This window comes from Myotis myotis, unplaced genomic scaffold (genome assembly GCF_014108235.1).
Source record: "Myotis myotis isolate mMyoMyo1 unplaced genomic scaffold, mMyoMyo1.p scaffold_m19_p_1, whole genome shotgun sequence".
NCBI classification, from domain to species: Eukaryota; Metazoa; Chordata; class Mammalia; order Chiroptera; family Vespertilionidae; genus Myotis; species Myotis myotis.
Genome location: NW_023416313.1, coordinates 182,918,078 through 183,206,435, shown reverse-complemented (window position 1 = coordinate 183,206,435; position 288,358 = coordinate 182,918,078). Strand labels below are relative to the sequence as shown.

Here is a 288,358-nt window from a genome sequence, read left to right as displayed (position 1 = left end):
ATTAGAGTCGTTTGGGCGTTAAGTTACTCAGACGCGGCACCTGTGCAGGACTCGCTCGGGGCAGTGGGTCTCCATGCCCGTGCTCATGAGAACTTCGAAAAAGACAGGTGCCTGGGCCGCGCCCAGAGATTCTGACTTCAAGAGCTGGGTAGGGCTTAGGCATCACTTTTGTTTTAACTCCCCAGGTGACTCTAATGTGCAGCTAGGGTTTTGAACCACCAACTTAAGGCCTCAAAGGGTCTCCATCTGAACCTGAACTCCCCTCCCAAGCCCACACCCTCTGCTTGCCCAAAACAGCATGGTCAGGACCCTACAGGGGCTTTTTAAAGTCACTTTTTAAAGACAAGCAGTGGCCTGGGCATCTCAACCCTGCTTTTCTGTGGTTCGAGGTCTCAAAACCTTCTGGGTTGCTGGAGATAAGGAGGGGGGTGGGAGTTGGCCCTGGTTTCTGGGGCTGCCCCTCTGGGGGACCACCAGGGGCTGCCCCATCCCAGTGTCCCTCTTGTGACCTCCAACCCCCCTGTGCTCGGGTTTCAGTTCAGAAGCTTTCCAGAAGGGAGGAAGGAAAGGGGCCAAGAAGGTGATGATTGTCATCACGGATGGGGAGTCCCACGACAGCCCGGACCTGGAGAAGGTGATCCAGCAAAGCGAGAGGGACAACGTGACCAGATACGCTGTGGCCGTGAGTCCTGTCCCGCCTGTCTTGCCCCTGCCCCTGCCCACAGGCTGCCAGCGGGCTCACAGAGGCTTCACCATCAAACCCCGGGGACCCCAAGGGAGCACTTTCTGGGCAGTGAGCAAGCTGTCCGGGCCCTCAGATGGGCCCTCCTTACTTCACCTTCTAAAGAGCAAGTTGCACATCTCCCTTTGCTCTGCCTAGGCCTGTCCACGTAGCCATGGAGAACCTCATGAGGTGCTGCAGCCTCAGAAAACTGGAAACTCTCCAGCCTCCCGACCCCGAGAACCCGATCTTAGAACAGGGCTGTCTCTGGCCCTTCTAGACAGACAATAGGGTGGTGAAGGCCTGGGTGGAGGGGGGCCATGAAAGGGGAGAGGAGGCATGTCTGTAATACTCTCAACAATAAAGATTACAAAAGTACATAAGAAACATTTAAATGCAAATGGGGTTTGGGGGACCACTTGGGCCCTCCCTGGGGCCTCCCTGGGGCCCTCCCTGGGGCCCAAGGCCAGGGCCGCCCGTGGGTGTGCGGGAAGTCTGTGCTATGTCCTGGCTTGTTGTCCTGCCTTGTTCCCTGGCAGGTCCTGGGCTACTACAACCGCAGGGGGATCAACCCAGAGACTTTCCTAAATGAAATCAAATACATCGCCAGTGACCCCGATGACAAGCACTTCTTCAACGTGACGGATGAGGCGGCCCTGAAGGACATCGTTGATGCCCTGGGGGACAGGATCTTCAGCTTGGAAGGTGAGCCATTCAGACAGAGAGGGGCACAGGTTCCAGGGTCACAGCAGGTGAAGACCCCAGAGTGAAGCCCACCTCCACAGAGTGAAATGGTCCTCCCTTCACAGTCAGTGCCATCAGTGGACTGTTACTGTGCTGGACACAGGCCGTGCACTTTCCCAACAGCCCAGGGAGGTGGTTTTGCTGGTCGCCTCCTCCTCGACCACTGAGGAAACTGGAGCGCAGAGGAGCTGAGTGACTTGCCAAAGCACCACAGCTTGAGAAGGGGCTGCGGCTTGACTGAGAGTCGCCAGATTCAGCAAATATAAAATACAATATTTGTGGCAGGTTTATACTAAAAAAATGATTCGTTGGTTGTCTGAAATTCAATAGCTGAGTGTCCTGTATTTTCTCTGGCAACCTTAGTTTGAACCCAGCTGGACTGACTCCGGAGCCTAAAACACTAACCACGCCACCCAGACCACCACAGCATTTTCTTTTCTTGCTTTTAATATGTTTTTATTGATTTCAGAGAGGAAAAGAGAGAGAGATAAAAACGTCAATGAGGAGAGAGAATCATGGATCCACTGCCTCCTGCACGCCCCACACTGGGGATGGAGCCCAAAACCCAGGCATGTGCCCTGACCGGGAATCGAACCGTGACCTCCTGGTTCATAGGTCGATGCTCAACCACTGAGCCACACCAGCCAGGCTGCCACTGCACTTTCCGCAGGGCTCCTTCAGGTGCCTCCCTACGACTTACACTCCAGTGGGACTGGCCTTCTATTTGCACCATATATTGGGGCAGAGGGCCCTTTCCACACTGGGTTTGCCATGTAGCAGGAAGGTCAAAGCTAGAAAGCAGCGTCCCAGGCCTGAGCAGTCTGCAGAGCACGGGAAACGACCAGCTACAGGCACACGAAAGGAGACAAAAGACAGTCCTCCTGAACGAGGATAAATAGAAAGTATGAGCCTGTGTGTTGACATTCACACTAGAACTTAAACATCCAAGTCACTGTATTTCTCCTCAAAATGGCCCCCTCGGACAAGAAGAGCATTAGCTCCGATGGCAGGTTTGGAAGGGTCCCCCGGGGGAGGGCCTTTCAGCACGCACGAGGTTTCTTGTGCAAATCTGCGGCGGTGGCATCTCCTCCGAGGGCCTAGCTGATGTCTGGGAGTCACCCAGGGGCAGCTGGAAGCGACCATGGTGAACGAGCGGAATGAGCAAAGTAGGAAATTCCATTCCTTGCCCAAAACGATTTCTTTCCATGCACTTCTCTTGGTCTTTCCCCGATGTTGACAGCCTTATGGTAGACGTGCCCTGTAATATGTTGTCCCAGGCGCTTTCCAGCAGGGAGTGGGCCACTAATAATAACCCCGCACGACCCCTGGAAGTGCTCGTGCCTCCCTGGCAGGTGCCTGCCACTGGGCAGACAAGGCGGGGCTTAGCCTCAGGGCCCCTCACCTCCCGGGTGCTCCCTGGGAAGCCGTGCTGTGGATGACGCTGCAGCTGTGTGGGCACTAAGGCATCGGGCGTGGAACTGACCTCCCTCTGTCCCTGTCTTAGGCACCAACAAGAACGAAACGTCCTTCGGGCTGGAGATGTCACAGACGGGCTTCTCCTCTCACGTGGTGGAGGTACGGACCGTTCACAGCCAGCCTGCCACACACGCAGGGCTCCGGGCCGTCACCCCGCCTTCCTGGGCTGTCTCTGTCCCCTTTTCTCTTGTTCTTGGAGTCCCTCTGCCTCCTGTGTTCTGTGGTTGGAAGAGGGAAGTCAAGGTCTACAACTTACAGGGAGCTGTTGCACCCTCCCCATGCAGAGTGCCGACGGGGACATTTCCTTCAGGACCCGCGGTCCCATGTAGTCCACAGAGCCTTGTGCACACACTAGGCCAGTGATGGCGAACCTTTTGAGCTCAGCGTGTCAGCATTTTGAAAAATCCTAACTTAACTCTGGTGCCGTGTCACATATAGAAATTTTTTGATATTTGCAACCATAGTAAAACAAAGACTTAATATTTTTGATATTTAGTTTATATATTTAAATACCATTCAACAAAGAAAAATCAACCAAAAAAATGAGTTCACGTGTCAGAGGTTCGCCATCACGCACTAGGCCAACACGGCAAACCACTTGCACATGCTCTCATAGGGCCCACATGTGGCCGAGGAGGCCTGTGCGTGCAGGGGAGGAGGCCTGTGCGTGCAGGGGAGGAGGCCTGTGCGTGCAGGGAGGGGGCCTGTGCTGCAGGGGAGGGGGCCTGTGCGTGCAGGGAGGGGGCCTGTGCGTGCAGGGGAGGGGGCCTGTGCTGCAGGGGAGGAGGCCTGTGCGTGCAGGGAGGGGGCCTGTGCTGCAGGGGAGGAGGCCTGTGCGTGCAGGGAGGGGGCCTGTGCTGCAGGGGAGGGGGCCTGTGCGTGCAGGGGAGGGGGCCTGTGCGTGCAGGGGAGGGGGCCTGTGCAGGGGAGGGGCCTGTGCGTGCAGGGAGGGGGCCTGTGCTGCAGGGGAGGGGGCCTGTGCGTGCAGGTGCGCAGCCTGGTGGCGATGTTGGAGGGTGTCCAGAGGTGTCGAACGTGCTCTGGCGGGCGCCCACATGGGTCCCCTTTCAGTGCAAACTCAGCATCAGATGACAGAGGCCCCAGGTGGGCCCCTGGTGTCACACACAGCGTGTCATGTCTGGAGCTCTGCATCGCGGGCCAAGTCTCAGGCTGCCCCTCACCCTCTGCACTCACCTGGTTCTGATTCACAAGCCGGGGCTGCAACCTCACAGGATTGCCAGAGGGCCCGAGGGACCGATACCAGAGAAAACACTTAGAAGCTGCTTGTGTATGAGCCCAGCCTGGGAGTACCGAGTGCAGGGAGGGCCCCGTGGGGAAAGCCTGGATGTGTGGTATCAGCACCAACCCTCGTGGGCGTTCTCTGCACAGGCAGGTGTCTCAGGTGTCTGGGGGGTCGGGGGGGGGGGGGGGGGGGGTTAGGGCAGGGTTCCTTGTTCCCAGTTTCCAGCTACAGAAACCCCATCACAGAATGGTCGCGTGGCCTGCTGAAGTGCTCCCCGTGAGAGAAATACTCATCTTGTGCTCTCTCCCCCACCGAGCCGCTGCTGCGAGAGAGAGTGTGGAATGTGAGGGGCTCATTGGAGGGGAGGGGGCCTGTGCACCACGCAGCAGGCAGATGGGCGGACCGCACCTCGCGCTCAGCTTTTCCTGAGCGGCATCTGGACAGCAAACGCCACGCCCACCTGGATACAGCAAGCTGTCCGTGTCCCACAATCCTAACAGCCAAGTTATGTGCAGAGCACTTCACGTTTTTCCAGGGATTGGAAATTCCTGCGCCCCATTCATGCTCGGAGACAGTCCTGCCAAGTCGGCTGGTGGTAATGGTTGCCCCTTGTTAGGTGGTGACCTCAGCACATTTTTCCAGAGCCGCCCCTGTGCTGGGTCCCGCGCTGGATCCCAGGAGGTGCAGAGCGAGAGCCCTGCCCTCAAGGAGCCCGCAGTCTGAGGGGAGGAGCTCTCAGTCCGAGGGGAGGAGCCCGCAGTCCGAGGGGAGGAGCCCGCAGTCCGAGGGGAGGAGCTCGCAGTCCGAGGGGAGCAGCCAGCACCAGGAGAGATGAGAGCCTCCCTCAAGCAGGTCAGGCCGCCCGTCATGTGCTGGTCAGGACTAGCCCGGTCTCCTGACCCTGGTCTCAGGGCTGATTAGAAATGGAACAGAAAATCCAATTTAATTAAATCCAACAAACATTTGTCAAATGTGACTAAGGTACCAGAAGGGACTAGGATTTCCTCTTGGCACCAGAAGTCCGTCAACGTTCAAGCAATCCAGGGTAGCATCCTCGGCTTTGAGAGCAGGATAAAAGCAACAATAGATTTCCGGTAAAAAATGTACAACTTCAGGAGGCCCCCATCCATGGAGCCCTGTGAACACCCCCTGCTCGTTGGGGGAACCACATGTACACCTCTAATGCTAACCAAGCAGCGTGTGATCGGGGTCTTATAGAAGGAGAGGCCGTCAGGGAGGGATCTGGGGAGGGGCTGGCACTTGGGCAGACCCCTGAGGACGAGGATCCCTGCAGCCGTGGGCAGTGAGCAGAACAGAGGGGAAATCTGTGCACACACCAGGCGCCAGCCCTGATGTTGGGGACAGTGAGAGAGAGGGACTGTCCCTTGTGTCCTTCGTTCATTCCATAATCATTTCTTGAGCACCTCGCTGGATGCCAGGCTCTGTCCCAGGAACTGGGGGCATATAAATAGATGAAGATTAAGGTAACATTTCAGCTGACAGCAGCTCGAGGTCTAATTGGGGAGAAAGATTCAGTTCAGTCTCCTGCTTCTCATACTGTGATTTCTGTACATCCAGAAATTGGGAACCTAAAGAAAAGGGAAATTAAGATAAACTTCCGGTATTGGAGAATGCTTGCGCTGAGCCCTGAAAATGGCCCACGCAGCTCAGTGTCTGGAGCAAGGTGAGTCCTTGTGGACCTACAGGTTCCCCAGCTGCCGGGAGGAGACCAGGAGCTCAGAGCTCCAGCTTGTAATTGAGGTCAAGGCCATGCACTGCCCTGTGCAGCTGCTTCTACACGCCCAGCTGGAGAGACCAGACTGCCTCTCCCCATCCTGCAGATGCAGACCCCAGTTCTTCCGTCACCCCCAGTCTCATTTTCAAGTGACAGGTAGCTGGAATTTTTATGTGACAGACTTTAAAAGAAAGATGATTACATTTGAATCTGAGACTCCTTAATACTTAAAAAAAAAAAAACAAATACCAACTTCCAAATCCAAAGGAATGCTGCAATGATGGTAGACTGTTTGGTGCTGCGACCTGCCACTGGGTTACTATTAGACACAGAGATTTTTCAACGCCAGCCATTGATGCCGTCGTAATTGGCCGCAGCCAACCTGTCCTTGGAGGCCAGCTCGCAGCTCTCAGGGTCAGTCAGATCTCTCTGGGGACCAGGGACAGGTGGGTCCAGCCTTTCAGCTTTGCCCAGAGCAAGTCCTGAGCCCAAGGGAGTCCATCTCCTAGGCAAGCCCCAGGCTTCCTCTCCCCCAGAAGTGCTCCACCTGGACAGCCTCAGACAGCTACTTCCTGCAAAGGGGCGGAAGGAGCTTCAGCTGCCTGAGCCTGTTCATTACGTCAGAGGAGAGGTCTCTGGTCCTGGGGGAGGGGCAGTAGAATGCTCTCAAGGGCAGAGGAAAGGCCCAGCAGCTCGTTGGTCTGCTGCCATCTGTCAACAAGGAAACCAACCTTTGAGTTAGGAAGGAGGGACCAGAGCCCAGCACGGGAGAGGAGACCCCAGAACATCCCCTGGCCACCTACAGAGCTCCGGGCTCCAGACCACAGCAACTGCATCCCACGCTGATGGACAAAGGTCAGAGCCCCTGAGGGACACGGAGAGCTGGAGCCGACCCAAGAGCTCTAGTCTTGATTTGCAAAAAGGAGAAAGAGGGTATCCTGGACATTACAGCTCCCTGCTCAAATTCTAGAACAGATTTTGAAGCCAGTGCTTTCATTAGCACTTGGAAATACATGTGAAGGTCACTAATGGCTGGGATGGCTTCTGTGACTGCTGGCTGGCTACTGAGGTAGTGAACTCCCTGTCAAGCTGGGTAATCAAGAAGGCTTTCAGAAAGCTTGCAGAAGGGAGCCTACCCCGCAAGGCGGCATTGACTCTCAGAGTCTATAATCCCCATGGGCCACAAGGGAAAAGTGTGGAGGAAGGAAGAGAACCATAAATAAATAATTGATGCCCTTTGGTGATGGATGGAGCTGCTGGGGAGGACGCAGCAGAGGAATTTCACAGTAAGCATCCCACACCGAGTCCATAAATCCCCCTCCACACCAATGTTTACAGAAGGAAGCAGTTTTATTAGGGTGGGTCTGTCTACAAAAACCCAAGATAAGAAGAGATCATTTTTCCTGTGACCTACACATGACGATCTGACACCCCCCTGCCTCCTCAGCCTGTGCCCTCCCCTCTGGGTTGTTGACCGGATAGCGAAGGTCATTGCCTGTAACAGGTTCTCAGCTGTTGACGCCTTAAAGCTGTTATCATTTGAAGGGGTTTCCCACTTGAACTAAGTTTGCGTATCTGGTTCAATCCAAAGTGAAAGAAACCAGCCCGTCATGGTGAAATGACCTCGAAGCTGTGAGCCCCTCCCGAGCCCCCACATGCCTTAAAGATGGGGTAGACTCTCCCACCCGCCAGCTAGGGCAGGCAGGGCTGTCCGTCAGGGCTGTCCGTCAGGGCTGTCTGTCCACACCCCTTCTTCGCCGCCCCCCCCCCCGCCCAACTTCCCCTGCTCCTCCCGTGAGGCCAGGACATGGTAGCCAAGGTCTGCCGCATGCTTACTCCAGACTGCTTACAAGGTGGCTCCTGGTGGCAGGAATCATTTCCGGTTTGCTAAGGTCCTCCTAAGCCCCACCGTTTGTCCTTGGGCTGTGCCCTGGTCCCAGCACCCGACTCCTGAGCCTCGTTCCCAGAAACCCTGAGCAGAGGCGCCAACCCACTGATCTTGAATGAGTAAGGGCAGTGTGCCCCTTGCCCTCCGCAGCCCCTCCTCCCTGCCCTGGCCACGGCTTCTCTCCACAGGAAGGTTGAGGGCCTGTTTCTGGGTCTTTCCTGCCCAACCCCCTCTAAACGCCTGGCACTCATCCTTCCTCAGGTTTCACTTTGAGCTTATTGAAAACAAGTTTCATGCCAGAATCCAAGCAACTAGTCAAAGCACAATCCACCCTCTGAATGATATAGCCCCTTAGAAGGGGCTCCTGCGAATAGAGCCCGGCCCCCTCTAGAGTCACTTTGATGGTGGACACACGGGCACTAGGGAACCGTGGGAGCACCTTGGGGGGGCAGGGGGGACAGCACCCAGAGGCGGTCTCCCTGCACACCAGCGCCCAGGACCACCACTAACCACCGCCACCTGCCTCCACAGTCCTGCCTCTCCAGTGCCAGGAAGAATCACTGGCACCTGGCATTCCATCACTGCCTGGCCGTGCAGCCTCAGACAAATCATTGAACCTGTCTGAACCTTCGTCTTTGAATAGATTCCAGACCCAGTTTTCAGTCTGAAAAATATTTGTAGAATTGAATCTTGAGGCTTGGAAAGGACGTTGCAATTTTGAGACTTACGTAATCATTGATCAAGTAAGTTTTTCTTAAAATCCTTTCCTAACTCCAATGTACATCCACCCCCTCCCTCGGCTGGGCCCCAACACAGGCTGTCCTTGCCTCCGTGAGAGCACTGCTCACGAGCTGATGTGAAGGCTCATCCAGTGCACCAGCTTGACTGTGAGATCTGATGCCTTGACTCCTGCCCCCGGAAGTGCTTTGTGGGTGAATTAATGAATGAGAACAGCTGCTTATGTACCCCGTCCTTATTAGCTGCCAAGCACCTGCTAAGAATTTAAAACGCTAGTTCTTACAACAAAACAGCCGAGGAACCTGAGGCTCAGAAAGAGAGAGAAAATTGAGAGGTTACACAGCAAGAAGCTTTGGAGGTGGAAGGTCTGTCCCCAGAGCTCATGCTCTAACCACAAGGCCAGGAATTCTCAGCCTCAGCCCTATGGACGATCCGGGCCCGATGCTTCTTTTTTTAAATATATATATTTTTTTATTGCTTTCAGAGAGGAAGGGAGAGGGTTGTCATGGATGTGGCCTTGGCTCATCTGTCCAGCCTCATCTTGGACCACACTGCCCCTCTCCCTCAGCATTCCAGACCCAGTTTTCAGTTCCTTGAAACCAAAGGTTCTAAACCCTCTCCAGCCGCAGGGCCTTTGCACAAGTTGTCCCCACCCCCTCCAAGTGTCTGGATAAGCATCACATTCAAAAACGCTTTTGCTGACCCCGTCTCAATCTAAATTAAACCTCACTGTGGCGTTTACTACATCCCTCTTCACATTTATCACGGTTTGCAACTATTACATTTATTTGTATATTCATTTACGGTCTTTGAGCTCCATGAGGTGTCTGGCACAAAGTAAACACAGTGAATTTTTACTTAAAAAATGAAGCAGGATTTACGCACAGGGAAGCAACTCAGACACTACAGAGGAATGTGGACGGAGGCCAAGTGCAGGGACAGCTTGAAGGAGTGTCAGAGAGAAGGAATAGTGACAAGAGACTTCCTGGAAGGGTTCTGAAGCCCAAAGAGTAATGGAGGTTTGGTCCTGGGTTTGGAGTTTCTTTCTAGAACATTCCTTCTCTCCTAAGCTCCCATCCTTAAGATTAGTTTGACCCATTTTGCTCTAAGGATGGATTGGGGCGAGAAGGTCCTGAATGACCTTTTGAAGGTCATTCAAAAGCCAAGGATCCTGGCTACAAAGTTGGGCTGTTAAACAGTGAACCCAGGAGAAGGCGCCCAGGGTGGCTGGCAGATGCTTCATGGTGCAGGACCTGGTGTGGCTTCCCAGAGAGGGCCGCCTGGGGACCAGAGCTGATGTGTGTCCCTCCCACTGTCAGGACGGGATTCTGCTGGGAGCCGTTGGCGCCTATGACTGGAACGGAGCTGTGCTCAAGGAGACCAGTGGCGGGAAGGTCATCCCCCTCCGAGAGTCCTACCTGAAGGAGTTCCCCGAGGAGCTCAAGAACCACGGCGCGTATCTGGGTGAGAGCCGCTGGGGCCGCTGCTGGGCAGTGGGCAAGGAGGGGCCCGGGAGCCACACCGCCCACCCGTGACCCGAGGGGCCCCTCTGTGAGCATTCTGCTGATTCAAGCAGGGGTCAGGGCCATCACCTCTTCAGTCTGACGCCTACCACGCCAGCACCCTGCCCGACAACTAAGTAGGTAGAATAAATGACAAGCCATGCACCTGCCCCTGAAATGTGCTCCAGCGGATGTTTCTAATGCTCCTCCTCCTCCCAGGAGATCCTGGGGGCAGAGCCAGGCTGACGGACCCTCGTGAAACCCCGGGTCTTAACCACAGTCACCATTTGGGTGGGATCCTGAGGGAGTGCCTCTTCTCCTGCTCCTCCTCCCTCTGGGGCTCAGCCAGTGAGGGCAGGGTCTGGGTCTCTGGAAGATTCCTCCCTACGTGCCCCAAGGGAGTGGGGAGACGGGGGTGGAAAGGAGACTGGAAGGCCGGGCTCCCCGCCTCCACGGGGAAGCTCTATGGCTGCCAGCCAAGCCCTCTGGGCAGGCCTTTGGGAGGCTGGTTCGGCTTTCAGGGTGGCCCTGCCTGCTGGCCAAGGAGCCACATGGGAACCGAAGCCCCAGCCAGCAGACTGATGGGAGCAGGAAATTCTCAGTGCTGCTTGGAGCTTTGCGGGTCAGCCCACGCCTGCCCTCAGGACATGCAGCCCCCAGGCCCCTCCCACCTCCACCATCTCCCACTTGGAAGGCCTAAGGCCCAGGGCCAGTTGAAAACATTTCCAGCCATGCCACTGAGGGTTCAGCTCAGAAGGAATCTCTGTTCCGCACCACAAGGCTAGCCCCACCCCACCCTCATACAGGCATCTCTGGTTGTGCTAAGTGCACAGCCACGGTAGCTACCCCACGCGGCGTCCAGGCCCTACTGACCTTTCAAGCCCCATTTCCCAGGATACACCCCCAGGGGTCAGAAAAGTTGAGTCTGAAGCCAGAGTAAACGGCCTGCTGCTCCCACACTCCTCACCACTGAGTCAGCTCCTCTGTGCATCCTGTAGCCACTCTGGAACCATCTGCTAGGAACCAGATGACAGTGTCACACACATGCACACACACAAACGCACACATGCACACACGCACGCACACATGCACACACACACACACACACACACATGCACACACACACACGCACACACATGCACACATGGCAGAAGGAGACATCCATTCCCAGAAAGAGCCCAGGAACTGCCAACAGGCCTGACGCCCACCTAAAACCGGGATCCAGGGTCCAGAATCGTCTGGCAGAGAGTGGAACTCGGCTTTGCACGCTTTCCGGAGAGCTGCCTGAAGTTGCTGCACAGTCACCTTCTGGATGCTGAGTGGGCACCTCGAGAGTCACAGTGATCAGGCAACGCCATCCTGAGAACACAGATCGGTGTCTTTCCAAAGAGCCCTGGGCTTCCACTTCTTCCATATTGCGTGGCGCATGTGTGGCCTGAGAGCCTGGGAGCTCCCTCCTTTGAGTCTGCAAAGCTTCGGGGCTGCAAGAATCCCTGAGGTCTTTACATCTACGCAGAGAACATTGGTTTTCATGAGCCACTTGGCAAGGATTTATGGGAATGGAGAGGGCACTGTTTGGTCCCCGATAAACAGTTAGTGGGGATCAAAAACCAAGCCTGCCTAATATAAAATGAAACGTGGCCTGGGCTCACCCGTCTCCCTCCTGCTGCCGGTGAAGGAGGGGATGTGCTCATTCCAGGTCAGCTACACCTGTGGTGGCCCCGCCTGGCTTCCTGTATTCCCTCCGGCAGGGGTGGGTGCAGGCCTGGGAATGACTGCCCTGGGTTATGGCATCTGCCCGGCTGGCCCTGAATGCACTTCCTGCACCGGCCTGTCCTCCGTACAGCTGAGCCATTCGTGGGGCCCCGGCAAGACCTGCCGAGCATGTGGGCCAGAGACCAGCCTGTTTCCTCCTGTGGCAGGGTACACAGTCACATCGGTCGTGTCCTCCAGGCAGGGGCGGGTGTACGTGGCTGGAGCCCCCCGGTTCAACCACACCGGCAAAGCCATCCTGTTCACCATGCACAACAACCGGAGTCTCACCATCCACCAGGCCCTGCGGGGCGAGCAGGTAACGAAGGGGGAGTTTTCTGGGGAGGGAGGAACAGAGGGCGCTAGACCAATGGGGAAAGCTGGGCTGGAGGGGTCTCTGGACCTCATCTCTTCCCTCTCAGTAGGACGGTCCCCAGACCCACACACATCTTTCCTGGTGGGGGGACATCTATCTCCTACCCACCAGCCTTGGAGCGAACGGTTCCATCCCCAGGAAGCCAGGCGCTGGTCCCCGCTGCAGCGAGGAGAAGCTGGGCACTTGCTTGCCTGCATTTCATGAACCCCTGCCCCGACTGCCAGCTTCTTCCTGGTCATGTTTAGAGTTCATGGCTAGAAGCAGCATCTGACTGTGCTTCCCAGCCTGGGCTGCCAGGGTCCCTAGGTGTCCTGAGGGGCAGTCATGTTCCTCAAGCCATCTTCACGCTGCCAGGAGTGGGAGGAATTGTGCACCCACTCACTCGAGGCCCCATGGGTTCGCCGAGACGCCAGCTTCTTTCCTTTTCCTGGAATGTTAGCAATGCAGAACGGTACGGCGGCCAATCCACTGCCCGGCCTGGGATGTGGTGGGCAACCAGACCATGCTGCGGAGAGTCTCGTGTTGGATGGTCATGAGTGCAGACGGAAAGCTATGACAACAGTCATTGGTGGTGAAAAGACCAGAACACAGGGTTCTGATCCAGGTCATTTCAACAGCTGAGGAAGCCTGTGGTCCTGGGAAGCAACACAGCTTTCCATAGCTATAGAGTGGATTCATGACTGGGTCAAGTTCAGAAGCCAGGACTCTTGGTGGGGCTCTTGCATTGTGCCACCTCCTAACCCCCAACCTCAAAACCAGGCCTCGGCCCCTCCTGACTAGCCGGATCCAGCATCCATGGCATCCTGGGCCTTAGGCTGGGCCCTGTCCAGGTCTTACTGGCCCAGCTCTACAGAGCCTGGGAACAGCCCTGTCTCCTGCATCGTCTACGACTGCCTTTGGCCTGTCACCTTGAAGACAAGCTCCTCACTGGGTCTAACCTAAACCCCTCCAGCTGTAGCAAGCCCTCATCCCACCACTCCCCTTGTCATCTCAAGGGCTCTGGTGGACCCAGGACACTGCTCTGTCCCCCAGCCTCTGCCCTCTCCACCCACACTTGGCCCAGGGCCAGCTCTTTTGGGAATCCAAGGCTAGACCTGGAGAGCTAGAGGGAATTTGCTGATGAATTTATGACATTTTTACTGCCCAGTCCCGCCTCCAACATCCGAAAGAGAAACCACAGTGCTGAAGGCAGCTAAATTAAGTGGATTCTAAGTCACCATGACCCACATAGCTGAGGCCACATATTTAGACAAATGTCTCCCTCCCTCCCCCCTATTTTTCCTCTGTCTGCCTTTTAATTACTTTAGACAAGCACATCTTTTGCCCCGGGTTTATGACTTTTGTTTCTCTCTTCTGTATTTTTATCTTTCTCCTTAGTTAAAAGCTGTTCATGCTTTAGGATAGTTTTTTCTGAAAGCACCCTAAGCCAGGAGGCGACTGGGGAGGGAGAGTCACGGGCTCGGGTGTTAGACAGACCCAAGTTCCAGCCCAATTTGGCCATGACCAGCCTTCGGACCTTGGGCAAGTGACTCAAATTCCCCGAGCTTCAGTTCCTTCCCTGTAAGACAGTAATGGCAAACCTATGACACGCGTGTCAGAGGTGACACACGAACTCATTTTTTGGTTGGTTTCTCTTTGTTAAATGGTATTTAAACATATAAAATAAATATCAAAAATATAAATCTTTGTTTTACTATGGTTGCAAATATCAAAAAAATTCTATATGTGACACGGCACCAGAGTTAAGTTAGGGTTTTTCAAAATGCTGACACGCCGAGCTCAAAAGGTTCGCCATCACTGCTGTAAGATGAGGAACTTGGTCTCTCCTTAATGAAACATGAGGCTCATACATGCTGCCCTGAGGCTGTAAAGTGTGTCATACAGGGCCTGTCCCTGGGAAGACTCCTTCCCTTTCCTGGGTGACCCACTTGTTCAATAAACATTGACTGAGTGCCTCCCTGTGCCAGGCAGGGCACCAAGGCCTGGAGGGAACTCAGCAGGCACAGTGCCCACTTCACCTGTGGTGGGAGGAGTATGAGGCCAGGGGAGCAGCTAGAAGGGGCACCCACTGTGGGGAGTGGAGTGGGAAGGACAGAGATGCTTCTAAGAGAAAGGGACCTGAGGGATGGTAGATACTCACGGGGCAGGGGAGAGGCGAGGAGGGCGTGGGGTTTCTGGAGAAGAGAAATCACAGGTGTGACAGGAGGGGTTGTAGGAGCTGGAGGGAGGGAAGAGAGGGAAGCAGGTGCAGCAGCATCACACTGGAGAGTTTGGACTTTTTCCCAAAAGCAAGGAAGCAGCATGGTCAGCGGCTAGCGCCACTCTGGCTGCACGTGGGGTGGGCTGGAGGGGTTGGCCTGGACGCAGGGAGGCCCTTGGATGGTGCCCGACCTGGGGAGGGAGCCGCAGAGGGGGAAGTAGATGGACTGGGGCCATGTTTGGCAAACACCAGGTGGGACGCACTGGGAGACTGCAGGTGGGAGAGGGTAAAGGGAGGAGCCGGGGAGGACCCCCTGGTTGAGTGGGTGATGGCGCCCTCACTGAGGTGAGGAGTGTGGCACCCAGCATGGGAGAGGAACATAGTGACTGCTCAAAGGCTGGAAAGAAATCATAATTCACCACACAGGGTGCTAATCCCAGTTATTTGTGACATCAAACATGGAACGAGTTAAATTCAACAATAGAGGACTGATTAAACACACTGGCACATGCATAATTTTGAATATTATAGAATCAGCAATGTTGTGTAGCAAAAAACAATAAATGCTCATGATCCATCAGTATGCAAGCCATATGTATAGTATGATCCTAGATTGGAAAAATAAACCATATACACACACACAAACAGGGCACACACTGTAGAGAAAACAGACCGGAAGAAAACACACTGAAAGGCTCATAGCAGCTGGATGTTTGCACAAGGGGTGACTTTTATTCTCTTCTTTAGACCTTTCGTTATTTTGCTCTTTTTTGCCATTATACTGTATCGATTACAAACAGAAGAAATGGCAATCAATAAGATTGAACACTGGAAAGAAGAGTGGGGCAGAGATGTACTAATATAACAAGGAGAAAAGAGAAGGAAGGACAGACTGACAGGAGGAGTCCACTCCATGGGGGGGGGGGGGGGGGCGCGGAGAGGCATGAGAAGGGGAGGGCCTTCTCGTTTTGTTCTCCAAAGACTGTGTCCCTCCGTCCCCCTGCACTGGTGAGGCGAGGCCTCCAGCAGCCCAGCCCCACGCCGCTCCCGCCCTGTGCCTGTGCCGCAGATAGGCTCTTACTACGGGAGTGAGATCACCGCGGTGGACGTCGATGGCGACGGTGTGACGGACGTCCTGCTGGTGGGCGCCCCCATGTACTTCAGCGAGGGCCGAGAGCGAGGCAGGGTGTACGTCTACAACCTGAGACAGGTACTGCTTTGGGGGGCCTGGCAGCCTCCCAGGGGCACCGGGTCCTTGCCTTCGCCCTGGTGCCCACGAGGGAAGCTGGGTCACGGGAGAGGCCCACGCCCGCTGCTGAGCCAGGCCAGGGAGGCCAGGAAGCTCCTCTATCGCTGGGCTTCTGTAGCCAGAGGAGGGATGCTGGGGGGAGGGGGGAGAGAGGCTGCTGCGGGCCAGAGGGGATCGTGACCCCCAGGGCCCTGCCAAGTCCCCCTGAGCCTTTTCCTGCCCCTGCTTTTCCAGAACCGGTTTGTTTACAATGGGACACTGAAGGATTCCCACAGCTACCAGAATGCCCGATTCGGGGCCTCCATCGCCTGGGTGCGCGACCTCAATCAAGACTCCTACAACGACGTGGTGGTGGGAGCCCCTTTGGAGGACAACCACGAAGGAGCCATCTACATCTTCCACGGCTTCCGAGGCAGCCTCCTAAAGACGCCGAAGCAGGTAGCGCCGATGCGGGGAGCTGGGCCCTCGAGTCCTAGTGGCTCCTGCTCAGCCATTGGCTTGGGGTTGTCTCCTGTGTCCTCATCCAGGAAAGGATCCCATCTCCTACCTCTACTTGCCTTGTGTCCCAACTGTGAAATGGGTACATTTTTCTTCGGGGACTTCCACATCACCCCCATGGGCACCCCTCCCCGCTTAACTCTATCTCAACACAGTCCCAGGGACCCGAACCTCACCCCTTCCACACGCATCCATGCACCTGACCACAGCAGAGAACTCCCATCCAGCTTCCCTCTTCTCCAGAAATGCTCCAGGCTGGTCACCCTGCTCAGAAGTGACCCATTGCAGGTCCCGTCCCTGCAGGGTCATGTTCTTCACTTAATGTTATTAGTAAGACAGGCTAATATGCCACGTTGGAGATGCTAATGGCTTACCTGCCGGGTAGCATGGACTTACACTGCATGGGGAGCTCGTTTCAGACACAATACTTTAGTCCAACGGCACACCCTGAAGGCAGGCCTTCCAGGGGCCAGCGCAGACCAGGCGGGGAGAGAGCTGTGGGGTGGAGAAGCGCGCGATGGTTTCAAACAGGCTCCTTCCGGGGTTCCCATTGGTATTTGCCCTGTAGGGGGCCCCGCCCACCCTGGTCCAACAGGGTCCGGTCCCAGCTTTCGCTTCCCACTCCCTAGAGAATCGCTGCCTCGGAGCTGGCTCCCGGCCTCCAGTATTTCGGCTGCAGCCTCCACGGGCAACTGGACCTCAACGAGGATGGGCTCGTGGACCTGGCGGTGGGCGCCCTGGGCAGCGCTGTGATTTTGTGGTGGGTTCCTTCGCTTTTCTTGACTCTTGGCTGTCCCGAGAGTCATGACGGATAAGGGTTTAAAGATGTGCTTTGGGATCTGAGTCCCTTTCCTTAATCATCGTCAGCCAGACTCACCCTGTTCCTACCCCATCCTGGTTACAAATCTTTGTATGGAACGACTAAGTTATTTTGAAGTCCCAACCCCTCTTATCAATGGACTTCTAAGATTGTTGAGCACTTAGTGTCAAAAAGCCCGTCTTAGAATATATTCCAAAAGTTCTGGCTACTTAGGCATTTCTGTGACTCCAGCCTTTCAAGCTACTTAAAGGACCAGATCTCCCTTCTCCACTGGTGTGAAGAGTGTATGTAATACAGAGATTGCTTTCCCCCAAAGCCCTTCGGACTACTTGTCTCCTTTCCCAGGGCCTAATTCCTGCACCAACCCACTAGACCAGTGGTTCTCAGCCTTCTGGCCCTTTAAATACAGTTCCTCATGTTATGACCCAACCATAAAATTATTTTCGTTTCTACTTCATAACTGTAATGTGGCTACTGTTATGAATCGTCATGTAAATATCTGATATGCAGGATGGTCTTAGGCGACCCCTGTGAAAGGGTCGTTCGACCGCCAAAGGGGTCGCGACCCACAGGTTGAGAACCGCTGCACTAGACATTTGCCATCTGTCTGCACACAGGGTCTCTCCTTAGCAGTAGTCTACAGGGGGTTTTTTTGGGTTTTTTTAAATATATTTTATTGATTTTTTTACAGAGAGGAAGGGAGAGGGATAGAGAGTTAGAAACATCGATGAGAGAGCTGCTCCTGCACACCCCACACTGGGGATGTGCCCGCAACCAACGTACATGCCTTTGACTGGAATCGAACCTGGGACCTTTCAGTCTGGAGGCCGACGCTCTATCCACTGAGCCAAACCAGTCAGGGCTAGTCTACAGTTTTAAAAAAATTTTTTTAAAAATCTTTCTGAGAGCCTGTATATTTTGCCATGTGATGGCTACTTTTTGAGCTGAAAAAAAAAAATTTAATTTGAACCTTTTTTATATATGAGGTATTTTTCATCATAAATATGACAACTCAGGGAAATTTTGTAAAGTAAAGAAATCGCTCAGTTTCATCACCTTAACATTGCCACTGTTAGCATTTTGGCCTGTCTCTTTTGAACTTTTTTCAGCCAGCATATAATGGTCTATAAATGCAACCACATTTTTCATACAACTTACAAAAGGCATTAAACAGGCCGTGGTGTGACTTCACACGGCAATAAAGGAGAGGCGGACATGCCCTTGGGCCACAAGAATATTACATCCCATGGGGCAACGTGTGAGCCCAGCTTTTCTAGAAAACAGCTGAAGCTGATGCGTTAATGCTTTGGGTGGGGAGGGCTTCCGTCCCCGATGTGAGGGTGAGAGGAAGCTGCAGCAGGAGAACCCTGAACCAGCCACGCTAGCGGCCTGTGACCGGCCTGTGACCACAGTGGAGAACTCCCATCCAGGCCGGCATGGCGCCTTGCTCACTGTCTCTCCAGAGGTGGGACACCACCTCCGCTCCCTGCAAAGCCGTCAAGGGGAGGGAGGAGCACAGGGCACCTGCAGGCTCCTCATGGCCCCGCTGACCACGGCCAAGCTTCCGCTACCCACACCCCAGGTGGTGTCCCCGGCCCGCTAGGCAGCGCAGGAGGCAGGGTCTCTGTGGGGGCAGCCCGTGCACTGGCACGCGGCCGGCGCCCTGTGACGGTCTGCTCCAACGTGGGGGCGCTGCCATCGAGGTGGCAGCTCGGACCGTAAAGGTATTCACTGTGTTGGTTCCAGTGAGAAGCAAGACAGGTGACCAAGACCCAGGGTCAGGTGTATCAGTAGATGTGGCCTTGCAGGTCCTTAGGGTGACACATAACTAGAGAAGTCCTTTACAGGAAACATAGAGGGTGCATACACACACCCACAGAAAGAACTGGACCAAGCTCTAGCTTCTGAGGTCCACGCGAAGGGACTCATGGGCAGAGCCCGCTGGGGAGACTTTAGTCCCACGTATCTCACATGGGACTGCCTGCCTGTTAGCATCACCTGGGGAGCTTTTAAAACTCTCACTACCAGACTTTGCCCAGCCACAGTCGTTTTTAAAGACTCCCCAGTGTTTGTTTCCAATGGAAAGCTGAGTTTGAGAACCACTGAGAGAAGCTATTATGTCCACACACCACACTGTCTCACTTACCTGCCTTGATACTTACAATTCCGGTGGGAGTGGCCAGTGACCTGTCCAAGGTCCCAGGAGGAACCAACAGAGCCAAGACTCAAATCCACCCTGTTCACCCCACAGCAGAGTACACAGCACCCCCTTACGCTAAAAAGAGCAGAGTGTTAGCACAGACATCACGCGGAAACTGAAGCATCTAGATCACCCCGCACTTCCGTCCTCCCATCCCCATGTACGGTTTGGAAAGGCGTTTCCTTCCCTGAATAGGCTTGGCGTAGGCCAACAGAAGAGTAAGTTTCATTTCCTTGGCTGCCTGGACGGGCAGTGTGGGGTGGATGGGTGTGGAACCTCTGGTACAGGGAGCGGGTCCCTCCTGTGCCTGCGCACGGGCCTCACCTGGGAGCTTTCACACCAAGCCCTTCAGAGTCTGGTCCGGGACCAACAGCAGCAGCAATCCCTAGAACTTGCTAGAAGTGCGGCGTCTGTGCCCACCTGTAAGATCAGCTCTGCATTTCCCCAGGTCCCCGAGAGATGTGCCAGTGTGTTGAAATATAGAAGCACTGCTTTAAGACACGGTGATGCCGATTCAGAGTGCAACGTGGGCACCAGGAGTTTTCAAGCTCTCCCGATTATTCTAATGTTTATCCGGGGTTAGAAACCACTGCTCTCAAAGTGAGGAGGAGGCCGAGGGAAGTCAGTATGGTCCGCAGTAAGGAAAACCACGAAGGGCTGCCTCAAGGAGCAAGGAGGTCGCTGAGCCGCCCCTTGTCACCTGTGCCAGTTTTGCCCAATTCTTCAACAACTAGGGTCCTCTCTGCCCACCGTCCCACACACTGCCTCACCCTCCACTCCCATCTGGCTCTCCGCCTGTCCCCCAGGTCACAGCAGCTGCCCGCCCTTCTCCTGCAGGTCCCGCCCTGTGGTTCAGATCAACGCCAGCCTCCACTTCGAACCGCCCAAGATCAACATCTTCCACAGGGACTGCAAGCGCAGCGGCAGGGACGCCACCTGCCTGGCCGCCTTCCTCTGCTTCACGCCCTTCTTCCTGGCACCGCACTTCCAAACAGAGACAGTCGGTAAACCGGGCCCTCTCTCTCCCCCATGGACTTCGGGATTGCTCTGTTTCAAAACCTGGGCTTTCACTGGGTTTTAAGTACCAGGCCACACCTAGAGCCCTTTGATGACTGCTAGATGCCCATTTGACACTCTGATTCTAAAGGACAGAGAGGGGATATCAGGCCAGTGAGCAGTGATGACCGAAGGAAAGGCCAGGAGAAGAAGGAAGTAGTTGGGGTGCCGTTTGGATCAGAACAGAGGACTGGAAGCAGTGGAGTAAATTGGTGTAAATGCCATGAAGTCAGCCTGGATGCAGGGACACTCAGACCCAGGAGGGGAGCTGGGAACAGGGATCAGGGGCTGAAGACCCTGTAGCCGTGGACACTGCCCCAGGAGGTGTGATTCTGCAGCAGGGTGTGCTTCTGAGGGCCCATCACTTCACTTCCGGCCAAGGCTGGGGTCAGACACTGCCTTGGGCCCAGGCAGCCCTAGGAAGTGCCAGCTGCAGGCCCTGGGACCAGGCTGGGTCGTGCAGGAAGTGGGGACTACAGAGAGCTTCTCAGCCAAGAGCAGGGCCAACCGGATGAAGAAGAAGCAGGTGTCCGGGGCGGGGGGAGATGAGAACAGTCAGGCCTGGGTGGTGTGCCTTTCTCTCAACTGCTACCTATGAACGGAGGAAGATGCCAGGACCTGGCGCACCCAGAGGGCCGGCGGCCGGGTTACAGGAGGGACTGGGCCTTCCTGGAATCAGCGGAAGATCAGCCTCGTTGAAGGGGAGGGAGCTGTAGGACTTCAACCCCACATCAGAGTCTTAAGTTTGAGGACGTGGTGGGAAGCTGGTGGGAGCTGGCCAGCCTCCCCCCACTAGTGTGATGGGACCTGCCACCTGCAGAGGCTCTGAGCCAGACATGCTGGGATCCCAGAGCCGAGGGTGAATGCTGGGGGGAGGGGTGCAAAGGTGTGTTGGCTCCAGGAGGGGCTCAAACGGGCATCACCTGACTCTTGTTCTGACTCCTCTCCTCCTACTGCATTCATTTTCCCTCCATTTCTTCCTCTTTCTCTTTCCCTTCACTGTCAGCCTCATTTTCCTTCCTCCTCCTCTGCCTTCCTCTTCTCTTCGGTTCCTTTCTTTGCTCCTCTCTCCTTCATCGCTTGCTCTCTGCATGGGCATTTCCTGCCCACACTGGGCCTCCTGGGGGGAGAGGAGCAGCTCTTTGCTGGCCAGCCTGGAGGGCTTCCTGGAGGAGGCTGACTTTCCAGAGGCTGTTTTAAATGAGAGGCAAACAGTCTTGGGTGGAAATGTGGCTTCACTTCATGGCCTTGCCCTCTCCTTCCTGCAGGCATCAGGTACAATGCCACCATGGATGAGAGGCGGTACACGCCACGAGCCCACCTGGATGAGGGCGGGGACCGATACACAAACAGGGCTGTCCTGCTCTCCTCCGGCCAGGAGCACTGTGACCGGATCAGCTTCCATGTCCTGGTGAGCCTGACGCCCTGCAGCCCCAGTAGCAGAACCCAGGTTCCTACAGGAAGGGGACACGGAGCTGGGATGGGGGTGCTGCCGCAGGAGAGTCAGATTGCTCAGTCGGTGCCAGCAGCCCTCAGGGGGCCAGCCAGTGGGCAGTGCCCTAGACCGTGGCCACCCCACACTCAGGCCCCAGAGAGAAGGCCATGGGGACACTCTGCCTACACTGACAGCACCCTCCCCCGAAATTCCTTCTTCCCCAGCTCTCAAGCGCCCACTGTTTCTTTAGCAGGGGATGAAATGTGGAGGGGGTGCACTCAGTGAGGTCTAGCGGAAAGAGCAGGGCCAGCCCGCAGGGACCGTGGCTTGAAAAAAAGAGTAAGCAGGCATCGACTGAAAATGAAGACCAGGCGAGGCCAGTGAGGTGGACAAGCTGGGAGGAGGGACAGAGGGAGGCCAGCCTGGCAGAGAGGGAGAACCCATGAGGGGCTGGCGCCTCATTAAATGGGTAAAGAAACTTCAAGTACCCAGGCCACAGCTGCAGCCTCAGGGACACAAGCACGGGCACTCAGAGCCCCCTGGCCCCAGGAAGCAATGGGCACAGTCAGCCAAGCTAGTGGGTGAGAAGCACTCGCATCTGTTAACAGGGGGCCTCTTCTGAGGTGCTGGTAACGGGGCCTCAAAGTGTGGCCCCGGGACCAGCTGCATCCCCATCACCCAGGACCTTGTTAGAAAGGCACATTTTCAACCCCCATCCCAGACCTCCTGAACCAGAAACTCTGGGGGGGGTGGGACTCAGTGTCTTAGCAGCCCTTCCCATCCCGGGGGTCCTGCAGCTCCTCCCGTGTGGGAGCTACGGCCTTAATACAAAGAAGCCACGTGTGTCAGGATCGGGGTTCCCTCGGGGGAGGTTTTTAGGCACCTCCAAGCATCCCTCTTACCATCTGTACACAGACCAGCCGGAATCACCCCTATTTTGGCCACAGGCTGTGCCTTCGTGGGTTTAACACACTGAGTAAGCCCTGTCACTGTACCCAGCCTGTGCTAAGAGGCTTCGGAGGGAGGAGGACCGACACACAACCAGGAGCTTGAGAGCCAGCCATGTGGCGGTGGCGGTGACGGGTCTGGACAGGATGTGGGGATGGGTGCTGCCGGCTTCCTGGAGGTGGAGGTGTTGGGAGGTGGGTGCCTGGCCATGAGGAATGAGCAGGAGCTTGGGGAGACACAAAGCAGCCAGGTTGCCACAGGCCGAGCCCAGGGGCCTGTCCAGGAGACACACTCCGCGCTGCGGCCCCGACTGGCAACCTCCAGCCCCCACGGCAGCTCCCCTACCCTGTCCTCGTGCTGAGGGCCCACAGGGCACTGCCCTCCCGGTTTAGGGGTGGCCTCCCTCTCAGTGGTCCTGGCCCAGGAACGGATGTCCCCTCTGCCCTCACCATCCTCACCTCCTCCCGCACAGGACACCGCTGACTACGTGAAGCCAGTGACCTTCTCGGTGGAGTATTCCCTGGAGGACGCTGACCACGGCCCCATGCTGGACGACGGCTGGCCCACTACCCTCAGAGTCTCGGTACGTCCTGGCACACAGGGCGCACAACCCTGGTGCATGCCCCAGCCGCGCCCCTACCTCCTCCCGGAGGCCCAGACCCGAGGGGGCAGCCCCGAAGGAATTCTCCCCCTGCACCAGCCCGCAAACCCGCAGCACGCTCCCGCCCGCCTCCCTGTGGCCTGTGCTGAACCATATTTTGAGGAGGAGGGACCAGGCCTTCTCCTATTGGAGGCGCCCCGTACCCCAGCACAGGGTGAGCGTTGAGTGGGTCACAGGATGAGGGGCCTCAGAGCTCATCGCCGCCTCGCTTACAGATGAGGCCCTGGAGGCCGAGAGGGCCTGGTCTGCAGTTTGTTGAATGACTGGCTGAGAGCAGACACCCTTCCCACCTGCTCCTAAGTTTTCCAAAAACAGGTGCTTTCGCCTCATCCTGGGCTCTGGCCCCGCCCTCACCCACGTTTTCTAATCCCTGGCTCGAGGGGCATCGGAATGTTCTGAAACCTGACACGAGCTCCGACACCTGCCACTCCTTATGCTTCCCACTCAGAGGAGATGTCAGCCGGGTGCCATTCTGTGCGAGCTGCGCTGGGAAACCAGGCAAATGTGTAAACTGCAGGATCTCAGACCTGAGCCCTCAGGATTTAGGAAACAGCTCTAAACAGACCACAGAGCTCTCAAGACGGTGACCTGCGAGGTCTGGTCTCTGAGAATGACTGCACCAGAATCCAGCCGGCAAACAGAGTTTCAGATACTCAACTCACATTCTCACATGTGTTTCTCCAACATAACAGGGTTCCAATAATATCACCTCTGAAAATCCCCTCTTTGCTCCCATTCACCTCGATCAAGTCCCCCACCTCCCCCGGCATCGCCCCTTCCCAGACCTCCCACACTCTGCCGCCCGACCCTCAACCTTCACACCGCCCTCTCCCTCCTGCTTCTGAGTCACAAATGCGTAAGAGAGGCAGCCTTAAAATGCAGTAGAGCGGGAGAGACCTGGACTGGCAACGCCAGGAGACGGGACGAGCTGGGTGCACAAGTCATCAATGTTTTCCCCATCACAGTAATTACGAAGCCATGACAGCCCATGACTGAGTATGTGTCACTCATTGTACACACGGAAGCACGTGATGCAGGTTCATGTGCAGGGTACTCAGTGCTTGACACCGGTGACCTGGATGCAAGTTGGTGATAAGCGTCCCTGGCCAGGCCAGGTGGAAGAGCTCTGAGGACGTGTAATGGAGCAATCAGACGATAGGGTAGAGGGACTTCCTGGAGGAGGTGGCTTTTGACTAGATCTTAACAGATGATATGCAGAGATGAGGAGGATGGGCTTCGCTCCAGGAGCACTGGCAGGGAAGTGGAAAGCAGCAAGGTGAAGAGATGTGTAAAGAGAGGGTGAGAAATCGAGCCATAGAAGACCGTCTGGGGCACGCTACTGAGGGCTTTGCGAAGCAGCGAAGCTTCTAGAAATGCTGTTCATCTGGACTCCTAGCCCCCAACAAATTAGAAACATTCTCCTCATCACTCTCCTACAGTCTTATTTAGCTTCTGTTAAATGCCCAGCACTGACCTCTTGGGGGAATGAGCCATTCCATATAATTGAGTATAACTGCTGCTTATGACATGAAAGTATTCCTTTTAATGAACTGGAGAGGAATTTTCCCGAAGGTTGTTATGTAGTTCCCACACTTCATACAGCACGCTGGACAGAGGCGGGACGGGTTCTGTTGGAGCCCTGAAATCACCTAAGCGCACGGTCGCTACAATACAGTGAAGCCCTGAGGCCACCAAAGTGTCCTGAACTGTGTCCCTTCGCAGAATGACCTCTCTTTGCCCAACTTCACGTGGCTCTGCCGTCTTCTTTCCTGGCGCTATTGCAGTGTGCCTGCTTCTAGCTGCAAATCCTCCTCCTTCCCTCCCCCCCTCCCCCCACCACTCCACCCTGTGATGGGGAAGCCGAGGGGATGGCTTCATAGGAATGTGTCTAAAGCCAGTGGTCGGCAAACTCATTAGTCAACAGAGCCAAATATCAACAGTACAACGATTGAAATTTCTTTTGAGAGCCACATTTTTAAAACTTAAACTATATAGGTAGGTACATTGTTATTAACTTAATTAGGGTACTCCTAAGGCTTAGGAAGAGCCACACTCAAGGGGCCAAAGAGCCGCATGTGGCTCGCGAGCCACAGTTTGCCGACCACTGGTCTAAATTATGAGCATGTGGACCTAAGTGAAGGCCAGGAGCTCACCTTTGAGAAAAGTTGATGAAGTGAAGATACACCTGGCCTCTGTGGCACCTGCTTCCCCTCCCCTGGGCTTGGGCTGGGTTCTTGGGAGTGACAGTCGCTGCTCCTCAGGGGCTTGACTTGAGTACCCAGCTGCCTGCATGGGCCAGGGCACATCAAGCTCAACATGCCCTCAACCGAATGTGCCCCTCAGCCAGCGTGCCCTCCACTTAACCCTCCACTTAGGAGCGAATGGTGCGGCCATCCTTCCAGACCTAATAGAGAGACTCAGCCCTTTCCGAGGCCCTTTCTCCCTTCGCCCTAGGAGCCAGGGCCTACTGGTCCCTCTCTGAGGTCCATGAGCTGTTTCCTCCTCTCCACACCCACTGCCACACTGACGGCATCACCACCTCCTTCGGGAACATTTCAGCGGCCTCCTCGAGGTCTCCCTGCCTCTGCTCTTGACTCTTCAAGTTCATCCACCCATGGAAGCCAGGGGGACTGCAGTCTACAGGTCTGGCAGCTCCCTCCCTGCCAAAGGTAGTTCGTGGGTCCTCTCTGTTGTAAGGCAGGGCCCCAAGGCCCTTGGGAACTGGCCCTGCCCATCTCTCCATCTCCCCCAGCCCTAACTATAGCAACACCAAACTACCCGCTGTCTCCCAAACTCACCATGCTGCTTCTGCCTCAGGACCTTTGCACAGGCTCCTCCTTTTGCCGAGACTTTCCTCTCCCTCTGGTCCATCAGCTAATGGCTCATCCTTCAGAACTTCCCTGAACTTCCCTGACACCTTCTCTGACCGTCTATAGGACAAAATAACTGTTTCCTCCCTCTGCCTCTTCTCTTCATCATACAGATTTCTTTTTTGCACATTTCACACTAGAATTAGTTGTTCACACAGCAGTCTTCCCCATGAGCTGAGAGCAGAATCTGTGTCTTCCTCATCCAAGAGCCCTAGGATGGCCACTCACACAGAAGATGACCAGTGCGTGTTCGTTGGAACGGACCTGCTGGGGAAGTGGCACTTTGTGCTACCAGCTCCGTTAAGGTCTGAGAGGAACCCAGGAGGAGTTGAGTTTTGAGCCGTCTTTTAAAGAAGGGAAAATCTACGCAGAAGCATGAGAAACGGCCGTGCGGTGTCTGAAAGGGGCAGAAAAGACGAAGCCCATGTCTAGTGCAGTAGAGAGAGGAGCTGGTGTGCTGTGGGGGTGAGGGACATGGACTCCAGGCTGTGGGTTTCCCACCCAGCCACCCCCCGCCCCCTGGCTCTCCCCGGTCCAGGTTCCCTTCTGGAATGGCTGCAATGAGGACGAGCACTGTGTCCCTGACCTCCTGCTGGATGCCCGCAGTGACCTGCCCACAGCCATGTGAGTCTGGCTCCCCCTGCCCCTCCCCTGACTCCTCTCCCTTCCCTGCTGGTGCAGCTGGGAACCCCAGGGCCCTGGATTAATCCCTGCACTCCTCTTAAGCAGCATGGATCAAATACTGAACTTGGAGCCTGGGTCTAGTCCCGGCTCTGCCTCTAACTCCTGGGTGACCTCAGGCAGGTCTCCTCCTTCGCTGGGCCTCAGGTGCCTCCTATATAAAATGAAACCTGCGAGTCTAATCAAACCTCTTCAAACTTCATTTAGAAAAGGGAATCCTTCTTTGGGGCTCATACTGCAAAACAGACAAAAGGTGGAGACCAGGGCCCTGGAGATCCAGGTCCTCGTCCTCCAATCCCAGACGAGGTGACCTTTACGGTTCATTGACTGGCTGCGTGAGCTCCATGCTAAGGAGACTAGCAGAGGGTGCCTGCCATCCCCTGGAAGACCCAAACTAGCCTACAAGGAAAGGGAAGGAACAACATCCTATTTTGCATTTATGTTTTCAAATTTTTGTGCTCAATTTTTAAACAACTATGAGGTGATTTAGATAGAAGACATAAATACTACGATATATACAAAAAATAGAAATAGCCACTCAAACCGTATAGAAGGATGAAGAAGCAAATATTCCAAGCACCTAGGCTAGTGATGGCGACCCTATGACACACGTGTCAGAGGTGACACGCGAACTCATTTTTTTGGTTGATTTTTCTTTGTTAAATGGCATTTAAATATATAAAATAAATATCAGAAAAATGTCTTTGTTTTACTATGGTTGCAAAGATCAAAAAATTTCTACATGTGACACGGCACCAGAGTTAGGTTAGGGTTTTTCAAAATGCTGACACGCCAAGCTCAAAAGGTTCGCCATCGCTGGGCTAATAATCAGAATGACCTCTGCATTTAGCTCTGAGCTTCCTGGCAGCCAAAGCCAAAGGAAAAGTTGCTGAGCAGAGAGGTGATGCATGAGTAGGAAGGTCTGTCCCCGCCTCCCCCTCCACCGGCCTGGTCCCTGGGGGTCCCTTTCCTGCAGGGAGTACTGCCAGAGGGTGCTGAGGAGGCCCACCCAGGACTGCTCCGCCTACACGCTGTCCTTCGACACCACGGTCTTCATCATCGAGAGCACTCGCCGGCGGGTGGCGGTGGAGGCCGTGCTGGAGAACAGGGGCGAGAACGCCTACGGCGCCGTCCTAAATATTTCACAGTCAGCAAACCTGCAGTTTGCCAGCCTGATCCAGAGGGTAAGACCACAGTGACCTGCCCGGCCTGCCTGAGGCGAAGCGCAGAGGCAGGAGAGGAGGGCTCAGGCCTGGCTGCACACTAGACTCCACCAGGGAGCTTACAAATTCCTGTGCCCAGACTTCTCCCCAACTTCTAATTGATCTAGTCTGGGCGGGGCCTGGATCAGCTGCCCAGGTGGAGGCAGTGTACCACCAGGATTGAGAACCAGCAGTAGAGGGGAGTCTGAGCCCTTCAGGAACATAGGGAGGAAGGCCCTTCAGCCCGTGTCCTTGGCCCTCACGCACACAGACATGCATAAACACGCATACACCAAGCCTGTGTGCACCAGACATATACCCCAAGCTTTCTCAGAAGGGGCCTTCCAACAAGAATTAGAACAGGTTACTCTTACTTTAAAACCTCCCATCATTCCTGCTTACTTTTCCAACAAATTCCAAACTCCTTATGATGGCATCCGAGGCCCTGCCCTGCTTCCCCACCCACCACCTGCCGCTTCTGCCCTCTCCTCCACCCTATAGCCCCACTGGCCACCGCTGTTCCCACACACCTGCTCTTTCACACCAAGGCCCTCCCACCACAGTCCCCTGCCTGGGGATCCTCCCTCCTCTGCCCAGCAAGCTCCTGCTCCTTCTTAGTAACCACTTACAATGCCTGGCACTGTGCTCAACTTTTGGCATGATGGTGTTGGAGGTGGTGGTGGAGGTGGCGGTGGAGGTGGTGATGGAGGTGGAGGTGGTGATGGAGGTGGAGGTGGTGGTGGAGGTGGAGGTGGTGATGGAGGTAGTAGTGGTGGTGGAGGTGGTGGTGGCAGAGGTGGTGGTGGTGACGGTGGTGGTGGTGGAGGTGGTGATGGAGGTGGTGGTGGAGGTGGTGGTGGTGGCGGTGGTGATGGTGGTGGTGGTGGTGGCGGTGGCAGTGGTGGAGGTGGTGGTGGAGGTGGTGGAGCTGGTGGTGGAGGTGGTGGCGGTGGCAGTGGTGGTGGTGGAGGTGGTGTTAGAGGTAGTGGTGGTGGTGGTGGCAGTGGCAGTGGTGGAGGTGGTGGTGGAGGCGGTGGCGGTGGCAGTGGTGGTGGTGGAGGTGGTGTTAGAGGTAGTGGTGGTGGTGGTGGCGGTGGCAGTGGTGGAGGTGGTGGTGGAGGCGGTGGCGGTGGCAGTGGTGGTGGTGGAGGTGGTGTTAGAGGTAGTGGTGGTGGTGGTGGCAGTGGCAGTGGCAGTGGTGTAGGTGTAGGTGGAGGTGGTGGTGGTGATAATGGTGATGATGGTGATGGTGATGGCAGTGGTGGTAGTAGTATCCCCATTTTACAGAAGAGGCAACTGAGGCATAGAGAAGGGTTGAATGGTCTGAACAGGACCACCCAGCTAGTAAGTGGCTGAGTGGGATTTCCGCCCAGCAGCTGGCTCCTGAGCTGCTCTTCAGGACCAGGCATAGTCTTCGTGTCACGCTCTCTGGGCTTCCTTCCCACGGGCACATAGGCCCCACAGAGCTCCGTGGCACAGCCTGTATGTGCTCCAAGAAAATCACAGTGTCTGAGTGCTGCCTGTGCTAGCCCTGGACTTCCGGGTGCAAATGCCCTGACTTAGCCACATGTGTCTCCAGGGCTGGGCCAGGGCTGGACACAGAAGATCCTCCAGACAAGTCTGTTGAGTAAAACTAAGACATCGTTGTCATGGTGGGTGCTGGGGTGTCCCAGGTCCCCGCAGACACAGTCTCTGTTCTCGTTAATCTCCGAGTGTCCACCTGGAGCCCGGAGTGGGAGGACCAGGTATCAGTGCCTTTCTGTCCTCACCTCCCCTGCAGAGCCACTGCCCAGCACCGCCCAGCCTCAGGCCCTCTCAGGCCCAGGCCTACCGCCAGCCTCCTCCTCAGCCCTGAGATGAGGGGCCCGTCTGACAGTCTTTCCCAGCCTCTCCGGCCCAGAGGCTTTGTATCTGTCACTTTAGGGGAAACTGAGCCCCAAACCTGCAGCCACCGTTTTCTGCTTCCCTGGCCCAGACTCTGTCAGCCTGTGTCTTCTCACAGCCCTGGGAGGAAGGCATTGTGGAGTTTTGTTTCTGTGGCCTGGAGGGGCTTGGCAGTGCATGAAGGAAAAGAGACATGGGGAGTGTGTTCTGTAAAGGCCGTGTCCACACGTGGTGGTGTGTGGGGCTGGCCTGCAGCCTGGCTCCTGCACAGATGCCGCCGTCTGCCCACCCAGAACATGCTCACAGCTTGGAGACCAGCCTCTCCTCTGTCTTCCCACCCCCCAACCCCACCATCTGGCCAAGGAGAGCACCCCCTCTGCCAAATGCAGATGTGTTTGTTTATCACACACACATGCAAAAACATACAAACCTACATAAACATCAAAGCAAACACAAATACTATCTGGGCATGCAACGGGGCACATGCACATACATGTATGCTGGGGTCCAACCCCAGCGGGTCCAGGGGTCCCCAAAGGTGTGGACGGAGTTAGTGAAGAAGGAATGACACGGAGACAGCGTTCAGTTGATCAGCAGCCTAGCCAGGATCTCTAGCCAGGATCTCCAGCCAAGTTCTGGTCTGGATCTCCAGCGAAGTTCTGGTTAGGATCTCCAGCCAGGTTCTGTGTCCATGTTCTCTTGCTAGGTTCTCCAGGTTCTCCAGCCAGGTTCTGTAGCCATGTTCCCTCACTAGGTTCTCCAGCCAGGTTCAGTCACCAGGTTCTAGTCAGGTTCTCTTGCCATGTTCTATAGTCAGGTTCAGTTCAGGATCTTTTGCCATGTTCTCTCGCTAGGTTCTGTCTCTAGGTTCTGTTGCCAGTTTCTGTCCAGGATCCTCTGCCACGCTCTCTCCAGCGAAGCTCCTCTGTCTCTAGGTTCTATGTAGGTTCTGTCTTCTTGGTTCTGTCTTCTTACATCTGTATTTATACCAGTTGATTCCAATCCTATCAATCTCTATTCCAAAGGTTAGGGCGTTTCTTATCTCCATTCCAGGGAGTAAAGATTATGTAGCTTAAGCATGATTGTTCATAGTTAAAGTGATTAATTACCCACCTGGCACTTAGTTAAGAGGTTTTATTCCCTCCCTAACTTCAGGGGAAAATCCCTACCTGGGGAAACAACCTTTCTCAGAGACCTTGGTTAAAACACATAGTGCCAAGAAGGTGAGCAAACATATTAAGAACAGTATGCTATATATGCCAAGTCCCTTGTAACAGCAAGCATGGACCGGCTCCCGGCACATGTACTCACGTGCAGACCAGCACACACAGTCTACATAGATGTATCTCCACATACACACGTGCATGTGCCCAGGCTGTGCCCAGTGGTGCAGTACCCACAATGGGGATAAATACCCCTCATGAGAGCTGCCATACATGGAATGATCACACAAGTCTGGGCGTTGAATGAGGCCCTGCATTTGCATGCGTTGTGTCATTTAATCCTCATAACAACTAAATGTGGTTGGTACTATCATCCCCATTTAACAGATGAGCAAAATGAGACCCGAGCAAATGAGTGCACAACCAGCAGCGTGTAGCTACATACTGAGTGTGAGTCCCTTCCCCCTGGACCTGTGCTGAGGGCACAGCTAGCCCAACCGGGCCCCAGGCAGGCTGGGGAGCCTGGTGGCACCCCCCCCCCCCGAAACTCTGCCAGTCCAGCAGCCAATGAGTGACGTGATGCTGAGTGTCGGGAAGCAGACAGTGGTGGGAGGGTTTGGAGAAGGTTGGCCGCAGGGAAAGGAAAGAGAAAGAAGCATTGCCTGCAAGTCTGGCAGCGGGGGCTCAAGGGGGGGGCTCATGACAAGGGAGCAACCAGCCCTGAAGGAGGCGGAATAGACTCAGAGAAATCCCCACAGTTCCCCACCGGAGTCAGCCCATATCCCACCCACTGTTATTCTGGATCACAAAGTCATGCGAGACCCCAAAAGCCTCATTTCTTGGCTCACAGAGATCCTTTGCAATCCTCTGATAGAAAGGCATGCGGCCAATTGAAGGGCTGCAAAGCCAGAGGGAGGCGGGACAGCCAGACTGGAGAGCCTTCGAATCCAAACACCAGCCAGTTACTTCCCATCTCAGGGCCTCAGTGTCCCCCTCTGTAAGCAGCATGAGTCCTGAGTCGTGGGTTGATACAGAGGGAATGACAAGGCGTGCACAGGAGCTCTGAACCCCTCTATCCACAACCCAGCACCACTGAGAGTGTCCCCATCACTGCCACACCTGAGCCTCCAGCGTACCTGTGGTCCCAGCGTCAGAGGGCCTGTGCTGCTGCTTCAGAGTGGGCAGTGGGGGGTAAGGGTGCCCCAGACCTGGGTGACCTGGGTCTCAGGCCCCATCTAACTGCTGCCCCCGTGTCCCCCACCACCCACCCACAGGAGGACTCTGACGGCAGCATCGAGTGTGTGAACGAGGAGAGGAGACTCCACAAGAAAGTCTGCAATGTCAGCTACCCCTTCTTCCGGGCCAAGGCCAAGGTGAGGCTGGGGCCCGTTTGGGGAGGCAACAGGGCGGGTACTGGGAGGCTCAGGGAGGCAAGAGAAATGGAAGTGAGCAGAAAGGAGGGCTGGGGAGGGATGGAGAGCACCAGCCCCTTCACCGCCACCCCACCTCCCTCAGCCACTGTCTCACTGCCCTTTAAAGCCTCTAAACCAGCGGTTCTCAACCTGTGGGTCGCGACCCCTTTGGGGTCGAACGACCCTTTCACAGGGGTCGCCTAAGACCATCGGAAAACACATATATAATTACATATTGTTTTTGTGGTTAATCACTATGCTTTAATTATGTTCAATTTGTAACAATGAAATTGGGGGTCACCACAACATGAGGAACTGTATTAAAGGGTCTCGGCTTAGGAAGGTTGAGAACCACTGCCCTAAACTAACAAGTCGTCTAAATACCCAGCCACTGTCTCGGGGCTGTGCATGGAGAGAAAATTTACATTTCTCAGGCACCTACCAGTGCTTCAAAGTGCATGTGACACGAGTATAGGCGTGTGGCGTGGAGAGAGAAGCAAATTCAAGGGGAAGGGGAGGAGAACTACAGATTGTGGGGGCGTTTGCCTATCACCCCTGGGCAGTGGGCAGCCACTGAGGGTTCTGGAGCAAGAGAAGGGCTGAGCGAAGCTGCTTGTAAAGCTGGACCCGATGGAGGCGCTCGAGGCAGGAGCCAGCCAGAGAACAGAGTGGTTCCCAGGCGCAGGGTCTGCAAGGTGGGAACCAGGGCTCCTTAGAAAAGAACCTCCTCAGTGGAACTGCAAGTCAAGATGGTAGTTTCAGGGTGCAACTCTGACAAACCAGGAGCTCTAGATTGAGGGGGGGCAGCACACAGCACAAGCTCCTCACCCTGCCGCTCCCTGGGAGAAGGGGACCCCAGGTCTCCTGGGGAAACTCCAGGAGGGTCAGACTTGGGAAGAGCACAGTGGTCTGTGCAAAGCCCCAGCACCCGCCCCTCCCCATAGTGAGGAGAGGAAGGCAGCAAAGAGAGTCAGATATCAGAGGGCCATAGTCAGGGACCCAGGCCCACTCCTGGGCAAAGGCCAAGGGAAGCAGCAAGACGGGGCCATCAGAGTGGCCACAGGGCAGCTGGACAAGGAGGCAGGTGCTTATTAACCTCTGGGTGGCCCTGGCAGCCATCATGCTTCTTCAGGCCACAGCCCACCACACGCAAGAACGAGGGGTGGGAGGCCTGTCCTACCGCCGTGCCTGGCCCCCACAGGCTGTGCTGCGTGGTGACAGCCAGCTCCCCTTCTCACCAGCAAGCCCTCCCATGAAAATCCTGCAGAGAGTCTGAAGTTTGGGCTTGCTGCCTTCCAGTTGCCTGTAGCTAAAAGCAAAAGTGGAGGAGGCGGGCAGGGGGCTGCCCCACCGTCAGGCAGTCCCGCCAGAGGAGCCATTGACTGGCTGTGTCCCCGTCACCGGCCTCAGGCCTTTACTCAGCACCTGGCCACTCCCAGCCAGCAGGGCTCACCCAAAGGTGCAGGGGCTGGGAGGGCGGGTCAGGGCTTGTCCAGGCAATGCCCAGACTCGCAGTTCCCAGCCACCCCAGCTCCAGTGACTTCTTCCTTGCAGGTGGCTTTCCGTCTAGATTTCGAATTCAGCAAATCCATCTTCCTGCACCACCTGGAGGTCCAGCTCACGGCCGGCAGGTCAGGGCCTGGCTGCTCGCTCTCCCTCCTGCACACCTGCTCTGCCCCTCCCCGCACTGTCTCCCGCCAAACCCTGTCCCCAGCTGCCCCAACAGGGGTGGGGTCCTGGTCAGTCCCCAAATAAGGGCCACCCGCTGCCTGCAGTGGCCACCATTCATTCTTGGGCTGCTTGGATATAAATAATACCTTTATCTTCATGTAGTATTTCTATATAGCAGCTGTCTAAAAACCAGTTTTAAAGCACTGTGCATACAATAGCTCAGTCAGTCCTCACTGCAGCCCCTAAGATAGGGAAAGCAGGGGTTATTCCCCACCCCGCCTCAAGTTACAGGTAAGAAAAGGGAGGCTCAGAGAGGTTGAGTGAATTTCCCAATGACACACAGCACAACTGGGAGCTGAACACTAGTGTCCTACTCTGTGTCCAGGGCTCTTTCTGTCCTGTTCACCTCTCTCCTCTTTGAAATGTTTCCATTTTTAAAAGAGCTTCCCTTACTCTGTGTAGGTCTGTCTGTCTGTCTGTTTCCCTCCCAGGGAATTTGCTATGGGTTCACAGGGTGAATCCCCCTGTGTGGGTAGTAAACACTCTTTTTTTTTTTAATATATTTTATTGATTTTTTACAGAGAGGAAGGGAGAGAGATAGAGAGTTAGAAACATCGATGAGAGAGAATCATCAATCAGCCGCCTCCTGCGCACCTCCTACTGGGGATGTGCCCGCAACCCAGGTACATGCCCTTGACCGGAATCGAACCTGGGACCTCTCAGTCCGCAGGCCGACGCTCTATCCACTGAGCCAAACCGGTTTCGGCCACTCTTTTCTTTTTCACAGACTACATTCTCTGTGTGGGAAGGGAGGCAACTCTGCAGCCTTGAAACTGGCCCAAACCCTCCTGAGAATTTTCCCTTGCTGAGAAACAAACACTGAAGGCAACCCAAACACTGACCTTCCAACACATGCACACACACACACTCACAAACAGACATATCCTCAGCCACACCCAAGTCAGAGGTCACGGGAGAGCACTGGAGGTCAACCACCAGCATGTCTGTGGTCAAACTGTGCATGTGGGTGGAATTCTCACGTGACCCGAGACAGTTTGTAAAATGTATGGATACCCTCAGGCCCCCTCAGGCCCTTCCTGCTCTGAGAAAGCTCCGCCCTGTTCTCACGGGAGACGAGCGCGCCTGCGCAGTGCGTCCTCGCACCTGTTCTCACGGGAGACGAGCGCGCCTGCGCAGTGTGTCCTCGCACCTGTTCTCACGGGAGACGAGCGCGCCTGCGCAGTGTGTCCTCGCACAGCGGCGGGTGCACCTGTGCAGTGTGTCTGCACAGCGGCGGGTGCTGGTGAGCCAGGCCTGTGCGGGAGGGGACCGTGCAGTGTCCGAGCACCCACCACCATCCCCTTTTGAGTAAAACCCCTGTCAGGGGTAAGGCTCCCGCAGGGAATAGAGCTCAGGGTGTCTAACAAGAGGAAATCGCACCTTTTTATTTCTGAAATTACTTTCCTGTTCATGGTGCAGGAAAGGGCAGCACATTTGACAAAAAATCCTTCCAAACATCTCCTACATTCACTCTCCGGCCTTTTCAAGGCAGCGAAGCCAACCTGTGGGAGTGCCTACCCGTCCGCCCGGAGGGGGAGCCCAAGGATAAACAGCCTACTCTACTGGGAACCCCACTGTCTTCCCTCCTTGGACAGAGCAGGCAGCCTTTGTCCCCCGGGCGATGCCCTCGGGGCCCACAGCACAGGCTTTGCCCTCTGACCCTTGAGGGGCTCTGGGAACAGGGCTCGCAATGAGTGGCCACACCCACATAGTCCTCCCAGCTTCCATCCAAAGTCTTTTCCGGCCCCACACCAGCCCGGATGTGCTGCACTTAAAAGGGGGCAGGAGGTAGAAGAGGGTAAAGGGGAGATGAGGGGTGGTGGAGGAGACTGGGCTTGGGGTGGTGAGCCCACAATACAATATACTGATGATGTGCTATAGAATTGTACACCTGGAACCTGTATGAATGTATTAACCATACAAAAAGGAGAAGCTGAGGTCATCAGCTCCCGCAGCCCCAGCCCTTCCCCTCCCAGGGCGCTTTTCCCAGTGTGACTTAGACCCTCCCGCGCAGTGAGCCCGTTCGCACGCGCGCACGGCGAGGGGGGGGGGGGGGGCGGCGGTCGGGTAGAGGGAGGGCAGGCCCGTCTGACCCCGTGGCCTGGCTCTCCCTGCAGTGACAGTGACGAGGAGGAGAGCACCAAGGAAGACAACGCGGCCCTCCTGCGCTTCCACCTCAAGTATGAGGCCGACATCCTCTTCACCAGGTGGGCCAGGGCCCAGGGAGGGGATGCATGGGGGAGTGAGGCCTGAGACAGGCTACTCTGGGGGGTTGGGGGGGGGGGCCCTGATAGGGTCAGAGACCCCAGAAGCCGGGCCCCAGTGCTAAGGGACTATGAGATGGAGCCAAGTGGGCCCTGAGGGGTCAGAGAGCACAGCTCCCTCATCCGTGCTGGGGAGATGGTATCAAAACAGAGGACAGAGGCCCGGGCTGTGTAACTCAGTGATTGAGCGTCAACCTATGAACCAGGAGGTCATGGTTTGATTCCTGGTCAGGGCACATGCCCGGGTTGTAGGCTTAATCCCCAATAGGGGGCATGCAGGAGGCAGCTGATCGATGATTCTCTCTCATCATCATCGTCTCTCTCTCTCTCTTTCCCTCTCTCTCTCCCTTCCTCTCTGAAATCAATAAAAATATATTTAAAAAAAAATAAAACAGAGGAAGGAGGAGGCACAGGCCTGGCCCCAGGGAGCTCTCAGCAGGTCAAATGGAGAGAGCAGGGCAGCAGGCGGTATCCACCCAGGTGTAGGCAAGAAGGAGGGCATGATCTGTGGAGAATTTTAAAATAGTAATAAAACCTGCTAAGTGCTTCTGCTTCTCATTACACCTTACCCCAACAATTCTAAACACCGTCAGTGAGAAAACGCTCCTCCCTACGTGGCTGCTCACACTGCCCACACGCCTGGTGTGCCACCGGCCCAGTCTGTCGTCTGAGAGCGCCCAGGCAGATGGAGATGTCTGGACAGAACAGCAAACACACAGAAAGTTCAGGCTCTCTCACATCACCACTAGAGGCTGGAATGGTACACAGTGGGCAAGTTCACGCTCAAGAGACCATGCCCTAGGCTGAGAGTCTAGGGCAGGGATGGCAAATAACTGGCACTTCTGGCTCGCGCCCATCCCACACACCAGGCAGACGTTGCTGATGGAGGTCAGCTTTTATTCCTGCTGAGCCTCAGAAACCTTCCCAGCACAGTGTTCCCAATGGGCAAAAGGGGAAACCTATTTTTTGTGGCCTAGGGGGAGGCAGGCCCATGCCTACATCCTTTCCATTCATTTACCCACCTAGCCAATACTGACTGAGTCACGCAGCCCTGTCCTCTGTCCCTGCAGGAGCAGCAGTCTGAGCCACTACGAAGTCAAGCCCAACAGCTCCCTGGAGAGTTATAATGGCATTGGGCCTCCCTTCCACTGCATTTTCAAGGTAAGGCTCAGGGGGAGCCAGGAAGAGAGTGAAGGGCAGGAGCTGAGGGTCCCCACTTGGGAGGGGAGGAATCAGAAATCATTGCTAATGCCCGGCCCGGGGCGCTCAGTGGTTGAGCGTCAACCTATGAACCAGGTCAGGGTTTGATTTCTGTCAAGGGCATATACTCAGGTTGTGGGCTTGATCCCCAGTGTGGGGCGTGCAGGAGGCAGCTGATCAATGATTCTCTCTCATCATTGATGTGTCTCTCTCTCTCCCTCTCCCTTCCTCTCTGAAATTAATTTTTTTTAATTTTTAAAAAAAGAAAGAAATCATTGCTAGAGCTCAGGGTCACCTTAACCCTGCTACCCACTCACTGGATGATTTTAGGCAAGTCACTTCCTCTCTCTGGGCCTCTGTCCTCCTCTGGAAAATAGCAGGGCTGGTCTGAGAGAACGATTCAGTATCCATGAAAATTAGACGTGGCTGCACATAATTTTTTAAAATGTTTTTAAAGTGCTCTAAACACACCAGGGTTTATTCTCTCCCGTAAAAGAGTCCAAATTGGCAGCTTCACAGAGTCATCCAGGGTTGCATCTTCTCTCTTCATGTTCCATCATCCTCAACATGCAATTATCAGCCTCGAGTTCACCTCACAGTCCAAGAAGGCTGCAGCTCCAGCCATCACGTCCTCATTCCAGGAAACAGGAAAGGGACAAAGAGCAGGAATAAGCTCCTTGGCAGTTCCTCACACTTCCAGTCACCTCTCTTTGTCCAGAACGTTGTGATTTAGCTGTCAGAAGCTTTTTGTCGTGGTTTCTGTCACGAAGGACGGTGAGAGGAGAATTAGGAGGCAACTTAGCAGTGTCTGCCACGGGGGGCCAGCAATCTCCCCCACCTCTGAATGCTGTGTGAGTCAGAGGCAGGCTGACAGCTGGACACTGCTCACTGAGACCTGGATGGCTCACCCAAGAGAGGGTTAGTAACCTGCCCAAGACCCACAGCTCATACATGACAGCAGCCCTGGGTTCTATTCCCAGCCTTTCTGATTCCAAAGCCTTCCTGTTACCATTGCAGCTCTAACACCAAATGTGTCAACTACAATGTGAACTATCACACACTCACTATTTATTTTCTTCACTAATTAATGATATCTCTCATAAAAAATTAATTGCTGTCACCATCTCCACCCCCAGGGGGCCACCAGTGCCAGGCAACAAAATCCCCCAGAGCCAAGAGGAGTTGAAAATAGACGTGACCCTTGCTCTCCAGTCTCATTGCCGCCCCCACTGCAGGAGCCCACCCCTTTCAGGTCCCTGCAGCCCCGGGGTGACTTAGCAGAGCCCCAAAGCTTCCACAGTGAAAATGCCAGGGGGCTTGAAGAGGCCTGTTTCCCAGGCCCGGCTGGGGACCTTGTTCTCCACCTCCCCTCCCCCAGCTGCTGCTGGAGCACCGACACCTCTCCCTCTCGGGCCACAGATCCAAAACTTGGGCTTGTTCCCCATCCACGGGGTGATGATGAAGATCACCGTGCCCGTCGCCACCAGGAGTGGCAACCGGCTGCTGATGCTGAGGGACTTCCTCACCGACCAGGTACCACTGCCCTCAGGAGCTGGCTGAGGGGACGGGCGGAAGGAGACAGACATACCCTTAGGAGTGTCCCAAGCCCGCAGACCCCAGCTCCTTCTCCCAGAACCACGCCCCGCTGGGCCTTCTCTGGCAGAGGAGGAGGAGGAACACCCGGGTGCTGAGTCTGGCGTGCTGATTGTGAAGTGGCTGTTATCCCTCCTGCAGGTGAACACGTCCTGTAACGTCTGGGGAAACAGCACCGAGTACCGGCATTCCCCGGTGGAGGAAGACCTGAGTCGCACCCCACAGCTGGTGAGTGTCGCCCAAACCGAGCCATGGGGATGGGGAAGAAGAGTGCAGCCTGAGCCCGGGGCTATTTCTCTCCTTGTCCCACAGTTTGTCAGAAAGAGTTCGTTGAGCATGTGCCCAGCCTCACACCAAGAGGAAGCAATAAGGAAAAGGGACTTCTTGCCCTTAGTGAGCTCACCATCTCTAGGAGACACTGAATGAGCACCTCGAAGCCAGGGAACAGGCCTGTGATGCGTGGCAAAAGAATGACAACAGGAGCAAACTGTAGTAAGAGAACAGCGAGAGAAAATGGAAACACTAACCTGAAAAGATATCTGCATCCCCACGTTCACTGCAGACAACAGCCAAGATATGGAAATAACGTAGGTGTCCATCGATGGATAAAGCATTGTGAGATATAGAGACAGAGATAGAGATAGAGATAGAGATAGAGATAGATAGAGATAGAGATAGAGATAGAGATAGAGATAGAGATAGAGATAGAGATAGAGATAGAGATAGAGATAGAGAGATAGACAGAGATAGAGAAAGAGAAAGAGAAATAGAGATAGAGATGATAGATATATGCAATAGAATGTTACTCAGCATAAGAAAGAAAAAAATCTTGCCATTTGGGACAATGTATTTGGACCTTGAGGACATTATGCTAAGTGAAATAAGTTAGACAAAGACAAATACTGTATGATCTTACTTATACGTGGAATCTTTTTTTAAAAAATCAAGCTTATAGATACAGAGTAAAGATTGGTGGTAGTCAGAAGCAGGGGGTGAGAGTGGGAAAATGGATGAAGGGGATCAAAAGATAATAATCATTTTAAAAAGAACAGAGCTGCCCTGACTGGTTTGGCTCAGTGGATAGAGCGTTGGCCTGCAGACTGAAGAGTCCCAGGTTCGATTCCGGTCAAGGGCGCGTACCTTGGTTTAGGGCACATCCACAGTGGGGAGTGTGCAGGAGGCAGCTGATCGATGTTTCTCTCTCATCGATGTTTCTAACTGTCTGTCCCTCTCCCTTCCTCTCTGAAAAAAATCAATAAACTATATTTAAAAAAAGAAAGAACAGAGCTAGTGGACTTGTACTTGAGCCTAAAAGAGCCTTTGGATACAGATAAGCAGAGGGAAGGGGAGGAAGCCAGATGGAGCATTGCTACGGGGGCAGAACATACATGACTTATATTGGAGACACCGACTTCAACTGGGGCCTCCCTGCCCCAGAAATGAAAGGCAGCTCAGCTTCAACTCCCAAAGCCCTCCCTAAGACACCTGCTGGTTTCCAGGTTTATATCCTCGCAGCTGCCTCTGTCCCCAGATACCTATTTCTGTGCATGCTTCCATTATTCCTGACCCAGACAAAAACCTTAGCTGTTTTCATCTGATTTCCCTGAACAAGTGCTTCACACAAAGCATTTTTTGAATGTAGTGCATTTTACTGAAGACTTGGGGTTGGGTAGGGTTGACGTGGATGCAAAAGAGTGATACAAATAACTGTAGCCTAATACTTTCTAACTATTTGATTATTTGTTTGGGTTTTCTATTAGGATGATACCATCTGCTGATGATAACAGCTTTAGCTTTAGCATTCAAGCCTTGTAAATTGTTTTTCTTGTGTTATTGCTCTGGCTAGGACCTCCAGGGTAATGAAAAACAGAAATGATGACAGTCTTGTCTTGATCCTAATTTTAAAGGAATTGTTTTTAATTTTTCATTAATAAATACGATACTTGCTGGGTTTTATAAATACCCTTTATTCAGATTCAGGAAGTTCCCCAGGAGCTTTTATCAAAAACTAAAGTTGAATTTCCTAAAATGTTTGTTGTTGTTTTTTTGCATCTGTTACAGTAATCATCTACTTTTTCCCTTTAATCTGTTCATATGGTGATGACATTTATAGGTTCCCTAACACTGAACCAAAATTTTGTTCCTGGAATATACCCAATATGCACAACTTCAAATGCAGCATCAGATATGCCATCCTTACCTTGTCCTCCAACCACCCCCTGGCAGCCCCAGACCACGCGTCCCCTACTGCCGCCTCGTCCCGTCCTCTGCCCCTCTCCCCAAAGAACAAAGCCCCACTTGGTCCAGCAGTGCAGCTGAGCCATCTCTCTGGCGGCCCAGCCTCTGCTCACATTCCCAGGTCACAGCTAGGTTTCTGCCACCCCTCCCCCAGAGCCTGGTTGCTCACTCCCCGAGACCCACCTCTCTTTCAGAATCACAGCAACTCTGACGTAGTCTCCATCGACTGCCATGTGCGGCTGGCCCCCAACCAGGAAATCAATTTCCACCTGCTGGGGAACCTGTGGTTGCGGTCCCTAAAGGCAGTAAGTAGAGCACGTGGGCTAGGCTAGCGGGGAGAAGGGAAGAAAAGAAGGTGGGTGCTGGGAGTCTCGCACGGGGAGGGGCCAGCTTCTGACAAGGCCTCCGATTATACAGCTCAAGTACAAGCTGATGAAAATCACGGTCCACGCAGCCGTGCAGAGGCAGTTCCACAGTCCTTTCATCTTCCGAGAGGAGGATCCCAGCCGCCAGGTGAGCCCCTGGGAACCCTGCAGACCTGGGCTTGAGCCGGGCCAGCTTGGTAAGGGTTAACCCCTTCCCCTAGTTTTCCTACACCTCTACCGTGTGTTCCTGCAAGCGAGAGATGGACAGACATGCCAGCCATTAGTGCAGCATCAGAGGAGAGAGAAAAGGAAGACAAACAGGTCTTTGGGGGCAAAAGAGGACAGGGGGCCAGAAGCATTTGCCCAGGCCACGGGCGCCCCAGGCTCTGCACAACAGCCCATGGGGCGGAGGAGGGAGGGAACCTGTGTATTTGACGTGACAGGAACCTGAAACTGGAGTCCATGGCAGCCTGGCTGGCGGGCTCGTGACCCAGCAGAGGGAGGCTGCCTCGGGCAGGCTGGCAGCCTAGAATGACCATCCCACACCTGTGTCACCCCCGATCCATTCGCACCTCTTATCTAATGAAACCATGTGACGTGTGCTTTAGAAGTCTGGCATGAACTGAACTGGTGAAGGCCAATGGAGATGTCTTGGCATTGACACTTGTATTGGGTAAAAGCAGATCAAATTGGCTTGAATCAAAGTTCGGGAAAGGGATGGGGCTCTGTGCAGTGCTCAGCTGGGAAAATGAGAAGTTGTGTCTTGAAAAGTTCAGTCCTCTGGATAGAGGCATCTCAGGCATGGGGCACTGCTGCCCTCCACTGGCCGTGTCCCCAAACTGCCAGCCTGGGCTCCAGGTGAACATTCAATACCAGATGCTGAGTAAACCCCACCCCCCCCACCCCCCCCCCAGGCCCTTCCCCAGCAGACGCTGGAGAGCAAAGCGGACATGGGCTAGAAGCCAGCCCTTAAGAAAACACACAGATACCCATCACAAACAGGGTGGGTGTGCCAGGCGAAGGGCTAGCAGGTGCAACAGCCCAGAGGCAGCACTCAGGGGCCCCACCCCAGGAGCGGTTTCATTTGTTCATTCATTCATTCAGCGTTGGTTGGGTGTCCCCTCTATGACTCAGACCTACTAGGGGATGCAAAGGAACAAGGAAGCAAAGTGTGGACTCGATCTGGGGGTGAGCACAGGTGCTGGAGTGGGAGGTGGCCAGACCAGGGAAAGCTTTCTGGAGACAGCACACTGGAACTGAATCTTGCGATGTGTTAGAATTTTCCAGGTGACCAAGAGAGAAGAGGCATACACACACACACACACACACACACACACACACACACACACAAACTGCCCCTCTCTCCACACTAGTTCATGTCTCTCAAATGAATTCTCCTTCTCCTTCCATTCCCAGCCCCCACCCCAAATCCTTCTTATGCTTTCTGGATGCCTCACTTCTCTTTCTGAAATCCAGCGATAATGAAGCCCCTGTTGGCTTACATTCTCAGGTCACAGCTAGGTGACCGGGGGTGGGAAGGCAGAGCAAGGTCCAGCCTGCAGGGATGGAAAGAACATATAAGGGACCTATGGTTTGTTGAGCCCTAACTATGAGCCAGGTATTGTAATAATTTCTTCACGTTATCTTTGATGTTTGTCCCCACACCCTCATTTTCAGGTGTGGAAACTGAGGCTGTGTGAGATAAGGCAGCAGGGAAGCAGTGACTTGCCTCAGGTTAAATAGTGACTCAGTGGCCAAGCCAGGACCCCACCATGCTGTGCAGGGGTGCCGTCGGTCAGTCACTCAACATGTTCACTGAGCCCCTGGCTCTGTCCCAGGCCCAGGCCCTGCTCGGAGGATAGAGCAGTGAACAAATCAGGGAAAGCCTGCTCTCCTGGAGCTGACCTTCCGTGGGAAGAAAGGCAATTAACATAAATACAGGGGGGGCAAAAGTAGATTTACAGTTGTCAGTATGCAAAAGTTTCTTCTTATTCATTATTATATATTTTTCCATATGAACAACTATAAACCTGCTTTGCCCACCCCTGTATATATAGCATCAAGTGATGATGAAGTCTGAAAAAAACAACAACACGCAAGCATATAAGCATGGAGATTCAGGGGACACTATTTTATATGGGGAGATTAGGGAAAGCCTCTCCAGTAAAGTGACATCTGACAGGGACTAGGAGCCATGCCAGCAGAAGGAACAGCAATGCAAAGGCCCAACAGCATGTGTGCTTGCATATTGGAGACCAGGTGGCTGGAGTGGGAGAAGAGATCCGGGAGGTAGCAGGGCCAGAGAGGGTAGGCCCTTGCAGGCCAGGGCAAGGACCCTACTTTTCTACTCTGAGTGAGACGGGAAGGAGACTTGGAGGCTCTGAGCAGAGCAGAGCAGAGCAGAGAACTGTCTTTCTCTGGATGCTATGCCAAGAACGGACTGTAGGCCCTAGCGGGTTTGGCTGAGTGGATAGAGCATCAGCCTGCGGACTGAAGGGTCCTGTGTTCGGTTCCAGTCAAGGGCACGTACCTAGGTTGTTGTCTCTCTCACATGGATGTTTCTCTCTCTGTGTGTTTTTCCCCTTCCCTTCCACTCTCTAAAAATCAATGGAAAAATATCCTCGGTGAGGATTAACAAAAAACAAAAAGAACAGACTGTAGGAGGCGAGGCAGAAGCTGGGAGATGAGGGTGCTCAGACCAAGGAGGTGGCCCTGGAAGTGAGAGGGTGTTTCAAAGGTAAAACAGTCAGACTGCTGATGGAATTCATGTGATCTGGGACAAATACAAGGTTTCTGGCCTGAGCAACAGCAAGGAAGGACGACGCTGCTGTCATTTGCTTTGATAGGAAATACATTGAGAGAACAGGATTGAGGGTGAGGAGTGAGATCAAGAGTTTGCTTTGGGACCTGTTAAAAGTGCCAGGCAGGCCATGTAGACAGTCAGATATGAATCTAGAGAGTCCGGGTAGACGGAAACGTGAGAGTGGTCAGAGTATAGATGGTCGAAGCCCTGAATGACTTCGCCCAGGGCTGCATTAGGACTTCCCTGGCCCTGGACACTTGCTTTTGGGGCTTCTTCCTCCATTAAAAAAAAAATTAATTACTATTTTATGACTGTATACATATAAAGACAAATATAATCCAGGCTAGATTATATTCATTGATATCCTCTAATTTTAAAAGTTAGGTCTGGCCAGTGTGGCTCAGTTGTTGAGCATCAACCCATGAACCAAGAGGTCACTGGTTGAATTCCTGGTCAGGGCTATGCCCAGGTTGCAGGCTGGATCCCCAGTAGTGGATGTGCAGGAGGCAGCCAATCAATGTTTCTCTCTCATCAATCTTTCTATGTTTCTATCCCTCTCTCTAAAATCAATAAAAACATTTTTTTAAAAAAATAAGATCATGTTTGTGGGCCTCTGGGCACCATGCCCACTGTACCCACTATGTAAGTCAGCCCTGAGCTCACCAGGGAGTGACTGTAGATAAAGAAGATATCCAAGGGCAGAACCAGGGGACATGCCAACATTTAGAAGTTTGGGAGATGATTGAGGAAGCAGCAAAGACAAGAGGCAGAAAATGTCTCAAAGAGGAGGTAGGATCACCTGGGCCACTTAATTCAGGTGTCCACTGTGCAGGGGCTGGGGGCTCTGAGGCCTCTGCAGGCTGTATGCCACCCGTCATCCCCCCAGCAGCCTTCCCTAAGGACACGGATACAGCTTTCCCGCCAGGGGCCTGCGGTCTCCTGGGTCCAGCCCAGGCCCCAGGACACTAATCTATTCCCCTGGTGTCCCTCCCTCCCCTTGCAGATCACATTTGAGATCTCCAAGCAAGAAGACTGGCAGATCCCCATCTGGATCATTGTGGGCAGCACACTGGGGGGCCTCCTGCTGCTGGCCCTGCTGGTCCTGGCACTGTGGAAGGTGAGGGCCCTCCACGGTGGGGGGGGAGGGGGGAGCAGCATCCTGGCTGGTTGGCCCATGCCTGGGATTCCAACCTCTGGGCTCTGTGGCCAGTCCCCATGTTCTACTCCCCATGGGAGCTGGCACCTGCCTAGCCTCCTTCACAGAACTTGCCTGCTGCCACAGCACCCAGCCAGTCACCGCAGGCTGATTGGTCACCAGAGGGCACTCTACCTATGGCTTCCACCCTTTTGTAGGCCCCTTTGAGAACCTGGTGAGAGCTAGGGTTCCTCTCATCAGAAAAAAAGCATGTGCACACAACCACAAAATGTCTCCAACAAAGGCAGGCTGTTAAACAAGTCAAAGCCCTTCGCTGTCACTGAGCCTCAGGTTAAGAAGCCCTGATCTCAACCTGCTTCTCTTACAAATAAGGTGAAGGAGGCCCAGAGAAGTGTTACCTGGGGCAGGGTCACTCAGCAAGGCGTCTTGCCTCCAGACCCAGGCTGTATTCACTCTGCTCCAGTGCCCCCTCACCAATTAAGCGGCCCAAAGAGAGCTGGGGAGGGACAGAGGGTACTCATGGTCCTGAGCTGGGTATTCTGGGAGCCTTCGAGGGAAGACGCCTGAAGAGGGTTAGTGGAGGGACAGCAAGGGAGGGGAGTTAGGCCTTGTCCACTCTGCCCACTCCTGAGACTTCTGCCTTTGCCTCCCCACAGCTCGGCTTCTTTAAAAGTGCCAAGCGCAGAAGGGAGCCCGGCCTGGACCCCACGCCCAAAGCGCTGGAGTGAGGCTCCCGAGGAGGCTGCGAGTTGATGGGGCCGGGCCAGGGCCAGGTGGTGTGCAGGCTCAGGCCGGTGGCCCCGCGGAGCTGGGGCAGAGAGGATGCCAGCTCGCTTTGCACTTGACCTCATCTGAGAAACCAAGTTTGCTCCCTCTGAAGGGAACTCAAGCCAGTTTTAAGAGGGACTGCCCGGCTGGGAGACCGAGACACCTCCAACAGAGATCCCTGGGAATAGAAAGGGACCTCTCCCAAGGCACACCCCAAAGCCTCCCCAGGCTCTGGGAGGCTGGCTACCCCCACCATTCAGGTGCTAGGAATTCCTAATCCTCCTCCTCAGAAGAAACCCGGAGAGGAAGACTGCAAATGCAGACCCACTCTGTGCACTCCAGGTCTTTAGTTCCAATAGACCCAGTGGGACAGCAGACCTGAATTCTGTACTGTCGTCCACCCCCACGCTGCCAACAGCTCCTGAGTCACGCCTACCCCTTCCCCAGGCAGGAGGTGGTTCCCCGAGCTTCCCCTGAACAGCAAGGGCTTGATGAGGACAGAGGAGGGCCAGGGATGAAGACTCTGGGACATGGAGACTGTGACGGACAGGCAGCTGGGATCCAGAAACCAGGCGCCCACACAGAGATGGGGAGGCACCCCCATATGTTCACACTGACTGCCACACACACTCCCCCACCGTGCTCTCGACCCCCATCCCATCCCCCCCCCCCCGCCCTTCCCCACAGCTTTTGTTCCCAGAAGGTATATCCAGAAGCGTGTGGGTGACACAATCCCCTCTAGCTCCGCATTCCCACAGCGTCTCCTGGGGCAAGCTGGGCGCAGGGTAAGGGTGGGGAGCCTCCCCTCCCTGTATCACCCGTCCCTACGCACACAGCCTTTCAACCCTCCCCTCCATCCACTGTGCACAGGAAAAGGGCTCTCCTCCCGGAATGCACTGAATAAGGCCGGTACAGGGACCCCCTCGGTGGCAAATATCTGACCCGCCCGCCCGTAGGACTAGTGGTACCACCAATGACGGCGCCGCGAGGACAAGAGGCACAGCTGGTGCCCAAGCCGAGTAATTTATGCCTTAGCCTTGTTTTGAGGTAGAAATGAAAGGGGGATACATCAAAGGCATTTGTCCCCATCACATAGTACGACCTTTGCTGTCGTAAATATTTTTAAAAAATAAAAAAGTAGTGTTTAAAAACAACCAAGGCGCTGACTTCCCTTTCTGTGGGCAAAACATCCTAGCTAACGCACTCTGTTCTTTGAAGGAGAGTATGGGGATGAAAAGAGGCTTCCTACTTCCTTCCCATTATGTGGCGGGAGGGCCTTGTCCACCATTTGCTCCCTCAAGTGGCTGCCTGGTGTGCGACGGACATCTCCTGTGACAGAGCACTCTCTCCCTCCCAAGACCAGCCATTCCATCTCTGGCCAATTTGGATGGTTGAGACGCACATGTCACTGTAGCTTCTACCCCTCAGTTCCCGCTCTCCCCTCCCAGGCCTCCCACACTTCCCCAAGCTGGATGTCAGTGCTGACCTTCTCACACCCGGACGTCAGGTGTCTCCGCCTTTACACACACGCTGCTCTTAGACCAACTTGTCTCCATTCTATTTCTGTGCTACTGTCATCCCAAGGAGCCAGAAGTAGAACCTTACAAATTATTTGATCTTGTTCCCCCATAGATGTGGACCCTCAGAACCAGTGAAATTGAGGTAGTCCTAGGTTCCACAACAAAATCAAGACTAATCCCAGATTCTAACCCTGCCTGAGAAGGGCATAGTGAAGGAGCAAAAGAAATGTATGGGGATATCTTTTTCTCAAATGGTAAAACCAAAGTCAGAAGGAAACATTTTAAAATCATATTTCATTTGAGCCATTATCCCCATGAATGGAGTAACCTTGCTGAAGGAGAATCGATGAACCCACATTTTAAGCACCAAGTCTTGTCAAAATCAACTGAATGCTTTTTTGGACCCTTACTTTTAGAGATTGAAATTCTATTTTTATTTTTATTTTAATTTCCATGTGTAACCACACTGCAGGCAAAACAAAATGTATTGCAGGTCAGATGCAGCCAGAAGTCACTGAATTGCAACCTCTGGACTCCCAGAGGCAGCCTATCCCCAGAGCTCCAGGCCCTCCAGGCCTCCCCGAGCCTACACCAAGAACAACTGATAAAAAGATGAAAAGAGTGGGAGGCTTGCATCTTTAAGCCCTTTGTATTGTGTCCTTCTCCTTTTCTTATCAATTTCCCTTTCCCAATTTATTAGCTCTGGGTATAAACATCTAAGACTGGCTGCATATTACAATCACCTAGGACAGTGGTCGGCAAACTGCGGCTCGCAAGCCACATGCGGCTCTTTGGCCCCTTGAGTGTGGCTCTTCCTAAGCCTTAGGAGTACCCTAATTAAGTTAATAACAATGTACCTACCTATATAGTTTAAGTTTAAAAAATTTGGCTCTCAAAAGAAATTTCAATCGTTGTACTGTTGATATTTGGCTCTTTTGACTGAGTTTGCCGACCACTGACCTAGGAGCTTTAAAAGATACCTATGCAAAGGCCCAGCCCAGGGATTCAGATTTAATTGGTTGGAAGAGGGCCCAAGGCATCATTTTTTGCTTCAAAGTTCCCCTGGTGCTGACCGATGAGGACAGCAGGCAAGTGAACATATAAGTTAGAAAACATACAAGGGGTTAACATGCACAGGTGACCTTCCATGATGAGTAATGGGAATTGTGTTCTCATCATGATGTTGTTCAAATTAACCCAGCTCCAGCCTGGAGTTTGGAAGCCTTTCTCATTCCTGCAAGTCTCCAGAGTGGGATTTGCTGTATACTTTTGCTGGGGGGAGATGAAGAGCAACTTTGGTATGCCGTGGCAAGCAACCCAAAGTGCAACCTCAAGTCAGCATTAAAATTCATATTGTGGTTCGCAGATGGATGTTATTAGCAATGTTCTATCTGGTAGAATAATAATTGTAGAGCTAAGGGCTGAACTCAAGTGTTAACATGAAATGTAACTTACTTAAAAATGGTTCAGTATTGTTTAGTATTTTAAAAGCATTAGACCCATCCTAGACAGTACTCTGAACCAGCTGCTTTGACCGCCAGGTGGCCACATGATACTTAAGCAAGTCTGCAACAAACACGTGGAGGGAGAAAAAACGTGCCCGGGCAAGGTCTGACTCTTGTAAACCAAATTACCAACAGAAGATGGTTTTGGAATTTGGTCCATGGATTGTGGGGTTTCTTAAGTTCTAGGTTCACTGTCTGCTAGAGGAGAAAGGCCTCCAACAAGAAGTTATGAAATGAGATGGGCAAGATGTCCTGGGTGGTTTCACTGTTGACTCTGACATGGTGAGAGCCCATATGGAAGGGCAGCCCCTCAGAGAAGACACAGGAACTGAGGGGCACATCGGGGGTAGACTCAAGGGTCCTCAGGCCCTTGTGCCATCAGTGTTCTTCGAGGACATGAACATCGACTGTGGTGTCAGTTCCAGCCAGCTGAGAGCTGGAAAGGAGAAATCCAGGGGTAAGTGCGGCTTCTCTCTGGCATTAGATGGTGTAGGTATGCGAGCTCAGAGGGCAATTTGTGCCTCTTAAAGTGGATTATGTATCCAGAGCTGAGCTTCTCAAAGTGGGGTCCCAGAGCCACTTCAATCGGAACCACAGACTAATTTCCACCCAGACCTCCCAAATCCAATTTCTATGATGTAATTTCAAGCCCATTAAAACTTAGAGAACCAGCAACCCAGAGCCACAAAACTCTGTTGTTCTCTAATCGTCAATGTCAGTTTCTTAAACAGGGCAGCCTTTCTCAGCTGCCCTGGGGCCTATGTTGGCAGCTACGGGCAAAACTCCCAGCAAAACATCTCCCTCCTCCCACTCCCCACCCCACCCCCAGGATGGTCTTAGGCGACCCCTGTGAAAGGGTCGTTCGACCGCCAAAGGGGTCGCGACCCACAGGTTGAGAACCGCTGGTCTATTCCATTAGCTTTGAGATCACACTAAAGCAGGACTGCATGTTCCAAAACAGAAAGTGAAACAGAACAGAGCTTTGAAGGTTTAGGGTAAAGAGTGTTCGAAGCCTGGTGCCTGAGCTCTGAAACTTTTCAATGTGATATAGGCTAAAATGTACTTAGCAAACTCATGAGGCTTACAGTAGGGTAGGAGCAGAAAAATATTTGTTTTAAAAAGGATGGAATACCATTCCTTAATGGACTCACCCTCTCTTATCAGTTTTTCATGTTCTTTGTTCTTATCTCCCTGGTACTACATAAAAAAACAAGCAGCAACTCAGATGATGTTTTCTGAAATGTTTTAGAAGATGGCCCAAGCCAGAGTAAAAAAGTAACAACATAAAATTTTAGTTTGGAAATTAAATTAAAATTTGAAGAAAAATAGAAAATCAGATTTCAAATAGGGGCATTCAGCTGGACAAGCTTACCAAGGGCAGTTACCATCTTTCTTATTTGTGTATGCACATCCCTGGTACAGTGCCTGCTACAGAGCAGGTGCTTTAGTAAGTGCTAATTTTCAAGTTTATTCCCACTTGTTGAGGCAGGAGCAAACCCCATTCCTGATCTTGGGATGGACTAAGCACACCAAATTTACAGAGCACAGGCAGATTAGAAAACACAACTTATCTAAGCTTGCCAACCAGCTTTATGAACCACCTGAAGAGGAAGAGGAGGGAAAAAGGAAGAGGAAGGAGAGAAGTAGGAGGGAAACGCCAGTAAAGAACTAGAAGAAAACATGGTGAAAAAAAGATTTATGATCTTGGAATGGAACCACATTACAACAAGCAAATTACAAAAGACAAATTTGGCTACATAAAAACGTAAACTTCTATAAAAACTACTATATTTGCCCTAACCGGTTTGGCTCAGTGGATAGAGCATCGGCCTGCGGACTCAAGGGTCCCAGGTTCGATTCCAGTCAAGGGCATGTACCTTGGTTGCAGGCACATCCCCAGTAGGGAGTGTGCAGAAGGCAGCTGATCGATGTTTCTCTCTCATCGATGTTTCTAACTCTCTATTCCTCTCCCTTCCTCTCTGTAAAAAATCAATAAAATATTTTTTTTTAAAAACTACTATATTTAAAGTAAAACAAACTATAAACTGTGACATCTGACAGAAAATTTCCTTAAACTTTCAAAAAAAAGTTTAACAAGAAAAAGACAACCCAAAAGCAACATACAGGTCAGTAAATACATGAAAAGGTCAGCCTTACTCATAACAAAGGGACACAAATCAAAACCATGAAATACTATTTTTCATCAATCATCTTGACAAAAACTAAATGATTAGGTAATATCTGGTGTCAATAAAGGTGTAGGCAGACAGAAGGAAATTTGGTAACTTCTAACAAGATTTTATATACTCAGTAACTAAACCAAAAACTCCAGTGCTAGTAATGAATTTTTCTATGAATAGAATACATTAGGATGTTCACTGAAGCATTATTTGGAATATAAATAATCTGAAAACCTCAAAGTTCAACAATAAAGTCGGGTTAAATAAATTGTAGGTCCACCCATAGAATTAAATTGCTATGAAGTTTTGTTTTTTATATCTAAACTTACCAAAATAAAAAATAAAAATGTCTATGATATAGCTGAAAAAGACAAGATACAGCCCAAGCCAGTTTTGCTCAGTGGCTAGAGTGTCGGCCTGCAGACTGACGGGTCCCAGGTTCAATTCTGGTCAAGGGCATATGCCTGGGTTGCAGGCCCGAATCCCAGTGGGGGGCGTGCAGGAGGCAGCCAATCAATGATTCTCTCATCACTGATGTTTCTCTCTCTCTCCCTTCCACTCTGAAGTCAATTAAAAAAAAAAAAAAAAAAAAGACAAGATGCAGAATAGGAAAGATAAAACCCATGTGTATTTTTTAAAATGAAAAGAAAAATAAATACACATATGCACAGGAAAGCTCTGAGAAGCTACTCAAAAAACCAGCTATGGTGATTACCTGTGAAGAGTCCAAATGGGAGGCAAAGACATGGGAAGGGAATTTCCTTGCTTTAACTATTTAAATTTTCTTTACTATCTGAAGTTTCCCCCCATACATATGTATAACTGACAACCTTTTTCAAATGAATTCAACTAAAGAGGAGCTCAACTAAGGCACATTGATAATAAAGACACAAACTTCGAGGTAGTTTTGGGTTTTTTTTCATTTACTGAACACAAACACCATTGTTTTCTTTTTACACAGCAATTTTGTTAGTTTCAAATTAGCCGAGCTATTAGGACTATAAATTGCCACAAAATTAAAAATGATTTGACATGTCAAATTCAAATAAAAAATGTCATGCAATATATAAATCACTACTAGACCTCTTGTACAGTCAGCAAGTTTACTAAGTTTATTAAAGTCACGTAAATGGTTTGACAAAAGTGCACAATAGAATAACATCACTGGTTTTTTATAAATCACAGTGAATTACTAGAATACAACCATTTAGTTCCTCTACATGGAGGATTGCAGGATGGGATGAATATTATAAAAATGGAAACTTTCAACACTTAAAGCCAGTCAGATTTTACTCCCCAACTATGTACCTCTGAAAAAATTGGTTAGCAAAGCTGAGGTTTTTTCCCCCTCATGTTTTTTCCTCTACCAATTATTATGCAACAATAAAAAAGCCATGCACAAATTTTACAACACCTGATTAAAAACATACAAAACCTTGTTCACTTCATCACTTGGCAAAGCTTGAATCTTCGTTCCTTCATTGTTCTGATTGGGCCGTTCATCACGTGACTCACCCCTAAATGAAAAGCTGTTAATAGTTTAGCAATACTCACCCCTGCACACATATCAAGATACACTCCCCATAACCACCAAGTCAATGTGTCCCTTCCCTACACATTAATACAAATGAACACACCACAAATCTAGGACTAGAGACCACAATTACTTTACAGTTTTAAAAAGTAATATGTCTATCACCACTATTGTGTAATATTTATTTCAAATCCCATATTTGGGGGTGGGGATGCTACACAACCCAGCCCGTCTGGAGATGTGGGCAAATCTGCCAGACATGTATGAGAAAGCCCTGCAATGTGCCATACAGAGTTAGGAGCTTTCTACTTCTTAGAGAGGATGTCCAGAGCAGAGCTGTGCATTTTCACTGTAGGATACACAGCTTAAAATCTTATGAACTAGTAACTTGTCAGAGAGCAAAAGACAGAGTTTGGATTTCTTTAACCCATTTTAATGTTACAGTATAGTTAGTGAGGAAAAACAGAAGAGTCATCTGTACATTGGTACATCTGACTAGCCTGAAAGGGAACATTTACGACTTTTACAGAAAATCTACCATAAAAACAAGTCGTTACACTTTTATCCATCTACTCACTAGTTTAATCACCGGCTGCTTCTAAAACCAGCAAACTGTAATCCAAGGTCAAGCAACTCATTCCTCACCCAAATGCTCTACCTGAATAATCCAAAATGGTCTTATTCATAAGGAGCTGCCTCAAATGCAATGACAGAGTGTTGTTCCCTTGGGATTTCAATTTTCAAAAACACTTGCCAAATGCAGTTATTTAGGGATCCACTGCCCCCAAATCATATTTTACTTCACACAGTGCTATCACACCTAAGTTTCTCATGATTACCACTTATTAATCAACAATTAGTATCACGAAATAAAACCCTTCCCAGAAATAAGCAAGACCAAAGCTTGCTTTTGAATTTGTTTGAAGTTTTCACAGCAAAGAACCTTACGGTAGTGGGACTGTGCGACCAAAGTAAACTAAAAAAAAAACGATGTTGTGTCATAATTCTATGTCAAAAATGTCCCCGTCTTTATCAGTTGAGGGGATGAATTTGCTGCCCGTCTCTTGAGTTAATTACCTAACCTCAAAAACCCATTTTACCAACTCTACTAAAAGCACAAAACCAAGCAAGTTTCACATGGTTTGCCCAGGCATTCATCCACCTGGGCCTCTAGGTCAACCAAATTTATATGACAGTTATGAGCAAGACAAAGTAGTTTTGATTGAATTTGTAATGCTACCAAGAAAGACTTACAATCCAAAGCTTAATCCTACCAATAAGAAACATAAAATGACAAAAGTAGCTGGAAAATGAAGACAGTCTAGAGTTCTCAGAGAGCTGAGATACAGAACTATCACCTTTCTTTACCTATTTTCCTTAAAAAAAAAAAATCAAAAACAAATAAACTTAAGTTTGGGAAGGGTTTGGCTAAACATATTTTAAATTCTACCACAAACAAATAAAAAACAGGCATGTAGATCGCGTTTCAAGAATGGTTTTATACAGGTGTTTCACAAAACATATCTGATTTTACAAGACAGAATCAGGTCCTTAGCAATATAGTACACATGTGCTTCTATACTATAGTAAAATAAAATCTCAGTTACCATCAGCAGAGTTCATAGTTTATTCCACTGTCTTCAAATTTTCTCCAACTTTGTCAGCATTTCAATCAGCAGTTTTACTTTCTCCAGCATTCAGTCCTCCCTCCTCAAAAACAGCATCATTAAATTTTGATGTGTAAATATGTACACATATCATTATCTTCATTTTACAAATAAGCAATATCTAAGAGTGCTGGTCCTGGGTAGCCAAAGGGATGACATGATTTTTAAAACATGCAACATTATCTGATATTTGAAGTTTTGGTGTTTAAAATCATATACATTAATAATGAAACCAGCCGAAACCGGTTTGGCTCAGTGGATAGAGCGTCGGCCTGCGGACTGAAGGGTCCCGGGTTCGATTCCGGTCAAGGGCATGTACTTGGGTTGCGGGCACATCCCCAGTAGATGTGCAAGAGGCAGCTGATCGATGTTTCTCTCTCATCGATGTTTCTGACTCTCTATCTCTCTCCCTTCCTCTCTGTAAAAAAATCAATAAAATATTAAAAAAAATAATAATAATGAAACCAAATGAATACCATCTATCACAGCCATTCCTCAGACTGTCAATAAGCAGGCCTTGAAGTCTGAAAAACGCAGGGTCTGATCTGAGCTGTAGAAAGGTGTGATTCACTCACCTTGAGGATGGGCATTTTCTCTTTCAGTCCATTACAGTTGCCAAGAGCAAGGTTCAGTATTTCCTTGACTCACACCAGGGGGATCAAGGCCAGTAATTTTCAAATTAGGATTCATTCAAATACCTCCCTTTAAACTAATCTTCCTTGTAAAAACTCAGGTTAGAAAAACAGAAATATATTACCATGACAGAATTAACCATCAAAACATTCCTAACTGAAGCAAGAAGACACACGAAGTATAACTACAGTAGCTGTAAAAGTACCTTGCATTCTTGGGGGAAAAGCTCTTTAAGTTCCCCCTTTCCATTCCGTCCCACCCTTCAAAGTATTTCATTTTGTGGGGTATCGCTATTTTAAGGCCCTAGGTGCTGATTTTGGTTTGGTCATTATGTTTTATACTGATCCAACTGCAACCTTTCTCTTATACTTCACAAAGCAATTTCCATACATAAAATGTTAATTGAAACCTTACAAGTTTTAAGTTTATATCTGATGTTGCTACATCATTATAATGCTTTTCATGAAAGAAACAAAAAAGCTGTAGGTCTTCACTTACAGTACCATGCACTATGAATAGCTAAGGCATTCATTTGGCACTAGAGAGAAAAATACAGATATAGCTAATTTTACTTTCTCATTTTTAACATCAATAAAAATAGGTGTGTATGCTTTGCTTGAATTTCTGTGATGCTTAAAAGATAATCACAGATCACTCTTTTAGTCTTACACTTAAAATGTTGCCACTAAAGCAAAACAAAACAAAAAACATAAAAACCTCTGTACAACCTGTCAGAATAAGTGACATTTTGTGGTTGAAAAATGTGCAGCTCTCAAACAGAACTATCTTTCAAAGTGGCATTGCAAATTCTTTTCATCATCAAAAATATTTAATTCCCTATACCACACTAGTGATTTTTTTCTACTTCTTATCACAGACTAAATAAAGTGAAAAAAAAATTTAAAAAGATCCTGGTTCCTTTCATCTATCATACACACCTTAATAGGGAGGAACAAATAATGCCTGCTAGAAAAGTAGTTTCCAAATTTAAAATTACCACACAGGAGGAAAGAAAGGAAAAAAAATAGAATGTGTAACTATATGTGACAATTTGTTTCATAAGAAAACACAGCATTCATAATTTTTACATATTTGTGAGCTGAGTCAAATGCAGACTGCTGCAATTTAGATAAGCTACATTAAAACAGAGACTTCAAAGAATTTTAGAATTCAAAGCCTAAAGGCAAACAGTCCATCAATATTTTCTGAAAAGTCACTTTAAGATTATTACTACTTGGTATATACCACCCAGCATAATGCAATAATTTCAATGGATTTAACTTTATAAATGTATAACTATTATTAAGTTAGCATATTTTTCAGATTAATCTGCAGCTATATTTTTTTAAATCCTCCTGATGTTATAATGTGCTGTATCACTCAACATAATTAATGAAAGAGTGAAAACTACCTACAGCAGTTTGGCATGTGCAGAACACCTGGGTATCCCATTACTTTTAATGTTCACTTTTAGTTGTTTTTCTTCATGAAATCCTCAAAACTGCTACAAGAATAACATGCTAACAAAGGCTTAACAGAAATACTTTTGTAGGCAATTTTTTTCAAACATTATCAACTTCAAATTAGAAATGTTCTCTGTTACATAAACAAAACATTTTATATTCATTCCTTAAAAAAAAAAAAAGAAAGAAAAGTAGTTAAAGTGACCAATATTCAAACACCTTAGATTAGTTACACCTAAACAATGTGGCTTTGTTTAAAGTGTATTTGAAATCAATTACCATATGAGACTAGAAGACTAAATACAGAACTAAGGAAGGATGGGTAGAGAGAAAGGGTAATGGAAAGAAAAGTAGAATTTATGAACACATAATTCTATTGTCTGTGATTAAAGTTCTTTACTTTTTAGCACCACATTAAACAATTTTACATATCCAGTCACTTAATGATATCCAACAAATTCTTCAAGAGTTCTGGGGATCTGGTCTTGGTAGTTAATGTCATTAGCCCGAACTGCTCGGGCAGCCAGGCACTTGAGACTCATCTTCATTTGAGTTTTAAGTAGTATTTCAGATACCCCAGTTGTACTTTTGTCTAGCGGAGTCTTATTCTGTTTATTTGTCATGTCAGTGTGAGCGCCAGCTTCAACTAGGCTAATGATGATAGAGTGCAAGGTCAAAAAATCACTGATGGGCCTGTTGTATTGAACAATAATATGAAGGGCACTGTTCCCTTCATTGTCCACGGCATTTACCTCAGCACCACAATCTAGCAGGAGCTTGGTGACAAGTGCATTTGGAAAGCTGCAAACGTCATTGGTGTGGAAATCATCAACTGGGGTATTCGAATTGACAGCTAGATGCAGCAAGGTGAAGCCTTCCCGAGTTCTGGGATCAAGGTGAATCAGGTTGTAGATCTGCTTGTTAATTTTGCACTGATCTTCTTCACTGCACTGTGTTTTGGTGGAGATGCACACTAAATACAGAAAGGTGTAGAGATTACATTCATAATTGTCCATAGCACTGTGGACATCAGCATCTGAAATATTTCTTACTCTGTTCATACTTTGTTCTATTTCCAAAACACTGCATCTCAAAACACATTCTATATCTGGCGCTTTCACGGTTTCATTCAAATGTATCATCTGTGAGAAAACTTGAGCAAATCGAAGAAGATCCTTGTGGGTATTCCTGTTACCTTTCTGTCGGAGGTGCAGGGCATGAAGCCACAACTTGATACACTGTTCGAATTCCATATTATCTGCATAGACAGCTCCCCTGTAAATGATGGGATGGGAAACATCAATATTGTCAGCACCTAAAATCCGTTCCCGAACTATAAGGCCTTCCATATGAAGAGCATCTCTGTCTTGCCGAATGGATTCCAGTTCCTGAGGATTTCTACATTCAGTCCTATTCCCATAAGCATGGATTGGTGGGAGAACCTCTTTCTCAAGAATGTTATCACCATCCTGAAATCTTTCCAACATGGCTAAATATAAATAGTGGTATGTCTTCATGATGTCATAGTTCTCACGGTCATTTGCAAAGGAGGCACCCAAGAGTTCCAAAGCTTCAATCCGACTTCTTCGGTCACAATCAGCGTGAGAGAGCAACAGTTCGACAACATCAGCTTTACAGCTTTCGGCAGCCACTTTTAATGGTGTCATCCCATGGCCATTCACTACTATAGCAGCACGCCATTTTATCAGCTCTTTCACAATATCTATGTGCCCAGCTTCAGCTGCAAAGTGCAATGCTGTGGCTCCACAATGTGCTTTAGCATTGGGATCAGCGCGTTGTTCTAAAAGGTATCTGACCACATCAGTGTGTCCCTTATATGCTGCAATCATTAGGCAGGTGTTGTCATACTTGTTGGCAATACTGATGTTGGCATTATTTTCAACCAAGTATTTCACAATGTCCAGTCTGCCATCAAAGCAAGCTGCCCGCAGAGGGGTCGAGTTAGTTACTGTAGTATGGTTCACGTTGGCTCCATGGCTGACTAGAAGTTTAACAACTTCAAAATGTCCTGCTCCTGCTGCACACCATAGAGCAGTGGCACCATCAATGACATACCTATTATTCATGAAAAGAACAACAGTCAGAAAATGGAGGCCACATAAATTTAAAGATAAATTTAAAGAATGGATTCATTTGTACTGACCAAAACTTCAATCTACAGACTATTAATAAAACATTCTTTTTGGTGAAAATAAAACCAGGTAATTTAAGTAAGCACTATGCATAGACCCTGTAACTAGTATGAGCTCAATAAACGTGAGCTATTAGTATTACTACTAAAGCATATACACTTTTCAAAACACCACCAACTTTCTACTAGCAAAAGTAAATAAATTTCAGATAGAGGAAATGGAGATATGTAACTTCTTTATTACCACACTGATACACTAGCTCTTTAATATATATACTTAATTAGGGCAAAAGGTTAAGTCATCTCTGTGGTTAAGCCGAGCTCCTTTTCCCCCTCTGGAGCTCTAGGCTGCTTAAATCCCTCTTGAATCGCGCCTTCCAAACCCGGCGGCCTCAGCTACATGCTGGGGTAAATCCTGATACACTGGCTCTTAAGAGCACGGCCATGTACATGTTCCTCCTTCCCAGTATCCCCCAGGTACCAGCTTCTCTCAGTAAGTCAGTAAGAAAGCCACCCAATCTCTAAGGTTACACTGGGTTAGAAACTGCTTTAGAGAGAAAAGTATTTAAGCAGATAACTTTGCCCTAAGATTATCTAAGCTAACCAAATATTATACGTACTCTAATACAGCGAAGAGAATGAAACAATTACTGCTTCCACAACAAAATGGATGGATCACATAAACATGATGCTGAGCATAAGCAGTCAATAGAACATAGTACATGCTGTATTATTACATTTACATATTTATCTGTAGTGTCAGAAGTCAGAATACTGGTTACCTTTAGGAAGAGGTAATGAATGACAGGAAGCGCAAAGGGGACTTTGTAAATATGTACTTTTATGTATTTTTCTCTCTATGTTATACTCCAGTTTTTTTTTAATATATTTTATTGATTTTTTACAGAGAGGAAGGGAGAGGGATAGACAGTTAGAAACATCGATGAGAGAGAAACATCGATCAGCTGCCTCCTGCACACTCCCCACTGGGGATGTGCCCACAGCCAAGGTACATGTCCTTGACCGGAATCGAACCCGGGACCCTTGAGTCCGCAGGCCAACACTCTATCCACTGAGCCAAACCAGCCAGGGTGTTACACTACAATTTAAAAGTTTAAAAAATATATATGTATAGCCCTGGCCAATGTGGCTTAGTTGGTTGGGTGTCCTCCTTGCATCGAAAGGGTGACAGTTTGATTCCCAGTCAGGGCCCCTGCCTGAGTTGCCAGCTCAATCCCCAGTAGGGGCCAAATAAAATCTCCCAGTAGGGAGATTTTATACTCTCCCTTCCTCTCTCTCTAAAAATCAATAACTATTAAAAAATTGTGTGTGTGTGTGTGTGCATATTGTGCCTCTATGTGTGTTCCTCAACTACGCCACTGGAGAAGAAAATACTAACAGCAGGAAACAACTAGTACTTTTTGAAAAACAAGTAGGCATCTTTCCTGACCTTCAGTTTATGACTGGATGTTGTGGCTTCAGTCACCACTTAATTACTGAGTGCCTAATATGTGCCAGATTCATAACTTATATAAAATTAGCTTGCTAGGGCCCAGCCAGCATGGCTCAGTGGTTGAGTGTTGACCTATGACCCAGGAGGTCACGGTTTGATTCCCAGTCATACCATAAGCCCGGGTTGCAGGCTCAATCCCCAGAGTGGGGCACACAAGAAGCAGCCAATCAATGATTCTCTCTCATCACTGATGTTTCTATCTCTTCTCCCTCTCCCTTCCTCTCTGAAATCAATAAAAATATACTTAATTAATAAATAAAATTAGCTTGCTAGGAAGCCAATCTTTCCCACTTTTTCATTTCATTTTTTTCCCCAACTTCAGTTTCCCAACTTTTGACCGTATTACTATCAACCCTAAAAGTAGATATTTGCTGGAGATAGTTAAATCTACTGTGCTACAACCACTAAATATACCTGTCTGAAAGTTAAAGAAAAAGGTCAATCAAAAGCAATATTCACTAAAGCAATTAATTACCAAACACCTAACTGGTGAGTTTCTCACCATACAACCTTATAACACAGCTCAAACTATACCTCCCATGAAGTGAAAGAGTACAGTCCTCCTGGTATAATATAAATGTCATAGATAACCCCAATTACCAACACCCAAAAAACAATACTATTATTTCTGCTTAATATAAAAAACCCACTGATAATAATTCTAAAGCAATCACTTCAGTTTCAAATAATAACACAAAATGTTTATAAGCAAAGCTTTCTCATGGGGTTACTCAATAGGGTTACCTATGAGGAAGGATGTAGGATTGACTAGGAAGAGGCTTAAAGCTACTAAAAATATCCTATATCATGATCTAGATAGTAGCTACATGGGTAGATAGGAAAAAAACTCACCTAACTGCACACTTAAGATCTGTGCATTTTAAATCTTGAGATAAATTTTGAGATAAATCTCAAAAACATTTAGAAGCCTTCTCAAACTTTTTATTTTTTAAGTGTCACTTAATTTTTTAAACTAAAGAATGAATAATAAGACATTACATACATGTTTTAGTGGTTTCCAACTGTACTTCTGCAAACAATTTTATTAAAATTCATTTATTACATTTTTATTGTCATGGTTAACACAAACTTCAAAATTTTTCTTTCACTGTCAAAAAAAAAATATCAGACACCAAAAAATATCTAGTAATAAATCTAATGAAAAAATGTGTAAGACCTCTACACTGAAAACTACAAAACATTCAGGATAAATTAAAGACCTAAATAAATGGAGAAAGAGTCCATGTTCATGGTTTAGAAGACTCAAAAGTGCTAAGATACCAATTCTCCCTCAAATGATCTATAGATTTGATGCAATCAAAATCTTAGCAGATGCATCCACCGGTGTACAGAAATTGAGAAGCCAATTCTACAAATATAGATATGCAAAGGACCTAGAACAACCAAGATAATCTTAAAAGAAAAATAAAGTTGAAGGACAAACTACAGTAATTAAGATAATGTGTCACTAGTACAAGGACAGACCAAACAAACAAAAACTCCAAATGCTCAAGTTATGACAAATGCTCAAGTGAAATTCAGGTACAAAGTATGGTCTTTTTAACAAACGGTGCTGGAAGCAACTAGATGCCTGTATAGGGGGGGAATTTAACCTTGACTCTTATCTCATACCATACACAAAAATTAGAAGTAACATTGACCTAGAATATGAAAAGCAAAACAATAAAAGTTTCTTTAAAAAATACTATCGTCATGACCTCAGGGTTGATGACAAATTCTTAAACAGAATGAAAAAACAGCAAATAACCAGTCCTGGCCAGGTAGGTCAGTTGATTAGAGCATATCCCGATATGGCAAGGTTGTGGGTTCAAACCCTGGTCAGGGCAAATACAAGAACTAACCAGAATGTATAAAAAAATAGAACAACAAATCAATGTTTCTCACTAGCACTCCTTCCCTCTCTCTCTGAAATCAATTAAATGAAATAAAACTTATAAAAATAGCAATAACCATAAAAAATTTTATTAATTAGACTACCTTAAAATCAAAAACTTCTCCTTATCAAAAGGCATTGTAAGCAAAGAAAACAGGCAATCCACTCACTGGGAGAAGACATTTGTATTAGATGTATTCGACAACTCAATAAGAAAAAGCAAGCAACCCAATTAAAAAAATGGGTGAAAATGCCCTGGCCGATTTGGCTCAGAGCATCGGCCCTCAGACCAAAGGGTTGGGGTTTGATTCCCGGTCAAGGGCACATACCTCAGTTGCAGGTTCGATCCCCCGCCCTGGTTGGGATGCGTGCAGAAGGCAACTACTTGATATGTCTCTCTCACATCAATGTTTCTCTCACATCAATGTTTCTTTCTCTCTCCCTCTCCCCTCCTACTCCCTCCCTTCCATTCTTTCTCTAAAGATCAATGGAAAAAATATCGTCGGGTAAGGATTTAAAAAAAAAAAAAATGGGTGAAAAGATTAAACAAGTATACTTCACAAAAGATACTCAAATGACTACAAACATATGAAAAGATGTTCAAGATAATTCACCAGGGGAATGCAAATTAAAACCAGGAGTTACCAACATATAAACCCACTAGAATAGCTAAAATTAGTAAGAACTGACATGACATACTAAGTGTTGGCCAGGGTGTGGAGCAATACAAACTCTCATTGCTGGCAGAAATGCAATTTGCTTGAACCACTTTGGGAAAACTGGCAATAACTATTAAAGTTAAACATATATCCATCCTATGACCCAACAATTCCATAGCAGGTATATACTGAAAAGAAAAGAATGCAAATGTCCACCAGAAAACCTATACAAAAATTTTCAAAGCAGCTTTATTCGTAACAGTCAAACATTGGAAATAACCAAAATATCCATCAACAGGATAAATAAGCTGCCATATATTTATACAATGGAATATTATAAAGCATTAAATAAACAAACTACTGATACATGCAACTACATGGATGAATCTTATAGACCGTGTTAACCAAAAAAAGAAAAAAAGCTATACAGAAAAGAGTATACTGTTATTATTTTATTTACAGGAAATTCAAATATAAGCAAAATTAATCTATGGTGATAGAAGGCAGAATAATCATTACTTGAGGGATGGGAAAGGAGAGGAATTGACTGAGAAAAGACACAAGGGAAACTTTTAGAATGATAAGAACGTTCTACATATTGATCTAGAAGATGATTACACGTATGTAAACATATTAAAATCTTATCACATTGTACACTTAAGAGTTATGCACCATACTAGATGTTATACCTTAACTAAAAATAAGCATAATTATAAACAAAAAAGAGGCACAAATCATTTTAAAGAATAACAGTTTAAATGAGCACCAATAGCTAATACTTTCAATGTGCCAAGCTGTATTAAGTGCTTAATATATCTCATTTATTTCTCATAATAACCTCATCTCTATTACCCTATGAGGTAGATACTACTAATATGCCCATTTTACAGACATGTAACTAAAAAGTTTATGAGGTTAAAAATAAAAGAGTACTTTGGAAACTATAAAATGAATCAATTCTAAGAAATCATAACCCATGACATTTGTTTCAATTTAAAAAGCATTTTTCAACCTAATCTACCCTAAAATTAACACACAATTAATAATATACAGTTACATCTACATAGTTCCAATATTTTCTTGCACTCTTTACAAGTATGAAATTATTGAAGACAAATGTAAAACTTTGGACAACAAAAAAAATAAAATAAAATAAATAAAAGTATAAAATTTTTGTCCTGGTCAGTGTGGCTCAACTGTTTGGAACATCGTCCCATACACCAAAAGGTCACAGGTTCGATTCCCAGTCAAGTGTGTGTGCAGGAGGCAGCCAATGCATGTTTCTCTCTCACATCAGTGTTTCTTTCTCTCTCTCTCTCTCTCTCCCCCTTCCTCCCTCTCTAAAATCAATAAAAACATATCCTCAGGTGAGAATATTTTTTAAAATTTTTAAGTGTAAAATTATTATGCCAGGAACATGAACCTTAAACTACCAAAAACTTAAGAAATGTTACATTAAAATGGGCATTCACATGCATTTATCTGTAACTCTGGAAATAACAGTACAAGATAAATATGACCCCATTTTAAAGCTTAAAAAGAGAAAAAAATGATTAAAATATTTTTCTTCCCTCAAATTTCCAAGAATGGTGTAAGAGAAAAAATTAAATTATTTCCTGGTATAGCTTAATAATTTCCATTTATCTGTATTTTTTGTGACAAGCTACCTCAAAAAAATTTCCACTACCTATTTTCACTGAGACAATTACAATTCCTTAAATAGTTTATCACCAAAACAAATTCACTGCAATCTATAATAATAAAAGCATAATATGCAAATCGACCAAATGGCCGTCAGGACCACCGTCCAGATGAAGCCACGGCTGTCAGGGATCAAGGGAGGGATGGAGTCAGCCGCTGCGGCTGCGAAGGCCTACTAATGCACGAATTTCATGCATCAGACCTCTGGTATATTATAAAATGACTAGTCCTCCAGAAACATTAGCTGTAGTAAAATTTTAATTTCTACATATAAACAAAAATATTAAAGATATTAAAAGAATTATAATCCTAACATCTATGACTCCTTTTTCCATAAAATTCAGCTAAAATTATAAGCATACACTGCCTCAAACAAAATACTAAACACATTAATAACAGAAAATAAAAATATAATAAAATTAATGCAATATTTACTTAGTGCCTATAGGAGAAGCACTCTATAAAACCATGATCTTCCTAGACTCAGTCCAAAACTGCAAAGATAACATTTCTGTTCATAAAACTAAGCTTAACTATTTTCTGGTTCAATTTGAAATAAAAAATGTCTGGTTCAAGCATTTGAAATGGAAATAAAAACTCACTAAATGTAAATAATCAGCACTTTATCCTAACCAAAGCCCTTAAAATCATTTATTAGATCAAACACAGCTCCTGGAAATATATATGGCAATGACTTCTTAATGAAGTCAAATGATGTGGCTCTCATGCCTTTCCTCTACCTGGACATTCATTAAAAATGTGAGTAGTAGCACAGTCTTTTTTTTTTTTTTTTTTTTTTGTCATTCATCTCATTTAGTTTCTTCTCATAGGATATCTTATTCCTCACTCCTTTGCTATTTTTTTTTTTTAATCCTCACCTAAGGATATTTTTCCATTGATTTTTAGAGAGTGAAAGGGAGAGGGAAAGACGGAGAGAAACATCGATGTGAGAGAAACACATCAATTGGTTGCCTCCCGCATGCCCCCTCCGACCAGGGCCAGGAGCCTGCAACCGAGGTGCGTGCCCTTGACTGGAATAGAACTCGAGACCCTTTCGTCCACAGGCTGATAGATGCTCTATCTATTAGCCAAACCAGCTAGGGCAGTAGCACTGTCTTTAAAAGTAAAAGCACTCAACAAAAAGCCTCAGAATTCCCAGAGGTCCTGTTCTCCTTCCCATCTATGTCAGCAAACCTCTCCTATTATAGGGGTTCCTACAAACTCTGGCACAGAGCAGTCAGGCCAACACAATATTGCGTGGTCACATGACACCTAGCCTTTGTTCTGTTTCCATTTCTGTAACATTCTTTTTTAAAAAAATATTTTTATTGATTTCAGAGAGGAAGGAAGAGGGGGAGAGAGATAGAAACATCAATGATGAGAGAGAATCATTGATTGGCTGCCTCCTGCACACCACTCACTGGGGATTGAGCCAGCAACCCCGGCATGTGCCCTAGACCGGAATCGAACCTGGGACCCTTCAGTCCACAGGCTGAAGCTCTATCCACCAAGCCAAACCAGCTAGTGCAATTTCTGTAACATTCTTAACATCTTCCCATTCTCCAACTAAAGGTTCTTTCATTCCCACTCATGTAACTTTTCTTCTTATCCACTCATATGTGTCCATTCTAGCCTTCACACAGTAAGCCATAAGTAAAACAATTTCAACTGTTACTCCTAAATATATGAACAAGGACTCAGGTATCATCATGGAACTTAATCTGGATGGGTAATCCTTCCCTGTTGAAGCTCTATGATGAATCTACTTTTGTTTCCTACAGTATTATAGAAGCTGTTAGGCAGAACATAGGCCTTTTCTTTACATTTTTAATGTTATTTAATTCTCTCTCTCTCACACACACACACACACACACACAAAGCATACAATGTCAAGCCCATAATTATACTGATACTATTGCTTAGGATAAAGCTAAGAAGTGAGACTGTGTTTGTTTTGTTTTTAATATTAGGCAAATAACAGAAGAGGTGGTAAACAATTTGGCAAAAAAATTATGATGATACACAAGTAACTAAAAGTTGGGAAACACTATTTGTTCCCCCTGGCCATGGGTCTCAAATGTCAATGGACTGTAAAGATGGGGGTTTGGCTTAATCCCTTCACCTTTTTCACCCAAACCCCAAAACACCCCCCCCCCCACACACACACACACACACACAGCTGTAAGTCTGTTATTTGTCTCTGAGTCTTTTTCTATTTTGTTTGTTAGTTTATTTTGTTCATTAGATTCCACACATAAGTGAAATCATATGGTACTTGTCTTTTTCTGACTGGCTTATTTCACTTAGCATAATACTCTCCAGGTCCCTCCATGTTGTTACAAAGGGTAACATTTCCTTTTTCATGGCCGGATAGTATATTCTATTGAATAAATGTACCACAGGTGAAAAAGGTGAAGGGATTAAGAAAAGAAAAAACACTTCATAGACACAGGCAACAGTATAGTAATTACCACAGGGAAAGGGGATAGGAGGAGACAGAAGAGGGTAAAGAAGCGATAAATGGAGATGGAAGGAGACTTGATTTGAGGTGGTGACCACTCAACAATATACAGATGATGTATTATAGAATTATACACCTGAAACCTATACAATTTTATTAACCAATGTAATACCAAAAAATTTAATTTTAAAAAAATAGGCAAAAATAAATAAAAACGGGAGTTTGACTAAGTACCTCAAAAGCCAGCTCCTAAGGGATGAGTGAGCTTCATACTGTGAACACCTCAGGCTAACATTTTCACAATGTCTGGAATGAGTGCAAAGTAAAATCATCACATTTACTGTAACACTATCTTTATCTAGTTATGAAATGCTACAATGACTGGGATAAACTGCACAATAATCTTCGAATCCTGTGAGTGGGCAGAAAAGTGGCCATAAACTTCAATTCTCCTTTGTTAATTAGTCAAAAGTAGGAACTTTACATTTTTTCTGAATCTTCCACAGAATGTGGCACAGGGCTGGGCCCATCATGGGCATTTAATAAATAAAATAAATACTAAACTATTTTATCATAGCCATTAACAAATTCATAACTGTAATAATCCATAAACAAAAAAGCTTCAAAAGAAGGCTCAGAGGAAATCACGAATGATAGAAATGTTTGGGGCTTGAGTCTCATCAGTCTGACTCTTGATACTTACTTTACACTAGGATCATCAAAATTGGCCTCCACCCCTCTTGTCTCCCACAATCTCAGTCTTAATTTCCGTGGTTTGAATCCCTTCCTGCAACTGCACTGGAACACTCGTCACTGCAAATACATTATGCTGCTGACCCTCTTCTTCACTTCCTACAATCCTTTTAAGACTCAGCTCGAGCATCACCTGGCTATGAAGCCTTCCCTGATTCCCCCAGACAAAGTTGAGCGCTTTCTCTTCCTGTGCTCCTCAGCATCCAAAAGATTTCTAAATGGCACAGCATCTGCAATTACTCATTGATGTATCTACTTCTCTCCGCCTCCTGCTAGACTGTCTTCCTCCACAGTGGGAACAGTATGTTATTCATCTCTGCCTACCCAATTAATACCACAGAGCCTGGCACACAGTAGGTGTTCAGTAAATGTTTGCTCACTGAAGCCCTTAATTTCACAGGCCAGTGCAGATTACTGGGCAAGGTAAGCCACAAAATAGGCTCAATTTCTAATCACTGCAGGGTCTTTTTTGCCATCTCAAAATAACTTTCTCTTTGATGGTTAAGAAAGACAGTGGTAAAGCAAAGCCTTTCCAAATGCTTTAGGAAACTGTTTTCTCCCCACTATTCTTCCCCCATCCAAATAGGCCTTAACCAGCTCACTAGCAGCACTGTTCCCAAGGACTGTTTTTGCAGAGAGTCTTCTCTCAGTGGATGCCTGTGCCTGTACAACTGGAATGGTGCAGGAAGTTCAGGGTCTATCTGCTTCACTCCTCTGGATACAGGAAGGGCTTTGGGAATGCAGGGAGTTACAGAAGCCAGTAGGGAAAGCAAACATGAATCAGGTTGCCATCTCTGGTTAACATGAAAAAAATCATTTCCTTAATATCTAGAGAGGTAGTAGCAGAGATTAACCACCACCCATGGGCTATCATTGCATTAAAATGTAATACTCTCAAATATCTTCCTCTCATCTAAAACAGAAGGCCTTTATTTATGTAAACCTAAAAAAGAATCAAAATTCAACAATGCCCTAGTTATCTTCAAGAAGTGATTTTTTAATCATGTTTTAACCAAGCAGTTTTCAATCACCAAAACGAGAAATACCTTATCTTTGTGCTTGGACTACACCAACCTCAAAAGAAAATATTAAAGCAGCTTAAGTTCTGGCACAAGTCAACAAAAACAAATGTAATCAATGAAGCAAAATCCTTATGCACTTGTAATCTGTAAAACATTTTATAATCATCCAGCATAGAAAAGGGAATAATGTCAAACCTGACAATTGTGTGTTCAACATTAGCATACCCCCAAAAAGGTACAATGAAACCCAAAGGGCAAGTTTTAACTTTGACAATATGAATTTTTGAACTCCCCACCACGAAAAAACAGTAAATTATAAAGCTTCCCCGCAATATCACCGGATAACACGTAATCTCACCATGGCATCATCTCCTACACCCAGCTCAGTGCCATTTTTACAGCCAATGTATCTACCCCCTGCAATGGGGAAGTCAGTCATGTCTGGATATGTGTGCTGGCTCCAGGGGCTTGTTTGACACGAAGGCCCCCGCAAAGCCACTGAGGGCTTCACAGGCCCACTAATTTGAAGCGGTAAAAACTGGCCGAATAACTCATCAGAGGTCTTCCATGTTAACTGCTGACCTCGATCATTTCGAGGTTACAACCTCGGTACTGATCACAGCAAAGCCTGAAAAGGCAGCCACCTCCTTCATACTGCCTGCTCGCAGACTATCCAGAGGAGAATAAACTATTAGACATCAAAACAGAGGGCGTGGCTCTTTACCTGCAGAGGAAATAAGATGCTGGGGCCGATGAGGATGAGCAGCAAAACATGGGATGGAGTATTAGCCCTGGAAGGTGAAGTGGGCATGAATGGGGCGGAAGGAGGTACAAAAAGGGACCAGTGATACCTCCATGAAAAGCGTGGGGGAGGGGAGGGACCAAGAATCGGCCGGGCCGGGCCGCGCGCCTAGGAGAGGAGGCCGGAGGTGGGCAGTACCTACCCGTCGAAGCGGACGGTGCCAGTCTGCTGGGTCTGCACCCGGTAATGTTCCAGCAGCAAGCGCACCACCTTGGCGTGGCCATTGCGGGCTGCGATGATCAGGGGCGTGGAGCGCTGCCCTCCCTGCTGGCTGACAAAGCCCAGGAGATAGCGGATGTCGCTTTCAGACCGGTTGAGGAGCAAGGCGGCTAGGGTCAGCACCTTGCCCTCGCTGGCCGCCTTGTATACATAGCCAGCCAGGCCCTCCATGGCCGCCGCCAACTCCAACACCCGTTTGGTCGCCACCGCTGCTGTTGCCTTGCGCCCCTGGAGGCCGCGTTCGCCAGCGCTACAAACCTGGGCCCTCACAGCCCATTCAACAGGGCGCCGCCGCCGCCGCCGCGCCCAGGCAGCAGCGCGGCCCGGGGAGGCCGGAGAGGCAGAGGCGGCGGGCGGCCGCGGGGGGCACGTCCGCGACCCGGCCTCGGCAGGGAGGAGGGCGGTCAGGGCCGCCCCCAAGGCTCCTGGCGCGGGCCCTGGGCCGAGGTGATCTCCATAGCGGCCGTCGCCCCAGGCCTCAGACTGGACCCCTCCTTCCTGCGGCCTGCGGCAAGCGCGTGTCCGAACTACGGGTCGCCGGTGAGGTCCTAAGAGGCCCGCGCGCGCCCGGTTCGGCGAAGGATGGGCGCGTCTCACTGGACCCGGCCCGCGGGGCCTAAGGCCTGAAACTGCCTCCGCCTCCGCTCTCCGACCTCCCCAGCTGGAGGAAACGCGCGGGCCCTCGCCCACCGCAGCTCAGAAGTGCCAGAAGCTGTCGATGGCTTCGGAGCTCCACGCCTGGGGCTCCCGGAGCGATGCGGAACGCGCCCGCGGCAGCGGCCCCGACCTGCGGGCGGAGAGGAAGGCGAGCCTCTGCAGACTGGGCCGGGAGGGGGAGGTGCGAGCGCGAGGGACGGTTAAGTGCGGTGTCTCTTCCAAAGCGGACCGGCCGGAAACCAGGCCTCGGTGAAGAAAGGTTCTGCTGCGCGGAACTCGCCCATCCCCATTCGGGCCTGCATGTCCTCATTGCCCTTGACGCCTGGCGCCTGCCTCTCGCCCCCACATTGGCCTGGGGGGGGTCCCGAGCCAGAGACGAGGAACAGACTGAGGGCACTGAACCGTTATTACCGGTGGACCAGGGGGCCCGCCCCATTTTACCATAGACACCCCCAGGGGTCCCCCACACTCTGCCCCTGATTGCGGGCTCGCGGAGGGGGTTCGGGCACCAGGCAGGGTCCATGTTTGGAAAAGGGCGGCTTCTGTGAGCCCCCAAAATGTGGGATGACTTTGAGGGCCGCCGCACCGGGCTCTGAGAGGGGCTGGAAGCCCGGCCGTCCTCCCTGGAGAGGGGCACGGGGTGTGTAGAAAGGTCGGGAGCTGCTCCCGGTGGCCTGGCGCGTCCTGGGAAGGAAGGTGACCGCGTGTTCAGACGGAGCAGAGCTCTGTCCTGAGCCTGAGCTCCCTTTTGCGCATACGTCACAAGATGTAGGATTTGAAAAGATCATTTATGCAACAACTGCTGGAGATCTACTATGTGCCAGGCTCTGCTTAGCCTAGAGATTCCGCGATGGAGTAGATAGATGCAGCGCCTTCCCTTCAGGGCTGTGCGGGTGAAACAGACAGTAAGCAAGTACACAAATGACAGACAAGACTGGCTGCGTATCATGACCATCTGCTATGAAGCCCATGGAATGCAGCGACGGGGCGGGGCTAATTTCGCGTAGGTGGTGAGTCAGGACCTCCGGGACAGGTACCTAGAACAGAGGGAATTCCAGGCAGAGGGAATCGCAGGTGCAAAGCCCTGAGGCCCAACAACGGTCTTGATGAGCTTAGAAGCAAGGGTCAGTGAGAGATAAAGTCAGCAGAGGCCATCATGTTGGGGCCTAATAACCTATGGTGAAGTATTTAAATTCTACTCTTCAAAGTGTGTTGGGGACCCGGCCGGTGTGGCTCAGTGGTTAAGCGTGGACCTATGAACCAGGAGCTCACAGTTTGATACCCAGTCAGGGCACATGCAGAGTTGTGGGCTCGAACCCCAGTGTGGGGTGTGCAGGAGGCAGCCGACCAATGATTCTCTCTCATCATTGATGTTTCTCTCTCTCCCTCTCCCTTCCTCTTTGAAGTCAATAAAAATGTATTTTTTAAAGTGTGATGGGGACATTTGAAGAGTTTTAAACAGGAGAGTGGCAAGATGCAATTTATGTTTTTATAAAGATCACTCTGGCTGCTGTGTGGAGAGTCAACTCTGGGAGGCAAGGGTAGAAGCAGGAAGTCTCTTGAGGAGAAAAGGTCTTGGACTAGGATGGTAGGAGTGGTCGTGGTGATGCCCCTGGGGCTATATTGAACGTGTATTGAAAGTACACGTTCAATATAGAAATTACTTCCGCTTCCCCCCACACCCTCACCTCCTTCATCCCCGACCCAAGGACAATATCTACCACAGAGAAAGAAAAAATATATTTATTTGGTCCCAAGGGACAGGGCTAGGCTCAACAAGTTTATATGCATTATTTTATTTGAACCCAACCAGTCCAGTCCTAGCTGGGAAAAGCCTCACCTCAGTTGCAGAGCTATTGGTGGGAGTTTGGACCACTTCTCAGTCTTTCCTCCATTCTGCAACATGACGTTACCTATTTGCCATTCCCTTCCTCTCATTCCCAACATTGTCCCCTCTCCCCCTTACCATATTAAACAAAAATAATGTTGGGAATGAGGGCAGAATATGAGATGGTAGTCTCTGAAATAGCTGGTGGAAAAGAGGTGGAAGGTGGATGGTTTCATTCTGGGGCTTCAGGATTAGAAGAAGACAGGCTGACCCAGGCTTTTTGGCTGCTGGGGACTTGGCAGTGACACCTCAGATGAGTGATCCGAGAGCTGTCTCCCAACTGATGTCCTTCCTTGGCTCTGTAGAGCAACCAGGCCTCCTCTTCCCTCACTTATCTCTCCCTCTCCCGCATCTTCATTTCCCTCTTCCTCTACCTCCCTCACTCCGTCTCTCTATCTCCACCCCCCGACCTGCTCCTACACACACACACACACACACACACACACACACACACACACACAGAACCTTTTGCCCTGCATCAGTCTTTTTTCACCTCTTTGAAGAAGGGGATCCAAACAAGGGCACCTTTTTCCCTTCAGTTTTGTTTTCTGAAGGATACCCGATTCATCCAGCTATTCAATGCTGAATAAGAGACTTCCTTCTTCCTCCTCTCACCCTTGTAAGGTAAATTAGGGTTCATCCTAGTGCTGACACCTCAATTCAGGGTGTAACTGGGTAGGTGCTAGGAGGGGTAACTGGACCCAGAGTCATGCCAGAGAAGGGCTCAGAGCTTGCACTGCGTGGCCTCTTCCACCAGGTAGGAATACACTTCTGCTCCAGCAGTCCAAGGTCAGGAGCCTTGAGTTGCTCTTTTCTTCTATAGTTATCACAGCTGCGTAGTACAGTATAGAGTTCTGAGGTCCTTTGGTTGTCCAATAGCATTGGCTGGTTGGAGAGTACTTGGCTGCCTGTATTTACCTGGGCTTGGCAGGCAACATATCTGTGGTCAGATTGTGCAAATCTGAAGAGAATATGTAAACAGGATAAGGCTGCTTTCCAAAGGCCAAAGCCCAGAAATAGTTCCTTGTGCTTCTGACCTAGTTCCCTCCCCCTTGACCGAAAGCTACTAAGCAAATGAGCAATAGTGAACTATAACTGCTGGAGGTTGATTTGCTGATGACAAAAACTGCAGCCTTCCACCTGGACCAAAGACAGAACCAACCTCCAGTGCTTTGCTTCCTGGGAATTGGGAGGTCCAGCAGAATTAGTTGGAACTTCCATGGAATATTCCTTTTCCCAAGCCAGATAGGCCCAGCCTTACAGCTCTGAGTCAACAGAATTTCTCAGATGTTATGCAAAATGCATGCAACATGTCGTTTTTGAGCACCAGAAAGATACTTGTTTTAGTCCTATAACCCTCCCACATACTTTAGTGGAAGAGAATGACCCCTGCTGTTGAACATTTGGGGGTTGAACTCCCTTTTCTATGGGCTATCTGTGACCTTGGGCAAGTTTCTCCCTCTGTACAATGGAATTAATAACTATGTTCCTTGCAGGGCTGATATAATGGCAACATGCAAGCTCCTCCACCCAGCTTGCTCCTGGGAAGAAGGCATCCTTCTGTTGCAACATTAACCTGCAGGGATGTGTCTGCCTCTGAGAATGGAGATTAAATCTACAGTATGCAATGGGCTCAGGAGGCTAACCAACAAGAACTCAGAAATTACAACAGACATACAGAAGGAAGATGTCAGAAAGCAATGAGTGTTGTGGAGAGTGGCCACAGCGTTTGGACAGATTCAAGCCTCGGACTTATGAGACAGCACAGTCCTCTCATGGCAAAGCCATGTGCAAGTCCTAGCTTAGAGGGCAAAGCCCTCCCAGCACAATTATAGCCAAAGGCTATAGTTATAACCTATGTTCTGAACCTGTGGTCCCACGTGGCTGAGTGATATGGGCTTGATAGAGTTCAGGTGCATGTAATTGAATAGATTCGAAACACACGAGAATGTTGGAAACATCTTGACCACGCCCTTACTTTGCCTCCTGGAATCTGGTGGCCCATTGGCCTTATCTCCTTCCTCTTCCTCCCAATCCTCACCTCTCCCTGAAAAGCAGATCTAATGATTGTCAAAAACAAAACCTAAGGTGTAGGAGGGGAGCAGAAAGTCAGTGTTGTCTAATTTCTTCTCAACCCACTCCTCCCTGAATCTTGGTACAGTCAAGTACCCTGGGATGATAACAGAATAACAATAGCTGGCTCTTACTGAGTGCTTACTGTATGCGAGGCATTATAGTAAACACTATACACAGATTAGCGTGTAAATTCGCACAAACCTCTGAACGACATACCAGCATTAGCAATCCCCATTCCTCAGATGAGGAAAATGAGTATAGATGTTGTATGGTTTGCTCATGGCCTGGGAACTAGAACAGTGATGGCGAACCTTTTGAGCTCGGCGTGTCAGCATTTTGAAAAACCCTAACTTAACTCTGGTGCCGTGTCACATATAGAAATTTTTTGATCTTTGCAACCATAGTAAAAGATTTATATTTTTGATATTTATTTTATATATTTAAATGCCATTTAACAAAGAAAAATCAACCAAAAAAATGAGTTCGTGTGTCACCTCTGACACGTGTGTCATAGGTTCACCATCACTGAACTAGAGTGTGATAGAGCACCAGGATTTGGATCAGGCTGTCTGACCCCCACCCGGTCTCTCTTTATCCCCTTTTAAACAAAAAAACTTAACTTCCACAGCTAAAAACCTCTTTATTTTATTTTTATTTTGAGATTTTTCATTTGAAGTCTAAATCTTAATGTCATTAAAGTCACAAAAATATGCTAATTTAAATATCCAATTCTATTTATCTAAAATAGTGATTAGCACTGATCTTCTTAACTCACAAGGAAACACCTTCAAAACTGCATTTTGTTAAAGTTTACTAAAATGTAGAAAAAGTGAACTACGCAAGTATTGAAAAGTTAAAAATTCCTCAATTTTTTATTCCTGGTATCACTACCACAATTTACAGGGCAGTGTACCTGATGTAATGAAAGGAAAAAGAAAAGCTACCACAGAAAAAAGACCTCAGGGATGTACATCTAATTGACATGACATTGCATTAATCAACAGCTGCACGTTTTGCAAACCGTGGCTCTGACAGTCCTGAACAAGAAGGGTTCCTGTTTAAGCTGCAGTCACTTTTCTGACTATGGATCATTGTTCCTCCCCTGGCAGATTCCTACAGTTCCTCTAGTGCATTTGGGACGACTGTCTCAAAGCAACCTGCAGCTTTCCTGACGACTCCTCACTCCCTCTCTTGCTAAGAACTGTAGCCCTTTTCCGCTGAGATTTTAGAACCTTCTGCTACCATATCTACCACTTCCACCACCAGATCCATAACCACCACCACAGGGGCTGCCAGAGCTTCTTCCACCAAAACTGTTCCCCTTCATGTTGTCCACTGTAATTTCCAAAATCATTATAGCTCCCACCACCACCACCGTCGTTACCACCAAGATCTCCCCCTTCACTGTACCCATCCTATCCTCCACCACTGCCACCCTATCCACCACCTTGGTTTCCATATCCTGATCTACCACCACCACCACCACCGCCTCCTCTACTGCTACAACCAGGACCACCGCCATAGTTGCCACCATCACCTCCAAATCCGTTATATCCACCATCACGTCCTCCTTAACTACCTCTGCCGCCACCTCCACCACCATAGCCTCTTCCACCAAAGTTTCCTCCATGACCTATGAAGTGGCCAGATCCACCTCCACAGCCTCTTTGCCATCCATCCAGCAACTCCATTTCTTGTTTAGAAAGGGCCTTCATCTCTTCACAATTATGTCCATTAGTACTGTGGTATTTCTGAACAATTGTATCAACTATATCATGATAACAAAAGTAACAAAACAAAAGCAAATCCACTTGTTTTGCCCATTCTGCCTGTCTTCCATAACTTCTGTGTCTTCCATCTTGCCATACTTTTCAAAGTAGTCTCTCAAATTATATTCTTCTGTATGTAATGTTAACGTAAAAACCATTCAAACCTGTAAAGAATTTTGTGAGTTTATTTGAGCCAACCCGTCAACAATTGCCGGGAAGCAGAATCTCAACGGATTGGGATAATGCTCCAGAGAATGGCCAGTTCATACCTTGTTTTTATAAATTACCATCAAAAGGAAAATACGCAAGTGGGTTACATGAAATTCATTGGTAGTAGGTTAGGGAGGTGGGAGAAAGCAAAGCAGGGAAACCTCTGGGATTGGATAAAAAGTGAAATGATGCACAATCTTCTTTTGAATACAGGATAGTTAACAGTTGCGATTAGCATGATAACAATAACCATGAAGGAATGCTGTGGTGCCATTTGTTGTGTCCTGAGGAGTCCTGAAAAAGGGAAGTTACAAGTTACCCAGACGTTTCACAGGTATGTTATCTTAGCTGCAAAAGGACAATAGGCTCAGTAAAGATGAAGTTGATTTTTTGTCAGGGAAAATACTGGCCTGGGATATGACTACCCACTATAACCTGCTTGTAGTTAAATATTTCATTTTCAAACCATCCTTTGTGATTATTTTAGGTCTTTGAGTTTGCACACTGCCAAGCAGGCCTTCCCTGAACTAGTCAGGTTAGCACGTGGCCCCTCTCGTCCACACTACTTTAGTATCAACAACAAAAACTTTCTTCACTGTTAGGTGGGCACCAGGCTTTACAGAATCCCCTCTAGAAACAGCTCTCTCGGTTCCACTACTCGCCCAGCCACCTTGTGTGGCTGGGCACACATTGCTTCACCCACCTCTTCAACACAAGAGTAAGTCACAAAACCAAAGCCCCGGAATGTTTTGTTTGGGGGTCTCTCGACACCACACAACCTGTGAGTGTGCCCCATTTCTCAAAACGTTCTCTCAAACTGTCGTCTGTAGTTTCAAAGCTCAGAGCACCAATAAACAGCTTTCTCAACTGCTCTGGTTCCTAAGGATCACGGCCCTCCCTCCCTTACCCCCTCCCCACCGCCCCTCTCCCAGTGGCCTCTGCCACAGCTGGAATCAGGCTGGGGCCTAAAAGCCTTTTTAAAAGAAAGGGTTTAGCCCCAACCGGTTTGGCTCAGTGGATTGAGCATCAGCCTGCGGACTCAAGGGTCCCAGGTTCGATTCCGGTGAAGGGCATGTACCTTGGTTGCGGGCACATCCCCAGTGGGAGGTGTGCCGGAGGCAGCTGATCAATGTTTCTCTCTCATTGATGTTTCTAACTCTCTATTCCTCTCCCTTCCTCTCTGTAAAAAATCAATAAAGTATATTTATAAAAAAAGAAAGAAAGGGTTTATTGGGCCATAAAAAGGACCAGGTCCTGGGGCATGAAGCCTGAACCACCCACAGCAGCACTAGGTGGAAAAGGCAACATGTCCGCTGTCCTGAAGCTGGCCACGGCTTGTTGGGGGGGAAGAATGATGTTTGGAAGAGTTTACATTGGCTACAGATGAGGGGAGCCAGTTCCAGGAGAGATGAAGCGTCCTAAGGAAGAAGGGTTTGCTTCTTAGTATTGGTCATGGGCAATAGTCTAGAAAATTCAGGTGTAAGTACGTGGAGGCTCCTGGGGTTCAGTGGCCCCAGGCCATTGTCTTTCAGGTAATCTTGGACATAGCCACCTGGAAGTTAATTCAAAGTTCCGACAAATACTCAGACGTGTGGGCAGTCTTTTGTCAGCCGGTTCCCAACAATTAACGGGCTGACTGCTCTCTGTCTCTCACTCTCCCGCCTCCTGGAATGTAATTTAGAACATCTCAGCATTTTTCTCTTGTCACCCAACCTGCTTTCTGTAGCTAGGTTCTTGTCTGGAGGCCCCCTGCTTTCTATGGTCCTGGTCACTGCACCTAGGCCAGGGTGCCAATTAGCTCATCTGAACCAGCCATCCTGTGCTAATGGGGAAGGGCTAGGAAACCCTTCCCCACTCCTCCCCTCCCCCTCGCACACTCCAGGCATTCCTCATTCCTACCCAGGAATGCAGGTCCCACTCCAAAGCAAATGACACCTCATCCTAGAGGTCTTCCTTGATTTTGCCCTGAGCTCTACACCACTTTACACCTCTCATGGGGCCCTTACCTCCTCTGGTAATAACTCGCGTCTGTACGGCACTTTAAAGTCTACAAAGCACTTCCTGACCCCTATTCCAGCCTCCTCCTCCTCTTTCTCCTCCTCCTCGGCTTCTTAACCACCTTCTACACCTGGGAAGACACAGAGCACCTGGGCTCTGGGATCCCGCTGCCAGCATCTGCTCCACCACTTGCTTGCCAGCTGCATAACTCAGGACAGTTGTTTATTTAAGTTCTCCGCCTCTATCTCCTCATCTGTGAAATGGAGATGATAACAGCGCCTCTCCTACCTGGTTGTTGTGAGGGTTGAATGAGATACACACACACACACACACACACACACACACACACACACGGAGCAAGCAACTCAGTGAGTGTTGGTTATTGCTGTTACTATCTCACTAGGTCATACACCAAACCCTACGGGAATAAACAAAGCAAGTCAGTTCTGTCATCCGATGTAAAAATGAGTTTAAACCAGATAATCTCCAAGCTCTCTTCCAGCACCATTAAGTGCAGATTCTACCATGAGTCACAGTTATCCGTGGACACAACTTAGCTCTTCTAGGCTGTAGCAACCTCCTAAAGGCCCAACCCTCAACAGGGAGCAGTGGACTGTCCTACCAGGTCCATGTTAACATGTAATCATAGCCCATGCCTCATCCAGGCACTGGGATGAACAAACGAGAAATTCCTGTATAGCATTTAGCACAGCACCCGGCACAAAAGTCAGCCCCTAATAAAACAGTTAATGTTGTTGTCCCATCTTACAGGCTCTCTAACATGATTGTATAAACCAGGGGCCCTCAAACTACGGCCCGCGGGCCACATGCAAATACAAATATTGTATTTGTTCCCATTTTGTTTTTTTACTTCAAAATAAGATATGTGCAGTGTGCATAGGAATTTGTTCATATTTTTTTTTTAACTATAGTCCGGCCCTCCAGCGATCTGAGGGACAGTGAACTGGCCGCCTGTTTAAAAAGTTTGAGGACCCCTGGTATAAACAGAGACTCTGGAGCCATACTGCCTGGGTTCATCCTAGTGCTGACCCTGTGAGACCTTGAGCAAGTGTATTAACTGTTAGGTCGGAGAGAGCCCAGGATCGGATACATGCAGACATGTGACGAGATAATGGACTCCCCCTGGAATTTCTCACAGATCAACGTGCCAGACACAGATACTGGCTTCTTCTCCCTTAATCCACATACCCCCACACAGATACTGACTTCTTTCTGAACACCCCCGCCCATCCCCTGCGGCAGAGAATTCCTCAGCTCATGTCCCCGCCCCTCACCCAACTGCAGTATAAAAAAAGCGCCCCCCTCCCTGTTGGCGTGAATCCACGTGCCCTGTCCTTGGGTACGTGGGTCTCCCGGGGATGCAGAAATAAACCTTTTCCTTTCCTTTCTTTTCTGATTCACTGGACTCTCTATTTCTTGCGCCGCCTCCTGAGCCGCCTAACCTAACACTAACCACTCTGGGCCTCAGTTTCCTCGTCTGTAAGATGGGCGTGATGCTAACAGCACATGCTTAATGAGGATGTTGTGTAATTCAAATGACTTAATCTGAGAAAGACACTTAGAACTGTGCTTGCCGAATGCTTAGCATATAAGTGCTTTTGGTCATCATTTACAGGTGAGGAGACCCAAGCAGTAGTGGAGTTGGGATGCGAATCTAACTAGGTCCCTGGACTATCCCAGAGCCTCAGTCCTGATATTAGGCTCCGTTACTGCCCCTGGTGATCCGCGCACATCTGAACAGGAGCCCTCTCTAATGGTGGAGATCCCAGGAGTGGAGGGGAGTGAGTGAGCACCAGAGGTCACTGGGGTGAGCAAGGCCACGGGATGCCCTCCAATCATACCAAAGAGGTGACTTTTTCCTCACCTGTGTCTGGCCCCATGGCTTTAGCATTTCATTAGGGCCACACCCCAGAAGCCCATAAACTTGGCACCACCCACACCTGCCCTGTAGCTGGGACTCTGCAGGGAAACCCTCATTATGGACATCAAAGCTGGGCCTCAGCCTTCCAACACAGGCTCCGGCCTTGAGGCATTTTCCATTTCTGAGGCGTGATTCAGCCCAGGAGACAAGAACCAACAGGCACAGCATGTGTGGTGTGTGGTGGTGGGTGGAGAGGAAGAAAAACAGACAGAGGTTGGTGCTGGATGGGTCTCACAGCAGCTGAGCTGTGGGGGGAGGGGAGCAGGAGCAAGCAGAGGGAGCATGGCCGCTGCAGGAGCTGCACAGAACACAGCTGTGCACAGCTGCCCACTGACCAACTGATCTTCCTTGCAGTCAGACTTCTTGATTTACACATGAATCCAGCTATGCGTCTAAAGCCCCAGGAAAAGAACACTAGTAACATTTCACATTTGTGTAGCACAATATGATTTTCAAAGCGCTTTCACACAAATAGCCTTAATCTTGAGTTGCTTTTTAAAATAATTTGATTCTCTTATTACAAAGTAGCCCGTGGTTATTGGGGAATACTGGGAAACTTTTTAAATGTAAATTTAAAATTTTCAAATATACCACTAGCCATAACATTTTCAGTAAATGTCCAACTGGTCTTTTTCCTAAGTCCACATACGTATATAGTTCATTAAACAAAAGTGGAGGCTTACGACATAAAGAGTTTTATCTTTTTTTGGTCACTTAACATAAAATCATGAGCATTTTCTAATGTTATCAGTCATTCTACTGTAATAATTCAAAAAGTCTGCTTTTTGCCCGACCGGCGTGGCTTGGTGGTTGAGCATCGACCTGTGAACCAGGAGGTCTGGATTTGATTCCCGGTCAGGGCACATGCCCCCTCTATGGGCCTGATCACCAGTAAAGGGCGTGCAGGAGGCAGCCAATCAATGATTCTCTCTCATCATGATCTCTTTCTCCCTATCCCTTCCTCTCTGAAATCAGTAAAAATCTTTTTGTTGCAGTCTGCCTTTATTAGCATAGGTTGCCACAATTTCTGTAGCCATGCCCTAATTGTTGGACATTCAAGGTGTTGCAAAAATGTTACTATTACAAATAACACTGCCATGAACATCTTCTCACTTATATTTTTGTCTCTATATCTAATTATGGTCTAATGATAAATATCTGGTAATTGAATTACTAGCATGAAGGATTTGAATTTTTTTGAGTACATATAGCTGAATTACTCTCCAGAAAATATATTCATTTACACTGCCCCTTCTCCCCCCAAATGTACTTCTTACTCTCTGTTTTGAGCCTGTGAGCCAGTGAGTTAGGTAACAGGTGTCTCACGTTACAGAGGAGGAAACTGGGCACGAAGAGTTTAAGTAACTAGCTGGGGCTCACACAACTGAGACGCAGACTCCAGCCTCCCGGATTCCCTGCCAGGGCCCTTCCCACTCTGCTTCCCAGACAAGGAGCGCTCTGAACAGGTTTTCCTGAGAAATGGAGTTGTATAAAATTCTCTTTCTATATCCACACTTGTTGGTGAAGCCCTAGCTGGTTTGGCTCAGTGGATAGAGCCAGCCCGGGTTCGATTCCAGGCAAGGGCACATGCCCAGGTTGCAGGCTCGATCCCCAGTAGAGGGTGTGCAGGACACAGCAGATCAATGATTCTCTCTCATTGATGTTCCTATCTCTCTCTCCCTCTCCCTTCCTCTCTGAAATCAATTAAAAAATATTTTTAAAAAAATACTTGTTGGGCCTAACCAGTTTGGCTCAGTGGATAGAGCGTCGGCCTGCAGACTGAAGGGTCCCGGGTTCGATTCCGGTCAAGGGCATGTACCTTGGTTGTGGGCACATCCCCAGTGGGGGATGTGCAGGAGGCAGCTGATCGATGTTTCTCTTTCATCGATGTTTCTAACTCTCTATTCCTCTCCCTTCCTCTCTGTAAAAAATTAAATAAAATATATTTTTTTAAAAATACTTGTTGGTGAAAATATTTTTTAAATCTTCAGCTTGTTGACCTTATTTGTGCTATGGTCCTCTTTGGCAGTCTGAGTAAGCAGCCTGCTAACCCTTTCTCAGAATAAGGTATTTATATGTATGTAATAAAATACATAGGATCATAAACCAGTCATATTAAAATACAAAAACAAAATGATGATCTGGTAATGCATCTGCTCCTTTATCAATGCATCAATAACAAGATCTAGCACTACATGGTGACGGGGCAGGGTCCTGGACATTCTTGCTTAGTGTGCCAGACTGCAAGGCTTATCCATCACGTGATACTGAGCAGTTTCGGTATCTCGTCACTTAGGCAACCAGACCAGCCTATCTGCTGCTTGCTTCTTTTACTGCTTAAAAAGCACTGGGCCCTTGGCCCTAAATTCCTCTCTTGTAACATAATCCACTGCATGTGCTCGTATCACCTGGCCCTTTGTGTTGGCCTGTGGGAATTAGAGATCAGGGCAACCGCACAAACACACTGACACTGGCTACCACTTTTGCTGTAATCAAGTCTTTCATCTAAGATCCAGGAGTTTCATGCTTTCGCTCAGTAGCCACGAACCTGTGGCAAGCTGGCTTGTTAGCTTACAAGTAGGGCAGGACCTCAGAGCCTTCACAGTTCTGACCCTACAGTCCTTTCAAAGCGGTGGTGGGCAGAAATGCCATTTTGAGAATATGCAACAGCTCTAATGCAGACTGAAAATACCTGTATTTTTACAGGTGAAAAAGCCACTGTGGTTTGTTCCTAATTGAAGGAAAGGCTAAATTGTAGTTAAAGGATTATGAAAATGTCAGTTGCTTTTTCATTCAAGTCCACAGATTTTGTGAGAACTCTTGTCTACTGCCAACTCCCCAAAAAGAACACCAGAAAAACCTGTTGAACAAGCAAAGTCAGTCCAGGTCTGTTACATGTTTACTGCAGTGCGGGAGAACACCAAGGGGACCAGGACTTGCTAGTAACTCAGAAGAGAGATTTCAAGAAAGGCTGTTTATAGGACTTTGGGATCTGAGCTCAAGTGGTTTAAGATGGTTTTTCAAAGCAAAAAAAAAAAAAAAAAATGATGGGGATTGGACACAGTTTGTGACATTTAAGACAGTTTATGATTTGTAGACACACAGAAGTGAGGGTCTTGAAGAAAATCTTGATAAATGAACTTTGTCACGTAAATGAGCTCATTGCCTATGTGAGCAGCCTGTGGTTCTGATAGGGGAGCAGTCGTCTGTCCTGTCCCCGATGACCAAACTCGGAAAAATTAATTTCTTGAAGCACACAATTAATCTATTTCTCTTCCTGGGCAAGAATTTCCAGGAAGAGTGTGTCATGTTGATACGGGTGGTCTCGGTTCTTACTCAACAAGACCAACTTCGCCTGAATCTCCTTTTTCACAAAAGTGGAGGCCTGCCTATTTTGGCCTCTTTTTGCTGCCTGTCCTTTCCATACTGTGAGTTTACCGTGGGCAGGGCCTAAACCTTATACTCCTAAATGTGGGGTTTGTTTTCTATATATTTGTAGTCAAAATGTGTAATATGCACTACTTATAATGTTTGGTTTTATTTCCTGCTTTTGAAAAAATTAACATTGTGTCATAAACATTTTCCCATCATATTATACAATCTTTATAACAGCCGTTTCAACCCTAGCTGGTGTGGCTCAGTGGATAGAACGTAAGGAAGGGAGAGGGAGAGGGAGAGGAAGAGAAACATCGATGTGAGAGCAGAACATGGATTGGCTGCTTCCTGCACACCCCCTAACGGAAATGAAACCTGAAACCCGGGCATGTGCCCCGACCAGCAACCTTTCCGTGCACTAGACAATGCCCAACCAACTGAGCCACACCACCCAGAGCTGTACCTTTTTAATTGTGTGAATGTCCTACCTATCCAAAAATACAGTTTAAAATAATCTTTCTTTGGCCCTGGCTGATGTGGCTCAGCAGTTAGAGTGCTGGCCCTCACACTGAAGGATTTCAGGTTTGATTCTCGGTCAAGGGCATGTACCTGGGTTGCAGGTTCATCCCCAGCCCTGGTTGGGGCGTATGCAGAAGGCAACCAATGAATGTGTCTCTTTCACATCGATGTTTTTTTTTTCTCTCTCTCTCTCTCCCTCTCTCTCTCTCTCTCTCTTTCTCTCCATTTCTTTCTCCTTTCCACTCTCTCTAAAAATCAATAGGAAAAATATCCTCAGGTGAGGATTAACAACAAAAAATCTTTCTTTGAATATTAAAAAGTAAATTAAGTGGTAGTATACAAATTTATGAATTTTACAATCTAATCCAGGGTTTAACATTACTATGCTATTATATTGCATAGCATTTCTCTCTGACTTAATAGAGTTTAATATATAAAATTAATTTTATAGTTTTTTGTTAAATTAGTATATAGTCAATATGTGTCTCTATTTCCTCATCTATTAAATGGGCTTTAGACTACCTACCTTGTGATGTCATTATGGGGAACAAATATTATAGCACATGTAAAACATTGCACTCAATAAGCGTTGGTGCTTATCTTAAAAGTAGTCTTTTTAGTTACGTATGGTGATCAGATTATCATAATTCTGGAGAATTTAATGACTTGACAAAGTTGCCTCTCTTCTTCCTATTTTCCTAATAACCAGATTGCTGGGAAAAGAGTAGTCAGATTTGCAGAAACTAAGATGCTGCCTGAAAAGTGAAAATTTAAGATCCATCTACTTTCTTTCCGTTTAAAGTTTGTGGCAAACTGGAAAAAAATGGCCATAATTTTTTCCCATTCCTGTACAAGAGACCCTTTGCAAAGTAACTGCAACTTCTTCCATCAAGAGGGGGAGCCTACTTCTCCACCCTTTGAGGCAGGGGTTGGCCATGTGACTTGCTCTGGCCAATGGCACCGTAGCAAATATGACCAAAGTAGAAGCACAAAAAGTGCTTGCACAGTGTGTCTTATTCTCTGGCTGCTCTTTGGAACTTGGAGGCTGCCAGGACAAGAATCCAAGGCTGCCTAGAGAAGAATGAGAGGTCACATAGGGCAGAGAGATGGGTGTTACTGGAATTTAGTTTTATCAGATGAGAATGATGAAAGGAAACCAGGGAGTTCAGGGTGCATTCCCAGGAGTGACTTGGACAGTGGACAAGGACATTAAAACTGGGTAAAGAAGGAAGGCAGAAGGTAGGGAGCAAAGGACAGAGAAAAGGTGGTAAGATCAATCAATTGTAGGTCCCACTGGATCCAGTTATTGGACTTGTGGTGCTGGGGGGATGAGCTGGACAACTAGAAGGAGTGATTAGAGCCTAAGATGCTTGAAATTGAGATTATGGAAGCGGATGGACTACATAATTTGTGGGCTCAGTTCAAAATGAAAATGCAGGGCCCCTTGTTCAAAAAGCTTTTTCCTTTCTTCCAGCGATTTCTCTTGACTTGCTGTGGTCTTTCTGTTTGCTACTCTATGTCTAAATAAAGTAAACTGAACCCTTTGCGGTCCAGTTTTATTTTTGGAATTCAAAACAGTCTGGTCCAAATTAATTGACGGGATTGAATGTTGAACCGGTTTGCAGTGTCGACCTCAGCCTCGACTGCCGGGAGCCGGTCCATGCTTGCTGTTTCAAGGGACCTGGCATATATGGCATACTGTTCTTAATATGTTTGCTCACCTTCTTGGCACTATGTGTTTTAACCAAGGTCTCTGAGAAAGGTTGTTTCCCCAGGTAGAGATTTTCCCCTGAAGTTAGGGAGGGAATAAAACCTCTTAACTAAGTGCCAGGTGGGTAATTAATCACTTTAACTACGAACAATCATGCTTAAGCTACATAATCTTTACTCCCTGGAATGGAGATAAGAAACGCCCTAACCTTTGGAATAGAGATTGATAGGATTGGAATCAACTGGTATAAATACAGATGTAACAACACAGAACTTAGAAGACAGAACCAAGGAAGACAGAACCTACAAAGAACCTAGAGACAGAAGAACTTCGCTGGAGAGAACATGGCAAAAGATCCTGGACTGAACCTGATTATAGAACATGGCAAGAGAACCTGACTAGAACCTGGTGACTGAACCTGGCTGGAGAACCTGGACAGAACCTGGCTGGAGATCCTAAGCAGAACCTCGCTGGAGATCCAGACCAGAACTTGGCTGGAGATCCTGGCTAGAGATCCTGGCTAGGCTGCTGATCAACTGAACGCTGTCTCTGCGTCATTCCTTCTTCGCCGACTCCGTCCACACCTTTGGGGACCCCTGGACCCGCTGGGGTTGGACCCCAGCAGTTGAACCGGTTTGCAGTGTCGACCTCAGCCTCGACATTGGACCTGCTCCTAGCACCTGGTCTGTTGAGTCAGCCTCCACGTTGGACCGAAAAGGGTTAAAAATTTTAAATTATTAGCACGAATTTTTGAAATTTTATTCATTTCTTGATTTGAGAGACAGAGGAAGAGCAAGAGCCAGAGCAAGAGAGAGAAAGAAACAGCAATTTGTTGTTCCAGTTATTTATGCATTCATGGGCTGGTTCTTGTATGTGTACTGACCAGGATCCAACCCACAACCTTGGTACATCTGGGCAACAATCCAACCACCTGAGCTCCTGGCCCAGGGCTAGCATGAATTTTATCACTCATCTTTATATTGTGCAGTCCCAGTTTTAAATGCAAATATCATGGTATTTAACTCGCATGTGGAATTACCACTAGTAAATAATATTTATTGTGTATTATGGCGTGTCCCCAGAGGGTGCCTTGAGCTGTCCAGAAAAGACAAACACAAGAAAGACTGAGGAAGTTTAGAAGGAGAAATAGACGTTCCCCCGCACCCCTGCCCCAAGCCTGCAGCCAGACTATGCTCCCCTGGGCTCGTGGACACTCTCAGGGTGACTGGTGCCCCCACCCCCACCTCCAGGGCGGGATCCCTCCACACGGGGTGCGATCTAGAGAAGTCAAGCCAGGTGTCCCTCCTGCCCAAAGGTCCGCTGCCCAAACCAGGGCGGACAGGCAACCCCCGACGGTATTGCCAGCTTGTCGCACTCCGCACCTGGATCTGGGTAGGCGAGAGTTCCTGCCCCAGGAAAGGATGGTCACCACCGCAGCCCTCTCCTTGACCGCGCCCAGCCCCCTGCCGGCGACCGGAGGTAGTAGCAGTGGAGGCGGGGAGGGCAGGGCCTTAGGAGCCATCCCTGGAAGGCGGGACAGCGCATGAGCCAGCCCAGGCTTCTCGCCCCTGGCGCATGCTCCAGTGTCCTATGAGACTTCACCTCTAAAACTCAAATTCAAGGATAAAAATTTTAAATGTCAAGGCAATGACAGCAGAGCATGGGGCCCCGTGAGACTGCACTGGCCACACACCCCTGAAGCCAGCCCATAAGTAGGTATCTATCCCAATTATTGGTGAGAGCATCTAGAGAGCAATGCTGTCCAATAGAAATAAAATATGGGCCACGCATGTGAGCCACGCGTATCCTTTTAAATTTTCTAGTTAAAAAAAAAAAAAAAAAGTGAAAAGAAGCAGGCGAGGTTGATTTCACCTTACACTAAAGCATTATCATTTTCACATGTCATCAATATTAACAATCATTGAGACAGTTTACCTTTTTTTTTTTTATTCATACTAAGACTTCAAAATCCCGTGTGTATTTTACACTTACAGCACATCCGTTCCAATTCCATCGCCACGTGTGGCCAGTGGCTAATGTCGTGGACAGGGCAGGTCTAGAGAGCGAGAAGGGAAGTGTGTGGCTGGAGTCCTGTGTGTGCCGTTGCCACTCAGTGATTAACACTGGCTGCCAACACAGAAATATGACCAACGTCTGCCAATCACATTACGTTAACAAGCAACTTGGCCTCAGAATTTCTCGAGTGATTTTGATGACTAGCGTGTTGCTATTTTAACATAAATGTTATTAGGTTTAAAATATTCCTTTATGTATTATAACAGTGTCATCCAGACATCCATTAAACAGTGGTTCTCATGCTAATGCTGAAGAACATAGCCCAAAGCCATGAACACAGACGTGTTGTTCGATGTGTCGCAGAGTTAGATGTGTCGCTGGCCATGAGGGAGGCCAAGTCACGAACCTCATGCTCCATGTTGTTAATTTAAGGAATGAACACCTTGGTAGATACTGGAAAATTCTGAGAAATAAAAATCAATGTTCAAGCTGATACACACTTTTGTTTAATCTATGTTTTATTGTTCACAGTATTACAGATGTCCCCCCATCCCTCCCCCCCCCGTGCCCCTCTCCACCCAGCCCCTAACCCCCCCACCCGAGGCCTTCACCACACTATTGTCTGTGTCCATGAGCTATGCATATAAATATAAAACACGTAGAAGTTTATAAAATTGTTACAGAGCCAGGCAGAAAGGACAAAACCAAAACCCAGCCACAAGGATTCAGGATCCAGACCAGAGTAATGTGCACCTGAGCTGGCCTGGTCATGCAGGTAAACGCTCTAAGAACACAAAGCCCTGTTTTATATGTGTTCCTATGGGAGAAAGTGAATGCAACTAGAATGCGGACACAGGGTACATTCCCTTTTTCATCAGCCTTTTCCTTCCAGGAGTCACTTTACTGACGGACTAGCCTGCCATGTAGTGGTGAAAGAAGGAAACTACAGGCTACTTTAAAACTATTTCATGCCTAGTGTTTGATACATCAAAAGAATAAATGTGACATAAAATAAATTCCTGTAAACCTACCATCCAACTTAAGAACGAGAACGTTACCTATTGATGCATCCACCTGTATACCTCTTGTCCTATCTTATTCTACCTTCTCACCAGAGGTAATACTAGTTTGAATTTTATGTTGAACCATTTCTTGGTTTTTGAAAATACGTAGTTTTACCACATGTTTATGCTCCCCTAAACAAAATATTTAGCTTACTTACTTGATTGGGCTTTATAAAATTGATATCATAATTTTCTGTAGTTTCCCACAGCTTTCCTTTTTTATATGTTACTAGAGGCTCAGTGCATGAAATTTGTGCACGGGTAGGGTCCCTAGGCCTGGCCAGTGATCAGGGCCGATCGGGGCTTTCTGGCTGCTGGCTGGGGCCTTCCTTCCTCCCAGCTGCCAGCTGCTAGCCAAGGCCTTCCTTTATTCCACACCGCCCCCTGGTGGTCAGCGCACTTCATAGCGAGCAATCAAACTCCCCATCTCCCAGTTGAACTCCCGAGGGGACACTTTGCATATTAGCCTTTTATATGTATAGATATTTGACCAGATTATGTGTTTCACTGTAGTGCATTCACTGCCTGAACAGCTATTTATTTATCCATTCTCCTATCAATGGACATTTAGGAGGTTCCAATTTTTTGCTGTTGCAATGGTACTGCAATGAATATTCTTATGCATGTGCAAGAAGTTCTCTGTAGCATATCGAGTTTAATTTTACAAAATATTGCCAAAGTGTCTTTCATAGTTGTACCAATTTACAGTCCACGGGTGGTATATAAAAGGTCCCACTGATCCTCAGCCCCACCAGCACTTGGTGTTACTAATTTTTTTAATTTTTTCCAATGGAGTTGGTGGAAAATAGTATCTTATTGTGCCATTGACATATATTTACCCGATTGTCAATGAGGTTGAGTGTGTTTTTACTTTTTGTTGGCAAATTGTTTCCTATTTTTGTAAAGTGCCTATTAATGTCTTTTGCCCATTATTCTACTAGTTTGTCTTTTTCTTAAGATTAACATCTTGATCTTAATTTTTTGTCAGTAATAAATATCACAAATACTTTCACCCCAGTTTTCATATTTAGCAACCTTGCTGGACTCTCTTATGAATTCTAATAATTTGTCGATTTTGGGGGGTTTTCAGTGTATACAATTATATTAGCTGCAAATAATGACAGTGTTGTTTCCTTCTTTCTTCTTCTGTCTGTCTTATCTTTGCCTCACTGAACAGAAGAGGTGCTCACAAACACCTTTGTCTTGTTTTGCTCTTAAAGGAACAATGTTTTCAATGATTTCCATTAAGAATGATTGCTACTATAGGCTTTTTTAAAAATTCCTTTTAACATTAGGAAGTTTTGTTTTATCCTGCTTTTATCATTAATGGATGTTGGCTTTTACTGAAGGACTTTACCACATCTATTGAGATAATCATATAACTTCTCCTTTAACCCATTAATGGGATGAATTAAAGCTACAGGTACTTGCCCTAGCTGGTGTGGCTTAGTGGATAGAGTGTCAGCCTGGGGACTGACGGGTCCTGGATTCAATTTGGTCAAGGACACATGCCCGGGTTGCGGGCTCAGTCCCCAGTGGGGGCATGTGAGATGCAGTCAATCAATGATTCTCTCTCATTATTGATGTTTCTCTCTCTCTCCCTCTCCCTTCCTCTCTCTGAAATCAATAAAAATATATATTTTTTATTTATTGCTTAAAGTATTACAAAGGGTATTACATATGTGTCCATTTTATCCCCCTGCCCTAGACAGTCCCCTAGCCTCCCCTATCCCCCAGTGTCTTATGTCCATTGGTTATGCTTATATGCATGCATACAAGTCCTTTAGTTGATCTCTTACCCCCCTACCTCCTGCCCCCCAACCCTCCCCGGCCTTCCCACTGCAGTTTGACAATCTGTTTGAGGCAGCTCTGCCTCTGTATCTATTATTGTTCAAAAGTTTATAATGGTCTCTATTATCCATGAATGAGTGAGATCATGTGGTATTTTTCCTTCATTGACTGGCTTATTTCACTTAGCATAATGCTCTCCAGTTCCATCCATGCCATTGCAAATGGTAAGAGTTCCTTCCTTTTTAGAGCAGCATAGTATTCCATCGTGTAGATGTACCACAGTTTTCTAATCCATTCATCTACTGATGGGCACTTAGGCTGTTTCCAGATCTTAGCTATGGTGAATTGTGCTGCTATGAACATAGGGGTGCATATATCCTTTCTGATTGGTGTTTCTGGTTTCCTGGGATATATTCCTAGAAGTGGGATCACAGGGTCAAATGGGAGTTCCATTTTCAGTTTTTTAAGGAAACTCCATACTGTCTTCCATAGTGGCTGCACCAGTCTGCATTCCCACCAGCAGTGTACAAGTGTTCCTTTTTCTCCACATCCTCTCCAGCACTTGTCGTTTGTTGATTTGTTGATGATAGCCAGTCTGACAGGTGTGAGATGGTACCTCATTGTTGTTTTGATTTGCATCTCTCGGATGATTAGTGACTTTGAGCATGTTTTCATATGTCTCTTGGCTTTCTGAATGTCCTCTTTTGAAAGGTGTCTATTTAGGTCCTTTGCCCATTTTTTGATTGGATTGTTTATCTTCCTTTTGTTAAGTTGTATGAGTTCCCTATAAATTTTGGAGATTAGGCCCTTATCAGATATGACATTGGCAAATATGTTTTCCCACACAGTGGGTTTTCTCGTTGTTTTGTTGATGGTTTCTTTTGCTGTGCAGAAGCTTTTTATTTTGATGTAGTCCCATTTGTTCATTTTTTCTTTAGTTTCAAGTGCCCTAGGAGCTGTATCAGTGAAGAAATTACTTCGGCATATGTCTGAGATTTTGTTGCCTTTGGATTCTTCTAGAATTTTTATGGTTTCCTGTCGTACATTTAAGTCCTTTATCCATTTTGAGTTTATTTTTGTGTATGGTGTAAGTTGGTGGTCTAGTTTCATTTTCTTGCATATATCTGTCCAATTTTCCCAACACCATTTATTGAAGAGACTATCTTGGCTCCATTGTATGTTCTTGCCTCCTTTGTCAAATATTAATTGAGCATATTGGTTCGGGCTGACAATAAAAATATTTTTTTTTCAATAAAAATATTTTTTTTAAAAAATAATAAAATAAAGTAAATAAAGCGACAGGTCCTTAATGTTAAATCATTCTAATATTATTGGGATAAATCCAGCTTAGTCTTGATGAATTGTCTTTATTATACACTGTTGGATTTGACTTGCTAGTATGTTGTTTATAATATCTCTATCTATGTTCATGATGTATTCCGTTCTTTTCTTTCTCATACAGTCCTTGATTGATTATATTTCAATGTTATACTAACCTCATATAATGAGTTGGGGAGTATTAATCTTGCTGATAGTCTTTGTAAGAATTTGTATAAAATCAGAATAATTTGTTCTATGAAAATCTGCTAGGAATTGCCTAAAAACCAGCTATACTTGATTTTAAAAAACAAAACACTGATTCCATTTCTTTACCACTATTGTAAAAATCAGGCTTTCTTGATACAGCTTGATAAGTTATAGTTTTCTATAAGTGTTTCTCTTCCAATAAGTTTTTAATTAATTGGTGTAATGTTATTCTCGATATTCTCATGTTATCTTTTTAATCTCTTCTGTATTTGCAGCTTGCTTCTGTTATTCTGTTATTATTTGGGCATGCTGCTACCCACCCTACCCCACCTCCCTTTAAAATGAATCTTGCCACCTGGCCTGGTAACTCAGTTGGATGGAGCGTCATCCCAATATGCCAAGGTTGCAGGCTTGGTCCCTGGTTAGGGCACATACAATAAGCAACCAATGAGGGCATAAATAAGTGATCAGTGGAACAACAAATCTCAATTTCTCTCTCTCTTCTCTCAAATCAATCAATCAATCAATTAAAATCTTTTAAAAAGTGAATCTTGCCCTGGTGGGTGACTCAGTTGGTTGGAGCGTTGTTCTGTACACCAAACGGTTGCTAGTTCAATTCCAAGTCAGGGCACATACCTAGGTCTCAGGTTCAATCCCTGGTCTGGGATGCAACCAAGCGATGTATCTCTCACATCAGTGTTTCTCTCTCCCTCTCCCTCCCCCTCTCCCTTCCACTCTCTAAAAGATATTTTTAAAAATCATGTCCTTGGATAAGGATTTTTAAAAAAGGAATCTTGCCAAAGGTTTGTCTATTTTATCTGGCTTTGGTTTGTTGGTCACCTCTGTTGTGTTTGTTTTTCATTTAATTAATTTCGGCTCTTATCTTTTTTCGTGTACATATTTTATTTGGGTTTATTCCATTATTTTCTTTTCCTCTTATAGTGAAATATAGCTTATTCATTTTCAGCCTTTTTTCTTTCTAATGTAAGCATTTAAAGCTAAAAATTGCCTTATAATTACCATTTTTTCTGCATCCACCAGTCTTGATATGTAGAAATTTTTAAAGAAATATTTTTATTAATTTTTAAAGAGAGAAAGAAACATCTTTGAGCCCTCAGTCCAGGAATGTGCCCTGGCTGGGAAACTGGTGACCTCTGGGTGTCCAGGAGGACACTCACCACCTGAGCCACCTCAGCCAAGGCTAGAATTTTTATCACATATCTTAGAGTTGTGTCTATGAAACTTTCCATTTCTCTTATGATTTCTTACTTGACTCATAAATTATTTAGAAGCATACTTTCTAATTCCAAAATCTCAGGGTGTGTGTCATTTATCTTTCTGTTACAGACTTCTAACTGAATTGCATAAGTTAGATCTATGATCATAGATCATAAAATGTGGCATATGTAAATCAGATTCTTTGAAATTAGTTAAAACTGGTTTTATAGCCTTTTATATGATCAATTTTGGGGAATGTTCCACATGCACTTGAAAAGAATGTATATTACTTGATTGTTCAATGTACAGTAATTTATAAATGTCACTAAATCAAGCTGGTTAATTGTGTTAATCAAATCTCTATTGGTCAGGGCACATGCCTGGGTTGCGTGTTCAATCGCCAGTGTGGGGTGTGCAGGAGGCAGCCAATCAATGATTCTCTCTCTTCATTGATGTTTCTATTTCTCTCTCTCTCCCTCTCCCTTCCGCTCTGAAATCAATAAAAAAAATTTAAAAAGAGCCTGGTCCAAGAGAAATAAGGTCACATATAAAATCTCAGTCCAGCATTCATAAAGAGGCCAAAACCATCAGAATTTTTCTCCCAATGCTTTTTAAACATAAATAAAAAGCATTTCTAATTAAATGTTCACCATTTACCACTTGTAGCATTTTAGTTTTGTATTATATTTAAAATTTAAAAACATAGTCGTTTTTTGGTTGAGTTGCATTAAAAAATTTGCAGTGGAATAGGCCCCTTGTGTAATTAATATCTATAATACCTTCATGCCTGTTTCATAAAGACCAAGCAAAATTTTACTAATTAAGTTATTATAAAGGTTTATATTAGTAATAACTTTCCTTATATAAGATTTTCATGACTTCATTTATGTCAAGACCTTCATCAGGAACAAAGTCGGAACTCAAACAATGTTCTTATGGGGAAAAGAGTTTTATATGCAATGGTCGGTTTTTTTCAACTGTTTTCAGGAATGCCCTGAGTGAAAAACTGGATTGTCTTATGCATGGTAATCTAGGCCCCTCCGCTACCCTGCATGTTCCCCAGGGAAGGACTGGTGTGGGAAACGGCCCATTGTCTTCACTAGCAGAGAAAGGCAAGCAGGTATCCCGGAACGCTGGTGAACCTTGAACCCATGGCAAGGGCCTGAGTTATACACCGATTGTCTAGTCCTGACAATGGGGGCTCAAGTTATTTCCTGACCAAATAGTGTCAGAGTAAATCCTTCTAATATTTACTGACCTTTAAGATAGTCTGTCTGCTATCGCAATTGCCTGTCTGACTAAGGGCTTTATGTGTAACCAAAGTTGAATAAAAGGTTGGCGAGGCCTGGGCACCAGTGGAAGTCCTTCCCCTTGAGTTGGACTTGCCCGCCTGGCCCCCCAGTATTTCCAAATTATCTCTTGTCTCGTCTCTTTCATTTGTGTGCGGCTCCTCTTCCAGATCCTGAACCCTTAGCCCCACGCGGGACGTGGGGGAACACATACACAGACTGGCATAGCAGAAAGAACTCCGAGTCCATCCTGGCCTCTGCCGGGTAGCCTTGGGCAGGTTAGTTTACATCTCCAAGTTTCCGTTTAATCATCTATCAAGGAGCAATGACAACATCAACGTAACGGTGGAGCAAGGACAGTAAGACTGCAAGAAATATTGGTTTCGTGGTGCAGCTCAACAAATGCTGACTGACTGATTGGGTAACTGAGAACTGGCCCTGGTTTATTGTCTAGCTAGGAAAAGGGATCCAGCTTTGTCTGCTGGGTCCATTTATAATTATGACTTGCCCATTGTTTGATGGAGGATCCTATAGCCAAACAAATAAATAGTTAAAGTCAAGCAACGAGGGCTCTTTACTTTGGGTGGAAATTTAATTCCCAGACAATCATACATTATGTATAGGCTGCCTTGTCCTGCGCCCAGTACAGGAAGATCACGGAAGCACAGGGGAAGATGGGAGATGGGGTGGAGGTGAATGCCCTGGTTTAGAGCTCCCCTCTCACATTGCACGGATAAGGAACCTCCAGGGCCATCGGAGTTAACTCAGCATCAGGGTGATATTGGTGTGGTTATATCTGCTATAGTCCAGACGTTTTTAAGATGAAAGAGCAGTTGAAATGGCCCAGCTACTTTGGAAGACTGTCTGCAGTTCTTATAAAGTTATATGTATGCTTACCAGGACCTAGCAATCCCATTTACCTAAGAGGCACTAGTATTTACTGAACAGAAATGAAACATCTGTCCACACAAAGATTTGTACCAGAACATTCCTAGCAGCTTTATCACAATCACTCAAACTGGAAACAACTCAAATGGCCTTCCACTGGTGCAGGATGTGGTGCATCCAGACAACAGAATTCTACGCAGCAATAAAGAGCTGGACTCTTGATACATGCAACCACATAGATGAATTTCAAAAGCAGGTCTTACGTGAAGAAACCCAGAAAGGAAAAGCTAGGTGATTCCACTTATATGAAATGTAAGAAAAGACAAACTACAACGACATAAAGAAGACCAGTGGTTGACAGGGATGGGGGGGGGGGGGGTAGAAGTGACTACAAAGCGACCCGGGGAAATTTTTTTAAAATACATTTTTATTGATTTCAGAGAGGAAGGGAGAGGGAGAGAGACAGAAACATTAATGATGAGAGAGAGTCATTGATCGGCTGCCTCCTGCACACGCCCCCCCCCCCCCCCCCATCGGAGATCGAGCTGCAACTGGGGAATGTGCCCTTGACCGCAATCGAACCTGGGACCCTTCAGTCTGCAGGCCGACGCTGTATCCACTGAGTCAAGCTAGCTAGGGCAGAGGGTGTTTTTAAAGAGTTCTCAAGGGCTGGGAAAGAGAGGGACTCACACCCCACCAGCTGGGGGTAGTTTTCATGGTGTTTTTTGAGGAAAGCCTGGCCCCCCTGCCAGCCTGGACTCCCCTCTACACAAGCACCAGCTGTCGGCCCCAGGCAGGACACAGATTTGTTGGTATTTAAGGGCTTGGAGGATTAAGTGGGCCAGAGAGGCCCCTCCACACAGCCTCATCCTCTAATGCTGCAAGCCACCCCTGGGTGTTATTAAATCTGTGGTTACGTCACAGGCGCCTCAAGTCCCTTCCTTTGGAGCCCAGCAGGCTTTCAAAGCCAACAGAAAGTGAGGAGATTGGGGTCAGCGCAGGAAGCCTCAGTCCTTCTCTGGTGCATACATAGACCAGTCTGCAGATGGAAGATCAGATTCACCAAAATTAAACCTGGGATCCAGTATGAGCATTGCTATTGGCTGACCTTGGGTACAGGACTTCAGTTCAGGACATTGATTTTCTCTGCTTCAAAACAGGGACATCGCCCAGCCGGTGTTGCTCAGTGGTTGAGAGTCGACCTATGAACCAGGAGGTCACTGGTTCAATTCCTGGTCAGGACACAGGCCTGGGTTTCAGGCTGGGTCCCTGGTGGGGGGCGTGCTGCAGGCAGCCAATCAGTGATTCTCTCTCATCATTGATGTTTCTATCTCTCCCTCTCCCTTCCTCTCTGAAGCCAATAAAAATACAAATTTTTAAAATCCAATACAAGACCCCAAGAGAAGGCAGGGAAGAAAATAAAATGCAAATAGGCATAGCTCAAACCTCTCACATCATGGAGGGAGCATCAGGTCGGGGAGACTATTATAAATAACAAATCACCAGGGCCAAACTCTGAGCTAAGGGCTTCATGTGTCTTACCCCATTGAATCCCCACAACCTAATGCAGTGGACGCCACAGGCTTCTCCTTGCCGATGAGCAACTGAGGCTGAGAGGGACTGAGCAATTTGCCTGGGTGTCACAGCTAGTTAGCAACACCAGGACTGAAACAGGCAATCTGCCTCAGTGTTGTCAAGCTTTGCCATTTGTCTCTCTTCCCACAGGGATGCTGTCTCCCCGGGCAGCCTCTTGGGTTCTGACTGAGGCACAAGTCATTCCTTCCAGCTCCCAGGTCTGGCCCAAGCTTTGGGGCCACAGGTGCAACAGCCTTCTTGACCCGAATCTGCCTCAAGATTCGTGTGGGCAAAGATGAATTTTCATTTATCCCTCACCTGCTTTCCACTTGCCCAACCCTGACATTCAAGTCACAGCTACGGCACTTCCCACACAACTCATGTCAACTCTCACCTCCCCACTGTCCCTAGGACAACTGCACCCTCAAGCTCCACCTCCCAGTCTCCCGTCCTGCCTCCTCCTGTCCATCCCCACGCTGTGGCGGGCGGGGTCTAACATGCCATCAGATTGTGCCACGCCCCTGCCCCTGAACTACGTGCCATTGTTCTCAGGTAAAGGCGGGGTCCCCCCCTCGGTCTACTCTGTCCCCTTCCACCAGCACTCCGCTGCTCTCACCGAACTTGTTTCTGTTCCTCCAGACACCAGCGTCAGTCTTCCTGCGGGTCCCTACCCAACTCCAGACCAAGATGCGGGCCTCCGCCAGCCCAGGCGAAGCTCCCGCCCCCGGGGCAGGCGACCCCAGCCCCGCCGCCACGGGGCCGCCCGCGCCCTCCCCAGGCCTCCGCCCCGCCCCTGCGGGAGACGCCGGGGTGGAGGTCGCCCCGCCTTCCTAGCTCCCTGGGTCCCTCCCGGTCCCTCCCGGTCCCTCCCTCCCTCCTCTAACCTCCGCTGCCAGCCCCGCCCCTGGGTCCCCGGCTCCCGCGCGCCTCGGGCCCGCGCGCTCTCCCGCCGGCCCGCCCCGGCCCGCCCCCGCGCGGCCTTCGCTGCCGCCCGCTGAGCCCTTCTCTCCCGCTCCGACTCGGGAAGCAGAGCCCAGGGGCCGGCGGCGGCCGGCAGCCATGGAGGCGACGGCGCGGAGGCGGCAGCACCCGGGAGCGGCGGGCGCGCAGCCGGGCGCCTCCTTCCTGCAGGCCAGGTGGGCGCGCGGCGGCGGAGCAGCGGACCGGCGGCGCCGCCACGGGCCGGGCGCGGGCGGCCGGGGAGGAGCGGAGCCCGGGGCGGGTCGGAGGCGGCCTGCGGGCCGGGCTCCCTGCACTGCAGCCGCTCCCGCCCCGCCCCGCGCCACCGGGCGGCTGGAGACCGGAGCTCAGCTGGGAAGAGCCCTCCAGGAGCCTGAGCGACCCCGGGTGGGGGCGGCGGGCCCAGAGGACACCCCGCTCACTCGGGCCCCCAACGCACCTGCCAGCCCGGTGCCACCCCCAAGTTCTCGGGGTCCTTCCAACCCCGACTAGGACTTGGATTCTGGTGTGATCAGGAGGCTCACGCCCCGCCCCGGGAACCCAAGAGTGTGCGAATGTAAATGAGACAGCAGAGAAGTGTGGACGATCCTCCCCAGAGAAAGAATGAGGAAGGGCTGTCCTCACGTGGTCGCTGACCCTCTGCCACCCGGGGAAGACGTTATTGGTTGATGCAGCCGGGACCAGGCAGGGCAGAGGAAGAGGCGCGGAAGCCGCCTTCTAATCGTTCCTTCCATTCTGCTAGAAACATGGTGTTCAGCAGGCATTCGTTCAGCATCTCTAGTGCGCCCAGCGCTGAGCCAGGGGGGTGGGCAAGGTGAAGCCGGGAGGGGCTCACAGTACGGAAGGATCTGGGAGGCCTTCGTGGAGGAAGTGGCAGTTGAGCTGAGTCTCAAAGGACGAAGTAGGTGACAGGGAAGAAAGGCTGGTTCCGAGAGGGCGTGAGTTTGGGGAAAGGCCAAGAGTGTGATGGTCCTGGCGCTTTCCAGATGTACCGTGTCAGGAGGATACAGACTGGTTGTGAGGGACCTTTAATGGCAGCAGGGCTGGGACGAGAGTGAAACGTTTAAGGAGACACTCTCCGGACAGGGCACAACCCTGAGAGTGAGTGCCTACTTGAGAGCTGGGCCCTGGCCCAGCCAGCGTGGTTGAGTGTCAGCCTCTGAACCAGGTCAGGGTTCCATTCCCGGTCAGGGCACATGCCCAGGTTGCAAGCTCCATCGCCAGAGTGGGATGTGCAGGAGGCAGCCAGCGATCAATGCTTCTTTCTCATCATCGTTTCTATCTCTCTCTCCCTCTCCCTTCCTCTCTGAAGTCAATAAAAATATATATTATTAAAACGAAAAAGAGTCGGGCCCTGTGTGCCTCGCCTGAGTTCCTGCTCTGGCTGGCAGGCTAAGGATGCAGCCTTTATTCTGCAGGTACAGGCGAGCCGTGGAAGGTGCAGCATCTTAGTCTTTTTGTATTTTGCATATGGGGAAACTGAGGCCCAGAGAGTTTACATCATTGGCTGGTAAGAACCAGAGCCTAGGCCTAGCCAGTTTGGCTCAGTGGATAGAGTGACGGCCTGCGGACCAAAGGGTCCTGGGTTTGATTCCAGTCAAGGGCATGTACCTTGGTTACAGGCTCCTCCCCGGCCGGGGCCCTGGTTGGGGCTTGTGCTGGAGGCAACCAGTTGATGTGTTTCTCTCACATCAATGTTTCTCTCTGTCTTTCCCTCTCTCTTCTACTCTCCCTGAAAATCAATGGAAAAATATCCTCCGGTGAGGATTAACAACAACAAAAAAGAATCAGGGCCTAAACCCAGGGCTTCTGACTTCTGGTTTCTGCTCTTATTTCTCAACTTTGGTTGCTAACAAGTGATGTCCCTCCGTACTCCTGCGTGAGCTTCCCATCAGCTAGGATGCTCCCTAGGACTGGGGTGAGGGGGTTGCTCTCTCAGGGTGTCTCTGTCACCCTCACTGGGTGCCTCTGGGTCCATTCTGACTATCATTGCTGCTCTTGGTAGTAGGTAGAACCATCCTGTCTAATTCCTAGGATGCTTGGATTTCCTCAGCTGCATCCTTACATGCTTCTAATGACAAGATGCTCATTACCTTGCAAGGCATTCCTGCTCTGTTGACAGTGTTTTTTTATTATAATCAAAGCAATATATGCTCATGATTAAATAAAATAGCACAGAGGGCTTAGTGTGAAAAGCAATGGTCTCCTGTTCTACCTCTTTCTGGCACCAGAAACAACCATGTTAGCTTCTTTTAGCTGTTTCTACCTGTTAAATTAAAATTTCTAAACTAGGGGCCTGATGCACAAAATCTGTGCAAGGGGCTCGGCCCTCGAGGCTGCCTCAGCCATCGCAGCCCCTGCTTTGTCCGGAAGGTCGTTCGTCCGGTCTAATTAGCAAATTACACTTTTATTATAGACAATAATAAGGAACAGTGTAGCAGTTTCTGTGGACAAGACCCTGCTCTAAGTTTTTGCACATATTAATCCAATCTTAACTCTTGACGTAGGATCTACTATTATCCCCTATTTTACAGATGAGAACATTGAGGTCCAGGAGGTAAGTAACTTGCTCAAGACCTGGTTAGTGGCAGGTCTGGGATGTGAACTTAGGTGGTCTCCAAAGTCCACACTCTTTTTGGTTTTTGTTTGTCTGTTAATCCTCTCTCAAATGCTACAACCTTTTGCAGCGAGGGTTAAAGGATCTGGAGAAGGGGCTGTGACATTAACGGATACAGTAGACAAGAAATATAAATTTAGAAGGCATGGGGGAAAGCCAGACGGAGGCTTCACTCTAGTGGTGAAGCTCTCTGAATCTCCCGACCCACTGCTTTATATTTACTAGAATATACATTTGCCTTTTAGCAAAGCAAACCGACATCAATGGTAAGGTTTGGTAAAAAGTACAAGATTATCAGGTTAGGAGATTGCCTTCAGCCACCATTGTCTCTGACGGAACAATCGATGCATAGCTTTTAGCCCTTGCTAAAGCCCGAGGTCCTTCAGCCTTCTGAAGGACCTCTGGCATTTATTATGCTAACCACTTTTTGGTCTTTGCCTCCAGCACTCAAATATATTTTTCCATTGATTTTAGAGTAGGGGGGGGGGGGCGGCGGGGAAACATTGATGTGACAGAGACATCGATTGGTTGCCTCCTGTGCACCCCAACTGTGACGGGGAGGGAATCGAACCTGCAACCCTTCAGTGTGTGGACCAACACTCTAACCACTGAGCAACACCAGACAGGGCCAAAGTCCACACTCTTAAAAGCTATGTTCAGCTGCTTTGTCTCAGTTTATCAATTTTATCCTCTAAGCTAATGTTTACCAACTGACTTTTCCCTATTATGATTTGGCTCACTTATACCTCCTTCATCTTCAGCAGGTGGTGTTTTTATCACTATTTTTAGTTTTTCTCTTTGTTACCTTTGTAGCCTTAGGGAATTGCATATGCCTTTATTTCTTTTTTGGTCAACTGTAGGCCGTATCCCTTGATTACTTTTTAAAAGGAGAATATTAGTCCCCTGCTTACTCTAGCCTTTAGCCGTCTTTACCCTTTCCTCCAGCTCCTGTCATATATAGTTTTACTCTAAGTTGTCAAGGTTGACAACATTTACCTGCTGTTTTTTAACCATATTGTCCTTAGTGTTTTATCTGTGGGTTGATTCTAAACTTTGAAAATCAGTATATAATATTTATGTTAGGTAAGCCACGTGAATAGTGTTCTCCACAAAACCAAGTGATAGTTAGCAGTTACATGTTCTTTCTTATATTGCTTTTGTTTTTCCTGGAGTTTCTAATTGCCTTTGTTTTTCCCCTCTTATTTCCCTTTATTTCCTCATTTTTTGTTCAAACTTTGCATCATGTCAGATATTTCACCATTCTTTATATAGAACCAAAATCAGTCGGTCGATAGTCCTATTCATGGTCCCTGCTTGACTCCACCATGGCCAACCCCCTCCTTTTCTGCTAGGCGTCTTGCAGATGCTGCTGACTGCTTTGAATACGCCAGCTGTAAGGTATGCACTCCCAATGCTATGGTGTCAGTTTCCCCATATGGTGGACTTGTAAAGCTGTGGAGGAGAGAAAAGGCCAGCCTTGTTTCAGGTTACCTGCCATTGTGCTTTCAGCATTGCTCTCAGCAGTAGTTTCTGATGATTGAGAACTAGAGCTGATGTAGGCTGGGGTGGGGGAGCAGTGTGTGAAGTCTGTGGAGTCAGCAACTTGGGAAAAGCTTAAGGTTGTTCATCCCCAGGACAGGGAATGGGGGAGAGGATGACTTCACCCTCCATGATCTGCCTCCCATGGTCAGTGAGCCAACAACAACAAAAAACAGTTAGATGCCGATCAATGATTCCCAAGTTGGGTGTCTGTCCTGCTAAGCCAGGTTGGGCTAATGGCAGGGATCTGCACTGACTGAGGCACTTCCTGAGGCGGAGGAGGAAATAATTACTGAGCCTCTAATATGGTTACACCTGCGTGCTTTCCCAGGCTCTCAAAAAGCCTTTCTTCCCTGCACCAGACATCCTTCTCTTTGCCCAGTTTGGAAGTTTCTGGAACAGAACACTGAGGACTCTTATCCTCCTTCTCCATACAAGTTCTTCGGGCCTGGTGGTTATCACCGTCTGCCTTTTGAGGCCTTGCGCTGATGGTCACGAAGGGGCAGGGGCAGGGCGGGGCCCCAGTCACTGGGCTCAGATCCCTGAGCAGTCCTTGCACTTAGTTTCTGAGTATCTACCCAATCTGAAGGCCAGTCCCTCCCTTCTCTTCTCCACCATAAGCCAGGCATCTCAACTCCATGCAGTGCCTTTCTTACTTCCACCTCCAGGCCTGGGATCCTGCTCTCCTGCTGCTTTTCTGCCTGGTTAAATCCACCCTTCCATGCTTTGAGGCTCCCCTCTGTGCTCTGTGTACTGCTCCAGGCTGCACTGAGCCCTCTCTAAGTTGATCTCCTAATATGCTGCATGGCTTATTCGAATGAACATAAACAGAATAGCAAGCGATTAAGAGCACAGGTCTTCAATTCCTGCAGACCCAGTTTTGAATTCTGTGCTATTCAGGACTCTTGGATTGCGAGTGACAGAAAGCCAGTGTGAACGGTAGCGTCATAGCAAAGTGAATGTTTTGGCTCATATGGTCAAATCCCCGGCCTTCTGAATGCCTGGAACTGGGACTGTGAACACTCTCAGGACTTTTTCTCCCCTTTTTCCTTGTAAAAAGGGGAGACCTTGGTTAAGCAGGAGTGACGTTGGCTAAGCACGTCGTGCCTGTAAGCTGCCGTCTCCTTATCTGTAAAACAGGAGAGGAAACGCCCTGCTTCCTGGTATTGCTGTGAGGATGAGATGAGACGGTGCAGGTGAAGCTCTTAGCACAGCACACAGTCAGACCTGATCAGCGGTGGGGGCGCTGCGTAGAGGGCACAGAAAGACTGAGCTCACCTGCGGTAAAGGCCACTCCACCTGTCTTGCCTGCGACCAGAGGATAAGATCCCCCAGCAGCTTGCTTGCCCAGTCTCACAGTTGCTCTACCAGTGGGGCCCTTCTTGGAATTGACTGAAAAGGATCCTGGAAAGGCATGGAAGCAATAGCAACCTGGACAGGAAAGCCTTTCTGGTGCCTTTAAGCTAATGCCTACCACTAAAAAGAATGAGTAACTGGTAATTGAGATTGTTTCAAATCAGCCAGTAACCCCTGAGCCTAAACCAGGCACTGAGCTGAGAACTCTGGAGAATACAAATCCATGTCACATCGTTTTTGTTCTTGGCACAAATGGGACAATAAAACTCACACCTCAAGCATCTTAGGAAGTAGTGAGCTGCCTGTCCCTGGAGGTGTGCAAGTAGTAGCAGGGGTGCTGTGAAGAGGATTTGGACTCTGATGGGGAGGTGGGTGAATTGAGAGAAACTTAAAGGTCACTCCTCTTCTTGAGGGTCTAGATAAGAGAGGAAAACCCCAGCGCTGTGATGTCATGGCCAGGCTGCAAGCTCGAGATGAAGCAGTCCCTGTAGTGGAGCTTAGGGAGAAGCTTCATCAGGGAACCTTTCTGGAGGAGGTGGCCCTTGGACTTCAGCTCATCTGTGAAGAGCCGAGGCTAACTGCCTCTCAGGAGGGACAGGCATCCAACGATGTATTAGCAGATGGTGCTCCACTTCTTGCCATGGCTCTACATCAGCCTGTCCGCTGGCATCCGTCTTAGGTCTCACTGTGGACTGGTGAGAAGAGGCATACCACAGTCCCATTCATACTTTCTCGTGGTTAGGAACCAAGGGGAGGGAGACCCTGTTCATCCTAGTCTACAATCTATGAGGCAGATTTCACTAGAGGGCTCTAATTGGTCCAACTCAAGTCACATGCCCACCCCACAGGCCAATCACTGTAGACACAGTAATGGGCTGGAGGTTAAAAAATAGAAGCTCTAAAGGCTCATCATTTAGGTTCACATATTTAGCAGTGTTAACTGGGCAAGTTACGTCATACCTTGGGTCTCTGTTTTTTCACTTATAAAATAGGGGTAATAGACCAATCTCAAAAGATTTCTGTGAAGATTAAAACAGGTAAATGAGGCTGGAACCGGTTTGGCTCAGTGGATAGAGCGTCGGCCTGCGGACTGAAAGGTCCCAGGTTCGATTCCGGCCAAGGGCATGTACCTGGGTTGCAGACACATCCCCAGTGGGGGACGTGCAGGAAGCAGCTGATCGATGTTTCTCTCTCATCGATGTTTCTAACTATCTCTCTCCCTCCTCTCTGTAAAAAATCAATAAAATATATATATAAAAAAAAAAACAGGTAAATGAGGTAATACATGTAAACAGCTATAATGTAAATACTGCCCAGAACATATAATAAGTGTTCAGTAAAGGTTAGCAACTGTCATCCATCATTATTTTCATGTTTTTCAGCTGCGTTTGCATTCTTTCCCCTGTTTGATTTCCTCATCATTTTATAGGTGAGAAAACCCGACAGTTATGACGCCTGTTTGGCAGCTTTCTTCCTGAATCACAGAGAAGCTGGAGTCAGGGCAGCTGGAGTTCATTTTCAGGACACCTTCCCCTTGGCCACAGGCCCAGGCCCAGACCCCAGCATTTCCTGCAAAATTCTTTTCCTAGAATTTAATTATGTGTGTTTCCTCCTGCCCCCAAATTCCCAGTCCGTGGCTCACTGCGGGGGAGGGGGGCGTTTTGAGGAGGTCCCCGTGGGAGGGAGAAGCACTGAGCCCTCCGTCTGGTTCCTTCCCAGGCACAGCTCCATCAAGGCTGAGGAGGCCACCGGCACGGCTCCCTTTCACCTTGACCTCTGGTTCTACTTCACCCTGCAGAACTGGGTTCTGGACTTTGGCCGCCCCATTGCCATGGTGAGTGTGAAGCTGTGGACAGAGCCCCAGCCAGCAGTGAGGAAACAGTGCAACTTGAATTAGCTCAGTGACCTTGAGTGACCTTCGACAAGACATTCCCCCTACTGGTAAACTGCGAGAACAGGCCTGGATGACTTCATGTCCTTTGACCCTGTGACTGCGGCCAGTAAGGCAACTACCAGCAAGTAGGGGAGGGGGTCTGGGGCCTGAACAGTCACACTGTGCCCGACTCCCATATTGGAAATGGTGGCTCTGCAACCAGACTGTGCCACCCACCGTGTCTCACCTCCAGATCAAGCTAGAGGAGGGTGGGAAAGAAAGCAGAGACTCCCGCTGGCTGCCCCATAGCCTTGGGATAGTATTGTTTTTCTGGAGGTGAAGAGTATAGGCTGATTTCGCATGTTCTATATGACTGACCTTCAGGTAATTTGGGCCATCTGTGAAACTGTCCCCTTCCCTCCAAGGCCACTTCAGGCCTCAGTGTGTGGTGGCGGCCTCCACAGAGGAGGTTAACACTGGGAGAGCACCAAAGCCCCTCCCTGGTGGTGATAGATGATAGATAGATAGATGATAGATAGATAGATAGACAGACAGATAGATAACAATGTGAAAAAAATTGAAGAAGGTACCACCATGTACCAGGTTGTTAATTTTCATGTGGGGGTGATAAAAACAACAATATCCACTGCTGAAACTTTGTATTTGCTGGTGATAGTGCGAATTAGCAAAGCCCTTTTGGAAAGCCGTTTGTCAAGGTGATAATAGTACCGAGAATAGTGCCTGGCGTGACAAGTGCTCAATGTACTTATTGAATGAATATTGATAAGAGTAAGGTAGACATAGCAGCTAACATACACTAAATGCTTACCCTGTTCTAAGCTCTTTCTGTGGTTAAACTTACTTAGTTCTTATATCAACACTATTATTAATCTCAACTTGACACAGGAGACTTGAGGATAGAGAGGGTAACTGGCTCAAGCTCACCCAACTAGCAAGTGGAGGAGCCAGCATGTGCGCCCCTTCCCATCATATATATCTCCAGAATCGGCTGTGTTCATCCCTCCTTTTTTTAAAAAAAATATTTTTTTATTATTTTTTAAAAATTGATTTCAGAGCAGAAGGGAGAGAGAGAGAGATAGAAACATCAATGATGAGAGAGAATCGCTGATCAGCTGCCTCCTGCAGGCCCCCTACTGAGGATCGACCTTGCAACCTGGGCATGTGCCCTGACTGGGAATTGAACCTGTGACCTCCTGGTTCAATGCTCAACCACTGAGCCAAGGCAGCCAGGCTGTTCATCCCGTCTGACCCAGTAAAACCCCTTCCAAGAATCTGCCTGAAGGCATAATCAGCCAGAGACAACAGGCGTTAGACCCAAAGATGTTGGTTGCAGCTTTGCTTACAATAGCCAAAACTTGCAGGTGTTTTCAGTATAGAATTACCTGGCCATGTAAGCGAGAACTATGGATACCATAGAGCAACCTGGAATGTTTAAGGAGAAAAGAGGTGCCTGAGTGGCACGCATACTGACTGGTTCCAAGTCAGTAACAGCCCTAACAGTCTTGTAGACATGACTCAAAGACGAAACGGGCGAAGAGCAGCGTTCCTGGTAGTGTGTCAGGGAAGAGCTATGGTGGATGCTGCTTCTCCTTTCTGAAAATGGGTTGTTATTGTTTTTTATGTAGGAGAAAGAAAAGGGACTGAGCCAGGAGTCAGGATGCCTGGTCAGGTTTTGGGTGACACGGGCAAGTCACTGTCATTTGGGCTTCAGTCCCCTCATCTGTAAGAAGACTTGCGAACTAGCTGCGCTGAGCCCCCTTCCAACGTGAAGGTCCCACATATTAGAGGACATAGGAGCTGCCCATCAGACTGGTGCTCTGCGGAGGGGAGAGATGAGGAGAGCCTGCTCCTGGCTCTCCTCACTCAGCAGGACTCAGTCTCATCCTGCCCAGAGTTGCTGTGGCCACTCTGACCCCACGTGGGCTTCTGGGGAGAATATGCATTTGAAAAGTTCGTGTATACACTGGATCTTTTCAAATACATGCATGACAATAACTACCAAGTGAAACCTTTGACCAGCTATAGAAGTAGTATGTAGTAGCTGTAACAGGTCCGTTCGTACCCAGGTGTATAGAGCAGTGAGACTCTCCCTTTCTAGTCCCATCCCTGGCAGTTGGGGGCACATCCTTCCACTCCTTTCTCTACTGGTGCAGACATACATACACATCTTTTGTCTTTTCCTAACCACAGTGAGATTTTACTTTGTATCTTATTCTACAACGTGCTTGTTTTACTTTATCATGGAGAACTTTCAATGTCGGTACAAATACGATGTCATTTCTGTTAATGGCTACTGAACCTTCTATTGTAAATATGTACTATAGTGTATTCGGCTAGTCATACAGTGGGGCCTTGACTTACGAGTGTCCCGACTAACGAATTTTTTTGAGATATGAGCTGTCTCTCGGCCGATTTTTTGCTTTGAGTTGCAAGCTCAAAAAAATTCGAGTTACGAGCCAGCTTCAGATACCCCACCGCTAGTTGGCGCAGCAGACGTCACAGTGATTTGACATACGAGTAATTTGAGTTATGAGCTCCGTCATGGAACGAATTAAACTCGTAAGTCAAGGCCCCACTGTATTTGGTTGAAGAGTTGGCCTATTTCTGGCATTTTGCTATCACAAAGAATATGTCAGCCACCATGTATATCTTGCTATAGATATAGAGGTATACACACATGAGTAAGAAAGAGAAAGAGATTGAGATTTCTGTATCCCAGGAGTTTCTACAGATTAGTTTTATCCAATGTGGCATTTTTGAGTTAAAAGAGATAAAAATTTTAATGGAAAATTTTGGTCATTATACCTGTTCTCAATCAACAGATACTGGAAGTTTAGTTTGGTGGTGGTGGTGGTGTGGTGGTGTGTGAGTGTAATGTTTTCACACTGACCCCCACAAGGCCAGGACTCCCTGGGTAGACCAGTAGGAAGAACTGCCCCGGCCTGCCTCCTCTCTCAGGGAAGGTAGGAAAGGAAGAACTGAGGCTATTTTGAAGAACTCATTTTCTCCTTTTTCCCAAATGTACACCCTTAACCTGATTCAGAAGCAGCCCACCTGCTCAGTAGATAGGGCATTTCCACCCCCGGGCCCACTGACCAGAAGAGCTTGTCATCATCACAGGAACTAGAGAGCCGGGTCCCTACGAGTCCATGTGGACCCCGGGGCCACATTTCTTGTGTTACAGATGGGGAAACCCTAGAGAGGGGAAGGACTTGCCCAGGGTCACTAGGAAAGTTGGTGGCACCACTGAGTCCCAAAGGAACTTCCATCTACCAGGCCAGTGCCCAGGCACATTTATGTGGTCCCCACAGGGAGAGGGACACAGGACAGGGTCAGGCCTGGATTTGCGCCTACCGTGTGCCTGGGGACAAGTCTACCTGCTCTGGGACTGTTTCTCTGTCTGGAAACACCTTTGCCTTGGGGCTGCCCAGAGGATCCCAAGAAATCCCAGAGAGAATTAAGAGCATGAGGAGGAGGTGGGGGGAGGAGGTGGGGGGAGGAGGTGGGGGCCGACTCCCTGAGCCTCCTGGGGCTGTGCCTGGTGAACACCACTCCTCCCCTTGCTCCCCAGCTGGTGTTCCCTCTCGAATGGTTCCCGCTCAACAAGCCCAGCGTGGGGGACTACTTCCACATGGCCTACAACATCATCACGCCCTTTCTCCTGCTCAAGGTACAGTCCCAGCCTCCTTGCCCTCCCTTCCCACCCTCATTGAGCGTGTCCCAGGCTTCCCCTGCCTGATCCAGAGCCCGGGCCCAGGGGAGGCGGGGCTGCCTCTGGCTGGGAGGGATGGAGAAGGCCTCCTCAAGGAGAGGCGTTTGATCTGGACCTCAGCCTGCTGTGCGGGGTGACGTGGGAGAGGCATTCAAGCAGAAGGACCTGCAGACAAGGCCAGGCTTGGGAAACCATCGCACATTTTGGGAGGCTGAGGCAGGCGTGACTGGGTTGCCTCGGAAGAGGTGGGAGACCATTTGGGAAGGCAAGTCAGGGCCAGGTGACAGTACTCGCAGCAGCAGAGGGAGAACTGGATCCTCTGGCCTGGAGATCCCTGACTTTGAGATGCCACTGGGAGCAGAGCTAGCCAGGGCTGCCGGCTTCGCATTTTGCCACACAAGGGGTCTTAAACTATGTCACCATCTATATCCCCATCATTTTGTTAGAAAGGTATTTCAAATCTCCAAAAGTTGTAAATGTATAATCGCAACATTCAGAGGGGTCCTCGGTTAAATAATTTAATTTCTGAAGCACCTGCTCCATCCCTGCCATTTTTTTGTGTTTGCCATGGATCGGTAGCTCAGGAATCGGAGGGTCTCAACAGACCCGCCCAGCCTGGGGCACAGCGGGGGCGGTCGGAGGCCTGAACCTGGGGCCCCAGCACCTGTGTTGAAGGCCTGGCGGTCACAGCCGTAGGTGGCTGGTGTGTAACCTTGGGCAGTGAGCTGGCCCCCCTGTTTCCTCTCTGGGGAAAGGGGGTGCTGTGCCCTTGGCCCTGCGGGGCTCACAGGGATGGTGTGGGAGCCTGGAGGCTGCGCTGGCCCAAGGGACCCCCCCAGTTGGTAAGGACGTTCCAGCCGTTCCAGCCGGCGGCGTCCATCCCACCCCAGGTGCGAGGGAGGGGTGCACACAGGGTGTCTCCTGTTGTGATGGAGGCCGGCCCTACTGCTGGGCCTCTCTCTGCCCTCAGCTCATCGAGCGCTCGCCGCGCACCTTGCCTCGATCCATCATCTACATCAGCATCATCACCTTCATCATGGGCGCCAGCATCCACCTGGTGGGCGACTCCGTGAACCACCGCCTGCTCTTCAGTGGCTACCAGCACCACCTGTCGGTCCGCGAGAACCCCATCATCAAGAATCTGAAGCCGGAGACGCTGGTGAGGCCGCGCCCCCCCACCCCCCACCGCATGTGAGCCCTGCGGGGTACAGCCTGCCCCGGAGGCCAAAGACATGCCATGCCGCGCCCATCACTGTGCAAGGCCTTGGCTGAAGGCACTCTGCCAGGGAGGGCACTCTGTCATTAGGGGGTGCACGCTGACCTCCAGGGGCGTGGGGGGGAGCCTTCTGCAGGAGGGCAGGGAGTGAGGACAGCTGGGGGAGGCCTGGGCGTGGGGGAGGAGGGGGGGACCAGGGGGCTTGTGGCCAGCGCCCTCCCCGAAGCACCTCCCTCTAACCCTGTCCCCCTGCGCCCTCAGATCGACTCCTTCGAGCTGCTTTACTACTATGATGAGTACCTGGGCCACTGCATGTGGTGAGTGATGGGGCCAGTCTGTCTCCGCAGGGCCTTGCCTGCGCCCCCCCCCCCCCCCCCCCCCCCCCCGCTCTGCCGCCAGCCCCGGGGACATTGGGCAAGACTCGGGCCTGGGGCCTCCAGGTGTCGAGCGCAGCGGCTGGGATGGGTTCTCTCCCCGCCCCCTGCTGTGAGCTCCGCTCTGGAGAGACCCCGGGCCCTGGCTGCCCTCCACCTCCTCCCGGCCGGGCGGTGCCCACGGCGGCCACTAGAGGGCAGCGATTGGCCGTCTCGCCCTCGCCCGGCCGGAGAGCCTGAAACCCATGGAGAAAGAGGTTGTCCTGATGATAAACATGCCCCCCGCCCCGCGCCCCCGCCGTGTCAGGCCTCAGTCTCTGGGGATGGAGGAGGAGAGAGGCCCAGAGGCCTGAAAGAGGAGAGGACATAGGATGTAGGGGCACCTGTTGGGGGCATGAGGAGGGTGGGGAAGGAGACACGATGGGACGTGAGAAGAGAAGGGGTGCGTGGGCAGAGCAGCCTGTGTGCGGGGAGGAGGTGGGGTCCTTTCGGGGGAGATGTGTGCGTGGAAGAGGGTGAGGCTGTGGGCTGTGAGCGAAGGGGCTCACAGAGCTCCTTGGAGGCCCCCAGCAGGTGCTGTTCTTTCTGTTCACCTGGACCTCGGGCCTCTCCCTGCGACACACCTGCTTCCAGGCCAGTGAGAGGCTGGGCTCCTGTGGGGCTCTGCCTGAGGCAGAGGCACCCTCACACAGTGAAGGAGGCGGCCAGAGCAGTGTGGAAGGCGCAGCCCATCCCCGCCAGCCTGTGGCCTCTGGTTTGCATGTGGGCCTCTTCGCCACTTCCTTCCCACCCCAGCTGGAGCCCAGCACCGGAAAGGCTGGCAGGGACTGAGTGTGCTCCCCAAAGCAGCGTTTTGTAAATCAGCCGGGACACTGCTTGGGATGTTGCAAGAAACCAGCACAGGGATCGGTGGGGAGGGGGCGGCTGGGAGGGGTGGCTGGGCAGGCCTCCGAGGCATTGCTTCCCTGTTGCAGGTACATCCCCTTCTTCCTCATCCTCTTCATGTACTTCAGCGGCTGTTTCACTCCCACCAAAGCCGAGAGCTCAGTGCCAGGGGCGGCCCTGCTCCTGGTGGTGCCCAGTGGCCTGTACTACTGGTGAGTGGACGTGGGACCTGGGTTGGAGGGTGCAGGGCGCACTCAGTGAGCCAGGCAGTGAGAATGTGCTCTTGACCACAGAGCTGCTATGTGACTGCAGGTGCGACCTCCCTGTTGGAGCCCTGCTTCCTCTTCTAGGGGGGACTGTGGCATGTGGGGGCCTGTCTGTTACCAGGAAGCCAGGCCTGAGTTTGCTCTTTCCATCCACATGTCCCTCTACCCTGTGCCCGCCTCCCAGAACCCCAGTGCAACTTTGGGGCAAGAAACTCCATCTCTAACACCAAGCCCTGTGGAGCCCCCGGGTCTCGGTTTCCTTCCCTGTGAAATGGGGGAAATGCCTGCTTGTCTCCCCCCCAGGAGATGGTGAGAATGCAGGGGAGAGGGGAGGCCTTTATTGACTGTAAAGCATGTGGTGGTGACAGCTAATTCCATGGCCTCAGGAGCTCCCCACCTGTCTTCCCTCCAGCTCTGTCTTCCCATTACAGAGGAGCAAGCTCTACTCCTCCTGTCACTTCCGCCTGAAGTCAGGCTCTGGTGGTGGTGATGAGGGGGTCGGGGGGAGTGCTTGTGGGTGTCACAGGAAGGACTGGCCCTTCTCTAATGGGAAGCCTTCATCAAATGGAAAGGACCTCCTTCCCGGGCCAGCTGCAGCCCCCCTCCAGGGTCTGTCCCCTGACTGGCTGAGAGGGTCCGCCAGGGTGACCCTGTTTGCCCCCTGAAGATGGGATTAAAAGAAATGGGTGTCAGCTACAGCAAGAGGGCAAGAGGTCCGACATGGGAAAGAGCTTCCTGCCCAACTTGCAGCCATAGCGTGTTAGTGCCGTGATCGCCACCGCAGTACCAGCCACCAAGCGCAGGACACAGCTCTTGTCAGCAACCTTGAGAGATAGGGCCACGTATGCCCCCTTTATGAGTAAGAAACCAGGCTTTAAGATGTCATGTAAATTCCCCAAGGTCACACAGCTGCAGAGCTATCGTTCCTGAATGGGTCAGCATTGGGGTTCTCTCTAGAGTAGTGGTTCTCAACCTTCTGGCCCTTTAAATACAGTTCCTCATGTTGTGACCCAACCATAAATTTATTTTCGTTGCTACTTCATAACTGTAATGTTGCTACGGTTATGAATCGTAATGTAAATATCTGATATGCAGGATGGTCTTAGGTGACCCCTGTGAAAGGGTCGTTCGACCGCCAAAGGGGTCACGACCCACAGGTTGAGAACCGCTGCTCTAGAGGCAGGGAATGGGCCCGATAGCCTCTCTGGAGCCCTCCAACAAGTGTCCCTGAGTTCCTGGCCATGTGCTAGGTGCTGCCTTTGGAGCTGCAAGGAACCCTGAGAGATCTGAGACTGTGTCCCAGCCTGCAAGGAGATAGTAACGACAACCCCCATAAATTGCAGTTGCATTTCCAAATTCAAATGCCTACAGGAACCAAGTTAGTACATCAAGCGAGGCAACAGGGAATGGTGGGGACTGTGGCAACCTGTAGAATAATGCTCTAACGGGGGCCACTGCTTTCCCCTCTAATCAGTTATTGTCATGTGAGAATGCAAGTCTAATGTGACCAGACAAACCAGAAATTCACATTTTCAGGCACTCTGTTATTTAAATATTGGCAACAAACTCAACATTTTAAAAAATAGTAACTCTTCAAGCCAGATGGGCTGTGGCTCAGAGTGTTATGGTTTCCTGAGCGCCCTTATTAGATGAGCTATTCTGACTGGGGGCAGCTTGGCGGGAAGGGTGCCAAGCAGGGCTGTCATAGCACCCGCCTCACCTCACTGGCCTCTTCAGGTACCTGGTCACCGAGGGCCAGATCTTCATCCTCTTCATCTTCACCTTCTTCGCCATGCTGGCCCTCGTCCTGCACCAGAAGCGCAAGCGCCTCTTCCTGGACAGCAACGGCCTCTTCCTCTTCTACTCCTTCGCCCTCACTCTCCTGCTGGTGGCGCTCTGGGTCGCCTGGCTGTGGAGTGACCCGGTACTCAGGAAGAAGTACCCGGGCGTCATCTACGTCCCTGAGCCCTGGGCCTTCTACACCCTCCACGTCAGCAGCCGACACTGAGTCCCTGGCATCAGCCACTGGTGCTCCGTCGGGCAGGAGATGGGCCATAGAGGGTGTCTGAGCACAGGGTGTGTGTGTACATGTGCGTGTTTGTGTGTATATGTGCATGCACATGAGTGTGTGCGTGTGTGACCACCCACGTGTGTAACCACAACTGAGAACATGAGTGAGTACACATTGTGCGCACGGAGGGTGTGTGTGTGTGCGTGGGCGCGTGCGTGGTGTACATCACCAGGAGACTCCGTTGTTCTGGGCAAGTTTCTGTTTGGTTTGGATCTTTTCAAGATGGGATTTTGTTTCAGGCCAAGATGTGGGCACTGCCTTCCCTCTCACTCTCACGGCTCAGGGCTGACGCCTTCTTCCTGGGAAGTTCTCTGAGACCGTACAGGAGAGGCCTGGGGAGGGCCGTGGGGAGGGCATTTGGCGTGTCACCCACCATCTGGCCCACTCCTCGGGCCCACCCTGACCCGGAAGCCAGATCACATAGGTCCCGAGGCCGTTCTGTGTATCGCTGAGCAGGCACCTCCCTCTCGGCTTCACTTGCACTAGATGGGCCAAGGGCTCCAAAGTGGGTCGGTGGCTGGTTGCAGTCTCCTCTTGGGCAGCCGAGGGATAGAGTAGTTCCATCCTGACACTGTCCTCGAACCCTGGAAGGGATATGTATACCCTAGGCCCTCACCCCACCTCAGGTTGCATGGGGTGCTGAGCCACCCAACCCCGAGGGCCCACAGGCCAGCCCACTCCCCTAACCGCCAGCAGATTGCGTGGTCTGGCAGTGGTCGCACTCCAGCAGCTCTGCCTCCAGGAGAATTGTGGCCCCACTGCAGTAGCCTGACTGCAGGCTCTGAGCTGCATCAGATGCCCAGCTCACACTGGCGCTGTTCTCCGAACTCCTGCAGCGGGTGGGGGCAGGGTTGAGCCTTTCTCCAGGCAGCCTTGTCTTGGTCTGAATCTCAGCCTTCTGCCTGGGCCCTTCTCCCAGAAAAGGGAGCCTCATTCCCAGCAGGGTGCCCCCCCCCCCCTTCTCCCAGGCACTGCAAACTTCACACAGCAGCAGGCCTCACAGCCATCTCCAGCCAGCACTGGCCCCCATGTACCTGTGGGCCTCAAAGGGGCCTCTCTTGCTTTGCCCAGACCTGCCTCCTCTCCTGTGTTCTCAGGGAGCCCCGTGCCTCAGGTTCTCCTTTCATGTTGGGGTCCCTCTGAAGCCCCCTCAGAGGTCCCCCAGCCCCTGGTCCGTCCCTGTCTGCCAGCAGCATCAGGTGGGGAGAGGTGTGAATAAAGGCAGTGTGGAAGCCAAGCCTGGCTGGGGCTGCTTCTTTGTGAATTGGGGAAGCAGGAGGGAGGGAGGTCCTAGAGCAAAGGAGAGAGTGGCTGGTCTGGGGCCCAGGCACGAGCACTGGGCAGACCCCAAGGGCCCACTCAGCCCCATCTGGCCAGGAGCAGGTGCTGCCACTGGCCCTCAGTGCCACTTTGTAGGATCCCTGGGTTGGGGAGAGGTGACGGTGAGAAGGGCCTAGGTCAGTCCCAGCCCTCTTCACAGGAGAATGGGGGTTCGGGGGCCAGGATAGGGCATCTCGACACCTGCCGTCAGAGATGGTATGAGGAGCCTCCCAGCTGTGCTGCCAGCCTGGTCCAGAGGCTGGAGCAGAGAAGGTGCTCTTCCGGGCAAAGGAGGGAGCTGGTCTGTTTGGTCTGTTGGAGGTCAGTGCTCAGCCTTGGGCCAATCACTGATCTCTCCGGCCTCAGCTCTTGATCATCAAAGGTCTCGGCCTCTTCCCCCAGGCGGTCGTCCGGAACTTCTGGGCTGTTATCATTCAACAGGAGGGGCGCTGGGCAGGAGACTGCACCTTTAAGCCCTGGTGCCCCCACCTGCCCGCAGCCTCATTTAATTCCTTCCCTATCTGGAGGACACTGCCCCTCCAAACCCTGGGGACTTAATAGACATCTGATCAGGCACAGGCCTGGTTGCGTGGGGCCTGAAGCGTGTACAATTTGAAGGGCCCTTAATAAGAAAACAGTAAAAAGGAACAAAAAACTAGGGATGGAAGTGAATACAGTTGACCCTTGAGCAGCATGGGGGTTAGGGATACTGACCTCCTGCAGAGTCAAAATTCTGCATATAACTTCTGACTCCCCCAAAACTTAGCTACAGCTGGTCCTTTATATTCTTGGATTTCATATCCATGGATCCAGTGTTTTTCTTTTTTTGTTTTTAATATGTTGGCAAACTTTTTTTTTTTAGAGCGAGAGGAAGGGAGGGAAAGAGAAACATTGATCAGTTGCCTCCTGGGATCAAACCCTCAGTCTGGTTATGTGCCCTGACCAGGAATCCAACCCACCGCCTTTTTGGTGTATGGGACGATGCTTCAACCAACTGAGCTGCCCAGCCAGGGCCAAACTGTTTCAATCTGTGACTAAAAATCCACAGGTGTGGAAGGCTGACTATTCTAATAGCTTACTGTTGACCAGAAGCCCAACTGACAACATAGTTGCTTAGTACATATTTTTTATTAATAAAGCAAAGCTAGAGAAAAGAAAATGTTATTAAGAAAAGCAAAAGGCCCGGCCAGCGTGGCTCAGTGGTTGAGCATCGACCTATGAACCAGGAGGTCACAGTTCAATTCCCGGTCAGGGCACATGCCTGGGTTGTGGGCTTGATCCCCAGTGTGGGGCATGCAGGAGGCAGCCAATCAATGATTCTCATCTTTTTTAAAATAAATTTTTACTGATTTCAGAGAGGAAGGGAGGAGAGAGAGAGGAATCGAGCCTAGGACCTTTCAGTCCGCAGACACTCTAACCACTGAGCCAAACCATCTGGGGCCATCATTGATGTTTCTGTCTTTCTCTCCCTCTCTCTTCCTCTCTCAGAAATCAATAAAAAAAAATATTAAAAAAAAATTTTTTTTAAGTAGTATCTCAGTTTGCACACCTGGCAATAGCAGCAACTTCAGAAAACAGCTGTGCGAAAGAAAAGCCTCACATGGGCAGAGGGTGGGGAGGTGGGGGAGGGTGGGGGAAGTAGAGGGGGAGTGTCTGTGATCTACGTGCAACTCCCAGCTCTGCTACCGCAAGCCACTCAATCACCTGTGTCTTTGTCAGTATGAGGGCACATGCCAGGTTGTGGGCTCGATCCCCAATGGGGGGTGTGCAGGAAGCAGCCAATCAATGATTCTCATCATTGATACTTCTGTCTCTCCCTCTCCTTCCTCTCTGAAATCAATAAAAATATATTTTAAAAAAAGAAAAGAAAAATAAGGGGAAATACGTTTACAGTATTTACTGAAAAAAATCCACATAGGCAGTAGACCTATGCAGTTCAAGCCCATGTTGTTCAAGAGTCAACATATTTAGAATGAAAAAGAAATCCCAGCAAATTATTAGAGGCTTAGAGATTTAATGTCCCTTTTAAATATATATATATTTATTGATTTCAGAGAGAGAGAGCGAGAGAAACATCAATGATGAGAGAGAACCATTGATTGGTTCCCCTACTGGGGACTCGGCCCACAACCCAAGCATGGGCCCTTGACCAGAATCGAACCCAGGACCCTTCAGTCCACAGGCTGACACTGTCCACTGAGCCAAACCAGCTAGGGCTATGTTCCTTTTGATAGAGCTCTCTGGGCACGTCACTGGAAATGTTTCCCTAGAAACACTTTAGCCGAAACCGGTTTGGCTCAGTGGATAGAGCGTCGGCCTGCGGACTGAGAGGTCCCGGGTTCGATTCCGGTCAAGGGCATGTACCTGGGTTGCGGGCATATCCCCAGTGGGAGATGTGCAGGAGGCAGCTGATCGATGTTTCTCTCTCATCGATGTTTCTAACTCTCTATCTCTCTCTCTTCCTCTAAAAAAATAATAAATAAAAAATATAAAAAAAAAAAAAAAAAATAAAAAAAAAAACTTTAAAAAAATGTTTTTTTCCTGATTTCAGAGAGGAAAGGGAGACAGAGATAGAAACATCAATGATAAAAGAGAATCATTGATTGGCTGCCTCCTGCACACTCCTACTGGGGATCGAGCCCGCAACTGGGGCTTGTGCCCTGACTGGGAATTGAACTGTGACCTCCTGGCTCATAGGTCAACGCTCAACCACTGAGCCACTCCCGCTGGGCTAGACATACTTCCTAGTTGCCACCTGGCCTCACTCCACTGGAAAACTAGGCCAGTGATTCTCAAAGTGTGGTCCCAACTGGCAGCATCAAGATAACTGCAAATTCTCGCCCCACTCCACCTGCTGAATCAGAAACCTGGTGGGGGGGCCCTTCAGGTGAACATCTCAGCCCCCCGCCCTCGGTGGTACGGAGGGGGTTCTGTTTTTCCCTGTTGAGTTGAAGTGTGGCATACACACAACGGGACAGCAGGCAGCCGGATGGACTTTTGCATAGTGAACCCTCATGCAGCCACCACCCTGGTGCAGGGGTTTCCATCACATGAGAGACACGCCTTGGAGACGCATAAAAACCCAAGGGAGGAGTTGGCAAGGGCACGCCAGTGGGGACCCTTCGCACACGGCCCTGAGCCCAGCACACACTGACTTGCACACAGGAAATGCCTGTCTCCTCCCACCAGCCCCTTCCCAAACGCAGGGCGACTCAGCATGCGCTTGGCCTGGCCCCTCCAGCTTCCCCACAAGGCTCAGCCCTACCCCCTGCCCTTCCCGGGCCCCACCTGGCTGTCCTTCCCCTCTCCCCCCACATAGCTGTTAGTGAGAAGTTCCCCCTCTCTGCCTCCTGCACCCTGACCACCTCCTCTTCTCAGCCCTAACAGGAAGGAGTCAGAATCCCCCAGCTGAACCTAGGACTAGAAACAGGTGCGAAGAGGTGACTCCACCCACAGTTTTGGGTGAAAGAGAACCTTCCGCATGGAGGTGGTCAGAAAGGAGGGCCCCGCGCATCCATGTGCTTGGGCTGATTAGCCAGATTCCCTTTCCTCTGGGCACGCGCAGCGTCGCTGGGACCCACTCACCCCGGCCAGGACCCCTGTACCGCACAGCCCCTGCGGCGGTACCTGCAGGGCCTGGCAAAGTGCGCGGACCCTGGAGTTGGAGCCCACAGACAGGGCAGCCACCAGCTGCGGACAAGGAGCCGGGAGGTGAGAACCCAGCTGTGCCCAGCTCAGCAGCTGCAGGGGCCGCCCCACACTGCCCTCACTTCCTCAGTGTGTGCGTGCGTGCATGCATATGTGTGCGTGTGTGTGTGTGTGTGTGTGTGTGTGTGTGTGTGTGTAGGGGGAGCACAAACCACTGAGGAAATGGGGAGTCAGCAGCTTCTGCCGGAAGGAGTGGGGGCTGCGGAGGGGAGAGAAGGGAAAGGAAGAAAAGGAGGAGCTTCCTGGCCGGGGAAGTCACCTAAGAGGCCTCCCGCTGAGCCCCGGGAAGCCCGCCGTGGGGCCCGGACGCCCCAGCTGGGAAACCGGCACGAGGAGAAGGGCCTCTGCCGCGCCATTGGGTTGTACACAGTCCTATGTGAGGCCCGTCCAGGAAACAGGCACAGAGCAGTGCAGTGACAGGCCAAGCCCACGCAGCAAAGGGCACGCGGGGAACCGAATCCAACCTGAGGCCCCGAAGCCTGTGTCCCTGCTCCAAGCTGGGACAGTGGCAGCGGCCATCGCTGGGCCGTGCCATCGAGGTGGGTCTCCTCCCCGCCTGCAAGCTGGCTTGTGATGACTCTTAGATAAGACAGTGCGCTCAGCACCCGCACCTGCCAGCTCCCTGCTTAGTCCCAGGAGAGAAAGAACAGACACCCCCACCCAGACCGGCCCAGGGCAGGGCCCAGGACACCCCATCCCGGCCCCACTCTTTGTGTGTCACTGACCCCTTCTCCGTGTCCAGGGAGGGCTCCCAGGAAGGAACGTTTGTCCAGAGCTTCAGCTTCCCGGGGCAGGACCGAGCCCTGGGAGCCCTTCTGCAGCCCTGTTTTCTCAAAACCCAACCTGCTGCTCTGCCCAGGCCTTGCTGGGCATCAGCTGTGCGGGGAAGCGGGAATCCGACCCCTGGCGCTGGGCCTGGTCTCCATGGCAGCCGCGGATTTATTACAGGGGCCTCCACCCAGCTTGGCGGACTTAGGACTCGAAGCCGGGAGGAAGGAAACCAAGAAAGCAGTCCTGGGAGCAGGGAGCTCAGGGGTGCAGCGGAGGCCCCGAGATGGTAAGCTAGGCTCTGTGTCACCTGCCGGGCTTGGGGGGAGGGGGGAGGGGGAGGTGGGGGGGAGTTCACGGAGCCCTCCTGACTGTTTCCTCTGTCTGCTGCAGGCCAAGTTTCTTTCCCAGGACCAAATTAATGGTAGGTTGGGTTTGCTCTTTAATTAGCAACTCACAGCGAAATATGGGTCTCATTAAGCAATTTGCTCTGCTCAGTTTGTGTTGGTGGGAAAAAGGTGTGTGTGTGTGGGGGGGGGGGATGTGGGCCCACCCACAGGCAAGAAGCGCTGCTGCCAGGAGGCCCTGCTGGGTGGAGGCGGGGTAGGCTCACAGGTGGAAAGGTTGGTGCTATGTCTGTCCGTGTGCTGGGTGGAGGTGGGGTAGGCTCACAGGTGGAAAGGTTGGTGCAATGTCTGTCCGTGTGCGTTACAAGGGGGGAGGGAGGGAGAGGGGCCGGAGAGAGAAACACAACTAACGGGCAGGGCGGAGAGCCCAACAAGAGGAGGGCTTTGTACTTGGCCGAGGCAGAGCAAAGAGCCCAGGTCTGCACTCCCACCCAGCACCCTTCTCTCTGGGCCTCAGTCTCCCCACCCATAAGGTGGGAGGTCGGCCTAGGTGGTCTCTGAGGTCCCTCTACCTGACATCAAGCCTGGTTTTGGGGTGTGGAGCACTGCATCCCCTGAGTCCGCAAGCAGGCTTCCGTTTCCACAAGGCCAAGGGACGAGCTGGGTTACACAGAGCTCAGGGCCCAGACCTAGCTCAGGGAGGCCCCGCATAGCTCAGGTTGGGTCTGCGGGCCCTGGGTGGGCTCGGGGTTAGCTGGGTAGGGATTCCAGAGTTCTGAGTGCCCAGAGCTTGGTCTAGAGCAGTGATGGCGAACCTTTTGAGCTCGGCATGTCAGCATTTTGAAAAACCCTAACTTAACTCTGGTGCCGTGTCACATATAGAAATTTTTTGATCTTTGCAACCATAGTAAAACAAAGACTTACATTTTTGATATTTATTTTATATACTTAAATGCCATTTAACAAAGAAAAATCAACCAAAAAAATGAGTTCGCGTGTCACCTCTGACACGCGTGTCATAGGTTCGCCATCACTGGTCTAGAAGGACGAGTGGGTGGGTAAATGGGTTGTAGGCTCCAGGTGGGCACCTCCCCATAGACCTCCTCACAGTCTCACCCCAAGAAGAGGGCCAGATCAAGGAGTTCTAAAACACAAGGTCCAGGGCAGGGCCTCTCATGCCCAGGTCTCAAGGCAAGACTGAGTGGAGTCTCGCTCAGCCTACGTCCCCCACCCACCTCTGGTTCTGAGGCTCGCTGACCCTCCCTCGGGGGCCTCTGAAGTTCCAGAAGGAAAGGCAAACTTCCCTTTGTATCCCAGTGTCTGACACCAAGAAAGTGGCCACTAATGTTTAATGAATGAATGACAGACGGGACAGAGGTAGCCTGCTGCAGTGGGAAGAACAGGAACCTTGGAGGCCTGGGCTCCTACCACCTCTGAGCCTCAGTTTTCTCATCTGTGAAGTGGGGATAATGACGCCACACCAGGCTGCTGTGAGCGACAGAGAGGATAATGTCAGTCATGCACCTGACACGGGGCCTGGTGCAGCCTGGGTGGCACCCAGACCTGTGCTGGGGCCAGCTTGCTCTAGTCAGCATGCGCTTTAGAAATTTTGTGAACTTTCTTTTTCTGTTGTTAAAATCAGCCATCTATCTATAATAATAAAAGCATAATATGCTAATTAGACCAGAGGTCCTTCCGGATGAAGCCAGGGCTGCGAGGGAAGCCTGGGTCCCGGGTGCCAGAGGGAAGCCGGTACTGGCAGCAGGGGGAAGGAAGGCCTACTCTTGCACAAATTTCGTGCATCGGGCCTCTAGTATATATATAAAAGCCTAAGCAACCATTAAGACTGAATGACCAAATAATGGGAACAACCAGTTGACCAGTCACTATGACGTGCACTGACCACCAGGGGGCAGACGCTCAAGGCAGGAGCTGCCCCCTGGTGGTCAGTGCGTTCCCACAGCCAACCTCCCATGGCCCCTCCCCCAGGCCCCGATCAGGGGCGGGGGGGGGGGGCCAGAAGGCCAACCTCCCAGGGTCCCTCCCCCTGGCCAGCCGGCCCCTAGATAGGCATCGATCGCCAGCCAGGCCCAGGGACCCTACCAGTGCACAGATTCATGCACTGGGCCTCTAGTTATTAAATCATGTAAGATCAAATAATGTTCCAACCCCTGCATTTGTGGAGGAAAAAAAAAAACACCTTAAAAGATGACCCTATTGCAATCAGTAGTGCTGAAGATTTGAAAGAGGTTTGAGTTTAATGAGTGTAATTTGTACAGGGTAAGAACCAGTTTAATAGTAGATCTCTCATCAGATTGAATAATAGCACATTCATTGGGAAGAGTTGCATCACTGGCATGCACCTCACTTGTCAAGTCAGAGTCCCCACCCCCACCCCCACCCCCCAGGCAGAGGCCCCACCGATGGCAGTCCCACCAGCAGTTCTGGAGTCAGAATCTCTGTGGGAGGGTCCAGGGCTGTTCCTCCAGAGCTGGGAGCTGGGGACAGAGAGGCAGGTGGGGCCCTGCTCCGCTGGGCTGTGAGACTGGGCAACAGACGCCTTAGCTCCTGAGGCCATTTCGTCTCCATAAGGGAGGAAGGGTTGGAAGAGAGCTGCCAGCGGGTTTAGTCAGAGCTGAGAAAACATCCTGGGCCCCTCCCCCCAAGTCTCTCGGAGCAGGGCCAGGGCTGGGGTCAGAGGGCAGCTTGAGAGTTGAGCCTGGAGGTGGGATCTGGAGTAGTGGACTCAGAAGTGCCCATAATTGTAATAATTGTCGCCCCATGTGAGAGCCACTGTGGCCAGGACTTCCCAGGGGGGCTTTCTGGTCGGCTCAGTAACCCAGGGGCATTGTTGGTCCACTTTCCCACATGAGTTGTCTTTGCAAAGGTCCCCAGGGTGTCTGGATGCCCTGCTGTGGGCTCCTTGTCTCCCTGGACTGGCCCTACAGGGCAGGACAGCTTCCCAGTGGTTTGAGTCAGGTGTGGGAGGGAGAAAAGGGGGAGCAGAGGAAGGGGAAGGGAGGGAAGAGAAAGGGGGTCGGAAAGGAGGGGAAGGGAGCAGGAGGAAGGAGAGAGGGAGGGGACAGAATTGCCAGATAAAATACAGGACACTCAGTTAAATTTAAGGCCAGAGAAACAACAAATACTTTTTTATTTATTTATTTTTAAGACACTCATATAGATATGTTTTTATTTATTTTAAAGAAAGAGGAAAGGAGAAGGATAGAGAGGTAGAAACATAGATGAGAAAGAACATCAATCAGCTGCCTCCTGCAGGCCCCCTACTGAGGATCGAGCCCACAACCCAGGCATGTGCCCTGACCAGGAATGGAACCAGTGACCTCTTGGTTTAAGGGTTGATGCTCAACCACTGAACCACACCAGCCAGGCAACATATACTTTTTTAGTATAAGTGTATCCCGTGCAAAAATTTGGTACGTACTTATACTAAAAATGTGTTCATTATTCATTGGAAGTTCAATTGAACTTGGCAGTCCTGTATTTTTACTTGTGATGGGAAGGGGGACAGAGGGAGTGGACACAGGGAGGGGGAGGGAAAAGAAAGGGGAGGAGGGAAGAGAGGGTGTGTGTGTGGAGAGGGGGGGGGGCGGTGAAGGAGTGCTCCTGACTCCCCCTCCTGGCTGTGCACAGAGTACAAGGAATGCTTCTCCCTGTATGACAAGCAGCAGCGGGGGAAGATAAAAGCCACGGACCTCATGGTGGTGATGAGGTGCCTGGGGGCCAGCCCGACACCAGGGGAGGTGCAGCGGCACCTGCAGACTCATAAGATAGGTGAGTGGGCTGGGCCGGGGCTGGGGAAGAAGTGGGCCAGGCTGGTGGGTGGGCCTGGAGCCCTGCAGCTGTGGTCCTCGGGAAGAGCCCACCGTGGGTACAGATGGTGGATGTGAGAACAGGTCAGAGGTCAGACATGCCGGCGGTAGCAGCGGTCTCCAGCCGGGAGCTGTGGAGGCATTTGGCCAGGTGTGCCGTGCATCACTCGGGTTCCTTGAACCCTCAGCTCACGGAGCGGCCTGGGACGAAAGCTTTCCGCCAAGGTTCCAAACTCCGCAGGAAGCGTAACAGTGACCCCCAAGTCACTTCCCCGGAACAGTTTTATTTCTGTGTCCATGTCATGTGCTCAGCACAACCCACCCATGGAGAAGGCGCTGTTTCACAGGCAAATACCAGGGTTCGGAGCCCTGGGGGCCTTGCCCACGTGCTCGGGCCAATGGTAGAAACAGAGTTGGAGCCAATTCTTCTGATTGCAGACCCACCTTCTATGCAGCACCGGGAGGAAGAAGGTGGACGGAAACCCGGCCAGAACATTGCCAAGGGGTTCTCTAGGCGCTGGGATTACGGATGATTTTCATTCCCTTTATTGTTGTGTCCTGTATTTTTTTACAAGGGGAGCATATAGGACTTTTATAACCAGATGCAAACAAGTTGGGTTTGTTATTTTTTAAGAAACAAGAGGGTGTCAGAGGCTGGGGTGGCTGTTTGCCTTGGTAGCTGGACACTCAGGAAGGAAAGACTGGCCCAGAGAAAGGGCGTGGCCTGGAAAGATCACTTGATCCGGAGCCACCTGAACCTGTTTCCTCATCTCTCAGGTGGGTCCCCACCACCTGCTGGGGTTGCCCCAAGGTCCCATCAGAGCGTGACTGCAGCAGCGCTGGGTGGCCAGGCTGGGCCAGGACGGCCTCTGGGGGCCGAGAGCCCAGTGACGGGCGCTCAGTGACTGCGGTCCGTTTCCACCGCCCGGGGGTGGCGTTTTCCTTTGGTTACTGTCTCCAAACAGGAAGCTGTGGTCAGGGGAAGTTCCAATTTCCTGCAGTTTTACCCCGGCCAGGCCAGGGCCCAGGCCCCCACACATGCTCAGAGGAGGGGCCTGGGCTGGGGAGCTGGGGTGGTTGCAGTGAGGGGAAAGGCAAGCAGCCAGCCCGGGGGGGACTGGGCTTGAGGCCCCGGTGGGGTCACCTGTCCATCTCTGTGGGTGTGCAGTGGTGGCTGCTGAAGGGGGTGGACATAGATGAATGCCCTCCAGTTCAGGGCACCAGAGCAGCACCCGGAAGGGAGCAGAGGAGGTGGGCTCCGTCCTGGTCCTGCCACTGCTCTGGGAGGCACTGCCCCCTCAGAACTCCCGTCTCCTTGGTGGGCACAATGGGCAGATGATACCCACAGGCCCCGAGGAATGTTGGGAGGAGTCACGGGGGCATATCCGAGGTGGGACCTCAGGAGAGGGCCTGTATCCTCCTCACCGCCACCACCGCCACCACCGCCACCACAGGGCTCTTCCTGGGTCCAGTGGCCCTGGAGCCGGCCAGGAGGGCTGGGGCCGGAGGCAGGTGGCGAGCCTTTTCCTCCCTGCTCCTAGACAGAAATGGAGAGCTGGATTTCTCCACTTTCCTGACCATTATGCACATGCAAATAAAACAAGAGGACCCAAAGAAGGAGATTCTCTTGGCCATGTTGATGGCGGACAAGGAGAAGAAAGGCTACATCATGGCATCGGAGCTGCGGTCAAAGCTCATGAAACTGGGGGAGAAGCTCACCCACAAGGAAGGTAACGGCCTGGTTCCCTCTTTCCCTGCAGCAGGAGAGGATTGGGAGTTGGGGGGAGGACACCAAAGCCCGATCCGTGGCACCAGGATGGTGCGGACACTGCATGTCATGCATGCCCCAGGCGGCTGCGACGAGATGGCAAGAAGGGTGAGCGCTGGCCTGGAGCCCAAGGAAGAGCTAGGGGACCTGGGGTAACGGGAGAAATCTAACAGGGCCAAGAGCTGGCCTGGGGAAACCGAGGTGAGAGCTACTTGGGCCTCACCCTGAATGGAAGCTTTCACTGTGGGTCTTTATTTAGAGCTATGACACCCCTGGGAACACTAGTGACCCTCGTACTGACAAAGACACAGGTGACTGAGTGGCTTGTGGTAGCAGAGCTGGGAGTTGCACGTAGGGCACAGACACTCCCCCCCCCCCCCCCCCCCCCCCCCTCCCCCCCCTCCCCCCCTCCCCCCCTCCCCCCCTCCCCCCCCTCTGCTCATCTCAGGCTTTTCTTTCGCACAGCTGTTTTCTGAAGTTGCTGCTCTTGCCAGGTGTCCAAACTCAGATGCTACTTTAAAACTTTTTTTTTAATATTTTTTTTATTGATTTTAGAGAGAGGAAGGGAGAGAGAGAGATAGAAACATCAATGATGGCCCCAGATGGTTTGGCTCAGTGGATTAGAGTGTCTGCGGACTGAAAGATCCTAGGTTCGATTCCTCTCTCTCTCTCCTTCTCCCTTCCTCTCTGAAATCAATAAAAATATATTTGAAAAAAGAGAGAGAGAGAGAGAGAGAGAGAGAGAGAGAGAGAGAGAGAGAAGGAAGGAAGGAAGGAAGGAAGGAAGGAAGAAAGAAGAAAGAAGAAGAAAGAAAGAAAGAAAGAAAGAAAGAAAGAAAGAAAGAAGAGAGAGAATCATTGATTGGCTGCCTCTTGCACACCCCACACTGGGGATCAAGCCCGCAACCCAGGCCTGTGCCCTGACTGGGAATTGAACTGTAACCTCCTGGTTCATAGGTTGATGCTCAACCACTGAGCCACGCTGGCCGGGCCTGAGATGCTGCTTTGTTCCCTCTCCTCAGGACGCCACCAGCTCTAACAGCTCTTCCTGAGGGGTGTCCGCGGGGGCCTTTGCTGGGACTGCTGGTCACAGGACCCCACGAGAGGCCTTTGGCTCGGACCTTCCAGCAGCCCAGCGTGCCTTCCTGCCTCAGAGCAGGACAAGGGGCCCGGGTCTTCTGGGAAAGCCCTTCGCATGTGGTTAAGGGCGACCCCAATGCTGGGCCATTTGCCAGTGCTCTTCCTGCCTGCCCGCTAGCCCCTGGGTCTGGCCACAGCTGCCATTTAGAGTCACCACCCAGAGTCCACACCAGCGGCTGGGGTTTCTGCTCATGCTGCTGGGACACAGTGGGCGGAGGAAATAGGCCTCAATAATGTGGGCCTTTGGTTAAATCACAACAAACTAGGAGGGTTGCAAGGTTGTGGTTGGAATTAGATTTGAATCCTGGCTCCTCCTCATCCTGGAGGACCTCAACAGGTTTCTTTCTTTTTTTAAAAAAAAAAAATGTTTTTATTGATTTTGGAGAGGAAGGGAGAGGGAGAGGGAGAGGGAGAGAGAGAGAGGGAAACATCAATGATGAGAGAGAATAATTGATCGCTGCCTCTGGCATGCCCCCCACTGGGGATCGAGCCTGCAATCCAGGCATGTGCCCTGACCAGGACTCGAACCATGATCTCTGGTTCATAGGTCAAACCTCAACCTCTGAACCACACTGGCCAGGCTCCCAACAGGTTTCTTAACCTCGCTCACCCTCCTCAGTTTCCTTGTTGGGAAATGAGGTTACAATAGACAATCCCTCAGGTCCTCCCAAGAGCTAACATTCTATAAAGCGGGCTGCTTAGATTTTATCTGCAGGCACAAAGGCTCAGCACACAGCATTTAAACATAGCGCTACAGAAGGCAGACTCCTTCAGGCTGGCGCTGTCCCAACCCGTCTTTCATTGTGGCTGTTCGAACGCGAGTGGGGGAAACATGGGCTCGCCCTCCCTCTCAGGCTCGGACTCGGCTCGGCCTTTTATGTCCAGGTGGAGTGTAGCAGAGTGGGCCAGCCGGGCCTTCACTCTTAGGGTTCACGATCTCTGTCTAAAGTAATACGCTGGGCCTCAAACGCGTACACGTTTCTCATTCGATTAACCAGTCAAGAAACATTTCAAAGAAAATGGCAATGTGCTCCCCACAAGCTGAGACCAATTTCCCTACCTTTGGCTGAGGGAGACAGGAAAAATGATACCAGTAGTAGGAATCTTTAACTCTGGGAGATTGAAAGAAAATCAATTATACCAAGAAGCATCCTGGAGCAGCTGAGGCTGTCAGGGAGGTCTCCTTTTTAAGGCCTGGGACAGGCTGGCGCCAGCATCCTGGTCCTTTCTGGGTTCACAGCGAATGGCATGCCACCCAGCAGGCAGCCCAGCACCTGGCTATCAGCTGTGGCCCCTTCTCTGGACAGGAGGATGCTCAGTGGCTGGCTCTGAGCTGGTGTTGGACCTGTCCGCTGGGATGGTTTGAACCATGAAGATAACTTAATGTGCTTCACATTCTAAAAACACTCGGCACCACGGGCGGCTCCGGCCGGAGCACAGTAATTACACCTTAGAGGGGGCTGCTAAGCAGAGAATCACAGGGTGTTTCCTAACTGTCCAGAATGACATGGCGGGATGTCTAGGGCTGAGGAAGCTGACACAGGGCAGTGAGACAGTTGGGTTAGTATTTTTACAAAGAGCCAATGGTAGATTGGCTCTGAGAGGCCTCTGTGGAGACATATAAGCTGAAATGGCCTTTTAAAAAAAATATGGAACGCTTCACGAATTTGCATGTCATCCTTGCACAGGGGCCGTGCTAATCTTCTCTGTATTGTTCCAATTTTAGTATATGTGCTGCCAAAGCGAGCACTGAAATGGTCCTTCTTGCCGAGATCTGGGACAAGCTAGTATGTTGAGCAAGGAATCCAGAACCAGAAGAAACAAGTAAATGAAGTGATATTTTTGGAGCAGCGTCATAGAGAGCAATGGCGGTTTTGTGCCCTTTCAGCTTTAGACACAGTTGAATTTATCTTCTCTCATGCTGTCCCTTTCCCCAAAACACACACTTTTAAAAAAAGAGGTGATGGTGGCAGACACCACTTGTCACCAAGTCCTCTCTTGGGGTGGGGCATGCCATCTTGGAAGGGAAGGCAGGCTGGCCAGGACAGGCCAAAGCCTGGGCCACGGTGGCCCAGGATGGAGCTGCCAAGGGGGCCTGATCAGCTGGGAAAACCTATGCCAAAGATTTCTGGAAATATAGGTACAAGAAATATAGGGCGTTTTCTTTCAAAACAAACAAAGAACATAAGGTGGCTCGGCTTCAGTGAAATCCGATGAACTGAGTTGTATCAGTGGTCTTCAAGTGGGAGGAGGCGGACGGAGTTTGTCCTGGTCTGTTCGCTGTCTGATTTCTGGGTCTATGTGAATAGTCAACTGGACACTCAGGGAAAACCTCCGGGGAGCCCCAACCCCCAAGAACTTTGTCCTGTAACATAGCAGTAAAGCTGAACTGAAAATTTAATGTGATTTATTGCAGTGGATGATCTCTTCAGAGAAGCAAATATTGAACCAAATGGCAAAGTGAAGTATGATGAATTTATCCAGAAGATCGCCATTCCTGTGCCGGACTACTGAATGGAGAGAATGCAAGAGAGCACCCCCTGGGCCTGAAAACCAGACAGATGAATTTTTACAAAGAAAAGCATTCCTTTCACTCCAGGGAGACAGCACAGCGGCATGACGCTCCCTGACTGTAGCAGAGGATAACGTATCAATGAAAATAAATGATTTTGGCCATGGTATTAGCACGTCCTTAATAAAAGATTTTTATTAATTTTAATAACTGCCATTAGTCTTGCCCTTTACAGCTTGGAAAGAGCCTCTGGTTTGGAGATGGGCCTGGGTTCCAGTCCTGACTCTGCCATTTCCCAGCTGTCTGACTTTGGGCCAATCATTTCACGGCTCAGAGCCTCAGGATCGTCTCTAACGTTAGATTCCTTTTTTTCCTTTTTAATATATTTTTATTGATTTCAGAGAGGAAAGAAGAGGGAGGGAGGGAGAGATAGAAACATCAATGATGAGCGAGAATCATTGATCGGCTGCCTCCTGCACATCCCCTACTGGGGATCAAGCCCACAACCCCGGGCATGTGCCCTGACCAGGAATTGAATCGTGACCTCCTGATTCATAGGTCGATGCTCAACCACTGAGTCACGCCAGCCAAGCAGATTCCTAGTTCTTACCTCGTGGAGCCTGCTGAGGATGGTCTGAGTTAATGACTTGAAAATGTCTTTGCAAACTGTAGAGCTCTGTGCCCTCCTGAGTTTCCATGGTAGTGCTTCTGCAAAGAAGGGCAATCACCCAAGAGGCTGCATTCTATATTTGGGTGCTGGAACCCTCTTCCACATTTCTAAGACAAAGCCAGTGCTAGCTGAGAAATAGCAACAAGCAGATCTAAAACAAACAAAAACTATGGCAACATTTCTTGCAGCACCACAGGGCCACTTACAAATTCTCATTCCCATCTCAACACAGTGACACCACTCACATTCATTCATAAACACAGCATACAGGATGGGAACAGGGTAAAACAAGGCAGCCTCAGGTAAACAGTGGGCAGAGGGATCTGACTTCACAGCCCGCACCAGAGGAAACCAATGTGACCCAGGCCTCGAAGAACTGGGAAAGCCCTTTCTTTTTTCTTTTAAATATATGTGCTGAAGATGTTTCTTTTTTAAAAATATATTTTTATTGATTTCAGAGAGGAAGGGAGAGGGAGATAGAAACATCAATGATGAGAATCATTGATTGGCTATCTCCCGCATGCCCCCTACTGGGGATCCAGTTCACAACCTGGGTATGTGCCCTTGACCGGAATCGAACCCAGGACCCTTCAGTTCATGGGCTGACGCTTTCCACCGAGCCAAACCAGCTATGGTGGAAAGCCCTTTCTGATGCTCCTGTCAGATGCCCAGCTCCCCCAGCCTGTGATCAGAGAGCTTCACGAGAATGGGGTGGATCTGCTCAAGTGGGTCAAACTGCTCATGGCTTCTAGCCATTTCCCATGACTAATGGAGAGTAATAGGGGATGAGCAGGCCGCGGCCATGACACAGCAAGAGCCCTGGGAAACAGTAGTAGGGGTACTGGTCCTGCCGGGTAAGTAGCTGTTTTGTAGCCAGGAGGTGCCGGCTGGTGCTGTGTGTGTGCTCACCAAATCTGTGGATCCATTGGTAGTGTCAGCCCTGCCCTAAAAAGGGTTGGAGTCACACACTGGCATGTTGGGGGGTGGAGGGGCAGAGTTCTAAGTACAGAGATTTTCGTCCTTGTATCAAAATTGGGCTCTCTGGGCTGTGTCTGTGTCTAATGGTGCTTAGTGGCTAAAGCAAAAGGAAACCAAACCGAGGGAGATACGTCTTTTAGGAGGCTATTCAAGACACAAACACAAGGGCCAGCCGCCAGGGAAACGGCAGGGGCCCAGTCAGTTTTAGTGCAATGACCTCACAACAGTGACTGCCAATGAGTAGACATTCCTAGAAGCTGTAGCGAAGGGCTCTGTGGAGGGCAGGCAATCAATGGCCCAGACACCCAAGTAGGTGAAGTGATTATCTAGCTGGGAGCGTAGGTTCACACTGTAGGAGCAGAGCCAGGTTTTGGGGGTTTCAGGTTGTATGATCTGGCAGCCTCCTTTAAGAATATAAAAAGAGACTCGGTAGCACTGCTCCCAGAGCCGGATGAGGCCCAGGTGCAGGAACTTCATTACCATCGTGGTAAGTCCCCGAGGGCTGGGTAGGTGCTGGCATGCCATAGAGAACTGCTTTATTTCGCTTTCAGCCAAGGATCAGGGGTCTCAGCCCACATCTCCCTTGAACTCATCACAGATGTTAAGAAGCAAATCCTGCACAGCCAATCCGGGATACCAAGGATCGGGCGTTAGACACCTTTGATTTAGATGGGACAGGGCAAGAAGGTTCTGGGCTATAAATGAGGGTACTTCACCTTAAAGCCTTTTTGTCTGATAAACGAAATGGCCCCAGTATGTGTTTTTTAATTTAAAGAGAAACATCAATCAGTTGCCTCCCCTACACACCCTTGACCAGGGATCCAAACCTCAACGTAGGCACCCTGGTATGTGCCCTGACCAGAATTTGGACCCACAACCTTTTGATGTACAGGATGACACTTCCATCAACTGAGCCACCCAGCCAGGGCCCAAGTATGGCTTTAAAGTAACTTTTAATCTGATTTGCCTAACAGGAACCTCTGAAGTATAGCTTCCCTGAAACACACTAAGTGGTGTGGAATGCTCCTTAGAACCTGGGCTCATCTCCACTGACCCAGTGCCCCTAATTAAGGGCATTCAGTGGCTGGGTCCTAAAGTCCTGTGAGGCCTCTACCTAAACCTCTATCCCAGAAACAGTTTTTACACCACCCCATGTCCAGGCTTTATGCTCATCCCTGGAATTTCAGTTGGTTTATCTAGCACCTAGTATTCTCTACAAAAAAGGCAACAGTGCTCTTAGCTCTCAAATCGCAGATTATTAAACAGGTTTAAAACTAAACAGATGCTGCGGTTCATTACAAAGCCAACCATATTTCAATAAGGGGAATGATGACTGTACATTCATTACTTACCTCAAAGCATGTTGCAAAGGAATTACTCGTCATGCTTTGAAATCTCTGGATGAAAGGTGCTTTGGAAGCACAAAGCATATGGCCTTTCTCTTAGAGATGTCCCTTTGCACACCCAGCAGTGTATTTTACAGAAGACAAATTAACTGAAGGCTTTTCTTTTATTACATCTAAAGAGCTCTACATAAACAGGTAACATTCAATAGGTAAACAATTTTTTTCCAATGCATGTAATAAATATCTTCACTTGGTACTTTTATACAAACTGACATTGGTTTACTATACATTTTTAAAAGCCATTTTACTGGTTTGGCATGCGGTATGGAAATTCTAAGAGAGAAAGTCTTAAGGCAATGAATCACAGATTTAAGTTTATGGAATTTATGATAACTTTTATATGTTTATATACATTTCCCCTTTGTTAATTAAACAATTAACAGCAGCACACTCTGGGACCACCAGCTATTCTCCCTCCCTCTTGCTGAAATCTAAGCTTTGTGGTTTTGTGTTGGTTTATTTTTAATTATAAAACAAAATTTAACATGTACTGATAAAACAAAACTCTTACTAAAATAACTTCAAATGTGCTCTAAAGTCCTGAAGATCTTGAAGTGTTTTATGTACTAACAACTGGAATTGTTTAAAAATGATGTTTAATAATTAGAAATTAAAATTGGGATATATTTTCATTCAGCTTCTAACATTTGACTCAAAGGAAAATCTGCCAAGGTATCCCATTTTTCAGAAGCTTGAGTGAATCTTTCCTAAGTTGCTAATGATACAGAATTGTGATAATGTCTAAATTAATATAGAAAAACTTAATGTTCAAAATAAATTAGTCAACCAAGTGTGGCATGGTTAAACTTCAGATTGCTTTAAAAAGTGTCCAATAATGCCCACAAAATAACTAAAAAGCCACTTCAACCCTGCTAGTCAAACAGCTATTTTACCAAATATGTGTGATACACACACATACAATACTACTATACAGAAACACAAACATATGCACACCTATTATGAAAGACCAAGGCAAGGGAGATGGTGACAACGTGCCTAAGGATTCTGAGAATCACTAATTCTCCATGTGTGGAGGAGTGAGTGGGCTAAGGAATAAAGAGGTGAAATGACTATATGCTTTAAAAAAACAAACTTAGAAGATGCAGTGCATGACTCTACTAATAATTACTACCGATCATGAAAATCTAATCTTGGCCATGAGACCAACAGAGTAAAAGCTACTACTAATACCAACATTTTGAAAAGTCAGCAACTGAAGGGAACAAACTCTTTAGAGTAGAATGAACTAAAATAGAGAGACAATGAATGGTTTCTCCTGTGGAGACATGACCAAAGCCACTAACTAGACAGACATTTACTTCTCCCTATCACCCACTCTTCCCGTGGGTTGGTTAAATGCAGGACACTAAGGGGAAGCCAACCCTCTCTAAAACTGGCTGAAGAAAGCCAAGGGATGGTTTCCAACTGGATCATTCAAAGAGTTTGTAATTCAGCATCATACACAAAGTTATTGATCAGAATTTTGAGACCACTAACACCAATGACAGAAAAAGAAAACAAAAACGTAGAAAACTATTTTCTTATGTAGTTGAATTAATAAGAAATGTCCCCTATTGCAATGTGAAATAAAAAGCAACTCCCCATAATTTAAGTAATTTGTACCCCAATCTGAATTTAGACCAATTATGATACTCGTAGATATTAGCCTAAGTTAATATGATAATGAGAGTTCTTAAAGTATTTACTCACCATAACACCAGATTCATTTTAAAACTTAACTACTTCCTGCTTTAGCCAACAATAAAATTTTTTTTATTGCAAATTGTTTAGTGACTAACTCAGCCATGTATGTGTGGAATACACATGCCTTGGGGAAGACTATATTTGTCACTCACACACACTTGTCTATAAATACATATATACACACACACATATACATATCAACATCAACTTGTTTTTCAAAATTCAAGTCAACAATTTAGTGGCAGAGAGATGCTGTAAGGAACATATTATTTTTAGATGCCACAGTCATGTGAGCCATAATTTTATCATACAACCAAAGATAACAGCCATCTTGAAGTCTACCTGGGTTACAGGAGGTCATTTTGATACCACTGCAAGGTTTAAAACAACAGTGTTATACACAAAGGTGGTCAGTCCATCAACTCTGAGAACAGTAACAGTTGTGATACAAAACCCAGTTTGGAAAACTGGTCATTGTGATGCCCCTTCTTGATCTTTTCTGTTTAACCTGCTAAACCTCTCAATCAGCTAAAAAACCTTTCCCAATAATAGCAGTTATTACCTGGAAAACGTTATAACCTTCTCTGACGAGGATGTCGGAACACAAGTAGAACTTTTCCTTTCCCCCAACTCTCACTCATCTGAAAACAGTTTTCAATATTTACATGTTGCATTAAGAATAGATCAGACTGATCCATGAATTCTAAAAACAAAAACACATACCTGACTTTCCTATGTCATGTTTGTCTTTTAAAAGTGGAAAATAAAACAAACAAGATAGCTAAGAAAATAAGTATACTCAGAACCAGAGAATAAAATGACTAAGAATCAAGTCCATTTTGAATTTCAGCTGTTGATCAGATAGCAGGTTTCTACAGATTGACACGTATGGCGCATTGTATTGTCTGAAGAGAATATACTTTTAGGATAATTGACTTTCTTCTTTTTCTGGGGGGAGGTGATGCAACCTTATCTCTGTCAGCTGCACAAGACACCCAACAGGGCTTTCTAAGTTATTTTTACTTCCTACTTTGGTATGAAGATCTTACAAGAAGTCTTGTTACCCTGTGGCTAAAAAGGTAGGTATTCACAGACTTTGTTTAAGTGCCTAATACTGGTGATCCAAATTTAGAATAAAGAGCTAGACTACGGCGTATTATTCACAGGTCTGCTAAGCCTACTCCTTACCCAGGCAGCTTTTCTCCAATCTCTAAAAACATATTCTCAGGGGTATCTAGCAGATAAGGGAGAATCTGTGATGGAGAACATGCAATTGGAATAGTCAATAAAGATGCTCCTACGTGAGTTCAAAAACTTCAAAGCACTTTGAAAGAAGCAGGCAACTGATTATCAACTGAATGCAAACTCGGGAAGAGAAGGGACAGTAATGACAGAAAAATGCAGACACACACACTGGACACACACCCCCATGAGCTAGTCCTGAAAATACACAGGGAATGCAGTGGGACAGATGAGATTTATAATTTAAGGCTGGATAAAATGTGCACACACAAACAAAACTCAAGTCTGTCATTTTTAGAAAATGGAAATTAAAACTATGCCCCCAGCTCCCTCCCCACAACAAAGAAAAGCCCACAATTTAAAACTTCATACATGCAATTCCTTTCGTTATTGCAAATAAAATAATGCCATTGAAGTAAAATAACACCAAAACCATAGGACAAATGGTGAAGAAAAAAAAAAAAATCTTCAGAATCCAGAAAATTGAACTGAAGGTGTTTTGTGGGTACTTGTTATTTTTTTCTTTTTTTCCTTTTCTTTCCTTTTTTTGGTTTATTTTTACAAGTGTTATATCAGACAGGCAGTCTTAGATTTATATACAAAAGTAAAACTGAAAATATAGTTTTGTTCTCTGTACATTTCTTTTAATTTTTTTCCCTAAAAAAAGGAAAAAAAACACACGCTTGTGTACTTTTCTAAACAGAATTAGGTAAAACATAGCACAAAGTTCTCTTCTTTCTGCCAAGTTCACTTAATCTGGGGTGGGGATGAGAGCAGCAGGGGCAAGGAAATCAGTCCAATGAAATAATGTCTGGTATGATGCCAAAGATGGACGCTGTGTCCGTGCTGCTCCTGTTTGTGACTGTGTGGCTATGGCTCTCCCTCAGGCTGTTGGAGGACACGAGGCTGCTGTTACTGCCACTACTGCTTCCATTGGTGGTTGGCAGAGAAGTACTGCCTCCTGCACTCAAATGATCAAGAAACATCTGGGAGGAGGTATACGGAAAAAACCGAGAAGAGTGTAAGAGGTCTTGATCATCCGAAACTGCTGCTGCTGCAGCGGCCAGGAGAGACGTGTTATAATGCTAGGGAGGGGAAAAAAAGACAAAACAAATGTTAATTATACTTATAAATTCATAAGCTTCCTTCAGCAGAACAAAGTCTTAACTTTAATATATTCTGAAGATCTGTTTTTTTGAAGTATTTATGAAAACATTTTGCAAAATCACACTGGGGCGGGGGGGGGGGGGGCTTGCCCGGGGTGGAAATGGTGAGGAAGGGGAGGGGTCAATTGGGGAAAAAGGAGACATATGTAAAACTTTAGACAAAAAAAACAAAAACAAAAACAAAAACAAAACCCCACAAAACATTTTGTAAAATCAAATGGCCTTATGAAATGATCAGATCATTGATCCTGAGACATTTTTGTATCTGAAACAGAAAAAAAATTGTTTTTGTTTTAATTTGTATTGAAAGCAATTTTCAAAATTATATTTCCAAACTGGCACATGCCCAGAAGTAGCAGAAGAGAGTCTACTCTATTTCTCTTATGGAGATATTTGGCCAAGAACTTATCAGTAAAGCCCAGGCTGGGTGGCTCAAATGGCTGGAGCGTCGTCCTGTACACCAAAAGGTTACCGGTTCAATTCTCGGTCAGGGCTCATACCTTGGTTGTGGGTCTGGTGCCCGCTCTAGGCATGTACAGGAGTCAAACAATCAATGTTTCTCTGTCACATTGCTGTTTCCCTCTCTCTCCCCACCTTCTTCTCTCTCTCAAATCAATACACATGTCCTCGGGTGAGGATTAAAAAAAATGTATCAATCAATACGATTCACTCCCGTTTCTTTCTAAAATAGAACTGGAAACCAACAAATAGAGGCTGTCCTTTCTATGTATTCAGGCTCAGGCACAGCTGACAATGGGTTCTGATTTAAATTCTTAATTAAAACCTTAACAATACAGTAACAGGTATGACGACCCTAAATTTTCTAAGGAAATTTATTTTCTTTCTCTTGGCTACATATTACACTTTTCAATATTAAAACATAGCATTTTTCCCCCCATATTACATACCTGACTGTCTCCTGATAAGAAAGGAAATAAATCTAATCCTGTGAGAGAAAAAAAGATTATTTTAATTTTTTGGGAAAAAATGTCTCCCAAATGCCCAAAAATAAACACAAGTATTAAATGCTAATTCTAATTTATTTAGAATTTCATTTAAACATGAAGAGTTGAGCTAAATGTTTTACATCCCTCCCTTCTCTAGATTACTAAGCCTGAAGTCCAATTTAGGAATTATTTGCCCTCCCTGTGACTCCACTTGTGGGACTTGGACCACTGCTGCCCTGTCACACCTAGTCCTGAACTGACATAGCACTTTTCACCAAATGTTCTCATCGACTCCTCTTTGGTAACTTTTCAAGCTACTCTAATTTACTCCTCACAAGCACCTCATGAGATATGTAATTACTGTTGCCCTCATTTTTGTGAATGATAAAGTTTGACGTTAAAAAAGTTAAGCAAGTTGTAGCACACATTTTCTTTCTTTCTTAAGGTTGCTCACTTGTCACTATCTGCAACAGACTCTGACTCAGTCTCCACTGGCCTGAGGGGAAACTCTGGGGTGGTAGCTACTACAGAGGACCAGCTCTGATCCCTGGCTGCCAGGGAGTCATCGCAAGGCCACCCGCTGCAATATGCATTCTTGTCTCTATTGCCCAGTGTGTAATGCAAAGAAGAGCAAGTAAACCACTGTGAGTAAGATGCCTTGTATGACATCTGACTTGGGGAAAAGTGCAAGCAAAGACAGATACAAATATGACAGTGTAGTCAGTAGGGACCCACCTGCTGACTACACTAGAAAGGATTACAACATGAAGACCTGCAGTGGGCTAAGTGAAAAATAGGGCTGCAATGTCCAACAGAGTAGCAGCTAATAACATGATATGGCTATTTTAATTTACTACTATTAAATAAAACAAAAAATTCAGTTCTTCAGTCACACTAGCATTCCAAATGCTCTATAACCATGTGGCTAGTAGCTACTATATTAGCTGGTAGACCACAACATTTTCCTCATTGCAGGAAGTTCTACTGGATGGAGCTGAAATAGGTTTTTTTCATTACAGTTACTAAGAAGCCAATCAACTACCTCAGCTCCCAAGAATCCTTGCCAGTGGCCTGAGATTTCTGCTGGGAAAGTGTGGAGGGAAACTTCCACTTTGCATTTTGTGGTAAATTTTCTCCAATGAGCCTATATGTCTTTTTGTAATAAAAAAGAAAAATGTCCTTAGATTATATGGATAATATACAAGTTATTAAATTATAAAGATATATGAGAACTTAATAATTCTTTTTGGTAGTGTAAGGATTATTAACTCAAAATACATTATACAAACAGGTATAATGACATTTCAAACTACTTTAAAAAAGAAGAATCAGCTCTGATTCTTCTCAGGGATAGAGCATTGGCCTAAGGACTGAACGGCCCTGGGGTCGATCCAGTCAAGGGCATGTACCTCGGTTGCAGGCTTGATCCCTGGCCCTGGTTGGGGTGTGTGCAGGAGGCAACCAATCGATGTCTCTCTCTCACATCGATGTGTCTCTCCTCCTCCCTTCCACTCTCTCTTAAAAATCAATGGAAAAATAGCCTCGGGTGAGGATTAATTAAAAAAATAAAGAAAGAAGAATCAGTTTTACTGGAACAAAAATTAAAATCTTGTAATATTTCAATTCTGCATTGTTAAAAGATAATACAAAATAGTTACCTACAATGCCTCTTGCCTCATAACTGGATTCAGGGAACAAAAAATAATATTCTAAGTATCAAAATTCAAATCAGCATATAAGAAATCACCCCAAAACAACTTGTAGACTACTTTGAAGTCCACATAACCTAGAGATCATTGCATTAGTGTTATCACTGGTAGTAAAACACTGGCTATTGATGAAAGTACAAACAAGAAACTGGATTTGTATTTATTTATGACCAGTTCCATAGGCCCAATCCCGTTTTCCCAATCTTTCAATTCTTCCTCAGATTCACCCAGAAGAAGACTATATAAATCAAAGTCATCCATAATGCTGTGACAATACAGAACAATCGGTGACTCACCTTGTAAGTCATAAGGCATGGGTGTCATGTGGAAAGAATGCCTGTAGTCTTGGATGAGAGATGGGTTAATATAGCTTGTGTCTACAGCAGGGAGGCTTGGGGTTCGGGACACTGGAGATGCTTGATGTGGAAGACTTAATATACTAGAAGAAAAAAAGGTTTACACAATTTTCATGAGTCATATCAACTTTTAAGTTTAACAAACAAAGGGGTTGCATCTCATGAGTCCTAACTTTTGTGCTAAAAATAAAAACAAGGGAGATATAATTTAGACTATTATAATCACAGTTGTTCCTTGATACCCACAAAGGATTAAGTTCTAGGAACCCTCACAGATTGGATGCACAAGTTGTTTAGTTGGCCCTCCCTATTAGCATGTTCTACATCCATGAATTTCAACCAACTGTAGACTGTTGATGCAGAACTTGCTGATACAGAGGGCTGACTTTATTAGAAAATGATCTGTATACTTAATAGTTGTAGAGGCTATTGGGAGAAATGGATGGATGCAATGGTATCTAATATTCATAAATCATATGCTGTCTTAGGATCACCGTCATCTATACTTTCAGAACGCAGGGGGAAGGCATGGCTGAGCTACTTCAATGGGATATGTGTGAAGTGTATCTATAGTGGACAAAATTCTGAAATCTTTTAAAAATAAGCACTGGAATGTCGGCTAGTAAAAAGCATAAGTAAATCCTTGCAAAGAAAACACATATAGACAAGACTGGGGGAATGTAGCAATCTGAGCAGTGAAGTGAACAGCTGGCCCCACGACTTGTAAGCTTTATGAAAATAAAAACTAGGTACTGTTTATCTTGGTATATCCATTGCCTGGCACAGTCACCAGCACACTGTTCGCATAAAAGGCCTGCTGAATGAACAAAGACAGCAAGACAAGGAGAAGAGATGCTCCATAATGAACAGGTGTGGAGTTTTTAAAGGGAGAATGGTATAACTGGGGGGAAAAAAAACACAACAACACAAAAAGTGGGATTCTGGAATAGAGTGAAATATTTAAGTAGCTGAGTAGTGAAATAATGTTTCGTTACCAAAAATTAGGCAAGAAGCAAAAAGGAGGAGGAAAGAAAGGAAAAAGAATTGAAATGATTTTAAAAAGAAAATAATTCTAATAGTCCTAAGTGCAAACACAAGAATCATATGGTATCCCAACCATTAGGAGGCTAATAGGTATGTATATAAATTATAGAAAATAAAAGAAAAAAGAAGGCATAAAGAGTCTATCTTTTGCTTTTAAAACTTCATGTAAAGTGTGTGGGGTGTGGAGATGCAATTTTTTTTTTTTTAGCATTTAGAAATTGGTGGTTTTTATTGTGGAGATGCAATTTCAATGGTATAGAACAGCCGTGGGCAAACTACGGCGCGTTTGAAATGAATAAAAAAAAAAAAAGACCGTACCCTTTTATGTAATGATGTTTACTTTGAATTTATATTAGTTCACACAAACACTCCATCCATGCTTTTGTTCCGGCCCTCTGGTCCAGTTCTTAAACTGGAACCCATTGTGGCCCTCGAGTCAAAAAGTTTGCCCACCCCTGGTATAGAATATTTAAAAAGATGCCAAGGTTGGCCCTAGCTGGTTTGACTTAGTGGATAGAGCATTGGCCTGCAAACTGAAGGGTCCCGGGTTCAATTTTGGTCAAGGGCACATGGCTGGGTTGCGGGCTCAATCCCCAGTGAGGGGCGTGCAGGAGGCAGACAATCGATGATTCTCTCTCATCACTGATGTTTCTATCTCTCTGTCTCTCCCTTCCTCTCTGAAATCAATAAAAATGTATTTTTTAAAAAAATGCCAAGGTTGGATTTCCAGGAATGGAGCTCCAGTTATGACCATCTACCACATTTTATGAATGGGATACGAAGCATAAAATACACTCTCATCCACTTCATAAAAATGTTTCATCTAATGGAAACAATTAAAGCTCTTACATCTATAAAAACTAGCATTTTCCATTAGCTGTCTCCTCTGACAATGCCCAAGGGATTACAAGAGAGAAGAAGGCTATTAAAATGCTAGTCTTTGAAAACATCTTGGTATACCAAACAGCAAGGGAAATTTCTGGATGAATACTAAACACTCAGTGGCTGAAGACTTCTACATTTACTGATCTCTTTTCCTCTTTCTAATTCCTGCCTGGCTCCTTCTCTTTCAATTTTGTGATAACATTCTGAAACGCATTTCCTCCTTTACAGCACACAATAACAAACGCAATATGCTGCCTTTAGGCTTCTATTTTTTGGCTAGTCGTTATTATAAAATGGCCACTAGTATTGAACATGGCACTATTCTTCTCAGAATGTCATAAACTCCCAAGTTGCTTGTTTTATCTGAATACAGAGAAAGATCTGGCATTTGCAAATACTATGCCTGGGTTCAGTTATGCATTGGGAAGCTCAGGAAGTAGTTAATGCACCTAATGTAATTTTCCAAATATAATAAACAAAGCTATTTTTGGAGGAACAGCAACATAAACATCCAAAGAAGAAACATTACATTTCTAAGCACTCAAAAAAGTTTCCTTTAAGGGAAAAATGTATATTCAGGCAGTAAAATTATTACAGTTTACATATAATCGGAGGTAAAATGTTCATAAAGTAGAATTTGAAGTAGAATTAGTGTTTATATATTCATTTTGTTTAGAATAATGCTTTTAATTGTTTTTATTTCTGTCTGTATGCTGAGATAAGCTACTCTAGAGTGGAAATACCGTCCTGTGTTATGTTTGTTTACACACCAAGATTCCTGAAATAGTCAAAGTCCTCTAACAAGTGAAGAGCTACATTTATGACGATTATGCATTTACTGTTGCAACTTAATCTTTCAAGTAATTATCTATATTCATAAAAAGCCAGCTACCGGAATGCCGGTCGCTATGACGCCCACTGGGGCCAGCAAACCAGCTCGATGGGGGTGGGGGTGGGGCCAGCAGCCAACCTCCCGCGGGCCCTCCCCTGATTGGCCTTCACCACACCAATCAGGGGTGAGGCTGGCTGGTCAACCTCCCATGGCCCCTCCCCCGGCCACTGACTCCCCGATGCCCCCCCACCCCATTTGGGGGCGGCGCCTTCCAGCCAGTTGCCCACGACCCCTCCCCCCAGCCGGCCTGGCCCTGATCGGGCCCTGATGGGGCAGGCAGGCCAGCCAACGTCCCACTTCGGTCTCCTCCTCCCGACAGGTCCAACCCTGCTCCGCCCCGATTGGGGCCAGGCTGGCTGGACCCCACCTGTGCACGAATTCGTGCACTGGGCCTCTAGTAAATATATTAAAATAAAATATCGTTTTATCTCATCAAATAATAGCAAACCTAAAAGTAATTTGACTCCAAGCAAAAAAAATGCCTCCTGGTCTTGGCCTGGTGTTGACTTTCTTTCCTGAACCCTGAAATCTGTAACAATGCCTTCTGTGGACTTTCTTTCTTTCACTTACATTCTTTCTCCAGGCACTACCATTTATTGGAAGGAGATTTTTAAAACAGCTCTTATTCAGTTACAACAGGCTGTGTAATTCCAATATATACCTAAAAAGAGGCACATCTATTTCTAATCTTTAGTGGGCTACTATTGTGCTTCACAGCAAAGCATGTCTTTTTGCTGAGAATCCCCACTGTGTCTAGGAGACTAACAGTCTGTTTAAGAGTACAACTAGTGTTATCTTGTTTTATCATCTTCTACAATGTGCTGAACCCTTCAAGGCTAATAAGACTGTACATACCCATTTTATTATCACCCATATTTACTTAGCATGGAATACCTTATATAAAATAGATAACAGTGTTTCATGAACTGAACTGAAGCATAACCAAGGTACATTATTATTGATAGTAGAGGCCCAATGCCCAAAAATTCATGCACTTGGGGTGGCGGGGTTGGGGGGGGGGGGGGGGAGGGCCGGTCCCTCAGTCCGCCTGCACCCTCTCACAGTCTGGGAGCCCTCAGGAGATGTCTAATGGTTTAGACATGGGGAGCGGGCCTAAGCTGCAGTCTGGCCTCCCTCTGTGGAAGGCGACTGGGCAGACTGATCAGGGGATGGCACCGGCTGGCAAGGAGCTGGCCCTGCCCCTCAGCCCATCACCCCTTTGCTGCTGCTGGTCGCTGCCACCTCCTGACCACCATCCCCTCCCTCTGCCTGCTGGTGCCACCTGCTCACCAGCCCCACCCCCTGGTCGTTCCACTGTTCGGTCAATTTACATATTACACTTTTATTATATAGGATGAGACTTAATGGGAAATGAGTCTGCAAAACAGAAAGCAATAGCCTGCCTGGCGTGGCTCAGTGGTTGAGCATCAACCTATGAACCAGGCGGTCATGGTTCGATTCCCGGGCAGGGCACATGCCCGGGTTGGTTGTGGGCTCGATACCCAGTGTGGGGCATACAAGAGGCAGCCAATCAATGATTCTCTATCACGGATGTTTCTATGTCTGTCTCCCTCTCCCTTCCTCTCTGAAACCAAAACAAACATATTTTTCTTTTCTTTTTCTTTTCTTTATTGATTAAGGTATTACATATGTGTCCTTATCCTCCCATTGCTCCCCCACCCCCCCCACTCATGCCCTCACCCCCCCTGGTGTCTGTGTCCATTGGTTAGGCTTATATGCATGCATACAAGTTCTTTGGTTGATCTCTCCTCCTTACCCCCACCCTCCCTACCTTCCCTCTCAGGTTTGATGGTCTGATCAATGCTTCTCTGTCTGTTTTTGTTCATCAGTTTATGTTGTTCATTATATTCCACAAATGAGTGAGATCATGTGATATTTATCTTTCTCTGGTTTATTTCGCTTAGCATAATGCTCTCCAGTTCCATCAATGCTGTTGCAAATGTAAGAATTCCTTTTTTTTTACAAATATATTTTTTAAAAAGAAAGCATTAAGTGTACTGCAAAGTAAGTTAGACTTCTTTCATTGCCAGCCTTACACACTGAGGCAGGTTGAAAGTATTTATCTGGTTTTCCTCTGTTTTCTACTTGAAACATCCTACTTAGGGTTAATTTTACAGCATATGCTTCCCAAATTGAGTAAATGTTCTAAATCCTATGAGCACTGGACCACTTGGGAAGTTCTTAGAAAAATAAAATTTCTCAGTCCTTACTCCTAAATCAGACAGTGATGGGTAGGGAAGCAATGTATGTTTTAATAAGCCCTCTGAGTGATTCTGATGTACACCAAAATTTGAGAACCACTGTACTAAAACCATATTTTGGTTTGATGAATTCTGTATCTAATTTAATGTATTATCTAAACCCCTCAAGAATATCACACACTAGGGAAAAAAATTCAACTTATTATTTGATTGCTAATTAAGTCTTATAATCATGCATAATCATTTTATTTGGAAGATCCTACTTGAAAAATTAATTTTCATGACGAATCTTATTTTAAGGTCTCAGCACTTACCTTTTATTATTTAATGGTGATGTGGGAGATAAGGAAGGACAGGCCCTCTTGGCAGGTGGCTCTTCCTCCTCTTCATCGGAAGAACTGTCTATGGTGAGGTCAATCACCTCTACTTTCTTATTTTTATTTGAGGACTGGTGGTGAGAAGTCACCTGATGCTCTAGTGTGGAGCTCAAGCATCCTGTTTGGGAATGATTAAAACACAAGGCAAAAAAGACTTATGACACCTCTTTTTTCTCATGAGTGTGCTCATGAGTTAATTTATCAGTTATAGTTTAGACTTACAATATTGCTGGGGTCAGAGAGTAGAAAACCAAAAGTGGTTCTGTTTGCCTAAGTTTAAAACTACTATTTAGTGTTGGCTGCTAAAAAATATTTTTTGAAAAATAATTCTGAATCAAGACAATCAAAATGTATGTCCATTTCAGAATAAAAGCAGCTTGAGCGCAAAGCCTATGTATTACGTGTGTTTATCTGTACAGTACCTGAAATACTTAAGTAACATTTTTAAAAAGTCATATAGCCTCTCTCCAGCAAAAACATACTGAAAGCCAGGAAAAGAAAAAAAAGCAAATAAAAGAATGTTCACAAATCTGTACCAATCTGCTAAAAATTTAAAAGGATACCATTTCAAAAGCATGATTTTATAAAGACTTATTGAAACCTTTGAAATCTTATATCACAACATTTTAAAAGCTGGCAAAAGTGAGTTTAAAAGGAGCTTTACTACTTTTGAACATTTAATTAATAATTTAATAAGAGTTTATTGAGCCCTAACCGGTTTGGCTCAGTGGATAGAGCATCTGCCTGTGGACTCAAGGGTCCCAGGTTCGATTCCGGTCAAGGGCATGTACCTTGGTTGCGGGAACATCCCCAGTGGGGAGTGTGCAGGAAGCAGCTGATCGATGTTTCTCTCTCATCGATGTTTCTAGCTCTCTATCCCTCTCCCTTCCTCTCTGTAAAAAATCAATAAAATATATTTTTAAAAAAAGTTATTGAGCTGAGTGGTTTTTATAAAATTTGAGTATTTTAAGAGCAGGAAGATTGCCCACCTTTAAAAAAAATCACTCACCATCAACTCCATTGTAAGAGGAAGAAACTTCTTGTACTTCCTTTTTTGATCTCATAGGTGCCCAAGAGCCATCTTCCTTAAACTGTATTTCATCACAATCTGTACAGTACTTTAGGATTTCCATAAACAAGCTATAAAACACAATTTGTCTTTTGAATATCACATTTTAAATGAAGATAGATTAGAATTATTACTGTTAAAAAAACATTCAGATCCTTCATGTTTTGTACAAGTATAAATGAGAAAGAAGAAAATGGACCAGATAAGTTATACTTGTTCTCAAAATCTAGAGTTAAATAGAAAGTAGTTATTTATATTATGGTACCTTTATGCAAGGAAACATTACGTAACCATGAAAAAAGAGATTTCTAAACATTTGTTAGTATGGGAAAATGTTCACAGAAAGTAGGAAGAGGCCAAGAAAAGAAAACCTTACACTTAAATAAAATTCTGTGTGTACATGGTACAGAAATAGCACTTATCTCTGAGTGTGACACTGTATATTTCTTCATACCTTTTTTACATAGTCCAAATTGCCTCTAGTAAGCATATCTTGTTTGATTAACTGAAGCAATAAATACAAGACATGTATTGAATGTTAAGCCTCCTGATAAATATCATGGAGATATTAAAAAATGAGACTTGCAAAAATGTGTAAAACTAATGGTCAAATTCTTAAGTTATAATGTTAAATGAAATCGGATAAAAATATTAATACTGTGCAATCACAATTGTGAAAATAACACACTACAAAAGCATTTTAATTTTCCTATCTTTTTAAATTCTTCATTAAGTGTATGGGTGTATATATATATGTATGCATACATGACTTTTAGAATAACAAAGAAATCTCAATTGATGGGAGATCTAAAGCAATATAATATACAATTGGTAAAATATTATTATTCAATTGAGATTTATTAGTGATCATTGTTATCTATGAAAAATTAAACATAAAACATTAAATTACATGTTTACTTTCCCCCTATTGACTGGTCTAACATCTTTCAAGCTCTGGGATACCCTTGCATTGCTAAATGTATTCCATTTCTCATGTTACACCTTCAGACTCTATGTTTTCTCAAATACTACAGATAAGTTGCCGTGAGTGTTTTGTTAGAGAGTACAGGAAATATCAAGAAGATTCTTTTTTTCAGTTTCTTTTTGTTCAGTGGCAAAACGGGGGAGTGTGGGGGGGAAGCTAGAGAATAGGGGAAAATTTAGCGGAACATTCCAAGATGTTTGGTAGGGTAGATAAAACATGAGTGTTAAAAATATAGATTGTCATGATGCTATAGGTGGAGAAGAAAGACAAACACAAGTATTTCAGAGAAAATAAAAAAAAACAAAGTAAGCTGCTACTCATTCAGTATGTGGATTGGTTTAGGAGCCCTTACAGCAGGGGCAGGCATGAGAAAATCTCCAAAAACAGGCTCACTTCTAAAAAGCCCAGTTTCTGGTAAGCTTACGTTAGCCAGTTTCACAATTCTCTTACTTTCTCTCTAACATGGTCTGCATGTCTAGGGATAGATGGATTCACGTTAGGAAAAGGTGTAAGCATAACCCTGCTTGGAACTATTGGTGCTTAAATGGTAAAGTCAGGAGGCACTGACAGTAAAGCATGCATTTTCCAAATGAGGACATCAAGTTAAAAAGAGAAAATGTTCATAATATTATTTGGTTTGAAAAATATTATTTGTAGAATCATAAAAGTCCTAAAAATATGTAACTCAGAAAACCTGACCTGATAATAACAAACCCAGATAACGTCATTACAAGGAAAAACTTTAAAGTGACATACCCATCAATAATAAGGTGCTCATACGGAGCCTTTTTATCACAGACAGGACAAACCCAGGTTGGCTTTTTCTCATTCATTTGAATATAAAGAGTTGCATCAAAACACTGCAGATGAGAACAGGTAAGGGCCCGACATGGAATTGTCAGCCGCATTTTACCAAGCTTTAAAAGAGGGAGACAAAAGTAAATATTAGACAACTATTATTCAAAATTTAAGTTTTGATATATATTTCCCGATGCACAATGTATATATGTGTTCTGATTTAAAGCATTCTGTGTTTACTTTTCGTCAATATGGAAGAACATTAAATACATTTTCTGTAAAACAACTATAAAAAATTACAGAATTTCTTTAGATATTAAACACAGTGGCTATGGAAAGTCTACAGCAAAGGTTATTTACCCTCACTCCACAGCTCACAGATAGGCTTTTGCGGGGAGGAAGGGACATGAACTCCTTGAAATATGTAAAATTTTGGCCTGGTCTGCGTGGCTCAGTGGTTGAGTGTCGACCTATGAACCAGGAGGTCATGGTTCAAATCCCCAGGTTGCGGCCTCAATGCTGAGTAGGTGGCCTGCAGGAGGCAGCCCACCGATGATCCTCTCTCAACACTGATGTTTCTCTCTCTCCCTCTCTGAAATCAATCAAACAAATAAATATGTAAAAATTTTAAAGTATGTGCATTTTCCCGGAGAGAGTGCTTCCACTAAATTCTTAAAATAATCCCTGATCCAAAACAATTAGAACCATTTTTACTAGCAATTTGGGAAAGGAAAAAAGAATGTCTTATTAAATATTGCAGTATACAGATACAATGATATTACTATCAACCTGACACCTGAATGAGAGTAGTACCCAGGTCAAAATGAAATGAATGACAAACATTCCCCACAATGTTTGACTTAATGCCAAATGACTACTCTGAGAAGGAAGGCAAGTGTGTGCGCACTTTGTATGCCCTTCCTCACTGGGCACCATCACAAGCAATTCAGCAAACACCCCTGGATTTCTAGCACCTCCAGCATGTTATGAGACTTTATCTTCCTGCCCTGCAAATGTTGCTTAACCTGACACAGGCTGAGTCTGTCCTATGTACAATAAAATCTGCTTCATCTGGTCCCTGAGCTGTTAGCTGTGGCCTAAGGCAGAGAAGCCATCCATGGATCTTCCCACAGGGAGCTGCCTATCACCACGCCCTTTCCCTGAAGAACACCCTGTACAGTGCACTGCATTTCCATTGTGGGGTCCACAGAAGCTACACTGCCATATCTGGGCATACCTCATTTTAGTGCACCTTGCTTTATAGTGTTTCACAGATGTGCGTTTTTTTCACAAATTGAAGACAAGACCCTCCACTGGAAATAGATTACGACTCGCTATACTGTGGTGGTTTAGAACTGAACACGCAGTATCTCTGAGGTATGCCTTCAGTATAGAAATTATCTATTTTCAATAATCACGTTATTTCCTGAACACCAGAAAAAGATTTTCTACACATTTGCAACCTTAGAAAATATAAAAGCTTGGAAAAGATCATGAATTAAATGAGGGAAAAAAGGAGGAAAAGATTCTTGGCTTAGAATAATTTCAGGGAAATGTGCAATTTCCTAGTCTACTAAGGAAATTTACTGTCATTTGGGGCCCTAAATTATTTTTCTGGTACCAATGATTTACTGTGCCTCTAGGAAAGGCCCTACCCTTTCTGGGCTTCTTTTTCTATCTCTAAAGTAACACCGTTTCCTCCTTACTTCAACAGGATGTAGTGATGAAGAATAAAAAAAGGACACAGATGTGCTATAAACTTATGAGAAGGAAGTAATGCCAGTTTATAGTATGAGAAGTATGAACAGGAGGGACCCAGAGAAAACTGATAGCTCTCTTGTCTTTGCTTCCAACTCTACCCTGCATATGATCATACTATTCATTATGTGGGTGTCCCCTTCTACTAACAGGGGTGGGCAAACTTTTTGACTCGAGGGCCACAATGGGTTCTTAAACTGGACCGGAGGGCCGGAACAAAAGCATGGATGGAGTGTTTGTGTGAACTAATATAAATTCAAAGTAAACATCATTACATAAAAGGGTACGGTCTTTATTTTTTTTTTAGTTTTATTCATTTCAAACGGGCCGGATCCGGCTTGCGGGCCGTAGTTTGCCCACGGCTGTACTAGAAGCACATTGGCTTAATCTCCTTATCCTTGGCACTTGGAAATGTGCCTGCTATACAGCAGGAAGGTGGTCTGGTTCAGCTGTGCAAGTGGGGAGTCTTAGGAGGCACCATTCATGCAGTGTGCGCAGGCTATATGCAGCACTCCCGAGGCAGCCCCGAGTAGGAGTCTGGAGTTAGGGACCTAGGTTTGACTCCTGGCCTCACTACTTGTTTGTGAATCCTGGATGTTACTGAGTCTCTCTGAGCCTGTTTTGTAAAATAGGGATAAAAACAGCACCTATATTATAAGATTCTGGGGTTTAAATTGTTTATTGCACAGTTCCTGAAACATGGTTAAGTACTCAGAATATGTCACCCAATACTGAAGTACAGGAACATATTTGCTTCTTCTATTCTGTGCTCCTTCTTCTATTCTGTGCTCATACAGTATTAACAAGTTCATTACTCCCTTTCTATAATTCTATTCAATATTTATGCTTTGATTTACATAAGCACTTATTAAAAAGCAAAAAGAACAAACTAGCACTAATAAAAGAAAAAGCATCTATTCATGAGCCAAGATGTTTCATTAGTTCAGGGACAATTTCCAAATAACAATCTGGTTGGTGGTGCTAAATTTTTTACATCCTAAAGCAGACCTTAAATCACCCATGAAGTGGAAATTCCTACTGAGTATTTTTGTTACTGTCTTAATAATAAGAAGAAAAATCAGAGACTAAGAATCCTAGATAAATACAATAACAGTAAACAAGTTCATATACTGCCTAACTAGTAGGCTACTTCTGGTAGTTTATGAAGACAATGGGTAAGATGATAAGGTCTTCATCTCACATACCTTCATTCCTATAATCCCCAGCTATTAGTTCATCTTTTTGATCAGAGAGCAGCCACACTGACAAGTTTACCCTACAGAAGGAACACTGCTACATGAACAGCACAGGAAGAACATTTATAAATAGGTACAGGAAAGGAAAAGTTCCCTTTCAAATGTCTTGTTTATTAGCGGACACACAAATGCCTTGCTTTAAAGAATCACAAGTTTGCTAATCCTCTTCATGTTCCTGATTTTTAAAAACAATCACTAAATTCCACACTTATCTACAAATGGATACTGATTTCTTTAACCTGGTATCAGACAGAAACTGAGATTTGAATATCTTCATCTTCTAATTACAAATTCCCCCTTTCCCTTTATAGCAGTGGTTCTCAACCTGCTGGCCCTTTAAATACAGTTCCTCATGTTGTGACCCAACCATAAAATTATTTTCGTTGCTACTTCATAACTGTAATGTTGCTACTGTTATGAATCATAATGTAAATATCTGATATGCAAGATGGTCTTAGGTGACCCCTGTGAAAGGGACGTTTGACCGCCAAAGGGGTCGCGACCCACAGGTTGAGAACCGCTGCTTTATAGGCTGTGGTGGATAGCTGCATCATTTGCAAATAAACACTTAGAAAAATAACTCCCAAGTGAGTTTTCTAATGCCACTAATCTTATTATAACATGATCGTGCTATATTAGTAACTAACTGATGAAGGTGCAAGAGAAAATACCCAAGCTAAGTATGTTTAAACCAATTTATATCAAAAGGAGCCTAAAAAGCCAATAAAATATGTATTTTACTCATAAAAAGAATAATTTCACAACTTTTCCTTCATCATCATAAATATTTCATAAATAAATTTCCAAGGGGCTTATTTATTTTTCTTCTATCAATGGCAAGTCACTGTATTTGCATTTATAGGTCTGAGGAGTATCTACAAAGCAAGCTCTCAAACATTTTTCCAGCTCTATTTTTAATAAATCAGAATGAAAAAATTCCCAAAGAACAAAAACATTTTCAATTATTTTCATTGCCTTTAGCTAAATAGCACATAAACAGAAACTCATTTATTTTGAGCTGTGTATATCACAACAAGGACAATTCAAATGCACTGTCAGATATCATATTTACATATTTCAAAGGGAACAAATCTCTTTTATTATTCTATAAATTTGATATATAGATGAGTTGTAATTACTAAGCTTTACTTTTTAGGATAAAAACATATCTAAAATATACTGCCTTTCCATATCAGAATAATTGTAAAGGGATTGTCCCCTTAGCTATATAGAAATCCATAAAATTATTATAATTATGCTTTACATATAGTTTTTTCTATAACCTGAATTTTGAAAGCAGGTGTCAATTTAAAATGAACTGGTAAAAATTGTTGAAACTAAAAATGGAGGAGCTGGGGAATATGGAAAGAAAAATTAAAAGCTGGCCCACTAAATAGGTTCAAGGAGCAAAATGTGATTAACATTTTCTAATAATAGAGCAAAGATCATCTGATTTATAAAGTTCAAAACTAGTCCTATAAATAAAAATGTCAAGATTTATACTGTAGTGTTTATATGAATAAATGCTTCATCTACATGTTAAATGATGTCATATATATTAGCACAACTGTAAACACATTTATGTATGTATTCATGTTAATCCTCCCCTGAGGATATTTTTCCATTGATTTTTAGGGAGAGTGGAAGAAAGAAGGAAAAGACAGAAACATCAATGTGAGAGAAACACTTCGATTGGTTGCCTCCTGCATGTGCCCTGACCAGGGTCCGGGCTGAGGAGGAGCCTGCAACCAAGGTACATGCCTAACCCCAGACTCTTTGTTCAGCAGGCCAACACTCTAACCACTGAGCAAAACCGGCTAAGGTACAACTGGAAACACTTTTAAAATGATACTACAGAAAAACAAGACTTCTTCCAGTTATTTCCTTTGACATGCAGAAAATTGTTAAGTTTGGTGTAGTCCTATTTGTCTATTTTTGCTTTTGTTGCCTGTGCTTTGGTGTTGTAGCCAAGTTATCATTGCTAAATTCAATTGAAGCTTTACCCCTATGTTTTCTTCTAGGAGTTTGTTTAATGTCTTACGTTGTAGGTCTGTAATCCATTCATTAATTTTTGTATATATTGCAAATTAAGGGTTCAAATTCATTACTTTGCATGTGAACACAGTTTTCCTAACACCATTTATTATGTAGACGAACTTTTCCTCGCTGTATAGTCCTGGTACCCTTGTTCAGTTGTTTGTACATAAATGCAAGAGTTTGTTTCTAGACTCTGTATTTTGTTCCAATGGTCTACATTATCTATCTTTATGTCAGTACCACACCATCTTAAGTGCTGCTGCTTTGAAATCAGGGAGTGTAAGACCTCAAACTTTGTTCTCATTAAAAGATTGTTTTGGTGCCCTAGACCAGGGGTGGGCAAACTTTTTGACTCGAGGGCCACAATGGGTTCTTAAACTGGACCGGAGGGCCGGAACAAAAGCATGGATGGAGTGTTTGTGTGAACTAATATAAATTCGAAGTAAACATCATTACATAAAAGGGTACGGTCTTTTTTTTTTTTTAATTTTATTCATTTCAAACGGGCCGGATCCGGCCTGCGGGCCGTAGTTTGCCCACGGCTGCCCTAGACGGTTTGGCTCAATGGATAGAGGGTTGTTGGCCTGTGGACTGAAGGGTCCTGGTTTGATTCCGGTCAAGGGCACATGCCCAGGTTGTGGGCTCAATCCCCAGTGGGGGGGATGCAAAAGGCAGCTGATCAGTGATTCTCATCATTGATGTTTCTCTCTCTCTCTCCCTTTCCCTTCCTCTCTGAAATCAATAAAAATATATTTAAAAAGTAACTTTATCTTAAAAAGATTGTTCTGGCTATTTAGAGTCCTTTGAGGTTCCATAGAAATTACAGAATTCCTCCCACCCACCCCCATTTTTGCAAAAAATGCCATGGAATTTTGATAGAAATTGCACTGAATCTGTAGATCACTTTGACCAGTATGGACATTTAAACAATAAGTCTTTCAAACCCATGATATAGGATGTCTTTCCATTTATTTGAATTTGTTTAGTAATGCTTTGTAGTTTTCAATGTATAAGTCTTTCATCTCCTTGGCTAAGTTTATTCCTAAATAATCTTTTTTGATGCTATGATAAATGGGATTGTTTTCTAAATTTCCTTTTCAGATTGGTCATTGTTACTGTATAGAAATGTAACAAATTTTTGACTGTTGGTTTGTAACTAACAACTTTTCTAAATTTGTTTATTGGTTCCAACAATTTTTCTGGCATATTTAGGGCTTTCTATAATAAAAAAAAAATCATGTAATCTGTGAACAGATCACTTTATTTCTTCCTTTCTAATTTGTATGTCTTTTTAAAAAAAATATATTTTATTGATTTTTTACAGAGAGGAAGGGAGAGGGATAGAGAGTTAGAAACATCGATGAGAGAGAAACATTGATCAGCTGCCTCCTGCACATCTCCCTACTGGGGATGTGCCTGCAATCAAGGTACATGCCCCTGACCAGAATTGAACCTGGGGCCCTTCAGTCCACAGGCCGACACTCTATCCACCGAGCCAAACCAGTCAGGGCTAATTTGTATGTCTTAATCCTTTCCTTGTCTTATTGTTCTGACTATAACTTGTACTATGATAAATGATAGTGGTGAGAGGGTATCCTTGCCTTAATCCTCTAGAGCAGTGGTTGGCAAACTGCGGCTCGGCAAACCACGGCTCGAGAGCCACATGCAGCTCTTTGGCCCCTTGAGTGTGGCTCTTCCACAAAATACCGACTTTTGCGCATGGGCCACGAAGTTTCAATCATACTGTACGTGCGCGCCCCCCATGTGGTATTTTATGGAAGAGCCACACTCAAGGGGCCAAAGAGCCGCATGTGGCTCGTGAGCTGCGGTTTGCCGACCACGGCTCTAGAGCAGTGGTTCTCAACCTTGGTTGCACATTAGAATCACCTGGGAATCTTTTTAAAATCCTGATTTCTGGGCTTCATCCTCCGGAAATTCAGTTTCTTTGTTATGGGGTGAGGCCACTACATTAGTAACAAAGAAACAGAATTTCCAGAGGATGAAGCCCAGAAATCAGGATTTTAAAAAGATTCCCAGGTGATTCTAATGTGCAGCCAAGGTTGAGAACCACTGCTCTAGAGGCAGAGATTTCGGTCTTTCCACATTGACTATGATGTTCACTGTGGGCTTTGCACACTAGTATATGGCTATTATGTTCAGGAAGCTTCCTTCTAGTCTAGTTTGTTGAGCACGGGAAAAATGCTGAATTTTTGTCAAATGTTTTTTTCTACATCAATTGAGCTGATCATATGTGCTTTGTCCTTCATTTTGTTAATGTAGTATATGACATTAATTTTTGTTATGTTCCAGCCATAAATCCCACTTGGTCACCGTGTATAATACTTTTAATGTGCTGGTGAATTCAGTTTGCTAGTATTTTGTTAGGGGTTTTTTGCATCAATATTCATCAGGGATGTTGGTATGCAGTTTTTCCCCCCTGGCTTGTTTTTGTCTGATTTGGGGATCAGGTAATACTGGCCTCATAAAGTGAGTTTAGGAGTATTCCTTCCTCTTCAATTCTTTGAAACAATGGGAAAAAACTGGTATTAATTCTCCTTTAAATTGTTAGTATGATTCTGCAGTGAAGCCATGGGGTCTTGAGCTTTTCTTTGTTGGGAGGTTTTTGATCCCTAATTTAGAAAAGGTTTGTTCAGATTTCTTATTTCTTCATGACTCAATCTTAGTGGGTTATATGTTTGTAGAAAGTTATCCAATTTGTTAGCATACAATTGTTCATAAGTAGTCTCTTAAAATCCTTATTTCTGTTTCTAATTTCAGCTACTTGAGTCTTTCCTCTTTTTTTCTTTTCTTTTTTACAGAGAAGGGAGAGGGATAGAGAGTTAGAAACATCGATGAGAGAAAAACATCGATCAGCTGCCTCCTGCACACCCCCCACTGGGAATGTGCCCGCAACCAAGGTACATGCCCTTGACCGGAATCGAACCTGGGACCCTTCAGTCCGCAGGCCAACGCTCCATCCACTGAGCCAAACTAGTCAGGGCATCCTCTTTTTTTCTTAAGTCTAGCTTTTGCCAATCTTTAAAAAAAAAACAACATTTTGGTCTTATTAATTTTTTTCTATTCTCTTAATCTTTGCTCTAATCTGTTATTTCCGTCCTTCAGCTGACGTTGAGTTTATTTTATTTTTATTTTTCTAGTTTTTAAAAAATATATTTTTATTGACTTCAGAGAGGAAGGGAGAAGAAAAGAGAAATGAAACATCAATGATCAATGATCATTGGCTGCCTCTTGCACAACTCCCACTGGGGATTGAGCTCACAACCCAGATGTGTCATGACTGGGAATCAAACTGTGACCTTCTGGTTCACAGGCCAATGCTCAACCACAGAGCCACACAAGCAGAACCATTTTTCTAGTTTCTTGAGGTAAGTTAGAGTGTTGATTTGAGAACTCTCTTCTTTTTGAATGTAAGCATTTAGTACTATAAACTTCCCTCCTCCTACTGCTTTTGTTGTATCCCATAAGTTTTGGTATATTGGGTTTTGTTTTAATTTGTTCTCCAAATATTTTCTACATTCCCATGTGGAATTTCTTCTTTAACCCATCAGTTGTTTAGCCCAGCTGGTGTGGCTCAGTGGTTGAGATCAATCCATGAACCAGGAGTCATGATTCTCATCATTGATGTTTTTATCTCCCTCACCCTGAAATAAATAAAAACATCAAAAAAGAATGTTTACTTTCTGCTACTGATTTTTAACTTCATCCCTCTCTGTCTTCAGAGAAGATACTTTGTATGATTTTATTTCTAAACTAGAGGTCTGGTGCACAAAAATTTGTGCACTTGGGGGGAGGAGGTCCCTCAGCCGGGCCTGTGCCCTCTCACAGTTTGGGACCCCTCGGGGGTGACCACTTGCTGGCTTAGGCCTGCTCCCTGGGGGGATTGGACCTAAGATGGCAATCAGACATCCCTCTGGCAGCCCGGCAGCACTCGGGGGATGTCCACTTGCCAGCGGGGAGCAGACCTAAGCTGCAGTCGGACATCCTTAGCGCTGCTGAGGAGGTGGGAGAGGCTCCCACCACCACTGCCTTTACAGCAGTGGTGGTGGGAGCCTCTCCCACCTCCACTGCTGTAAAGGCAGCCATCAGTCTGGCTTGTGGCTGAGCAGAGCTCCCCCCTGTGAGAGCACACTGACCACCAGAGGGCAGCTCCTGCATTGAGCGTCTGCCCCCTGGTGGTCAGTGTGTGTCATAGTGACCAGTCATTCCCAGTCTTTCTGCTGTTAGGGTCAGTTTGCATATTACCCTTTAACTATATAGAATAGAGGCCTGGTGCACAGGTGGGGGCCAGCTGGTTTGCCATGAAGGGTGTCCCGGATCAGGGTGGGGGTCCCGCTTGGGTGCCTGGCCAGCCTGGATGAGGGGCTAATGGCTGTTTGCAGCTGGTCACACTCCCTTCAGGGTTGGGGTCCCCACTGGGGTGCCTGGCCAGCCTGGATGAGGGGCTGATGGCTGTTTGCAGCTGTTCACACCCCCTTCAGGGTGGGGGTCCTCACTGGGGTGCCTGGCCAGTCTGGGTGAGGGGCTGAGGGCCGTTTTCAGGCTAGCCTGCGACTGAAGCTCCCAGCCTCTCCTTTTTTTCTTTTTATCTTTATTCTGGGATTTATTTACCGTCTATAGCTGTCACTGGAGCTGAGAGCCGGCTCCAGCTCCGCGGTGGCGGCTGGCTGAAAGCAGGTATCTGGGGTTTGTTTGGCTTCTATAATTGAAACACTGTTGCCGTCCTGCTCGCTCCAGCTCTGAGGCCCCGGCTGGCTGAAAGCAGGTATCTGGGGTTTAGCTTCTATAATTGAAACATTGTTGCTTTTGGAGCTGTTGCTTCAGCTCAGAGCCGGGCCGTGGCAGGCGGGGAACCTTGGCTTCCTCCATCACTGGAGCAAGAAAGCCTCACGTTTGCTTCAGCTGCGTGGCTGCTGGCCGCCATCTTGGTTGGCAGTTAATTTGCATATCACCCTGATTAGCCAATGGGAAGTGTAGCGGAGGTACGGTTAATTACCCTATTTGTCTATTATTAGATAGGATTGGTTAAGAGTTGTTTTGTGGCCGAACATGTGTTCTATCTTAGAGAATGTTCCAGATACAGATGAGAAAAATGTAATCTGCTGTTGTTGGGTAGAATAGAATGTATGTGTTTTTTAGGTCCAATTGATATGTAGTGTTTGTTTGTTAATCCTTACCCAAGGATATTTTCCCACTGAATTTTAGAGATAGTGGAAGGGAGGGGGAGAGACAAAGAGAGAAACATCATGTGAGAGAGACACATGGATTGGTTGCCTCCTGTAGGGCCCAACCAGGGCCGGGGATCGAGCTTGCAACCAAGGTATATGCCCTTAACTAGAATCAAACCTGGGACTCTCCAGTCCACCGGCTAGGGCTGATATATAGTGTATTTTTAAGTCCTCTGTTTCCTTAATGACCTACTCTTTAGTTACAGTAGGTTCTTGGGTTACGTCGGAGATCTGTTCCTACAGCGCGATGTAACTCGATTTTTGCTGTAAGTCGGAACCCACCTACATACGCACCCACGTCTTTCACATGGAGCACATACACAGCAGTAATCAAGTGAACCAGTAAAAAAAATTTAAAAGAAAGATAACAATTCGTGACCTTTTCTTGTGGTAAGTAAACAAAATAAAACATAAAGCACATATGTACATACGTCAAAATGACGGAACTTTTTTTTTTTAAATAAATGGAAGATGGCGACGTAACCACAAAATGTAACCATGAAACAACATACATCAAGTCCAATGTAACCCGAGGACCGTCTGTATATCTATAACTAAAAGTCAGGTATCAAAATCTACTATTGTTGTGTTGCTATTTTTCCCTCAGTTTTGATCAATGATTGCATCATATATTTGGCAAAGTATTTGTAATCTATATATATAAAAGCCTAAACAACCGCTGACTGGCCAGTAGCTATGATGCACACTGACCACTAGGGGGCAGACGCTCAATGCAGGAGCAGAAACCACAGGCATGGAAACATGTAACAGACTGATGAATCTCAGAGGGAAGGGGGGAGGGGGGAAGGTGAGAAGAGTTTAACCAAAGGTCTTATATTAGAGGCCCAGTGCACGGATTTGTGCACAGGTGGGGTCCCTCGGCCTGGACTGCGGGGATCAGGCCGAAACCGGCTCTCCAACATCCCTGAGGGGTCCCGGATTGCAAGAGGGCGCAGGCCAGGCCGAGGGATCCCACCGGTGCACGAATCCATGCACTGGGCCTTGGCCTCTAGTAATAACATAAACAGCCTGGAATCAAAATATTTTCTCTAAACAATAGCTATAGTAAGGAATAAAAAGATAGAAGGATATATACAAATGATAGGATTTTGGTGGTTTTTATCAATTTAGCTATATTCTATAATTTATAAAAGTTTAATTAAAAAAAAGTTTTTTAAAAGATCTATGTACAGTACAGTATTATAAACTAACTCCCGAGCTACTGAATTTTCATATTGTATCTGAGTTTTTATAAAGACTAAGATATAGAACAAATAGCATTTAATTTCTATTTAAATTCTTTGTTTCTTCATCTTAGATTAGTAGAATTTCAATGTTAAAAACTTTCCATATCATCAGGCCTGCCTGAACAATCCAGGCAAATCAGGATCAGCTGTGTCCTCTTTATACTCTCTCCCCAATTTATATATAATTAATTTGATTATAATTATACAACAAAAAATAATAAAAATGTCAAAGTAATTTACTCTTAGCTGTTCACATATTTTTGTATAAAACACATATTCATCATACCAAACAAGTTACAAATAAACCTTAACACACATTTTTTGGGAAACTGTTTCACAAGTTTAATTATTTGATATGTCTTGGGGCTTATATCTATTTTGTACAAATGACTGATTTTGACCTCATTTTCTGGTTTAAAATATATCAAGGTTATTTTATATGCATAATTAATTCAATCATTCAAGCTAAATAAAATAGTTTTTTAAGTGGTAGATTCTTATAATGCAGTCACTGTTGGCAAAATGGTTAAATTGGTAACTCGGGCCAGATTTTCTTCAAAAGGAAGGATACGATACTATTTTTAAAAATAAAATTCTATAAATATACTGACATAAACATTCTTATTTGGAGATTTTACACTTGAGTCTTAGAGACAATTATTATTTTTTAAGTTTTTAAGCTGACCATCTGGCCATGTTTATTCAGCATCATGATAATATAAATAATAATAAAGAACTATGTGCTTTACACATGTTAAATCCTATGGAATATTTAAGACATATCCTTCCTTTTTCTTTTTAATACACCTTTGTTTTTTTAAATTATTTATTTATTTATTTATTTATTTATTTATTGTCTAAAGTTTTACATATGTCTCCTTTTTCCCCCACTTGACCGGCCCCCCGTCCAGCCATTCCCACCCCAGGCAAGCCCCCACTGCCCCAGTGTCTGTGTCCACTGGTTATGGTAATATGCATGCATACAAGTCCTTTGGTTGCTCTCTAACCACCCCACCTCCCCTGCCATCTGTCTCTGGATCTATTCTTGTTCATCAAATTATGTTGATTATTATATTCCCACATATGAGTGAGATCATGTGATATTTATCTTTCTCTGACTGGCTTATTTTGCTTAGCTCTCCAGTTCCATTAATGCTGTTGCAAATGGTAAAAGTTCCTTCTTTTTTATAGCAGCGTAATATTCCCTTGTGTAGATGTACCACAGTTTTTTAGTCTACTCATCTGCTGATGGGCACTTACTAGTAGGTTGTTTTTAAATCTTAGCTATTGTAAATTGTGCTGCTATGAACACAGGGGTGCGTATATCCTTTCTGATTGGTGTTTCTGGTTTCTTGGGATATATTCCTAGAAGTGGGATTACTGGGTCAAACAGGAGTTCCATTTTTAACTTTTTGAGGAAACTCCATACTGTCTTCCACAGTGGCTGCACCAGTCTGCATTCCCACCAGGAGCGCACGAGGGTTCCTTTTTCTCCATATCCTTGCCAGCACTTGTCGTTTGTTGATGAGACAATTATTAATCACAATCGATATCTAAATGTTTTACTAAGAGTAGAAAATTTTTATAGACCTATACATTTGTTTAGATTCCAAATCCCATATAATAATAATGTCTTTCCACCTTCATAAATTGTAACAAAGGTAGGCACGTTTCAAAAGTAAACAAAATTTCTCAAATACTGAAGATACGTAATAAAAGAGAATATGTATGTTAAATCTTATGTAAAACAAATATTAGTTAACACTTACTGGACATAGTAGAGAAACCCTTAGGCTGGTTGTAGCTATTTCACTGTCTGGATCCGCAGTCAATTTCTCTTTAACTGGCATTCATTGAAGAGAAAACAAACACAACAAGTTTATGAAAGATACATCCTTAATGCAATATAAGAAAAAGAACTTAAAATGAGGAACCTTTAAAAAAAAAAAAAGCAACTAGCCCTGGTCGTTGTGGCTCAGTTGATTGAGCACTGTCCCTTGCACTGAAAGGTTGGACTCCTGGTCAGGGCACATACACCCAGGGTTCCGGGTTTGATCCCCAGTCGGGATGCATACAGGAGGCAACCGATTGATGTTTCTTTCTCATACTGACCTCTCTCTCAATACAAAACATATCTTTTTTAAGAAGGAACTAGAAATAATCTGTTCAATTAATTTCCAAGCAACTGAATGAAAATATAAAAAGTATATGGTTTATAATTTCTACAATGAACAAAGGAAGGAAAAACAATAGTATATCTATAGACTGACTGCATTTCCTGTAAGTTTCCTATTTCTCATCCACAGAGCAAAAACTGCATTGCAGCTAGAATATAAAGGAAATTCTATAAAAGGTTGACATATTCAACTGGTGGCAGGCCCTTTTTATTTTATAACTTTTTTATTTTAAATTACGATCAATATTATTTGAAAATAAATTAATAGGTACTACAAAATTAACATTTATAAGTTTTCCCAAAGCTCAGATAACACAAATATTGTTTACAAATATCATTCCGAGGATCAATGCTCTAACTACTGAGCAACACCTGTCAGGGCAGTAATTTTGCTTTTAATGGCTATTCTGTTACTAAGTCTAATATAACAAGGACTTCAATACTTGGAAACCTAATGCATATGTTTCTTGTAAAAGCCACAACTTAGAACTTCAATTAAACTTTAACAGGGAAGTGAGACTAGACATGCCTCAATGTAACATTCCAATAACTTTAGAACTATTCCACAATAATTTTGAAGTCTTTGTGTAGAAGGAGGTGTTCCACATTGAGTGGCTGTGTACATAGGCAATCACAGAATTTCAGAGCTGTGGTATAACTAAGTGTGTCCAAGTAGTTAACATATAGTAAAGAAAAAGGGGAGAGGAAAAGTACTCAGACAAAGAAGAATGACTTCAGAGTAGGTATCTGTGTGCTGAAAACCATTTATGGGAATTAAGAATCCTGCCTTTATTTAACACGGTGATCATAAAGACTGGATTTTTTCTTTTAGATGGTCCAAATCTTAGATATTCCATCCAACTGTCTCCATAAATCATTGGATCTCAGCTAAGACGTACATCAGAACTACCTATAGGGCTTTGTAACTTATAATTTCCCACTGAATCAAAATGGGAAAGAGAGATACCAATGGAGAGTTTTTTAAAAGCTGTAGATGTAATTCTGATGTCAAACTAAAAGTAATTTCATGGCCTGGAAATTCCAAATTTTAAATCTATATAACTCATAGGCTGCCTCAGAGCAGAAAGGTCATAAAATCCCTAGGTTTTAGTGTGTAAAATATGGTTGTCACATCACTTGTGCTAATATCATATGTACTAGTAAATTATAAAAAGTATGACTTTCCTATTATAGACCTAATCTTAGTCAACTCTTTTTTATAAAGGTACATTTAACAAATAATATCTTTTTAAGGATAGCAAATAACTGTCACAAAATAGACATGCAAATGGAGTTCTAATGTTATCACCAACCATTCTGTATGCCTTCACCAAACATCCCTCCAGCACCCACCATACACACAGCAGTGGGAACATTAATTGACTTTGAATTTTGTCTACTTAAATTTCCACTTAAATGAAGAAATAGTATAGATCATAATATCAGCTTTATGTAAAACAAAGTTCAGTGTTTAGCAATTTGAAAAGAAACTAAAACAGGAGAGGCAACCTGAGGTAGTGGTAAAGCTAACATCTAAAGCCAGCCTAGTTTAGAATTCAAGCCTTAGTCAAGTCATTCAATCTCTCTGTGCCTCTGATTCATCATCTTGTAAATATGAATAATAATAATCCCTCATAACACTATTTTAAGGATTAAGTGAGTTAACATACATAAAAATGCTTTAAAATAATCTAACATCATACTCAATAAATATTAGGTATTGTTATTTAAAACAAAATGTGATTTGCATGTTCACTTTCTATCAGAGGCGGGATAATTTCCTGAAATTATTTTAGAATCAGGCTGTCAATTTTATTTTAAAATTAAAAAAAAAAAAAGCTTTGTCTTTCATCTTTGCCATTATAAACTCAATCTGAGCCAATCCTTCCATGTAAAGATACTTTTAAAGATTTTACTAAGATCTTGACTAGATTAAATTTAACCTACAGATCACTTTGGAGAGAACTGACATCTCCCCAATGAAATGAGTACTCTGATCCACTAACATGGTACACATCTATATATTATTCAGGTCTTATTTTATCTTTTTTTTTTATATATATATATTTTTTATTGATTTATTACAGAGAGGAAGGGAGAGAGACAGAGAGCCAGAAACATCGATGAGAGAGAAACATCGATCAGCTGCCTCCTGCACATCCCCCACTGGGGATGTGCCTGCAACCCAGGTACATGCCCTTGACCGGAATCAAACCTGGGACCTTTCAATCCGCAGGCCGACGCTCTATCCACTGAGCCAAACCGGTTTCGGCCTTATTTTATCTTATTGATTTGTAGAGAGAAAGGAAGGGAGAGGGAAAGAAAGAAGAGAAACATTAATGTGAGAGAGAAACAGCAACGTGAAACATCCCACTGGCTGCCTCCCACACGCCCCTTATGGAGGATTGATCCTGAAACCTGGGCATGTGCCCTGACCAGGAATCAAACCACCAAACTTTCAGTGCATGGGCTGACACCCAACCAACTGAGGCATACTGGCCAGGGCTATTCAGGTCTTATTTAATTTCAGCATCATTTTGTAGTGTTCAGCATACAAATCTTATACATATTTTGTGCAATGTATCTGAAGTATTTCATATTTTTGGATGTTACAGTAAATTCTTTTCTGAATTTCAATTTCCAATTGTTTACTGCTAGTAGAAGTACAATTTATTTCTATAAATCGACCATGTACTCTGCAACCTTGCTAAATTTAGTTCTAGCAAATTTTTGTTGATTCTTCAGGATTTTTTTTTTTATATAGATAATGAAGTCATCTTCAAATAAAGAAAATAGTTATTTATTAATTTCTAATCTGAATTCTTCTCTTTTCTTGCCTTATTGTGCTAGCTAGAATCTCATGGGTAATGCTGAACTGAAGTATTAAGATCAGATATCCTTGCCTTGTTTCTGATAGAGGTAAAGCATTTAAGTTTTTCACTATTAACTATGATATTAAAGGCTTTTTATAAATAGCCTTTATTACACAGAAACAATCCCCTTCTCATTCTATTTTCCTGAGATTTTTATTAGAATGGATACTGAATTTGACCAAATGCCTTTCCTGCACCTATTAATTAAGATGATCATATGATCTTTTTCTTTTTTAAGTTTGTTGAGAAGGTGAATTATACTGACTGATTTTATTTTATTTTATCATTTCTGGGACTGATTTTGGAATGTTATATCAACCTACTATTCCTGGAATAAGCTCTATTGGGTGACTATGTATTATCTTTTCTATATTGGACTAAGGCTAATTAAATGGAGGAAAAGATAGTCTTTTCAACAAATGTTGAAACAACTGCATCTCTATATAGGGAGAAATGAACCTTACCCTGGATCATATACAAACATTAACTTAAAAAGCACAAACTATAAAAAGAAATGGACAAAAGATTTGAATAGACATATCATCAAAGAAGCTAAAAGATGGCAAATGAACATATGAACAGATGTTTAACATCATTAATCATTAGGAAAATGCAAATTAAAACTCAAATGAGATACCAACTACACTCTGACCAGAATGGCTAAAATCAAAGCAGTCTGACAATACAAAGTGCTAGTGAGGATTGGAAACAACTCAAAAATCTCATATATCATTGGTGGGAATGCAAAAATAGTATATAAACTTTATAAGACACTGCCAATCTGTTTTCCATACACTTATATGACTCAGAAATCCCAGATCTAAATATTTACCCAAGAGAAATAAAAATGTATATCTACAAAACTGGGATATCCATATTCAAAATATAAGTGTTTTAGCAGCTTTATTCATGACAGTGCAAAACTGGAAACAATCTAAATGTAAATCAACTGATAAATGAATGAACAAATTATGGTACACATAAAGAGGAAAATCTACATGGATGAACTTCAAAAGCATTACACTTAAGTGAAATAAGCCAAACAAAAAAGGGTACATAAAGGTGCATGCTGTAGCACTTCAAATATTTGACATTCTGTAAAAGATAATACTACAGACACAGAAATCACATCACTGGATTATGAGAACCAGATAAGGGAATGAGATGGACTGCAAAGAGCCACAGGGGAGGAGCTTTCTGTAGTGGAGGATGTTCTATATTTTGATTGTGACAGTGGTTCATGATAGCATAAATCTGTCAAATTCATCAAACTGTCCACTTAAAAAGGTGAATTTTTACTGTTTGTAAACTATACTTCAATTCTATATAATAAAAGGCTAATATGCAAATTGTCCCCTCAACCGGGAGTTCGACCAGGAGTTTAACAGGGAGTTCAACCAGGGGGTGGGTTGGGCTGGCCAACCACCCACGGCCCCTACCCCCCCGCTGGCTCGGCCCGATCAGCCCCAATAGGGGCAGGCTGGCCGGACCCCACCCATGCACGAATTCATGCACCGAGCCTCTAGTACTTCAATAAACGTAACTGAAAGAAAGGGGGGAAATTACTATGTTAAATTTAATCACAGCAAAGTATGGAGGAAAAATAAAGTAAGTATTGTTATTCTTTGTGGGCAAGGGAATAAAAAATAAAAACAAGACATAATATCCTGCTGTATCAACCAAAACATGAGAAGTCTTTGGAAGTTTTAAAGTTTTTTTGTATCACTATGAATTGCAGTGGTAACAGTATTTCATTATGTGACCTATATACTAACGTTACAGGTAGACACATTTAAAATTAACCTTTTACAAATTCCTGTTGTCACAAACTATGAGAGTTAGCTCCTAGTCACAAGTGGCTATTTTTAAATTTAAATTTAGTAAAATTTAAAATTCAGTTCCTCAGCTGCACTAGCCACATTTTAAGTGCACAATAGCCACATGCTGCTGGTGGCTACCATATGGGACAGTACAAATGTAGAACATTTCCAGCATCACAGATTGTTCTATTAGGCAGTGCTGTACTAGGTTTGTTTTCTAAAAATAATTTCTATCCTTTCTTAATATTAGATTATTTTATATTCATCCTTTTAGAATTTTAAGGCTGGAAACAACTGATGATATTAATCCAATATTTCATTTTATAGGCAAGGAAACAGAGGTATGGAGACCTGATTTTTACTGTAGATCTCTTTTTACAGTTTACATCAACAAAAATCTGAGGATCTACTATGTGCCTGGCACTGTGTGAAGCATTAGGAATTCAAGAAAAATAAGATTAAATTCCTGCTGAAAGGAACTCATGGTCTAGTAGGGAGTAAAGGTGCTGACGGAAATATGTTTGGAAAGCCAGCTACAAGTCAACTCATCTACCCTGGGGGTCCTGAGATACCTTATGGAAAAAGTGAAGCATCACGGATAACTGAAATTAGGCAAAAGAGGCAACAGGGAAGTTTTGAAGCATAGAGAACAATACTGGCAAAGCCGTGAGGAAAAAGAAAAGAACTCAGTATTTTTAAATATAAAGTACAAGACGAAAAGTGAACACAGATGACATTGGAAAGTACTAAGTAGGTGCCACACCCTGGAAAGCTGCATATGTCACGCTAACAAAGTTGGACTTTAATTCCATTGGTGTTAAGAAGAAATGAATTGCAAAGGAATAATGGTAGGATTAGATCTGTATTAATCACTTAGGTTACTACCAGAAGAGATATGAAGAGGAGCCAAGAAAGGAGAGGAATATGTTACTTAAGAAAAGGTATTTATTTTTTAATAATGATTGTTTATGTGCCTTTTTCTCCCTCCCCCCCCCCCATATATTTTTATTGATTTCAGAGAGGAAGGGAGAATTAGAGAGAGATAGAAACATCAATGATGGGAGAGAATCATTGATTGGCTGCCTCCTACATGCCCCCCACTGGGTATCGAGCCCACAACCTGGGCATGTGCCATTAACCAGAATCGAACCTGGGCCCCTTCAGTCTGCAGGCCAACTCTCTATCCACTGAGCCATACTGGCTAGGGCTAAGAAAAGGTTTTTAAAATAAAAGCAGAATATGAGAGCTTAAATAAGAACTGGGAGAGAGAAAAGACAGATTTGAGAAACATTTAGGGTATAAGTTTGAGAGAACTTGGTGAGATCAGTTTTAAACACTTGAAAATGAAAAACCAGTAGAATATTTCTGTGAAGGCTGTTACCTATACATATCTATATTTGAAATTCAAGGGAAGGTCTGGGGTGAAGATATGTATTTGGGAATTGGTGCTAGTTTTAACCATAAGAGTGGATGATATAATTATCTCTAGGGAAAGTATGTACGAAAGTTGACCAAGAATGAAACCCCAGAGAAAACAAACATTTAGCATGCTTCCCTTAAGAGAATCCATTGAAGACAAGTATTGGGAAGTAACACTCAGAGAAGAGAATTCCAAGCAGAAAGTGGTTGATATGAAACACACACAAAAATATCCAAGAACTAAAAAGATAAAATTTAGCAATCAGATGGTTTAGCAATCAGGTGGTTTGTGACATCTACCAGAGCTGTTTCAGTGGAAGGATGAGAACTAAAAGATCACAATGGGTTGCCCTGGCCAGTGTGACTCAGTTAGAGCATCATCCCGTACACTGAAACAAAAAGTTGCAGGTCTGATCCCTGGTAAGGGCACATGCCTGGGTTGTGGGTTCGATCCCCAGTTACGGTGGGTGCAGGCAACCAATCGATGTTTCTCTCCCCCTTCCCCTCTCTCTAAAATTATTAAAAGATAACAATGTGTTACAGTGAGGAGGTAGAAAGAGCAAGTGCATATTACTTGTTGAAGAAACTAGAATGAGAATAGAAGGAACCCAGAACTCTATGAAAAGAACTTGACAGGAAAGGTTGACAGGAAGAGCCTATAGAGAGGGAGGAACTGAAAAAAAGTACAAGACAGAGAGCAGTTAACCTAGAAATCCCCTTGGCCTCTCCTTTTTCTTCACTCCTCACATGTAATCCACCATTTCTACCCTTCAACATTTCTCAAACTGTCAACTTTTCTCTACTTCCACCATCAGTACCTTTTTAAGAAACTATCATCTCTTATCTGTGCAATAGGTTCCTAACTGGCCTCACTGTATCAGCCGTTCCCCTCTTCAATTCAGTCGTCAAAGTGATCTTTTTATTGCCCACATCTGATGTCACTCTGCTTAAAAATCCTTTAAGGGTTTTCTATCATCTATCTTTCTACCACCTACATGACTTCACCCCATGGCTATCTCTCTGGCCACTCTCCTCCTCTGTTCTCTACACTCCAGCTCCACTGGCTTTGTCTCTTGGCATATCCCCCTCCCAACTTGGAGCATAATTCCTCCTCATCCTTATAATCTTGCATTAAACCTCACAGCACCAGAGAGGATATGTTCTGTTGTTACCTCCAGAGTTCCCTGTCTTTCTTCTTTAAGGCACATGTCTCAACTATTAATTCATTAATGACTTATGCAATCATTTAATTCTGACTTTCCTCCCACCAGACTGCTAACTTCTGGGGGATGCAGAAGCTGTGTGTGTCTTGCTTAATGCTATATTCTCCTGTGCCTGGAACATAGGAGACCCTTAATATAACTTCTTGAATGAGAAGAATAAATGAATAAAAATTAACTTTGAGCCCGGATGGCGTAGCTCAGTGTTTGAGCGTTGACCTATGAATCAGGACATGACAGTTTTATTCCCAGCACATATGTCTGGGTTGCGGGCTCGATCCCCAGTGTGGGGCGTGAAGGAGGCAGCTGATCAATGATTCTCTCTCATCATCGATGTTTCTATCTCTCTCTCTCTCTCTCTCCCTTCCTCTCTGAGATCAATAAAAATATATTTTAAAAAATTAACTTTGAGCAGGAAAAGGGACATTTCCTCTTGAGACTGAAGAAAATAAAGTAAGGCTGGGTACAGGTGCAAATACGTTGAAAAGTAGTTATGGTGGCATTAAGTAAGGAAGAGATGGGCAGTTTAGAGAATTCACATTTTGCAGTTCCAATTTTTTTGCATTGGCAGGTGCTGAGAGGAGAGAAAGAATAGTATTTGAGTCAAGTACCGTCAAGGTATAAAGTGACTGCTGAAAGGAAGTGAGAGAGGAAAATTGGAACTTGACTAAGAATGAGTAAACAACTGTTTTTGCGATAGTTATTTCCAAAAGGTGGAAACTACAATACAAAAATTTGCTAAATCAACTGAATGAAGGATGGATTTCTCTGTGAAAGGTCTAAATACTATCAACTTTATTCTTTTAAGAACGTAATAGTGTCTGATTTGACTATTAAAACTTTGCCAGTAGAATTTATTGATAAAATTAAGAGTCACTTGCCAGCCAGTGTGGCTCAGTGGTTGAATGTGGACCCATGAACCAGGTCACTGGTTAGATTCCATGTCAGGGCACATGCTTACGTTTGTGGGCTCAATCCCCAGTAGGGAGGCACGCAGGAGGCAGCTGATCGATGTTCACTTACCTTTTTGTGTTTCTACCTCTCTTTCCCTCTCCCTTCCTCTCTCTCTAAAAATCAATAAAAACATATTTTTAAAAAGAGTGACTCATATTTATAAGTAACTTGATTCTTCAAAAATATCTGAGAAACCTGCCAACATTTTCTTCTGTCAAGTTATTTTACGTAATCTTTTAATTACACAATTAATTTGTTAGGAAAGTTATAAAGGCAAACAGATAGCATAAAGGCAAACAATCTGCTCTCTGGTTTCTTAAAATAAATGTCTTATTGGTGGGATCCAAATGAATGTTTTTTGGTTCCCTAGGCCAGTAAGGTAAGATATGAACTGCCACAAAAATCCTACCCAATCTGCAAGTACGCTTCACTCCTTCAGTATTGTATCAGAGATTAAATAGCCTTTGAATTAAGCAGCTTTTGCTGCTAACGGCTACTTTTCCAGAAAATAAGGTAATTCTGGGCTCACCTTCCCTCCAGGTGGTGCTCCAGCTCCAAGTTGAGAGCTTGAGCAGAGACAGCTCGTCTTATTATTAAACTAGAGGCCTGGTGCACGAAATTCGTGCAGGGGCGGGGGGTGTCCCCTCAGCCCAGCCTGCACACTCTCCAATCCGGGACCCCTTGGGGGATGTTCGACTGCCTAACCGCTCACCTGCTAGCCTGATCACCCCAACCCCTGTGCCTACCTGCCTAATCACTCCTAACTGCTCCCCTACCGGCCTGATCGCCCCTAACCACCTCTGCCTCGCCCCACACCCAGGACCCAGGATTCCCTCCTCCAGCCAGCCGCAGGCACCCAGGACCCGGGCCAGCTTCAGCCACAGGGGACCATGGGGCAGGCAGCTTGTCCCTCTCCCAGGCCGCAGCCCCAGCCGCTGGCTCCTGGGACCGTGGGGCAGGCAGCTTGTCCCTCTCCCAGGCTGCAGCCTGCTGGTCCCCATTCCTCTCTCGCAAGCTCATCTGTGCCTGGCTAGTCCCCATTCCTCTCTCCCCAGCGTTGAGTGTCTGAGCCATTATGGCGTGATGACCATTTGCATATTAGCTCTTTATTATATAGGATATAACAACTTGGTCTGCCTTATGTCTTGGTATTACCTTTTCCACACCTCATTCCAGAATACTTTCTGACTAGATGAAATACTAGCACTATGTGGCCAATACAAAGATTCTCTGTAGAATGACTAGGAATGGACTTCAGCAAGAGTGTAAAAAAGAATTCTTCTCTTGTTCTCTTTCAAAACAGGTCTCTGATCCTTCTTTTTGAGGATCTTTGAGGATCCCCCACTATCTCCTTGTCCCTGACAAATGGTGGCTTCCACTCCCCGAGACCCCATGCCATTGCTATCATTCCAGTTCTCCAATGCCTGTCAAGGAATGCCTCCTGAGGCATTAGCAAAAGTGTGCTTCTCTTGACTCAGGATTATTTGCCTTTTTATTTATTTATTATAAATATATTTTTATTGATTTTTAGAGAGGAAGGTAGAGGGATAGAGAGATAGTAACATCAATGAGAAACATCACTGATTGGCTACCTCCTGTAGGCCCTCTCTAATGGGGATGGAGCCCACAATGGGGGCATGTGCCCTGACTGGGAATCAAATCGGTGACCTCTTGGTTCATGGGTCAACCAAAACTCAATCACTGAGCCACACCAGCTGGACTATTTGCCTTTTTAAAAAGCCCCTTTAATACAGAAAAATCCTTCAATGAACTATTGTAGATATACTGATATTCAGAGGAACTGGGATCTTTACTCTGGCATAGAAACAGGTTAGCAAGAAAACATAAAAGCTATGTATGCCACAAAGGGAAATAGAGGAAAGATGGCCTTAACTACTTTACTTTTTTCCACCAGAGTGTCCCTAACTACAATCTGATAGTGGGCTTCATTAATTAATTTTCATCAAGAATCCTCAAAGGGTAACAATCTCACTCCTGTCTGCAAAAGTTTTGCTCCTTAAGCACCCAGCCCATTCCCAAATCCATCCATGAAAACTCTATCTTTCACAAAGAAGATAATAAAGGAAGATCTCTGTTCACCTCTTTGGAAAGGCTGCCAAACTCTGGTCTTAACCCTTAAAAATTGAGGCCAGAACAGTCAATTTGCAGGCCTTACTATATTTCAAATTCAACATGACAAAATGAACCATCTCATTATTCATTATCTATGAGCCCAGACTTTGAAGGGGTCTTTGGAACCATGTGGTACAAACCTCTTGTTATACATGAAGAATATGAGACTCACAGCAGAACCTATTTCATTATCATTTCTACAACCCACTGACTCTCTTTTCACTTTGTTAATGCAGGGATGTGGTTACTAGATATCCCTGCACATTATTCCTAGGTAAACCTTAAATATAAAATAATTCTCATGAAATACATGCAAAGATTTCCTTCACATCACCTATAATTCCTTAAACATTTACTTAATGAAGTTTTAGGAAAATATTCTTTCACGTACTGATTTTACAAAGTTAATTTTAAGATCAGTAAAATACAGAAAAATATAGATCATGACAAAGATATTAAATGAGTACTCAAGTCTGGATTTGTGCTAGATCACAAAACAAGGTTTTCAGTTTTTTTAATCTTCTATGATAAGCTCTAATAAAAATAAAAAACAGACCCTAAAATTTCTTGAGTTGAGAATATACTACTCTAACCTTTATCAAAAGAGTTCAGCTGCACAAATGAAATAAGTTTATTATACGTACTTAAAGCTCTAGAATGATCCGGGTTCCTTATTCCCTTTGCTCGTAACCTCTGAAGAAGAACTGTTGAGGACAACTGTTTTACAAGATAGACTGCCATGGAATAGTTCTGGAAAAAAAAAGATGTAGAACACAAACAACATATGTAAGTAAATAGAACATCTATTTTAATCCCACAGTGATAGGGAAAGAAAACTAATACTTGTTAAAACACCTACTGTGTGTCATACACTATCTTAGATGTTCTCATGAACAGTAATTCATTTAATCCTAACCAAAAAGCTGCTGAGGTGGTGATAAAACTACTCTGATGGAGGAGGAAAGTGAAGTGTAGAGAAGTAAAAGAACTTGCTCTAATTTTGCAACTTTCAAGTGATAAAGCCAGGTCTCTCATGCTTCTATATTAACTGACTACTGATGCTTGAAGCTAATCAATTTAAAGCGCTTATATAAACTAACACCAAGCCTGGCTGGTGTGGTCAGCGGTTGAGCTTCAACCCAGGAACCAAGAGGTCCTGGTTTGATTCCCAGTCAAGGCACATGCCTGGGTTGTGGGCTCGATCCCCGGTGGGGGCTGTGCAGGAGGCAGCCAATCGATGACTTCCTTTCTCATCAATGTTTCTATCTCTCTATCCCACTCCCTTCCTCTCTAAAAATCAATAAACGTATATTAAAAATAAAATTAACCAACACCAATACGGTGTGTCAGTCATCATGAACCATAATTAGAAGGTAATAGATCTATATAAAATACTGCTTATTTTAAAAATTACAAATTTTTAAAATCTATTTCTATTTAAACTCTCTCCACGCCTTTACCTATTCTTCAAAACATCCTACTTGGTTCATTATCACAACAAGCAGAGGGAATATTAAATATTTTCAACAAGTAGCTGCTAGTTTGGGAAATGAACAGATGAATATCCATTACCTGCAAATGGACCACCCAGATAAGGAAGAAGGAAAGGGGGACAAAGAAAATAGTTAATCAACAAGCCAAGGCAGAGTGAAGGGCATGTGATTGGGTAAGAGGAAGAAAAAAGGGCTGAGGCTTATGAAGGGTAAGAAAGATAAATGAGAAGGCCCACTTCCCATTTGATGTTGGAATCAAGAGTAAGATCAACAGATTTGGAAAGAAGCAAAAGAAAAAATAGTTACTGCCATCTTCTACCTTACACTTACAGTTTTCAAAGCACTAAACATATCTACTTCATTTCAACCTTGCAGAAGGACTATAAGAAATCAGTAAGGTAAGTATATTTCTAAGTGAAGGGTTGAAACAGAGGCACAAAAAGGTAAGTGATCTGCTCATGCTCATGCATCTGCCTGGTGAAAGAGCTGGCACTTAGCAACCAAGAGGAAAGACTAGGGATGTCAGGAGAATGGACTTAATAGCCAAGGCCAGTCTATTTCTCCGCAGTTCTTGCTTTCACAAACCCTGTTTGCTTTGACTCTCTTAACCTGGCCCAAAGTACAATTCAACTTTCAGTTACTTCCACAGTTTTAAAAACGCTTTCCCTAACTCTTTGGCAACAATTAGAGCTCAGAAACCTACCCATGTTCACATGTTACACATGTTCTGGGGGGAAAGATGAAGTGTCAAAGCTAACTTAACTTTCTTTAATAAATTTAAAAATTAATGAGGAACAAGTAACCTTAAAATTTGCCTACATTTTAAGCACACAACACAGCAACCTAATATTAAATTAAACAGCTTCTTTTAGGGGAAAAAATCCTTATTCGCCTTTATTATTTATTTAACTAATGTTTCAAGTATGATAGAAACTAGAGCAGTGGTTCTGAACCTTGGCTGCACATTAGAATCACCTGGGAATCTTTTTAAAATCCTGATTTCTGGGCCTCGTCCTCCGGAAATTCTGTTTCTTTGTTACTAATGTTGTGGCCTCACCCCATAACAAAGAAACAGAATTTCCGGAGGATGAGGCCCAGAAATCAGGATTTTAAAAAGATTCCCAAGTGATTCTAATGCGCAGCCAGGGTTGAGAACCACTGAACTAGAGAAATGCCAATTAACACTGTGAAATTACATACTGACAGCTTGAATCTTCAGAACTAAGGATTCCTCTAGGCTTTATATAAAATTTTAGAGAAAGATCAAGTAGAAACCACAACTACAAGTTCAGTGAAAAGGTATGCTCACTCTAGTTGAAACATGTACCCAAATAAGAAAGAAAGAAAAAAAAGCAGCAGCAATAGCAAAAATAACATCAGGTATTAACAAATGCCACTTGAACTGATAACATGGAATTAAAACTTATACCACATGAAAGAAATTCAGTAGTAACCCCCCCCCCCCCAAACTTAACTGTGGCACAGTATCTCTTCTATGTAGATATTATTCCCACTAAGCCCTTCAAAGTACTACCTAACTCCAACTATTGCATTACACTGATGTTTTTGTCAAATGCTTTTTAAAAGTCTTCAAAACTGTCTATCAAGTTCATAGGCTATTTTCGCCATCTATAATAATAAAAGTGTAATATGCTAATTAGACCGGACAGTCTTCTAGATGACTTTGCAGATAAAGCTGGGGCTGCCAGGAAAGCCCGGGTGCTGGGTGCCAGAGGGAAGCTGGTGCCGGCACCTGGGGGAATGAAGGCCGACTCTTGCACAAATTTCGTGTATCGGGCCTTTAATAATTAACATGTAATCTACTCCATTAAGTGCTCTTTATACCAGTATCTAAATAACTTCTCTACAATAAGCATTTAATAAATAAATGCTAAATGTAATGACTACCTGGCGTACGATAAGAAGTTACAATAGAGTATGTTTATAAGTTGAATTAAGACTAGTGATTGAAAAACAACCTAAATTATCTTTTGGGCTTTGAAAAAGAATAATTTTCTTTCAACATTTTACTTCAAAACAAAGATTTCCAACATGTAGATGGGGGTCTTACACAAGGTCTTACACCTTGCATGGTGGACCTTCACCTTGCATGGTGGACCTTCAAATCACTGAAAATACTGTCTACTATCTGAGTATGGAAGGCTCAGAGGTATCTATCTCCTCCCTCTGCTAGTGTTACATATCAGCAACCACATTTCCCTTCTCTCCCACAGTGTCAGCCTTGTGTATAGTTCACTCTAAACACCCTGGTGTTTACTACACTTCCTTGCTAGATTATCCTTTTCACACAGAGAAAAAACAAACACTTCAATATCCTCTTCAAAAAGGGAGACAAAAAAGGGAAACCCCAGGGTACATTAGAAGTAAAATATTTTAAAATTTTCAGAAAACCTAATGACATTAATTAGGCAAAGGAAACAAATATACCCATGACAGATGTAAAAAAAAAAAAAAAAAGATTTTGATAAAATTCAAAATCCATTTCTCACAAAGATATCCAGTAAAAGAGGAATATAGGAATAATTAAACTTATCAAAAACTAAGTTATTATAATACTTAATGTTATGACACTAGTAGTACTCTCATTACCATAAGGAATAAATGAAGAAATGTCCATTAGCACTCATGTTATTTGACATTGTTTTGAAGGTTCTAGCCAGCACAATAGAACAAGAACAAGAAAATATGGCATAAGTATTAGGATTATCATTATTTGTATAATGATGCATTTCAAACTAAAAACTACCTACCCAGAAGCACCAAGAAACCAACTAAAAAGCTACTGAAACCAATATATGAGTTTCGGTATTAAGTAAATATTCAATAATAACTGGCTTTTAAATAAATCAACAATAAATAAGATTTGGGGAAGTAATGCAGGGGTACGTCTCTCTCTCTGCGATTACTTTTCCAACATGTCCACTCTCCTTAAAGCCCCTATTTATTTCCTCACTCTCAGCAGACTTACTTCACTTCCTATCCCACAAACATAAAGAAGTAATCAGATCAGAACTTACTCATCTCTCCAGCATCAATCATATACCTTATCCAGTCCTTTTATTCTTCCATTAAATAAAGCTGTGCCTCCTAACTATCCTGTGTTACTAGGCCAGTGATGGCGAACCTTTTGAGCTTGGCGTGTCAGCATTTTAAAAAACCCTAACTTAACTCTGGTGCCGTGTCACTTATAGAAATTTTTTGATATTTGCAACCATAGTAAAACAAAGACTTATATATTTGATATTTATTTTATATATTTAAATGCCATTTAACAAAGAAAAATCAACCAAAAAAATGAGTTCGCATGTCACCTCTGACACGCGTGTCATAGGTTCGCCATCACTGTACTAGGCAGTTTACTATTGATTATCCTTTCTTTCTGTTTCTCTTGTGTATTTAACCCCTTCCTTTCAAAAGGATACTTGCCAACATCTTTAAAACATGTTAAAGACTCTCACATTAAAATAAAAAATAACTCTCACATTTCCCTCCAGCCACACTTCTATAACTCACTATCTCTGCTGCCTCACCTCCACCTGGTCGCCATCTGGCTTCTCTTCCCACCATCCACCAAAAGAGCTCCTGCTAAATAAAGCTACCTTTATATTCCTAATCCAAAGGGTATTTTTTAGACTTCAATATTCTTGACTTCTCAACATCTGTTCAATATTCCTTACCATCGCCTTCCTTTTTGAAGCTCTTCACTTAGCTCCTCATACTTTACCTCTCAGTCTCACTGTGTATACTGCTCGTCCCCATTCTCTGCACTCTATCCACAGTGGCTTCCTTTCAGTTCCTTGGAAACAGCTTCGCTCACCCTTGCCACTGGGCTGTTGTGCAGCCTGTTTCCTTTGAACCTTTTGCCTGATTCCTTTTACTCTTCTCTCAGCTCTTGGCTCTGTAACTACTTCATCACGGAAGCCCTGCCTGACCTCTCTCTCTCTCTAGTTCACAATACCCTTTAATGCGATCTAAAATCACCACATACCTCTCCTTTATAGTACTTATGATAAATAAGTTCACATTTTTGTGTGTTACCACCTGGCCCCTGGATTTAAGGCTCCAAAAGAGCAATACTTTCTTTTTTTTTGTAGAATGCATGGCATATAGTAAGCATTCAAGAAATTTCAAATGAATTAGTGAATAGATATGAGCGAATATCATAAAACTGAAATAAAAAACAATGAAATTGTTCCAGAAAAGGAATACTAGACTAAGAAACAATATTTTAAAAGTTCAGAAACATACCCAGGATAAATAAAAATCAAATATATAATAATGATGGCTTCTGAATCAGCATTTATTTAGTGGTATTAGAACAACTGTCTAAAAAGTGAAAGTAAATTTTTATTTCACACCACACATAAATTTATGATGGATTACATATTTAAGGTAAAACAAGAAACTTCAAAATTCTAAAAGAAAATATAAACAAGTATTTATGTAATCTTGAGAAGGGCCGACTAAGCAAGCATTAATGGGAGCAAGGGGCAAAGACTATAAAGGAAAAAACTGGTTCCATAATAATTTATATCTTCTACAAATTAAATAACCACATAAATAAAAATAAAAGGCATACAAACTAGAAACAAATATTGCAACATGTCAAGGAAGTGTTAAGTCTTAAAGAGTTTTAAAAAGATAAAATTCATATTGACAGGATATGCATTAATAAGCATGTGAATAAATACTGAAAGTCAGAGAATTTGTACATCTTTTCGTAAGGCAATCTACCAATGTACACAATATTTCTTAAAATTCTGTGTGCTCTTTGAGTTAGTAATTCCACTTCTGGAAATTTACTCTAAGGAAATTATTATGACCCTATGCAAAACTATAGCTACTTGTATGGTCTTCAAAATGTTCTTTGAAATAGCAATGAATCAATCAATAAATCAAATAACTGCTCAACAATTGGGAATAGGCTAAATTACAGCATTCTCATATTAAAATATAATATAGGCATTTAAAATCATATAGATGAATATGTAATGACATAGGACGACACTTATGATAAACTGCTGGGTAAAAGGATCAGGTTATAAACACCAGATACTTCACGATCCCATTTTTTTAAGTGGGAACATGTTGAAAATTCATTATGAGACAAAAATAAGTCCCTTTGCAAATCATTTTGCATTATCATTCACATATAAGCTCAAGTAGCCATGGAGATTAACCCTTCCTTATAATACAAAAAACCTACTAGAAAAAAAATTAACTTACTCTTCCAATTTCTGCAGTCCAAGAAACAACAATGGTGTTTGGTACTGTTGTGGACAATCGGACAAGTGAGGTGATATTAATTGGTCGGCTGGGTCGCTTTGGTTCCACACCATTTTTAGTAGGTGGAAGATAACCCTAAGGATGAAATATAATTTATTCCTACTTATTATCTCTACAATTTCAACTTCCATTTAAAAAAAACACCTAATAAACTATGTACTAGAATATATGAATATTTCCATTAAAAAGTAGAGAAGCAAACATTTACAAGTTTCCTCTGCTTCTCTAAATAACCCTGTAGTCTCATTACAGTAAGTCTGAGAAAAATACCGGTGATAGATCTCAAAAACCTCTAAAATTAAAGAATGAGGATGAATTCATAAAGAGCTCAGGTAAGTATATAAGGAACATTTGAAAGTTGACCGTTAACAGTACCCACTCTCTCCCTCTGGCAGGGGTCCTCAAACTTTTTAAACAGGGGGCCAGTTCACTGTCCCTCAGACGGTTGGAGGGCCGGACTATAGTTTAAAAAAAAACTATTAACAAATTCCTATGCACACAGCGGCGGCAAAAACACCCGGCGGGCCGGATAAATGTTTTCGGCGGGCCGCATGTGGCCCGCGGGCCATAGTTTGAGGACTCTGGTTTAAGGCATGGCATTCTTCTACTCTACCACAGACTTCCAGATGCACATGAATACAGCTGAGGTTTTATTGAAACAATTTATTCTCCCCAAAATCCAGTACAGCACTAAAGATACCACACCTAACTTCAAGTCCTAGATTTTGTCTCCACAGCCAATGTCACAGCTGTTAATTATACATAGTTGGTACAAGTGTTTCACTCAGTGACTATATATCCAAAATAAAGATGTTTCCTTCATGAAAAACTATGATTAACAACAGCTGTGGTGACTTAATTGATAGCTGTGTTGGCAATGCATTTTAAAAAATAGCTTTTCGGACTTACTGGAAGGCTGCAAGGTTTTGTATTCACTTTCACACAAAGGTTGGGTGGGAAATGATCTTCTTGTGGACAACTGGTTTCTGATAAACAAAACCTAAACAATAAAGAAAAGTTTAATTTCCTTTATTAAAGGATGACCTCGTTATTTTTAAGTAGCTAAACTAAAAGATGGCCAAACTTAATTTAAAAAACTATCAAACTAGACATTTCATATGATGAATAAGCATATTTAAATAGGTTTAAAAGAAATAATTCTGTAAATGTAGAGTTTCAGTGACCATGACTATCAACCTGTAGTTGTCTGCATAATGCTTCCAATCGTAAGTATGTTCAAAGGTAATGGGGGGGTGGGGGGGTGGGTTTGTAGTTGAATAAATTTAAGTAATTCTGAATCAAAAAATAAAATTAGGTTTCCTTAATACAGAGCTTCTCAGAACTAGAGTAATATGCACTATAACTTTTTAGGAGGAAAATATAATATACACTATTTCCCAACTTCATTTGCCTGTGAAACATTTTTTTTGTTTGTTTTCTGTGAAATGTTGTAAGTTCATCCCAGAACTAATTCTATCCACTAATCAAGACACTCCATTATTCCCTGAGAACTGAAGATGTTGAATAATAACATTACTTATCATATATCCACATGTATTTAGAATATGTACTATTTTAGAAACGCATGAAAATATTTATTTCTAAATTAAATGCATATAACCTTTTGGGAAAACCCAACACAACTATATAATTTGTAAATTCTCACTCTAATCACTTTCATATAGATCAAGAAATAAACTATTAATTTACTATTTAACCCATCTGTTCTTAGTTTGCCGCTTATGCAGAAAAGGCCTTTGCTCTCATAAAACTTGGTATTTCGAAAGAGCTGGCCACTGTATTTAAACATATCATTAGCTGGAGCTTCTCAACCCACTGAGGGGTAACCAAAGTGGAAATGTGGTTAGATATATAATAAATAATTTGCTATATTAAAATCTAAACTGGATAAAAATTAAGACATTTCATAACAGAAGGTTTTCCCTCACCTAAACATCTAAACCCAACATTTTCAATACACTTACTGAAAATTAGGTAAATTAAAAAATTTCTTTAAAGAATATTAACTTTGAAACTTTGGATATATACTGTAGTCAACACTGTACCTTAACTGGACCTGCACTGTGAAGTCACATTTGGTCCCAGAAATATCCCTAGAAAAGACAGAATAAGAACTACAATTATTTTTAAATATGCAGATGAAAGCTGATTCAAAGACACTGTTACAACTCCAGAAAGTTTTTCAAATGATCAGTTATAACTGTTTTAAGGGTAGCTAATACTATAATAGTATTTTAAAAACTAATATTTGCATGACATTAATACCCAATTCACTTATAAACTAAACTGGATTTAAAGGCCAAGCTGCAAGTTACACTTGAAGACAACTTACATTGAACTACTGATTTGCTGCACTTGTTGTGGTGTCAATGCAAATGCAAAACAGGTTTCTCGAAAGCGCTGACTGTTGTCTGATGCTAAAGAAAAAAAAAATTATACTTTTAATTACCTTCAAATTCATCAATAAAGAATACAACAAAAATGATAAAATAAATAACATATCACATGTCTTTAATCAACTGGGATGTACTCTAGAGTTTAGATTAACATGGCAACTAAGCACTTTTTAAAAAATATATTTTTATTGATTTCAGAGAGAAAGGGAGAGGGAGAGATAGAAACATCAATGATGAGAGAGAATCATTGATTGGCTGCCTCCCACATTCCCCACACTGGAGATCAAGACCGCAACCCAGGCATATGCCCTGACCGGGAATTGAACCGTGAACTGCTGGGTTATAGGTCGGTGCTCAACCACTGAGCCACGCCAGCTGGGCGCAACTAAGCACTTTTAAAAAATAAGAAATCTGCCAGCTGTAATACAACAAAAATAGGCACAAAAGTGGCTAATTCCAGAATAAATATCAGGATTTGGAAAATACATAATCAAAAAAATACGAATAGCCCTAGCCCATTTGGCTCAGTGGATAGACTGTCGGCCTGCAGATCAAAGGGTCTCAGGTTCCATTCTGGTCAGGGCACATACCTTGGTTGCAGGCTCCTCCCCGGCCCAGGGCCCTGGTGGGGGCTCGTGTAGGAGGCAACCAATCAATACATCGATGTTTCTCTCTGTCTTTCCCTCTCTCTCCTACTCTCCCTAAAAATCAATGGAAAAATATCCTCGGGTGAGGATTAACAACAACAAAAAATACTAATAAAAATTATCTAATATAAATGTCTAAAAAGCACACTTGTAAAGAAAACATGCTGATATTAAATTTACTTAAAATAGAACATAAACCAATTTAACGATATAGTATATGGTTTCTGAGCTAAATAAACATACTCACCTTGAGATCTGCACAGGTAAGATAACATTTAGTCTTTAAGGCAAATTAAGAATTTTATCATCTCCTAACTATATACCACTCAAGTTTTAGCCAATAAATTTATCATATAGTTTTTTTTATGCTTAGATGACTTGACTTGAGAATCTGCCTGTGGTCACTATCTCAAAGATGGAAAGACTTACAAGGAGAAAGGAAGGGAATAAAGAAAAGAAGGGAGGAAGAAGAAGGAAAGTGGGGAGAGAGAAAAGAGCAAGAGAACAGGTAAGCAAGCACAGGTCAGTGTAGAGCAGGGATTCCCTACAGTATGCTGTGTGAGCAACAACAGTCTCTTAGCTTTTAATACACGTTACATATGGCCGGCATGGCTCAGTGATTGACCATCAACCTATGAACCAGGAGGTCACGGTTTGATTCCCAGTCAGGGCACATACCCAGGTTGTGGTCTCAGTCCCCAGTAGGGGGCATGCAGAGGGCAGCCAATCCATGATTCTCTCTCATCATTGATGTTTTTATCTCTCTCTCCTTCTCCCTTTCTCTCTGAAACCAATAAAAAATATATTTAAAAATAACAAAAAAATCAATGGAAAATTATCCTCCGGTGAGGAATGATTAAAAAAAAAAAAAAAAAAAGGCAAGAAATGCCAGATTAAATTATTTAAACTGTACTTTCCCAGAGTAATTTTCTAGAACTAAAAGATCCCTAGAAGTTATTAACCAAGGAACTCCTGACCTGTGGGCCACTTAAACCTGTGCAGAAAAAGTACTGAAGTTGGCCAACTCTTGCTTAAACCAGGTTTGATCCTAGTTGCAAGCAACACTTCCTCCAAAACTACAATCAATCAAACTGCAGTATGTGATGCTGAAAAATCTGAGTAACCATATACCTATATTACTATGAGAAAAAAATGAAAAAGAGCTTTGATGCTCTTTCATCTCAATATAGGAAGTATCTTTTAAAGGCCAGGTTTGTGTTTCTGCTTTCTGTGATATAGGAGTTTGTTGTTTTTTTTCTTTCTTAAAATAGTGCTAAAGTAACTTCCCAAGTACAAATATTCATATTACTCATAAGGTATAATTTCAGATTCATTTTAGAATACATGAGTACAGTTAAGTTTTGGACATGGCACACGCACATGCAGATTTAGAGAAAGATATGACTAAAATAATTGAGGCTGTTTCTTATGCCATATATAGAATCCATTTTATTACTTCATAATCCCTATTTACATTCTCTTTTATATACAAACTAGAGGCCCAGTGCACAAAATTCATGCATGAGTGTGGTCCCTAGGCCTGATCAGCGATCGAAGCGTGAGTCTAGCGTGGAAAGGCAGGTCCCAGCTGACCTCTGGGCCATGGGCAGCACCTGGGCCCCTGGACAACCCCCTGACCCCCACCTGAGTCATGGCGCCTGAGTCCCCATGCAGAGATGTAGTAAGCATGGCCGGATGCTGCGAGCCGATGTACAACATGGGCCTCTGAGTCGCCCAGTGGCGCTGCATAGAAGCCGGGCGGGCAGCGCAATCTCTCCCTGCCGGCCTCGCAGACCGGCTCCTGCACAAATCCACGGGGAGCCCGACCACCCCTGTGGTCCCAGCAGCAGTGGCCCAGCTCACCCAGAAGAGGCTGCGTGGGGGCGGGATCCTCACGGGCGCCGGCACCTGAGTGTGGGGGCTTCCCTGGCGCGCGAGCCCTGGCGTCCCGGGTGAGGGTAGCAGGGGGAGTGAAAGCGAGCTCAGCAGACACCCCACATTCTCACCGCAACTCCATCCCCATCACCCCCGCCCCCAAGTAGCTGGCGAGAGGTCACAGTGCATCACCGACGCCCGCTATGTTCCGCACCACCCCCTGATGGTCAGTGCACATCATAGTGAGCAGTTGAACTTCTGGGTGAAGGGACAATTTGCATGTTAGCTTTTATTATATAGGACTAGAGGCCCAGTGCACGAAATTTGTGCATAGGTAGGGTCCTTAGCGTCTGCCAGTTGCCGGCCTGGGACTCCCTTGCCCCAGCTGCCTGTCACCACTGCCAGATGGGGAGGGGCTGACCAGGGGGAGGGGCTGCAGGCAGTTGGCCAGCCGGCCCTGCCCCCTGGTCAAACTCCCAGTTGAGGGGACAACTTGCATATTAGGCTTTTATTATACTAGTAATGCTCACAGAGTTACTACTATATATCTAGAAAAACATATTTTTATACTATGTGGTTTTCAGGCATAATTTCCACTATGAACACCAGTAAAGAATTTATAGTTTGGATCTTAGATAACAGAATATCTAAAAACTTTTCTAAGTGAGTTAAGCTATCATTATCTCTTTCAGAAAAATTCAGGCCAAACAGACCCTTCATACTAAAAAATAAGTCTTAGAAGTCATCCAAAATAATGACTTCTAATATTTGGGGCATGCACCTCAATGTGTACACAAGACAATCCATTGGTTTACAGGAAAAAACTACCTGTAAAACAGGAGTTTTAAAAAGTTGAGATTATACATAACACCTGAAGTCTACTAATAATTTACAAAAATACCTAAAATTGTACATGAAAACTTTAACTTATATGTACACTAGAGGCGCGGTGCACAAAATTCGTGCAAGAGTAGGCCTGCCTTCCCGTGGCTGCCAGCACTGGCTTCCCTCAGAGTCCTGGCTTTGTCTGGAAAAACATCCAGTCTAATTAGCATATTATGCTTTTATTATTATAGATGCCAAAATATTTTGCTGAGCAGTCCAAGTTTATAGAACACTGATCTAGAGTTCAACCTTACTTTCAATCCTTTCATTCATACTTTGAACCCTTTTAGAGATGGAGAAGAGTAGCCTTGTTAGGCAGAAGATGACTAACTGGTGATGAACAGTTTAATCGTAAGAAAGTTTGCAGCCCTATAGAGAGCAGCAAAGTTTAGTGGAAAGAGATGAGATCACATGGACCTAGATTCCAAACTGGTTTTGCCACATATTTGTCATATGACCTTAGGTATTTACTTACCCATTTTGATTCTGTTTCCCTCATATACAAACACACACACACACACACACACACACACACACACACACACACACACAAATCCTAATTGATTTATTTTGAAGAATATAACTGCAGTAAGGTATTTAAAACAACCAACAATTTCCTTTTCTGTCCCCTTTCCTCCTTATGCTCTAATCCTATACCAGAGGCCCAGTGCACAAATTCATGCACCTTGAAAGGAACTGTGGGCCACAAGGCTGCAGTAGGCACAGGGGCAGGTCTCAGCCCATCCTCCGCACCTCTCCCTGGCCCCTCCGCCCCGGTCCCCAGTCCCGTCTATCAGCAGCCCCACTCCCGCCGCCACCACCAAAAGCACAATCCATTTTTTATTATTATTTTTATTTTTAAAAATATTTTTATTGATTTCAGAGAGGAAGGAAGAGGGAGAGAGAATCATTGATCAGCTGCCTCCTGCACACCCCCCACTGGGGATTGAGCCCGCAACCCGGGCATGTGCCCTTGACTGGAATCGAACTTGGGACCCTTCAGTCCACAAGCCGACGCTCTATCCACCGAGCCAAACCAGCTAGGGCAGCCGTGGGCAAACTACGGCCCGCGGGCCGTATCCGGCCCGTTTGAAATGAATAAAACTAAAAAAAAAAAAAAAAAAAAAGACCATACCCTTTTATGTAATGATGTTTACTTTGAATTTATATTAGTTCACACAAACACTCCATCCATGCTTTTGTTCCGGCCCTCCGGTCCAGTTTAAGAACCCATTGTGGCCCTCGAGTCAAAAAGTTTGCCCACCCCTGAGCTAGGGCTACAATCCATTTTTTAAAGTGATAAAATGAACGTCATCAAAATTAAGAATGTATGCTCTTAGAAAGATACTGTTAAAGGAGTAAAAAGAGAAACCATAGGCGAGGAGAAATTATTTACAAATTGCCGGGAGCCGGTCCATGCTTGCTGTTTCAAGGGACCTGGCATATATGGCATACCGTTCTTAATATGTTTGCTCACCTTCTTGGCACTATGTGTTTTAACCAAGGTCTCTGAGAAAGGTTGTTTCCCCAGGTAGGGATTTTCCCCTGAAGTTAGGGAGGGAATAAAACCTCTTAACTAAGTGCCAGGTGGGTAATTAATCACTTTAACTACGAACAATCATGCTTAAGCTACATAATCTTTACTCCCTGGAATGGAGATAAGAAACGCCCTAACCTTTGAAATAGAGATTGATAGGATTGGAATCAACTGGTATAAATACAGATGTAAGAAGACAGAACACACAGAACTAGAGACAGAAGAACTTCGCTGGAGAGAACATGGCAAAAGATCCTGGACTGAACCTGACTACAGAAATGGGCAAGAGAACCTGACTAGAACCTGGTGACTGAATCTGGCTGGAGAACCTGGACTGAACCTGGCTGGAGAACCTAGCAAGAGAACATGGACACAGAACCTGGCTGGAGATCTGAAGCAGAACCTCTCTGGAGATCCAGACCAGAACCTGGCTGGAGATCCTGGCTAGGCTGCTGATCAACTGAACGCTGCCTCCATGTCATTCCTTCTTTGCCGACTCCGTCCACACCTTTGGGGACCCCTGGACCCGCTGGGGTTGGACCCCGGCAACAAATCACATATCCATTAAAGGACTTGCAGCCAGAATATATAAAGAACCCATCACTAACAAGAAAGCATATAACAAAACTGAAACGGGCAAAAGATCTGAGCAGACACCTCACCAAAGATAAATATATGAATGGCAAAAAAGTACAGTAATATATGCTCCACATCCTTAGTCTATGGAATATGCCAATTAAAACCACAATGAGATACACACCTATTAGAATGACTAGAATTTTAAAAATGACAATACCAAGTGTTGACAAGAAAAGCTGGAAAGCTCATACACTGCTGGTGGGAATGTAAAATGGCCCGAGACGGTCAAAAACACCTTAGCAATTTCTTAAAAAGTTAAATCTGCATGGATCATTCCATTCCTAAGTAATTTACCCAAGAAAAACAGTAAGCATATAACCATGTAAAGGTGTAGGCCGAAACTTTCATAGCAGCTTTGTTTTCACAGCCAAAAACTGTTAACAACCCAAATGTGTATCAGTAAGTGAATGAATGGACAGCTATATCCATAAAATGAAATACTACTCAGCAATAAAAAGAAATAAACTAATGATACACATAACATACATAAATCTTATAATCTTAAGTAAAAGAAGCTAGACCTCCATCCACGCCCAAAGAGTAAACACTCCATGATTCCATTATATAAAATTCTAGAAACTGCAAACTAATCTATAATGACAGAAAATACATCCAACCTAGGAGTTGGGTGGGAATTTAAGGGGTGGCAGGGAGGGATTACTAATGGGGATGAGGAAACTTCAGGTATTGATGGATTTATTCATTATTTTGATTGTGGTAATGATGTCACATAGTCAACATGCATTGAAGTGTACATTTTAAAGATGTGAAGTTTATGGTATGTCAAGGATATTTTGATATAAAGTTGCTTAAAAAGACAGTTACTAAAGCAAAATGGCAAAAAAGGCAGAAGCGGGGAAAGGGCTGAACAACAGAACCATGTGGAATTATTACTAATATTTAAGGCTCAAGTCAAGAAAGAATTATAGCTAAAAATTCAGAAAGAAAAGGAGGGGAAATGGTATTCTTGATACCAAAGAAAGAGAATTTCAAAGCAAGAGTGGACAGTGTTAAATACTCAGAGATCAGTTAAGATATGAATTGAGAACAGGATCTAACAACCAGCAAGTCATAGGTGATCTTAGCAAGACATGTTTTAGTGGCATGGTAGGTAGGAGCAAAAGCCAGACTGCAATGCCATCAGGTGTGAATAGTAACATCATTTGTTAACACATGTCGTACCGCTCAGGAGTTTTCTCGTGTTTCGCGCGCCATCTGTTAAGGACCGCTCACGAGTGTTCTCGTTTTTCACGCCCATGGAAAAAGGAGTGAATCTAGATACTTGTGTAAATTTTGTTTGGTCCCTCTTCATAGAGGAAAATGTTTTACGCAGTACCATACGTTAAAAAAGTACTAGGAACTTTAATTGTTTAATTGTTTTTGTAAATAAAAATGTTATAATTATTGAAAAACAACACCTAAAGTGCATTATGATGATTTAAATAACGTGCAGTTGGCCCAAAAACATGCGGTCCCTGGCGTATGTCTTAGAGATTTCTATGCGGTACGCAATGTGTTAACATACCAAAACCTTTAACACTTTTAAAAGCTTTAATTACTTTCCTATCTGCAATAGTAAATAGCAAATTACACTAAAATCTCATATTCGTGCATTAATTACCATACTATTTTCAATAACTGTAATCTTGTAATCTAGCTTGAAGGTCTCCAAAGTTTTATAAAGTACAGAAATTTGAAATTTTGCTAAGATAGGAGTTAGAATATTAGCTGTTTTGAGGATGCAGGATGAGTATCCCTCAGGTAGGTAGTACCTCAGCCTCTCAATGTGACGTGAATGTTATACTTGTCAATAGCTCTCAATGAGGATAAAAACAGAAGCCACTCAGATTTTCACTTATTCTATACTCCAATTTAGAGAAATGTTCTAGTGTTCATAATTAAGCATACTTAACAAAGATCATAGTTACTTTAAAATATTCTCTTGTAAATATTAAGGGCTTATGTGTTCATCAGAGAGACGATTTGATCACCACACCCTCATAAATATTAATTACTGTTTCATTTGTAAGGAAGAAAAGCATTGCCCACAATATCCAAGATTAATTGTAATTCAAAATACATAAAATATGCAGGGAAAGTTAAGGATTTTGAAATTACCTCTTTTTTTACATATTGTTCTACAGAGAGATGAACTATATTAAAAAGAGAAAGAGGAGCTCTAGCCGGTTTGGCTCAGTGGATAGAGCGTCCGCCTGCGGACTAAACGGTCCTGTGAGATTCCGGTCAAGGGCACATGCCTGGGTTGTGGGCTCAATCCCCAGTAGGGGGCGTGCAGTAAGCAGCCAATCAATGATTCTCTCTCATCATTGATGTTTCTGTCTCTCTTTCTCCCTTCCTCTCTGAAATCAATAAAGACATATTTAAAAAAGAGAGAGAGAGAAAGAGGAATCATGTTGCAATTTACATATATTCAAAATATTGGACTGTAAAGCCTAGCTACATAAAATAAACAAAGTTGTTGAGATTCTGATGATAGAAACACTGAGCTAAATTCAGTGGCTGTACTTTCAACTGCTCTAAAAATATTTGCTATTCCACCTCACCAGCAGAAAGGAAAGCTAAAAATAGTCATCTTTCTGTTATAGAATATTTCTTGCTGTCTTGGAGAAAGTAAAATTGAAGTACTTATTTACAACATCAGCCTTAAAATCTTTAATGAGCTCTCCAGTTTATTCATGCAAACAAACAAAAACCTGGATAACTATGTAATTTTTAAAAACATGCTTGGAATAATAGTTTCATCAACTAGACTGCTAATAACCATTTAAGACAGAAGGTGGCAGAAAATTTGTTTCCTCTAATACAATGCATATACTGAATTATCAACAAATTTACATTGTTTTAACTACGTACCTTATCTTTAAAAATGGTAAGATTTAAATGCAAACAATATTAATAACATGAGAAGTCATAAAATAGTAAAGGAAAAAAGGCAAGCTATAAACATGTAATGTATACCATAAGTACATTTATACATATGCATTAAAAGATTAGTAAGTGGAAGCAAAAACTGATTTCTTTGTAGCTACTTTTAAAATTCTTCACATTGAGCACATATTGTTTTTTGTGGGGTTTTTTTTTTTTACATAGCTTGTAAAAAAAAAAAAAAGACCACTGTAATATCACACACATTAAATATACAGCTGGAATGTTCTACTGGTAGATTGTGAGAATTTTCATGGTGGTCAATATTTCACAATAAAACCTAGCTAATGTTTTTGGGGTACAATGAAAGTTACATATGAATTTTTCCACTAACACAACAAAAAATTACCAATACTAAGAAAAAGGAAACAATTGTCACATGCAATATTATTGAATTGTAGCTCTATAAAGCCCTTTGATTTCATTTTATCACACTTTAATTGCAGGTTCTTAAACTCATTTTCAGTAAACTTGTCTATAATTTTTTCATCTTGTATCTTCTGGAGTTTTGGGTTGTGTTTTTTTAAAATATATATTTACTGATTTCAGAGAGGAAGAGATAGAAACATCAATAATGAGAGAGAAACATCCAACGGCTGCCTCCTGCACATGTCCCCCCAACCCGCGGGGGCTCTAGTCTGCAACTCAGGCATGTGACCTGACCGAGAATATAACGGTGATAGTCTGGTTCACAGGTCGACACTCAACCTCTCAACCACAATGGCCAGGCATATCCTCTGGAGTTTAACAATTTCTGCCTTATTTAGTCAGTCTTTATGTTCTGCTAGGTTTACTGAATTAGTACCTTGGTCTCTTGATGGATTTAATCAAATGAGCCTATAAAGACTCCTTAACAACTTTAAAGCTACAAGTACTGTATGGTAAATACTTTATCTGGCCCATCTATTCTCTCACAGCTGGCAGGCTATCAGGCTATTTAAAGTCCAGTGGGGTTAAGAAACAGGACTAGCTCAAACCAAGCTAGCCAGCTACAAACCAGGCCTGATGATCAACATTTAAATGCAAGAATAGAAAAAGGAAGCAGACTATAACTGGGAAGTTAGTTTTCTTTCTGTTGCAAAAATGTGCTGTCATTTTTTTTTTTTTTTTTTTTTTTGGTCGCTGGTAATACAACCATTCCAAGTTAGAAAAAAAAATCTAAAATTCTGCTACTTGCCCTAACCGGTTTGGCTCAGTGGATGGGGCGTTGGCCTGCGGACTGAAGGGTCCCAGGTTTGATTCCGGTTAAGGGCATGTACCTTGGTTGTGGGGACATCCCCAGTGGGGGGTGTGCAGGAGGCAGCTGATCGATGTTTCTCTCTCATTGATGTTTCTAACTCTCTATCCCTCTCCCTTCCTCTCTGTAAAGAAATCAATAAAATATATTTTTTAAAAAATAAATAACTAAATAAAATTCTGCTACTTGATGATAGCAAACTAAAAAGCATTGTGATATATATTCTTCCAGTTATTTTCCTATACATACATATATCACAGGTGTAATATACACATTGTTTCCCACAAATCTGCACTGAATACTTTGTCACTTAAAAATTTGTAATAAAAAAATCTTTCCGACCCTAGCCAGTTTGGCTCAGTGGATAGAGCATCAGCCTGCGGACTGGAAGGATACCAGGTTCGATTCCGGTCAAGTGCATGTACCTTGGTTTCAGGCACATCCCCAGTAGGGGGTGTGCAGGAGGCGGCTGATCGATGTTTCTCTTTCATCGATGTTTCTAACTCTCTATTCCTCTCCCTTCCTCTCTGTAAAAAATCAATAAAATATATTTTTAAAAAAATCTTTCCGTGTCAATAGCATGTCTTTGTCATTCTATTATATATACTAGAGGCCTGGTGCACAAAAATTTGTGCACTGGGGGGGGGGGGGGGGAGTCCCTCAGCCCGGCCTGTGCCCTCTCGCAGTCTGGGACTCCTTGGGGGATGACCACCTGCTGGCTTAGGCCTGCTCCCCCGGGGGATTGTGCCTAAGCTGGCAATCAGACATCCCTCTGGCAGCCCAGCAGCCCTTGGGGGATGTCCACTTGCCAGCGGGGAGCAGACCTAAGCTGCAGTTGGACATCCTTAGCGCTGCTGAGGAGGTAGGAGAGGCTCCCACCACCACCGCTGTACTGGCAGCCATCAGCCTGGCTTGTGGCTGAGCAGAGCTCCTCTATGTGGCACCAGATGGCAGCTCCTGCACTGAGCGTCTGCCCCTAGTGGTCGTGTGTGTCATAGTAACCAGTCATTCCCAGTCTTTCTGCTGTTAGGGTCAGTTTGCATATTACCCTTTTACTATATAGGATAGAGGCCTGGTGCACACGGGTTGGGGCCAGCTGGTTTGCCCTGAAAGGTATCCCGGATCAGGGTGGGGGTCCCCACTGGGGTGCCTGGCCAGCCTGGATGAGAGGATGATGGCTGTTTGCAGCTGGTCACACCCCCTTCAGGGTGGGGGTCCCCACTGGGGTGCCTGGCCAGTCTGGGTGAGGGGCTGAGGGCCATTTTCAGGCTGGCAGGTGACTGAAGCTCCCAGCCTCTCCTTTTTCTCTTTATTCTGGGATTTATTTACCTTCTATAATTGAAACTCTGTTGCCTTCACTGGCGCTCCCAGCTCTGATGTGGCGGCTGGCTGAAAGCAGGTATCTGGGGTTTGTTTGGCTTCTATAATTGAAACTTTGTTGCTTTTGGAGCTTAGAGCCAGGCAGCGGCAGGCGGGGAACCTTGGCTTCCTCCATCACTGGAGCAAGCAAACCTCCTGCTCATTCCAGCTGCGTGGCTGCCGGCCGCCATCTTTGTTGGCAGTTAATTTGCATATCTCACTGATTAGACAATGGGAAGCGTAGCGGAGGTACGGTTAATTACCCTTTTTGTCTTTTATTAGATAGGATGTGCTATAATTTAACCCATCTCCTATTGCTGGACATTTAGGTTATTTTCAATTTTTCTTTCCAGAACCAATGCCTTCCTGAATCCTTTCCTCCCTCCCTGGGTGTGTGGATATGTTTTTCTATAATCTTTTATTTCCTTAGGACATCCTTTTAGAAAAGGAATGGGTGGTTCAAAAGACAAACACATCTTTTAAGCTTTTGCAAAAGTTGCCAAATTGTTTCCAGAAATGTTGTTCACTTGCATTAAGTGGTATATGAGAGTTCTATATTTCCTTGCCAACACTGGGCAGTTAGATAAAAAACACCTTATTGTCCCCCTAGCCCAGTGGTCGGTAAACTCATTAGTCAACAGAGCCAAATATCAACAGTACAATGATTGAAATTTCTTTTGAGAGCTAAATTTTTTAAACTTAGACTATATAGGTAGGTACATTGTTATTAACTTAACTAGGGTGCTCCTAAGGCTTAGGAAGAGCCACACTCGAGGGGCCAAAGAGCCACATGTGGCTCGCGAGCCGCAGTCTGCCGACCACTGCAGCCAGTTTGGCTCAGTGGATATAGAATGTCAGCCTGTGGACTGAAGGGTCCCAGGTTCAATTCCAGTCAAGGGCACATGCCTCGATTGCAGGCTCAACCCTGGCCTGTGCTGGAGACAACCAATCGATATGTCTCTCTCACACTGATGTTTCTCTCATTCTGTCCTCCCTTCCCTTTCACTCTCTCTGGAAATCAATGGAAAAATATCCTCAGGTGAGGATTTAAAACAAAACAAAACAAAAGGAACCACACACCTTACTGTCTTACATTTATATTTTATTGACTAGTTTTCATACCCTATTGGCTTTGTGTTGTGAATCACTCTATTCTGTTGTATTAGTCATCTCTTAATTTTTTTCTTTTGATGCTTCAAACCTAGAAACTTTTTTTTAAATATATATTTTATTGATTTTGTTAAAAAAATGTATTTTATTGTCGAAACCGGTTTGGCTTAGTGGATGGAGCGTCGGCCTGAGGACTGAGGGGTCCTAGGTTCGATTCCGGTCAGGGGCATGTGCCTGGGTTGCGGGCACATCCCCAGTGGGAGATGTGCAGGAGGCGGCTGATCTATGTTTCTCTCTCATCGATGTTTCTGACTCTCTATCTCTCTCCCTTCCTCTCTGTAAGAAATCAATAAAATATATTTTAAAAAAAATGTATTTTATTGACTTTTTACAGAGAGGAAGGGAGAGGGTCAGAGAGCTAGAAACATCGATGAGAGAGAAACATCGATCAGCTGCCTCCTGCATAACCCCAACTGGGGATGTGCCCGCAACCAAGGCACATGCCCCTGACCGGAATCGAACCTGGGGCCCTTCAGTCTGCAGGCCGACGCTCTATCCACTGAGCCAAACTGGTCAGGCCTATTTCATTAATTTTTTACAGCGAGGAAGGGAGAGGGATAGAGAGTTAGAAACATCGATGAGAGAGAAACATCAATCAGCTGCCTCCTGCACACCCTCTACTGGGGATGTGCCTGCAACTAAGGTAAATGCCCTTGACCAGAATCAAACCTGGGACCCTCCAGTCCCCAGGCCAATGCTCTATCCAGTGAGCCAAACTGGCTAGGGCTAAACCTAGAAACTTTTAATGGCTTTGATGAAATTAAATAACCACCATTTTTTTGGCACAGGGTAGGTGAAAACCTACCTGGAAAAGATTCATGAGAAAAAAGGAGGAAAGAAATCAGAATCAGTAAATCAAGACACCTCTGGCAAAGAAGTTTGTGGTGAAGGAAAAGAAAATGGAGGTATAGCTAGAGTTAAATAAAGAAACATATGTTTTTTAAAATGTGAAAGTTTGCATAAAGTTACATATTAATGGGAATCATCTAGCAAAGATGACAGAGGACAGGGAAGAATTACTAACCAAGGTCCGTGAATAAGCAAATGAATGGGATCTAAACACAAGTGTGAGAATTGGCCTTAGCACAGAGACCAAATAGTTCATCCAGAGTCACAGAAGAAAATGTATATAGCATATTGTCAGAGATGTGTGTAGGTGGGTATAGGTACTTTTTGTGGGGTGGGGGAGAAAGAGGGTAATAGGTACTTTTCATGGTGGGAACTTTAGAAGTTAACTTTTGATTGGTTCCACTTTCTCAGTGCATAAGAAATATGAGGCAAAGCCAACAGCAGAGTGAAGAATAGTTTTTGTGAGAGAATAGTATGCCGTGTGAGAAAAAGATATGAAAATAGTCATCTAGCAAAGACAGACAATATATGAACTAGGGTAAGATTATCTGATGGCTGAGTAAGATTAAGCACTCTTATTCACACAGAATTATCTCTAAAAGCCTTTCATACATTAAAGATATTCATGTATTATAAATACTTTCCCTTGGTTTATTTTGCCATTTAACATAATAAAGTGTTTTGGGTTTTTTTGAGTTGTCACAATGAAATTGCATTGCTTCCTTTCTTTAGGGAAAATTCCTTCCTTGCCACAATACTATTTAAATATTACTTATGCACTTTAATGCATTATTTAGACATATATTTAAATGCAACCTATTGTTTCCTGGTATTTAGTTTCACTTTAAGTGAAACTCTTTAAATAATGTTGATGTTATTCTGGTAAGTTACGAGGTAGAAATTTTACTTTTTAATGCTTAATTTGGTATTTTGGAACAATTAAATTCATGCAACTAATTAGAAATTTCACTTTTATGCTATTTTAAAATTGTATTTTTACTTCATTAACTGCTTACTAAGGCACCAGTTCCACAGTTTCAATTACTATACCTTTGCCATATATAGAGATAGCATATTTTATATGTGATATTGCATACACCCTTTTCAGAATACCTGTTCTCACTTCTTCTAGATTATACTAGACATTTTGGTCATGGTACCCACCACATCCACATTTTGCAGCCCACACCTCCTACCAGGGAAGCAACTTTTCTATACTGAATAGCCAAATTTCCCAGGGGTGGCCCATTCACTGACTTCTAGGCAATGACTAGACATGAAAGAATCCATCCATCGTTAATAACATATTAACTAAAATCAATTCAAAAAACCTTCTTTCAGGACTTGGAATGTGGAACTTGGAATATTTTGTGTTCTTTTTGCCCAGAGGTAAACAAAATAGATGCTTAGAAAAAGACACAGAGGTGCCATAGACGGAGAGAATGCACATAACCAGACAAAGTATATAATCATAGTTTCCGATTCTGATTTTAATTCTCATATTTTCTTACAATAAGCTTTTCTTAGGTGACCTGAGGTATTACTTTCCTTGAAATCAAAAAAGCCTACAACCTTGCCCTAGCCCAGTGATGGCGAACCTATGACATGCGTGTCAGAGGTGACACACGAACTCAATTTTTTGGTTGATTTTTCTTTGTTAAATGGCATTTAAATATATAAAATAAATATCAAAAATATAAGTCTTTGTTTTACTATGGTTGCAAATATCAAAAAATTTCTATATGTGAAATGGCACCAGAGTTAAGTTAGGGTTTTTCAAAATACTGACACGCCGAGCTCAAAAGGTTCGCCATCACTGCCCTAGCCGTTTTGGCTCAGTGGACAGACATCGGCCTGCAGACCAAAGGGTCCCGGGTTCAATTCCAGTCAAGAGTAAGTAAATGTTGCCCTGGCTGCGGACTGAAGGGTCCCGGGTTTGATTCTGGCCAAGGGCACATGCCTAGGTTGCAGGCTCGATCCCCAGTGGGGCGTGCAGGAGGCAGCCAATCAATGATTCTCTTATCATTGATGTTTCTATCTCTCGCTCCCTCCCCCCTCCTCTCTGAAATCAATAAAGAAATATTAAAAAAAAAAAAGAGTAAGTAACTGTTGCAGACTCCTCCTTGGCCTGGGCCCTGGTTGGGGCTCCTGCAGGAGGCAACCAGTTAATGTGTTTCTCTTACATCGATATTTCTCTCTGTCTTTCCCTCTCTCTTCCACACTCTAAAAATCAATGGAGAAATATCCTCAGGTAAGGATTAAAAAATAAAATAAATACAAAAAGGCCTACAACCTAAATTTTAGGATTTGATAAAGCTTCCTTCTTTTCCCTTCACACCCCTCTCGACTAAATTGGATTTTTAATTACAACTACACTAAATTTCTTGAGAATAGACATCTTTCAAAGGACAGTGTGTTTCTATACATTAAAGAAATAAGTCCTGTACATTTGATGAGTACTCTTATATTTTTTTAATTGTTACATGAGATTTTCTTCAATTTCCTAACTAGTTCTTAGCAAGCATATCATTATTTCTCATGGTGTGGTCCACTGAGAAAATATCTTGGGATAATCTGAAAGGGTTCCATGTTCAAAGAATTTTGGGAAGTTGTTACATAAAACATCTCCCAGTTAGAGATTTATAGAGCACATTTTAAACCCTGAGGAATTCTACAATAACAAAACTTATTTAAATTTAAGTTCTCAAACTTAATGGGGCATGGTCAAAGAACACCTACTGGGTTCTCATGAAACCAGTATCTAAGGACCACATTTTGTATAACAGTGGTAGCTAGTAGGCATTCCCTGTATACTTAATTCAATAGTTTCTATTCCCCCAGTAATCATTTTTCCTTGTGGTTTTATTTCCTGTCTCAGAATGGAGCATGTGACCAAAATCTAGGCTGAAAAGTGCATTGCATTCTTTTGCCAGGATTGATTGGTCAAGGGGTAGATATAGCATTTAAAGTAGTGCAATCATAGTGAAGCTCAGGACTTTTCCTGGAAATGTTAGGACAAAGACTTTTTCTCTTTTTGGCTAGATTTGAATCTGGAAGGACTCTGGGAACGACATAATGTCTAAAAAAATAGGACCAACATCTACGAAGCGGAGCCACAAAATGGAGAACATTAAATAAATTTGTTACACAGTCACTCAACAGACATTTATTGAGCACCTAATATGTATAAGATATTATTCTACATGTTTAGAATAATCAATGTAACAAGAGACCAAACCTTTGTCCTTATGACACATACATTCAATCTGGAAAGGAAAGATAAGAGACAATCCTATATAATAAAAGGCTAATATGCAAATAGACTGAATGGTGGAACAACCGAACAACCAGTCACTATGATGTGTGCTGACCACCAGGGGGCACACGCGGAACATGGCAGGTGTTGGCCGCGGCGGGATGGTGGAGCAAGTGAGCAGAGGCACCAGACTAAGGCGGGGCGCCAGTTGCTATTATCAGGGCAAGCCTCTGGTGGTTACTAAAAATTCTTTTCTCCCGCGCACGGCCGGCGGTCCTGCCCGGCACTCGCACCTGCTGCCAGCACCCAGCACTGGCCCTGATCACTCGGCGCTGTCAGCAGGTGTGAGTGGTGGCTGCCAGCCCCGATCGCCCCTCAGGGCTTCTCCACCTCCCCTGCTCCTGAGGAGCGATCGGGGCAGGAGCTTCCGCTCACACCCACTGTTGGCACCAGCCCCACTCGCACCTGCTAGAGTGGCAGCAGTGAGAGCAGGGCTGCCGGCAGATGGGATTGGAGGCGCAGTGGGAGGGGCCAGGCGGGGGCACAGAGGATGGGCCGAGACCCACCCCTGTGCCCACCGCAGCCTCGCAGTCCACAGTTCCTTTCAAGGTGCATGAATTCATGCACTGGGTCCCTAGTATAAAAAACAAAGTATGCCAAAACCGGTTTGGCTCAGTGGATAGAGTGTCGGCCTGCGGACTGAAGGGTCCCAGATTCGATTCCGGTCAAGGGCATGTACCTGGGTTGCGGGCATATCCCCAGTGGGAGATGTGCAGGAGGCAGCTGATCGATGTTTCTCTCTCATCGATGTTTCTAACTCTCTATCTCTCTCCCTTCCTCTCTGTAGAAAATCAATAAAATATATTTAAAAACAAAACAAAACAAAAAAACAACAACAAAGTATGTTAGGGAGTGATAAACACTATGGAAAAAATAGGACAGAATAATGGGGACTTGAACGAACGGTGAAATTTTAAATAGGGTAGTCTGGGTAAGGTTCATAAAAAATATTAGTATCTTGAGTTAAAGGAGGTGAAGGAGACAGCCATGTAAATATCTGTGGCAAGAGCATTTCAGGAAAAAAAACACCCATGCCAACGCCCTAAGAATACACAGTATATTTGAGAAACAGCAAAAAAGCCAGTATGGTTACAGCCAAGTTAACAAAACCAATACTAGTAGATGAAGATATCAGACAAGTAATGAAGAGAGGGCTAGATCATAAGAATTTTGGATTTTACTATGAGTTACAGTGGAGGCCAATAGAGTTTAAAACAGAGAAGTAACATGAGTAGCTTACACTTAAAAGAAATCACTCTGGCTGCTATGTTGGTTGATAATACTATAAAGGGGAACAAAGGTAGAAGCAGAAATCAACGTAATAATCCAGGTGAGAGATGATGGTGACTCAGATCAGAGTAGCAGCAGTGAAAGTTATCAAAAGTGGTCAGATTCTGGACCTATTTTAAAGGTAGAGCCAACAAGATTTGCTAACTGATTAGGGTAGGCCAGGATGACTCTAAAAATTTTAGCCTGAGCAACTAGAAAAAATGAAGATACCCTTAACAAAGAAGAAGACTGTGGGTATAATTTGTTTTGGAAGAAAGAACAGATCTTTCCTTTGGACATAATAAGTTTGAGATAGACATCTGAATGGTGACCTTTTTAATAGGCAGTTGGATGAGACTCTAAACTAATAAGAAAGGTCTTCATTTGAGATATAAATTTAGAAGCATCTTAATTACTATTTAAAAGCCTTGAGACTAGATAAACTCCCCAAGGAAATAAGTATAGGCAGAAAAGAGGTCTGGGAGAAGAAAAGGAACAAGCAAAGAAGTGTTAAGAAGAAATGACCAGTGAGATAGAAGGAAAATCGAGAGAGGAGTTTCCTGAAAGTAACACATAGGAGAACCTGGTTAACTGTGTCAAATGCAGCTAACAGATTGAGTAAACTGGGAATTGAGAAGGGCTTTGACATCACAGATCTTTCAGTGGAGTGATGGAGCAAAAGCCCAACTGGAGTGGACTTATAGGAGAATGGAAGGTGAGGGGTTGGAGACAGAGATTACAGAAGATTTGCTCATGGAATTTTGCCCCAATGTGGAGCATATTAATGAGGTAGAAGCTGACAGGGAAATGCAACGTCAAGAAAGGATCTTGGATCATACCAGGTTTGGCTCAGTGGATAGAGAATCAACCTGCAGAATGAAGGGTCCCAGGTTCAATTCCAGTGGTCAAGGGCACATGCCTGGGTTTCAGGCTTGATCCCCAGTGGATCAGCAGGAGGCAGTTGATCAATGATTCTCTCTCAGCATTAATGTTTCTATCTCTCTCTCCCTTTCCCTTCTTTTCTGAAATCAATTTAAAAAATACTATATATAAAAAAAGAAAAGTAAGGATCTTGGTAATGTTCACAGTTCTCAGCACCAAGCCCTTCATTCTTTGCTTACATAAACTAATGGGTTAGCTTTTATGTTTATGCCAGTTTAAAGTGAAATTTTCTATCATTTGCAGTTTTTAAAAAGAAAACTGAGCCTGCCCAGCTTGGCTCAGTGGTTGAGCATCGACCTATGAACCAAGAGATCACTGGTTTGATTCCCGGCCAGGTCATATGCCCAGTTTGTGACCTCGAAGCCCACCCAGTATTGGACATACAGGAGGCAGCCGATCAATGATTCTCTCTCATCACTGATTTTTCTCTGTCTCTCTCTCTCGCTCTTCTCTGAAATCAATAAAAATATATATATTTTAAAAACCGTTTTTAAAAAACTAACTTTTAATTAGTTAGATAGTTCATCACAGTTGATTTTCTAGTAGTTTTCTTGTATAAGAGTTCTTGCATAAAAATAGCTGGAAGTTTCTAGCTACACTAACCACTCTAGACTAACAAGGAAAATTAGTTTAAACTAGAGGCCTGGTGCACGAATTCATGCACGGGTGGGGTCTGGTCAGCCCACCCTGATGGGGGCCCATCCGGTGGGGCTGGAGGGGGAGGGGCTGAGGGCGGTTTTGGCCAGCTGGCCCCACCCCCAATTGGGGTCCAGGCTGGCCAGTGGCAGGGGCCAATCAGGGCCCGGATCAGGCTGGTTGCCTGCACAGTGTGCATCATAGCCACCGGTCATTCTGGTCATTCCGCCGTTTCGGTCGCTGGGCTTTTATATATATAGGTAGATGTTTCACTATCTACTTAGTAGTACAGACTGAAATGAAATGAGTGTATACTTAGTTTTTTCTTAAATGTGTACATTTTCTCTAGCTAAGTATAAACATTAAGGATTTACTACCATCTACCTTTTTTCTGTTTATAAATGTTGGCCACTTTATCTTTCATCAAACATTACTACTACTTATATAATTGCATTTAGATATAGTTTAATAGCCTTTTTCAAATCCATTTTACACTATTCTTCTTTAAATGAAGTATAAGGATAAAATACTAAAATCTGAGTGGCAGCTTATATTCATGAACAAAGAAAAGGCTCTAAAAACTATAATTATCTATTGTAGATATTAGGCATTTAATAACATTTACCCATAACTGATTTTATATTTATAATAGACAAACTAGAAATTCCAGGCATTTGAGTAAACACTGACTTATACTTCTGAAATATATTGCTTTAAGAGAATCTTACAGATTATTAGGATTACTTTCCTCCAGGAAGATAAGGAATTTCCTTCTGATAAGGATTAAGAGTGCTCATGAGGTTGAAGGTAGTGGCAAATGAGCCCATATTCAAGAATACTTGCTAAGATCAGAGGGAAACAGCTGTAAGTTAATAGACAATCCCTGACAAACACCTAATACAAATGAGCGAACATGTATAAATAGTTACTACTATCCTAGATGCCTATGCCTAAGTAGAGAACCTATCAGTTTTTTTTTTATCATATTTTTAAAAGTTTTTATTAATTTCAGAGAGAGAGGAAGGGAGATGGAGAGAAACATCCATCAGCTGCCTCCCATATATATATACCCTGACATGGGACTGAACCCACAACCTGAGTATGTGCCCCGACCAGGAATCCAATCAGCAACCTTTCTTTGCACGGAACAATGCTCAACCAACTGAGCCACACTGGTCAGGGGAAGAACTGATCAGTTACAAAAGTAGAAATGTTATGAATATCAAGATTAATTTAATGGAGCTGAACCAGAAGAATGCTCAAGCAGAAGTGAGCTTCTTAGACTTAGCTCACTGCTCAAAAACATCTTTCTTCTATGGTATCAAATAATCATAAAAATACCAGTTTTGCCATAGTCCGCAGGTAAGAAGAGTGTTAAGTTCCCTCAGTCAATTTCTTTGTATCCCTCCTAATAAGAACATCTTACCATGAAGAATAATGCTAGTCTTTTAAAGATCCAATAATGATTTTTTTTTTTTAACCACAAAACATGCCCCTAAACATAAGCCAATTTCATCTGTATTCAGCCAAAGAAACAGCAATGCTCAAGGAAAGCTTACTGGGCTGTATACCGATTTAAACATGGCACATTATTGTAAGGTACAATTTCAGCAATCAAACTAATATGTTGACTTTCAGAATCAACTCCCTTCACTCTATAGATCAAACTGTTTTCTCCTATTTTACAGATCATAGTAAAAGAAAAATTGAGGGGTTTTGTGGGGTTTAATATAGGGGTACCATCTGCAAGCTTAGAAAAAATGCCACAGTGAGGAACTAAAAACATTAGATGCCTAAAGAAGGGGGAAGTATGAGGTGGGAGAAGCATGAATAAAGACAAATGGCAAGACACCAAAAACAACTTTCCAATGAAAGTTGGACTGGACCAGTTTTGCACACAGGTTAAGAGAATAATTTTGTCCTGCTCCTAAAGCTCACCTTCATACCACAAAATTCTCTATTCAGAGAATCTAGAAAATCTAGGAGCATGCGTTACTTTCTTCATGAGCACAGAGACAGGTTTACCATCATTTTTAGCTTTGATAGAGGAGGAAGGAGAGTGCAAATAGTTGATATCTCTAATATATATTCTTGTTTCTTTCTCTTTCTCTCTCTAACTCTGGATACAAACAAATGTACTGTGTCGTATACACATATTAATGTATGCTAATGTATGCATAAACAAACTAGAGTATACAAAAGTCAAGTGGAAAGGAAATATCACCTTAAATTAAATTAATTATCTAAACTGTAGTTTGCCATATAGAAAAAGAAGCATACTTTGCAATGACTCTCAGTTGAAGAACTGGATTAGACTGGTAATTATCATTTTTTTAAAATGATAAAATGTTTAACTCTGTGAGGTGATTTCTTAGATAACAAAAAATATTAGTGCCTATCCTCCAATTTTATATAGAAGTTAATCTATATAGGGCAATGAGAGATAAAATAAATCACTATCATTACTAACTGTAATTTCATTTTATATAAAGTTAAAACACATTTCAGAAGTTACATTAAAAGCATAATAGGGTAAAACTAGAGGTGAAATGCTAGACTGGGGAGCAAAGTAGAAGTAAGCTTCAGACTTAGAAAGGCTAATACAGATTATCCATGAGGTATAAACCTCCAGCATTTTTATTCTAGTTACACTAAAGTTAAGCATAATTCTCCTCCAAATATTCTTCTGATTAGCAAATTTAGATCTTATGGTAGGAAGGTGAAAATTAACATGAAAAACATAAATATAATCCTGCCTTAAAATTGACTTCAGAAGTACTCCATAATCTACACAAGCATAAGCAAATTATACACAAATATACAAATGATAAATACAAACACATGGCATGATTTGCTTTATCTAAAAGTAACCACAAGACCAAATCCTACAAAAACTTCAACCTTAAGTAAAAATGTAAGTTATAGTACCAAGGCTATCTGATAAACAACAATGTATTACTTCTATTAAAGAGGAAGCTAATGCACATCCTGAGTGAATTTGAAAACCTGAATTTCCTTATCTACTAGATAGCTAAAACTGCAATCTGACATTTTAAATATTGTAATAGCTCTACTCTCTTGGTTGAATTTTAACTCATTTCTCAAAGTATTCATCAGACTTTCTTATCCCCACCCCACTTAACTTAATTTAAATGACTGCTTCTTAGCTTTTGAATTCTATAAACTAGAAATCTGAAGTAAAGCACTAAAGGTAAATGCATATTTCTCCATTTTAAAGCAATTATTTCATAACCTTAATTAGTAATCTATTTAGATTTTGATGGTCATCATGCAATGAGGGAAAATGCTTATGTAAATTATGAAAAACTAGCCATCAACAAGTTCCTGACAAAATCAATCAATGAGTAAATTAATGAAGGGGGAAGGAGAGGCAAGACACAATGATTATACTAAAAAAAAAGTATTGGTGTTGGTAGGAAAAGTTAGGTTTTAAAAGTGGTAAATTTTAGCCTGGCTAGTGTGGCTCCATGGTTGAGCGTTAACCTATGAACCAGGATGTCACGGGTTCAATGCCCACTCAGAGCACATGACTGGATTGTGGGCTCAATCCCCACTAAGAGGGTGTGCAGGAAGCAGCCAATCAATGATTCTCTCTCATCATTGATGTTTCTACCTCTACCTCTCCCTTCCTCTCTGAAGTCAATAAAAAAAATGTTTTAAGTGATAAATTTAAAATAACTACTTATAAAATAGTAATAGAAGGGAGAATTACCAAACCACTAGAAAATGGGAGGGAAACAAACAGCATAATTCACCTTACTGAGGTCAGAAAGAAAAATAAATAACATAAAAAGATGGTAGCCCTAGCCAGACTGGCTCAGGGATACAGCGTTAGCCTGTGGACCAAAAGGTCCTGAGTTGGAGTTTGAGTTCGATTCCGGTCAAGGGCACATACCTCGGTTGCAGCCTCCTCCCTGACCCTGGTTGGGGTGCATGCAGGAGGCAACCAATCGATGTATTTCTCTTACACTGATATTTCTCTCTGTCTTCCCCTCTCTCTCTAAAAATCAATGGGAAAATATCCTTCGGTGAAGATTAAAAACAAATAAATAAAAATATGGTAGAACAAAGACCAAATATAGTAGTGATAACATAAAAATTAGAGTAAGTTACATTTTTAGACTGAGTTCCTTTTTTTAATATATATATATTTTTTATTGATTTCAGAGAGGAATGAAGAAGGAGAGACAGAAACATCCATGATGAGAGAGAATCATGGATTGGCCGCCTCCTGCAAGTCCCCCACTGGGGATTGAGCCCACAACCCAGGCATGTGCCCCTGACTGGAATCGAACCTGGGACCCTTCAGTTCACAGACTGACGCTCTATCCACTGCGCCAAACTGGCTAGGGCTAGACCAGTGATGGCGAACCTTTTGAGCTCAGCGTGTCAGCACTTTGAAAAACCCTAACTTAACTCTGATGCCGTGTCACATATAGAAATTTTTTGATATTTGCAACCATAGTAAAACAAAGACTAATATTTTTGATATTTACTTTATATATTTAAATGCCATTTAACGAAGAAAAATCAACCAAAAAAATGAGTTCGCGTGTCACCTCTGACACGCGTGTCATAGGTTCGCCATCACTGGGCTAGACTAAGTTTCTTAAAAGCAAACTCTATGACTGCCATTTATAAGAGAGAAACCTGCCCTGACCGGTTTGGCTCAGTGGATAGAACTTCGGCCTACGGACTGAGGGGTTCCCAGGTTCGGTTCCGGTCAGGGGCATGTGCCTTGGTTGCGGGCACATCCCCAGTGGGGGTGTGCGGGAGGCAGCTGATTGATGTTTCTCTCTCATCAATGTTTCTAACTCTATCTCTCTCCCTTCCTCTCTGTAAAAAAATCAATAAAATATATTAAAAAAAAGAGAGAGAGAGAGAAACCTACCACAAAATACCACTTCACACCTACTAGGTTAACTATTATAAGAAAAAACATACAGCCCTGCCAGTGTAGCTCAGTGGTTGAGCGTTGATCCAAGTTCACTAGTTCGATTCCTGGTCAGGTCACATGCCCGGGTTGCGGGCTCAATCCCCAGAAGGGGCATGCAGGAGGCAGCTGATCAATGATGTTTCTCTCTCATGGATTTATCTATCTCTGTGTCCCTCTCCTTTCCCCTCACTCTAAATAAAAAAATCAATAAAAACATATTTTTAAGAAAAGGCATACAATAAGGACTGCAAGAAACAGGAACCCTCATACATTACTGGTAAGAATGAACAATGGTATAGCTGCTTTGGAAAACAGCCTAGTAGGTCCTCAAATGTTAAACAGATTTGCCGTATGACTCAGCAATTCCACTCTTACAAATATAGTAAACATAAATAAAAACATAGATACATGCAAAAACCTGTACACAAACTTCATAGCAGCATTATTCACAGTAGCCAAAAAGTAAAAACAACCCAAATATTCATCAACTGATGAATGGATAAATAAAATGTGATTATTTCCATACAATGGAATATTATATCTAAAAAAATATAAAGCACTGATACATACTACAACATGAATGAACCTTTAAACATATTAAGTGATAGAAGCCAGTCACAAAAGGTCACATATTACATGATACCAATTACATGAAATGTCCAAAATAGACAAATCCAGAGAGATAGAAACCACATTCGTAGTTGCAGGGATTAAGGGAAGGATAATGGGTAAAAGGTCTCTTTCTGGGCTGATGAAAATGTTCTAAAATTGATAGTGGTGATATACTAAAACCAGTGGATTTATACTTTAAAAGGGTGAATTTTACGGAATGTGAGTTATATTAAAGCCACTACTGAAATACAAAGAACACCCTAAAACAAAATGCCAAAAAAAGGCTGAAAAAACACACCAAAGAATAAAGTCTCTATCAGGCAAATGCTAATTTTTTAAAAAAGCTTAAAAAAAGAACACAAAACAAGTGCACTTTAAAGGGAAAAGTCCAAAAACAGGAAAACAATCAGTTTGCCTTGAGACTTTCCCCCTCAGATTGAAAACAAAGAAAGGATGTTCACTCTCACCACTATTATTTAACACTGTACTGGAATCCCAACTAGTGCAATAAGGCAAGGTTAGTAAATGAAAGGCACATAGATGGTAAAAGAAGAAATAAAACTGTTCCTATTTGCAGATAGCATAGTAGTCTATATAAGAAATCCCAAAAATTTTATTAAAAACTTCCTAGAACTAAGAATTTACTTCAGCAAGGTCACAAAACAAAATCAACAACAAAAATCAATTGTACAAGACTAGTATCTATTCTAGACCGACTGGCAGGGCTCAGTGGTTGAACACAGATCTCTGAACTTGGAGGTCACGGTTTGATTCCTGGTCAGGGTGAAGTATAGTAATTCCTCCTTTGGAAAACTGCTGTTTGAAACTGCTGTTTGAACTACTTTGTTATTCTTAGTCTCTTATTCTGTAGGTCAACTCTGTTATTTTTAGATAGTCCCTTATTCGGTAAAATAACCGTTTTAGTTTGAATAATAGAAAAAGATAAAAACTTAGCTGTCTGATCTTGCAAGCTAGCCATCTGATGTAACAGGCTAATACTGATACTGATAATAATTCCCATATCCTTATGCCAAGTATTGGTTCATTATGTATTCACGGTTATAAACTGTAACAATAACCCACGGAGCTCTTTGTGAAATCTGCAGACAAAGCTCAATAGGTATAAATACGGGAAACTTCCTCTATGTCAGGGCTCAGAGATTTGGGAAACACCTCTCTCTGGGCCCGCGCGAATAAAGACTCCTAATTAATTGACTCATTAAGGCGTCTTGTATCTATCTTGCTGATTTACAACACAACAAGGGCACATGCCTAGGTTGCGAGCTCGATCCCCAGTGGGGGTGTGCAGGAGGCAGCTGATCCATAATTCTCTCTCATCATTAATGTTTCTATCTCTCTCTACCTCTCCATTCCTCTCTGAAATCAATAAAAATATTTTTTAAAAGACTAGTATATATCTAAAATAAATTAAGAACTCTGAAAACTCAATAATGAAAAAAAACCCCACACCAAACATTCCAATTAGAAAATGGACAAAAGATAAAGACAAATTTCACTGAAGAGGATATTCAAATGGCAAATAAACAAGTAAAAAGACATTCAACACCATTAGCTATTAAAACAACAATGAAATATCACTACAAATCTATCAAATGGCTAAAATAAAAAATAGTGATAAAACCAAAGCCTGGCCCAGGATGCAGAGAAACTAAATCACTGATACACAGCTGGTAGGAATGTAAAATGTTATAGTCTTTGTGGAAAATACCTTTGCAGTTCCTTTTAAAACTAAAAATGAACTTACTACATGGCCCAGCAAGTGAATTCTTATGCATTTATCCCTGAGAAATGAAAACTTATTTCCACACAGAAACCTGTACATCAATGGTCATAGCAACTTTACTTATAATAGCCAAACACTGAAAACTATCTAAATGTTTTTCAGTGGGTAAAATGGTTAAACAAATGGTAGTATATCATATGATGTAATACTTCTCAGTAGTAAAAAGAACAATCTACTGATATAGACAACGACTTGGATAAACCTCAAAGAAATTATGCTAGCGAGAAAGCCAATCTTCAAAGGATATATAAAGCATAACTCCTTTTAAATAGCACTGGTGAAATAACATAATTTAGAGCTAGAGAATTTATTAGTGGTTGCCAAAGACTAAGAATAAGAGAAGAGGATGAATGAGGCTATGAAAGGGTAGCAAGAAGGGGTTTTGTGAAAGTATTAGGAAGTGACTTTTAGAGAGAAAGGGCTAGAGAGATAGAAACATCCATGAGAGAGGAACATCGCCAATTGGCATGTGCCCTGACCGGGAATCGAACTGGTGACCTCTTGGTTCCTGGGTCAACACTCAACCACTGAGGCACATTGGCCTGGTGGAAGTTAAATACCTTGATTATGGTGGCAGTTACATGAAGCTACACGTATAATAAAATTGCAGAGAACTACACACACAAGTGAGTACGTACATTTAAAAAATCATAAAATTTGAATAAGCTGTTAATTGTACTGTCAATTTCCTGGTTTTGATATTTCACTAAAGTTAGGAAAGATGCTAACAATGGGGGAACTAGGTGAAGAGTACACAAGACAATCCTTCACATACACTTCTTCACAACTCCCTATACATCTATAATTATTTCAAAATCAAAATTTTTAAGAAAAGAAACACAAGCTACAGACTGGAAGAAAATATTTGCAAAAAACATCTGACTAAGGATTAGTATCTAGAATATATAAAGTAACTTTCAAAATTCAGCAGTAAAAAAAAAAACAATACAATTAAAATATGTAAAAGATGTACACAGATATTTCACCAAAGAGAATACAGAGATGGCAAATAAGCACATGGAAAAATGTTTACCATTATTAGCCATTAGAGAAATGCAAGAACACAATGAGATATTCCTACATACCTACTTAAACACCTAAAATAAAAAAGTAACAATATGCTGGCAGGAATGCAGAAAATCTGGATCTCTCATATATTGCCAGTAGAAATGTAAAATAATATCCAAGACTTTGCAAAAAAGTTTGGTGCTTTCTCAAAAAGCTACACATACAATTATACATATGATCTAGCAATCTCACTCCTGGGTATAAATCCATAAAAAAAAGGAAACATATCATTAAAAATTTGTACATTAATGCTTGTAATAACACATGCCTGACAAATGGATTCGTGCACAGGTGGGGTCCCTCAGTCTGGCCTGCACCCTCTCGCAATCCAGGACCCCTTGGGGGGATGTTGGACTGCCAGGTTTCAGCCCAATCATCCCAGCCTGCTGCGCCTGCCGCCGCCGTCCGGTAGCACTGCCGGGGAAGTGGGAGAGGCTCCCGCTGCCACAGCCACACTTGCCAGCCATGAGCCGGGCTTCTGGCTGAGTGGCGCTCCCACTATGGGAGCACAATGACCATCAGTGGGCAGCTACTGGTGGTCAGTGTGCGTCATAGCGACCCATCGACTGTTGGACCGGTCATTCGGTTGTAACGGTTACTTTGGCTTTTATATATAGATTATCTACACTAATAAAAGAGAAAAATGGTAATTGGCGTACGGCGCTACCCTTTTCATTGGCTAATCAGGGCTATATGCAAATTAACTGCCAACTAAGATTGGCAGTTAACTGCCAACAAGATGGCGGTTAATTTGCATATGTAGGCACAATGCAGGGAGGCGAAAGGGAAAGCAGGAAGAAGCCCCCTGCCACTGACAGTGATCAGAAACCCAGGGGGGAGCTAAGAGCCTTTGCCCTGCCCCCCAGCCATGATCGGAGAATCAGGTGCCTTTTCCGCCCTGGCCAGTGATAGCAGGAAGTAGGGGTGGAGCCAGCGATGGGAGCTGGGCACGGTCGAAGCTGGCAGTCCAGGGAGCTAGGGGTCCCTTGCCTGGGCCTAAAGCGAAGCCCACGATCGCAGGGCCGCTGCAGCTGTGGGTCCCCGCTGCCCGAGCCGGACGTCTCAGCCAGAGGCATCCTGCAGGGGCAGGGGTGGAGCCCGCGCGATCGTGGCGCCCCCCCGCTACCACTGCAGGTCCCTGCTGCCCGGGCTGGACGCCTAGGCCAGAGGCGTTAGGCCTGGGCAGGGGCGGAGACTGCAACCGTGGGGAGCTGGGGGTCCCCTGCTCAGGCCTGACACCTCTGCCGGAGGCCTCAGGCCTGGTCAAGGGGCCGATCCGGTGATTGGTGATCGGAGGGTGATGAGGGTCAACTCCTCTGGCCGAGGCATCAGGCCTGGGCGGGGGGTGGAGCCGGGGATTGGGGGAATATGATGGTCCCCTCGCCCAGGCCTGAAGCCTGGGTCAGAGGCGTCAGGCTTGGGCGGGGGGTGGAGCAAGCGATCAGAGGGAGATGGGGGTCCCCTGCCCAGGCATGATTCCTGGGTCAGAGGCCTCAGGCCTGGGCGGGGGCCAGAGCCAGTGATCGAGGGGAGATGGGGGTCCCCTGTCCAAGCCTGACACCTCTGGCGGAGGCGTCAGGCCTGGGCAAGGGGCCAATCAGGCGATCGGAGGGTGATGGGGGTCTACGCCTCTGGCCGAGGCATCAGGCCTGGGCAAGGGGCAGAGCCAGCAATCGGAGGGGCCTGGGGGTCCCCTGCCCAGGCCTGATGCCTGGGCCAGAGGCATCAGGCCTGGGCTGGGGGCAGAACCAGTGATGGGGAGAAATGAGGGTCCCCTGCCCAGGCCTGTCAGAGGCGTCAGGCCTGGGCAAGGGGCCGATCCTGCGATTGGAGGGTGATGGGGGTCAACACCTGAGGGCTCCCAGTATGTGAGAGGGGGCAGGCTGGGCTGAGGGACACTCCCCCCCCCACCCACCCAGTGCACGAATTTCGTGCACCGGGCCCCTAGTTTGTGATAAGACAAAAACTGGAAACAATTAAAATGCCCTTCAATAGGTGAGAAGGTACAGAAACTGTGATACAGCCATATCGTGAAATGCTACTTAGTAATAAAATCAAATGAATGAGAAATTTCCAACGCCAATCATAAATAAAGTCAAGATATATCATACTGGGGAAAAGTTGCAACTTATATCACAAAATGCTAAACCCCTTAATTTTGTATCAGAGGAAAAAGCCCAGTAATTCAATTTTTAATGGGCAAAGTTAATGAATAGTTCAAACAAACACAATTACTCAAACATACAAAATAAAGCCACACTTTGCCTGAAGGGTGTGGCTCAGTGTTTGAGTGTCAACCTATGAACCAGGAGGTCATAGTTCAATTCCTAGTCAGGGCCTGGGTTGCAGGCTCCATCCCCAGAGTGGGGTGTGCAGAAGGCAGCCAATCAATGATTCTCTCTCGTCGTTAATGTTTCTATCTCTTTGTCCCTCTCCCTTCCCCTCTGAATTCAATAAAAATATATTTAAAAACAAAAACACTTCACCCTCACTCTTAAGAGAAATGCTAGTTAAAACTATAAGTTACAAATATTCACCCATTAAATTTGAAATTATCAAAAAGATTAATAACACAGTATTGCTGAAGGCATAGGGGGAAAACCACTGCATAACCAGTAGGATTATAAATTAACTCAAATTTCTGGAGAGAAATTTGCCAACATCTATCAAAATTTTAAATGCCTATTCTACTTCTAGGAATTTACCTTTTAAAATATTGGATATTCGGACATGTGTATAGTGATACAGATCACAGAACATTCTCAGTAGCACTATTTTCAACAGGAAAACACCTATATGTCAATCAATAAGAGAATATGTAATAAAGCATAGTCCAATCAACCACACACAAAGTCAATGCTAAAAAAAAAAAAGAATGAGGCAAACGTTTGTATACGCTCGAACTAAAAAAAAAAAAAGAATGAGGCAAACGTTTGTATACGCTCGAACTGAAAGTACCACCTGTGGTTGAGATAAAGGGAAGAAAGGAATTTCCCTTTCATTATAAATGCTTTCTGTAACTTTAGATTTTTTGTACCAAATGAATGTAATGTCTATTCAAAAATTTTAAGACAATAAAAAAACCTAAATACAATAATTCCATGTTAGTGAAGAAATATACAAACAGGTAAGTGGAATAGAATAATATCCAGAAAAATATTCATTCATTCAAAATAGTTTGGGAGGAATTAGAACCTTACTCTCATATAAAATAGATAAGCCCTAGCCAGCTTGGCTCAGTGGATAGAGCGTCAGCCTGCAGACTGAAGGGTCCCAGGTTCGATTCAAGCCAGGGGCACGTGTCTGGGTTGCGGGCTCGATCCCCAGTAGGGGGTGTGCAGGAGTCAGCCAATCAATGATTCTCTCTCATCATTGGTGTTTCTATCTCTCTCTCCCTCTCCCTTCCTCTCTGAAATCAATAAATATATATATTTTTTAAAAAGATAATAAAATTCAGAATTGGTTTTTAAAGCCCCATAAATGTCAGAAATAGAAATGTAGGAAGACTGTTAATTTACTCATTTTGGAGGTAGGACATCAAAACTCAGGTAAAATCCAAAAGCCACTGTTTAATATATGAAAAGCAATCAATACAACAGACCATATTAATAGAATGAAAAACAAAAACCACAGGATCCTCTCAATAAATGGAGAAAAAGCATTTAAAAAAATTCTAAATTCCACTTTCATGACTTAAAAATTTTGACAAAAAGGGCACCTATGAAAAACTCCACAACTAACATCACACTCAATGGTAAAAGACTACATGTTTTCCCTCTAAAGAGCAATATAAGAATGTCTACTCTTCAAATTCAACAGCATGAAAGGATTATACACTATAACCAAGTAGAATTTGTGGAACACAAGGATGATTCAAAATATGAAAATTAATCAGTATTAATATACCACATTTAACAGGATGAAAGAAAAACCATATGATCATCCAAACTGATGCAGAAAAAAATCATTTGACAAAATTTAACATCCTTTCATGATTTAAAAACACTCAATACCAAGAACTATAGGCAAACTATTTCAACATAATAAAGTATATAAAAAAAACACCACAGGTAACATCACACTCAATGGTAAAAGACTGAAAGCTTTTCCTCTAAGTTCAGGAACAAGACAACTTTCTATCCCTCTTCCTTCCTCTGTCTAAAAATCAGTAAAATTTTTAAAAAAATAAAATACCCTGTTATCATTAAAAACACACACACACAATAAACCAAGTGTAATGGAAACCTACAAAATGGCAGAAAATATTTGGAAATCACATATCTAATCAGGGGTTAATATTCAAAATCAATAAACTCCTATAATTAAATAAGTAACTCCTATAATTCAAGAATAACAAAACAAATAACCCTGTTAAAAAACTGGCAAAGGACTTGAAGAGACATTTCTACAGAGAAAATATACAAATAGCCAACTAGTACCTGAATTAATAGACGCTCATCATGAATCATGAGGAAAATGCAAATCAAAATGAGATAACTTCAGACCCATCATAATGGCAAACAAACAAAACAAAACAAAAACAGAAAGTAAGTGTTGGTGAGGATGCAGAGAAGCTGGAGCCCATGTGCATTGTTAATGGAAATGTAAAATGGTACAGCTCTGAAAAACAGCATGGTGGTTCCTCAAAAAATTAAATATAGAACTTCCATTATGACCCAGTACTCCCACTTTTGGATAAGCAGAATCTCACAACAACCAAGAAACTAAACAACCCTAAATGTCAATCTACAGATGAATGGTTAACCAAATGTGGTTGGTATATACATTCAATGGAATTCAATCAGCCTTAAATGGGAAAGAAATCCTGGCATATTCTACAATATGGATGAAGCTTGAGGGCACTGTGTTAAGTGAAATAAGCCAGTCACAAAAAGACAAATATGATTCTACTTATATGAGGTACCTAAAATAGTCAAATCCTTGGAAAGTGCAATAGTGATTACTAGTCGCTAGGGGGGAGGAGCAGATGGGGAGCTATTTAATGAAAAACGTTATAGTTTAACAAGTTAAAAAAGGCCTAGAGGTCTATTGTACATCAATATGAGTACATTTAACACTACTGAACAGCACACTTAAAAATGATTAAGAGGGTACGTTTTTTTGCCACAATTAAAAATTCTAAAAAGAAAATTAGACACACTCATTAAAAATAATTATACTCCCCTGCTCCCCCCAAAAAGAATGAAGCACTGTTGCATGCTATAACATGAATGAACCCTGAAAACATTATGCTAAGTGAAAGAAGACAGTCACAAAAGGCCATATGCTACATGATTCCATTTATATAATATCCAGAATAGGCAAATCCATAGACAGAAAGATGATTGGTGGTTTCCAGGAGCTGGGGGAGGGGGAAATGAGAGTGACTGATATTCTTTTGGGGAGGGGGGGTGATACAATTTTTTTGAATTAAATACTGGTGATGGATGTACTACTCCATGAATATACTAAAAAACTTTGAATTAGACACTTTAACAAGGTGAATTTTAAAATATGTAAATTATATCTCAATGAAGCTGTTTTAAAAATGCAAACATCATAAACTCACAGATTTTAATTACAACTTGTTTTTCAACTTCTGTGTAATGGGAGATATTACAAATTACAGACCAAGATAAAATATTTAAAACATATAATAGAGGGATGACTACTATGCATTATATACAAAGCATGAACCAATAAGAAAAAAATGCAGACAAGGAAAATAAGCAAAGAATATGAACAAGCAATTCACAGATTACAAATAGTTAATAATCATTAAAATGTCCAACTTCAGCAGAAAGCAAAAGTATATAAATTAAAACAAGGTATTATTTTTACTTTATCAGTTTATAAAAACTTTAAATTATTGCTAAAACTGTGGGTAATAAGCACTCTCACAAAAATGTTGGTAGGAGGGTAAACTTTTTTTTTTGGGGGGGGGGTGTGCAGAGGATGCAATTTAATAGCAACTTAGAAGCATGGATATCCTTTGACAACAAAGTAGGAAAATTGCTTTGCATTTAAAGAATTAACTTAGTACAAAAATATATATTCTTATACTAGGGGCCCAGTGCACGAATTCATGCACCCTAAAAGGAACTGTCGGCCACGAGGCTGTAGTAGGCACCAGGGTGGGTCTTGGCTCATCCTCCGTGCCCCCGCCCAGCCCCACCCGCTGTGGCCCCTGGTCCCGTCTGCCAGTAGCTTTGCTCCCATCTCCACCATTCCCACATGCTGATGGCACCAGCCCCACTCACACCTGCTGGTGGCGCGGAGCAATTGCGGCTGGCGCCAGCAGCAGTTGCGATCGGCAGCTGCTGCCCTGATTGCCCCTCAGGAGCAGGGGAAGGTGGAGAAGCCCTCAGGGGTGATCAGGGCCGGCAGCTGCTGCTTGCACCCGCTGTTTGTGCCGAACAATCAGGACCAGTGCTGGGCACCAGCTGTGGGTGCCAGCACCGGCAGCAGGTGTGAACACCAGGTGGGACCGTGGTGCACAGAAGCAAAGAATTTTCAGTGACCACTAGAGGCTCATCCCAATGACAGCAACCAGTGCACCACCTTGATCTGGCGCCCCCCACTCACCTGCTCCACCATCCCACTGCAGCCGACGCCCGCCATGTTCCGCGCATACCCCCAGTGGTCAGTGCACGTCATAGCGACTGGCTGTTTGTTCTGCCATTCGGTCTATTTACATTATCAGCCTTTTATTATACAGGATATAAGAACTAGAGGCCCAGTGCAAGAAATTCATGCACAGGGGGAGATGGGGCGGGGACCCTCAACCCAGCCTGCACCCTCTCGCAATCCAGGACCTTTCAGGGGATATCCGATTGCCGATTTAGGCCCATGGATTGGGCCTAAACTGGCAGTCGAACATCCCTCTCGCAATCCAGGACCGCTGGCTCCGAACCCTGCCTGATTGCCCCTAAACACTCGCCTGCCTGCCTGATCACCCCTAGCCACTCGCCTGCCTACCTCATCACCCTGGTCTCTGATTGTTTTGGTCGTTCCACCATTTCAGTCGCTGGGCTTTTATTATATAGGATGCTCACTGATATGGCAACAAAATAAAATGGAAACTATATGTTCATGGAAAGGATTGTACATGACACATTCTGTAGGGATTCAAACAAATAAAGCAATCTACCTGGGGAGGTATGTGTAATATCCTATGATGTTAAATATAATTCAGAAGATCCGGAATGTGGGAAAATCTCTATTTTAATAAGCACCCTCAGTAATTCTCCCATCCAAGTACTAACCAGGCCCGACCCTGCTTAGCTTCCGAGATCAGACAAGATCGGGAGCATTCAGGGTGGTATGGCCGTAGACAGTAATTCTGATTCAACTACTCCATAAGACAAAAATGTTAAATTCATGCACCCTGGTAAATATAATCACTTTAATTTTTACCTTAGTTAGGTCTTTTAGCTTACTTTGCCTTGTGTTTTCTAAGATGAACTAATGCATGTTTCATTCCTCCACTAGATCATGAACTCCTTGAATATCTTATTCTTTCCTGCCAACTAAAACGGCACACACAAAATGCACTTAATATATATTAGTTGAATGAACAACCTTCTTAAAATAAAAAAGTTTATGTGTGTGTTGTTGTTTATAAAATAACAAATCTATTAGGAGAAAGGGATAGAGAAAATTCTACATCCATGACCATGGATTAAGAAATAAATAATTTATGGATAAAATTAAAACATGCTTTTTTTTCTTTTTTTAAAAATATATTTTATTGATTTTTTACAGAGAGGAAGGGAGAGAGATAGAGAGTTAGAAACATCGATGAGAGAGAAACATCGATCAGCTGCCTCCTGCACATCTCCTACTGGGGATGTGCCCGCAACCCCGGTACATGCCCTTGACCAGAATCGAACCTGGGACCTTTCAGTCCGCAAGCCGACGCTCTATCCACTGAGCCAAACCGGTTTCAGCAAACATGCTTTCTTAATAAGATCTTTGGCTTTTGGAATATGGCTTGGTCCATATGGAAAGGATAAAAATCAGCAAAAAAAGGAACAAAGAAGAAAATAATCAATAAAATGAATGGTGCATCCTCTCTAACTCTATTTTATATCTGTTATTCAAGTAATTTTATAACTCCAAAAAGTTTTAATTTCTTCACTCTTTTTTTATTTAGTCAATCACAGTTCAATATTATTTTACATTAGTTTCAGGTGTACAACATAGTGGTTAAACAATCATATACTTTACAAAGTGTTACCCCCTCCCCACCCCAACCCCGGATATTTCAAGTACCCACCTGGCACTGTACATAGTGATTACAATAGTATTGACTATTTTCCCTATGCAGTACTTTAAATCCCCAGGACTGTTTTGTAATTACCAATTTTTACTTCTTAATCCCTTCAACTTTTTCACTCAGCCTCCCAACCTCACTCCCCTCTGGCAACCACCAGTCTGTTTTCTGTATCTATGAGTCTGTTTCTACTGTCTGTTCGTCTTTTTTCTCTTTAGATTCCACATTTAAGTAAAATCACTATGGTATTTGTTTTTCTCTGTCAAACAGCACTTAGCATAATATATCCTGTCGGTCCATCCATGCTGTTGTAAACTGTAAACACGGCAATGAATATAGTGGTGCAGACATTCTTTTGAATTGCTGTTTTGGGTTTCTTCAACTATATATCCAGAAGTGAAATTGTTGGGTCATAAGACAGTTCCATTTTTAACTTGTTGAGGAACCTCCATATTGTCTCTCATAGTGGCCACCAATCATCACTCCCACCAATAGTGCAATGAGGATTCCCTTTCTCTACATCTTCGCCAACACTTGTCTGTTGATTTATTGATGATAGCCATTCTGACAGGTGTGAGGTGGTTATCTCCTTATAGTTTTAATTTGCATTTTTCTCATGTTGAGCATCTTTTCATATGTCTATTGGTCATCCACATGTCCTCTTTGGAGATGTGTCTATTCAGGTCCTCTGCCCCTTTTTTAACTGGGATTTTATTTTTAGTGTTGAGTTGTGTGAGTTCTTTATAAATTTTGGATAGTAATCCCTTATCAGATGTATCATTGGTGAGTAATGTCTCCCATTCAGAAGGTTGTCTTTTTGTTTTATTGATGGTTTTCTTTGCTGTGCAAATGTAGTCCCTCCTGCTTATTTTTTTTTTTTGTTTCCTTTGATCCAGTAGATCAGAAAAAATACTGAGAAATGTCAGAAATTTTATTGCCTAAGTTTTCTTCTAGGAGTGTCATAGTTTCAAGTCCTTAAGTCTATAATCCATTTTTTGTTTATTCTTATATATGGTGTAGTATGGTGGTCTAGTTTTATTTTTATTTATTTTTGCATGTACATATACAATTTTCCCAATAACATTTATTGAATAGACTGTCTTTACCCCACTGTATGTTCTTGGCATCTTCCTAATTTTTTTAAATGTTTTTATTGATTTAAGAGAGAGTGGAAGAAGAGAGAAGCATTGGTCATCTGTCTCATGCACGTCCATGTTTAAGAAATCACAAAGGAAATGATAGATATAGCATCAAAGCCTGCAACCCAGGCATGTGCCCTGACTGAGAATCAAACCTGCAATGTCTTGGTGCATGGGACAATGCTCAAACACACTAGCAGGGCCTTCTCTATTTTAAGGAGACTTACCATCTTCATCTTACTTTTAAGATCTCTCTACATACTGAAAGCTCTGTAATTATTTTCTTTATAAGGCAAAAAAGGTTTTGTTCACTCAAAATATTAAAAAGCCATTAGGAAGATTAACTACATATACATGTCATTACAACAGAATAAATCCTAGCAAAAACCTAAAATATACACGAAGTTGAAAAAAGAGTTTTTCTTTAAAATATTTAGGTATTGAGTTATATAAAGTCTATAATTTTAACATAATACTTGGTCTTCCTATTTCCCAATCCTTCTGTTTTCCCCAGAATTATTTTCTTTTCCAAAGAAACACTGTCTTCTCATAATTTCCCGAGTCTGATAGCTTCAATTTTGTCATTTTTGCCTCCAGCAATGTTATGGGGCTTAATTTGCTCTAGGGCCTACTTGTTAAGTCTTTTCTGGTGATCTAAGGTGTCTGTAGAGCTCTCCTCCAATACCCTATTTGGAATGAACAAATCTTTTCCTATCAGCCTTCTTCACTATCCAATTTTACTTTTATACTTGGGCTTAAAAAAAAACAAAACCTGTTGCATAAAAGTTTAAGATACTAGTATTTATGTAATCAGCTGTATTCATCATTTCCTTTGTATGTAAATATAAATTGCTAACTTTACATTTAAACTTCACATGGGGGACACCCCTGCTGGTGTGGTTCAATGGCTGATCATCAACCTATGAACCATGAGTTCACGTTTCAATTTCCGGTCAGGGCACATGCCCAGGTTGCCAGCTCAATCCCCAGTAGGGGGCGTGCAGGAGACAGCTGATCAATGATTCTCTCTCATCACTGATGTTTCTATCTCTCTGAAATAAATAAAAATATATATTTATTTTAAAAAACTTCACATGGGGAAGTCATGAAAAGAAACACAATAGGCTGCTACTGAGTACATTAAAGTGATTTTCCCTTCCAATCTATATCTTACAGCAAAGTCATTAATTTAAAAATTAAAGTAATAAAATTTAAAAACAGAAATAAAATACTGTAAGATACAGCTCCAAAATAAACACTGAAACGAAATTCTGGCCCTAGCTGGTTTGGCTCAGTGGATAGAGCATCAGCCGGCGGACTGAAGGGTCCAGGGTTCAATTCTGGTCAAGGGCACATGCCCAGGTTGTGGGCTCAATCCCCAGTGGGGGCATGCAGGAGGCAGTCAATCAATGATTCTCTCTCATCATTGGTGTTTCTAGCTCTCTCTCTCTTCCTCTCCTTTCCCCTCTGGAATTCTCATATTCATTCATTCTCATTCTCTCTCATTCTCTCTCATTCTCTCTCATTCTCTCTCATCTCTCTCTCTCTCTCTCTCTCTCTCTCTCTCTCTCTCTCTCTCTCTCTCTCTTTCTCTCGGCCCAGTGCATGAAATTCATGCAAGAGTAGGCCTTCCTTCCCGTGGCTGCCAGCACCGGCTTCCCTCCGGCCACCCGCAGGCACCGGGGACCCAGGCTGGCCACCCTGTGACCCCGACTTTGTCCAGAAGGACGTCTGGTCTAATTAGCATATTACCCTTTTAATATTATAGAGAGAGAAAGAGAGAGAGAAACAAAATTCTTGGAACTACCAAGAACAGGTAGAAGTCATATATTAAAGTTGATTCTTAAAAACCATTCAGCCATTTTATTTTTACCTACCTTAAAATAATTTAATTATAACACTGCATTCAACATCCAGCTTCTTTTGCACTGCAGTATCCCATTCTTGGAATATCTAAAGCTTATTTACATTTTAGTTTTAATAAACTTAGCAGCAGTAGTGTGAACAAATTAGAATAACTAATCTCAATATAAAACTACTAAAGTCATCTGCAAGCACTGTCAGCACTGAAATAGTATAGCTCAGGGGTCCTCAAACTTTTTAAACAGGGGACCAGTTCACTGTCCCTCACACCGTTGGAGGGCTGGACTATAGCTTAAAAAAAAAACTATGAACAAATTCCTATGCACACTGCACATATCTTATTTTGAAGTAAAAAAACAAATTAGTTTGAGGACCACTGGTATAGCTACTAAAGAAAGGGAATGTCCCAGATATCTATCAACAAACTTTCTTAAAGGAAACAAATGGATTGCCAAATTGGGTTCTCCCTTTGTTGCATCATGATTACCACAACCAAGTCCTCAAGCCAGCTAGTCTGCAACTTGTACGGTAATTCAAATTTTGATGGGGAGACTAAACCAAAGTGGTATAGGACCCACCGGCAAATTCGGAAACGCACATCTCAAGTACTATATACACCAGTGATGGCGAACCTGTGACACGCGTGTCAGAGGTGACACGTGAACTCATTTTTTTGGTTGATTTTTCTTTGTTAAATGGCATTTAAATATATAAAATAAATATCAAAAATATAAGTCTTTGTTTTACTATGGTTGCAAATACCAAAATATTTCTATATGTGACACGGCACCAGAGTTAAGTTAGGGTTTTTCAAAATGCTGACACGCCGAGCTCAAAAGGTTCGCCATCACTGATATACACTATACATTTGATCTTTAAATTCCATCCCAATAAAAATATATGTTGGATTTCTTTGTTAAACTGTACTTACTTGCTTCTGGACCTAAATAGCTGGCTCATTAATCTCACATTTAAAAGTACAATTACACGGAGTGGTTCTTTACTGATTCTGATTGATAAGATTCCTTTCCAACCAAAGAGACTATCGTTATTAGTTCCTCAAATAACACTCAAGAATACAGGTCCCCATTTATTAAAAACACACTAGATTCCTTTAGGCTCTGGGTCACTATATACCAGTGATGGCAAACCTATGACACGTGTGTCAGAGGTGATACGCAAACTCATTTTTTTGGTTGATTTTTCTTTGTTAAATGGCATTTAAATATATAAAATAAATATCAAAAATATAAGTCTTTGTTTTACTATGGTTGCAAATATCAAAAAATTTCTATATGTGACATGGCACCATTGTTAAGTTAGGGTTTTTCAAAATGCTGACTCACCGAGCTCAAAAGGTTCGCCATCACTGCTATATACAAATAGTAATAAAATTATTAAATTCATCAGATAAAAAGAATATTATTTACAAAGGAATGTAGATTTAGAAGGTGTAGCGTGGATTTTGTTTTGAAAAGCAGAAATCTGTAGCCAAAACGTTTCTAGGGAAGAAACATACCTACAAAAGAAATATGGCTTTTGACTTCCCAAAATTCTAGTCCAGATCACTGTTTGTGTTGAACTGTTAGAAGGCAAATTTTCTAGAAGTAGAGAAGAGTGCATAAAATCTTTGAATGCCTTTTCAATAATTATTAGAGCCTGTGTCCATGAATTTGCATCACCTGATCTCCAATCATTAGCGATTAGGCATATGGAGGAAGGCAAATTCCATTATCAAAAATGAGAGGAGAAGGAAACTGTGAAATATAATCCAATGCCAGCGGAGTTCTTGGCAAAAAACACTGGTAACCAATATTATTAAGATGTAGCAGGCGCACCTTACCTACATTGCACAAAACAAAATGGATCATTTTAACTATTTAGAAGTACTGAAGCATCTGTGCCTGTTTTCCTAAGGCAAAACCCAAGATAGATAGGTAGATAGATATTATATATAATTAAAATTAAAATATATCATTCAAACGCTTTCAACAAATTATTCATATTTCTTCCCAAGCCTAATATAATTATCATTTTCTATATGAAAATATTCTACTTTAGAGGGAAAGCAATCAACCTAGCCTTCTAAAATACTGAAACTAGAAAACCAGCACACCTAAGTTGATAGTCAGTTTTCCCTAGAAAATATCCATATATTATCCCACATCAAATTAGAACTACTTGTAACAGAGCTCAGGAATCCAAATACTATATATATCTATATATCTATATATCTATATGTGTGTGTGTGTATATTTCCATCCCAGACAAGAGAAATTTGTTGTTTTATAGAAAAGATTGTTTGACAGATAATAAACTTAAATAGAAGTCACCTTCCAAGACTTAAAAAAGAGAAATATAAAACAAGTGACCTGATTAATCACAAATGGAATAGCCTCCATGTGATCAATTAAAATATGTCTCAGTGTTTCAGATTCTTGTCTGTAGCATCCAAATATTTACCAAAAAAATATTAGGGCACTTTTAGCATTAGGGAGAACAAAAAGAGGAGATCAACTTTACAGGTCATTTCCAATTTTTTATGATCATTTTTAGTAAAAAAAAAAAAAAAATAAGTAAAGATGCCTGTGAATTGTTTCATTTTATCCTGTTACTGTCACTGTCCTCAATGAAAAAAAGGATTAAACTGTAAAGTTCTAAAAGAAGCACTACAAATGTAAAACTACAATAAAAAACTTAATTTGTGGAGAACCAAGATGGCGGCGTAAGGTATAGACCTGTGCATGCTGCCTCCCACAACAACATTGAAACTACCAACTATAAGACAAACAGCTATCATTCAGAACTATGGGAAAGCTGGCCCAGTGGAAGTTCTACAACTTGATGGAAAGAAAGAAGAGCACTGAGACTGAGTAGGATGTGCAGAGGCGCCAAGAGCAGAGGTATGGAGTCGCGTGCCAGGCGGGCTGCAACTGGATGCACGGTTTTTTTCAATCGGAAGGGGTTACAAACTCTCGAATCCACTGAGCTTGTTTGGGGCGGGATTCTGAGGTCCCAGACCCCTACAGGGAGAGGCGGGACGGCCTTGCAGCGGGTCGGGGAGAGAGGGTGGCTTTCTCACGGAGCTGCTTGCTGGCACTCAGGGAAGCGGAGACGCGGAGTCACAGAGAGGCGAGGAGTCACGGAGATGCCATTGCTGTTTGCTCCGCCCTGGTGATTCCCTGAGACCCCGCTCTACTCAATTTACATCCCCACCCAAGCTGTGCCAGTGGCACAAAAGGAACCACCTGTGCTTTTGCAGCTTAACCCAACAAACTGCAAATTTCAACTCCTCGCATCCATAAGGGACACACTCAAGAAGCAGAATCAGGTTCAGAGGAAGCAGGAGTGGGACCTGGCTGGGCCAGCGACGTGGAACCACTGTACCAGCAAACACACAAACAGGTCCACCAGATCCAGTCTCACATGGGACGCTGGGAGACGGCAGACAAGCAGTCTGTGCACTTCGTAGAAAACGAAATCCAAGCAAGCATACCAGATAATCAGCCAGCAAGAACGCCTCGAGATTTTGTCCACCAAGGAGACACCCAACAAAAGACAGAATGCCAAACTTCATGTTGACCAGTTAAAGTATGATGTCCAGCACCTGCAGACTGCTCTCAGAAACTTCCAGCATCGGCAATACGCAAGGGAGCAGCAGGAGAGACAGCAAGAGGAGCTTCTGACTCGCACCTTCACCCCCAACGTGGGATGTGACGGCCCTTGCGAGGCTGCGCTGGCCCCTACAAGGCTGAGACGGCCCCTGCGAGGCTGCACCAGCCCCTGCGAGGCTGCGACAGCCCCTGCGAAGCCGGCAGAGCCGCACAAGCCGCCCAGACGGCTTCGTCGATGGCGCGAACCAGCGCGCAGCCCCAAGCACAACTATCACCCGAAGGGCGAGAAGGGCGAGAGCAGCTGTAGTGTTGCTTTCTCCTCATTTTTGGTAGCGAAATCCTCATTTTAAACATAAGAGGACACATTATTTTAAAAAGCCGTTAAACGTCTCCGAACCCTTTCTGAGTAGAGCGTGAACAAGTTGTAAGAGATCTTTCCGAACACAGGGACACGTCGCGGATGGAAATAGCTACATTTTCCATGTGTATGACCTTTGACCCAGCAACAAAAAGCGTACACCTATGGATGAGGACAGTGGGGGGGTAAGGGCAGAGGGTGGGGTAGAAACTGGGTGGAGGGGAGCGATGAGGGGAAATAAGGGGAACAACTGTAATAATCTGAACAATAAAGATTTATTAAAAAAAAAAAATTTAATTTGTTCATTATCACCCTACTTCTCTCAAGCTTTCCCCCATTATAACCCTTCCAAAGAGGTGACAGAGAGCTAAAAGATTTCTAAAAAAAAAAACACCTCACTGAAATTATTCTCAGGCAAAAGTACAAATAAAACTTCTAATTTCATTGTCTTTGGAGAGTTAAATAAGAATAATACAAAAGAAAATTTATTCTCAAACCTGTTAATGCCATTTGCACTTGTAATTACAAAACTTAAATATTACAAAACTGATTATTCAATTCTGAATCAAATCAAATACTGTATCCTAAAGAATTATTCTTTTAGTCACTATGAAAGTATTTTGTTTTTATCATTATGCTCTAACACAAGCCAACTTAATAAATATAAATAATATTCTAAATAATATTAAAGGACTTTAGGGGAAACATCTTGTATCTAAATGGACATTAACAAAATATCTTAATCAAAATTATTTGCCCATTTGACTTTCATAATTGTGTAAATTTCATAGCTCATCAACACCAAAAGTGGCACACTATGTAAATGATTTCAAAATACACTTTTTAACACAGGGTGCTCAATATACTTACTATGAAGATTAAAATTTTTCTGTGCCCAATTATTTACATGAATCAATAATATATGTGGCTAAGATCCTGCTGGGTTAAGTCAGTATTTAAGATTCTCCTCTTCATTAAAAGAAAAGCAGAAATAATCACACACACATACACACAGATGACTTCTGACTAGAGGAACACAATAGAAATATTTTAAAAATTTATGTCTAAAGTAAGTAGTGTCTATGGATTCTACATTAAATGTGCTATCTTTGTAATGTGGGGAATATTTTTAAATAGTCTATTAAATATTTTCTACCTCTCATAAGCTACTGTTTATGCTAAGTGGCGTGCCTCAGTTGTATTTGGATGATAAAATGGTTAAAATTCACTGAATTAAAGTAAAAGACTATTGTATTTAAATGAATTAGAGAGCTAATAAATGTTTACTGAACAACTACCATGTAACAGGTTCATAGCTAGCTATTATGGGAATATATAGATGAATACAGCAGAGCATTATCATTTTAAGAAACTAACAACAACAAAATGTAAGAGAATGCAGGAAAGTGAAATCGATTCTGGATGGGAGAGGAATAGACAGGTTAAGTGGGAAATCTTAGAAAAATTAATGGAGAAGGTTTTAAAAAGCATTTGAAATAGGCCTCATAGAACGAACAGATTTTAACACTGACAGGCAAAAATACACAATAAATCAAGCATTTTACTTTACAACCACCTTTACTTCATCTCCCATTCTTCTAGTTAACTACAGACAACGAAAGACATTATCTTTAATATGTGCCCCCAAAATGAAAAAGCCTTAAAAGTACTTTAAAATTAAAGAAATATAATAAAATTACTCTAAGAATGGATAAGAATTACCCAATAAAGTGGGGGATAACAAAACAACTATTTTGATTTTTTAGAAACATGAATCATGCATAAAGACATTCAGCTTACATCAGAACATCTAAAAATCTATTTAAATCTAGTGCTTAAGGCCAAAATAGAAGGGATACAAATGAAAAATTAATTTACCTGTCACATTCTGGACTTGAGTCATTCATTATACTTCCTTATGAACTATTTGTTTCTAATATTTTAGGGGGTAACCAGATATTTAACCCATTACTAAGTTCACATTAAAAAATTCATAAAGAGCCCTGGTTGGTGCATCTGAGTGGTTAGATCATAAGCCCACACACAGAAAGGAAGGGGATTCAAGTCCCAATCAAGGGCACATACCTATGTAGCAGGTCCAATCCCCAGACCTGGTTGGGCCAGCAACCAACCACTGTGTCTCTCTCACATCTATGGGTGTGTCTCTCTCTCCCCTCCCACTCTCTAAAAAAATCAATGGCAAAAATATTCTCGGTGAGGATTAATTAACACAACACAAAAAAAGCTCATAAAGATAGATGTACCCTAAAGTATTAAAGCTATAAGATATAAATTATGATATATTAAGTTATGGCTACAAAAGCATGAAAAGACAATTAGTACAGACAATTAGAAATAAATATATATTCAAGCAAAGTATCTCAGTAAAGTATTTCAAAATAAAAATTTAAAATTTCCTTAATTTAAGTTTAATTTAAAACATTATCCAACATAACCATGACTTGTCCAGTCTGCACTTCCACTCTGAAACAAAATTTAGATACATGTGTAAACAACATCTATTCATACTGGTACTTGTATGAAAATAAAAACAGCAAGACACATTAATTTAGACCAGGGGTGGGCAAACTTTTTGACTCGAGGGCCACAATGGGTTCTTAAACTGGACTGGAGGGCCGGAACAAAAGCATGGATGGAGTGTTTGTGTGAACTAATATAAATTCAAAGTAAACATCATTACATAAAATAGGGTACGGTCTTTTTTTTTTTTTTTTTTAGTTTTATTCATTTCAAACGGGCCGGATCCGGCCAGCGGGCCGTAGTTTGCCCACGGCGGATTTAGACTATAAGAAAATCTGAGAGCTGGGAATCCAATCAAATAAAAGCCACCAGCATTTTTTCCTTTAAATCTCAGATGATGTACAGCATGAGTACAGCATGTTTTTGGCAACACAGAATACTATGTATAATATGATTCCTCCTTGAAAAACAAGAAACAAATTGTTTTTTTTCTTTCTTGTTTTTTTTAAAATATATTTTATTGATTTTTCACAGAGAGGAAGGGAGAGAGATAGAGACTTAGAAACATCAATGAGAGAGAAACATCGATCAGCTGCCTCTTGCACACCTCCCACTGGGGATGTGCCCGCAACCAAGGTACATGCCCTTGACCAGAATCGAAACTGGACCTTTCAGTCTGCAGGCCGATGCTCTACCTACCAAGCCAAACCGGTTAGGGCAGAAACAAATTGTTTTTATATGCATACACATTAAACTGCTAATGAGGAAAGGACTTGGCATTTTCATTTTTTATAATAAACATGTGTAAAGCTTCATAAGCATATAGGTTCTCAACAATTGTTAAGTTTTCTTATTATGGCTATTTTTAAAATAAAATGTGATATAAAATTTATATGAAAATAACTCCTAAAATCTTGATTTATTCATATAAATCATGCAAAATATAAAAACAAACATTTCCCAGTTCAAAGAATTTCAGTAAATGTTCTCAAAATTCAACACTCAACAATCCCCCAAACTGAAATGTTTAACTCAGGGGTTCTCAAACTACAGCCTGCGGGCCACATGCAAATACAAATATTGTATTTGTTCCCGTTTTGTTTTTTTACTTCAAAATAAGATATGTGCAGTGTGCATAGGAATTTGTTCATAGTTGTTTTTTTTAAACTATAGTCCAGCCCTCCAACGGTCTGAGGGACAGTGAACTGGCCCCCTGTTTAAAAAGTTTGAGGACCCCTGGTTTAACTGTTTGTAACAGGGGTTGGCAAACTTTTTCTTTGAGGGCCAGACAGTAAATATTTTAAGTTTTGCAGACAAACATGGTCTCTGTTGCATATTCATTTTTTTTTTTTTAAAGAACTCTTTAAGAACATTTAAAAACCACACACACAAAAAAACATTCTTAGCTCAGATCCACAAAGAACAGCTGGCAGGCCATTGGTTACCAACAACCACTTATTTATAACAACAAACAAGCACCTGGAAATGTGATTTTAAATAAATTACACCAAAGGCATCAGAGATCACAATAACATTTGTTTTATTCTTCATTAAATAAAGTAAGGTTGCATTATAGCAATTAAAATTACAAACTGATTGCCCAGCCGGTATGGCTAACTGGTGGAGTGTCGACCTATGAACCAGGAGGTCATGGTTTGATTCCCCAATCAGGGCACATGCCCAAGTTTTGGGCTTGATCCCCAGAAGGGAGCATGCAGGAGGCAGCCAATTAATGGTTCTTTCTCATCATTGATGTTTCTATCTCTCTCCCTCTCCCTTCGTCTCTGAAATCAATAAAAATATATAAAAAATAAAATAAAACTGCAAGTTGATTAATAAATTAAATTCTATTTAATATTCTAGGAAAAACACAGTAAGTGAAATTTCAAGTATTTGTATTATATTGCCATGATTATGTATGTGTGCACCTGCAAAGCACATATGTCCACTTTAAAAAGTCAACTGAAACTGAAATACTACACATCAAAGCTCAAATCTCCTTTTATAATAATTACAACCATGAACTCATTTAAATAATCAAAACTAGCTAGTCATTTGTTTTATACGTCTTAATTTCTTGAAAATTAAGAAATGAATTGAGGTCAGTAATAATTACTGGTTTTTAATTTTTTAATTTGTAAGGTTGTAATAAAATATTAATAATCTAAAATATACTTCACAAATTTATATTCTTGAAAACATTTTAATATTTACTGTGTCAGCAACCATCACTAGAAACTTGGCTACACTTTTATTGTCTAAGATAGCTTCTATACATTTGATTCTGTCTAAAATTGGAAGATCATTATTATCATCTAGATGGCATTACCAAGTATAAATTTCATTATGAATAATCAACTGAGTCATATTAAAACTCTAAAATGAAAATGTATCCCCCCAAAGTAACCAAATAACCATTATAGAATAATCATCTTACCTAGACTGGTGGGTTTTATCAGTTCATCCAATAAATCATAAAATGGTAATTTTTGAAGTTTTATATCCGGATGGACTGGGTGAAGAGCTGATGTAAGGTGTGGGAGTTCCAGTTCATGTTTAGGTCCCAGAAGAGAAACAGGGAGTAATGGTGATGATGCAGGGTGACCATCATAAGTGAGCTGTGGAATGGTAGACGGAGACAAAGTTGCTGGCATAGGACCTGAATGTACGCTGGGGATGGACAAGTCCGCGGGCGACATGATTTTCTGGGGGAACCTCCGCCTATAGAGTTCTTTAATTTTCATTTGTACAGCAGGACTGCAGCCAGCCTTTAGCAAATGCAGGGCTTTTGTGAGAAGTTCGTGTTTGCGTCCGTGCTTGTTTCTCCCAGCGTAGCCCAATAGTACTTGAAGTTCAGAAACTCTAAGGCTCATAACCATTTGCTTAGAGACAAAACAAAATGTAAAGCATTAGTATTCCAAGAATATAATTTACAATATTAAACAATACTTTATTATAACACTTTCTCCTTATTGTTTGCTTAGAGAACAATTTATTTACAGTGAGTTTTAGTTATTTCAAACTTAAAGTCATTTAACATAAGTAACCAAAGAAAATTAATATTTATAATTCACTGACTTCTACCCAGGGTTATGAAACATTTTAAGATTAACCACATCACACCTCATCCCACTGTTTTGATGAAACTGTGAGTTCTTTATCAAGCACTTACTAAGTCTCCAGAATGCTGACTGATACGTGGATGGCAAAATAGAATAATGAGCTTTCAAGAACATTTGTTTTCTTAGGGAAAAATTATATTAGTATACATGAAACATATAAGCAGCCCACTTCAAATACCAAATGTATACAGGATATAAATAACATTATCAAGTACTACATTCTATACTAATTCTGGAATTTATAGGACATAAGCTATATCTTTTTTGACCCATTATATATTAAATACATTTGATATTTTCATATTGGTTTTCACTAAATATTTCCAAATACACAAGGTGTTATCGAAGAAACTAGTTAAGAGTGTTAAATAAGTTACCTAAGGCTACTGAGCCACTAAGCAGCAGTCAGGATTCAAACCCAGTTATGTAAGATTCTAAAGCCCCTTCTCTTTCCACTAAACCATTAGAAAAAGGATAGAGCGGGAAACATTATTGAGGCACTACACTGGCAAGGCCAGGCTAAAAAGTCCACGAGTTCAATGCACATGCCCTAATGTGTAAGGCTATAATAAAGAAATCTATTTAACTTTGTTTAACCTTTTGTTCCTAAACTGATTTGGTCATTGTTTCTCCATTTCTTCCAAACTACTGTCAATACCATCTACACTAAGCATGTCAAACTCATGGCCCACGAGTATTTTTGCAGCCCAGCCAATATAACAGCGTGAGCAGTTATTTACAACTAGAGGCCTGGTGCACGAATTCATGCACTGGTGGGGTCCCTTGGCCTGGCCTGTGCCCTCTCGCAACCCGGAACCCTTTGGGGGATGTTGGACGGCCGGTTTTGGCCCAATCTCCACAGGGCTGGCCCATCTCACCCAGTCCTGATGAGGGCCAATCGGGGTCTGGGAGGGACCGCGGGAGGGCTCCAGGGCATGTCCAGCCTGTCTCGATTAGTGCACCAGGCTGATTTCAGCCCGATCCCCCCAGGTCAGGCTGAGGGACCCCACTGGTGCACAAATCCATGCACAGGGCCTCTAGTATGCATATAAGATCTTTGGTTAATCTCTTCCCACCCTCCCACCTCCCCCTTCCCTCTGAGATTCATCAGTCTGTTCCATGTTTCCATGCCTGAGCGTCACAGCGAGTGGTCAACTGAACGAATAAGCCTAAGCAACCATTACAACCAGTCGACCGAATGACCAGTCGCTATGATGCACACTGACCACGAGGGGGCAGACGCTCAATGCAGGAGCTGCCCCCTGGTGGTGAGTGCACTCCCACAGCCTACCTCCCGTGGTCCCTCCCCCAGGCTGGCCGGCTCTGGTGGCCCTAATCAAGACTGGGTGAGACAGCCCCAATCAGCCCCAATTGGCGGCCAGGTCAAGGGACCCCACCCATGCACAAATTCATGTACTGGGCCTCTAGTAGATTATGAAAGGAAGTAAGTCTCCTGTCAGATCCAGAATTACTGATATTCACCTTGGGTCAGTTTTGAAAGTAATCACTGTGAACAAGATTTCCCCTGAAGTAGCAAAGAAGCAATGCCATGTGTCAGGAAGAAAACATTAATTTTATCATTGCTCTTGTTCTTTTTTTTTAATACTATACTTTTCAAAATAAACTTATGTTTCTATGAAAATTGAAGCTTTTGCCGGAACCGGTTTGGCTCAGTGGATAGAGCGTCGGCCTGCGGACTGAAGGGTCCCAGGTTCGATTCCGGTCAAGGGCATGTACCTGGGTTGCGGGCACATCCCCAGTGGGAGGTGTGCAGGAGGCAGCTGATCGATGTTTCTCTCTCATCGATGTTTCTAACTCTCTATCCCTCTCCCTTCCTCTCTGTAAAAAATCAATAAAATATATTAAAAAAAAAGAAAAGAAAATTGAAGCTTTTGTTTTTTTGCAGCCCACATAAACTTAAACCTGGTTAACTAGTATTTGGCCCATGTTAGCTTTTGAGTTTGACATGCTTGATCTGCACCAATCCTCTCATTTTAAAGTGGAGGAAAATGAACTCCATTGAGAAGAAATGACTTACCCAAAATCATACATTAACAGCAAAATCCTGACTTTATCACCACTGACAGGAAGGTGTTAGGATGGAAGACATATGTAAGCTTACCATTTGCTATTTCCTCAACTGTTTTATCCCCTTCGCATCATATTAAACTGCCTTCCTTAATTCCTCACCACTCCCTGAGATGACAGCCTCCCCTAGAAGTTCTTTGCAGATTGCAAAACAAAGAAAAAAATAAAATAGTGAGAAAAAGAGTGTATGAAGAGCTTTATATGCAATATAGCTGATTCATGAAAGAAATATCAACTCTTCTTCTACTTCTCTGGTCTAGAAAATGCTTTGTTTCCTCAAAGTCTAGCTTTTGCCCATTAGGCCTAAAAGAACTAATGACTCTCTCCTCACTACTTTTACTGGCCATTTTTCTTATCTTATTTTAGCACTAAATCACTGTATTATAATTTTCTGTTTATACAGGTGATTCCATGTCCAGACTGAGGTCCACTAAGACACAAGGCCATGCATGTTACCCTCAGAATCTAACACTGGGGCCTGACAACAATAGAAACTCTTCAAATGCCTAGAGGGAGGGGGGAAGGAAGAGGAAATCTATTTTAATCTCTTTCTTAAAAATACATCTCTGGCCTGCCCGGTGTGGGTCAGTGGTTGAGAGTCAACCCATGAAACCAGGAGGTCACAATTCAATTCCCAGACAGGGCACATGCCAGGGTTGCGGACTTGATCCCCAGTGGGGGTGTGCAGGAGGCAGCTGATCAATGATTCTCTCATCACTGATGTTTCTTTCTCTCTTTCTCTCTCCTTTCCTCTCTAAATCAATGCGTGTGTGTGTGTGTGTGTATACATGTATGTATGTATCCTGTACCCCTCCATCAGGCTCCAATTTGGACTACATGCTCTCTAGGCCTGTACACAATTATGGTCATACCAGGATTTAACTTTATCCTGGTAATTCCCTTGTCTCCCATAGTGGATCCTATTTCCTTAATCTCACTTCTTTGTTGGTTTTCTCTTTTTAGTAGGGTATTTCTACCCTTTGTACTTCCCATAACCCATTCTCCATTTTTTTTATTTCTTACATTGTCTAAAAATATTTTCACTTATTAAATATATATTTAATAACCAAAATGGACTCAGTATAGAATTCTAGACAGGAAAACATGTTCTATCTGAATTCTGAAGGCCTTTCCTCAATGTCCCCTGGCTTCCAGTATTGCTGTTTAGAAGCCTAGCACACCATCATTCTGATAACTTCATGGTCACCTGTATATCCCTCTCAGGAAGTTTATAGAAGTTCTCTTTATGTGCTCTGACATTTTACAATGTGTCGTGTGGTTTGTGGTTGGGTTGGGTTTTCTTATTTTTCAATTGTTTGAAGTGATAATTGCTGAGTCTTTTAACTTTAGAGATGTGTTCTTTAGTTCTGGCAAGTTTTCTTATCTTCCTTAGACTTTTTTTCTATCCTCTTTCTCCTCTGCCTATTATAATGTTTCTTGACTTACCTCCTGATAAATCCATCATAAACTGAAAATATTTTACGTGCATTCAATACACCTAACCTACTGAACATCATAGCTTAGCCAAATCTACCTTAAACATGCTCAGAATACAATAGCCAAAAAAAAAAAAAAAAAAAATGACAACACAGTACACAGAAGAGGATTTGATTGTTTACCCTGGTGATGGCAGGCCTGACTGGGAGCTGTAGCTCACTGCAGTTGCCCAGGATTGAGAACATACCTTAACCGCATACTATTGCTAACCTGAGAAAAGATCAATATAGGAGATTATTTCCTGGCCTGTGCCCTCATTTCTCATTTATGCCTTTAGCACCATCATAAAGTCAAAAAATCCTAAGTTGAACCATCCTAACTCGGGAGCTCTCTGTATTTAGATAACGGCCTTCCTAGATTGAGTCTCTACTTTTTTTTCACTCTATTTTTTCCCTAACATTTTATATCTCTTGTCCTAGCTTTTTTTTCTGAAAGATCTCAACTTTATCTTCTAACTCTTCTATTAAATTTTTAACTTCCATAAGCTTTTCTGTTTGCTGCAAATTTCTTTTTAATTTTCCCTACATCTTACTATTTTCCATATCTTCTTTTCTGAGGATATAAATTTGCCATTGTTGTTGTTTTCTTCTGATCTCTGCACTGTCTCTGTAACCTGAGTTCTTTTTTGCTATTTGCTTTGGTCTCTACCTTTCATGCTGACATTTCCCTCAAATGAGAGAGAATCACCCGCTGGTGTGGCTCAGTGGTTGAGAATCAACCTATGAATCAGGAGGTCACAGTTTGATTCCCAGTCAGGTCAGGGCACATATGGGAGTTGCAGGCTCAATTTCCAGTAGGGGATGTGCAGGAGAGGCCAATCAGTGATTCTCTATCATCATTGATGTTTCTGTCTCTCTCTCTCCCTTCCTCTCAGAAATCAATAAAAATATATTTTTTAAAAATCATTAAAATAAAATGAGAGAATCCTTGGATTTACAATTATACCTAATAGTAAATCCTGACACTGAAAGATGATTAGAAGATCTGTGTGAGTGAGCAGACCAGGGTACTTCATTCTAAAATAATTGGGCAGGAACCTGGCTATTTTGAGGATTCCTTTTGTCTGATCACTTTTGACAGAAAGGAATCCTCTAATCTCCTTCTTTGGCAGTAGAAGGTTGGCTTCCAATGTTCTCAAGGCAGAGTTGGTGAATGGGAAGAGAGGAGGGGGAGGTGCTTATAATTCAGTAAGACATTCCACATAATCTCCTCTGCAGAAACATAAAATTTTACCAACACACACACACTCACACACACACACACACACGTACTTATACACACACGTATGAGAGAATGCTATTCCAATTAAGAGTCAGGAAACATATTCTGAGAAAGACAAATACAAGTCAATATTCAAGCAATATTAACAAGTATTAGTAGACAAAGTGCTTTTACAATTAAATAGAAAGTGCCAGTTTTATTGTTTCATTAGCTATGACCTTACATTATTAAAGGTCATATTGAAATTGGGAATAAGAATTGGGTACTTCCTGTAAAACAACATAATTACTCATTCACACACCCCACTGCCGTGGTTTAAAAAATTAGTCATAAAGCAGACTCTATATTCTGAATCTTTATCTGGATCAATTTATAACCAATTGTAAACCAAAATGAATTCCAAAGACAGACAAAATAGGCATTTAACAATGTCATAATATCTCATTTATACTTTTACTTTCTACCTACAAAAGCAAAGAAATAAAAAATGCTAAAATTGCACAGTAAAGCCTGTACTACAGTACATCAAAAATATTTAATTCATTATTTTCAAAGTCAGATTCTTCATCCAATGAAACTGACTTGACTTGTGGATCATTCTTAATCTTCTCCATTGGAAATAGTTAATAAGCAGCTGATTAGCAATTTGTCAACAATACCGAGTTCAACCAGAAAACCTAGTTAGACAGACAGTCTCTACTAAAGCAGCAAATCAAGTTGGTTACATCTCCATAATCTTGTTCCACCCAATTTATCTTCTTTTTTCCCAATATAATATGACTGAAATATGACCTATAGTTCCTACTCCTCTAGCTGATCATTCTCCTCTGTTCCTGGTCTATTCCATCATACTGGTGGCATTTAGCTTCCACATAATGACAAAAGATGCAGATACCATTCTCCTTCAAGCAAAGTATAAACCTAACATTCCATTGAAATGGTAATTTAATCATTCCTATTTATGTACTGCCCCATCTCATGAAACATAGATATATCCTTTCAAAAAGCTCCTTCTAGATAACTTAAATACTAAAAATAACCCAACTAAGAACATTTTAATGAAATATTTTTCCTAGTAAAAAACGAAGTTTAAATAATTTTTTTAATTTAGAGTTTAAAATTCTAACACACTGCCAACCATATTGCCCAGAGGGAGAAAAATGTGACTTTTATTTCAGTTAAAAGCTGCTCTGCAAACAGATGTTCAATAAATGATTTTTGGATCAATGCACAGGTCCTAAATGAGTACACAGAAAGAAGGAATATAGGAATAAACAATGAACACACATACAGATATGCTAGTCTTCAGCTAATTGACTAAATCACAGTCTTTCAAGGTCTGTTTTCTCACTTCAGAAAATGAGAAATTAACTAGAGGTTCTCAAGTTCCTTAAAATTTCAAAATTCTATAATGCTATAACTATTAAATGAACTCTTTCTTCTCATTCTTCTACTCTTCCATAATTAAAGAAATACAAAGAATCCAAATAGACAGTGGAATCTTTCTAAATTAGCAATGTTTTCAATAAAAATTTTAAGCATCATTTACTTGGGTTAATAGAGTAAAAATAATGATAAACCTAACATATATTAAATGCTTACACTATGCCAATTACGTAGTAATGATTATCTTATTTAAACCTCACAAGAACCCAAGAGAGATCACTATTATTTCCATTGTATGTATTAAAAAAACAACAACTGACATTTGGATAGAAAAACTGAATCACTTTTCAAATAAAATCTAGAATTACAAAATAATAAGTAGGGCTTTAATAAATTTTAAGTCCATCAAATTATAAAATTGAGTGTTCTTTCCCAAACTGCCCCAATCAAAAACAGACAAAACACTGTATTTACAATTAAAGTGTCAACAAGACAAGAAGCAATTAAAGAAATAGGATATTCTACGTGAAAGAAACCCAAAAGGAGGAAGAGACAAATATTAACAAAACAAAAAGTGAGAGAGAAAATGCATTCTATGCTCAGGGTGGGTAATCTTTTTTCTGCCAAAGGCCATTTGTATATTTATAACATCATTCTCAGGCCATTCAAAATTATCAACTTAAAAATCAGCCTGCTGTCCTATATAATAAAAGGCTAATATGCAAACTGTCCCCTTGGGAGATTGACAGACCAGGAATTTGACCGTTCACTATGACATGTGCTGACCACCAGGGGACAGTGCAGAATGAAGGAAGGAAGGCCCCAGCTGGCTGCTGGCAGCCGGGGGAAGGAAGGCCACGGCAGGCAGCCAGAAGGCCCCAATTGGCCCTGATTGCCGGCCAGGCCTAGGGACCCTACCCATGCACGAATTTCGGGCCTCTGATCTTATATAATCCTATATAATAAAAGCCTAACATGCTAAGTGTCTGGTCGTCCAGTCAACCAATCAAAGCGTAATATACTAATGATATGTTAAGGCCACTCAACCGCTCACTATGATGTGCACTGACCACCAGGGGGCAGACAGTCAACCGGTTGACCAGTAGCTATGATGTGCACTGACCACCAGTCGACCAGTAGGTTAGCTTGCTCCTGGGGTCGAACCGATCGGGACTGAGCAAGACGGGCCAGGCATGCACTGGAGCCTTTCTGCGTCCCTCCCCGGCCCCGATTGTGCACCGGTGGGGACCCTCAGTCTGACCTGCACCCTCTTACAATCCAGAACTCCTCAGTGGATGTTGGAGAGCCGGTTTTGGCCCAATCCCACAGGCCAGGCCAAGGGACCCCACTGGTGCACTAATTCTATATTTACAAAAGGCTAATATGCTAAGTGTCCTTCCCTCCGAGTAATGATGTCAAGTAGCAACGACTAGCCTCCTTGCACTTTCTTCAGCCCAGGAACACTTTAGCCAGGTGAAAACACTTTACACTGTAACCAAGTACCCATGAAGCGTTTCTGTGCCTCATCTCATTTGATCCTCACAGAAGTCCTGGAGAAGGTAGATAGAAGATTCAGTGGAATCCTATTTTCTTTTCATTAGCCAGAAAACGAAAATTTAGAAAGTTTAGAAACTTGACCCGACTGAAAAGAAGAAATGGTGGACTTGAAAATGACTTCAGGTTTTCTTACTGTGCAGAATATAGTCAAACACTGCTGCAGTTAAATTTTTTACCCTTTGTTCTCCCTGCATTATCTACAATAATAATCTGCTTTGTGTTGATATTTATTGCTGTGTTGCTGACAATTACCTGAAAGAGAAGGTGGGGTGCTTCACTGGACAGTAAAAAATTTAGCTAAACCAGAAAGCAGGTCTATCTATAAAAGGCTAAGTTGACTCGTGCATGCACGATACATTCAAAGCTTTTGCTTGTGCCAATCGCACACGTGTTTTGATCTGTCATTGTCGATCGTGAATTTGGTTGACATTTCTATTATAGAGAAAGGGCAAATAGTGATATTAAAATATTCTTCTAATTAATTTCCTTTCAAAGTGCAAATTCATGCACTGGGCCACTAGTATTTTATATTTGGTCCAACATTTATTTAACTCATCTCTAATGCCTTGGCAGGGCCAAATCAAATGATTTCACGGGCCATGTAAGGGCTGGACGTTTCCCACCCCTGCTATAGCTAAACAAAGTCTTTAAATCAAAGCCTTCAAGGAAAGCCCTAGAGCAGCAGTTCTCAACCTGTGGGTCGCGACCCCTTTGGGGTCGAACGACCCTTTCACAGGGGTCACCTAAGACCATCGGAAAACACATACATAATTACATATTGTTTTTGTGATTAATCACCATGCTTTAATAGGTTCAATCTGTTAACAATGAAATTGGGGGTCACCACAACATGAGGAACTGTATAAAAGGGTCGTGGCATTAGGAAGGTTGAGAACCACTGCCCTAGAGGGAAAGTATCAAGAGAACTATTTCAGAGTAACAGGTGTAACCTACTCAAGGTTACAGAGCTAGACTCAAGTCAGATGCCAAAGTGCACGCAATGCTGCAGAGTACTGACACAACTATTAGATAATTTGAAAATTATAATCAGATAATCTGATGTCTTTGGGGAATAGTAAGATCATAATATAAAACAGAACTTTAGAAATCTTGCCCAACTCTCCATCTGTAACCTCCTTAATTGATGGTCTCTCAGCCCTGCTGAAACACTTCTAAAGTTCACAGCCTAATTTTATAGTAGCCTATATTACTGAAGTCTGTGAATCAAAATTTCCTCTAACTTTCACCCAATGATTCTAAAAGGTTATCCTGTTTGTGTACCACAGAGGCTATTTTTAAAATGTGTTAAGAGGGCTCTGTTCCTTCAATTGACCTGGTTTCTAGACCCCCTATAACCATAATCATTGTTCTCTGAGCATTCTGCAGTCCATGGGAAGGTCCATCCTATTCAGAGTGAATTAAGTAATCCAGATAGTGGTCTGACTAATCTTGAATACAGCAGTATTACTCCCTTATTATGAACACAGTATCTCTACCTACGTAACCTAACAAGGCATTCACATTTTAGGCTGATTGGTTTGCTTTACTTGGGCAAGGCAAAGGATGCAGTATGTTTCAGCAAGGAATGGGAGTAGCAACATCATACTGTTGTTCATAAAGTACTTGTAGTTAACTAAAACCTTTACTTTTTTTTTTCACATGAACTGCTATTAAGTTAAACCTCCTCATTCTTGAATATAATTTTTTAAAATTTAAAAGTAGAACTTTATATTTAGTACTGTTAAACATTTTTTTCTAGTTCATCATTTACTTATCATTTACTACACCCTCTATTACAGCGGTTCTCAACCTGTGGGTCGCAACCCTTTGGGGGGTCAAACGACCCTTTCACAAAGGTCGCCTAAGACCATCAGAAAACACATATATAATTACATATTGTTTTTGTGATTAATCATTATGCTTTAATTATGTTCAATTTGTAACAATGAAAATACATCCTGCATATCAGATATTTACATTATGATTCATAACAGTAGCAAAATTACAGTTATGAAGTAGCAACGAAAATAATTTTATGGTTGGGGGTCACCACAACATGAGGAACTGTATTAAAGGGTTGCAGCATTAGGAAGGTTGAGAACCACTGCTCTATTACAGCACTTAATCATCCAGTGTTGTAAATTGTTGATTTTTCTAGTCTATCTCCTTCCCCCACTTTGAGCTTTTCAAGGGCAAGTACTTATGTCTGTATCACCTAAGCTAAATATAGTCCATGGCACCTAGTAAATGACCAAGAGATGATGATGAATTAACGCCCCTTGATTCTGTTATCTAACATATTTTTCCCAGTTTTGTACCACCTACAAAACCTAAGAGTTTTGCCTCTTAAATATTCATACAAGTCATCCTTAAAACTTGGTACATAACAAGGTCAAGATAATACAGCCCTGTGGCACAGCTTAAGAGATTTCCCTCCACTTAACAATAAAGCTTAAGGTTATAAAAAAGATTGTTTAACTACTTAAGATTCAGATGACTCCGTTTCCCCAGGATTCCCCAATCTTTTCTTTTTTTTTAAAGAACTTAAAAAAAAATTTTTTTAATTAATTCTCACCCGAGGATATTTTTACAGAGTTAAAGAGAGAGGGAAAGACAGAGAGAAACACCAATGTGAGAGAAATGTGTGATTGGTTGCCTCCCCCACCAGGGCTAAGGAGGAGCCTGCAATCGAGGTGTACATGCCCTTCACAGGTATTGAACCAGGGACCCTTCTGTCAATAGGCCGACGCTCTATCCACTGAGCCAAATCAGCTATGACAGGATTCTCCAATCTTAAAAACTGTCTAGGGTATACCAGTAAAATAACTAAGTTGATAATTAAGATTCAGTCTTAATTTATAGATTTCAGAGAAAAACAAGTTTAGAAAAATATGTACACAATGCTCTAAAAAGCCCTAGGGATGATTCTTCACAAACTACAGAAAAATATTAAAAAGAAAAAAATAGGTTTCAGGAAAAAGTTGTTGAAGTCTTGCAATGACAGAATGGCTAAGTATTCTTTCAAATTCCATCAGAAACCTATTAATAATATTGCTTCCATTTCTACACAGAACAGAACTCTTGTACCCAGCTATATTATCTATATATATAAAAGCCCAGAAACCAAATTGAACGACTGGTCGACCAGTCACTATGACACGCACTGACCACCAGGGGGCAGACGCTCAACACAGGAGCTGCCCCCTGTGGTCAGTGCACTCCCACAGTGGGAGCACCGTTTGGCTGACCGGGATGAGCAGCACTCCCACAGCAGGAGTAGCCCACTCAGAGGGCGGGTCCACAACCGCTTGGCTAACCAGGATGAGCAGTGCTCCCACAGCAGGCAATCCCCACAGGCCACACCCCCACAAGTGCATGAATCCATGTACCGGGCTTCTAGTTAATTATAAATAAGAGAAACAACTTCACAACAAAAAATGCTTTATTCTACATAAAGTGAAATTGCTAAACAACTATAAAACTTACACAGATCATAATCATCAGAACAGCATTATGATTAATATTTACATGCAAAGTTTTTATAGTAGTGAAAGCAAGTTTAAGAAAATGCCCATATCCTCTTTAGAAAAATTTCACTGGTGTACATAAAAATACATTTCAAGGTGAGAAGCATAAAATCATACTACACAATCTTCCTAAAATTTATGGAAAGGGAAGATGAGCTACTCACAAACTTCTGGCACCAAAAACTCTAACAGCATACATTTTAACACCCTCCAAATATTAACAAAAAAGAAAGGAAGAAAGGAAGAAAGATAAGGAGCAATGCCAAAGTTACTGACAAAAAGTAATTTTTTTTAAAGCACAAAAATAGAAAAGACATGTTTAACTGTGATGTCTAAAGGACAATTTGTAAATTGGCCAACAGAAAGAAATGTACTATGGCTATCTTAAGAGTATTTTAGCTTTTTTTGCCATTAAAAAGTGAAATGAAAAATGAGCTTATCATCATCAATCAAAAAGGCCAAACTTTTTTCAATGCCATTCCTTAAACATAGAACTAATCAAATTCCACATCATTTCTCCAAATACTCAAAAACAGCCAATGTTCTTAAAAGCAGAAATTCAATTCTTTACTTCCTAAATCTAGAAGGCATAATTTTCCACTTGAGGATAAAAAATGTAGAGATAGGTTCTGTGACAGAGGAGAAATAATACTTAACCCTGAATCCTAAGTTTAAAATGCTAAAAAGAAACAAATGCAAGCATACTACCTAGTATGGAAGAAATACCACAAAAAGGCCATTTAAAAATCTGTTCAATCAACTCCTATTCAATTCCTAACGTTCTCCTAGTAACAAAACTGCAGTATTTTTATTTTTTATTTAATTGATTAATTTGACAGAGAGAAACATCAATTTGCTATTCCACTTACTTATGCATTCATTAGCTTCTTGTATGTGCTTTGACCAGGAATCAAACCAATAATAACCTTGGCGTATGGGGATGACGCTCTAACCAACTAAGAACCCAGCCAGGGCCCAACTGCAGTATTTTTCCAGAAAATATAATTGAGGTTTTATTTTTTAAACTTCAAGTTTTACTTATTTTAACACAGTCACCAATCAAAATCCCAACATAAAACTTACTATTAAGAAGCAATCTGATGGAGCTTCAAATGAAAGAGCTCTAATTTATATGATAGGATACCCTAAATCAGCATTTTCCATATTAGGTTCATAATGCTAATAGATAGTCAGAGAAATAGGGTTCTGTGGCAAAACAAATTCAGAAAATTCAAGATCTATAACTCCCTGCCATGCCCTCCCTTCTCAAATCATATTAACATATTAAAGGTCCCAAGAAGTCCAGCAGAAAGAAGTTAACTTTACATCTAACATTTTGGAAATTTATTAGGCCACAAAACCCTTCTTTACTATTATCACTGTTTTCATCTCATTTCTTAGCACTTCATAAAAACAATTATGGAAAAATTACAAGATCTTCAAGTTTTTCAGGAGTTGCACTTTATGCCTGTTGTTCTAGCAAAATTATTAAAAGCACTCTTCTTCCACTCTTAAAAGTGTCCCAGTTTAGATGATAAATTATACGGTCACCCTAAAATTAATACTATAGCCCAGCCGGCATGGCTCAGTGGTTGAGCACTGACCTATGAACCAGGAGGTCACGGTTTGATTCCTGGTCAGGGCACATGACCTGGTTGCAGGCTGAATCCCCAGTGTGGGGCGTGCAGGAGGCAGCCGATCAATGATTCTCTTTCATCATTGATGTTTCTAACTCTCCCTTTCCCTTCCTCTCTGAAGTCAATAAAAAATAAATAAATACATATGTACATAAAACTAAACACATATTATAAAACATGTGAGCTACCTTTACCAAATGTTACTGCATACAGTTAAAATGACATGTAAATGATTAATCATTATGTTTTCCCAAACTTCTGAAAAAAATTTTCCACTAGCAATCCTATATATAGTTTCAAAATACTCGGTACTACTGAATTCTCGCTAACTGAACTCACAAACCAAAGAGATTTTAGATAGTAAAAGATTTCTGTATTTGCGTAATTTTTAAAAAGTCTGTTATACCTAATTGTAATAGGTGGACAACTCTTGAAGACATTAAAGCAATCCATGAAAGATGTTTAAAACACATTTTTAAAAAACTATTCCAGGCCTTAATTGTGAGAGTTCCCCTTGACAATTTTCACTCAAGCCCAGTCCTTCCTGAGTGATTTCATCCATCCCAGGCTTCAAAATGCCATTTCTAAAGTCCTAATGGCAAATCTTTATTTCCAGCTTAGTCTTTGTCTCCTGAATTACAATTGCACTTCTACTAAACAACTCTATGTTCCAAAGTACTCAATATATTCAAACCTAACACATCAAATTTCTCTCAAAACTGCCATCTACCTAACCAGTTGATCAAGCCAGAAACTTCACCACCACCTTCTCCTTCACTCACAATCTATTTACCAAGTCAAGTCAATCCTACCTCCTTGAAATGCCCAAGTCCCTACTACCATTTTAATTCAGACTATCTTGATCTCTTCCCTAGACGTCTACAAGGGTCTCAACTGTTCTTCCTGTCTCCAATATTATCCCATCCAAGTCAATTCACCACACCAGTGATATTTCTAAAATATATATCTGATCATGTCACTGCTTAATCTTTCATGATTACTCAATTGCACTCAGGATATAAGGGCAAACTTCTTAGCATGGCCTGCCCTAAGATATACTACACGACCGTCTCAGCCACTGCCACTAACTCCCTTAACCAGCTCTCCATGCTCCAGGATTTTTACATACATGATGCTATTTTAGCAAGTAACTCTTCTCCTCGTTACCATCCCAACCTTTTTCTAGCTAATTCCAACATATAGGTCTCAGCCTAGATGTCATCACCTTTAGGAAAGCTTCCTTTGCAACCCCCTCCCCCCCATTAGTAAATTTACTCTCTTTTGTACTCCCGTTTAATCCAATACAGCCCTTATGCTACTAGTATATGTGAGAGACCCTGTTTACTTGTTCTCTACCAAAACAAACTATAAGCTCTGTCTATACTGTGTCTTGTTCACAATCAATAAATATGAGTAATAGTATAGCATCTCTTAATTATTAACCATATTAATAGGACAAACATATTAGAAATTATACATATTACCTTCCCAAAATAAGGACATTATATAATTCTGCCCAGAGTCTTCTCAGCATAAATTAAATAATTTTATTATTAATCCTACAAAGAATGAAAAGTTACAAACTCTTTCCAAATTGCAGAAATGTAAGGGTAGGGAAGAAACTGACATAATGAAAAAAGTCAATCTGACTGAGGAGTAAATAAATTGAAAGGGCATTTAGGATATGAGACCAATTTAGGTTGTTGGTTATAACAATATGAAACTATGAGAGTCTGAAATAATAAGGTACTGATAGTTGGGAAGAAAAGGAAAGTATAACATTAAGAAAGATTTGGACGTGGAGGAAGTTGTAGTTCACCTGAAGTATGTAGTTACTTGAGCACTCAAACTAGGTCAGGTCTCCTTGTTACATGTGCTTATAGGACAGCGGTTCTCAACCTGTGGATCGCGACCCTTTGGGGGTCGAATGACCCTTTCACAGGGGTTGCCTAAGACCATCGGAAAACACATATATAATTACACATTGTTTTTGTGATTAATCACTATGCTTTAATTATGTTCAATTTGTAACAATGAAAATACATCCTGCATATCAGATATTTACATTACGATTCATAACAGTAGCAAAATTACAGTTATGAAGTAGCAACGAAAATAATTTTATGTTGGGGGTCACCACAACATAAGGAACTGTATTAAAGGGTCGCGGCATTAGGAAGGTTGAGAACCACTGCTCTAGAGGTCCATATAAGGCAATCCTAAAATTCATGTTCTTTTTCCTAATTATGATTCTATTAGACACCATGCTTTAAAAATATATCTATCTTTCATGCTTAAAAAGCTACTTTATTTTGAAATCACATTTTAGAGTAACTTTTGCAATAAAAATCCTTCTTTTCCCATCTTACTTTAATACTCTGAGGAAAGATGCTTAAAAAATACAGAAGCTGCCCTGCCCTAGCTGGTTTGGCTCAGTGGATATAGCATTGGCCAGTGTATTAAAGGGTACCGGGTTCAATTCTGGTCAAGGGCGCATGCCCAGGTTGCAGGCTCGATCCCAGTAGGGGGTGTACAGGAGGTAGCTAATCAATGATTCTCTCTCATCACTGATGTTTCTCTCTCTCTCTCTCTCTCTCTCTCTCTCTCTCTCTCTCTCTCTCTCTCTCTCCCCCCCCCCCCCGCCCTTCCTCTCGGAAATCAATAAAAATATATTAAAAAAAAAAAATCAGAAGCTTCCCGGCCAAGGTGGCTATGAACCAGGAGGTCACAGTTCAATTCCCAGTCAGGGCACATGCCCAGGTTGTGGGCTCGATCCCCAGTGGGGGATGTGCAGAAGGCAGCTGACCAATGATTCTCTCTCATCATTGATGATTCTAATTCTCTCCCGCTCCTTTCCTCTCTGAAATACATATATACATATATATTAAAAAGTATAGCCCTAACCGGTTTGGCTCAGTGGATAGAGCGTTGGCCTGCAGACTGAAGGGTCCCAAGTTCGATTCTGGTCAAGGGCATGTAACTTGGTTGCGGGCACATCCCCAGTAGGAGGTGTGCAGGAGGCAGTTGATCGATGTTTCTCTCTCATCAATGTTTCTAGCTCTCTATCCCTCTCCCTTCCTTTCTGTAAAAAAATCAATTTAAAATAAAGTATATATATATATATGCATATATATTTAAAAAGTATATATGTACACATTTTTTAAAGAAATACGGAAGTTGAAGTTTTTCAAACAAATCTAAAGAAAGGTAGAAAGAAACTAAAAAGCATTCAGAGTTTTATAATCTCTAGATTCATAATGTGTATGTCCCATGTTAATCCCCCAAGAGGGAAAGAAAGAAAACAAAATAGGCTGAAAAAATAACAATAAAAAATAGGCTGAATACAAATCCATCATCTTAAAATATTTGATAAGAGCTAATAAAATCTGAAGAAATTATTGGCTAAAACTAGGTTATGGAACACACCTGTATGGATTTTATTTACCCAAACTATTTCTACCCCCTACTATGGGGGGTAAGGGGGGAGGAAGGCAATCAAAGATTGAGACATAACCTTGACAAAATAAAAAGTTATACAACTCCCACACCATTATTAATTTAAAGTATTTGGAGCTCATTCTTCAATGCAAGCCATTACTGTTTAGCATTTTTACTAGAGATACAAGATACAATTAAGCCCCTTCTGCTTAGCAAACTTGCCTTGTAAATGGATCGCTATCATCTATAAGTAAACTGTTTTTTCTTTTAAATTGTAAGGAATACCATGGGTGAGAAGGTAAAAGCGATATTCCCATTCTAAACTACTGACTCCTGGTCCTGACTTGTGCCTCGGTTGGAGCATTGTCCCGTAGACCAGAAGGTGGGGGCTGGGGTCCATTCCTCATCAGGGCACATACCTAGGTTGTGGGTTCAGGTTTAATCCCTGGTCAGTTTCCATCCCTGGTTGAGCACATGCAGGAGACAACTGATGGGTGATGTTTCTCTCTCACATCATGGATGTGTTCGTTTTCTGTCTCTCTCTCCCCCTCTCCCTCCCTTTCCCTCCCTCTCTCCCTCTCACTCTCTCTCTCAAATTAAAGTAAATCAATAAACCACAGACTCCTGTACCTGTACTGTGAATCTTATATTTAAAAAGTGCTCAGCCAAGTGCTCAGCCCTAACCGGTTGCTCAGTGGTTAGAGCATCAGCCTGCAGACTGAATGGTCTCAGGTTCAATTCCGGTCGAGGGCACATACCTGGGTTGCAGGTTCGATCCTTGGCCCCGGTCTGGATGTGTGCAGGAGGCAACCAATCAAAGTGTCTCACTCACATCAATGTTCCTCTCCCTGTGGTCTCTCCCCCTCCCTTCTACTCTCTCTAAAAATCAATAGAAAAAATATCCTCAGATGAGGGTTACAAAAAAAAAAAAAAAAAAAAAGTGTTCAGGTTATCAAAGGTTTTGCTCTCTGGACTCTTCTAGTTTTGAACAAAAAACGATTAAATTTAGATTTGCTGTGATAGAAATTAAAATTGAAAAAAATTTAAATGTTCATTATCATTTAAAAATAATAATGAACTCATTACTTGTTAACACACATCACATACTAACTTTAAAAAAACTGTATTCCAAAACAACAACAAAAATTGCAGGAAGGCTGTCACTGTTTTACATTCTTGCAAATCTCTTTAATGTCTGAGTCTCATATCCACTTTTGCAGTCAATCTGCTGCATTAGATTTTTTAAACCTTATCTTTACTTATTTATTTTATATTTTTATTGATTTCAGAGAGGAAGGGAGAGGGAGAATAGAAACATAAATGATAAGAGAGAATCATTGATAGGCTGCCTCCTGCGCATCCCCAATGGGGATGGAGCCTGACTGGGAATCAAACCAGGACCTTCTTATTCATAGGTCGACACTCAACCACTGAGTCACACTGGTAGGGCGGCATTAGATTTTGATTGAAATATTGAATGAAAAGAACTCAGCCTCTACAAAGAATAACTGTGGCTATTCTTTGAACCTTCACTAAAACTCAACAAGTGGGAGTTTCTTAAAGGCTGTTGCAATAGCAATATGGAATCTGAAACCCTATCTATGAACATTTCCTACTCTGATATATTGAAATCCATAGGTCTATCTTCCATTTCCAATGGCTTTTTTTTAGCCCATGCGTAATGTTTGACACCGTGCACTGGTTATTTAGAAAATACTGGTTCACTGAATTACGTGATCCTTTAAAATGTTGACACTTTTCAACACAACTTCACTATATCACATTCATTACTACCACCATTGGTTTTATATTTAAAAAAAAAAAAAAAAAAAAAAAAAAAAGCCTAGTACTGGGAAGCTGTCAAACTCATAGTAGCAACAAATACAGTCGGTTGTTTTTCTTGCAGGGACACAAGCTCACTCTAGTTTTGAGAAAATGTCTGCTGAGTTCCAAAGTCTGAATAACTACACTCTGTCAGTTTTGAGTTCTTTCAAGTAACAATGGTGCTTCAGAAAAATAAAACAGGGAATTCAGTTTGCAAATCAAAACAATTGCACAAATGCTTCTCCTCGAGACAACCATTGTTTTTCAGTATTTAATAGAAATGCTTTACTCATACTTTACATTTCATCATTAAGCACTGTATCAAAAAGACATGTATTCAAGGGTCAAGATTTAATGAAATTAACACTTTTATTGCTTCATGGAAGATATTCTACGTGATCCTGGATTTTTTTAACTGAGAGTGCATAGTGGTAAAGAACACAGTGACTACCAGTAAGTACAATTGGTGCCGCTGCCTTATTAACTCATGCTAATGTGCGAGGAGGCAGCTTTACCCCTCATTGCTTTTGCACCACCAGAACAAATGTCAATCTAGGGGATAATAACATCTTGGTATTATTATGAAAATTGTTTTTGAAAGATCCCTTAGGATAGTCTTGTGGATCAACAGGGGTCCACAAACCATATTTTGTTAACAGCTAGACTAGAGGAAAGAAATTCAGGAAACAGTAAGTCATAACTCAAAGGCTGATGACCTAGAGGAGGGGATAAGGGGTAACTACAAGAAAAACAGGAAAACAGAGTCCCTAGAATGAACTGTACAAGACCCTAGGGTTGGCAGGCAGATTTCAAAACCAAGGTTTCCTCAGGAGGCGCCACAGTACAGCTCTCACAACAGTCCTGTAAATAGCCCAGCCTTGTCCACATAGTGGCCCCAGGTGGCCGGCAGGCAACCTGTTCCTACAACCAGTCTATAAAGAGAATTAAAGAAAAAAAATATATGAGATTTTGGTTATCTTAAGCAATGATGTACTCAGCATATTTGACTCTGGAGCAGATCCTTTTTTTTTTTTTAACTGTTTTAGATTTACAGACATTGAGAGTTCCCACATACTCCACCCAATTTCCCCAAATAACATTTTACATTAACATGAACCAATATTGATACGTTATTATTAAAGTCTACTTTATTCATATTTACTTTTTTATTTTAGTTTTTTCTGTTCTAAGATCCCATCCAAGATGTCACATTGCATTTAGTTGTCATGTCTCCTTAGGTTCCTCTAAGCTGTGGCAGTTCTGATTATTTTAACACTTATATGACAATTCTCCTCAATAATAATAAGTAAATAAAACAAAGTCAATGGCCAGGAAAAAAAAGGCAATAAGAACTTTCTTTTATTGAGCTTCATATATATAGTCATGTCAAGTAAAAATGGTATTCCATTAAAAAAGCAGCTAGTTCAGCCCAGCTGGCATGGCTCAGTGGTTGAGTATCAACCTATGAACCAGAAGGTTACAGTTCCATTCCCGGTCACAGCACATGCTAGGTTGCAGGCTCCATCCCCATCATGCAGGAGGCAGCCAATCAATGATTCTCTCTCATCAATGATGTTTCTCTCTCTCTCTCCCTTCCTCTCTGAAATCAGTAACTTTTTTTTTTAAGCAGCTAGTTCAGCATGCAACTCCTACAATTGCACAGCTTCTTTTCCTTGAGTTAACCATAAGATTTGGTATTTAGTAAAAGTGTTTTACAAGTACTTTCCATTTCATCACAAAAAATATTTTCTAAAGTGTAATCAAGTATTAAGACATAATAAAATTAGTGTTATTGGTTCATTAAGAAATTAAAATGTAACTGGCATTTACATTTTAATTCCAAGTGCAAGGTGATATACTAAACTTGTACAGTTTAGTGCCACTGCCTTAATTCCTGCTAAGACACCAGCAATTTTACCCACTGTTGAGTTTGCAAATGTCAATATAGTAAATAATGTTTTATTATATTAGGAAAATAGTTTTGACCTAAAGGACTCCCAGAAAGAGTCTGGAGAACCACCAGGGGACTAGAAAATAGACTTTGAGAACCACTGTAATAGCTGATACATTACTTGTATGGTTAAAAAAAGATATTTGCCTGACCAGCGTGGCTCAATAACTGAGCACCGACCCATGAACCAGGAGGTCACAGTTCTATTCCCTGCACAGGTTATGGGTTCGATCTCCCTCCCTCTCTGAAATCAATAAAAAAATATATATTTTTTAAAAGGTAATGTTTTAATAAATAGTCCCTCAAACAAAAGTGTTTAAATAAATACACACATATACTTGGAGAGACACTCAAACATATAATGAATGATAGTATAATAAATACATCTCAAGTAAGTAACAAATAATTACCAAGTACCTATCATAAGCTAGGCCCTGAGCTGGGTGCCTTCTACATTTGCTTTCATGGGTAACTTACAGAAGCCCATAGACCAGAATAATTATTTTTAAAATGAAAAAATTATTCATCCTGAAATCTTCCAGATTTTTTTTAAAAATTAGGCCTACATGACTATAAAAAAAAGTCTTAAAATTCACCAAAGCACAAGATAGTATGTTAAATTCTATTTTAAGCACTATGCCATGAAGCTAAAACAGGCATGCTCACACTGAGAAACCCAAATACAAAATGAACTTATTTGGCTGTGTCCTGCCAGAACCCCATGAAGAGCCTACATTCCATCTCTCCTCAAACCAAACAACCCTTACCTGTAACAGTTTTCATTCCTATTTTTAAATGAAACTCCAGTATTAAGAGTATAGAGATTACATTAAATGCAGCAACTATTTTTTTAATTGGTATAACAAACCATCAAAACAAGTTAAGGATTTTTAGACATACATTGATAAGTTCAAGAAGTAAACGTTTATAAACATACACATGTAATATTTACACTGTTGTAAAGAGTAAGACCAGTGCTCTCTAGCTCGGCCATATGGCTCAATGGTTGAGCATCAGCCCATGAACCAAGAGGTCACCCGTTCAATTCCTGGTCAGGGCACATGCCTGGATTGCAGGCTCGATACCCAATAGGGCAGTGATTCTCAACCTTCCTAATGCCGCAACCCTTTAATACAGTTCCTCATGTTGTGGTGACCCCCAACCATAAACTTATTTTCATTGCTACTTCATAACTGTAATTTTGCTACTGTTATGAATCGTAATGTAAACATCTGATATGCAGGATGTATTTTCATTGCTACAAATTGAACATAATTAAAGCATAATGATTAATCACAAAAACAATACATAGTTATACATGTGTTTTCCAATGGTCTTAGGCGACTCCTGTGAAAGGGTCGTTCAACCCCAAAGGGGTCGTGACCCACAGGTTGAGAACCGCTGCAACAGGGGGTGTGCAGGAGGCAGCCGATTGATGTTTCTCTCTATCCCTCTCCTTTCCCTTCTCTAAAAAATCAGTAAAAACATATTTGAAAAGAAAAAGACCAGTGCTCTCTTCGACAGCACATAAAATTGGAATGGTACAAAGATTAGCATGGCCCCTGCACAAGGATGACACACAAATTCGTGAAGCGTTCCATATATTCTTCATTCACTACCAATAATAAATATACTTTTGATTTTAAAAAAAGGAATAAGACATCTCATTTGGGAGATGTCATGGAAAGATCTTCAGTATGTTAGTAAGTGAAAAAAAGCTATATATAGTATGATCCCATTTATGTTTTCAGAAAATGTTTATGTTCAAGTACACTCATTTAATAAAAACTGAGTTCCTTCTATGCACTTAGTTTGTCATGAATCTAGACATATACACACACAGTAAGTTATAAATATTATACAAATATACATAATTAAATGCCAACAAAGAAAAATGAATAGCTCAGACACAAAAGACTATATATTACACTAGGGGCTCAGTGCACAAATTTGTGCATCTTAAAAGGAACTGTGGGCCGTGAGGCTGTAGTGGGCACAGGGGCGGGTCTCAGCCTATTCTCCACATCCCCGCCCGGCCCCTACCGCCATGGCCCCCAGTCCCCTCTGCTGGCAGCCCTGCTCTCGCCGCAACTGCTCCCACATGCCGACAGCGCCAGCCCCGCTCACACCCTCTGAAAGCGCAGAGCGATTGAGGCCAGCGCCAGCAGCAGATGCGAGCAGGGCCAGCGCAGTCAGCGGGTGCGAGCAGCTGCTGCTGCCCCGATCACCCCTCAAGAGCAGGGGGAGGTGTAGAAGCCCTCAGGGGCAATCAAGGCCGACAGCGGCTGCTCACAACCACTGATGGCACCAGCAATCAGGACCGGCACCAGGTGCCAGCAGTGGGTGCAAGCGGCAGCGCTGGCAGTGGTGTGAGCGGCGGCTCTGGCACTGGCAGTGGGTGTGAGCAGGGCTGGCACCAGCAGCAGGTGCAAGCTCCGGGCGGGACCATGGCATGGGGGAGTAAAGAATTTTCAGTAACCACAAGAGGCTCGCCCCAATGACAGCGACCGGTGCCCTGCCTTGATCTGGTGCCCCCACTCAACTGCTCCACCATCCCGCCGCAGCCAACGCCCGCCATGCTCCACACATGCCCTCTGATGGTCAGCACACGTCAAAGCAACTGGTTGTTCGGTTGTTCCACCATTTGGTCTATTTGCATATTAGCCTTTTATTATATAGGAGGATGATTCCATTTATATAAGAACTTTCTGAATTAGGTAAATACAGAGACAGAATGTAATAGCTGTCTGAAGGGGAGCTGAGTTGTGGGAAATAGAAGTGATAGCTGAAGGGTGTCACTTCTGCACAACCCCTGTTGCAGCGGTTCTCAACCTGTGGGTCGCGACCCCTTTGGGGTTGAACGACCCTTTCACAAATGATTTATTTGGAGGTTAAAAATATTCTAAAATTGATTGTGATGATGTTGCACAACTTGTAAATATATTAAAACCCATGGGGGGGGGGGGAGATCAACCAAAGGACTTGTACACATGCATATAAGCATAACCAATGGACGCAAACACCAGGGAGGTGAGGGCATGAGCGGGGTTGGGGGGAGAGGGTTGAGGGGGCAATGGGGAGATAAGCACACATATGTAATACCTTAATCAATAAAGAAAGAAAAAAAAGTGATGCAACAAAAAAAAAAGTCAATCAAAAGGGTCACATCCACTTAAAGTTACCCTCAAATAAACCCAGGAGCCTATAAAAACAAAACAAAAAAACCATTTGGCCCTAGCCAGTTTGACTCAGTAGACAGAGGAGTGTCAGCCTGTGGACCAAAAGATCCTAAATTCGACTGCAGTCAAGGTAACGTACCTCAGTTGCAAGCTCCTCTCGGGCTTGGGCCCTGGTCAGGGCACATGCAGAAGGCAACCAATCGTGTTTCTCTCAATCAATATCTCTCTGTCTTTCCCTCTCTCTAAAAATCAATGGAAAGATATCCTCAGGTAAGGATTGAAAAAAAACAAAACCCCACACTATTTGCCCAGTGAGTGTGGCTCAGTGATTGGGCATCGACCTATGAACCAGGTCACAGTCTGATTCAGGATTGCGGGCTCGATCCCCAGGAGGGGGCATGCAGGAGGCACCCGATCAACGATTCTTTCTCATCACTGATGTTTCTCTCTCTCTCTCTCTCTCTCTCTCTCTCTCTCTCTCTCTCTCTCTCATCCTTACTCTCTGAAATCAATAAAAATATATTTTAAAAAAATTAACGCCATTTACTGCTATATCACTACAATGAGAAATAATATATTCATTTATTATTTATATAAGGTAAAGATATATAAATAAATCTAAAATAGTCTTTCACAAAGTATTGTGGATTTAATGTTATGCAAGTTTATCTAAGAAGCAGCCATTAAAAAAGCGTGAAGATATATAACCCTATCTCAGAACATTTACAATTTAGACTGACAAAGGAACATGTGCACTAGCCCTCTCACTAACAAAAATCTTGAATATAATTTGTTCATTTGACAAATACATCTTAAGCACCTACTGTGTCCACAGGGAACGGGGTAACTGATGGGTGAGAATGGAACAGTATAGAAAACAGAATATTGTTCAACAAAAAGAAGCAAACTAACATCTCTGGCTTTAAGTTAAGGACTTTGCTATACAGTGGGGGAGACAAAACATACAAAGTAGACTAGGGTCAGACTATAGAAAATCTTTAATACCAAAATGAGAGCTAAGACTTTAATCCTGTTTTTGATGGAAAGCCACTGGAGTGACAGGATGAAAGGACTGTTTTGGGAAAATTAACCTGGCAAGGGGGGAATTGAAAGTGGAGAATAGCAGGAAGGGTAAGAAAGAGATGAAGTTTTTAAAAATAAGAACATTTGAAAAAAAAAATAACATTTGTTAACAGTCCCGTATTAGTGATATTTCATATTTTCTAATTAATGTTCAGAGTGTTTTTTTGTTTGTTTGCTTGATCTAAGGTTAAGAAGGAAAAAAGGTGGTTTCTTAATTTTGATGAATTTTAGAAGTGCATGGCAAAGAATGAAGTTTAGCAGAAAATTCTAAGGGGAGAAGGGTTTTGGGGAGCTATCTTTTCATGTGATATCATTGAAACCAAGAGTAGAGGGAAATTGCCGAAACCGGTTTGGCTCAGTGGATAGAGCGTCGGCCTGCGGACTGAAGGGTCCCAGGTTCGATTCCGGTTGCGGGCACATCCCCAGTAGGAGGTGTGCAGGAGGCAGCTGATCGATGTTTCTCTCTCATCGATGTTTCTGACTCTCTATCTCTTTCCCTTCCTCTCTGTAAAAAAAATCAATAAAATATATTTAAAAAAAAAAAAAAAGAGTAGAGGGAAATAAAAAACAATGGGAATTCCATAATTTTTAACATGGAAAGGGAAGTACAGTAACATTTTGTAGCAAGAGTAGCAAAAAGTGCATGGCAATTAGTCCTACTATAAAATTAACTAGAGGCACAGTGCACAAAATTTGTACACAGGAGGGGGGTTCCCTCAGCCGGCCTACACCCTCTCGCTATCCAGGACCACTGGCTCTTAACACATTGTTTGCGGGTAGTTTTTTTGTTTTTTTTTTAAATATATTTTTATTGATTTTTTACAGAGAGGAAGGGAGAGAGATAGTCAGAAACATGGATGAGAGAGAAACATCGATCAGCCGCCTCCTGCACATCCCCCACCAGGGATGTGCCCGCAACCCAGGTACATGCCCTTGACCGGAATCGAACCCAGGATCCTTCAGTCCGTAGGCCGATGCTCTATCCACTGAGCCAAACCGGTTTCGGCAGCGGGTAGTTTTTATCGCGCGCTAACAGATGGCGTGGGCCATTTTTTGCTAATTTTTTGCGCAAATGGCAACGTTCAGTAAAATTACGATAACTTTAGTTTACGTATTTCTACGTTACCCGCATTCTACCGCTAGTCTATAAAAAACGTATTAATACGTGTCCCGCGCTCTACTACACTGGTAGAACGTATAAATACGTAAAACATATAAACACGTTTCCTGCATACAATGTGTTAACTGCTCGCCTGCCTGCCTGCCTGATCGCCCCTAACCATTCTGCCTGCCTGATTAGCCCCTAACCGCCTTGGCTTCATCAGGAAGGCCATCCAGAATGACGTCTGAAAGGTTGTTCAGCTGCCCGGTCTAATTAGCATATTACTCTATTATTATAGACTAAAGGCCCAATGCATGAAATTCGTGCAAGGGGATCGGCACAGCCCTGGCTTTGTCTGGAAGTTCATTCAGCTGTCTGGTCTAATTAGCATATTACGCTTTTATTATTATTATAGACAGTAAAGGAAAACTAAGCACTTTTACATTTATCACCTATCTTTTAAAAATTCTAATGATAAAATTTGTAACATAAATTTAGGTTTAGGTGGGGACCAAATTTGACATCAAATTTAGAGTATGTTTAATTTCACACCCTTAATTTCACCAACTATTCCTTCTACAGTGCTGTATTTTTCAGATGTTACACAAATAATCTTAATTCACATATACATTTATTAATTGATTTAACCCACAAAGGTTCCTTCTTAAAACAGAAAAATGTTTTCATTGTCTATATAACCTTTCTCCAAAGTAGGTACCTCCTAGAAATAATGGTACCTACCAATCTAATACTATAGCAACACTTCTCTGAGATTAAAAATGTGAGTAAGGCAAATTCTCATTTCCACTTTCTCTAGATTAATGTTCAGCAATGCTTTTTTAAATGCCACTTAAAAACAGATGAGCATCTAAAAACAAGGCACAAAATCTTGCAATATTTGATGATTGAGATATAATTTCCCAAAATCAAACATACTTGAAATAAGTTATACATACTATTTCATAATCCATTTCATACTTTATTGAATGTTCTGATTCAGAAGAAATGTGTGCTTACATTTTATAAAATATCGGCCATCATTTAATAACCTTATCTAACAGATTTATAGGAACAAAAATAAAGGTATAGACAATGAACAAGAAATTACTTATTTTACTCCCACTTCATCTACTCAAAATACCATCGGCACTGCTCCCTAAAGCGCCAAAAGGTCTGTCATATTAATATACTGAGTTAGAATAAAACATTTGCAAACTTTTATGTCAGGCTATTTGTCAAGACACTGTTTAAAATAGCAAGAAAGTGAAAATAATTTAATTGTCCAAAGATAAGAGACTACCTGAATAAAAGAGAAAGATAGGCATGAAAACAGCAGATTACAAAACAAAAGTAGCGTGTTATTTTTTGTGATGAATATACAAATACATATGCTCAGAGAGAAAAAAATAACTGGATAACCCAGATGTTGACCATGATATTTCTAAGTGCTGGAATTACAGATGTTGTTTATTTTCCTGCCTACTTTTTTCACTATTCCCTGAAATATTCCCAAGCAAAACGGTATTTCTAAGAATTAATATTTATGATTCCAACTAACAAACTCCAAAATCTTCCTTGCAAAAAAATCCCCCAAATTACATCCCAAAATACCCTAGGGGCAAAGAGCAATAGGGAAAAGTATCAGCCACAACATAACTAGAATTCTTAGTAAGCAAGGCACCAGGCCTAATACGGCACATCTAAGGCAGTCTACACTACAACGTTTTGAAATCACAAGACCTTTCAAGTTCCTGCCACTTTTATTTGTATGACCTTGGGCTAGTCACTTACCCTTTCTGGGCTCACTTTATTGATGAGAGAGAGATATTACCTGCCTTTCCTACCTCAAAGAACTGTTGGAAAGATCAAATGAGATAATGTGATACATTATGACCTGCAAAGCACTACATAAGATTGTTTAAACATACATTAAAAAAACCACAAGGTGCTTAATGCCAGAGCAGAATACGTCAGAAAACACTACAACCAATTATATGAAGTAATGAACCAGGGGTTTTGTTTGTTTCTAAAGGCCACATCTCAAAAAAAAAAAAAAAAAAAGCTACATCTCATCATAAACACCAGTTTTTCAGGAACTTGAATATTTCTTCCCAGTTCCCACCGTACGATCATGAGCCATTTTGGTTTTTTATCCCTAGCTACCAGCAGAAAAGGGTACGGATTACACTGAACTCAAAAGCCTCAGCAAGAACCATGGAGCAGCATGTTGATGGGAGTTCACTAGGAGAAACCCAAGGTTAATCAGCTATGGACTCACCACTAAACACTAAGCAATCAACAGGGATTACAAGAGACTCTCTGAAGAGAAATACAATACAATCACCCAGGAGGAAACGGTGGAAGAAAAGGCAGTATTTCAAAACAATTATATTAAATACTTAAAAACTAAAGTGTTCTATAAATTGTTCTTAAGTAATGTTCATAAAAATGGTGACCTAAAACAAAAGCCATCTAAATGTGGCTCTTGACAAAAGCAAGTTATGGAAATTCAAATCAAATCCATGAATAAATTGTCAGATTTACTTGCTCCTATCTGAAATAAAAGCAGGCAAATTACACCACAAAATATCAAAATTAAGTGGCTATCTCTTGAAAATGAAGAGGCAAAATATGACAACAGAATTTACTGTCAAGCTTATACTTTTTAAAATATGGTTTTAAAAGTATGGTTTGTCTTCCCATTGAATTCCACCATTTACTCCACTAAAATGATAATGAATTTCTTCCTTACCACTGTTCCTCCTGTGAGCTAAAATGGCAATATAACCTGACATGAATTTTCATGCAAAAAAACATTTGTAATTTTTTTTTAATATATTTTATTGATTTTTTACAGAGAGGAAGGGAGAAGGATAGAGAGTTAGAAACATCAATGAGAGAGAAACATCGACCAGCTGCCTCCTGCACACCTCCTACTGGGGATGTGCCCGAAACCAAGGTACATGCCCTTGACCAGAATCGAACCTGGGACCTTTCAGTCCGCAGGCTGACGCTCTATCCACTGAGCCAAACCTGTTAGGGCCATTTGTAATTTGTTTAAAAGTACTTTAAGAAGGGATATATGAAGCTGTCAGATTAACTTCCAGTATCAGCTAGCCATCTCACCCTCCTGCTTTTATGTTCTTAAAGATAATAAAATGCTCACTCTCTACATTCTCACAAATGTCATTTATGGGTATTCCCCTTAAACCTTTCACAAATGTGCATAGAGAACTCTTTTTGATATGTAGGATTCACAATCCAATTTTTATTGGCAGTATCTGTAAGTGTTGCAGCTTGCACGGAATCTATAGGGGATACAGACCTATCCATTTTTAACATCTGATCTTTGCAGATTTGTTATAAATCTAAAAGGACTCACAAAAATGGGCCATGAAGAAAATAATTATCAAATACAAATCCACAGCAAAATGAAATGTGGGCTATAAGTTAAGATTAAAAAGTCACTGCATTTACTCAAAGCTTCACAGATGGAAATCCATTGGAAGTACTGTATTTTCACATAAAACTTTGAAAAATCTGGGTTTTCCTTAATTCTTACTCTGACTTTTCCAACCTTATTAGAAGTAAATACTGTTTACCTCCAAAAATCAGAAAATACAATTTCCAAAAGGAGTATCACTGCACAAAACATTATATAAATAAATGCATTCTAAAATAACTATGATAGACATTCCTAAGATCATCTCCCCCCCCCCCCAAGAATAACAGCAATATAACCACAATCACGTATTAAGAAGATTAATACAGCGATCACAGCTAAGCATTAATCACAGCTCCTGAAAGTATTGGGCACACAGTGACAGACGAGTATGTCAAAACAGTTACTACTTGAAAAAATAGTACAAGAGGACCATAAAAGTAGAAAACAACTCCTCTGAAAGAACTCAACGAGATTTTGGAGAGAGCAAGAAAATGAGACCAATTTTAGAAAAATGTCCCCCCTCCCCCAAGTGTTTTTGCGTTTATCTGATACAGGCTCGTTTCTGCAAAGAGAAACTTCACCTAACAAGACTCACACTAGGGATCTGATCCATCTATCCCCAAAGGCACTTTCTTAAAATGAGAAAGAACAAAGGCGGAAACCTCCCAGCATGTGCTTTCCATACCAGTTTCCTTGGACAGCATCAAGAGTGACAATATAGCAGCACAAGCTTTTCAGCTTCCCTCTCTGGTCCGTTCAACAGAACTGATTAGCTGCATTCAAAAGGGCTGCTAACAAATTAAGTACTAGAAAGCAAAGATCACACCGTGACTATATTTTGAGAGTAAAACGATAGAAAACATGAACTAAAGTTTTGTACTCTTTAGCTCAAGAGTTAATTACCTCCAAATATTCAAATTCCCGAGGCATTTTCATTTTCAGCCATAGTTTTAAACTGGGAAAAAACGAAACTAACCCTTATAAATCTGCTGTCTCTTAATTTGTAATTAGAAGTATATTTAAAAAGAATGACACCCAAAGACAGTGCCTGGATATACACATTTTGGAATGTTAACATCGCACAATTATTGGGGGAAAACGATCTTTCCATCTTTCAGCGAAGCTTTCTGCAGAAACACTCTCCAGAGGCTAACCCAGTAGTAGTATCTGGCTGCTCTGGAAGTTGTCGTTTCATGATAACGCAGAAAAAAAAAAAAAATCTTCATGCCCTCTATTACTTATAAAGAGAGGAGCCCCTCCAAGATTTACAACTGCATATGCCAGTCTCCGCTGATAGAGATGTCAGGGCTCTGGGTCAGGCTAGGACCAGCGGCTCGGTCCACAGAGAGGGCAATGTCGCCTTCAGAGCCTCGAAATAACACGCGTTTTAGTTAAAAACTGCTCGCCACGAAACCCCGATTACTCAAGCGGAGCCCCGTTTGTCACCCTCTAATCCTCAGGGTCCCATCCCCCTCCCCCAGCTGCCGGTGCCGTGGTCTATCTGCTCGGGCAAAGAAGCCATCATCAGGTACCGGAGACGGGGGTGGGAGAAAAAGCGGGGGGGCGGGGGGCCCCCTTTCATCCCACTGCGCGAGGCGGGAGAGTCATCGGTGCAGTTGAGGGGAACGGAGGAACGTTCTATTTATTGGGGGTGGAGCAGGGATACGAGGAGAATGTCGTTCAGATCAACATGGCCAGCGAGATGTCCCTACAAACAAAAGGCAACAGGGGGATCTAAACACGAACCGTCCACCTCCGTCAGCCAGAGCATCGCCATCATGGTGTGTGCAGCCCCCCCCCCCCCCCCCGGCTCCTCTCGCCCTCCACACCGGCCGGAGGAAGAGGAGAGAGAGGTGCTTCCCACCGCCGCTGCCAAACAGGCGGTTTCTCCCCCCGGCGGCCCCGAATCAGAGTAACGTCCCGCCCGGCAGGCTCCCCCGTGGCCCCGCAGGCGAACCCCGACGCCGACGGGCTGTACGAAACTTTATGGAGCTGCTCCCCGCACCCCGGCCCCGGCCCCAGACCGCGCCGCCGGGAGCGGGGCGCCGGCAGCCTCCTGACAGGCGGGCGGCCGGGGAGAGCGAGCGGGGCGGGGGCGGCCGGGGCCTCGGAGGGGCGGGGCGGCCGGAGCCAAGTTCCCGGGGGTCTGAGAGCGCCTGACAGGAGCCCGGCCGGCGGAGGAGGAAGAGGAAGCGGCCGCGGGGAGCGCTTCCAATCCCCCTGCGCGGACACCCTGCCCCGGCCCCCGCACCCCCGGGAGGGCGGGGAGGCGGGCCGGACCGGGAGACGACCCAGCCTGGGGGTGGCCGCAGCCCGCACCTCCGACTCCCGGTCTCTTCCCCCGCCACCCCCGCCAGGGGCGCCCACAACAATAACACGCCGGCGACGACCCGTCAGCGCCCCCGAGGCACCCGGGCCCGCGGCCCGCCGCTGCCGGGCCCCCTCCGCGGGGGCCGGCCCGCCTCTCCTCCCCCCAACTCCAGGCCCGGGTGGAGGCTGGTCCCAGCGGCCCCCCAGGGCCAGACCCAGCCCCCCCGACAGCCGCGGCGCCGTCCCCGCAGCCGAATATTAGAAGTGAATTCGAGCTGCGCTTTACCTTTAGTTCCGCACTGTCCGCCATCTTGCGTCTGTCAGCGCAAGCGCACTGAACCTCGCCGGGGCCGCGGCGGCACCCGCCCTCCCGGCCCGCCTGGCCCCGCCCCGGCCCGGCCCGCTCGCCCCGCCGCCCCCGCCCACCCGCGGCCCCGCCCGCTCCCGGAGGTCGCAGCCCCGCCCTGAGCACGCACAGCTGCCGAACGGCCACGTACCATTTAAATAATGGCGCCAAGCGGGGAGGTTTGACAGTTACTCCCCCTCCGGCCTCCCCGCCCCCCACCGCCTCCAGACCGACCACCGCTAACCGCTGCTGGTCTGAGCCCGGCCCTCCGAGGCCTGCGGTCCCTCGGCAAAGCTTCCATAGCTACCGCCCCGGGGAACAGCCATGCCCTCCTCCCCCATCAGCACCTGCTACCTGCCAGGGTACCCTGGGCGTAAAAATAACAATCCCGTCCTTTAGAGCTGTGGTTCTCAACCTTCCTAATGCCGCCACCCTTTAATACAGTTCCTCATGTTGTGGTGACCCCCAATTTCATTGTTACAGATTGAACATAATTAAAGCATAGTGATTAATCACAAAAACAATATGTAATTATATATGTGTTTTCCGATGGTCTTGGGCGACCCCTGTGAAAGGGTCATTCGACCCCCAAAGGGGTCGCGACCCACAGGTTGCGAACCGCTGGTTTAGAGGTCACTTAATGAAACATTTCCAGGCGTATTAGCTCAGATCCTCGTGACAACCCAGGGAGGCAGGCGGAGAAGAGGTTGCAGTTCCCATGGTGTATGCGTCTGTATTCAGAAATGAAGCTCAGAGAGGAAAAGGGTCAAGCCCAGTGGTTCCCAAGGTGCGGGGCAGCCCCACGGGGGTGGGAGGGATTTGATTTTAAGGGGAGCTATTCGAGAATGAGTTAACAGTGAATTTTTTGTATTTTTTTTAACAATTTCTTAGTGATTTCTTCCTCAGTATTTCAACTATCCTTTCGTCCTTTTTTTTTTTCTCTTTATGGATGCCATATGTCTTTGGAAGCATGTTTAGACCAAGTTAATGACCTTTTAGGCTGCCTCCACGTGAATAAGCATTCACTTTTTGAGTAATAAGAATTATGTGTCGGGGGAGAGAGGGTGAAGGGGCATCAGGATTTTAGTGATGCTCAGGGGAGGCATGGCCAAAAAAAGGTTGGGAACCACTGGTCTAGCCCAAACAAGCACTTAAGAGGGATGGAGGGGTTAAGACACAATTCTGAAGACATTCATTAACTACTACCTTGTTTTATCAAGAATCACTTATCTGTGCCGGCCCCATTTCTAAGGGTTCTGTGTACATTGGGAGATTACAACAAAGTCCCTGCCCAACTGTAGGTTTCTAACGGGGAGCAGGCGAGAACCAATAAAGATACTACAACTGGTGATCTGTCCCAGAAAAGAGCACATGGTTCAGTGAGAGAAAAAGGGGCGACATGTATTTCATACCGTTTAGTGGAGGGCTTTCTCCACTAAATTAACATTTAAGTAGATGATAAAAGAATTATTTCACACCTTTTCCTCTTCTAAATGCCCCTATACCTCCTCCCCAGCCCCTACTTTTTGCTTCTTAACTTTGCCTCAGACCTCATGCAAAAAAAAAAAAAAAGCAAAACAAGACTCTCTTCTCGCCATCAAAACAACTCATATACCATAGAAATTTGAGGTTACTATGAACTGCCTGTTTCTCTGCTATTTTCACTGTATAAATTCTCGAAAGGTTTTCCAAGCTCCCTCTACAGTGCTTGTTCCCACTTCCTCACTTCACCTTCACTCCTGGGCCTACGCTGATCCAGTTTTGACTTCCCTCATCAAGATCACCTTGTGGAGGTTACTGAGGATCTCCATGTTTCCAAAGCCAATTGCCAGTTCTCAATTCTTATCTAACTGACCTCTCAGCAGAACTACAAACAAGTAACAAGCTTCCTTTTAAAACGCGTTCCCCCCTGAACTTCCCTCAACGTCTCACTGTTGGGATTTTCCTATTCCCTCACTGGGTCTGTTATAGAATAGTAAGAAGTTAGGGAAATTCCAGGACAAGTGAGATAGGGAAACTGAGACAGATGGTTTAAACAGCAATGTGCAGCCACCTGGTAAATCCTGTGTCTTCCCTTAACCAAGGGCACAAGAATAAATGGTTTGCACTTACCTCCAACCAGAGAGTAATAGCTTAAATCACCCTACTCAGGCAGGCAGGTAACAGAAATCCAATTAAGTGCCATTTGCCAACCACACCCCAGGACAGACAAATTAAGAAAATAAATCTCATTATGGTACATCAGCATAAAGCTAATCCTAACCCTAATCCTAACCCCCTCCCTACCCATGCACATATCCCCTAACCTTTAAGGGACCCCATGAGACTGGCAACCAGGGGAGCAATGGGCAGTGGCAGCTTGTCCTGGGCTAAGCCCCTGAACCTGCCTTCAAGGCCCCACGTTCCCCCTTTTCTCTGACCTCCCAGTAAGCCAACACAGCCCAGCCGAGGCTCTCCTGCTGCTGCTTCTATGTCCTTCCTAGTTTCACTGCCCTGAGTATGTTTTTGCTACAGCCAATAAATTCTGGCTTGCTTTTCTACACCATGTCTCTTGATGGAAATCTTGCCCTCAAGAAGACAAGAACTGAGGTCTCCTCTGTGTCCTGGTAGCACCTCAACTGGCCCGCTCCTCACTTTGAGTGTCTCTTCAATAAATCCCACTTTGCTTTACTTTCATTTTCATTGACCTTAAAATTTTTTCTGCATCCATGAGAATCACGATCCCAGCCAGCAACCCGAATCGGTAACAGGTCTTCTTTTCAAAATCCCTGATTTCTCTCCTTTGACTCAGCCTTTAAATGTTGCTGTGTTCCAAGGCTCAGTCCTCACTTTCTTCTTTTCTCTGTTTTACTCTCAGGTGATGTCATCCAAACTCCTTGACATTAAGTCTCTAAACTGCTGATTTTCACATTTCTGTCCAGCATAGACATCTCCACCATAACCCAGGTTCACAAACGCAATTAGCTGCTTAATATCTCTACTTTATGACTCACCGTCATCTCAAACTCAAGTCAGAGAGCCTTGAGCCCGGCCAGTGTGGCTCAGTGGTGGAGCATTGACCTGAATCAGGAGATCATGGTTCCATTCCCGGTCAGGGCACATGCTCGGTTTCGGGCTCCATCCCCAGTGGGGACCTGCAGGAGGCAGCCAATCAATGGGTTCTCTCTCATCATTGATGTTTCTATCCCTCTCTCCCTCTCCTTTTCTCTCTGCAATCAATAAAAATATCTTTAAAAAGAGAGAGAAACAGCCTTGATTTTACCCCCATCCTGCTCCTTTCCCAGTATTCTCAGTGGATGGCACCATCATCCATCCAGTTGTTCAAATAAAAAATCTGGAAATCACCCTTGGTTCCTTTCTTTCATTCACCTCTCACATTCAATCCATCAGCCAGTCCAGCTGAGTCTGCCTCTAAAACATACACCAAGCCTGCCCCAGTTCACTGGATCTCCACAACCATCAGGCTACTCAACTGACAGAACCACAGACTTCTGTGGCCTTAGGCACTTTTGTCTTCTAGACTCTAGAACAGGGGTGGGCAAACTTTTTGACTCGAGGGCCACAATGGGTTCTTAAACTGGACCGGAGGGCCGGAACAAAAGCATGGATGGAGTGTTTGTGTGAGCTAATATAAATTCAAAGTAAACATCATTACATAAAAGGGTACGGTCTTCTTTTTTTTTTTAGTTTTATTCATTTCAAAAGGGCCGGATCCGGCCCGCGGGCCGTAGTTTGCCCAGGGCTGCTCTAGAATCTAGAGACTGTGGTATAACAAAAAAATGATCTACTTTGTCACTGGTCCCCAGCACAGAGCTCCTAACACCCTTGGAATTTCCTAATAGGATTGTCTTTTGTTATTCATAGTGAGTCCCTTTCCAACACACCTGAGTATAATGCTAATGAGGTTGATTCAGGGTGGGGCTCCTAGGTCCTTCCTGATGGGAGCTGTCGCTGGAAAGACCAAAGGTGATTAGAGGGCGGTTAGTGAATATATGTCTCTCTCTCTCTCTCTCTCTCTCTCTCTCTCTCTCTCTCTCTTTTTCCTTCCTCCCCCCCTCCCTCCCTTTCACTCTCTCCAGCAGTCAATGGAGGAAATATCCTCAGGTGAGGATTTAAAAAAAAAAAAGACATGTCAGAATGGGTTTTTTTGTTATGTTTTGTTTTTAATTGATTTGAGAGAAACACTGACTTGTTGTTCCACTTACTTATGCATTCATTCATATATGATTCATATTCTTGTATGTGCCCTGACTGGGATCAAACGTGCTACCTTGGTGTATCCAGTTGGCACTAACCAACTGAGCTATCTAGCCAGGGCCTGTCAAAATGGATTAGAAAACCCTGATCCATTTGTAACCTATATACTGATAGATCCTCCCTTCCCCCAACTGGTGGGCGGGGTATGACGTAACCTGCAGCCCAGAATGCCTGAGTGACTAACCATGTACTTTATATGGACTATACATTGGACCACCAATCCACACCTGTCAAATACCCTAAGCCCTTGTCCTATATGGACAATACAGTAAGCCACCAATCATATACAAGAGACACTCTTTAGGTAAGAAGACACAAAGAGATTGAGAGTAAAAAGGAGGGGCCTGGCGGGTGTGGTTCAGTGGTTGAGCATCGACCTATGAACCAGGAGGTTAAGGTTAGATTCCTGGTCAGGGCACATGCCGGGTTGCAGGCTTGATCCCCAGTGTGGGGGTGTGCAGGATTCTCTCTCATCATTGATGCATCTCTCTCTCTCTCTCTCCCTTCCTCTATGAAATCAATAAAAATATATTACACCAAACAAAAGTAAAAGAGGAAGGAATATATTCCATATAAATAGCAACCAAAAGAGAACTGGGTTGGTTATATCATTATCAGACAAAAAAGATTTTAAAACAAAAAGGATAATAAGAGACAAAAAGGGACATCATATATTGATAAAAAGTTTTAAAAATCCATTCTGCAACCTCTGTCATTTAATTTGAGAGTTCAGTTCATTTACATTTATGTTGATAAAAGGTTTAAGCTATGAGGAAGATATAACATACACAAACATATATGTGCCTAATGACAGAGCCCCAAAATATATGGAGCAAGTACACATGAAACATTTTCCAGGACAGATTATATGTTAGGCCACAAAACAAGTCTTAATAAATTCAAAAATATTGAAATCATTCAAGATAACTTTTTCAACCACAAAGGAATGAAACTAGAAATCAATAACAGAAAGAAGAGTGGAAAATGCACAAATATGTGGAAATTAAATAATACATTCATAAACAGCCAACAGATCACAGAAGAAATCACAAGAGAAATTAGAAAATACCTTGTGACAGCATAAACAAAACACAGCATACCAAACTTAGATTACAATGAAAGCAATGCTCACAGGACATTCATCATTGTAAAAAAGAAGAAAAATTTCAAGTCAATAATCTAATTGTATACCTTAAGGAATCAGAAAAAGAAGAGCAAACTAAACCCAAGGATGGCTGAAGGAAGGAAATAATAAAGGTTAGAGTGGAGGTAAATGAAAGAGAGAGTAGAAAAACAACAAAACCAAAAGGAGAGAAGACTCAAATTACCAAAATCAGAAATGAAAGAGTGCACGTTACCATCAAATTCACAAAAATAAAAAAGAATTATAAGAGAATAATATTAAAAACTGTACTCTAACAAATTGTGTAACCTAGATGAAATGGACAAATTCCTATAAACACAATAATCTACCAAACTGACTCATGGATATAGAAAATCTGAATAGACCTGTAACAAGTAGGGAGGTTGAATCAGTAAAAAAAAAAATCCTCTTGACAAAGAAATCCCAGGACCAGATGACTTCACTGGTGACTTGTAGCAAACCTTTAAAGAAGAATTAACAACAATCCTTATCAAACTCCTCCAAAAAATATCTCCTAACTCATTCTATAAGATGGACACTAGCCTGATACTGAAGCCAGACAAAAATAGTCAAGAAAAGAAAACTACAGACCAGTATAATATCCCTTATGAATCCCTTGGTTAAATTTATTCCTAAGAAATTTATTCTTTTTTATACTACTGCAAATGAAATTATTTTCTTTTCAAAATGTTAACTGCTAGTGTATAAAAATACAACTAATTTGGGGGGTATTGATTTTGTATTTCACATCTTTGCTGAATTTGTTTAACTCTTAAGCAGGGTTGGGAAATGTCCGGCCCGCAGGCCATATAAGGCTCATGAAATCATTTGGTCTGGCCCTGCCAAGGTGTTAGGGGTAAGTTAATTAAATGTTTGACCAAATATAGTAGCCTAATTTTTAAGTTGATAATTTTGTATGGCCCTCGAATGATGTTATAGATATCCAGAAAAAAAGTTTCCCTACCCCTCCAGTCTTAAGTAGAAGCGTTTGTATTATGTAATTTACCATAACAGAAGTAAACAGAGGGAAATTTATAGCTACATATGCCTATATCAGAAAATTAAAAGGTTGAAAATTAGTTATGTAAGTTTTCATCTCAGAAAGATTAGGAGGATAGCAAATCCAACTCAAGCTAGCAGTAAGCAAATAATGAAAATGAGAGCAAAAATAAAATTTGAAACAAATAAAAATAGAGAATATCAATAAAGCCAAAAGTTGGCTTTTTGAAAATTTTAATAAAATTGGTTACCTCATAATAAGACTGATATCAAGAAAAAGAGAAATTGTCATTCTCATGAATAAACAAAGGATCACCTTAGATCAGTGTCGACAAACTCATTAGTCAACAGAGCCAAATATCAACAGTACAACGATTGAAATTTCTTTTTTTTTTTTTTAGCCCAAGCCACCACTTTATTATTTTTTTTAAAATATATTTTATTGATTTTTTACAGAGAGGAAGGGAGAGGAATAGAGAGTTAGAAACATCGATGAGAGAGAAACATCGATCAGCTGCCTCCTGCACACCCACCACTGGGGATGTGCCCGCAACCAAGGTACATGCCCTTGACCGGAATCGAACCCGGGACCCTTCAGTCCGCAGGCCGACGCTCTATCCACTGAGCCAAACCGGTGCTGGCTAAGCCACCACTTTATTTATTTATTTATTTATTTATTTATTTATTTATTTATTTATTTTTTTTAGTAAATCTTTATTGTTCAGTAAATCTTTATTGTTTAGTAAATCTTTATTACATTTGTTCCTCTTTTTTTCCCCCCATAGCTCCCCTCCACCCAGTTCCCACCCTACCCTCTGCCCTTACCCCCACACTGTCCTCATCCCTAGGTGCACAATTTTTTTCCAGTCTCTTCCCGCATCTCCCACACCCCTTTCCCCACCAAGAATAGTGAGTCCATTCCCTTTCTATGTCCCTGATTCTGTTATAATCACCAGTTCATTCTGTTCATCAGATTATTTATTCACTTGATTCTTATATTCACTTGTTGATAGATGCATATTTGTTGTTCATAATTAGTATCTTTACCTTTTTCTTCTTCTTCCTCTTCTTAAAGGATACCTTTCAGCATTTCATATAATCCTGGTTTGGTGGTGATGAACTCCTGTAGCTTTTCCTTATCTGTGAAGCTCTTTATCTGACCTTCAATTCTGAATGATAGCTTTGCTGGATAAAGTAATCTTGGTTGTAGGTTCTTGGCATTCATCACTTTGAATATTTCTTGCCACTCCCTTCTGGCCTGCAAAGTTTCTGTTGAGAAATCAGCTGACAGTCATATGGGTATTCCCTTGTAGGTAACTGAGTTTCTTTCTCTTGCTGCTTTTAAGATTCTCTCTTTGTCTTTTGATCTTGGCATTTTAATTATGATGTGTCTTGGTGTGGTCCTCTTTGGATTCCTTTTGTTTGGGGTTCTCTGCACTTCCTGGAGTTGTAAGTCTATTTCTTTCACCAGATGGGGGAAGTTTTCTGTCATTATTTCTTCAAATAGGTTTTCAATATCTTGGTCTCTCTCATCTTCTGGCACCCCTATAATTCTGATGTTGGTACGCTTGAAGCTGTCCCAGAGGCTCCTTATACTATCTTCGTATTTTTTTATTCTTTTTTCATTTTGCTTTTCTGGTTGGGTGTTTTTTGCTTCTTCACATTTCAAATCTTTGCCTTGATTCTTGCGCTCCTCTGGTCTGCTGTTGGGAGTCTGTATAGTATTCGTTATTTCAGTCCGTGTATGCTTAATTTCTAGTTGGTTCTTTATCACAACATTGAGGGTCTCATTAGATTTCTTGAGGATCTCAATAACTTTATTGGCGGCTTCTAGACAGTTCTAGAGAGACCTTAAAAGTGTGGTTCTGAACTCAATATCCTCCATTGACAGTTTTGTCCTGTTTCTTTGTCTCCGCATTTTTTATGCTTTCTTGGTGCACCCCCCCCTAGTGGTCTTTGTGCACAGTCTTGTTGTAGTTAAGCCTTGATTGTTATAGTTAATACTAGGGGGATTTGACCTCCAGGCCAACTGGCTGTGAGAATCAGCTGTGTCTGCAGTGGGAAAACTTCTGTCCTCTAGGGAGGTGCTAATCTAGCCTTTGCCTGAGGCTATCTGGCAAATGGCTCTGCGCAGGGCTTGGGTGGGGCGGGTTGCATGGGATCAACAGAGCGGGTGGAGGGAGCAGATATGGCTGTTCTCAGTCCCGTCCCCAGAGGCTCTGCCTCTCAGAGTCCCAGCAACCGCTGCAAACCTCGGAGAGAAAGCTGCCCTCGTGTTCTGACCAATGCCAGACAGTCCCGCTTCTCCCGTTTGAGTCTGGGTCCCTAGAGACTCGCCCAGAACTGGAGCTCAGAATCTGAGACTCCCTCCCAATTGAAAACGACAACCGCGCCCTTAGCTACCAGCCCGCTCTGTGCGTACCTCCACACCTTTGTATTTTCCGCACTGCGCCTCCTCTGAGTCTCGTATGCTGTTCTCTTTCCTTCTAGTTGAAGAATTTCCCCTCAGCCAGTCTTCCTGTAGTTCTGGGTGATGTCCGTTCCATCTTTTAGTTGTATTTGTGAAGTGGTTGTTCGAGGCAGCTAACTCCCGTGTTTACCTATGCCGCCATCTTGGTTTTTCTCGAAATTTCTTTTGAGAGCCAAATTTTTTAAACTTAAACTATATAGGTAGGTACATTGTTATTAACTTAATTAAGGTACTCCTAAGGCTTAGGAAGAGCCACACTCAAGGGGCCAAAGAGCCGCATGTGGCTCGTGAGCCGCAGTTTGCCAACCACGGCCTTAGATCCTTTGTTCACTAAAAAAGATAATAAAAGATCCTATGAACAGCCTGATTCCAAAACAGCTGATGATTTAAATGAAATTAACAAAATCCATAAATCATGTAATTTACCAAAACTGATTCAAAAAGAACTAGAAAATGGAATCCTGTATCTATTAAAGAAATTGGATTCATTATGTAAAGTTTTGTTACGACGAAAACTCTAGACACAGATGATTTCACTTGTGAATTTTTCAGACAATTTAGGAAGAAATAATAACCAATCTTACACAAAGTCTTCCCAAGAGTAGGAAAAGATATAGCACACTCAACTCTTTCTGAGGCCAGGCCCTTGAAAACAAAACCTGACAAGAATATTATAAGGAAGAAATAAAGTATAGACATTCTCTCTCACTCCCATGAAGGCAAAACTCCTAGGCAAAATATTAGCAAATTGAATTCAGCAACATATAAGTATAATAGAATATAACCAAGAGGCACTTATTCTAGGAAGACACAAAGTTGTTTATTGTTTGAAAAACTTTTTTAATTCACCACATTAACAGAAACAACAAAAAAGAAAAATCATATGATCATGTTGATAAACACCAAAAAAGCCGTTAATAAAAATGTAACACCTGTTTATGATACTAACCTTAGTGAACTAATAATAAAATGGAACTCCATTGTATAAGTACAAGTATCTACCAAAAACTTACAGAAAACAGTTAATGGTAAAATATTCCTTTTGATAATGAGAATGAGCCAAAGATGCTACGGTAAGTAGAAGAAAATATCAGGATTGGAAAGGAAGTATTAAAACTTATTCACAATGAACATGACTGTGCATGGATAAAACTGAAAATAATTCTCAGAAAAATTTGAGGTATTAGAATTAATAATTGGATTTATCAAGTTCACTGCATTTAAGGTAGGCTAACAAAAATCAATTATGTTTCTAGATTATCGGCAATAAACAAATAGAAAATGGAATTCAGAAAAAGGTGAAAATTATACTTAACATTTTTTAAGTAACAAAAAAATATCTTGGAACACATTTTTTAAAAAGGGACCTCTACACTGAAGATTAAACTTTTGCTGAAATTAAAGAAGCCCTAAATAAGTAGAGATTATACTTTTTTCATAGATTTGAATAGTCAATATTATAAAGATGTCAGTTCGCCCTGAAATAATATATACTTAGTTGGAATATAATTAAATATAATTGCAATCAAAATCCTGGTATGTTTGTTGTAGGTACTAATAAACTGATTCTAATATTTATAGAAATGCAATGATTCAGGAAACCTAAGTGGAGGCCTCACAATATCAGATATCAAGACATTATAAACCGAGAGTGATTAAATCACTGTAATATTGGCACAAGGATAAATAGAACAGAAAAAATATTTTAGAAACAGTTGGGGAGGTCTTTTTATTAACAGATATAGATGAATTAGATATCATTTAGAAAAAAAAAAAGTGAATCTTGATTCCTTCCTCAAATCATATATAGAAACTCCAGATAGATCATAAATCTAAATACGAAATGTAAAGTAAATAGATCTTTTATAAGTTAACTAGAAGTACATTTTCATGACCTTAAGGTAGGCAGAGATCTCTTAAATGGAACACAAAAAGTGCCAACCACAAAGGAAAACAATAAGCTGGAGTATGTTAAAACGTAAAACTTTTCTTCATCACACGACACCATTAAGAGAGAGAAAAGGCAAGCCAATAGTGGAAGATTTTTGAAATACATGTATCCAGCACAAGAGATCATTTGGAATAGTATACTAGAAGTTTATTAAACTCATTCAAATCAGCTTAATGAAATAAGCAGCAGACAACCCAATAGAGCAAATAGACAAGAGACTTGAACTGGCACTTCACTAAAGAGCATATTCCAGTCCTGGCCAGGTAGCTCAGTTGGTTAGAGCATTGTCCCCATACACCAAGGTTGCAGGTTTGATCTCCAATTAGGGCACATACAAGAAGCAACCAATGAATGCATAACTAAGTGGAACAACAAATCAATGTTTCTCTCTTCTCTCTCTTCTCTCTCTCTCCTTTTCTCCCTCTCACTCTGAGAAAAAGAAAAAAAAAAGCGTATTGCACATGGCCAATAGATATTAAAGAGATGCTCAACTTCGTCAGTTATCAGGAAACATTTATTAAAACTGTAAGGTGGCAAATTTTGGAGAAAGAAAGGAACATGGCTTAGCTCAGCTTAAATGTTACTTTCTCTGAGATGCCTTCTTACCTAAAGACCGTACCTGGTAGAGTTTATTTCACCTGTAGTCAACATTTGCCCTATTTTGACTCCCACGTCTAAGTCACCTCCATTATAATAGACCTCACAGCAGAAATTTCTCATTGTGGGAGTTTTGGTGGGAGAGAAGTTTCATATCTGTCTGTTTTCCACTGTATCCCCTGCACTTAGAACAAGGCCTGACATATAACAGGTACTCAATAAATGCTAGATGAATGAATGAATGAATGAGTGAGTGAATGAATGCCTCCTTTGCTTACTGCTCTGCTGTCTTGTCTGTTTCTTCACAGACAAGGTGTTTTCGTAACAGCCATCTTCACTTAAATGTTTAAGTCTAGATATTTTGTTGTCAGGGCATTTTAAACCCATGATTAAGAAGTCTGCGTTTAGTGAGCCCAGTGTCAAGATAGGCCTAGGATCTAATTTCAGGATGAAAGGTTAGAAAGCTGCCTCATGTTGCTACTTCTCAAATATGCCCAGATATTTATATAACCTTTTAGTTGCTAAAAAAAAAAAAAAAAAATTCAATTTTCTTTCTCGATAACATTCTATCATTCAGCAAAGTAGAGAACCACAATTTTAAGAATTTCCATTATTTCAGTAAACTAAACTAAGCCATTTCTTACTTTGCATAAAAATAAAAAACTTTTATTTTTAATAAAGACAAACATTAACAATTTTTCTGACTTGATCCTCTTGCAAAAACGCATTATTAACTGTGGTTTTCAGTCTTTAATAGAATTGCAAAATGAAATATCAGGTAAGAAAGGGAGAATAAGAAAATATTCCAATTATAATATATTTTGACTTAGTGGAAAAAACTCAATCTCAAGGATTTGGTATTTTTAATCAGCTTTAAAGTAAAATTAAATTTTATTTGCAGGTGAGTTGGAATATAGTGACCTATCCTTAGAACCATAAAAATAGGGTAGCAGAAGCAGTGCTCGGAGTTAAAATATGAGACCCAGGGATATGGATAATGAAGGTTATTATTATTACCTATGGTCTTCCTCACTGCAATAAACCCTCAAAACAAAACAAAACACCTGTGATAGTCAGTACACACCTCGGGGTTTCTTTTCTGTGAACCTAATAACATGAACATTTTCCCAGACCTTTTCAGAGTAGGTATGCCCCTGTGATTTGCTTTGAATACAAAAGTGTAGGAGAGGGAAGATGTGTAACTTCTAGGCATTTGTGCCAGGTCGCCCTTCTCCTTGCTGTGATGATTGTGGAAGCATTTGTTAAAGTGGAGCTTCCATCAACCAAGGTTCTTTTTTTTTGGTTAATCCTCACCGGAGTATATATATATTTTTAAATATATTTGTATTGCTTTCAGAGAGGAAGGGAGAGGGAGAAAGAGATAGAAACATCAATGATGAGAGAGAATCATTGATTGGCTGCCTCCTGCACACCCCACACTGGGGATCAAGCCTGCAACCCAGATATGTGCCCTTGGCCATAATCAAACCTGGGACCCTTCAGTCCACAGGCCGAGGCTGTATTCACTGATCCAAACCGCCTAGGGCCAGAGTATTTTTTTTTTTTTTTTTAGAGAGAGTGGAAAGGAGGGAGGAAAGAAACACCAATGTGTCTCATTGATTGGTTGCCGCCTGCACGCTCCCCAACTGGGGCTGGGAGTCCAATCTGCTGCAACGCAGGTACATACCCTTCCCCAGGAATCAAACCAGCTACTTTTCAGTGGGAGGGCCACCACTCTAACCACTTAGAAACACCAGCCAAGGCTCAGCCAAAGTTCTTGAGTGACTACAATGAACAACCTAGAAAGTAGATTATGTGAGTATTATGCTAAGTAAAATAAGCCAGTCAGAGAAAGACAAGTATCACACGGTCTCACTCAGATGGGAAATCCAATGAGCAAAATAATTTGATGAATAAAATAAATCCAGAGAAAGAAGCATGGAAGTCTGACGAATCTCAGAGGGAAGGCTTGGGGGTGGGGAGTGGGAAGAGATTAACTACCCAAATAATTTATATGCATATACATATACATGGACAGACACAATAGTGCAGCGAAGGCCTGGGAGGGGGAGTGGGAAGAGTTGAGGGGAAGTCAATGTGGGGGGTGGGGGAGGAGTGGACATCTGTAATACTTTCAACAATAAAGATAAGTTTAAAAAAAGAAAGTAGATTATGTGCCCAGTGAACTTACAGCTCTAGAAGAAGCAGTAAGGAAACATAATGTTGGTTGTATTTGAGAAGATATTAGAGAGACAGAGATGGAGATAGAGATAAAGACGAGAGAAAGAGAGAACAGAGAGAGAAAAGAGCTGGCAAATAGGAATGAAAAGCAAAAGAAAAAGTCCAGATATTCAGAGACTTGCCGAGAGGGAAGACAGACTCCTTTTCAATACAAATTAAAAAAAATAAAATAAAATAAAATGATGTAAACTCTGCCTTACCTCGAGGACGTAATTAAGGCCTTGCGTTTGCATCCATGTTTAACACCCTTTAATAATTAAGGTCGTGGCAAGGCAGTTGCACATACAACAAATAACAGAGCCGAACCTCTGCCTCCCATTGCTTATATATACTATTTGGTCAATTACATGTTGATTTCATCTCAGCAGTAGGCTACTTTCTTTTGGTTGCCTTCTGTCAGCTCTTCCTGTTTACAACTACATCTACAAAATATACGTTACATTTTAACATCTAACAAGACATAACATTTAGAACTGCCCAGACCTTGAGACCCTTGTTCTATCTGACAAACAGTGTCAGAATTAAAGGTCCAACTAGAATGGGACTTTGGGGTTAACTTCTTTGAGAAGGTGTGAGTGAGAGAATTTTGGTTGTGGGAAAGGTTTGCATTTGGTGACCAGAATGGGGACGGTGGTAGTCCTTATGGCTGCTCACAAATACCTTGGTTCTTGTCTCCTGAGCACATGGTATGATTGTACTTCCCCATTCCGTTTGAAATTAATCCTGACCATGTGACCGAATTTGGCCTAAAAAGGTGAAAAGAAATCACGTGCATGTGTCACTCTTGGAAAGAAACTTTAAGAGCCAGTGCCTACTCATTATTTCCTCTTCCTCTTCTTCCCTGTCTTGGCGACTGCAGAGGCTCATCTTGATATACAGCGTCCATCAGCCTGGCTTCCTGAGTGACTACAAATTGAACAGCCTCTGCCAACCTATACACCCTTTGCCCCTGCTGTTCCTTCATCCTGGAATGGTCATCCTCATGTATCTGTAGAGTTCACTCCTTGACCTCCTTCAATTGTATCTTGGCTCAAATGTCACCTTCCTAGGGAGGACTACCTGGACTACCTACTTAATATTCAAGCATCCTCTGTGCCTCCTTAACGGGGGCACTTCTGATCCACCTATTCTATTCTTTTCTACAGTAATTGTCATCATCTAACACTCCTCTTCATTTCTTTTTTTCTTAAATATATTTTTATTGATTTCAGAAAGGAAGGGAGAGGAAGAGATAAATAGAAACATCAATGATGAGAGAGAATCATTGATTGGCTGCCTCCTGCACACCTTCCACTGGGGATCGAACCTGCAACCCAGGCATGTGCCCTTGACCAGAATCGAACCTGGGACCCTTCAGTCCACAGGCTGACTTCTATCCATTGAGACAAACGGGCTAGGCACTCCTCTTAATTTACTTATTATTTCATCTATTACATCTATGGGCCTGCCTTTCTCACCTGACTGAAATCTCTTCCAGGGTAGGGATTTTTGTCTACTTATGTTTCCCAGCACTCCCACCCAGTAAATGCTAAAACAAATGTGTTGAGTGAGTGAATAAAATAAAACATTGTTACAAAGCATTAAGCACAGTGTCTAGCCCACAGTACTGCACTTAGTATTGAATGTTAGCATTACACAAGTGCCTAATACAAAGCAAACACTTAATAAAATTTAATCTTCCTTCCTTCCCTTTATATCTTTAGAGCGGTTAAGACAGTGCCTTATATGAATTAAACAGTCACTACTCACCTTTGTGACCTCCCTTATAAGTCTCGAGGAATAAGTACTGTTTACAACGGCAAGCCAATACTGGGCCTCTGATCCTCGCCCCTCTCCGCCCCCCAACAGGCAGCTCTGGTGGCCCTGTGATCAGGGGGAGAGCGTGCATGTGATTAAGGTGACACTAGTGGCCCTACCTCACCCTTCTACCTGCACTGCCCAGAGCTTGTGGGGCTCTGTGGAAAACTAGCTCAGGCACCAATCTAGGAAAAACTATTCAAATGCAAAACTTTTAGGCGGTGAGGAGGCTTGGCCCTGAGATAAAATTGTTACAAAGTCTCCAGGGGTTGGAAAAAACCTGGCTGTGTAATCACCATGGCTGGGCTTTGTTTAAATAAGAATGTTTAAGGAATGTGTTCAGGACTATTTAAAGTCAGACCATGTACATTCTAAAGAATTCAAAAAATAAGGGTAAACACTTAAATGATTTTAAAGATTAACAAGGTAGGAGACCATGTAATTATATAGCCTCTACCCCTGGTTCTAATAATCAAGTCATCTTACATGGCATGATATTTAGGTGTTAACTAAATATTTACCAGCTCACTGAGCTGGGGCCAATAACTTGCCTAAAATGAGTACATTGCGGAGTTAGAACTCTTCCTTAGCCCTCTCAGCTAGCGGTCCTCCCGCCTGTGTGCAGCCTCAACTCCACGCAAGTTCTAGGCCAATATTGACCACGGCAGAGAGAGGATTAGCAGCCACAGATCCTTCACGCACGTGGATTTGGAATTAAGTGAGTTTCTGCAACCTCGATGAGGCATCTGGGCACTAGTGCACGTTTCCCCAACACTTTTAAAAACATATATATATATATATATATATATATATATATATTATTATTATTGTTGTTGATTTCAGAGAGGAAGGGAGAGAGGGAGAGAGAGAAACATCAATGATGAGAGAATCATTGATTGTTTGCCTCCTGCACGTCCCCTATTGGGGATGGAGCTTGCAACCCAGGCATATGCTCTGACCAGGAATCGAACTGTAACCTCCTGGTTCATACGTCGACACTCAACCACTGAGCCACGCAAGCTGGGCCCCCACACTTTTCTTGCCAGGAGAATGTGACAGCATTCCTACAGGGCCTTCTGAGAAAGCTGCCTTGCTCTGAGTCAAGTAGCTCTGCAACCTACCCCACAACAGATTAGACAGAGGATCAGGCCCAAGTCAGTGGCGGCCATCTTTACAGATTGGAAATGAGGAAGTCTACGCAGTGCCAGGCATGAGAATACTACGAACAGGCATCTTCTCTACTGCAGTGACTAATGGACCCACCAGAACGACTCATTAGACTGAGGACAGTCAGACAGCGGTGTAGGGGATGCTGCGATTGATGTGCCACCACATCCCTCCTCGGGCCGGAGGTGCTCATTCACCCTGCTCTGGCATTATTGGCGGTCTTTTTCCTAGGGAAGCCATTCTAAGACACAAGGAAGCAGACAGCGGAGAGAAGCCTAGAGAAGACAGCGAACAAAGGGCGGGAGGTAGCAGACACCGTGGTCTCAGAGAAACCATTCGGAAGTCAGGAGCTACAGTTAAAAAGAGAGAAGGAAAGTAGAGAGATGTCAAATCGTTTCCTCAATGCATTCTTATTTATTGATTTTAGAGAGGGAGGGAGAGAGAAAAATATCAATTTGTTGTTCCACTTATTTATGCATTCCTTGGTTGAGTCTTTTTTTTATTTTTAAATCCTCACCCAAGGATATTTTTCCATTGGTTTTAGAGAGAGTAGAAGAGAGAGGGTAAGACAGAGAGAAATATCAATGTGAGAGAAACACATTGATTGGCTGTCTCCTGCATGCACCCTGACAGGGGCCTGGGCCAGGGATGAGCCTGCAACTGAGGTACATGCCCTTGACTGGAGTCGAACTTGAGACCCTTCGGTCCGCAGGCTGACGCTCTATCCACTGAGCCAAACCAGCTAGGGCAGTGCGGCTCTTTGGACCCTTTAGTGTGGCTCTTCCACAAAATAGCATGTGCGGGCGTGCACGTACAGTGCAAAGGTGACTTAAAACTTTAAGTAAAGTTTATTAAGTTAATTTTAGGGAACGTTGTGGAGTGAAAGAAGATGTAGTGTCGAGAATTGAGAAAGGTATGTTGAGATGGTTTGGACATGTAGAGAGGATGAACGAAAGGAGATAGACGAAACAAGTATACAAGACGAGTGTGGATGGGAGAGTTGGAAGGGGTCGACCTCAGCGAACGTACCTCAATCAGACTGAGGACGTTTTTAGCTAAGGCCAGCTTAGGAGTACCCTAATGAAGTTAATAACAATGTACCTACCTATATAGTTTAAGTTTAAAAAATTTGACTCTCAAAAGAAATTTCAATCATTGTACTGTTGATATTTGGCTCTGTTGACTAATGAGTTTGCCGACCACTGGGCTAGGTCCTTGGTTGATTCTTTTATGTGCCCTGACTGAGGGTCGAATGGCAACCTTGGTGTATCGGGACATCTCCAACCAATTGGCCACATGGCCAGGGCTCAGTGCATCTTAAAATCACGTGAAGTTATCTGAGTTGTCGCCCTCCTTCCGATCAGAAAGAGCCTCAGGACCACTCATAGTTGGGTGTCTGCCTTGTGTCCTTAGTTTCTTCCCACTTCCTGCCTTGACCCTGGGACCACATGACTGGGACACTGCCAACGTTTGTCAGCCTGGTCAGAGTCCTCTAAACCCCCAAGTTCTGGCTACAGTCTTATTATGAATTCGGTGGTGACCCAAAATAAAGGTGCTGCAGCTTGCCCTGGCCTGGCTGCTCAGTTGGTTAGAGCGTCATCCCTATACACCAAGGTTCGATCCCTGGTCAGAGCACACACAAGAGTCAACCAGTGAATGCATAAATAAGTAGAACAGCAAGTCAATGTTTCTCTCTCTCTCTCTCTCTCTCTCTCTCTCTCTCTCTCTCTCAAAGAATCAATCAATTAAAAACAACAACAACAGTGCAGCCTGTCTGACTCTGAGTACTGCATGTCCCTTTGGACGCTCTTGGACTGCTGCCGCTGCCCTGGGGGCTAGTCTGATGGCAGGGTCATTTTCTCTAGCTACATCCCTTCAGGCTCTGGCTCCCTCTCTCTCCATTGACCCGTGATGCTAAGGGTACAGCCAAGTATATTCATGTCCTAATAATCTCCCTTTCCTTTTGGCTGTTGGCTTTAGTTTTACCTCTAAGAAAACACAGACATGGCTCCTTACAATTTTAGGTTCCCCTCCCCTCTCATTTCTTGTTCCCTTGGCCTTTATATTTTATTCTTTACCAAGAGACCTTCTCAAGTTTCATAAATGTATCCCATCAAAACTAAGGATGATGGAGAACATATAACTAGTAGAATAAAGTGTTCATGTTAAGTCCAAAATATTAGTTCTTGTAATAATATAAAACTTGATGGATTTTTTTTAAAAGATACTTTTGAAATAAATTTATTTACTTATTTTTTTTTAATGTTAAATTTTTTTTAGAGAATTTTAAACATACACAAAAGAAATCATATGATGAACCCTCACATACCCATCATCCAGGCTAATCTATTTAAAATATACCCATTTATTGTTACTCTGTTCAGTTGAGTGAATGCAGTCTATAGATAATGAATCAACTAATTTACTTGCAGGTAACCGACAACAACTGATGACATTATTAATCCTCACCGAGGATATTTTTCCACTGATTTTTTAGAGAGAGTAAAAGGGGAGGGGAGAGATAGAAACATGTCCATTGGTTGCCTCCCGCACTCGCCATTGAGCTCTTGACCAGAATCGAACTTGGGACCCTTCAGTTCACAGGCGAACGCTCTATCCACTAAGCCAAACCAGCTAGAGCAACATTGTCTTATTGACCTGGGTCATACTGCTACTTCGGGGATGCATTCTGTGACTCCCACCTTGACTTGGTTGGCAAAAATTAATCGTTCATTCCTCTACACATCTCTTGAATACACTCCTTCTATCTCCACCCTATTTCTATAATTTAGTCATCTCTTGTCTGTGTAACTAGATCTTGTATTTTGATATTTAAATGTTGTCTCCTTGGGCCCCCAATATTTGCCCCTCTCTATTCATCCCATCTGAGCAGAGGGAGGAATATGAAACCTTCAGGAAAGTCTGAGGCAGAGCAGAAGGCAGAAACAGGCAAAGCTTTCTCACTTTTGTTTCCTCGAAACCCAAGGAGCTTGAATGAAAACTGGAAGGTTCGCAAAGGGAAGAAAGCTGTTTGCAGGTAGAAGATAGTACTTAGGAGCAAAAATAGAGTTCTTTGGTGGTGGTGGTGGGGTCCCCTGATCAAAGGAAGCCTGGTTCTGCTTCCTGGGAAGTAGGAAATGCCCAGAAAGGAAGGGCTTCTGGCTGTGTCTAGGCTGGGTGACCATAAGCAGACTCACCAAAGCTTCCCCCATCTCCAGTGGGACAGAGGTAACAGAGACTCACTGGGCTGACAGGGACCGTGTAGGCAGGGCCAATGACTGTCTCGATGATGCCAAACATCAGATGAGAGACACTGCCTCCCACCCCATCTTGGCACTGGGTGAGACTCTGCAGCAGAGCGGCACCACCGCTGCTGGGCAAGCTGGAAGAACTCGGGTCAAATCTCAGTGGGATGGCCTCCGAGTCACTTAAGTAACTCGTCCAAGTTCCTACAGCTGCTCACTTGTGGCAGATCTGGCATTTCGGGCCAGGTCTGTCAGCCTTAGCACCTGCGTGCTTAATTACTCTGCAGGGTTGCAGAAATTCAGTGCCTAATACTCCATCACCTTCCTGAGGAGCAAATGATACCCTTTTGCCCCAGAGTCATGAGGGTATGTATATCAGACACCCTTTCAGGTGACTCCTCTTGAGGCAGCTGTGCGGAGTGAAGGAGCTTGGCAAGCACAGCACAGACTTCTAAGACTTGGGACGTTGCCAGGCCTCGGGCTCCTCATCTGTGAAATGGAGCTGCAACACTTACCGCATAGGGTTCCTGGTGAGTGTGAGGTAAGATAATGGAGATAAAATAAACTATAATATACGAATGTCTGGGTTTGAGAGGAAAATCAGGAAGAACAACAACAGCTCGTACTCTCACACATAATAACCACAGCCCCGAGGCCCTGCTGGACCTTCCAGAGCAGTTGGTTTCTGGAGGCTGAGCTCTGATGTCTCCGCTGTGTACGGCCTGCTCCCCTTTCCTGGAACACTTTGTCCTCCACTCCACTCCCCGCTTTCCCTTTGCACACTTGTGTTGATCTTCTGGTCTCAGTGTAAAATGCCACCTTCACTGGAGAACATGCCTGGACCACAGCCCATCCAAATGTCAAGGTGACACATCCATTCTCTGGGCAGTCCCACCCTGTGTGCACTGACCCTTTAGCACTGAAATCCCTCATTCACCAAAGCATCAGCCAAACCTGCAACTAACTAGCAAGCTCCTGGAGAGTGAGCGTGTATCTTGTTTATCGTTGTATTTCTAAGGTCTAGAATAGGGCCTCACACCTAACAGACACTCAATATGTAAAAATCTGTTGAATGAAGGAAGGCAGAATATGCCCTCTGAGTCATCAAAGACCAATTCATTTATGGTCCCAACAGTTTCAGTGCCAAGTATGTTGAATTATAATTGAATTTCCTGAAAAGTGGTAATCTAGTATGTACTGTTTAAATATAACAAAACTAGTCACCCACCACCCACAGGTAGATCACAAGTTCCTCCTTAAAGGGCTTGATAATTCTTTGGCTTGCCTCATTGTGCCTTAGAAAGTTCTGGAGAAACATTTGCTGAGTAATCGATAAACATAATACACCTTTCCTTGACCAGTGTGGGAACAGAATTAACTGCATAAATTCTTATTGTTTTCCAGCACTCCGAGCTGAGGGGTGATCTATGTTTCATAAATTATAGAAATTGGGAACAGGTCTTTTCCTAAAAAAAAAAAAAAAAAGTCTAGGTCCCGTATATGTGAGGCCTGATGCCAGGAACTATGGGATGGCCAAGCTAATCTACTCTCAGGTCCAGAGAGCCCTGCTGTCAGTTGTTTACAGTCTCATACTGGACCATAACAAACAGGGCACCATTCCTGATCTTAACTTTGGCTTCTGCTCAAGTCCACAGATTTGTGCTCGGCTCTCTTCTGTACCTCAAGCTGGTCAATGAGCAGTTAATGAACTAAAAAGTCAGCCAAGCCCTAAACATTGACTGGACTGACCAGCCACAGACATTCCACAATGAATGCTAGGGGGAAATTCAGTCTTTACTCACAGCAAACAGTACTAGATTAAAATGTCTCTCACAACACAATGACAAGCGGTTGGGGCATTAAAATTACAAATTGCCATAACCAATGGATGGGGGTGGGGGGGTGGGACGGGGGTAAAAGCATGTGCTGGGGTATGGGGGTGGCCGGGGAGAGATCAATGGGGGAAAAAGGAGACTTATGTAATACTTTAAACAATAAAGAATTTAAATTTATAAAATAAAATTACAAATTGACACTTGGGCTAATGTATTTTGTTTGCCTGATGCCCTCTGCCAGAGATGACACAGATATGTGATATCTTGGTTTTATCTTAGGCTGGGGTAAGAACAATGAAGGCCCCTGTAAGATTTGGATAGCAGGTCTCAGGACACAGCTGTCATCTTTTACAACACTCAGTGGACTAGGGGCACAAATGATGCATTTCCTCCTACGGAAACAAATGGCCATAGAGATATAGTCCTTTCTGTCTGGCTTCCATGTCTCCCTCAGCCTTATTTTATAAATGAAGAAACGTTGACTGATGGGTCCAGGGCTGGGCATCTGGAGCTAATGGAGCCAGTAAGCTTCTTCCCTGGGAATCTAGAATCAAGACTAAGAGATTCATTGTCAGCGTGACTGATTTATAAACTCAAGATGTGGGAGTAGTGATTTCTGCCCCGTGGTCTGTGGAGGAAAGAAAACCAGAATGCAGTTAGAAAAAGGAAAGGAGAGGATAGAAAATGAGAAAGAGAGTTCCGACAACATTCTAGTTCTTTTCTGAGGCTTGGCTACTTATTGCTATTCCATGAGATACCTCTGTGTCCTCATAATAAATCCCACCTTTTGCTGAAGTTAGCACAAATTAGCTTCTCTTACCAACTTGCAATTACCAATTACATTTATTCTACTACCAATTTGAGTTAATCTATTAGTCAAAAGTTTCATAACTAATACACAGGCGATATTGGGGTAAATCTAAATTGCAATAGGAATTGGAGGAGAAGATACACGACCTACACTGCTGGTTCCAGTGCCAGGCCAAGGTAGAGTCAGGCCTGTAGGTTTACGGTTCAGTGATTTTCTGACTTCATTTCTACATTTAACTTTCACTGTTCTTTGATTTTGTGCAGAGGATGCCATGGTGCTAGGACATTGTCAAGAAATAACTATTTGTGGAATTAATTAAGATCAGTAATATGCAGGTAAATGTTTAACAACTGGCTGTGTGTGTGTGTGTGTGTGTGTGTGTGTGTGTGTGTTAGGATGAGAGTCCTAATGAGTAGCATCTGCCAATTCTCAAGGTGTAAATACTCTATTAATGGGCAATGTTATGCTATCTATGTGAAGTCAGCAAATGCACAGTTAAGAAAGGTGCATAGTAGAACACTATTATGCACAATTTCTACCTACACATACAATAGATGTAAATTACCTCAAGAGAACCAATAATAGTAACATATAGTAATTAGGAAGTGATGAGTATTAAATGAGTATTTATTACTTTTGTTTTCAATATAATGTATTTAGTACATTCAAATTTATGCATTTTAATTTTAATAATGGCTGTGTTTAATAACTAGTAAAATTCCTATTAATTCGACCATTTGCTTTTGCAAACTGGTACACGCTGGCTCCAGCACACCAATGATTGAGATGAATGTTTGTTGGTCAAATTCAAATACAGGTTTAATGCCAGGTTAATATTATAGCTAATGCAGAGTAATCTTAATTAACCTCTCATTGCTAGTGCTTGACGCATACATTCTTTTGTTGTTCTTCCTCACTCAGAACCTTTTCATTCCCCATGGAAGCTGTTCTAAATCTTTACCCAGCCTTCCTTCAGAAAGAGTGATGCCCCACCCTTTCCAAGGCTTGCCCATTCCCCCTTCCTGCTCCAGTTCTCAGCCTTCTCCTCTGGGACATCAGGCTGTTAACTGCAGTCAGCATATCCCAAACCAAACTCATTATTTTCTGCCTGAACTTGTCTCCTTTCCCTCTCCAGCTATTTAACAGTCTAACAACCACAAAGGACTATTTGTTCCCTATCTCATTTAACACCACTCCAGTCTGTTTACTAAGTTTGAATTCTTCGTGCAGTGGCTGTCAACCTTGGCCACACTGTAAAATACCTGCACCTGGGTAAGGTACTAGAGCAGCAATTCAGACTTAATTGGTCTGAGGTGTGGCCTGGGCCTAGGGGGAGAGGAAGCTTAAAGATTCCCACGTGATTCTGATGTGCAGCCAAGTTGCAAACCACTGCTTTATGTCATCCTTACCTACTCCCTCTTAGCATTTATGATTTTTAAAAAATTTATCTTTATAGTTGGAAGAATTACATATGTTCCCTTATTTTCCCCCCACTGACCTGCTCCACCGCTCCCGTCCCCTCCCCAGGCCTTCACCACACTATTGTCTGTGTCCATGGGTGATGCATATATGCATGCAAGTTCTTTAATTGATCTCTTCCCACCCATCTACCCACCCCTGCCTTCCCTCTGAGATTTGACACTCTGTTCCATGCTTCTATGTCTCTAGATCTATTTTGTTCATCAGTTTATTTTGTTCATTAGATTCCACATATGAGTGAGATCACGTGATATTTATCTTTCTCTGGCTGGCTTATTTCACTTAGCATAATACTATCCAGGTCTCTATGCTGTCTCAAAGGGTAAAAGATTCTTCTTTTTTACAGCTGCATAGTATTCCATTGTGTTAATGTACCACAGCTTTTTTAATCCATTCATCTACTGGTGGGCACTTGGGCTGTTTCCAGATCTTAGCTATTGTAAATAATGCTGCTATGAACACAGTGCTGCATATATTCTTTCTGATTGGTGTCTCAGGCTTCTTAGGATATATTCCTAGATGTGGGATCACTGGGTCAAATGGCAGTTCCATTTTTAATTTTTTAAGGAAACTCTACTCTGTTTTCCATAGTGGCTGTACCAGTGTGCATTCCCAACAGTGTACAAGGGTTCCTTTTTCTCTACATCCTCGACAGTACTTGTTTGTTGATTTATTGATGATAGCCATTCTGGCATGTATGGGGTGGCACCTCATTATCGTTTTTTTGTTTTGTTTTGTTTTTTAATATATTGGTTTCAGAGAGGAAGGGAGAGGTAGAGAGAGATAGAAATATCAATGATGAGAGAGAATCATTGATCGGCTGCCTCCTGCATGCCCCACACTGGGGATCAAGCCTGCAACCTGAGCATGTGCCCTTGACCGGAATCAAACCCGGACCCTTCGGTCCACAGGCCGACTCTCTATCCACTGAGCCAAACCAGCTAGGGCTCATTGTCGTTTTAATTTGCATCTCTCTGATGGTTAGTGACACTGAGCATTTTTTCATATGTCTCTTGGCCACTTGTAGGTCTTCTTGCATTTTTTTATTTTTGATTGGCTACCAAAGAACAGTAAATTCTGCCTCTGAGATGTCTCCCACACCCACTGTGCACCTCCATTTCTACTGTCCTTGCCCCACTGCCCCCTCACCTGGGCTGCCATAATGGCTTCCTGACTGGTCTCCCCATAGTCAATCTCTCCTCCTCTAGTATATCCTCTTGCAATTATCAGAGTGATCTTTCTAAAACACAGGTCTTAGCACCCACTGCAAAGCCACTATAGTGGCAAGCATTTGCACTACAATACTGTATTTAAATGCCAGAAATATAGCATCTTGTTATCTTTCTAAATCAAATTAAATTGACTTTTTCAGGAGAGTGGCTTATTATTGAGGGTTTTCTTTCCTAGAATGGTACAAAAACCCCAGGAGGCTAAAAAGGCCAGAAAGTGTAGAGAGAGCCCTTCTGGGTCCATCTTTGTCACGGTTGAAATATTCTTTTTTTTTTCTTCTTTTTTTTAAAATATATTTTATTGATTTTTCACAGAGAGGAAGGGAGAGAGACAGAGAGCTAGAAACATCGATGAGAGAGAAACATCGATCAGCTGCCTCCCGCACACCCCCCACTGGGGACGTGCCCGCAACCCAGGTACATGCCCCCGACCGGAATCGAACCCGGGACCCCCCAGTCCGCAGGCCGACGCTCTATCCACTGAGCCAAACCGGCTTCGGCGGTTGAAATATTCTTTATCCAACTTGTAGGGCAGCTCATTCCCTTCAATTCAAGCAGGTCACAAAGATCTTTCACCTAGTCTTCCATGCCACCGTGTCGGGGCTCTGACTTCTCTGGGCCCAGTACACAGCCCCCCTCAATCTGGGCACTGTGTGCCAATGGGTGCCCAAGAGTTCACCCATGTGTTCCCTGCCCCCAGACACTCAGTTCCTTCCCTGTCCTGGGGAGACTGACTGCCTCCTCCCCAGAGGAACCAGCTTCAGAGTTCAACACAGAGTCCTGTTTGCCGAAGGGGCCCTGGCCTGGCAGCCTGCAGCCACCCTTCGGGCACAGAGCGGAATCCTGGCCCTGGCCTGGCAGCCTCAGCCACCCTCTGGGCACAGAGCGGAATCCTGGCCCTGGCCTGGCAGCCTGCAGTCATCCTTTGGGCACAGAGCAGAATCCTGGCCCTGGCCTGGCAGCCTCAGCCACCCTTCAGGCACAGAGCAGAATCCTGGCCCTGGCCTGGCAGCCTGCAGCCACCCTTTGGACACAGAGCAGAATCCTGGCCCTGGCCTGGCAGCCTGCAGTCATCCTTTGGGCACAGAGCAGA

General features: G+C 44.0%; 5 protein-coding genes, 1 non-coding gene and 2 pseudogenes across 17 annotated transcripts in view; 4 read left to right on the top strand and 4 right to left on the bottom strand.

Moving 5' to 3' along the window:
• ITGA11 (integrin subunit alpha 11) overlaps positions 1-47,726 on the top strand; it is a 123,162-nt gene extending 75,436 nt beyond the window's left edge. The window contains exons 8-30 of the mRNA XM_036305898.1: positions 538-682; positions 1,261-1,426; positions 2,970-3,040; positions 9,865-10,009; positions 11,970-12,118; positions 15,445-15,585; positions 15,859-16,062; positions 16,752-16,882; positions 19,980-20,146; positions 21,467-21,609; positions 23,054-23,164; positions 26,651-26,736; positions 27,770-27,977; positions 32,317-32,415; positions 34,009-34,085; positions 36,303-36,392; positions 37,520-37,610; positions 39,069-39,182; positions 39,384-39,470; positions 41,675-41,785; positions 41,898-41,993; positions 45,652-45,765; positions 46,461-47,726. Of these exons, the coding sequence (XP_036161791.1) occupies positions 538-682; positions 1,261-1,426; positions 2,970-3,040; positions 9,865-10,009; positions 11,970-12,118; positions 15,445-15,585; positions 15,859-16,062; positions 16,752-16,882; positions 19,980-20,146; positions 21,467-21,609; positions 23,054-23,164; positions 26,651-26,736; positions 27,770-27,977; positions 32,317-32,415; positions 34,009-34,085; positions 36,303-36,392; positions 37,520-37,610; positions 39,069-39,182; positions 39,384-39,470; positions 41,675-41,785; positions 41,898-41,993; positions 45,652-45,765; positions 46,461-46,532 (2,818 nt within the window). The 3' untranslated portion in view covers positions 46,533-47,726. The remainder of the gene's footprint in view (positions 1-537; positions 683-1,260; positions 1,427-2,969; positions 3,041-9,864; positions 10,010-11,969; positions 12,119-15,444; positions 15,586-15,858; positions 16,063-16,751; positions 16,883-19,979; positions 20,147-21,466; positions 21,610-23,053; positions 23,165-26,650; positions 26,737-27,769; positions 27,978-32,316; positions 32,416-34,008; positions 34,086-36,302; positions 36,393-37,519; positions 37,611-39,068; positions 39,183-39,383; positions 39,471-41,674; positions 41,786-41,897; positions 41,994-45,651; positions 45,766-46,460) is intronic.
• A 7,064-nt stretch (positions 47,727-54,790) lies between these two features.
• FEM1B (fem-1 homolog B) lies at positions 54,791-71,083 on the bottom strand. Of its 4 annotated transcripts, XM_036305887.1 has the most exons (4): positions 70,174-70,405; positions 69,954-70,020; positions 67,689-67,760; positions 54,791-59,150 (listed from the first exon to the last, which is right to left on the bottom strand). In XM_036305887.1, exons 1-4 carry the CDS (start codon positions 70,253-70,255, stop codon positions 57,515-57,517), a joined length of 1,857 nt encoding a protein of 618 aa, XP_036161780.1. In that variant the 5' UTR covers positions 70,256-70,405; the 3' UTR covers positions 54,791-57,514. The 4 variants fall into 4 exon arrangements, with proteins under 4 accessions (XP_036161780.1, XP_036161765.1, XP_036161772.1 ...); XM_036305872.1 differs by lacking the exon at positions 69,954-70,020 and having other exon boundaries at positions 70,174-71,083; XM_036305879.1 differs by lacking the exons at positions 67,689-67,760; positions 69,954-70,020 and having other exon boundaries at positions 70,174-71,083.
• Positions 71,084-76,076: 4,993 nt separating this feature from the next.
• Positions 76,077-80,749, bottom strand: LOC118677574 (annotated as a pseudogene).
• Positions 80,750-98,693: 17,944 nt separating this feature from the next.
• CLN6 (CLN6 transmembrane ER protein) lies at positions 98,694-115,890 on the top strand. Of its 3 annotated transcripts, none has more exons than XM_036305857.1 (7): positions 98,694-98,899; positions 105,955-106,069; positions 109,701-109,799; positions 110,812-111,000; positions 111,319-111,374; positions 112,445-112,528; positions 114,320-115,890. In XM_036305857.1, the coding sequence occupies exons 1-7, from the start codon at positions 98,823-98,825 to the stop codon at positions 114,588-114,590; spliced, it is 891 nt and encodes a 296-aa protein (XP_036161750.1). In that variant the 5' UTR covers positions 98,694-98,822; the 3' UTR covers positions 114,591-115,890. The 3 variants fall into 3 exon arrangements, with proteins under 3 accessions (XP_036161750.1, XP_036161741.1, XP_036161755.1); XM_036305848.1 differs by having other exon boundaries at positions 98,699-98,899; positions 112,406-112,528; XM_036305862.1 differs by lacking the exon at positions 98,694-98,899 and adding an exon at positions 105,684-105,835 and having other exon boundaries at positions 112,406-112,528.
• A 3,430-nt stretch (positions 115,891-119,320) lies between these two features.
• CALML4 (calmodulin like 4) lies at positions 119,321-130,212 on the top strand. 5 transcript variants are annotated; one of them, XM_036305826.1, is made up of 6 exons: positions 119,321-119,684; positions 120,630-120,738; positions 120,843-120,873; positions 124,483-124,588; positions 126,168-126,356; positions 129,951-130,088. In XM_036305826.1, exons 3-6 carry the CDS (start codon positions 120,871-120,873, stop codon positions 130,046-130,048), a joined length of 396 nt encoding a protein of 131 aa, XP_036161719.1. In that variant the 5' UTR covers positions 119,321-119,684; positions 120,630-120,738; positions 120,843-120,870; the 3' UTR covers positions 130,049-130,088. The 5 variants fall into 5 exon arrangements, with proteins under 5 accessions (XP_036161719.1, XP_036161712.1, XP_036161728.1 ...); XM_036305819.1 differs by lacking the exon at positions 119,321-119,684 and adding an exon at positions 119,841-120,220; XM_036305835.1 differs by lacking the exon at positions 119,321-119,684 and having other exon boundaries at positions 120,606-120,716; positions 120,792-120,873; positions 124,448-124,588; positions 129,951-130,212.
• LOC118661152 lies at positions 129,178-129,284 on the bottom strand. The gene has a single exon (XR_004969166.1). It is a non-coding gene; the product is annotated as a U6 spliceosomal RNA (small nuclear RNA).
• A 2,973-nt stretch (positions 130,213-133,185) lies between the features above and the next one.
• Positions 133,186-262,069, bottom strand: PIAS1 (protein inhibitor of activated STAT 1). Of its 3 annotated transcripts, XM_036305791.1 has the most exons (15): positions 234,160-234,240; positions 232,575-232,675; positions 229,768-230,212; positions 181,789-181,873; positions 181,502-181,549; positions 180,345-180,435; positions 179,376-179,510; positions 173,280-173,385; positions 161,810-161,883; positions 148,455-148,615; positions 146,654-146,784; positions 145,582-145,762; positions 140,165-140,307; positions 138,121-138,158; positions 136,838-137,131 (listed from the first exon to the last, which is right to left on the bottom strand). In XM_036305791.1, the coding sequence occupies exons 2-15, from the start codon at positions 232,575-232,577 to the stop codon at positions 136,838-136,840; spliced, it is 1,935 nt and encodes a 644-aa protein (XP_036161684.1). In that variant the 5' UTR covers positions 232,578-232,675; positions 234,160-234,240. The 3 variants fall into 3 exon arrangements, with proteins under 3 accessions (XP_036161668.1, XP_036161684.1, XP_036161675.1); XM_036305775.1 differs by lacking the exon at positions 232,575-232,675 and having other exon boundaries at positions 133,186-137,131; positions 234,160-234,265; XM_036305782.1 differs by lacking the exons at positions 232,575-232,675; positions 234,160-234,240 and adding an exon at positions 261,984-262,069.
• LOC118661338 lies at positions 252,089-252,185 on the top strand (annotated as a pseudogene).
• Positions 262,070-288,358: the final 26,289 nt, after the last annotated feature.

Bases quoted from the DNA above. Each gene is read 5' to 3' on its own strand.
- FEM1B (XM_036305872.1), bottom strand. From the start codon at position 70,421: ATGGAGGGCCTGGCTGGCTATGTATACAAGGCGGCCAGCGAGGGCAAG. The intron at 67,761-70,173 runs GTAGGTACTGCC...CACTCATTCCAG, and splicing joins GGCACCGTCCGCTTCGACGG to ACATTGTGAAAATGTTAGCC. The intron at 59,151-67,688 runs GTACTTAGTCAA...CATGAATAATAG, and splicing joins CTTAGGAGCTGGCTTTTGAG to GTATGTCATTGATGGTGCCA.
- CLN6 (XM_036305848.1), top strand. From the start codon at position 98,823: ATGGAGGCGACGGCGCGGAGGCGGCAGCACCCGGGAGCGGCGGGCGCG. The intron at 106,070-109,700 runs GTGAGTGTGAAG...CTTGCTCCCCAG, and splicing joins TTGGCCGCCCCATTGCCATG to CTGGTGTTCCCTCTCGAATG. The intron at 111,375-112,405 runs GTGAGTGATGGG...TCCCTGTTGCAG, and splicing joins TACCTGGGCCACTGCATGTG to GTACATCCCCTTCTTCCTCA.
- CALML4 (XM_036305835.1), top strand. From the start codon at position 120,606: ATGGCAGCCGCGGATTTATTACAGGGGCCTCCACCCAGCTTGGCGGAC. The intron at 120,874-124,447 runs GTAGGTTGGGTT...GGCTGTGCACAG, and splicing joins TTCCCAGGACCAAATTAATG to AGTACAAGGAATGCTTCTCC. The intron at 124,589-126,167 runs GTGAGTGGGCTG...CCCTGCTCCTAG, and splicing joins CCTGCAGACTCATAAGATAG to ACAGAAATGGAGAGCTGGAT.
- PIAS1 (XM_036305775.1), bottom strand. From the start codon at position 234,222: ATGTTCTCAATCCTGGGCAACTGCAGTGAGCTACAGCTCCCAGTCAGG. The intron at 161,884-173,279 runs GTACGTATAATA...AATGAATGCCAG, and splicing joins GGATCATTCTAGAGCTTTAA to TTAAAGAGAAATTGACTGCG. The intron at 145,763-146,653 runs GTGAGTGATTTT...ATTCCCAAACAG, and splicing joins CTCTTACAATGGAGTTGATG to GATGCTTGAGCTCCACACTA.